Source organism: Pleurodeles waltl, chromosome 6, assembly GCF_031143425.1.
Source record: "Pleurodeles waltl isolate 20211129_DDA chromosome 6, aPleWal1.hap1.20221129, whole genome shotgun sequence".
NCBI classification, from domain to species: domain Eukaryota; kingdom Metazoa; phylum Chordata; class Amphibia; order Caudata; family Salamandridae; genus Pleurodeles; species Pleurodeles waltl.
In genome coordinates, this window is record NC_090445.1 from 17433451 (window position 1) to 17703480 (window position 270030).

Consider the following 270030-nt stretch of genomic DNA (forward strand, 5'->3'; position numbering starts at 1 on the left):
GAGGCAAAAGCAAGGAGAAGGGCTCAAAGACAGGGGAAAAGTAAGGAGAAAGCAGTATAAATGAGGCAAAAGCAAGGAGAAGGGACTCAAACACAGGGGAAAAGTAAGGAGAAAGCAGTGAAAATTAAGCAAAAGCAAGGAACAGGGACTCAAATACAGGAGAAAAGTAAGGAGAAAGCAGTGAAAATGAGGCAAAAGCAAGGAGAAGGGACTCAAACACAGGGGAAAAGTAAGGAGAAAGCAGTGAAAATGAGGCAAAAGCAAGAAGGCACATAGAAAATGGGGGAAAACAAATGAGAGAGCAGTGAAAGCGAGGGAAGAGAAAGAAGACACACAAAAAGCGGAGGGAAAAGCAAGGAGAAAGCAGTGAGAATGGGAAGGGCAAGGAGAAGGCGCACAAAAAATGGGGAGAAACGCATAACCAAATATTAGCAGTGTAGCTGAAAATCCACCAAACAAACCTAAAACCAGTGAGCTGAAGAATGAAGGAGAAAGTCCACAAATAGTCTTAAAACCTGTCAATAGGCCAGATCTAATAGCTTTAAAGACGTGGGCTATGCTGTTGTGTTCGATGAATGAAAGATGGTTTGCAATACATCAGCAAAGTGTGTTGGAAACTGACTCTGTAGCAGTTGCTGGATTTCAGATGCAGACCTGACAATTTGCAAGGCAAATGTTTCTGCCACAGAAGTTGAAGATATCTCTTTCTCTGTAGGAGTGGCACAAGCTTATTCAACTCATCGAAGTGCACATTTATTATGTCTGTCTTTCGCCATAAACAAATTTCCTTGGAGGAGGATACAATGTAATACCACAACATTTCACTCTTTTCTGAATAGGTAACAGAAAGATGAAACCATGAGTCATCCACAGCAACCTTCATTTGTTCTAATTGCATAAGACCTATTCCAGAGAAGAGTGTGATAAGATGGAATGAGTAGAGCAGGTACTGTGAGTAATTTACAGGCAAGACTGGGATTTAAAGGGTTACAAGTCTCATACAGAATGATAGAGATGCAGAGGAGTGAGTGTCCTAGTGAGGTGGTGCATGCAGGTGTGCTTACACCTGTGATATTGTTTTTGTCCAGTAATGGAATTGAAATGGACTCGTTCAGATATGGTCACACCTGCCAACTCACATGGTACCACCAAGTGACACACGATATTGACTCCCCTCACATGGTCTCCCGGTGAGGACACAATATCACACGGTGGCAGGGAAAACGAGCTGAACGCCACTGTAAACAGTGGTTTTCAGCTGATTCTCGGAGGCTTTCAACTGCCGATGTCCATTAATGAGTGTGAAAACACCACAGGACATCAGCAGACGTCTCAGCAAGCTTTTTTTGGTTAGAGGAGGGTGTAGGAAGCTGGCCTGGTGTGTGGTGGACATCTTTGGTGTTGGCACCTTATACCAGGTCCAGGCGACACCTATTAGTGAATGAAACCAGCGTCTAGGAAGTCAGGGCTCTCTAGCGGTAGCTATGGCTGAGCAGCAAAGACTTATCTAGGAGGGGTGTAAAGCGCTTGCAATACCACAGCAGTCACATAGCAACTTATCACACCTGAAAGGAACCACACAGGGCTACAGAAATAACAATGAACTAGATTACTTATAGGCAGCCCCACAACTGCAGGTAAGTACACCATATAGATATAAATATATATATATGTATATACACATACACACACACACACTAATAGTTAGGAATTAGCATAAGAAACAACAGGCATTGGCAAGAAATTGTAGAAAATAGTTAGGGCCCTAGGGGCGGGCCAAACCATATACTAAAATATTGGAATGCGAAGTGAAGTCCTCCACCCAAGGATATGGAGTAGTTAGAGGGGAGCTGGGAGAGTTTGGGATCCCAAGAAGTGAGTGCAAAGTGAAGTCCCCACCCAAGGATAGGGAGTAGTTAGAGGGGAGCTGGGAGAGTTCGGGATCCCAAGAGGTGAGTACTTAAGTGACCCCCAGTGACCAAGAGAGCAGAGGTTAGTACCTGGTCTTCCCAAGCACTAACAAGGGGACTTAGAAAAGGAACTTTGCAGGAACAAAGGAACCCAAAGGTGCATTCTGGAAGAAGAGGACCTGCAAATGAAGGGGAGAGAGTCCAGTCCACGATGGAATATCCAGACGGGGCAGGAGCCACTACCCAACCTTCTGTGGATGAAGATCCGGGTGGACGAGGGAAGATGAAGATCAGCAGTGGAGCACAGGAGCTGCAGGGAAGTCCTTGGAGTTGTGCAGGTGATGTCCCACATCGGTCGCTGGGTTGCAGTCAGGAGGACCACAGTGAGGCCCAGTCAACACACCTGAAGAGGAGGGTTACTTGGTGAAGATCTCTTGGAGCAGGAGTCAACAAGCTTTGATTGCTGCAAGATTTGCGGTGCACAGGGTACTGTCCTGCAAAGACAGGCAAGGGGCCACCGTCTCCCAAGTTGGACAGAAGGTAGAGAGGACCAAGCGGACCACTCAGTCCCACCACCTGTGTTGCAGGATTCACGCAGTTCCAGAGACGAGCAGATCCACGCAGCCGGACGTCGTTGTCTTAGGTGCCTGCAGATGCAGGGGAGTGACTCCTTCACTCCAAGGGAGATTTCTACTTGCCTCTTGGTGCAGCTGAAGTCTTGCTGACCTCAGAGGATGGACAGCCATGGAAATGTTGCACTTGCTGGAAGGAGCCAGGGAAACAATGTTGCAAGACGAGGTTTTCTCTGGAGTTGCAGTCTTGTCAGTTCCTGAAGTGTCCATTTGCATTTCTGGTGGCCAGGAGCAGAAGAGGTCGATGCAGAGGAGTCCTGGTGGAGACTTGTACACCGAATCTGGGGAACCACCCACAAGGGTGTCCCTAAATAGCACTAAAAGGACGTTTGGTCACTTTGCACAGTGACCACGTACCAGAGGGGGTCGCTGATGTCACCTGCTTGACCTGGCCACTCAGAAGCTCCCAGGGACCTCTACACAACTTGTTTTCAAGATGGCAGAATCAAGTGGCCACCTAGAGGAGCTCTGGGCACCACCCCTGGGGTGGTGATGTGCAGGGGAGTGGTCACTCCCCCTTCCCTTGTCCAGTTTTGTGCAAGACACCGGGGGGCATTAACGAGGATGAGGAACTTTATGTACATGTAGGGCAAATGTGACCATGTAATATAATAAATATACAGAGTCTCCCCTTCCTTGATCTCCCCAAGTAGGCGATTTTATTAATAAAATTATTATAATTTTTTTTAATGTCAGGTAGTGATTCGAATTTGTGACATTTCCATATCATTATATTTATCAGTTTAAAGGTAAGGCAGGAAGGTGCCTCGTCTTTCCAGCACAAAGATATTTGAATTGTAGCCACTTGGCCTTGACTGAGTTTTCTATAATGGATTTGTAATGCCTTATTAATAATGGAATGTGGTTTGGTGAACTTATTTATGTGCTGGAAATATCACTTGAGCAACATACCAAATGCCTTGGATTGTATCTTGAGTTTTATTTCAATTTATTCTAATTATTTCATGTATTTTTCCCCTTGTTGTGTAGTAGGGATTTCCCTGTTTATGGTAGTATTTTCTTTATGTCTATTAACAAGGGATATATACGGTCAGAGGGAAAAGTGCACAGGTTTTTTCAATTTGGCCATGATGAAGACACTTTTGTGTTGAAACGCGTTGCCATCTTAGCAGTATTCACTTTTTTTAATCAGATTGCTTTTTCGAATTGCTATTTCAAATAAAGCTTTGTGCTTGAGAAGCTGACACGTTGGGTGCGACTTCTTTTTTCTGCTTTTTGAATGGATTGGCAGAAATCTCCTATATATACATATATATATATATATGTATAACAGGAAGTGACTTCACACACACTTATTATTTGAGAGCTAAACTTTTTATTCAGTGCCTCAGCTAGCAGTCCCAAACCTCCGTCTAAATAAAACAAGCATTTGCAATGCAATGGGTCTCGCGTTCGCTCGAGTTAAAGCTATTAGCGTTGTAAACTCCTAACTGGACTTCTCTTGCCATATAAACTGAAAAGTAAAACAGTTTCACATAAGTGAGTCGACGGTCGCCATAAGCGCGAAGCAGACACAAAAAGAAACAGAAGTTCGCTTACAGTGAAACGTATCAGCAAAAGTGCAATTATCTGTGTAACCAGCAAAAGTACAATTATCCATATAACCAGCAAAAGTGCAAATATCCATGTAACAGGGTCAATGTCATACAACGCTCTACCACTGCCCAGCGAGATCCCGCTGCCTACGAAATAAAGAGAAAAAGTAGTACAGAAACCATACGGAAAACATGTAGCCTCGTATGTTTTCAGTAGTTGGTGGGTGCGCTTGAGGCGGGCTAAACACCAGAAAAGGCATGACGTATGCATGCTTTCACTAATTAAATCAAACGAATTTTAAAAGGCAATCCCACGAAGCAACCAAACTGATGGGCTTGACATAGGTGTGCGCTCAACCCTAAAAAGTACTGTCCTATCCGAGGAAGGCCATCCCTGGGCCCGGCATTACGTCTGCATCAGGATGGTGTGGGACATCACTGCTGCTGAAGTTCAGCTGATGTGGAGGGACTGCAGAGCTCTATCCATGTGCAGTATGGCCACATACCATGCAGTTTGGCAGTGCAGTTTACTGTCCCAAAGCCTTGCCTCCGGCTGTTGCTGTCCCACCCCAGTCTCTACATGCCTGTGCCACCCAACATGGTTGCAGGCTTTTAGCTCAGCCCAGTGTTAGTGCAGCCTGGTGGATGACTAGACCCTGAACATGAAGACCAGGATACCCGGGGATGATTAGAGCAGATGGGACCCTTTTAATGAGATGAAGTGCTTTCCTGTTTTTATTGGGAAGAATTAATGCACAAAAGTAAACCTTGAAAAAGGAGAAATGCAGAGATAAAAACAATAACAAACAAAAATATCTGCAAATATTAAAAAAGAGATAAAGGCCCTCATTTCGTCCTTGTGGTCTTTTTGAAAGACCGCCGAGGTACCGCCGCGCTAAAGACCGCCAGTGCAGGCGGTTTTCCGCGCCGCGTATTATGACTGCTTGCAGCCCTCCATCCTTTTCTGGATGGAGAGCCACCAGCAGCCATACTGGCGGTCAGCGGTGAAGTGGAGGCTGCTTCACCTCCACCGCCACGTCATCAGAACACCGCCCACCGAATCACGTCCCAGGATTCGGTGTGGTGGTGTTCTGGTGACGGGGTGCTGGCGGCGGAGCAGCCCCCATGGATCCCGTTCCCTCCCGGAGGATCACCGGACAAGGTAAGGTGATCGTCCGTTAGGGGAGGGGAGTGGAGGGGTGTTGTGTGTTGTGTGCGTGCATGGGGGTGTGAGTGTGAGTGTGTAGAGGTGGTGTGTGAGTGCGTGTATGCATGCAGGGGCTGTTGTGTGTTTGGAAATGTGTCCATGTCTGTCTGTATATTTGTCTTTGAGTATGTGCGCGTGTATGACTGTATGTATGTGTGCGTGTATGACTGTGTGTGTCTGTTGGAATGTTTGTTATTATGTGTGTGGGTATGTGTGGTAGTGGTGTCTGTGTGCGTGAAGGGGGTGTGTGTGTCAATGTGGGGGGGTGGGGAGGGGGGTACTACCACCTTTGGGGAGTGGTAGGGGGGTCATGGTGTGGGGGGAGGACTCGGGGTGGGGGAGACCCCCATCAGTGCCAGGGAAGGAATTCCCTGGCACTGATAGTGCCTACCGCCATGGATTTCGTGGCAGTACAAAACCCCACAAAATCCATGGCGGTATGCAGGGTCGTGATACCACTGGTGGTATAGTGACAGCCGCTGGTCTGGAGACCGATGTTTCCAGCCCAGCGGTCGTTACCACCCTGGTGGTCGGAGTGGAGAAGTGGTGGTTTACCATGGCGGACACCGCCATGCTTGTAATGACATTTTTTTCCACCGGCCTGTTGGCGGTATTACCGCCATTTCTCCACCAACCGCCAGGGTTGTAATGAGGGCCACAATGTTCAATGAACACGAATCAGTATTTCACTATAGCCTCCTATTTCCTTCTAGGATATCCTTTTTAAACGACTAATATTACCCTGACCTTCTTCGACTCTTTTTTTATAGCTGATTTAATTCCACACGTATGATACAACAGGTTCCACCATTTCGCAATGTTATGGGGGATAAAACCTGATCCATTGGAAAGCAATTCAAAATCTTTCTACTGCTTTGGCATTAAATATGAAGTATATACAGTGTTGTGTATGTCATCATCTGAGGCTAAAATAATAGTTTTAGTGGTTAAATTCACATTGTAGCCTGTAACATCTGAGATTACACCTGGTATTTGATGCCAAAAATCTATTACCCTCTTACATTTTCCAAACACATGTTCTTCGTCTACTACATCCATGTCCATCTAGGACATTTAAAATCATCCAGGCATTCACATTTGTATAATTTCAATGGTGTGTAATAAATCATGTTGAGTATTTCGAGCTGTAGCAGATGGAGTGTAGATATGTCAGAGCCCAGGGCTTTGTTCTATCAGAGCAGCTATTATCCTGGCTCAGCATGGTTATCAACTTCAGAGCCATTTTCTCCAAGTCATATCTGCAACAATCAATAAGTAATATAACAAAACACCTTATGTTATAGTTATATTGAGCAGAATACAATAATGTTAGCAATTAATTTGGATCCAAGGTAATAATAGGAGGATTTGTCAATAAAAAATCAGGTACCTGTAGGTATTTTAGAAGCTTGTTTTGGGGAATATGGCATTCCGCAATGTAGTAAATGACCAGAGTGTCCTGTTATTAAATACGTGCCCCAGAGTGGCAAGGCCTAATTTAGGGAAGGGCTTTACAATCTTATCAGGAAAAATGCCTGGAAGAAGTAAATTACCACGTAACGTGATAAGTAATTTAAAGATGTAATCCCAGACAAACTAACCCACTTCTCCCAAACATTCATAATACTCGTTATGGTATTAAAACACAAGTTTTACGATAATTTGAATTTGTTTGAGCTCCCCAAAAATCATTTCTAAACCTGTGTCCCATCCCCACTTGAAACATTGTGGCAAATTTGTCATTGTCATTGATACAACTATTCAGGACCTGCTGTGCCATTACCGTCAATGAAGTGATTTTCACATGTTTTCACATTTAAAAGCCATGCTGCTGTCCCATCACGGTTCTACATACATTAAAACCTGCTTTACTCTGAGATCCCTCCAATGTCTACTCTTCTGTGTCCACAGCATGTGGTTGATCCCAGAGTACTAGAGCCCAAAGAATGAAGGAATCTCATGAATATATTTTCTTTGATCCTTTGATGCTGAAGGTGTTTGCCATCTTGGCATGACTTTGAGATATCAAGGCACCCATTGTGGTGTTTAATGTCAAATGTTGCATAGGTTGTTTTGAGGTCGAGCATAGCAGCAAACAAGAACTTATTTTCCGACGTGTTGGTATGTATCTGGGCTTTTAACCACGCCCATCACTATCACTCGTTCATGGGTTGCCTTTCAAAAATCCTTTGATGACATTGGTAAACAGTTTATGTTTGTCCCTCCTTGGGGAGGTTGTGTTACCACCTTGGCCATCGACCCTGTTACATGGATAATTGCACATTTGCCGATATGTTTGACTGCGAGCAAACTTCTTTTTCTTTTGTGTCTCTCCTTCGTGCTCATGCTCATGGCTGCCGTTGTGCTTTGAATCGGTTTGCTTATGCCAACTGTTTTACTTTTCATTTTCAATTTATGTGGCACGAAAAGTCCAGATAGGAATTTACAGCACTACTAGCTCTCACCGGAGCAAACACAAGACCCATTGCATTGCAACTGCTTGTTGTAAATAGCTCTCACCAGCACATCCCTGCCGTTCCATAGCACTGCAAATACAGTGTCACTTTCACCAAACACAGTGTTACTTTTTTATCAAACTCAGAAGGATAAAGGTTAAGTTAGCTGAATGAGTTACCAAATTACTGCTGTGATAAACGTGCAGGTTACATACCAATCTCAAAAACAAATTCTTTTGTTTTCATTTCAGAACGTTTTTATTGGATTTTGAGGGACACACTGTAATAACAAACGAAAGATGATATAACAAAGGAACATAACATGTGTACTGTGAATACATTTGATGTACACATATATGTTGTTGGCGGTGTGAATCCATAGTGCACATGATTTCATGAGATGGGAACAGCTGCCGTCACTACTGCGGGCTTCGAATAGAAGTGCTGTATAAATAACAGATTATTATTATTACCTAAGTCAATGGTGCTCATTTCATCTTCTTCAGAAAGAATGTAACAACCCAGGAACACAACAGATCAGATAAAGACCAGAACATGGTCAGAACATAACCAAAACCAATCTAGAACAGAAGAGAACATACCAGGAATCAACCTAGAATACTAAAATCTGAACGTAGGTCAAACCAGAACACAACACAAACTGAAAGCACTCCTGGGCCCATTATGAGTCGCACAATTCTAGGGGCACGGTACAATTGTGTGCGATTTTACTGTTACCATGCAGTAAATCTGCACCGGTACTGTGGTATTACAAGCATCACACCCTGGTATGATGGTTTATCATTTGCGACTGATTTTTTCTGGTCGTAAAGTGACCTGGAATTACCAATTCCATGGGGTTTAACGCATTTATTTACAACCTGCTCTGACCAGGTGGTAAATTTACATGGGGGCCTATGGGTTGGGTGGAAGACGACACAGCTTGACGGAAGGTGTGAAGGTTCTTGGCCAACAATGTGTAGACTTCTCAGTGAAGCTTTCGTTATCTTCAAGTACTTCATACTGGCTGGAGTTGTGCTTTCACTCCACATATGCCAAATGTCGATTCTGCACTTCTGAGGCAAACATGGCAGCCACAGGCTGACGCCTACACAGAGACGCGTAAAATAAAGTGATCGAGATACAAGAAACGGCCATCTGATTACCAAATCTGATTAGAGAGAGTCAGCATACCACAGCACTTGGTGAAGTGGCCTGAGATGCAGTGCCCGTGGTATTGCTTAAGGAACCGTCCATACACGAAGAGGCACACCACCAAAGCTGTCGAGTGGGGATCAGAACAACTCCATAGGCCTTCAAAGGTTGAAAGCTGAGAGTGATGATCGGAGCAGTGAAAGGCTGTTTTTCCAATGGAGACCAAGAAAAAGGCCAGGTTTCCCGTATTAATCAAAGATGACCCAGAGGAAAGCAAGTTGCAAGGCCTCAGAGATGGTTTGCATAAACAAGATCACCAAGCAGTTTAAAAAAGGACACTATTTTCCACATAAGTAGGTTCCATAAACGGTTACAGTGCTGCCGCCTTCCTGAAACTACCACCACCATTCAATACTGCCAAAAAGCAGAATATTGGCGATAGATGGACTTCTTGGATAGAGACATTTAATGGTTTCATTGATGTACTTGAAGAAACAGATAACAAGAAGATTACCATTTGTTAAGAATCTTGCTGGAGAAGGTGTAAAATAAGTCATAAAGAAAATGCTGCAAGCTGACAAAATTACATACCATCAACAGGGGTGTGGAATTTTAAAAGTAATCTACTTGGCCAAGGGACAAAATGCTACTGAGATCTACATGTCCTGGAAAATCCACTTGTCCCACCTACTTCCTACATCAATTATAAAGGCTGACATGGAACATGTAATTCGTTATTATTTTGTTTTAGTAAACCAATAACAATTCAGTGCTCCGTAATCATGCTAAAGAAAAACTTGAAAAGCGATATTATCCAAAAGTATAGAAATTGTATAGGAATACAATAAATGATCTTGCAGGGCAAGCTGCTCTAAGACTCATATTGACAATACTTCAATAGTTATGATAGATGTGGCCTCTTATGTCCACACACATGCTTTGTGACTCTTGTTGTAAGCCAAAGATCAATAGCTCTGCTGGGGTCATATTCCTCAAAGTTGGGCCCTTCTATTTTAAGAAGCATTAGATCTTGGAGAACATCTTGATTTAACTATGTTCTTAGTGGGTTCTTAATGATATTCATTGCAGAAAACACACGTTCAGCTTCTGCTGTAGACACACTAAATGTGAACATCATTTCACAAGCTTTAATATATATGTCAACATAGAAGGCTTCGTTGCTAGCAGGGTGGCGTACGCAGGCAATACAGGAATGTATTTGGTCTGAAAGCTTTTCATATGGGTTTTAAGTCCACAAAACTCCTCTACAATGCCCAACAGCTCGTCTGTGGTGAAAAGTACTTCATAATGTTGAACAACTGCCTCAATATCAGAGAGCCCATATTTATAGAGTTCCTCTCTACTTTCTGGCCATAGTGTACAATCAAATGCCTGAAATCCTTGAAGTGGCATGCAATTAAAATTTGCAAATCTCTCATCAATGTACTTAACTACACTGACAGTGAGCTCACTGTCACTTTGGATTGTTGCTGCTGGTGAACAGCAGCCTGATAACTTTATTTCTCAGCCATCAGTAGAAATGTTTCCAATCTTATTTTCTTCGGGGTGGTACCGTTTTGTTTTAAACTGATGCATGGATTCAGCCAACTCACCCTTAAGGCCTACTAGGGTCAATGCACACCACTCTACAGCAGGTGGAACATGCAATAAAAGCAGTTCATTAGACTGAAATAATTCTGAAAGCTGAGACACTGACTTCAGAGCATCTCTCAGGCTGTAAAGGTGTTTTATAAATGTAAAGCTAGTTACAATTGAAAGGTATTTCTTTGCTTTAGCGGCAGAATTATCACTCCCGGCTGCAACCTGTCCCAGGTGTAGAACCACTGTGTGCAGGATTTGTTGCATGGCCGCCAAAGCCTGGTTTTTCTGGCTACCCATCTAACCTGTTTGATATCAGTGAAATGTGCAAAGTTTTCATCATTTATTCTTGACATTTCTTTGGCATCTCTTCGCCTCTTAGGACTATACCAGTAAAATTTGAAAATCTAATTTTAAAGTTTGTTCAAACTGACCAATAGAGGGTTTGGATGTTACAGCGTCTAGAATCCCAAGGTGGAGTTTGTGAGCTACACAGTGGAAGGGTAGAAGAAAAGGAATGTCTTTCTTTAGAAGTGCTGCAGCCCCTCCCTTAGATCCAGCACCATCGAAATCGATAGCTATTAGTGGTGGTTCTGGATATACTGTAAACCTCATACCTACTAAATCCAAGGATAACCTTTGGATTCCTTTAGCTATACCATCCAGGACACCATGAGCATGTGCACGTTCGAATGGAACATGATCTGCAAATAGAGTGCAGGGTTTCCCATCACTGACTACTCTCATCAGCACCGTTTCCTGTTCAAAAATGGCACTATCTGTGCTTCTGTCAGCAATAATGCACCTGAAGCGAGAATTTGAAAAAAAAATTGATGTCCTGTCGAAGTATATCTGCCTCACATCTTATGTACTCTGAGGCTTTTTCATGGTTTGTATAATTTACTCCTATATCCGCACCTGCTTTCTTCAAAACCCTATATATGGTTCCCATGTCTGAGAGTGACTTATCTTGTATTGCAGTTAGGTAAGCATTGTTGAACAAGACGCTCAGTTTCTTTCTTTCCCCCTCCTTTAGCTTTTGCAGTGCTTGCATGATGAGGGGCTGCTCTGTACGGGGACTGGAATTTGAGGTACCCGCTCTAAGAGTCTGAGACTGCAACGCTGTTTCTTTCATTTCCTGGACGTGCCATGAAGTACGTCATATGTCCCTTCCTAGTTTCATGAGCTCTAATTGGTTCAATGCGCAACTGGTCACATCCACTTAAGAATGTATTTCTACCTGAACCTATAGCTGACACCTACAGTAGGATATTTTTGGCAAATGGTGCAGTACATTTTTGGTCCTTCTCCTTCCTGGCTTTCCGTCAGGGCTTGCCATTGCCAGGATTCCACCCAGTGAGACTGAAACACTTGTTTTCTTTTTTCAGCATCATACTTATTATTCTTGCTTACGTTAGGGTTATGTGGGGTGGTACAACACCCAACCTCAGTTGGACTTTTTTGGTTTCCTTCTCCTGGATTTTCTTTTCAATGTCTTTGCTTCTTTGAATCCAAAGTTGAAAAGACTTTGCTGAGACATATTTGCCTGTCCACAGGACAAAGTGCTCAAGTCTGAGACTATACTTGATCCAGTTTTATACTCACTCTCCAGAAATGTTGAGCTATTTATGGCAACAAGCCTTTCACATAAGAGACTCCGATAAATCTAGACACAGTTTTCCAAACTCTCTGAGAACAAGGACTGAGGCAGCCGGCTGCAATAGAGCTTCATGCTGCTATGGCTTGTAGTGATTGTGTTCCCTGCCAAGTCACAAATGCACTGAGTCCGGCCCTACACTGGCTGCACAGTAGACCTAGAAGCCGAGACAATATTTGCACTAAGAACAAGGATCTGAGCTTTGGAAAACGGCAAGCTTACATAAAGGGGATTCAAATTTACCATCCATGCTACCTTGAGAAAAATTAATAAACATTAGAAATTATGGGGGTCATTATGACCCCGGCGGTCGACGGAACGCTGGCGGTAATACCGCCAACAGGCTGGCAGTGTTCCGCCAGCATATTATGACCGTGGTGCATTTGCCACGGTCACACCGCCGGTCCCACCAGTATACCACCAGGCTTTAGCCAGGCAGTCATAATCCCCAAATGCCAGCCTGTCCATGGTGGTAAAGACCGGCATGGAAAGGCTGGCGGTTAGGGGGACTCGGGGTGCCCCTGGGGCCCCTGCACTGCCCATGCACTTGGCAGTGCAGGGGCCCCCAGGCACAGCCCCATCGCGCATTTCACTGCCCGAATTACGGGCAGTGAAATGCGCAACGGGTGCTGCTGCACCTGCTGCACATCAACATTGCCGCCGGCTCTATTACGAGCCGGCTTCAATGTTGATGTGACTTTTCCGCTGGGCCAGCGGAAATGCCATAATAGGGGGCCAAGCATACCACCAGCACTGGCGGTATATTGGCTCCCACGGCTTCAGCGGTCTTTTTACAAGACCGCCGAAGTCGTAATGAGGGCCTATGTGTAATTGACTGCTTAACAAAGATCAATAAAAGAAATAAAGGAAATAATGAACAGAAAGAACGAAGGAAAGGAAAATGAAATAAGATAAAAAATGGAAAGAATGAAAGAAGGTAAAAAATAAAAGAGAGACAAAAAAGGGAAGAAAAGGGAAAAGTCTAAAAAAAAGAAAGAAGGCAAAAAGGAAAGAAAGAAGAATGCATGGGAGGAAGGAAACAGGTTCCTTGGTATACAAAGACAAGACACTAAAAACCAAATAAAACCTCACCTATGTTTAAATAAAACTGCTGCAAATTTGAAAAACCACAAAATGTGTTTTTTTCCTAGGTAAAGTTTATTAAAGAAGATTGGTGAAACAGAGTCTAGGAACGCCATGAAATGGCAGCAGTCCACCTCCAGGAGATTGTCCAATAGTACTGGAAAGAGATAGGAACTGATAAAGCTGAAATGTGCCATCTGCTCACTTCCAAAGTGTTTCATACATTCAGCATCAGGCAAAACTGGTCCTAAAGGGAACTCCTTGAAGGTGGATGCGCACCTTGTGAAAGAGAAAAATGTAGTCACTCAAAGTGACTTTAACTACAGGCTTAAGTAGGATGGCCATTGCCTCCTGCTCGCTGTACGAGGTAGTGGGCAGATGCAAACTGGGAATGACAACAACAGTGAAAACAGATGACCAAAAGTCCTTTTAAGTAAGTATATTATAAATTATTTTAGCAAAATCAAAAGGCCATGGCTAAAGCCAGACGTAAAAAGCTGTGATGGCACAACCACATGCCATTCTACATACACATGCAACATGCGTTTGTGATGATGTATAAGTGTATCAAAACACATACGAGCGGAATAACTCCACTGCCATTTTTTTTTTTAGTTTACTGATGCGAGAAAGCGCTCACTTTTCTGACCTATTGGCTTTGGCTATGCCTTTTGCTGATGCTGTGTGCCATCAGCAAAAAGCTTTTAGCCGAAGCCTTGAAGCATCGTAAAAATAAGAGCAAAAAACACACAGACATGACGATGTGCGACCATTTCCAAGGCTGACATACGTATGAGTATGTATGCAAGGATATGCATCAACATAAATGCGTGCGCCCATAGACTGAGCGTGCACTTGTACTGATTAAAAATGGAAACCCTTTGGCTTGTCTACAGACAGATAATTGCCTGTTTCATGCCCTCCAAGGAGCTAGAGGGAGCTGTGGGATTCCCTTCTTAACTGAACAACCAACCTCCCGAATTCTATATCATTTACTTTTCCTAGACACAGACAATAACAGTGCGGAATTTGTCTGAAATAAATCTAAAAATAAAATACACGCATAAGTGTAGGGGCCCAAAATATTTCTTGGGCGCCTGCCATCAGAGGTGTTGTTGGACGTTATGGAAGCTGAATGTCAAGGCTCTCTCATCTTGATTCCACCTCAGGTCTCTTCCACCGCCCTCCACTTCCAATCTCTTTATCTGATGCTTTTTCATCCGCACTGTCTCCCTTTGTCACTATCTTCCTATGTCTTTCATTCTCCTTATTTCTGCCTTTTCTACCTTTTTTTCCTCCCTTCTTGTAGGTCAAAGTCTGATGATAGAAAACAAGTCCTGGTCTTCAAAAATAAGTGCTGCTGCCACCTGCACAAATTAAGGTGGTCATTATGAACAAGGCGGTGTGGCCCTCACTCACCGCCAGGCTGCCTCTGTCAGGCAGCCTGGCAGGGGTCAGTATCATTATCTGACAGGGCAGTGCTGCTGCCCCTCGGATAATGATCCCTCAGCCTCCAGCCTTTCCCTGGCAGGTTTCCTCACCAGGGAAAGGCTGACAGAAGGGGTGCACTGGGGCGCCCCTGGGGGCCCCATCGCGCAGGTCACTGCCCAATTTACTGGCAGTGATCTGCGCGATGGGTGCAGCTGCACCTGCCGCACAGAGGCATTAGCGGCGGCTCCACATCAATGTCTCGGCCAGGCATTCCTCTGGGCTGGCGGGCAGAAGCAATGTTTGCGCCCGCCGGCCCAGAGGAATGTTCACAATACGGCCGGCGGGGTTGAGGGGAAGCTGGCGGTCGCTAGAAAGACAGCCAGCATGAACACTGCAGTTTCGACCCCCGTGTTCATTATGAAGGCATAAGCAATGTACAACACGCTCAATTGGGTTTTATCCAGAATTAACACCAGTTACGAGCTTGTACCACATCAGAAAAAACATGGAACCTAAATAACAGTCAGATGCTAAAAGATCACACACCAAGTCAAAACATTGTTGGAAAAGTTGTTAATAAAATTGTAGTTGTTTATATATCAGAAACCTGACTTACATTGTAATATGAGTGATTATATCTACACACAGGGCTTTATTCATTTTTTTGGTTTACACTAATCCAGGGTGGAGGGGGCTGAGGGAGGGGCGTGCCTCTGGTATTGGCCTCACTTTCTGTATGTTTCTAGAGTCAATGACAGCTGTTAGGAAGGGAGAGAATGTCACCACGTGTTACTTGAATTCTAAGAAAGCCCTGTTTTCCTGACACAGGAACTAGGACACCCTCAACTCCAAGGTGGCAAAAGATTTTTTTTTACTTTTGTATTATTCTTTTTATTTTTTACTGGGGCTTTATTTAGCTGAGGATTTGTACACATAAACTTTGTGACAGTGTCAATGTGAGATTACAGTAGCCACTGCAAGCAAACACCCTTTTGATTAATTCTGGGATTAGGTGAAAGCCCATTATCTTGACGGAAACACTATGCAGGGAAATGCTCCTTCTGAAAACAGTCACTCACAGTGAAGTTAACCAATGGCTGAAGTGCCAGGGAGTAGCTAGAAAATTAAAGTACACACTTTGAAAGGAAAGCTCTGATGGTGTAAAGCAAGTGAAGTAAGTGAGCCTACTGCTCCCTTGAAGAGTCCTCATGTCTCTTCGATCCAGGCATCTAGCCATTCATCCTTTCACCCTTCCATCCATTGCTAATATCCACTATTCCACCTTTCCATTCTTACATACATTCATTTTATCATGCTTCATTCAATCTTCTCCCATTGCATCAATCCATTAACTCTGCCGTCCACTGATCCATCCTTCTGCTCTGCCATCTATCTCCATCCATCCATTCACTCACTCTGCCATCCATTCAGCCATCCATTCACTGTACCCATCCATTCATCCATTCACCCTGCCATCCATCCATCATCCTTCCATCCACTCTGCCGTCCATTCTTTCACTCATTCATCCACTCTGCCATCCATTGATCCATCCCTCTGCTCTGCCATCTATCTCCATCCATCCATCCATTCACTCCCTCTGCCATCCATTCAGCCATCCATTCATTGTACCCATCCATCTATCCATTCACCCATCCATCCATCCATCATCCATTCTTTCACTCATTCATCCACTCTGCCATCCATTCTTTCACTCATTCATGCACTCTGCAATCCATTGGCTCATCTTTTACCCCACTCATCCATCCATCCAACCCTTTACCATCCTTTCACCTATCCATCCACCTATCCAATCATTCACCCATCCATCTATCTACCCGACCACCCTTTCACCTATCCAGCATTCACTCATTCATCCTCCCATTCATCCCTTTATCCTTCCCTGCACCCCTCCCTATATTCAATATTTCTTCCTTAATTCCTTTTTCTATTTACTCATCTTTTGTTTTCGAGTGACTCTGTATTCCTTAGTGGTATCTATGAGATTTTTTCTGCCTAGCTGCAGGCAGAAGAGACACATATAGAGCCCCATCCCTGCTGAAGCTGGCAACGTGGGTTCACAAAGCCCTTGCTGAAGTGGGTTGATGAACCGCCCCATCCATGCTGTAGCAGAAGACAAATGCTAAAGACGCAACAATAAGAGCTCAAAGAATGAAAAGGGCTGTCTGAAAACCCCTATAAGAATATGAGGTGTGTACTTTTAGTAAAATCCAAGCCCCCTACATAGAAAGAAAAAATGTTATCATTTCCTACCTTTACTTTGTAAAACGGTAATGTAGTTATACCAAGATGAGAGAGGCCCTTCGAAAAAGTGGTTTATGTCGGGCACAAAAGCTTCAGTCAGACGTCACTCAAACAACCTACCCACAAGCAAACTTAGTTGACACAGTTATGCAAATCCAAGTGTCAGGTGCATGGACCCTTGTAAAGCAGTGACTGATGTCTCACACTCAGACCCAAGTGTCAGGCACACCACTTATAAATCACTGACCCGTGTCATACCACAGAACTACAGCTCTCTATGCAATTTTCACACACCTTCGTACCACATACAAGGCCCTCATCAAAGATACCACGAGACCTGTGCATCACATACAAACACAAAACCAGAGCACGCAGCGCACATACCCATCTACGTTTTCAATAAGAAATGCAAGCCTTTCACGTTTGTCTAACAGATGAGCACATAACACACTTTTACACAGATCTTATTGCACATAGGGGCCCACATTTCTGACACGCAGACCCATGCACTGATTTAAAGGTGCAGGTATGAAGTATCTTCATTAATTTAATTTGCAAAGGGAGAGAACCAGCACTTCTCAGAATAGGTGCAATACTTTTAACAAAAGAGCACCTGCACTTTCCTGTAACAAATAAGTACTAGAGAGTACTTGAACATGTAATATATTTCAGTGTCAAGTTCTGGACCCTTGTGTTCAAACAGGCCAATGTCATGTGTATATTCCCATGTGTCACCAGGGTCTGATAGTTCAGAGTGTGGGCCAATATTTTGTGGTCACAGTTTTATGGTCTGCTGGGAGGTTTTACTATTGATTTCTCTGGTATTAAAACAAACCTTGCCTGTGGCAAGCCATGCTGTTTTCCACATCTCTGAAGACATTTAGGGCCTGATTATAGGTTTGGTGGATGGTTTAGACCGTTGGCCGACCTTCCGACAGGGAGGCTGCCACCATTCTGGCTACCTCCCAGCAGGGCCCAATAAGAGTTTCCCACTAGGTCAGTGGGCAGCAACCAGAGTGTCCACCCGCTGGACTAGCGGGAAACAGCCTACAGCATTGTCTCCAGCTTGTAATCGATCCCGCAGCAATGCTGTAGGAAGCAGGGTGCACAAGCAAGCTCGCAATGTTCACTGTCTGCATTGCATCTGTTCTCCGCCAGCATTTTAATGGCGGAGCTACCACATTGAAATGGCTGGCGGAGAAAAAGATCGTAATCCCCAGGGCAGCGCTGCCCTGGTGAATTAGGATCTCCACCTACTGCCAGACTGCTGGGATCGCTGATCCTGGCGGAGCTGGCAGTCCCTCCGAGACCCGACTGCCAGGGTTGAAATATGGCGCTTGGACCGCACATTGGCGGTGGTCCGACCGCCATCAGCAAGTCTGGAGGTCTAGTGACCGCAGACTCGTAATGAGGGGCTTAGTGTGTCTTTACAAGTTCAAAGCTGCCCCAATTTGCGAACATGGGTCACTTTCTTAGTTTTAGAAATCACTAATGGAGGCCACTTTTATTTTGTTGCCAGGTCCTACTATCTGTCCCAGTCTGACCGTGTGTGTCACCCACAGCAACCTCTCCCTTTAAGATAAATCCTCTTTTAAACTGTTATACCTCAAACACGGGCATCTCACACACAACTCGTGTCTTACACGCATCTCTTAAAAGAACAGGCGTGGATGAAACGAGCTGAACTCCATGTGCCATATGTCTCCTGAAAACCACAAGTGCTTAGAAACAGGCCAGATGTGTCTATGGTGCACTCTATAACTGAACATTTGAAGTCACAGTTGACACAAAAACATGTGACACATGAAGTCTCAAACAAACTGACGAGTGGTGCACATACTCCTACGGCAGGACAGACCCAAGCAGGTTCGCACTAGACACTCCCTGTGCCTCAGGAGCATGCAGCCTCTCAGTAAACATCGTCACAATTATCCCGGGCCTCCACACCGGCCTCTGATACTCACTGCTCCCCTCCGTCAGCCCTCAGCCAGCTCGGTGGCACTACTGTTTGTATTTGTGTGCGTTTATGTCATGTCTATGTTCTGTCCTTTGTGTATGCATGTGCTTTGTGTACATACGTGTGTTTGTGTATCCCCAAATTTATGCATTTACAATTATCTTTCTATTTGTACATCAATCATTGCCTGTTTGCAGGGTGTTTGTGTCTATATCTGTGTGTGTCTTTATTTGCCAGTATGCTTAAGTTACCGTCTGTGGCTTCTGTGACATTCCAAAGTGGAAAAATGTTCAACTGATAATAGTTTCTTTAATTCTGCGATAGGCCAATGGTATATTTGCTGACAAGTACATGCACCCTCAGGTACCGAGGAATAGGAGCACTTAAATGCTTCAAAACATTCATCTACCACATGCCTTCAGATGCAAAGTGCAGCAACAAAGTCAGACCGGCAGTGCAGGAATGCTGTTCCCCCAGGACAAATGGACCTTTCTCTTCTGCTTCATACAACGTGCTCTGGGAGGACAATCGGCTAGCAGCTTCACTAATGCAACACACACACACGGGCTGGCTAGCAAAAGGTGCAGTTATTCCCTGTCTGCCCGCACTATTGCCGCAGCTTTTCTAACCGACATCACAGGATGAACGATGGCAGTGCAGACAAGGCCAACTAGAGACATAGTGCAAATCCCAGCCGCACTTGTTTCCTGGGTTTTCACCACATTTCTTTAATTATCGTCATTTTAAATGTTTGTGCAAGCATTGGAGCACGGAATTAGGCCACAAGTGTTGTATGCGCTACATTAAAAAAACACAGACGGGGGCGTGGCCAAGATGGTGGCGAGCTAGGAAGTGTTGATCCGAGCTCCGCCGCCCCTGCCTTCTGAAATGCTGCGAGGTCCATCAGAGGGGACTTGAGGAGGCCCCCCGGGGTCTCCGAATGCTGCCGTGGTCCGTGCGCTGCCACCTGGGGGCTTCGGCGCGCGTCGGACGGCCGCGGATCGGAGGGCGGCGCAGGCGAGCTTGAGTGCGGCCTGGGACGCGGTGCGGCTGGAGCGGCCGGTGTTGCTGAGGGGCGGGCCATCCCTCCTCGGCACTCCCTCGCCCTTGCGCCCGAGGGGGAGGGCCTGAGGAGGCCCGGCTCCCCCTCTGCTTTTGCCTTTCTGGGGCATTTTGATGCTGCAGGCCTGCCGGGGGGCACGGAGATCCTGCGCCCAAGGTGCAACTGGGCTGGGAGTACAAGTGGATCCTCCCAGGTGCTGGAGCTGCGAGGGGCTGGAGACTGACCCCTTAGTGCTGAAGAGCCTCGTGGCGGGACGTGGAGAGGCCTGATATATTGAAGGTGCTCGAGGAGGCACCCTGCACCCCCCCATAACAGAAAGTAAGTGCCGGCCTGTGTGGGTGCCCTGCCCTGGGACACCGCGGCTGAGGATAAAAGGGGCTGCGCATGAATAGAGACTCCAACCGGGGTGAGACCCCCGAGCACGCCGGGGGGACCGGGCCTGGCATATGTGAGCAGAGAACCTGAGAGACACGTGTGGGGAGAGGCGCTTACTGGGCGCTGAACATAGAGGCTACTGGGCACTCCTGGGCTCGTTGCTACCAGTGTCGGTGGTGTGGCCACGTGGAAGGTTGATCCGGCACGCAGCCGGGGCCTGCGAAGCATGGCGGCGGCTAAGACAAAACAAGAGCGGTCAGTGAAAGACATGCTGGCAAGTGCTCGCTTGCCTACGGGTGGCATGACCGAACACCCACCGGCGACAAGACCTCCTGAAGGCCGCTTGGAAGTGGACTCTGATGGCAGCTCACCGATTACGAAAGGCTTCTTGACATCCCTTTTTGATTCAGTTCGTAGTGATATACAAGATTTGCGACTGGATATATCTCAGGAGGAGAGGAGAGGTGTCCTCCTTGGGAGAGCGTGTTTCGCAGTTGGAGGATGGAGAGATTCCTCGCGGGGAAGAACTGGCGGGCCTACAGCAGGAGGTTGTCTGTCTTCGGGAACAGCAAGATCATCTCCAGCTAACAGTCGAGGATCTGGAAAATCGCTCGAGGAGACAAAATATTCGCATCAGGGGGGCTCCGGTGGGGACAGAGAAGGAGGACATTGGGGACTATGTGAAGGGCCTATTCCGTTCTCTGCTGGGCCCGGACGAGACGCAGGAGATAGCCCTGGATAGGGTGCATCGAGTCAGCCGTGCTGGCGCCCCGGGGACCGTCCCCCGGACATTCTGGCCTGTCTACATGATTTTGTTCTCAAAGAACGGATTTTGCAGCGAGCCCGCACTCTCCAGAAGGTCCACTTTAAAGGACATGATCTCCAACTACTCCATGACCTCTCGGTGCGCACGTTGCAAAGGAGAAGAGAATTTAGACCGATCACAGAGCATTTGCGAGCGCACAACATTCCTTATTTTTGGGGTCATCCATTCCACCTGGTCTTTCGCTGGGAGGAACGGCTCCGACAGGTGACGTCCACTGTGGAGGCGGCCCGGATCCTGGGCTTGGAGGATGGATCCCAGGAGGCGAGTGAGGGGTCGGCCCTGTCGGCCCTGTCGGGGGCAGACAGCCTCGGTGGCGACGAAAGGAGAGAAGACGGAGGCCGCGACGACCGTCTCCCTCGGAGCTGAGATCGGAGAGGGAGTCTGTTCTGAGCAGTGTGGCAGCTTGAACTTCGGCGTAGAGAAGAGTGCCTGGAGGTGCTCTGACTGCTAGCGGGCCTAGATGCAAACGGCATGTTGGCCCTTGGAGGGGGTCGGGGCGGCGGAGGTGACGGAAGGGGACTCTTATATATGGCTGGTTCTACTGCCCTTTGGAGACCTTTCCTCGTGAGGAAGAAAGCACGAGGACTTATATACTTTTTGCACCTGTTGTGCTTGATGGTTAATTCTTGTTGGGTTTCCCTGTGGGTTTGCATGTATATGGAGTTTCTCCCAGGGCCTGTGGTTACAGGTGGGTAGGATTTGACCCCGGAGCTTCCTTCTAGCACCCTTCCTCTTCACTGCTTGTAATTTTCAATCTAACCCATGCTTCTTAAATGTATGAGTTTGAATGTTCGTGGGCTTAATAACCCTACCAAGAGGCTGGCCGTTCTGTCCAACCTAGAGAGGTCAGGCTGTCACATATGCTTGCTTCAGGAGACACACCTTGTTCTGAAAGACGTCTACCGCATGAGCTCCAGGTGGTTCCCTAGGCAGTTCTGGTCCTCAGTAACAACAAAGCATGCGGGGTGGCGATTCTTCTAGCGCGCTCATTCCCGGGCGAAGTGGTGTCCAAGTTCTACGAGATAGCAGGGAGGCTTCTGGCCATACGACTGAGACTGGGAGGCTTTTCCTTCACCATTGCCTCTTTGTATGCACCTAACTCCCAGCAGGAACCTTTCCTAAAAAGAGCCTTGACCCCATTGCTGCAGTCCCCAGATGGCGTTATTCTGATTGGGGGCGACTTCAATCTGGTAATGGACGGGGGGATGGATCGTTCGGGCCACAGGTGGGGGCAAACAGGGTCTATAACTGAGGCTGGCAGACATTGGCTGAATGAATGTGGCTTGGTGGATGTGTGGTGCAGGGCTCATCCCACGTTGAGAGACTACTCTTTTTACTCGGCGGCGACTAAGATGTATGCCCGCCTAGACCTCTTCCTGGCCTCATGGGAATTTCTGGCCCGGATTGGGGACTCTTCGATCGAGTCTCGGTCTCTTTCAGATCACGCCCCGGTCACAGTGGTTGTTCAGATGTGCATGGAGCGAGTGCGTGCGGCGAGCTGGCGATTTAGGGACACAATGCTCCAGAACAATGCAACAGTACAAGATATTCGCAAGGTTATAATAGACTATCTTGACCGGAATGACGATGGGTCTACGGGTGAGACGACGCTGTGGGAGGCACTGAAGGCCGTTGTAAGGGGAGAGGTGATGTCGCTTTCGGCTAGAGATAATAGGGCAAGGAAAATCCTTAGAGCGGACCTGGAGCGGCGGGTGGGCGAACTGGTGCGCTCACTTAAAGGCACTGGGGCCCCGGGGATCTGGCGTGAGCTGGAGAAAGAAAGAAAACAGCTGCAAGCGCTGGACTGGGATAGGGCGGAATATGCGGTGGTGCGCCTCAAACATAAGTTCAATGTTGGTAGTAACAGATGTGGGAAATTGCTGGCGCACAGGCTGCGAGCACAGCAAACGGCGTCAATGATACAGATGGTCCGCTCCCCATCAGGGGCTGAGGCGCGAACCAGCGATCAAATAGCGGACGCTTTCGCTGAGTTCTATAAGGCTTTATATCAGGCGGAGGAGTCTTACTCCTCATCTCCCGAAAGTTTTCTGGCGGGGATAGCAATTACCCCGATGCCGGAGGGGGACTCAGCTTGTCTGGAGAAACCTATAAGGCCGGAGGAGGTTATAGCAGCGATCTCACGCCTGCAGTCCGGGAAGTCGCCTGGGCCAGACGGCTTCTCAGCGCTCTTTTATAAGACATTCGCTGTGGAACTCGTTCCGGTCTTGGTGCGACTTTTTAACTCCTTTCGACGCACTGGGTCCCTCACGCCGAGCATGCTCGACACCACCATTGTAGTAATTCCAAAGCCCGGAAAGGACCCCGAGGATTGTGCCTCGTACAGGCCGATCTCGCTCCTCAATATTGACGCTAAGCTGTTCACGGTTGTGTTGGTGCACCGTCTAAACTACTATATGCCTGGCTTGGTGGATCCGGATCAGGCGGGATTCATACCGCGTAGACAGTGTGGCGATAATACTAAACGACTGCTTCATCTATTGGACAAAACGGAATGATCTGGAAGGGAGGCACTCTTCCTCTCTGTTGACGCTGAGAAGGCGTTTGACAGGGTCCATTGGCCATATTTGTTTAAGACGTTAGAGCGTTTCGGGTTGAGCCCTGGGTTCGCGGGCGGCGGTAGGGGTCAACGGGACGCTTTCTTTGCCTTTTTCGGTTCAAAGAGGAACTCGGCAGGGGTGACCCCTCTCGCCCCTTTTGTTAGCTTTATATATGGAACCCTTGGCTCAACGACTCCGTGATGACCCTAAGATTGTGGACCTTAAATTCGGAGGTGATAGACATCTTACCTCATTGTACGCGGATGACGTGATTCTCACCATGGCTGACCCTACGACATCACTGCCTGCGCTAATGCAGGTACTTGTGGAATTTGGACAGGTTTCGGGTTTCCGAATCAATATGCTAAAGTCGCAGGCTATGAGTAGGTTTATTAGCGCTGAACACGGAAAGGATCTGCGAGACCGTTTCCCCTTTATCTGGTCCTCCTCAAAGCTTCCATATCTGGGAGTGGAGCTGGGTCCGACAGTAGCCCGTACGGCGTCGTTGAACTACGAGAAGCTGACGCGGGAGGTACAGCGTGACTTGGGGAGGCTTAAATTATCCTGGTTGGGCCGCGTGGCGCCTGTCAAGATGACCATCCTGCCGAGAGTGTTGTATGTATTTCAGGCACTCCCAGTAGAACCCCCACCGCGAACAACTGCAGTCCTTCAGACGGCGGTTTTAAGATTCATATGGGAGGGCAAGGCAGCGAGGTTACCGCGAAGATTGATCTACCGCTCTAAGCGGGAAGGGGGACTGGCTGTTCCTTGCCTTCAGCGATACTTTCAGGCTACGCAACTTCGCTTCCTACTGGAGTGGAGCCGCCCGTCCTCCGAGAGGCACTGGTGCTTCATGGATCAGGCGGTGACGGGCTCACATATTTGGAAAGAGCCTTGGTTAAGGCGCTGACATAGAGCATGCGGGTTGTATGCGTCCCCGGAAGTTTCGATGCGTGTATGGGACCGTGTGGCCAGCCGCGCGGGCCTGACGACCTTTCCGTCCCCAATGACCCCCTTGGGGGCGAATCCTGATTTCGGCCCGGGTCTCCAGGTGGAGGCGCTACGTTGTTGGTACGAGGGGGGCTGTAAAAGGGCTGGCTGCTTCTTTGATGAACAGGGTGTGATCCCCTTTGACCAGATGAGGGAGACATATGGCCTGTCAGAGGCAGACAGGAGGATGTATTATCAGATACGACACTGGGTCCTGTCGCCCGCCAATAGACCATCAATAGATAGGCCCTTGACGCCATTCGAAAAATGGATTACAACAAAAAAGGATGACAAGCGACTAATCTCTGAGCTATATGCTCTCCTGCGAGGGGGGGCTCGACCACCCAAATCTAAGGGTCAGCTGAGATGGGAGAGGGAACTGGAAAGGGAACTCTCAGAGGAGGAGTGGGAGAGCATCTTTTACAGAACACATCACACTGCTCATAATACGGCTGGAACAGAGTCAGCTTATAAGGTTGCATCCTATTGGTACTACACCCCGGCAAGGATCCATGTCTGGGATCCGGTTAAGTCAGACTTGTGTTGGAGAGGGTGTGGAATGTCCGGTTCGCTTGCCCATCTTCTGTGGCATTGCCCTAAGCTTCATCGGTTCTGGGATAGTATTTTAGACACTCTTGACTCAGCCTTCGACACTCATATACCTAGGTTTCCTGCATACATCCTCCTGGGTCTTCCCAATGATCTCACCTTCCCTCTGAGAACAATGAAGGGCAGACAGATGGCCTTAGCGCTAAATGCAGCCACACAGTTGTTGTTGAGTATGTGGGGGTCTGACCAGATTCCGTCGATAACATTATGGCTCCATAAGCTATGGTTTATTCTCGCCATGGAAAAGCTCACTCTGTCTTCCTTGCAGAATGGTGAAGACTTTAAGGAATTGTGGCAACCATTCTTACGAATACTGTCAACGGAATTTACGGCATTGACATGTCCAGCCTATTTGAGGGTTCTGAGGCTGACCTAGGGTCGGGAGGGGATGACTTGCGCATGCTTGCGCCCGGGTCAGTGAATTTGCTGATACCAGTCCTGGGGAGGTATGACTTCGATGCTATCTTGTAAACCAACAGAAAGGAAACTTTGGTAGTATTTTTTCCTTTTTACTTATGTTATTATCTAGTTTTCCTTTGCTTTACTGTATTATACAGAACTTAATGTATTTTATAGCATTGGTCTCATCCTGTAATGTTACACATGCATTGTTTATATTGAAATCATTAATAAACAGATTTGATCCATAAAAAAAACACAGACAGTAAAAAATGGATGAACAGCAGGGCAAACGGTTTCTATTGATCCTTATATGTAAGTGTACTACCTCTCACTACTTTTTGTTCCTTCCATAGCCGTCAACGTGCAGTTACAAAAGCACAAGAGCCCAATTCTAGTTACCTATGCACATGAGAGAAAGAAGCACTAATGAAGAGCAGGTGTGGCGAGAGGACGCACCCTGCAGCCATTGATACCTCAGGCCCCTCGGGTGTGTGGGTGGCTCTCCGGCGCAGCAGCCACTTGCTCCATTCCTCGGTGATGGTGGGTGGGGGGCGCAGTCAAAGGCCAGTGTTTACTCACCACTGTTTCAGTGCTTAATCCAATGTTTAGAGGGGGCAGGCCACAGATTTTTCCTCTGCCTGGAGCGGTAATATGATCGCGTTGTGGGGGAGGGGAGCGCATTTCAGTGCTCACATGCAGATCAGAGGCCTCCAGTGCTTCTCTGAGGCTCACACGAATTCAGAATGCTGACAGAAAGCTGAGTGCCCCCAGCTTGAATATTATTTACTGAATTAATGACTACTTGTCTATCGGACAAAATAGACATTAAATCTTCTTTCCCATCATAAAATCAACATGGTACGGTCGTCAAGCGATACAATTTCCCCATCCCTGCCATCAAATCAAAGAAGCCATGAATCTCAAGTTCAATCCAACGCCAAATGTAGATTACGAAAGGTACAATTTCAGTTAAGAATGACACAAGATTGGTGTAACCATCAATTAATTTGTTGAGAGACTGGATACACTCAGCAAACACTGTAATTTGAATGAATTTAATGATGAGGAAGCTATATGTCTCGGAGTTATTGACGGATGCCTGTCAGAGTCATTCAGACGATGAATGCTGAGAGAAACTCTTAACTTGGAGTGAGATCTCGTGGCTGCCAGAGCTGAAGAGTGTGCTGATCGGCAAGCTGCTGACATGGAGGCCGGAGGTGCCCAGTGTGAGTCAGTCGCAAGCATTAAAAGTAAGCCAAGCACAAGGCAGATTGACAGTGATGTCTCCAAGGAAAAAGAAGTTGTGGATTTTTGTTTCCACACAATGGTAACTGTCCCGCCATTGGAGAGACTTACAAAGGCTGTGGGAAAGAGAACCATTTTGTAACGGTTTGCAAGGTGAAGAAAAAGTAAATGCATCATAGCGTGAAGACAAAATGACTGCCCGAATATTCGAGAAGCAACATTCGACGAACGCCCACAAGGCCAAGCGACAATACCAGTTAAACCAAATCGACACCAAATGAAGTTGATCATCATCTAAATGATCGTCAAAAAGTTATTTAGTCTCAATATCAAGTGAAAGTGATAGAAATGTTTAACGTGCACCACTTGGAGTAGAACAATTAAGTCCACTTAGTCCATATCATCACAAGAATATCTTCTCTTTATTAAATTTTCCTTGTATGTAAAAACAAAACAGCCATTGCATTTCGTCCTTTCCCAAGGACTTCTTCAGGGCTGAAATATGATAAAACAAATACATAACCTAAGTGTATATACATAAACCATTAATACACATAGGGGGTCATTACGACTCCCGCCGGACGCGGTGACCGCGCGCCTGGCGGGAGCCGCCAAAATACCGTACTGCGGTCGCAAGACCGCGGCGGGTATTTTGAGTTTTCCCCTGGGCTGGCGGGCGGCCTTCAAAAGGCCGCCCGCCAGCCCAGGGGAAAACGACCTTCCCACCATGAAGCCGGCTCGTAATCGAGCCGGCGGAGTGGGAAGGTGCGACGGGTGCTACTGCACCAGTCGCGTATTTCACTGTCTGCTATGCAGACAGTGAAATACAAGTGGGGCCCTCTTACGGGGGCCCCTGCAGTGCCCATGCCATTGGCATGGGCACTGCAGGGGCCCCCAGGGGCCCCGCGACACCCCCTACCGCCATCCTGTTCCTGGCGGGCGAACCGCCAGGAACAGGATGGCGGTAGGGGGTGTCAGAATCCCCAAGGCGGCGCAGCATGCTGCGCCGCCTTGGAGGATTCTGACGGGCAGCGGAAAACCGGCGGGAGACCGCCGGTTTTCCTGCACTGACCGTGGCCAAAGCGCCGCGGTCAGAATGCCCTAAGGGGCACCGCCAGGCTGTCGGCGGTGCTCCCGCCAACCGCGAGCCTGGCGGTCACAGACCGCCAGGCTCATAATGAGGGCCAAAGTGTCTATGCACAAAGATTACATATAAATATAAACAAATAAGAGACATAACTAACATCATAGATTAATATAAAGGCAAGGGACAAACACAACAAAATATACTAGATTACTTGTATACAAAAATGACATCCATATTGAAAAGAGCAAAAAGAAAAGGAAAAAAACTATCTGAACTTCTAGAAAAACACGACCGGCAGCAACTAGCAAAAGGTTGTGCACCTAAGAAAAAGGATCTAACGATAGAGCATGTATTCTAAATATTTATTTCATTAGACCAGTGTTGATAGTCATAAGCAATAACAAAGAAAAAGAGGAAGGAGAAAATGACAGCAATGTGAGAAAGACCGTTGCTGGAAATCCACAAAATTTGTTAAGGCTATATGTGACAATTTTTTTTTTTTTTAATAATCACACATCTTAGTTGTCTAGTAGAAATTACAAAAAGGGAGATCGTACCTTAAGTATATATGAAATTTGATGTTTCTTCAACTCCTGGCAATATTTTATTATTGTTCTTAAGTGACCGCAAGAAAACGATATCAAAATGAGAAGCTAAATATGGGAAAAGGAACAAAAAGTAAAAGAAAAAAGGAGATCAGAAACGAATTACATCAATTGAAAAAGAATAATAAACATTAAAGAAAACAAATGAATTAGTCAACAAAAAAAAGGAAAATAGAAGAAAAATAAAATGAATACGCCTTCTAATCCTAAGGCAATAATAAATATGATCACCCTAGGATGATGAAGTATTTAGCCTTCTTCTTATTGGGCTAAGATGAAATAATATATAACGGCATAAGGACTACTTCTACACGGACCAAAGGTTAAAGGATGCCACGGAGTGTGTAAAAATCTATAAATATACACTACCTCATACTGGAATAACTTCCAAACCGTATTGCAAACTGTGTTAAAAAATACCAATCGTAAGGTGGATTAGAATGAAGTAAACATCCCCACTGGAAAGTTCAAACTTATTCATGATATGCCAGGGTAATAACCTGCGTTTCACAAAATAATCGATATAGCCATGCTTATGGGAAACGAAATTTGAAAAAAATCATCAGAGACGCGTACCTGAAGCATAATACAATAATCACGCCAAAGTGTGGCCGCATGAGCTGCCGGTTCGGAATGGAATCCAGTAAAGCATGCACAAATGATTTTCCCGTTATTTAAAGTCAACTGGCAGCTCAGAAAGTTGATGAAACTTCCGGGAAGCCATTGCTATGGAGATAGATCGGCCCAGAAAATGACAAGTAGACAGCGGGGGAAAGAGACGGAGGCAGCCATCATATATTTAATCAGAAACAGGTCAGGAAAGACGACGGCCATCTTGTAATGGCCAAATATAAAATAAAATAGAAGAAGGGGAATATGCCAAAACAAAAAGATTTTTTTTGCCAAAAAGAAGAGAAAGAAAAAAACAATACAAAGCAAAACCACTAGGGGAATTAGATAAAAGTGCAAAATACAAAAAATGGGTAAAGAAATATGAGATTAAGTAATACATATATACTTATTGAAACATAAATAATATCAGAACTATTACACCAAAAAAGGTGACTACATGTGGTACCTACAGGAAATAATTAAATTCATCATTAGAATGATGGCCCATATCAACAGCACATAAGCGGCATATCCATGTTGCCTCCTTACGTCGTAGGGCCAATTCTCTATCTCCTCCTCTACAATTGGATGGCACCTGGTCAACCCCATGGAACCAGATTTTACAGTCATTGGGGTGTTGGTTCATCATATGGAACGCCAAAGGATGTTTCATATCTTTGTTTTTGATTGCTCGAATGTGTTCCTGTATGCGAAGTTTAAGAGGTCTGATGGTACTGCCTACATAGATTTTGTCACAGCCACAACCTACAATATATACAACATATTTTGTTTTACAATTGATGAAATGTCTAATTTCATACCTCTTGGCAGTATTGTTACTGAAACTCCTGATCTTATCAACGACAAAATTGCACATATTGCAATCATGGCAAGTGAAAACACCGTTCGGGCCTCTGGGTAACCACGTATGCGCCTTGTTGGTGGTAATATAACTAGGACAAAGATGATCCCGCAAAGTGCGACCCCTATGAAAGGTCACCTGTGGTTTCCTAGGAATGGAGCCACTGATACTAGGTACTTCTAATAGTAAGTGCAGTGCCTACGTAGGGGCTTGTAAATGTCACTGCTCAAGATGGAAAATTGAGTGGTGAACAGCAAGTGACTGGATCTATCTTTTCTTTTTTTGTTGTGATCTGTTATAAGGGCTGTGTGTCTTTGTACTGTGCCAATGCGTTTGTGTGCATTGATAAGGACATCTTCACTCTATCCCCGATTTCTAAATCTTCGTTTAGCTTCATCTTTATGAACGGTGAAAGTGCTGTTGGTACTACAGTTCCGCCTTATGCTGATCATTTCACCATGAGGGATATTATCAATGACTGATTTAGGATGAGCGCTACTGGCAAGAAGAACACTATTACACAAAGTGGGCTTTCTGAAAAGAGTACTTTTTATCTTATTGTTTTCAACAAAAAATCTTATATCAAGAAAGTCTATCTGTTCTTCACTGTACTGTAAGCTCAATTTAACATTATAAGGGTTATCATTGAGGAACAAATGGTATGCCAACAATTGTTCCACCGATCCCTTCCACAGAAGAATGATATCGTCGATGTATCTGCCCCAGAAGACTAATGAGTCTGTCCATTGCATGGCATGCCTGACCCAGGCATGCTCTCTCTCGTACCAACCCATAAATAGGCAGGCATATGAGGGAGCAAACCTGGAAAGTGAAGAAGATGGTTGTGCAATATTGATGTTTACCTCAGAAAAACGGGTGCCTATTGGACTAGAGGCATGTGAAGAAAAATACAAGTCAAAGAAAAGTCAACATGAAAAACCACCAAAGTCATTCAAACATTGTCCAAAAAGTACGCTGAAAGTAAATGGTTGTTCAGTACCTTTCACCATCGACTGTGGTGATTCGATAAACATTATGCCTGAAGAGAAATATAATGAACTATTTCCCTTGCCATAACTGATGCCATTGAAAATTAAAGTATATACATGGGCTGCATCAACGCCATTAGAAAGTCAAGGTCCATTTGTAGCATGGATGAAACACAAGAAAGCACAACTACAAGCACCAACTCACGTACTTCAAGGTACTGGGTCTAGTGCGCCAGCTTCAGCACGACTGTTGGTATGGGGCTGATATCAGTGAAATATAGAATGAATGCTCATCACAAATTATTAATGGCCTGGTTTATTTCTGGGCAGAGGGAATACTCTGTCACAAATATGAAGGATATCCTGTCTGCCGTTTTACGATCCAAATAGAATATAATGAGATCGTAATATGGTGGACGGGATATCTATCACGTTTGTGATGGAGTACTCCCCTCCGCCCAGATCTAAATCAGGCCCTAAGTCAGTTCCCTTTGTTGTTTCATGGGTTAAGAAACACCAGACTATGAAAGCACAATTACACAGAAATGAGCATGTACGTCTGCAACTCAAAGACACCGACAAATTGCATTTCATTAACAGGAAGCAGCTGAAAAGAAACTCAAATCATTACTCAAACATGGTATCATTAAGTGTTCTACTGGTCCAACACCATGGGTTTCTCCCATGGTGGTGGTACCCAAAAAGGACAGTGAAGGAGCTGTACACATTGTGTTGACATAAGTCAAGTGAACAAGGCAATTGAAAGAGATCGACATCCAGGTCCACAAAGTGCCATTATTATAACCCAATTGAAAGGTACAATAGTCTTCTTTTGTCTTGATTTGAATAAAGGATATCATCAGTTGGAACTCGAGGAGAATTGCAGGTATATTACAACCTTCTCTACACATATTGGTCTGTTTCAATATAAAAGACTGAATTTTGGTGTGTCATCAGCTGAATAGCTTTTTCAAGATGTCATTCGACGTATCATGCAGCCTGTCATGAATTATAGTGATGACATATTGTTTTTTGGAGCTACACAGGAGTACGACAAAGTTCTCACAAATGTGCGTAGTTTACTTGCAGGTTTAGCTTTGAATGCTGAGAAGTATGAGTTGAATAAGACAAAACTCAAATTCTTTGCCCATATCTTTTCCGATTCTAAAGTGCAAGCTTTATCGACTGCCAGTGCCCCACAACATGTTACCATGGTACGTTCATTCCTTGGCATGGACAGTTACTGTTCACGATACACATAATACTTTGCCACAGTGAGTGCTCTGTTGAAGCACTTGACAAAAAAAGAATGTTTCATTTCATTGGCCACATAAATGTGAGCAAAGTTTCAAGAAAACCAAACATGCTATCAAATATGGCACTGAATTGGCATACTTTGATCCACAGCTTCGTGGAGAGGTTGTTGTTGGTGCTAGCCTAGTCAGGTTAGGCGCCATCCTTGCCCAACACAGTGAACACCTAAATGCTTGAAGGCATATTATGGCATATGCAAGTAGAAGTTTGTCACAAAATGAAGGTGCCTATTCACAACCTGGGAAAGAAACCTAAGCAGTAGTGTGGGCTTGTGAACATTTCCATGTGTGTTTATATGGAAAGCTGGTCACGCTTGTGACAAATCTCCAAGCATTGTTGACCATCTTTGGCAATCCAGAGGCCAAGATGCCTCCTCGCATTGAATGTTGGGGGTCTATGATTATAAGAATATAACTATATTAATGAAATACACTGTTCCAAAGAAAACGCAAGACAGTAGGGAGAATACTAGGGAGTCCTAATTAATAGGAGCAGGAGTCCTCACACACCCTATTGGGTGTCATGATTCATCATCGGACGGGCTCCACGTCAGACTGGCGCTGCAATGTCTGACGGGCACCCTCCGAAAAGGGGGGGCTCTCTGCCGGAGATCTTTTATCGATGATGCCGTAAAACCCAATTTTGGGTCGGAAGAAAGAAAGGAGAGATGAATAGAAACTAAAATTGGCTCATAAACCCTCACTTAGTATTCACTTATTCATCGATAATGGGTGTTGGCCAAGATTAAAAATAATACGGGAGTGAGTTCGAGGTAATGCTCAACCACTCACCAAAACATAGAGAGGGGAGGGAGTCTGAAATTGTCAAACGTCCCTCAAAATGAGGTCGACATGTTTTGCGTCTCTTTGGACCAAAAGGATCCACTGACGCTTCTTCAGGGCCTAATATGTTTGTAAAACTTCTCCAACCAGTAAACAAAAACGGAAAAATTAGACTCCTGCAACCTGAAACTAACAGTCACAGTGTTAACAGTCACTTACACGAGTCTGCTCTGACCCGGACTTGTTATTCCTATTAGTCGCCCTACAGATATAAGAAAAAACAGTTAGTAAAGAATAAAATCTTCACAAAAAAGATCACTGTCCCAAAGAGTACGTGATCACAATAGTGAAAATACACTAGAGGTGACAAACTGTGCAACACAAAGTGATAATGTGAGTGGTCACACACCCATGCTAAATGAATCAAGATGGGCTTACCCTCCCAAGTCGAGAAAGGGCTTCATGGGATCACGCAGGCCAAATGGCCCGACTAGCAACACTCTGATCATAAGGTTAACAAAGAAACAAATAACTCTATTATAATATACTCAGGGACTCATTCCACCCTACGGTAGAGTATATTCAATATGTGAAAATGCTCCTCTGTACAGTTCTATTTTATCTGCAACCAATTGTAAGTACACCCATAATATGGTTGTCCTGCTGACAATAGTAACCAAAAGTAAAAAAATCAATAAAAAACCTTTAGTTACTGTGTATATTTAGTTTATTAGTAGTGCAAAACCCCCCCCAGAAAAACCATCCCACAGGAAGATAATATAAGGTGGGGGAGAGAAAGTGTAGTGAGCACTGTTTGTGCAGAACAAACAAGTATGCAAAAAATCAGAACGAACACTAGCCAGTCAAGTGTCAGGAAACGGGGGTACCCGGTTTTAAAGTCTCAACCGGGATGCATCCCTCGTACACAAGTATAATAATGACAACCTCCTAGAGTCCGGTGACCGCGACGTTGACTCCGTACTGGAACTGCACTAAGCGATATGAAAAGCAAAAAGGATGTCACACTTACTCGTAGCAGTCGAGAAACGGTGCACTCCACCTACCCCTGGCCGCGCTCCCGGATTTGCCGGAAGTCACATAACCTGGGGTATAAATAGTGTAAATCTGGCGCGCGAGAGCAGCTGTTGCTGCTCTCGTTGCGCGGCAACGGTACTTGCACGTGGCAAGTCGACGCCAATGCGCGTACTCAAAAAAGGACACAAAATAGAAAAAGGAAAGGCGGACTAATTCCCATTGAGTTCAAAAACCTTCGAGGCGGCCATCTTAACGTGGAGTCTGACCTAGGAGCCGTTCAGTAGGGCAAAGGTCATCTAGATGGATAAATGGGTTGCAAAAGAAAGCCACATAGTGAGGTATCAATGTTAATCATAGTACAATACATATACTAATACTGTCAGTCATAATGATTGCAATATCACCACCTGATAGCTCAAAAATCAACCAAATGTGAGTAATGTTTGCCTCAGACTCCATTCCCATCAAATCAATGTTAAATAGGCGATAACTAGACTATTAAGTGCTTCAAAAGGAAAAATTAGTCCAAGGAATATCATCATTCATCCCTTGGAGATGAGTATGGAGTTTGTATACCCAGCGTTGCTCAAGTTCGAAAAGTGGTCTGATCTCTTGAGATGCGCAGGTCTGGAGTACAACCCACCACATGTCATCTGGGCTGTGTTTCACTTCTATAAAATGAGTACTTAATTTTGTCGTAGACCGGCCGCAACGGATGTTACTGCGGTGTTCATTTATCCTCACTTTCACTGCTCTTGTAGTCATCCCTACATATCGTAAACTGCATGGGCAAGTGATCATATAAATACACTTGAGGGTATTGCAATTAGTATGTTTCATCAATCGCCATGTCATTATTGGTTCTAAGTCGAGGGTATCTGTCCGTTTAGTGAGTGAACACACGTTACAATTCCCACATGGGAAGTGACCTTTGTCTGGTGGGAGATCCCAAAGGGGCCTTTGTCCAGTAGAAACAGTACAGGGTCTAGGTCGAGTATGGACCAACATGTCTTTGACATTGGTGGTTCTCTTAAAGGCAAAAAGTGGTTTAGAGAGATTCTCACCCCCACTACAAAGGATAGTCCATATTTTGTTCACTATTGTCTTGACAGTGTTGGATACTGGTGTAAATGTGGATACTCTCTGAGGACCTAGGGGTTAACTGTAGTAATGAGTCCCTATCACTATACTTGGCTCGTTTGTAGGCCCTACTTATCACTCGGGTAGGGTAGTGACGGTTAACCAATTTACGTTGGAGGGCAGAGGCTTGAGTGTCAAATGAAGATATGTTACTGCAGTTGCGTCGTAAGCGCAAAAACTGACCGAAAGGCAAGTTATCTCTGAGCGCTTTGGGGTGATGACTTTCGTACAGCAATAAGCTATTACGATCTGTAGTTTTCTGGTAGGTGCATGTCTTGAGTTTGCCTCCCTCGATACTAATCACCAAATCCAGGAAAGGAATCTTAGTGGTTGAAACCGAAGAGGTGAAATCTGAAGATTCTGCAACAACGAAAAGGGCTAGGAACTGGAAGATGTCCTACAGCGTGCTGGAGGTTGCAGAAGTGTTTCCAGGCAGGATACGCAGTTGAGAATTTTAGTTGCTGCTGGGGACCAGGAAGGACCAGGAGGTCGCCCCTTGGCGGAGGAGACAGAGGGGGCGCTCAGCAACTCAGAGAGCCCCCGCAGAAGCAGGCAGCACCCACAGAAGTACCAGAACAGGCACTTAGAAGATCTGTGAACTCAGAGTCACAAAAGGAGGGTCCCACGATGTTGGGAGACACTTGGACCCAGCTCCTGTGTTCCAGGAACCATGCTCGTCAGGATGAGAGGGGACCCAGAGGACCGGTGATGCAGAAGTTTGGTGTCTGCGTTGGCAGGGGGAAGATTCCGTCGACCCACGGGAGATTTCTTCTTGGCTTCCAGTGCAGGGTGAAGGCAGACAGCCCTGAGAGCATGCACCACCAGGAAACAGTTGAGAAAGCCGGCAGGATAAGGCGCTCCAATGTTGCTGGTTTTGCAGGCGTCCTGCAGCAGTCAGCGGTCGATCCTTGGTAGAAGTCGAAGAGGGAAGTGCAGAGGAACTCTGGTGAGATCTTGCATTCGTTATCTAAGGAATAGCCCAGATGAGAGAACCTAAATAGCCCAAAAAGGAGGTTTGGCTACCGAGAAAGGTAAGCACCTATCAGGAGGGGTCTCTGACGTCACCTGCTGGCACTGGCCACTCAGAGAAGTCCATTGAGCCCCAACACCTCTGAATCCAAGATGGCAGAGGTCTGGGACACACTGGAGGAGCTCTGGGCACCTCCCCTGGGAGGTACTGGTCAGGGGAGTGGTCACTCCCCTTTCCTTTGTCCAGTTTTCCACCAGAGCAGGGCTGAGGGATCCCTGAACCGGTGTAGACTGGCTTATGCAGAGATGGGCACCATCTGTGCCCATCAAGCATTTCCAGAGGCTGGGGGAGGCTACTCCTCCCCAGCCCTTCACACCTATTTCCAAAGGGAGAGGGTGTAACACCCTCTCTCAGAGGAAATCCTTTGTTCTGCCTTCCTGGGACTGGGCTGCCCAGACCCCAGGGGGGCAGAAACCTGTCTGAGGGGTTGACAGCAGCAGCAGCTTCAGTGGAGACCCCGGAAAGGCAGTTTGGCAGTACCCAGGTTCTGTGCTCAAGACCCGGGGATGCATGGAATTGTCCCCCCAATAGGGTGACAATTTCATGATCCTAGACATGTTACATGGCCATGTTCAGAGTTACCATTGTGATGCTACATATAGGTAGTGACCTATATGTAGTGCACGCGTGTAATGGTGTCCCCGCACTCACAAAGTCCGAGGAATTTGCCCTGAACAATGTGGGGGCACCTTGGCTAGTGCCAGGGTACCCACACACTAAGTAACTTGGCACCTAACCTTCACCAAGTGAGGGTTAGACATATAGGTGACTTATAAGTTACTTATGTGCAGTGAAAATGGCTGTGAAATAATGTGGACGTTATTTCACTCAGGCTGCAGTGGCAGTCCTGTGTAAGAATTGTCTGAGCTCTCTATGGGTGGCAAAAGAAATGCTGCAGCCCATAGGGATCTCCTGGAACCCCAATACCCTGGGTCCCTAGGTTCCATATACAAGGGAATTATAAGGATGTTCCAGTGTGCCAATGAGAATTGGTAAAATTAGTCACTAGCCTGTAGTGACAATTTTAAAAGCAGAGAGAGCATAAACACTGAGGTTCTGGTTAGCAGAGCCTCAGTGATACAGTTAGGCACCACACAGGGGACACATATAGGCCACAAACCTATGAGCACTGGGGTCCTGGCTAGCAGGATCTCAGTGACACATATCAAACACCCTGACAACATAGGGTTTTCACTATGAGCACTGGGCCCTGGCTAGCAGGATCCCAGTGAGACAGTAAAAACACCCTCACATATACTCACAAACAGGCCAAACGTGGGGGTAACAAGGCTAGAAAGAGGCTACCTTCCTACACCAGTACAGTCATGGTACCCCTTCCAAAACGGCTGAAACCTACATGGATTTCATTGTGAAATCAAACACACCGGCTGCCATTTCTTTAGAACAGATTGTTACTGCCAGAAGCCAAGGTAGTGACACCTTGAGACTAAATTACATTATAACACATCAGTCTTGGAACCAGCATACTCGACCTCTTGCCATTGAATAACAGAAATTCAAAAATGTCAAAGGTGAACTATCTGTTAGTCAAAAAGGCATTATCTACGAGGTTCAAGAATTGTTATTCTGGAGAGTCTGCAAAGACAGATAACTGAAGTGGCCCATGAATGACATAGTGGAATCGTTGCCACAAAACAAGCTCTCCGAGATCGACTCTGGTTTCCTCATCTCAAAAACGAGTTGAAAGGGAACTGAAGGCCTGTTACCTTTTCAATTGCTTGTCAAAACTTGTGAAAACTATCCAACACACTTGAAACATGTCTGAGTTGCCAAAACATGTATGAGAAAGAACTGCTGTTGACTTCTTTGGTGCTCTTGACAATGGACATCACCTGATGGTGATTGCTGATGAATACTCCTGTTTTCCATTGGTGGAAGATCTCTTGTCTATCTCTCAGGAAAGAGTTGAGAGATTAGATAACATTTCCGCGACATGGGGTGTTCCTTCAATCTTAAAATCTAACAATGATGCACCTTTCAACAGTCAGGCATTCAGAGGTTTTCTCAGTCATTTTAATGTGAAGCATCAGAATAACACACCTCTTTGGCCACAGGCAAATAGCCTTGTCAAACGTTTCATGAGTACACTCAAGAAAGCTGTTCAGTGTGCTGTCCTAGAAAAGCTCTATCTTCAAGCAGTCGTACATTCCACTCTTCAAGCTTACAGTTCGACCCCTCATTCCACGGGTGAAAGTTCTGCTACATTAATGTGTGGGAGAGCCATGATGACCAAGTTATCTCAATGGACTAGCGAAAGATCAACTAATAAGAATGAAATTCGTAAAAATGACTTGGATCGTAAACAGAGAATGAAAGCACATGCAGGTAAGTGCCAATGTGCTAGAACATTACCTTCATTAGAGGAGATCAAATGCTTGTCAGTCAATAGAGAAAACACAAATCTGATGCTCCTTTTGATGCTGAGCCATTCCACGTTGTGAGTAGTAAAGGACACATGGTGAATGCCCAATGTTCTAGAAAGTCCATTACACAAGATTCCTCACACTTACGACTTTTAGCGCATCGCTCATCAGTCCCTGATGTCACTGCAGAGACTCGGTCAGAGAAGACTATTGAGAACTCCCTCAGTGCTACTGTTCCTCCATCACTAAAGTCAGGGACAATTCTCCTTTCTTGTTCCAGTTTCCAAAGACTTGATCATGGAAGAGGTAATGTATATATATATATATATATATATATATATATATATATATATATATATATATATTTGTAAAACAAAAAAAATTATTTAACAGAGGGAGAGATGTAGTGTTGTGTGAGTTAGCAATGACAGATCCCTTTTGTTTCCTGATGGACTCTGTAGTACTGCGACATAAGCGTGCAAGAGTGTTGAATGCAGGTTTAGAACGTTGAGTTTGCAGTTACACGCAGACTAATAAAGACGTGTAACACCAAGCTCCATGCGTGGCATATTAATTGGAGAGTATCCAGGCTGGCAAGGACGCTACAGGGGACACCAAGCATGATGGACACTGCTTGTGAAAGGATGGCCAATCATGGTTAACTGTCTCCTAGTATCTAGCATTGTTTCTCAGCCAGATGGAAAGGGAAAGGCTTCACGCGCTGTCCCTTATTTACCTCCCAGCTGTGTGTAGGTGGCCTGGGACCAGGATCAGTACTCCTGCCTTGGGTGGACTGGCCTAGGATCAATACTCCTGCCCTGTACCCTGTCCTTGGAGGACAGATTCCCCTCATAATGTAAAGACCTGGAGGAGGCCAAGGGTCAAAGATGCAATGGAGTTTACCCTGTTCATAAGCCAACAGGTTAGTAAATTACGGCATTAGACGACGTAAAGGCCACCCAGTCCACCCCCCAGGGGCTCCAATGACACATAAGCCATCTCCTCAGCATCTGCTGGTTGCCCTGGCACCCACGTGGCAAAACAAACAGGGGAGAGGGGCGGGGCGTAGACGTCACACTCTAAGCCACGCCCTTTTGGGAGCATCTGGCAGCCGGCGTCCGCCATCTTGGAATGGGTCCTTAAACAGGAGCGAAGGTAATTTCTTCGCGTCTATGTGACAGCCATCCATTTAAAGAGCTAGATCCAAATTCATTCTATCAAGTTTTATCCACATTGATCTTTCGACGTTGCACTAGTTTATAAAGTATTTATTAACATGCCCCATATTATGACTGACAAAAAGGCTGCAGGCCAGTATATGAATTAAATTAACTGTTTGAAAAAAAAAAGGGAAACAATTCTAATGTATGGTCGAATGCTTCGAATCTGAGGCACGCCTCTTCACAACACTTTTAACGAATTTATGTTAATAGATTGGAAATGCGGACGAGTCCCGAAAATGCGCATGCGCAGCAAGCCGGATACGGGAACTCTCGGGCGCAACCACGTTAGTGCCAGGCGAAGGTCTCCTATGTTTATTTGACGTCTCAGTCCTGGTTTCCGCTGCCTGGCGTTCGGAGTGCGGCGGGTGGGCGCGGACAGCGGCCATGTTGGAAGTAGATAAACCCTCCAACGCCCGCCCTAGTGCCAGATGCGGCCTAGACCCGGGGGCGGGACCCGTCAGTATACGCTTCCGTTCGCCTCGTGACCCCTCACCAGCTGATCCCGGAAGTGAGTCGCGCTGGAGCTGCCTACGGGGAAGATGGCGAGCGGTGGCCGAGGCTTCGGGGGGCTCCTCCTGTGTCTGCTGCTGAGCGGGGCCTGGGGGCGCGTGCACCACCTCAGCCTCCAGGTAGGAGGGGGGCGGTGAGAGCAGTGCCGGGGTGAGGGGCCCCGGGGGAGTAAGCAGGGGTTGGCAGGTGGGGAGACCCTCTGACCCTGAGATACATGGGGGGCCTGTGGACGTGAGGGATACATGGGGGGCCTGTGGACGTGAGGGATACATGGGGGGCCTGTGGACATGAGGGATACATGGGGGGGCCTGTGGACGTGAGGGATACATGGGGGGCCTGTGGACGTGAGGGATACATGGGTGGCGGGAGCCTGTGGACATGTGGCGGGGGCCTGTGGACATGAGGGATACATGGGTGGCGGGGGCCTGTGGACATGAGGGATACATGGGTGGCGGGGGGGCCTGTGGACATGAGGGATACATGGGTGGCGGGGGCCTGTGGACATGAGGGATACATGGGTGTCAGGGGCCTGTGGACATGAGGGATACATGGGTGGCGGGGGGGCCTGTGGACATGAGGGATACATGGGTGGCGGGAGCCTGTGGACATGAGGGATACATGGGTGGCGGGAGCCTGTGGACATGTGGCGGGGGCCTGTGGACATGAGGGATACATGGGTGGCGGGGGCCTGTGGACATGAGGGATACATGGGTGGCGGGGGCCTGTGGACGTGAGGGATACATGGGTGGCGGGGGCCTGTGGACGTGAGGGATACATGGGTGGCGGGGGCCTGTGGACGTGAGGGATACATGGGTGGCGGGGGCCTGTGGACATGAGGGATACATGGGTGGTGGGGCCTGTGGACGTGAGGGATACATGGGTGGCGGGGGACTGTGGACGTGAGGGATACATGGGTGGCGGGGGCCTGTGGACGTGAGGGATACATGGGTGGCGGGGGCCTGTGGACGTGAGGGATACATGGGTGGCGGGGGCCTGTGGACGTGAGGGATACATGGGTGGCGGGGGCCTGTGGACATGAGGGATACATGGGTGGCGGGGGCCTGTGGACATGAGGGATACATGGGTGGCGGGGGCCTGTGGACGTGAGGGATACATGGGTGGCGGGGGGCCTGTGGACGTGAGGGATACATGGATGTCGGGGGGCCTGTGGACGTGAGGGATACATGGGTGTCGGGGGGGCCTGTGGACGTGAGGGATACATGGATGTCGGGGGGGCCTGTGGACGTGAGGGATACATGGATGTCGGGGGGGCCTGTGGACGTGAGGGATACATGGGTGGCGGGAGCCTGTGGACATGAGGGATACATGGGTGGCGGGGGCCTGTGGACATGAGGGATACATGGGTGGCGGGGGCCTGTGGACATGAGGGATACATGGGTGTCAGGGGCCTGTGGACATGAGGGATGCATGGGTGGCGGGGGCCTGTGGACATGAGGGATGCATGGGTGGCGGGGGCCTGTGGACATGAGGGATACATGGGTGGCGGGGGCCTGTGGACATGAGGGATACATGGGTGGCGGGGCCTGTGGACGTGAGGGATACATGGGGGGCCTGTGGACGTGAGGGATACATGGGGGGCCTGTGGACATGAGGGATACATGGGTGGCGGGAGCCTGTGGACATGTGGCGGGGGCCTGTGGACATGAGGGATACATGGGTGGCGGGGGCCTGTGGACATGAGGGATACATGGGTGGCGGCGGGAGCCTGTGGACATGAGGGATACATGGGTGGCGGCGGGAGCCTGTGGACATGAGGGATACATGGGTGGCGGGGGGACCTGTGGACATGAGGGATACATGGATGTCGGGGGGCCTTTGGACATGAGGGATACATGGATGTCGGGGGGCCTTTGGACATGAGGGATACATGGATGTCGGGGGGCCTTTGGACATGAGGGATACATGGATGTCGGGGGGGCCTGTGGACATGAGGGATACATGGGTGGTGGCGGGAGCCTTTGGACATGAGGTATACATGGATGTCGGGGGGGCCTGTGGACATGAGGGATACATGGGTGGCAGGGGGCCTGTGGACATGAGGGATACATGGGTGGCGGGGGCCTGTGGACATGAGGGATACATGGGTGGTGGCGGGAGCCTGTGGACACGAGGGATACATGGATGGTGGCGGGAGCCTGTGGACATGAGGGATACATGGGTGGCGGGAGCCTGTGGACATGAGGGATACATGGGTGGCGGGGGGACCTGTGGACATGAGGGATACATGGATGTCGGGGGGGCCTTTGGACATGAGGGATACATGGATGTCGGGGGGGCCTGTGGACATGAGGGATACATGGGTGGTGGCGGGAGCCTTTGGACATGAGGGATACATGGATGTCGGGGGGGCCTGTGGACATGAGGGATACATGGGTGGCAGGGGGCCTGTGAACATGAGGGATACATGGGTGGCAGGGGGCCTGTGGACATGAGGGATACATGGGTGGCAGGGGGCCTGTGGACATGAGGGATACATGGGTGGCGGGGGCCTGTGGACGTGAGGGATACATGGGTGGCGGGGGCCTGTGGACGTGAGGGATACATGGGTGGCAGGGGGCCTGTGGACATGAGGGATACATGGGTGGCAGGGGGCCTGTGGACATGAGGGATACATGGGTGGCGGGGGCCTGTGGACATGAGGGATACATGGGTGGCGGGGGGCCTGTGGACATGAGGGATACATGGGGGGCCTGTGGACGTGAGGGATACATGGGGGGCCTGTGGACGTGAGGGATACATGGGGGGCCTGTGGACGTGAGGGATACATGGGGGGCCTGTGGACGTGAGGGATACATGGGGGGCCTGTGGACGTGAGGGATACATGGGGGGCCTGTGGACGTGAGGGATACATGGGGGGCCTGTGGACGTGAGGGATACATGGGGGGCCTGTGGACATGAGGGATACATGGGGGGCCTGTGGACATGAGGGATACATGGGTGGTGGCGGGAGCCTTTGGACATGAGGGATACATGGATGTCGGGGGGGCCTGTGGACATGAGGGATACATGGGTGGCAGGGGGTCTGTGGACATGAGGGATACATGGGTGGCGGGGGCCTGTGGACATGAGGGATACATGGGTGGCGGGGGCCTGTGGACATGAGGGATACATGGGTGGCGGGGGCCTGTGGACATGAGGGATACATGGGTGTCAGGGGCTTATGGACATGAGGGATACATGGGTGGCGGGGGCCTGTGGACATGAGGGATACATGGGTGTCAGGGGCTTATGGACATGAGGGATACATGGGTGGCGGGGGCATGTGGACATGAGGGATACATGGGGGGCCTGTGGACATGAGGGATACATGGGTGGCGGGGGCCTGTGGACGTGAGGGATACATGGGGGGGGCCTGTGGACATGAGGGATACATGGGTGGCGGGAGCCTGTGGACATGAGGGATACATGGATGTCAGGGGAGCCTGTGGACATGTGGCGGGGGCCTGTGGACATGAGGGATACATGGGTGGCGGGGGCCTGTGGACGTGAGGGATACATGGGTGGCGGGGGGCCTGTGGACGTGAGGGATACATGGGTGGCGGGGGCCTGTGGACGTGAGGGATACATGGGTGGCGGGGGGCCTGTGGACGTGAGGGATACATGGGTGGCGGGGGGCCTGTGGACGTGAGGGATACATGGGTGGCGGGGGGGCCTGTGGACGTGAGGGATACATGGGTGGCGGGGGGGCCTGTGGACGTGAGGGATACATGGGTGGCGGGGGCCTGTGGACATGAGGGATACATGGGGGGCCTGTGGACGTGAGGGATACATGGGTGGCGGGGGCCTGTGGACATGAGGGATACATGGGTGTTAGGGGCCTGTGGACGTGAGGGATACATGGGTGGCGGGGGCCTGTGGACATGAGGGATACATGGGGGGCCTGTGGACATGAGGGATACATGGGGGGCCTGTGGACATGAGGGATACATGGGGGGCCTGTGGACATGAGGGATACATGGGTGGCAGGGGGCCTGTGGACATGAGGGATACATGGGTGGCGGGGGCCTGTGGACATGAGGGATACATGGGGGGCCTGTGGACATGAGGGATACATGGGTGGCGGGGGCCTGTGGACGTGAGGGATACATGGGGGGCCTGTGGACATGAGGGATACATGGGTGGCGGGAGCCTGTGGACATGAGGGATACATGGATGTCGGGGGAGCCTGTGGACATGTGGCGGGGGCTGTGGACGTGTGGGATACATGGGTGGCGGGGGCCTGTGGACGTGAGGGATACATGGGTGGCGGGGGGGCCTGTGGACATGAGTGATACATGGGTGGCGGGGGCCTGTGGACGTGAGGGATACATGGGTGGCGGGGGGGCCTGTGGACATGAGGGATACATGGGGGGCCTGTGGACATGAGGGATACATGGGTGGCGGGGGCCTGTGGACATGAGGGATACATGGGTGGCGGGGGCCTGTGGACATGAGGGATACATGGGTGGCGGGGGCCTGTGGACATGAGGGATACATGGGTGTCAGGGGCTTATGGACATGAGGGATACATGGGTGGCGGGGGCCTGTGGACATGAGGGATACATGGGTGTCAGGGGCTTATGGACATGAGGGATACATGGGTGGCGGGGGCATGTGGACATGAGGGATACATGGGGGGCCTGTGGACATGAGGGATACATGGGTGGCGGGGGCCTGTGGACGTGAGGGATACATGGGGGGGCCTGTGGACATGAGGGATACATGGGTGGCGGGAGCCTGTGGACATGAGGGATACATGGATGTCAGGGGAGCCTGTGGACATGTGGCGGGGGCCTGTGGACATGAGGGATACATGGGTGGCGGGGGCCTGTGGACGTGAGGGATACATGGGTGGCGGGGGGCCTGTGGACGTGAGGGATACATGGGTGGCGGGGGCCTGTGGACGTGAGGGATACATGGGTGGCGGGGGGCCTGTGGACGTGAGGGATACATGGGTGGCGGGGGGCCTGTGGACGTGAGGGATACATGGGTGGCGGGGGGGCCTGTGGACGTGAGGGATACATGGGTGGCGGGGGGGCCTGTGGACGTGAGGGATACATGGGTGGCGGGGGCCTGTGGACATGAGGGATACATGGGGGGCCTGTGGACGTGAGGGATACATGGGTGGCGGGGGCCTGTGGACATGAGGGATACATGGGTGTTAGGGGCCTGTGGACGTGAGGGATACATGGGTGGCGGGGGCCTGTGGACATGAGGGATACATGGGGGGCCTGTGGACATGAGGGATACATGGGGGGCCTGTGGACATGAGGGATACATGGGGGGCCTGTGGACATGAGGGATACATGGGTGGCAGGGGGCCTGTGGACATGAGGGATACATGGGTGGCGGGGGCCTGTGGACATGAGGGATACATGGGGGGCCTGTGGACATGAGGGATACATGGGTGGCGGGGGCCTGTGGACGTGAGGGATACATGGGGGGCCTGTGGACATGAGGGATACATGGGTGGCGGGAGCCTGTGGACATGAGGGATACATGGATGTCGGGGGAGCCTGTGGACATGTGGCGGGGGCTGTGGACGTGTGGGATACATAGGTGGCGGGGGCCTGTGGACGTGAGGGATACATGGGTGGCGGGGGGGCCTGTGGACATGAGTGATACATGGGTGGCGGGGGCCTGTGGACGTGAGGGATACATGGGTGGCGGGGGGGCCTGTGGACATGAGGGATACATGGGGGGCCTGTGGACATGAGGGATACATGGGTGGCGGGGGCCTGTGGACATGAGGGATACATGGGTGGCGGGGGCCTGTGGACATGAGGGATACATGGGTGGCGGGGGCCTGTGGACGTGAAGGATACATGGGGGGCCTGTGGACATGAGGGATACATGGGTGGCGGGAGCCTGTGGACATGAGGGATACATGGATGTCAGGGGAGCCTGTGGACATGTGGCGGGGGCTGTGGACGTGTGGGATACATGGGTGGCGGGGGCCTGTGGACGTGAGGGATACATGGGTGGCGGGGGGGCCTGTGGACATGAGTGATACATGGGTGGCGGGGGCCTGTGGACGTGAGGGATACATGGGTGGCGGGGGGGCCTGTGGACATGAGGGATACATGGGGGGCCTGTGGACATGAGGGATACATGGGTGGCGGGGGCCTGTGGACATGAGGGATACATGGGGGGCCTGTGGACGTGAGGGATACATGGGTGGCGGGGGGGCCTGTGGACATGAGGGATACATGGGGGGCCTGTGGAAATGAGGGATACATGGGTGGCGGGGGCCTGTGGACGTGAGGGATACATGGGGGGCCTGTGGACATGAGGGATACATGGGTGGCGGGAGCCTGTGGACATGAGGGATACATGGATGTCGGGGGAGCCTGTGGACATGTGGCGGGGGCTGTGGACGTGTGGGATACATGGGTGGCGGGGGCCTGTGGACGTGAGGGATACATGGGTGGCGGGGGGGCCTGTGGACATGAGTGATACATGGGTGGCGGGGGCCTGTGGACGTGAGGGATACATGGGTGGCGGGGGGGCCTGTGGACATGAGGGATACATGGGGGGCCTGTGGACATGAGGGATACATGGGTGGCGGGGGCCTGTGGACATGAGGGATACATGGGTGGCGGGGGCCTGTGGACATGAGGGATACATGGGTGGCGGGGGCCTGTGGACGTGAGGGATACATGGGGGGCCTGTGGACATGAGGGATACATGGGTGGCGGGAGCCTGTGGACATGAGGGATACATGGATGTCGGGGGAGCCTGTGGACATGTGTCGGGGGCTGTGGACGTGTGGGATACATGGGTGGCGGGGGCCTGTGGACGTGAGGGATACATGGGTGGCGGGGGGGCCTGTGGACATGAGTGATACATGGGTGGCGGGGGCCTGTGGACGTGAGGGATACATGGGTGGCGGGGGGGCCTGTGGACATGAGGGATACATGGGGGGCCTGTGGACATGAGGGATACATGGGTGGCGGGGGCCTGTGGACATGAGGGATACATGGGTGGCGGGGGCCTGTGGACATGAGGGATACATGGGTGGCGTGGGCCTGTGGACATGAGGGATACATGGGTGGTGGCGGGAGCCTGTGGACATGAGGGATACATGGGTGGCGCGGGCCTGTGGACATGAGGGATACATGGGGGACTGTGGACGTGAGGGATACATGGGGGGCCTGTGGACATGAGGGATACATGGGTGTTAGGGGCCTGTGGACGTGAGGGATACATGGGTGGCGGGGGCCTGTGGACATGAGGGATACATGGGTGGCCTGTGGACATGAGGGATACATGGGGGGCCTGTGGACGTGAGGGATACATGGGGGGCCTGTGGACGTGAGGGATACATGGGGGGCCTGTGGACGTGAGGGATACATGGGGGGCCTGTGGACGTGAGGGATACATGGGGGGCCTGTGGACGTGAGGGATACATGGGTGGTGGCGGGAGCCTTTGGACATGAGGGATACATGGATGTCGGGGGGCCTATGGCCATGAGGGATACATGGGTGGCAGGGGGCCTGTGGACATGAGGGATACATGGGTGGCGGGGGCCTGTGGACATGAGGGATACATGGGTGGCGGGGGCCTGTGGACATGAGGGATATATGGGTGGTGGCGGGAGCCTGTGAACATGAGGGATACATGGGTGGCGGGAGCCTGTGGACATGAGGGATACATGGGTGGTGGCGGGAGCCTGTGGACATGAGGGATACATGGGTGGTGGCGGGAGCCTGTGGACATGAGGGATACATGGGTGGCGGGGGGACCTGTGGACATGAGGGATACATGGATGTCGGGGGGCCTTTGGACATGAGGGATACATGGATGTCGGGGGGGCCTGTGGACATGAGGGATACATGGGTGGTGGCGGGAGCCTTTGGACATGAGGGATACATGGATGTCGGGGGGGCCTGTGGACATGAGGGATACATGGGTGGCAGGGGGCCTGTGGACATGAGGGATACATGGGTGGCAGGGGGCCTGTGGACATGAGGGATACATGGGTGACGGGGGCCTGTGGACATGAGGGATACATGGGTGGTGGCGGGAGCCTGTGGACATGAGGGATACATGGGTGGTGGCGGGGGCCTGTGGACATGAAGGATACATGGGTGGTGGCGGGAGCCTGTGGACATGAGGGATACATGGGTGGTGGCGGGGGCCTGTGGACATGAGGGATACATGGGTGGTGGCGGGGGCCTGTGGACATGAGGGATACATGGGTGGTGGTGGGGGCCTTTGGACATGAGGGATACATGGATGTCGGGGGGGCCTGTGGACATGAGGGATACATGGATGTCGGGGGGGCCTGTGGACATGAGGGATACATGGGTGGCGGGAGCCTGTGGACATGAGGGATACATGGGTGGTGGCGGGAGCCTGTGGACATGAGGGATACATGGGTGGCGGGGGGGCCTGTAGACATGAGGGATACATGGGTGACAGGGGGCCTGTAGTCATGAGGGATACATGGGTGACAGGGGGGCCTGTGGACATGAGGGATACATGGATGTCGGGGGAGGCCTTTGGACGTGAGGGATACATGGGTGGCAGGGGCCTTACCTCCCCTACATCTTGTTATAATTGTTTTGCACCTGTTTGCATATTTAATTTACCTATAAGTCCCTTGTAAGGTGATATGACATATACCTGGGCCTGTGAATGAAAGGCTTTTAGTGGGCCTCCTGCTCTGATTGCGCCACCCTCAGAAGTAGCTTTTCAAACTTGTCTCGGGCTCTTGTCTGTGTGCGCAGTTTATTGCCACACTGATGTGGGAAGTCAAACTACTTGCTATGGTCTAAACTCCCTTTTTACTACACCTAAAACATCCCTAAGGTAGGCCCTAGATAGTCCTATGGGCAGGATGCTGTGTATGTAAAAGGTAGGACATATGTCTTTATGTATTACATGTCCTAGTGGTGACAAAACAGCCTTCTTAGTTTCTCACTACTATGAGTGGTGCTTTTCTCATAGCATTGCATTGGAAATGCCCTCCCATATGTTTATGTGGTGTCTTCTGATCTATGAGGTATAGCATGGGCACGTTTAGTATGTTTGCAAAGGTAGTGACAAATCCTGCTTATTAGTGTAGGTGGATTTGACATTACTGTCTTAGAAGTGCCACTTCTAGAAAGTGGGCATTTCTCTGTGCTGGTAACTCTAGTGCTTTTGCATCCTGACTCCAATCCATGTCTGGAGCAGACTTTCCAGACAGCCATCACAAAGGAGGGGCATCTGCATACGGATAGACGGATTATTGTATAACCACTGTCATGGCGTCCTTAGTGAGACAAGCCAAGTATATGCTTAAATGACGTTCTGCACATTGCTTCTCCCTTTTAGTTTATGGTGAAAAGTGTTTCTTGGCATACTTCCTGTTCTCAGTATTTGCCCCATTGATTGAGGGAGTTTTACTTCTCATTTTTTCTCAGTTGTAGTTTTTCTACATGTTTGATGGTGTGTATAGAATGATAACCTAGATACAAAGCAGTGTGAGGTAAACAAGATGAGTGCAGATGAGGGGCAATGAGGGTCAGGATTTTGTTTTAACAATAGGATTCTCCTCTGGCGACTCACTCCTGGAGTCTTCCATATGCACAGGTCGTTCTTAAAGAGGAGGGTCTTATGAAGGCGCTTGCCAATTCTGGATTAGGATAGAGTTCCACCTACAAAGATTGTTGAAGATTAAGGCTTTGCAGCCTCTCTTCTTCACTCAGCCCATCTCATGTACTTCAAATCCCAGACTTGGTAGTTACAGCTTTTATTTGTGCTTCCTACTACTACGAAACTGAAGTCATTGTAATTCTCTTATGTGAACAGATTATGTCACAGGTCTATCATAAGAGACAGCTGCTTCCTCCTAGTTTCTTTCTCATCCGGTGAATGGAATTTAATCAGTATACCGTGCTCCTTATGATGTATTTGTGGTTGATCAGTGACTGATACAAATGTTATATTTTAGTCACGTTCCGTTTCCTAATTCATTGTAGGTAAATGTTTCAGTTTACAAAGGAGAGCGTGTGTGGGAATTGTTGTTTCTATATATTGTTGGCCCAGCTACAACACACCTCATAATGACCTAACCCTTGTAAATGTACATTATAAGCAGTTGCGGCAAGCTCAGGGCAGAGTCACTTGACAGGGATACACAAGACTGCTCACGCAATTCCTCTCTCTCACAAACCCCGGGAGAGAGAATCCAGTGGATGGAAAAGCAGGGTTACTCACATTGAAGCCATTGTACAATGGATAGGGCCCGTAGTCCTCAAAGCAAGCAGGTTTTCTAATGTGTGCAAGACTGAAATATAAGGCAGGCAGAAGACATACAGGGACTTTGCTTGAGGTTTGGTGGTGATTTCCCAGCTGCAGGGCCTCCTAGAGGCTAAACAGTGGATTTGTAGCACTTCTTTCCACTGCCCTGTAATTATGTGTCTCTAAGTCACCAATTTCCCTCCCCCTCCATCTACTTCCACAACCTCTAAAGGAATGATCAGTCTTTCTGTCGTTGTGCTTGGGGAGTGTCCAGTTAACAGCAAAAGGTAGTGCAACTTTGCAATATCTTTTTATACTGACTCAGGGCTGCATTTTGGTATCTTGTTTAAAATATTATGTGGGACACAGAATACCGTGGGGTCTGCTGGTGATGCTTCTGATGTTATTGGAATGCCAGTTGTGGGGTCGGGCGAGTTTGTGGCCTTAAGTAATTTACTCTACATTTTCATGGATGGCATTATGTAGATGTTGAGCGTGATTTGTCAAGACTTTACCAGCGTGGCTAGCCAATTCATGCTTTGTTTTGAATGACTTGTAAATTCTACAGTGGATTGGCGACATTTGGACCTTGGGTTTCCTTTGACTGGCGATGACATTAAGTGGGGCTGCATCCAGGGTAGGTGAAGTGCATGACCCAATTGACTGCTGTAGACGTGGATTCCGTGTGCAGAGAACAGCAGAGTCCCCACACAATTATGCAGGCAGTCTAAAGTGCGTGGATGGTGATCGGTCTGAGCCAGGGTCCCGAGCTTTGCAATGGCTTCAACTAAAACATGGAAGCAAAACCTCAACCTCCTAAACTAAAGCAGCCCCACAATAACTGGCTTTTTATGCAATTGTTTGGCAGTGGCTGCTATTGTAGCCCTCAGCAACCTCTAATCTCTTAAAGACGGCTAAACACGAACGTCCTCGAACTAGTATGAGAATACATCCTAAAAGTCTGCTCCATACAAACTTGATCATAAACATGCCACCAGGTTTTGGAGTTAAAACTTACACCGAATGAGATGGTAACGAACTAGCTACTCGCCTTGTTCAGTGCCTGGCACAATAAAGGATTATCACACCAACCTAATGAAAGGTGGACCCTCCTTGGACTTCCTGGCCGTTGCTGTGCTGTGGCAGTCACACCTTTAAGACTGCCGGTGAGGTGTTGTAGTTGCAGGTTCCTACAGATGTGCTGTCATGCTCCTAGCTTTAGATTGTTGTTGTGCTGTGCTCCCTCGACGTTGCTCCCTATTGGTAGGCTATAACCACTAGAGCATCATGCTCTTATTTTGTGGTCACCACCGCAACTTGCTCCCTGTGGACATGCTGTCACTCTGATAGCTTTCGTGCTGTTTTTGTTTCCTCGTCACTGTTGCTTCCTCAGTGTTTGAGGGATGTCCCCCATGAGCTTCCGTGCTGTTGTATCATGACTGCCAAAGCTTGCGTGCTCTTGGTTTGCTCTCACCCCTAGACCGTCCTGGGTCTTGGCACACTTCGTGTCCACTGCTCCCTCATCCTGGAAATGCTGGCACACCCACACACAGCTGTTGGGAAGAGCTGTTGTTTAAAGAGCAGCCTGAGGGTGTGGTGGCTATTTACACTTTGTTTTATGAGGTGCTTTCATTAGTTGCAAGCAAACAGTGCTCGGGAGTGAGGTGGTGTCCTGCGTGGCGTTTTCTTTGTGTACACTATAGTGTGGATTTTTTCTTTTAAAGTGTCCCAAAACACTTCCTATTACAAAAACATAATCAGGCTTCATAATTTGTGTTGTGCTGACACTTTACATTTGATGACCTGAAATGGCTTCGTGTAGATATGCAGGTTCCCAAATACCCCCAGTTTTTGCTCACACAAACAGCATAGTTCTTGCCTGTTAGATCCGACAGATTCAGACATTTAGGAAGCAGTCTCCCTCCAATCCAACAGCATGCCTTATACACTTTAACACAGGGTCAGACAGGTGCTGCTTTAGTCCCTACACTTATTCTACACTGATGTATGGATGCTGGTTTGTCAGTCCTGGCAGATTTGCAAAAATAGAAGTGCTTAGTCGGTGTTGTTGGATGGTTATTGCACAGATCACATATTCTTTAAACTCATTGGAGGTTTTCTGTAAGATTTCTTATGTAGCATCGTTTACTTGCGTTCACCTATCGTGATTGTTGTCCATTTGCACCATCTTGACCTGGACATTTATTTCTATTCTACAGTGGCAGTCTGTCCCTAATGAATTTACCGCACTTAAAATCATCCTTGAACAGTTGAGCACCTCCTCAGGCGTTCAGCAGCATTGCCCTGGATTACAGGACCGTAGAAATCAGTCTCAAAGCATACTGCAGTGTAGAGCTGCCCACTCATTTTGGCACCTCTTCAGTTAACTCGTTTATTTACACAGATGGTCAGACTTTATATTTTGGGGTCACTCTCCTCACTGGAAGACTTGTCGTGCTAACAGCACAAGAAGCATAAAATATTTCGCACCCTCCCATCAAAAGTCTGTTAAACAAGAGCTGCTCTCTTCTTTGAGAGCCAGTTTGTTTGATCATTGAGCTCAGTGTCTTTTCCAGAAAAAGTTTTTTTTTTTTCCCCCACCCCACCCATACAAGCCTAAATCCGAGGAGAAAGAGGCTTTCAGTTGGTCATGATTGAACTTCAGCGCTCACTCAAAGCTCGCACAGCCACTGCTGCTGTTACTGTCGGTATTCTGCTACAGCATCTCAACTCTCCTTCAGGGAGCAGCGAGTCAGTCTTAATTTCACCATTTGAGGTGAACTGAAAGATGGGCCTATACTTTTCCAATCATTAGCTCAAAACTGCAAGTTTGAATTGTTTTAATTGTATTTTTGTTGAGACTTTCAATGAACAAACTCTTTCAGCGATAAGCTACATTCAGAAAACAGCGTTATGCTGTCTCTATGAAGAGACCTCCAGCATCATGATTCTTTTTGCAAAAATGTCTCTTGGGCGAAAAAAACGATTTAAAGCTTAAACATGAGTGCAAAATGTAACTTTAAATATAGCAGCTCAGTATACATTGACACGTCGTAAAATGACATCAATCTTGAGCACTCCGACACAAATCAAAAATCCACTCCGCTTTGAACAGTCGGTTCCTCTCTCCTTTATTTCTGAATCAAAATCCGCATATTTGTTGAGATTTCTACCACAAACATAACCAACACCTGTTTCACCTCTGGACAATTGCATTTCCTCATTGCTAAAACAGTCATTGATATAATGCATTACAATTCAGTCTTTCTTCCAAGTAATACACAAAGATCCTCCACCATATTCCGTATGACTAAAATAATGATATTCAGAGGAGTGTAAAGTGGGAAAAGTCAAAGCAAGAACTGGAAATTCCCATAGACTAAAATGATGAAACAGTCGCTATTGATAACAAAATTACCCAAATTGCAGTTGTGAGTAACTCAAAATGCCCAAATACATTATACCAAAAGTGTTAGCCAGTGTGGCACACAATAGCAATTAACACCAACAAAGAAAGAAAAAAAAGTAGGAGAATATAAAGAATTAGAGACCCTAAATAAATCAACGAAAGTGTCATTAAAATAGTAATATATATTTGGGCTCGGAGCTCACCTGATTGTGAGGAAGTATTTAAGTCACCAACTCTGGTAACAAACGTTCAGTTGTGTGTACACTGGATATTAACATTAATATCAGTTCAAAGTAAACCATCTCAGATTATAAAACCTTCATTTATAGATGTCATGTTCACAGAACAAGTAGCTGGAAGGACTCCTCAGCACTAGGTGAAACCAGCACTCCATTCATGATTTACCTTATAAATATGTATACGTAAAGACTACATTAGGACCAGTAGAGCGTAATCCTGCAGAGTAACTAAGTCTATCAAGGCAATTAAAGCCACATAACACCTAAAACAGTCAGGATTCATTTTACACATCCGACATGGTAAAGCAGTCTGTAAATTATAAAGTGTAATTTGCCTGATAGGGGAATAACATTTCAAAATAACCAACAAACTAAAAACATTTCACCAGGACTCAGTTATGTAGTTGAAATGTAACAAAATAAAACAGCCTCTCCAGTTAACAATTATTCTGTCTGTAAGAACGCAGAAATAAAATAAAATAAAAAAAAACGAAATATCGTCCTTAGTGACAGATATCCAAGTATATGTATACAATTGTCCAGGGATGAAACACGTGCTAGGTAGTTTGTGGTGGAAATCTCAGTAAAGACATCCGATGTTGGGTCACAAATAAAGAACATAAGAAGACTGTTCACAGAGGAGTGTCTTCATAATTTGTGCAGGAGTGCTCAGGATTGACTGCTTTGTCTATGGACATTGTCCTCCTTGAAGAAAAAATTGGTAGCTTTTTCTTCACATTGAGCACCCAATTGTTTTAGTTTGTAGGAGTTGTACTATCCATAATTATCTTAGACACTGCGTGTGTGTGCTGAATTTACCCAGCCACCACCTTCTCAAGTTACGTTGTGCATTTTACCAATATCATATATATATATATATATATATATATATATATATATATATATATATATAGAGAGAGAGATAACGACCCAAACTCCTATTAATTCCAACCATCAAAATGAATCATCGCACTCCAGGAAGATACTTCTTCAGCCTTTTATTGCCATTATCGTAAACTGTGCTACCACCACCCAACGTGTTTCAACCTGAACAGGTCTTGATCACAGGTAAAAAAAACAGCTCCTTTCACCACACTTATATAGTTCCTTAATACACAGCTATACAATTGCATTCTGGGACACGTAGTTTTTTAAACATTTATGACTAAACAGTAATTTGTTCATTCAAATGTCATATTAGAAAGTGCCACCTTTTATCTACTCTTAGCTTCAGCCCTTCTAGTTTAAAAAAAAAAAAACTAATGAACCTTTCTGAGCCTTGTATTGTCCATGTTAATAAGTTTGTCTAAAATATGGTAGAACATAGCATGATTTTTATAGTTAGCACCAACTATTTTCGCATAATGTGTTGTGAATAACCTCCAATTAATTATTTAAATGAAAATGAATGGACAGTATCCATTATAGTTAACATCTTTGATTATCACTAGAATGTTATCTAACCCTTGTCTTTACTTCTTGTGGTGGCCACAGATTGACTTTTTAAGAATACTTACAGACATCAGTTGGCAGGGGGAATACTTGTTGGTAACAGTAGATGTGGTGTCCCTATACACATCTATTAAACCCGAAATTGCTCTTAAAGCTGTGGAATATTTCTTAAGGCAACGGAATATTCGAGAATTTCAACATTAAGAGATGTTATTAACTATGATTGAAATATGTTTAACAAACAATATTTTCATGCTCAATCATGAGATCTTTCTACAAAAACAAGGGACGGCTATGGGAGTTTCTTTCTCTCCAAGTTATGCAAACCTCACCAGGGGAGTGCAATGATTCATTTTGTTGGTTGGAAATATATATATATATATGTCCTTTAGAATAAAAAGTACTAACGTTGTTCTGGAAAAAAAAATCCATTCTTGCCCCTTGAGTCTGTTTTGCATTACTGACCGAGCTGAAACACTCATGCACTGTCAAAAATCTCTGGAATGCACTTCTTAGTTCATAGAAGACATTTATTATTTCACTACCCAAGGTTCCTAAAAGGAGATTAGCATGCTGAAAGCACACGTTTAAAAATAGTTGCAACAATAAAATGAAAACATGTACACATTATTCTCCACTGCAATATACACAGCAAATATATGTATCTATATTATAATGCAAAGCAAATAATGAATTAAAAAATATGCATCACCATGAGGCAAGGGCACACTGCTTCATCTCCCTCCTATTCAGCATCAGATCGCCAGATCCCAAAATCGATTGAGGAGAGAGAGATCAATTATCCTCACAGGAAGGATGACACACTCCAGCGTCCTGGATGTGCCTGAGATCTGCAAACACTCTGCCCCCTGTCCATCTTATACTTTGACCAAACAAGAGAGGAACATTCTAGAACTTCCCTCTCACTGCAGAAGTTTATTTATAAAAAAAATGCTGATTGCTTTAGGCCAGCTTTGAAAATAACACATCGGGACTTGGCCACAATCCCAAGGTGCCAATTCAAAACAAGACCGTTCCCTGCCATCTTACTACATTCTTATCAGTTAAGCCCTTGGTGGGAAAGAACACGAAAAAGAAAAACATGGGCACAGTGTACACCGTGGAAAACTATTTGCAGCTTTTAATGTGGCAATGACTAATGCTAAAATAAAGCCAATAGGCAAAATGAAACTGGTGGTCACTAATGTGATGGTGTGCTGATAGGCTAAGTCCAACATGGAGTCAGTGGTCAAAACACACATTACAACGTCGTCCGCATGAATGCAGTATTCTAATGAAACATTTTGCAGGTAGGCCCACGCAAGAGCAATGCCGTGCTTCTGCAGCTGAACATCTCACTGGATCCCACTGGTGAATGTTTGTGCTACTTGGGGTTTGAGAGTTAAATAGGATTGTGAGGCTGGTTGAAAAGTATAAAACGGTAACAGCAACAGAGCTTGTTCGATTATAGAAGCAGCTGGATAGCGGCTGATGAGAGCCTCGTTGCCTGAGATGAGTGGGAAGAACCGTGTGGAATGGCATTAGGAAACCTATCTCTGCTACAAGGGTTTAAAAAAAAATACTTAGATGTTTTGAATTGAATGGTTTTTTTTTTTGTTCTTTTTTTCCCCGCATGGTCTTCAAGATTTTGAAAATTTGGTATGGTACTCAATTTGTTATAGACATGGCGGTGCGCTGTAGCTGAGTATTGCTGTCTCTTGTGGTCCAAGTGGCATAGTTATTTAAAATCCGGGTTACTATCTGTATTGTGATAAACCATATAATTGTCTGTTTTGCTAACCTGAGTGTGAGCCATTCTGTTAATCCTTCAGTCACTCAGTTGTTCTACTTCATAATTGATATTCACTAATTACGTCTGTAGAAACCTATCAGGTAACACAGCTGTCGCTCTCTGGCACCTGGTGGCTTTTGCTTAACTTCTGGTATTGTCTTACAGAATGACGTGCGTCAGAAAGTCCACCTGAACACCTTCGGCTTGTTCAAGGACGGCTACATGCTGGTCAATGTTACGAGACTCCAGATGAATGGGGGCCGAGATCCCTCAAACCAAGATGGATCCACGGTAAGTTATAAGAGTCGGCTCACACAATTGCTAAGTAAGAATGCATCATACACATTACAGTGACCCCCAGCCTGCCTGACTAGGCCACCATTATTATGAATGACTGTGGCCCAGGCCTCAGCTGAGCTGGCCAACTCAGTATGTCTTACTGCAAGCTCTTGACACCTGAGGAATACAAGTGGAGGTGGCAGATTTATGCATTAGCTGAGGGGATGTTGGAACACTAATTGATCTGCGGTGGAATGGTGGCAGTGGGGGTAGGGCGAGCGCTGGCAGTGGGATAGGGAGCGCGTTGGCAGCAGGTGGGTAGGGAGAGTAGGGGTAGGTGCAGCGCTGACAGGGGAGGTGGTGGAACGGTGGCAGTGGGGGGTAGGTCGAGCGCTGCCAGTGGATGTAGGGAGCGCGCTGGCAGCAGGTGGGTAGGGAGAGTGGGGGTAGGTGGAGCAGTGACAGTAGGGGAGGAGGTGGAACGGTGGCAGTGGGGGGTAGGGAGAGCACTGGCAGTGGATGTAGAGAGAGCACTGGCAGTGGGATAGGGAGTGTGCTGGCAGCAGGTGGGTAGGGAGAGTGGGGGTAGGTGCAGCGCTGACAGGGGAGGTGGTGGAACGGTGGCAGTGGGGGTAGGGAGAGCGCTGGCAGGGGATGTAAGAAGAGCGCTGGCGGGGGATGTAGGGAGAGCAGTGGCAGGGGATGTAGGGAGAGCAGTGGCAGGGGATGTAGGGAGAGCAGTGGCAGGGGATGTAGGGAGAGCAGTGGCAGTGGATGTAGGGAGAGCAGTGGATGTAGGGAGAGCAGTGGGATGGGGAGCGCGCTGGCAGCAGGTGGGTAGGGAGAGTGGGGGTAGGTGCAGCGCTGACAGGGGAGGTGGTGGAACGGTGGCAGTGGGGGTAGGGAGAGCGCTGGCAGGGGATGTAGGGAGAGCAGTGGCAGGGGATGTAGGCTAGAGGAGACAGGCTTCACGTCTCCCTGTCCTTGGATTTTGGCCCCAGGATTGGGGTCCGCAGGGACCAAGAAGGCTTGGGGGGGGCGGTTCACCATTATTATTATATTTGGCACAGGAGGATGGGCCAATCAGGACTCATGGAGGCCCCTCTTCCTCGCCCTCTTTTTATTTATTTTTTTTTTTTTTTATTTTATTTTTTTGTAATTGCATTTGACCCCGGAGGATGGGGATCTCTGGGCCTGTTGGGGCTTGAGGAGGGTGCTCCGTGCAGCTCTTCCCTTAATATACATGTTTTGGCCTCAGAGTATGGGGTCTCCGGGACCCAAAGGCAACCCTACACCGTGCATGCCAAAGGCTGTGTGCAGCGTGGGGTTGGCGGCCTGGTGGCTATGTCCTAAATAGGCATACAGAGGAACCTGTTTGCTTTGAAAATACTATGAGCATAAGAAATTGATTTAAATTGATAGCCAGTATGTAAAAGACACACACATTGGTATTCAGGTTTAAACCCTCCTCCCTTTCTTGGCATATTGGTAATATTAAAAATAAAGCAATTAGGATCCTATAAATACTTACGCATGGTGTTCCACTAGTGTCTTAAAAGGAAATAACATACCAATATGGCTTCAGTAGCAGGCTTCAAGAAATTTAATATATGGTAGGGTTAGCAAATTGTATATCTATATATCCTACTTGCAGTCCCCAGTAGGTATTTACAGTTAGTACCTAGTTTCCAAAGCAAATGCTTTTTTTTTGTTTTGCCAATAACTTTACCACAGTTTGACAAATCTTCACATAATTTTCAAAACTAGCACGCCACTCACTTCAGCTGCTGTCTTCAGAGGTTAGGGGTGATTCGTCAAGTAAGGACCAAGAAAAAGAGGGATCTCAATGTTTTCCCTATGCTATTTTCCATAGGGATTTTGGACACGACTACAGCCCGAACCACTGGACGCAATTCCACCAAATTTGGCAGACAGGTAGCTCTTGGTCCAGAAAGATAACTTTCTGTGATTAAGTGTAAATCTGTTCAGTAGAATTGTGGTTATTAAAACAAAAAATTTAACAATAAATAAAAGGAATACCCTGATCTCCTAGGCCTGGTGCTGGGGTCCCCGAAATTGCGGAAGATCCACAAATCCATGCAAAAAAAAAAAAAAAAATGAGGGCGGTCTCCTGTGCTTGTTTACCGTTTAGCGCCCGGGTGGGCCAGAGACATATTATAGAATATGAGGAGGGGGCACACGCAGCCCCCTCCCCATGGCCACTGTTGGCCCCAGGGACTGCCACCTCCCCGGGGCAGGCCAATTCAAATTTGAACTTGAAGGAGGCTGCACAACCCCCCTCTGAAGGCTCTTAAGAGCACTGTGGGCCGCCACCTTTCTCGGGTTTCATTATTATATTGGAGGAGGGGCTGTGTGGAACCACCACTCCATTGTTCTTTAGTCCCCCGGGACCACCACCTCCCCAAGGCCACAATTACAATATAAAGGTGGAGAGGGGCCCATGGCATTGTGATTTTGTAAAAAGAGAGGTTTTTTTTTCATCCCCGGGGGCTACCACCTTCTCAGGTCTGGCCCTAAAAAAGAAAGGAAGGGGGTAGTGCGGCCCCGTGCCTCCTGGAGCCACTAATGGTCCTAGGGACTGCCACTCCTCAGGGCTGGCTCCCTGTGCCTCAAGGTACTCTGGATATAGTAGTTTGCTGTCACTTGACGGAGCTGTGACAGCTCCCGTCAAGCGAGCGTAAACTGTTAGTCCGCTCCCAGGGGGCGGGTGCAGGAAAACTGCTCCCGCCTGCTAGAAGCAGACTGTTCCTCTGTTTTCCTGCCTGCTGTGAAGCAGGCAGAAAAACAGATGAAACAATTGCTCCTGCACGCAGGGAGCAGCATTTCTTTCTACTGCTTGTGTGCGGGAGCAATGGGGGAGCCTCAGTTTTTGATAAAACACACAGTGATCATGGCTAGCGGAATAATGCAACTTTGTGGCTGCTGTGTTTCACACATAATTATGGATGTATTGCATTTGCTGCATAATTGGCGATGTAATTTGCAAATTTAAACAAAGTGATGTTTCTACTTAATGTGGACCTGACCTTCAGATCACAACCATTGTAGGCAGTCAGTGATTAACTCAGTGACAAATTATCTCACTGGCCTAGTCAGGATCAAACTTGTCTTTCAACCCAAAGCCAATGTCATCAGTGAGCGATTAACTCACTAAGAGAGCTTGCTGGGCTAATGTGGTTGTTGCTGGGCCATATTCTTGTGTTCGCATACACTGACTCTCTAGACATTGATAATGTAAAGCAGCTGCTACAAGGAGTTATCCTACGTTTTTTTATTTTTATTTTCTCCAGTACGGATTCAGTTTGCACAAGACCAAGAATGACGGGTTCCCGGCTTACCTGGTAAGGCTGTGTGGTCTCTTTAAATACCTCCTTTCATGTGTGTTACTGGTATGAATTGCGTTGGACACTGTGTAGTTTTGTGCATGGCTTCATTTATCGGAGTGTGTCAACTCCCTTATCTGTGCAACACATTCTCTTATTGTTGTGGGATTGTGTGCAACAGGTTGTCTGAATTGTAGTTTGTGAAATTCCAGGTTGCTGGGCTTGTGCATCTTTCTAAAATCAGTGTGCATGTCTAGTGTTCGATGCTACTTAACGCTTATGGACAAATCTGTCCCGCTGTTTATAACAGCGCTTTTGTTTGCATGGCTTTCTCTAACTTGGTATGACTGTGACATGTGATTGTAAATGTCGGTTGTAGCTGGTAACAATTACTGTTCATTAGGTGCGGGTACAGATTTATTTAGTGGTATGTAAGCTTCTGTGCTTGTCTTAAGATCATCTAGGGAAGGTACTTCACACGTTCGTGTAAACTCTTAAGTTTGTGCTCTTCATCCCACCTGCCTTAAGAATGAAGAAGAGGATTACTGTTTCCTGAAGAAGACCCCTCAGAAGGACCTGACTGTGGCCCTACTACGGCTGGACTTCAACACCAGCCTGTGAGTGACTCGGATTCCCTCTAGAATTCTGTGAAACTATACATCTGAGCTACTGCCAAGTGCCCCAGAAAACTGCAGAAAAAGCCTCCCTGCTTATTTGAATGTGTAAAGAGCACTATCCCCTACGAGGGTAGCCTGACGTTTGCAGCCTGTTTTGCTAGTTTTTTTTTTTAGTACACATTATGTTCATTTAATAGCAGAAATATTCACAGGCTAGATGCAGACGTTTGGTGAGAATATTTTTTTGCTTTCTAAAGAAAATCCCCGCTGAGCAAGCACTGTTCATATGCATGGCCGTATCTCCGGACATTGTGTCTCACCTCGCATTGTGCTGTATTCATGCGCTGCTATTTTGTAAATTTCTGCAGTGTGAAAATCACTAAGAATGCTGCGGAATCCTTCAAGTGGCCTGAAATCACATCTAAGCCTTCTGAAGTGAAAACCACTGCCATAGCAACGATGGGTACGAAGTTGGAAGCACCACAAGGTAATACTGAGCAAAGTTTCTACCACCTGTGTGCCTTAACCTTGCCCTGCACCTTGAACTGTCAGTTCCTTTCACCATCATTCTTCTGTCTAGGCTGGTTCTGCCAATGGTATCACTCAGGTGGTGTTTGTGTTCCCTACCACTAATGTTCCTCAGCAGTATGTATTCCCCTTTGTGATGCCTTGGCTCGGAGCACTGCTGGTGCGCCTCTGTATCTGCAGCATTGGTGGTACCTATACCGCACTCTGTCACCTGCATCCCTCAGTTGCTATCCATGCCCCTCTCTGCCACATGCATCCTTCACCACTGTCTCTCTCCTGGGCACTGCTTCAGTTTAGCACAAAGCTGTAATTGTCCTCCCTCTCTCCAACCTTCTGACGTGTTATGGAGTTTCCACTCAACCTGCCTGCTCGAAATGCCTTCCTCTACTCTGTTCTGCCGTGTGTGTGATTGTGTGCCCAGTGAGGATGTTAAAGGATGGTATCTGTAATTAAGAACTGTGTATGAGTGCCTGCAGACACCAGCTATCTTCCTGTTCACTGAGTTGGTTGGACAATTTTACTCCTGAGCAGTCCTGAAATGCCCTCTGTGGTGGACAGAGCACTCATATCTATCCGGTTCTTTAGGGTATGTGCATTCCTATGTGGCTCGCTGGTGAGGAGCTTTACTGGTGTGCACATATATTTCTTTGTGGTGTTAGCGTTGTAGGTGGACAGGAATGAAAAATTACTGATCATTAGGCCAGATCTGCACTAGATTTCTAACTTTTGGGGTACTTTTTGGCATTGGTGAGTAAAATCTATGGTAGAGGGTGTAGCTCTAACCAAAACTGCAGTGTCCCTGTCCTCATTCAGGCTTCATGATCAAGTTCAACGCATTGAATATTTTTCTTAAAACTTTTATCTTTTAGGTACCAAGAAGGTGAAGCGAGGTGTGGACAAGCCTTTGGTAAGGAGAAGGTCCATTTTTGAAATTTGTGGTTATGCTTCCTTTTGTTTGTTTCCCATGATAGGTATTCCTTTGTAAGGTGTCTTGCCTGGCCTGTCCAGTGGCTCCTGAATTCACAGGAGGTGGAATGTTCTCTTTTCTGGAGAAACCCAAGAAGCTAATGGAAGATTTGTTTTCAGTAGGTTTGTGGAAGTGCACGGAGCACTATTCCCGATTACCATGACCATGTTAGCAATTGAAAACGTTATTACTGTCCGAGCTGGCTCAGGATTGTGGACTGATTAATGGGCACGTTTGCTCCCGTGTAGCTGCCCCCTTCACCACAACTATTATTTGGACAGGCTTGAACCTCCCGATGGAGGTCCTGTTCCCTTTAAGGTCCTGTTCCCTTTGAGTAATAAATCAGTACACAAGCCTTTGTTCCCTTTACATTTAGAGGGGAACATTGACCCTCTAAACAAACCTAGACCACTTTGGGGGTGAGCTTATCTGTGTTTTAACTTTCTGTGGATGAACTAGTCACTTGGACACTGAACGGTGTCTCCTTTTACTGCCCTCTCTTTCACTTCTCTGCCTTTGCTTAATTTTACAGTAATCTTTGTTTTATTTTCTAGATTCCTGAAGATTCCTTCCCTTTCCAGAGGCGCAACCGGACTGTCTCCTTTCAGGTGGGTTTACTTGGGGCTCAGGTTATGTTCTTAGCAGTAAGATCATTCCTAGTTAAGGCCATTCTGGTTAACTTGCACCATCCTTGCATGTGAGGTTAGTCATGGCCAAATCCATGTTCTTTCGGGTATGTCTGCCATGGGCCAGACCTGCTTTCTTCTGGTAACAATCATGGGTTGGACTGTCTTTAGTTTCAGGGGAGGCCACTCTTGGCTAAGACCATTGTGTTTGATGCGGCCCTTGGCTCAGGCCATGTATTTTCTTGTGGGTAAATACCACCGCCTCCTGTTGATCACACCGCGCTCTTTCAGGTGAGGGGAGTTATTGCACCTATAAGTGACACATGACTTTCCTTAGACTGACCTTTCTCTGACTGAAGCTCAACAAAAGATCATGGGGTGCTTAAAAACTTTCAGTTTTATTTTGAGTAAATGTCTCTGTTTTCCAGATTTCCATTCCACTAATGCAGGTGGAAAAGCGAGTATTAATTCAAACCACAAAATTATAATTAAACTGTTCCTCCAGATTGAAAAGAAACTGCTATACAAGGATGTGCTTCTCTCTCAGGGTTCTGCTCTCAGCAGAGTAATCATGATAGTTATTAAAAATCATAACGATCATTTATGAAGCACACTCCAGAAAATGAGTGCGCATAATTCATCAGTGCTTATTGCGGAGTTCAGTAGTCCCCCTTCTATTTCAGCTACGTAATGTGTGGTTTAAGCTGTCTGGATTTGGACTCCTGCACTTCACGTGACGTCCCTCGCTCTGCAGCAGGTGCTCCGATTCCTGAGCTACCTTGCCAGCTTTTCAGATTCCCTTTCATTACATTCGGCCATATCTTGCACCACAGTGCATACATTGTCTGTTATGTTACGCAGTCCAGCAGGGCTAACGTAAAACGAGACCATCAGTGCGGGAGGGAGGGCTTAGTATTTTATTTCCAAATGTTGAATCACAGTTTGCCCAAGGCTTCCTTTTCTCTGTCTTTTGTTGCAGTTCACTTTCAATATCAGCTCGGATGACCAGGAGGGTCTGTACAGCCTGTACTTTCACAGCTGCACCGAGGAGCTGTTAGCCATGAGGGATAGACTTCTCTTCAGCCTTGATGTGAGTAGTGTCTGCAAACAAGCTGTATATAATGAACAAGGTGATGTTGGACCAGTGGGGTTTTGTTTGCTGGCTGCTGTACTGCCCCCATCATACCCACCAGCCCCCACCCACCCCCAGTGCCACCTATGCACAGTCGTGCCCTAACCTTTTAGGCAACTGTGAGGTCAGAGGGGCTAGGTCAGAGCGAGGGAACGTGGTCGGCTACAGGATTGAATTTAAGCCTCATTGGAGTGGCATGGTGGGGATAGAGGGTATTTTTATACTGCATTGAGGAAAGCGATTCTGCTTCGACAGTTTTTATAAAGATATTCTTACTATTTGCAAATGTTTGCAATTCTCGTGAAGAGTGCTTGCCATACTACTTTTAATTGTGGCTGAGGAGTTGCTTTGGGCAAATGTATTTCTTATTTTTTTTCGTGTGCTAACACACCATCTCTTCCATTTTGCTCTTTCATTCATTGGGTTGGAAAAAGAGATACGCGCTCATAAGAACATTTAGGAGCGATTATGTGCAAATCTGAGTTCGTCAAGGATACATTACTAAAATTCCTGTATCACAAAAAAGCATACCTCTTAATTGCCTAAGCTAGAGACGCAAACCCTCTATGGTAAAAGAAAAAAAAGTATGGAGAAGTTGGGGTATCTTGTAGAAAGCGTGCCGTCAGGACAAAGGAATTTTATGGATCTTAATGTCGGTGATAGTTTAAAAAAAAAAAAATGATTAAGAAGAGAATAATACCATAAGAGAAGATTAAATAATGTATCTGATAAAAGTTTTATCAGCAGAACATTGCAAATGACAAGGATAAAATAAATGAGAAAGGGTAACGCATGTGATTCAAATTCACTCGGCTGAAAGGTGCATAATCAGCTGGCAAGAATAGAGAAGATAATGAGGATAAAAACTCAGTTGTGTCTAATAATATAGCTACCTCAATGCCCCATGAAACGAGCAGTGCCTTTAAAAAGAAAATATGTAGAAATAACGGGGATTGCAAACTTTTATTTGGGGCATCAATGGAAGATCCCCAAAGATGTGCAGAGGCAGAAATAGATGGGTCTAGAGCTTCTTTTGTGGTCTTGTGGGGAGCAGTTAAGCTTATCAAGGAGTCGGGTAAAACATTTGGTGTACTCACAAAGGGAATAAATGACACACCATAAATAAATCCAAGAAAAATTTGGAAACATAAGTTGCTTCTATATATGCTTTGAACCAAAGAACTTCGTTACAAGGTGAATAGTTTTTAAATAAAAAATACTTTGCTGTTTTAAAAATCGACCCTTAGTGCAATTTTCAGAGTCGTCAATGTTAACCTATGGAGGGAAACAAAGATGCAGTTTCACAGGTAGGTACACAACCTACGGTCTCAGTCTTCAGGGCTTTACGCTAGCACCGGGCAAGGTTCAGGTTGGTACCAAAGGTGCACTGGCAGCACCATGGGGGCGGCAGGGTGCAGAGGTTAAAGTTGCAGTCGGTGCCCAATGTTAAACAATGGAGGCTGGGCAGGGGGTGGGGGATTTGATGCGCTGCTTATAGGTAAGTACAAGGGGTGGCAGAGATTGGTCTCTGGGGGTTGAGGTGAGCACCAGGGTGGGGATGGCCACAGGGTAGCACCAAACGTACACCCTTAGTGGCTCACGGGTGCAGAGAGCCAACACAGAGTTGGGCTGCCAGTGTACTTCAGTGGAGGAGGTGGCTCCCAGAAACGGGTTGCAGTCTCTGGCTGGGAGGGGGCCACCCACAACTGTCCAGGTATGTTGAGATGCCAGGGGTTGTAGGAACACAGTTGGTTCAGCTCTCCAAGCCCCAGGGGCTCCGGGTGCAGGGGTGTCTTTGGATGTCAGAAGCGGCTCACCAGGCAGGTAGCAGGGATCCCTTGGATTTAAGCTGCAGACATCGCTGGGGAGTCTGGCAGGGGTCAGCCCACTGTGGACTCTTGGTCAGAAGCACCAGGGAATCTTAACTCGACTGGTGGACCACTTGGGCCCGGGGTGTCTGGTGCAGTGGTCACTTCTGGCGTTGGGTTTCACGGTTCCTCAGGCAGGTCTTCTGTTCTTTAAAGATGGTTTCTTCTGGGCAGGTCAACTGTCCACAATAGTTCTTGGTCTTTTTTGAAGGCAGGCAAACCTCCCAAGGCTTTAGAGGTTGTTGGACTGCAGGACAATTGTCTTCTGAGTGTAGGTTTCTTTGAAGGCTACAGACAGGCTGGTAGGGCTGGGGCAAAGTCAGTGGGTGTCTTTAGTCCTCTCTGATGGCAACGGGTCCGGTTCTTCATAGGTTGCAGGAATCTGATTCTAGGGTTGAGGGCTGTTACGGGGAGTGCCAGGTGGTAGCCAATGGGCTACTCACCTTTAAGGTGACTATACCCTTTCAATAACAACTTCACTTGGGAAGTGGCATAGCCCTAACCCTATTGGCCTAATTACTTCCATGCAAGATGGAGGAATTTAAAAATTAGTGACCACTTCAGCTCGTCACTGGCAGCTGGGAGTGGCATGAAGTGGGCACTACTATTCACTTAATTTTTTCTGCCAGTTCTGCCACCAAAAGTGGGGTCTAGAACTGGGGTCGACCTCCTCTACCATTTGGAGAGGCCTGGGTTGCATTTCAAAGGCGGCAAGGCCTTGAAAGCTCCCCGCCCTGGAATGTCCGTCCTGTCTGGGAGAGGTGGTCACACCACTGCCCAGAGCAGGCCTTTGTTCTGAACCCTCAAGAGCACTGGCTCTCACCTTAGCGGGCCAGAACTTTGTCTAAGGGTGCTGTACTGGTTTTGACCAGTCAGTGCCCACACTAGGTGTTGTATGTTTTGCAGGGGGCACCTCTAAGGTGCCCTCTGAGTGCATGTATTAATGAATCCAACGCTGGATTCAGTGAGGGTTTATTAATACAAGTTGTTTGATACCAAGGGGGGACTTGTAATCGCCAGTGTCCAGCACATGTACTTAACATGGCTTCACTGTTCACTTACTATGTCTGAGAGACATAGCAGGGCCGTATCTGCTCATGTAATATAGCGACCCCTGCCTTTAGGGCTGGAAGGCCTGCCAGAGGGGTGACTTGCATACATTGCATGCAGTGCAACTTGACAGAGCGCACAAATGGAGATTTCTCACACATGGGCAAACCATGGTCATATAATTCATCCTTACAGAAACAAACCAGAAAAAAGGCTATTTGAAAAGGATTGCCGAATTCAAAGAATTCTGAAAGTAGTACAGTTTCAGTAAGTGGATCCATGATAACTATACAAGCAGAAGTACATTCTCATTAGATTGACTGTCAAGGCTTATTTCAAAGTACAAACTTCTACAACTTCTAATATGAGAGTCAGCTGAAAAGAAAATAAGGGGGCTGGCCTCCGAAATACGCTTTGATTACAATCTAGTCCGTGATAAATCAATTTTGGAAGCCAAACAATTGGAGGATTCCCAAAAATATCTGATTGAAATGCCTCTTTGCTCCATTCTATCTGGGAAACTTGAAATGTGTTGGAAAAAAGTAAGCTCCCCAGTTAAAGAAGATTCAAGAAATAAACAAAACGTTTCCTCAGAACACCTCATTAACTGAAAAGAAAAGTCTCACTCATGTGACAGATTTCTTGTTTGAAAATATTTGCACTTCTTTGGAGGAATATAACTTTTCTCTAATAAACAGTAATTTGAGGGAAATGGAGATTCCTTACAGTCTGTGACTGATCTCTTGATCGGTTCCTCTATCTTGCTTCCAATTAAAAACCTACTGGAATCAGTTCTGAAGCTGCCAGGAAACATTGTCAGTGACTCAAATCGGATTACTGAATTACTTCAGTCCTTAGTAGATCGAAGGCCGCTAAACCAGAAATGGGAGGAAAAAGGATCAATAACTGATTAGGAACATAGGCAGATGCAAATTGATACAGCAATACTTAATTTCAAGAATGATGATAAATCATTGATACGTACGGTTGCAAAAGATTCCATATATGATTTCTGAAATAACAATGTAATGCATAAGGAAATGGTTGAAGAATATAGTAAGAAAGGAGATGTAGAGGAAGACACCATTATGGATAAAACAACCAAGAAAAGTAGGAAATGGGAAATAGCACAAAAAGGACAAGTCCTACCTTTTAATCGTGTTTCTCTTGAAAACAGAAAAGATTTAGAAAGTAAATATATTACAGATCAATCCTCTCGCCAAAAAAAATCTCCAAATTCTAATAGGATCGGAATAGAGCATAAAACTGCTGAAACATACTCATTGACCAAAGGGAGAGGATTTTAGTCTAATCTGGAACAATGGAATTATGACGTAGACAAAATATTGAAAGTAGTTGACAAAAAAAGAAGTTTGGATTATGACGTATGTAACGGACTACTCAAAGAAAATTAAATATGTGATGATATGAAAGTAGTAGCAATAATGAAGACTACACTTTGTCCAAAGAATGTATGGACCCAAGAATATTTATAGCAAGAAGATGATCGAAGAGACTAATCTATACTGAAGAGAAATCAAAGCTCAGTAAAACAGATGAGTATGATTGTAAATGGATCGAAGAACTCTGGTATGACTTCTTTGTAATAAATGCCCTGGAACATTGCAGGTTTTAGACCGAATGAGCTATTAGTTTTAAATGACAGAAAAGCAAATGCTAATAATCACTTTGCAAAAAATGCAAGAAACAGAAAATGTGGAATTTAAGAACTATTGGGTGTATGGAATTGTTTAATTGAACGCCAAATGTTGTGAGCAGTCCTGACTATCAAAAAGGAGAACATCATCAAAGCACAGACGGGGAGATCAAGTCAATCATTGGGTGGAATGAGGTTAGTTCCTGTAAAATTAAATAGTCAAATTTGTGTTGGGCATAAACCCTTGGTGGAACTAATATTAACAAATATTAACATTCCACCAAGTCACCAATATGATCATTATTTAAAAATATTAACTAAATGAATAGCTAATAGAGGCAATAAAAAGAAAATATTGCAGGTTTCTGGTTGTAATTTTGAGGGGGTTAAACACAAAGAGAATACATTTTCAAAAAGACTTTCAGGAAGTTCTGGATATTCCTACCCAAGTCATACAAAAGTCTAAATCAAATGTAAGATGATAAAAGCTAGTGACAATTTGCCAAAGCTTTCATCTCAGTATTATAAATGAGAGAGTGGATATTGATCACCCAGCCCAAAACACTCATAATAATGGTAAGATTCCACTTTGATGGTAATGACCACCTGACGGCATTTCAAACTTATAGTGGAAATAAAGTGGGTAACTTTTTGGGTAGTTATCATACGCACTACACTGGATTGAAGCAGTAAAGTATGAGAAATGTCAAAATGAATAATTGCTGAATTAAAAAAAAAAAAAACTATGCAAAGATAATCTGGTTGCTCCCACAAAAATATCCTCCCTTTGAGTATATGTTGAAATAACCGGAGTTAGAACGATTTAAATCTGCACGGAGATACTAGAAACCTGCAATAACTTCATAAAAGAAATACGAATGTCCTCAAAAAAGAAAAACAATTACCTGGAAAATCAAGAGAAAACCAAACAGATGGCTTACGCCAATGCAGTTAGCAAGAGTAACCTGAATAAACATAGCCGAGAAGCATTCAAACTAGAGAAAAGTGAAAGGGACTCTCTTATAAATAAAGTCTGAAAACAGTATAGGAAGAAAAAAAAAAAAGTAGACCGACGTGATAAGTGGACTTGGGATTAAAAAAATAATAATAATTAACCAAGCGATTCTGGGTAGTGATAGGAAATACTTTAGGAAGTAGAAAAAAAATTGAAGCTAACACTGTAGACAATGGGTCTCTGGACAAATACATTAGGCGATTTATGTAGTTTAAAGTCTAACCAGTTACATTTTAACATTAATGGTCTTGAGTCCAGTGATAAAGAAAATAACGAAGAAATAGTTGAGGAAATTACTTCTGCTACTAACAAAAGAAACAGAGGAAATATTTTCATTCTTAAAAACGTAAAAGGTGCGAGGATCTGATGGGCTTCAGTAAGTATGTTGAAAGTTAAGTCTAATCTATGTACTTGAGTAGTACAACTTTATATAAAAGTTGTAATGTTGTCTATTAAAAACCCGGACTAGAGGAGAGTATGCGTGCAAAAGTCACAATTTACAAAGGAAGGAGATTAAACTGGGCCTGAGAATTATCGCATGATATCACCGATTGCTATTTCTGTGAAGATCTATGCAAAGCATTTATTACATCATCGGAAAGAATGGGTGGACTCGACACCAATATTACCAAAAAGTCAAATAAGACTTGGGAAAGAAAGATGGGTGTCAGTGTTCAGAGACGTCTAGAGTCTATTGTAGTGAGTCAAGGCAGGTTTGGTAGTCATTAGAAGCCTATTATAAGTTGGGACATAGGTCAGTGGGGGTCCTAAAGAAGACTTATAATTAGAAAAGCGTAACTCTGTTGCTCACGGATGTGAGATCTGCTGCAGTGCGAATTTTCTAAAATTCAGACTACTGAAATTAGTTGCTGGAAGCTTCAAATTGGCCTCCTGCGAGGAACTTGTGCATTGAGACTTGAACTGGGCATGACAAGTGTAACATTTAAGTGCTATTAAAGAATATTAAATTACTGGCATTGTATTGTCGGAGCAAGAGAGGGACACCCTGAGCCACATGATTAAAGAATGTGTACTACCAATAAAATGCAATGGTGTTATAAATTCAAAACACTCTTTTTGAGTTTACAGCCATGTGATATTGAACGTTCTAATCTCAAATCCACTGTAGGCCAGAGGAAATTTATAAAAAAAAAAAAAAAAAAACTGGTAATGTATGAGCGAGAAGAATGAGACCTCCAAGCTTGTACGTAATTGTCATGTTACGCTCACATAGTCAACACAAAACAGATGGGCCAGTTGCAATATCATCTAAAGCACCTCTAATCGAGGGAAACAGGAGGTAAATTTTAAAACTGGCTCAAGTGCCCTCCACACGTTAAGTGCAAAATGTAAACAATTGATAATACTAATATAATGCACGCTCAGCCAAAATGCCCTTTTTGTATTTAAGCTCTTATTGCATTTAATTATGTTTTGTTCATAAATTACAATGGCCCGTTAGGAACTATTGCTTCCAGGTTTTACAAGTTTACTGATACAACGATTTAATGACTTGCTTTTAATTATGATGAAATGTGAAAAATGTGTTATGTAGCAAGTGGGTATCTTTTTTAAATATGGAGAAAAGTCTAAGTAATAAGGGACTTAAAAATTATGTTTTTAAATTGATGATTTATTTATTTTGTAATGTTTGTGTTGCCTGATTGGCATATAAACAAACTTGACTAACACAGCAAGAGCTGAGCTGGCTCTATGACTGTGAGCTGTCTGTAAGGCTGTACACAGTGGGAGCTGGCTCACACTATGAACTTCCTTTAAGGCTGCACACAGCGAGAGTTGGCCGCAAGGCACTGAGGCCCTACAGGGCTCGAATAAATCCACTCGACCACTCGCATTGGCGAGTATTATTTGATCAGGCCGAGCTATTTTCAATACTTAATCGTCCCTTCTGGCAAGTTGACACTGAAAAGGTGTTCAGTTCAGTTGAAAAGGGGAGGGGCAATAAAATATGCCTTTAATTCTTGTTCTCACATCACATGTGCTCTGTGTTCACAGACAGGCAGAGGTAAAAATTCAGTTTTTCTTACAATTAATTTTCCTTCTGACTGCAGAGTTCCAGGACTTTGTAAGGTGAACTGTGTGACCTTCTTCTTAGAATGTAAAATAAAAGGCTATAGGGTGTCAGGTTTTTCCTAACACAACATTTAAATGACAAAGGCAACTGTGCATACATTTCAAAATATATTTCAGCAGTTATGAAAGCCCTTTTTTATATCTCTGTGTGATGAAAAAATATTTGAATAGGATGAAAACAAATCAGAATACTTTACGTGTTGATGTGCAAAAGATATATTTTCTGAAACCCAATTTTCACAGATTGTTAATACACTATATATCATATCAGTAAAGCTGCAAGTTAGTGGAGAGGTTTTTGGACATTTCTTTTATATATTTATATATATATTTATTAAAGTTGAGTGTTTAAACAAACTGAGAAACACTCCTGCCCTGATGGCAATGTTAGTAAACTAAAAGAAGTCCTAGGTTATGTGGGCTAGACCTCTTGGGCATGTGGGCTAGATTCTTGTGATGCATGCAGCAAACTTTAGTCTACTTAATCAAACGAGGTTTTTTTGTACTGCAGAAATGCTGAGCTCATATTTGAAGGTGCAATCATGTGAGAATTAAGAAATAGGCAACTCTGTGAACTATTTGCTTAGGATCACTCGATTTGAGACCTGTTTACAGCTCAAGTACATTACAGTTAGGTCGAGTAGATTATTTAAGTTACTCGACCTGCAGGTCTAGTAACATTTTTATGATTTTTCTAGCCTGCCCTATCTGGCATGTCATATATACATGTGCTTCCATGACGATTTAAGATTCTGTGGCTTTTGGTAGAGGCAGAGGCAGAAGTGAAAGGGTTGAAGGCGCTTCCCTGGGTGTGTGTCCTGCTCCTTGTGTGTGAAGATTGCTTTCTTTTACAGATTGAGATCATTGAGAAGAATCCTGAGAGCTTTCTGTCTGCCGGTGAGATACCACTTCCTAAGCTCTACATCTCCATGGCAGTCTTCTTTCTGTTGTCGGGCATCGTGTGGGTTCACATCCTTCGGTCACGCAGGTATTTCTCCAACCTTCATTCTGTGATTATCATTTCGTCCACTGGTAGCAAGCTTCCTTCCACGCATGGTACTGTTGTGTCCTGGCTGGCTCTGTCTTTCAATCTTTGGGTATCTCTGTCACCTAGTGATCGGGCTGATGTGACCGGAAATTACTTCTAAAGCTGTTAATATAGAACTTTGCTTACCTGCACGTACTCCTTTTTTGTAGCTTATGCACCCAGATTCCCAAATCTATGTACCGATGTGTACCTTTGGCAGTTCTCTTTTCCGATGAAAGGTGTGGTTGATTATCCTCTTCTCTCATGCTCAGCAAATGTCTTACAAGAGTCCTAACCCTGATACATTTGGATATTTTTGTGCTGCTCTTCCCTTTAGACTAGTTTTCTTTAAAGTTGTGTAGCTCAGGCCTCAGTGCTCTGGCTTTAAGCCATGTATTTCATGCTTTCAGCTCTTTATCACAGCTGGTCTGCATAAACTCAGTGCCTCAAGCTTGAGGTGTGGTCATCTTATGCAGGTCTGCGTCCTCTATGTTGACCTCAGCATAATGCTTCTCTGGGTACTGTGTGGCTTGCCTTCAGAGAAAGGGTGCATTTATGCCTAAAGACATGTTGAGTTCCATAGTCTGGGAGAAGTCAGTAGGTGGGAGCAGGGTCTTGGCCACTGGGTGTGCACAGGTAGCCAGGGACTCACCCAGAGGAAGGTCACCCACACTGATTCTAAATGAATGGGGGGGGTAAACACCTGGAAGATGGAAACATCTGGCTACAAGAACATTTCTTCCTTGTCCCTTTTTTCTTATCCCACCATCCCCGTACCAGACATCTTGTTCTAACCAGATCTTGTTGTCACGATCCAACTAGGGAGTGAACCACCTGGGAAGCAGAGTGCTCTATGGAGAACATGCTCTCACCTGTTTCTGAGACTCCCTTGCCACAGTGAGTCAAGTCTTACAGCATGGGTGGCACCAAGCCACTGTTGAATAGAAGAGTTAATCTACTCTTTCCTTCTAGGCGCAGTGTTTTGCGCCCAAAGCACCAAGATGTTTGTTACTTCAGGTTATATATATATAGTGCCCTGTGCAGCTGAGAGAAATGGTTGCCTGGGGATTGAAAGAGATGTGATGTATATACTCCCATGTTTGAATTTCAAAACGTTGGCTTCTGAGAGTAGACAATCAAGATGGACAGCGTCCCAAAAAATAAGTAGGTCTGTTTTTGCTTCATTTTTATTAGTCAACTGTTGGACATCCAAGGTTCAAACTTGTTTGTATGTTAAAAAGGTCTCAAAATCATAATGATTGCTTGGTATTTGTGCTAGGATCTAGGTATTCTATTCATTAAAATGGTTGTAAAGGTCAAGCCTAGGAATATGTGTATGTGTATATATAATTTGGAAAGGCAGTGGGGACAGTAGGGAGCCTTGAGGAACGTCTGAGATGCTCTCCTTGATATTAAGAAAACCGGCCTTTTTCTTCTAATAATGGTATCGGTAAAGATTTGGTGTGCTGCGATCACCATCTTCCCAAAGAAAACTGAATTGTGAGCGTATGGTGTCAATGTGGTCTTCACATACAGTGGCTTCTCTATAAGGGGTTTTACGGGGTCACTGTTAAAGCTGGTAGAGCTGCCTACATCATGCAATCCGAAGACTGTGCTTCTGTTATTATATCGCACTAAAAAACAAAAATTAAAGTGACACTATAGTTAAGTGAAATTGTCAGTTTTAACATAATATTTTAAACTAAAATAAAACCACTGAAATTCAGTTATAGTTACCTAAAGTACTGTAACTCGCCACATGTCTCAATTTTGGAGGCAGTCACTCTTTCCCTGTTCAGCAAGGGCGTCATTGAGGTGCGGTTCCTGTAGAGGAAAGAGGCATGAAATTCTCTTCCCTTTTACTTACTGGTCCACAAAAAGGAGGAGGTCTGAGACCCAACCTAGATCTTTGCCTCTTGTGCTTTTTAACTCTGCTGTACAAGACGCTGTCCCTCAGCCAGTGAATGTTCGGAACTCGATTGCCTCCCTAGATTTTCAGGGTACTTATTTCCACCCTTTGAGTATTCCCTCTTTCAGACATCTGAAGGTTATGGATAAATCCCAGCTCCCTGTGTTAGGGTCTACCATTGCATCTTTACAAAAGTGCTGGCAATTGCTGTGGTTCGCTACGATGGTCAGGAGTCCATGTATTTCCCCACTTGCAGTCTGGCTGGTGAAAGCGGAGTCCCTAGGGCAGGTTCTTTTATTAGTTTGCCTATCTTTCACAGTTTTCTACCTGGTTAAGTTTGTCCTTTGCTCCTGCCCATCCTCCTAACTCGGGTCTTTTGTGTTCTGTGTGGCCCAGCCTTTCTTTGTGATCTTTGCCGGAGCTAAGAAGGGCAGGGCAGTGACCAAGTGCACTGTTTTGCACTTAGTTATCTTATATATCAAGATCTGCCATGGCATGCCCAAGATGGACCCTTCGGAGGGCATTAGTGCCTCCTGCTCAAAAGCTATGGCTGTCTCCAGTTCTCTTTCCAAAAAAGGCCTCTTAGCAGACTTATATTATCGACGGCCATCTTTGTATACTTTTGCCAAGCACTACTGCCTCACGTCTCAGGCGCACAGTGACTGGTATTTTGCCTGGGGTGTGTTGTATGACTGTTTGGTTAACTGGCACAACCTCACCTACCAAGAAGGCACTGCTTTGGGATTCATTTGTAATATAAGGAATCTTGGGTAAGATTCCTTATATTACAGAAGAAAAAGATACTTACCTTTGGTACCAGTATATTTGTAGCATATGTGGCTGTAGATACTCATGCATTGCATACTCCTGCCATACAATCTTGGCCATGACCAACCTGTTTTTCTTCTAAGAAGCTTTAAGTCACAGGATGTTGTGTGACTCCTCCCTTAGTCCACAATGCACAGGGGCACCGATGTTACGTTGTTTTTTTTTTCTCCACCATCCTTTTCGGACTTGCTCAGTAATGCCTCTGATATTGATGCATTCTTTGTGGCTTTCTCGGGCCTTACTGCTCTAGTCCACAACACCGGCAACTAAAGAACAATCTTTCAGCACAACTTCTGCCTCTTCTCCGACCATAACTAGTCGTACTGTTACTTTTGCCTCAACTTCCGTTGCATGAAACCCCCTTGAGGTACAGAAGGGAAAGGCGTTGGGTCCGCCTAAAGATGCAACAACAGTCATCCGACGAAACTCCTGACATTTTAAGCTAACAGGACCCACTCAACATCCAGGAAGGGGAAGCATGGCCCACTGGTAACCCAACTGACGCCCTGTCCAAGTCTCTGCCCTTGAGTTCCTTTAAGGGAGAAGGGCAAGAGGGAACACCACCTGCATCGAGATTAGGGCCAAAGATGAAGACACCGGATTCAGGAGTGGTTATCAGGAGTCAGCCGTTGGGTCAAGGTCTTGCATACCCAAACACCCTTACACTTTATGTAAGTGTACTGCCTCAGCCTCCAGTACAAGAAAACGCTTCAAAGCTGAGCAAGATCCTGACCAAAGAGTTCGAGCCACCATTCTCATCGTACTCGAAGGGCACTGACTCTTCCCCGTTCAAAGCCGGAATTGGAATCAAGAGTACTACCCAAACCAAGCTGCAGCCGCAGGCAAATTCGATGCTGAGGTCACCCATTTTCAAAAGACTAGCACAGGAACTCTGTGCCAGGTAAAACCACCTGTTCATCTAACCAGAAACTGGGAAAATTGTGGTGGACCCACCCCCAGAGAAGTGTTCGATCTCCCTTTCTCCAGATCCAAAGAAATGGAGATTCACCTTTGAGGTAGAACTGAGGCTTTACAGTCCATGGTCCCCAGTGTCTAAGAGACATCAAGATAAAGCTACAAGCCCTCCGTCACTGCCTCTTACACCCAGTTACTCACCACCACTTCCTTGTCCAACACTGCCACCTTCACCACGACCATACTTGCCGCCCCACTCCGCATCCTCCAGAATCTCCTGAGAGGTCAATTCTTTCCTTCTCCGACCCATGTACACATTATGGGGAGGTAGACCCATTTGCCTTACCTGCTGGGTGGGAGATTTGGATGGGCGTAATCCCTGGGATAAGTTCATTGCCGAGCCAGATGATCCTGTCCTTGAGCTATATCCGAGTAAGCCACCTCCCTCTGACCATATCGTGCATTGATTCAGGGAGCCACCTGCCACCATAAAGTAGACATGCATGTCCTACAGGATGATGGCGACTTTTTGGTGGAAACTGTCAAAGACTAAACTGGCCAGTTCTTTCCATTGACCAATTCTTTACATTTTTTTTAAGGGCATGTTTAATTCGCCTCCAGACAATTTTGGGGACTTGGTCAGCGCCAAAGTCATCACGCTAAGAGTTGAAAAAATGCCTTTCCCAAACAGCTTTTTTTTTTTTAATTTTTTTTTTACATTTATTTTTATTTACATCAGAAGACAAATCTTCCCCAACTCCTTAGTGATTGATGCAGCAAGGAAGCGGGTTTGTGCCAGGCAGCAGATGCTGAGAGCAAGCCTCTGGGTTCTGACGGTGGGCGTGTCGAGGTTTGTGCAGTCACAGTGGCGAACGGCCAGTTCATTGGGGCTGTTAAGTATGATGGGTACAAGTGGGAGGAAACGGTGGCAATGGAAAGGTAATGTTGAGTGTGAATCTCCTCAGCCAGACAAAGGACACTGCAGGAGAGGCTACAGCAGTAATGGCGACAATGGCAGCGGCTGCTCTGGCAGAGGTGCCTCTCCCCCCGAGCTAGGACTCCCTGATTTCACCAACACATCCCTCTCAAAAACCACGCAACACCTCTTGTGCAAGCTTGAGAGACTTCAAACCGCTTTACTCTCTTCAGGTCTGTAGGAAGATGAATCTGCATATACTATCTCAAAGTGAGAGATGTGTGCACAGAGTCCAAGGGTTCCCCTTAGAGGTTGATACTGGCAAACGTAGATAATACTAATGCTCTATTTTGTGGTAGTGTGGTCGAGCACTAGGCTTATCAGAGGGCAGTGTTAAGCATTTGTTGTACACACACAGGCAATAAATGAGAACGCACACTCACATACTTAACTCCAGGCCAATAGGTTTTTATATAGAAAAGTATTATTTTCTTAATTTATTTTAGAACCACAAGATTCAGAATTCAGGTAAGTACATAAATTGTAAGGTATTTGGCATAGGTAAATATTGAACTTTGAATTAAAACATTAACGTACACAGTTTTGGCAAAAATGGTAATAAGCTATTTTAAAAGTGGACACTGCAAAAATCAACAGTTCCTGGGGGAGGTAAGTACAGGTTAGTTTCTCAGGTAAGTAAAGCACTTACAAGTTAAGTCTCCAGGGCATAGGCAGCCCACCGTTGGGGGTTCAAGTCAACTCCAAACACCCAGCAACACAGGGAAGGTCAGGTGCACAGGTCAAAGTAGGGCCCAAATAACATAGGTGCCTATGGAGACCAGGGGTGTTCCAGTTCCAGTCTGCTGGCAGGTAAGTACCTGTGTCCCCGGGGAGCAGACCAGGGTGGGTTTTGTAGAGCAGGGGGGGGGGGGTCACAAACAGGCACACAAAATACACCCTCAGGGGCACAGGGGCGGCTGGGTGCAGTGGGCTTTAGATAGAAATAAATGGAGAGACACTGACTGGGCAAGGATGAGGGCCGCCTGCTGGTCACTTCTGCACCAGTAGTTGGTTTCTCTCGGGCCTGGGAGCAACGGGTGCTGTGCTTCTTCCAGGCGTCGGGTTCTTTGTTACCAGGCAGTCGCGGTCAGGGGGAGCCTCTGGATTCTCTCTGCAGGCGTTGCTGTGGGGGTGTAGGGAGGTTGGTTCAGGGTTTCCACGTTGTTGGAGTCGCCTGGGGGTCCCCTCTGCAGTGTTGGTTCTTCTGGACAAGAGCCGGGGGCGTCGGGCATAGAGTGTTGGGGACTCACGCTTCCAGAGTGAGGCAGGAGTCCCTTTAAAGTTGGTTGCTTCTTGGTTGTTAGAGAGAGCCGCTGTCCTCAGGAGTTTCTTGGTCCTTTGGGTTGCAGGGCAACCTGAGTCGGCAGAGGTCGCTGGTCCTGCTGGATGCGTCGCTGTTGCAGGTTCTTTGAGTCTGGAGACAGGCCGGTAGGGCTGGGGCCAAGTCACTTGTTGTCTCAGTCGTCTCTGCGGGGCTTTTCAGGTCAGCAGTCCTTCTTGCTCATGTCGTCCGCAAATCTGTTTTCCTGGGTTCAGGGTCGCCCCTAAATACTCAATTTAGGGGGGTGTTTAGGGCTGGAGGGCAGTAGCCAATGGCTACTGTCCCTGAGGGTGACTACACCCTCCTTGTGCCTCCTCCCTGTGGGGAGGGGGCACATCCCTAATCCCATTGGGGGGGAATCCTCCAAAGCAAGATGGAGGATTTCCTAAGGCAGGGGTCACCTCCGCTCAGGACACCTTAGGGGCTGTCCTGGCTGGACGGTGACTCCTCCTTGTTTTCTCACTATCTCCTCCAGCCTTGTCGCCAAAAGTGGGGGCAGTGGCCGGATGGGCGGGCATCTCCACTAGCTGGGATGCCCTGGGGCACTGTAACAAAGGGGGTGAGCCTTTGAGGCTCACCGCCAGGTGTTACAGTTCCTGCAGGGGGAGGTGAGAAGCACCTCCACCCAGTACAGGCTTTGTCCCTGGCCACAGCGTGACAAAGGCACTCTCCCCATGTGGCCAACAACATGAAACTGGTCAGCCTAGCACTAGTAGTTGGGCTGGTGTGCAGGGGGTATCTCTAAGATGCCCTCTGTGTGCATTTCTCAATAAATCCCACACTGGCATCAGTGTGGATTTATTGTGCTGAGAAGTTTGATACCAAACTTCTCAGATTTCAGTGTAGCCATTATGGAACTGTGGAGTTCGTGTTTGACAAACTCCCAGACCATATACTCTTTATGGCTACCCTGCACTTACAATGTCTAAGATTTTGCTTAGACACTGTAGGGGCATAGTTCCCATGCAGCTATGCCCTCACCTGTGGTATAGTGCACCCTGCCTTAGGGCTGTAAGGCCTGCTAGAGGGGTGACTTACCTATGCCACAGGCAGTGTGAGGTTGGCATGGCACTCTGAGGTGAGTGCCATGTCAACTTAGTCATTTTCTCCCCATCAGCACACACAAGCTGGGCAGTGTGCTTATGCTGAGTGAGGGTTCCCCAGGGTGGCATAAAACATGCTGCAGCCCTTAGAGACCTTCCTTGGCTACAGGGCCCTTGGTACCAGGGGTACCAGTTACATGGGACCTATCTGTGTGCCAGGGCTGTGCCAGTTGTGGAGACAAAGGTACAGTTTAGGGAAAGAACACTGGTGCTGGGGCCTGGTTAGCAGGGTCCCAGCACACTTTCAGTCATAACTAGAATTAGCAAAGGCAAAAAGTTAGTGGGTAACCATGCCAAGGAGGGCATTTTCCTCCAACCATGCATTGCTTTCTGCAGTGTCAGAAGAGCAACAGCCTTTTGCTATGTAACCTTTTCTTAGTCCCTCTCACGTAGTTTATCATTACCACTGGTGCATCGCTCACTGGGTAGTGGGCATCTCTGTGAATGATGTCCATCCAAGGCACCTGAACCCATCTTCATCAACTGAGACACATCAACTATCTAGAGCCTTCTGTTCACTTGTCTGGGGCAAGTTCACACTTGTAAGTTTAGGCAACGTGACTGCAAAATACAGCATACAGGCACTTGCTAACCCCTCCCGCCCAACTCCCTGCTGTCTGCACTAGACCTCTACAACATTAATCCCCTGACAGAACAACGTCTGGGGTCAATGACGACTGCAGACCTGTTGAGCAGGATACATCAACAACTCTTGGTAAGGAAACTCCACCCACAGGTCGACCACAGATACGTCAGCCTATTTTGCACCTCAGAAAAATGCAGAATGCGCTTATTCTGCCCCCAGATAGCCACACGCACAGTTCATGGGTAATGCACTATAGGTGAACTGGTCAGGGATTTTTGCCTATGCTTTTCTGCCTCTCCTAATCCTTCCATATGTGCTGAGAAACATGTGGCAGGTATCCATGGCCATCATCCTAGTGGCCCAAACTTGAGCCACACAGCCCTGGTCCTCAGTGCTTCTGAAGATATCAATCAGTCCACGTCCACATAATGACTTTCTGATAAGACAAAACTTTGCACACAGCCAAATCAGGCTCCCAGAGCCCCAAATAATTCAACCTAGCAATCTGATACCTGAGGCCATAGAGGATGGATAGCTAAACCTCCTGGAGGAGTGTATGACCATCTTGCCTGAGACACACAGGCCTATTACTAATCCATGCTGTGCAGTTAAGTGGAAAACCGTTGTCCACTACTGCAACGCTAAGCAACTAGACCCTTTCAAAGTTAAAGTTCAGGATATAACTTCCTAACTTATACACCTTCCAAAAGGCAGATCTAGAATACACCTTTATACATCTCCATTTAGCGGTCATTGTCGCATACATGTAGAACAGGAAACATCCATTCCTTTTTAAAATTCGTTGAAGGCGTTCATGGAGTGACTCAAAGAATAATACTGCCAAGAAAGCCTCCAGCACTGGTTTGGAACCTCAGTGTGGTCGTCTCAAGACTCATGGGGGCTCCCTTTTGAACCTCTTCACTGATGCAACTTGGTTTCTTTCATTCATGGAAGGTTCTTGTAACTGAAACTTCTCTCAGGTTCATCAGCGAGTTACACTATCTTACAATTAAACAATGTCCTCCATGTACAGAGTAGTCTTTGGAATCAATCCAAAGTTCTTACCTTAGGTAATCTCCCCCTTTCACATTAACCAGACTTTTGAGCTGCCTGTGTCCTTTCCACAACTTGATTCAGTAGCACACAGAGCTAAGTTGTACCCATATATTATTAACATGACTGAGCCTTTTCACAAAACGAAACACATTTTTGTTGCATTGGCTAAATCTAACAAGGGTCACCCTAGTTCTAACGAAGGCAAAGGAAGATGGAGTGTCAAATGCACACAAAGTTTCTATGCCAAAGCTAAGTGTGCACTCCACATGCCTTCCAAAGCATAGTCTACATGTAAAAATAAAGCCACTGTAGCTTTCTTAGGTAACATCCCATTAGCGTATATCTTGCAAGTCAGCTACTTCGTCAACACCACAAAGCATTACTGTGCGGACATATTAGCTCGTCAACAATCTGCTGTTGGCGAGATGGTTATAAGGACCTTGTTTCAAACATCTGCATCATCTGCCTGCTATCCACTGCTCAAAGGGAACCACTTCACTTTCAATGCAAAGCGTGTATCTACAGCCACACATGCTGTGAATGGAAAATGTTGCTTACCCTGTATTCTTGTGCTCGTAGTGCTGTAGATTCATATGCATCCTTCCCTTCTCCCCGGAAGGTGGCATTGAAGGTACATGCTTTCTTACAATACACATCAGTTACCAACTAACTATGCACACAGGGTACATGTGTACTCCACTACGCTCTACTCCTCTTTCACCCGCTGAGCGAAAATAAATCTAAGGTAGAGTTGGTGCCCAGGCCCATTGTGGAATAAGAGATGAGTCATACATCATCCAGTGATTTGAAGTTTCTTTGAAAGAAACGAAGTTGTAATGTCTGAGCCCAGCACTAGGTCGGAAGAGTAGATCAAGCATCTGGATCTGCAGAATTCATGCTATGAACCGATGCTTTCATCGCAAATAAAGTTTTTTTTTCTTCTGATGGATACATTATCTTCCCACCGAATTCTCGCTAACCTCCCTCCTGCCCTGCGGAGTTAGTGCAGGGACTAACAAGACCCCAAGGTATTCATACATATTATGTTTTGTATTTGTCACTGCGGTTGCTCTTGGTTTCCCCGAGGAGTTATTGCAGTGACTAACAAGACCCCAAGGTATGCAAGCATATCATGTTTTATGTTTGTCACAGTTGTAACTCTGTGTTCGTCTCCACGCACCTTGCTGGGGCATAGAAAAAGTTTAGGAACAGACACCATCGTGCTGGTTGGCGCCTGATGCACCCTGGTGTTGACAAGTCTGCAAGTGCAGTCATGGCTGGAACCACATCGTTCCATGCCACATGATGGCGCTGAAGAGCCATCGTTTGGGACTAGTCTGCAGAATCAGCAGAGAGATTATGTATCCACTGGAAATATTGTTACTGAAGGTAAGAGATTTCTTTTGGTGGGGGGGGGGGGGGGGGGGGGGCGGAGGGATTGTGCAGTGGTATTACTTATATTTCCTAGATTCGATCCTAGACATGAGGCTCTTGAACTTTTACCTCTACAAGGAGCAGTCCTAGATTCTGTCTCTGGCTCAGGGTTGCGTATTGCCAGGTTTCAGTCCACCTGTTTAGACTGCTGAACCTCTGATCTTCTCCAATGAGATGGCAGCTCCCCTGATCAGGTAATTATCTGTATTCCGTACAATGATTGGCTCCTCAAACTGGTTTGGTGTAGTGTTGCATCATCTGCAGCGATCAGCTTCCCTGATGTTCAACTTGGACTTTTTTTTAATCAATGTACCCAAGTCCCACATAGAGCCCCCTGAGCCCCTCCTGCTCATAGGGGTATTACTAGGCATAACACCTTTGCAAGCGTCCCCTCCCCTCAGAGGATCAAGGCCTAGGCCTGAAAGCATGCCTGCATTTCTTTCATGGTTGGTCCATCCTTTTCTGGGAGAACAATACGACCACGATGTGGTTTGTCAACAAACAGGAAGGAGCCTAGCCTTCTGTCTACGGAAGCATCCAGGCCTGGGCTTTGTACCACTAGCATGGACTTTGGCTAACTGCCAGTCATCTGGGCGGCTTGGTGAACACCAGGGCCGACAGTATCAGTTGGTGTTATCTTTCTGATCACTGTTGGCATTTCTACCCAGAGTGGTCCAGTCCATCTTTGTCCTGTGGGACGCCCCTCAGTTAGATCATTGTCACTCTGTGGCCTCCCATACCCTTGATTCCTCGGGTTCTGGGGACAATCTGCCAAGACTAGGCCAATAACATTCTTATTGCTTCAGACTTGTCTAGAAGGGTTTTGTACACAGATTTCCTTAGTCACTGCCTGTGTCCCCTGCTCAGACTACCTCTCAGGCCAGACTTCTTTAACAATCGGAGGGGTAGGCTCTGCACCCCAATCTTCAGAGCCTCCATCTTCAAGCATGGTGATTGAGCAGGTACTCTTAAGCTCCTCCCGGCTGCCTCTCGAGGTGGTCGATGTTATTTTGTCTGCTCCTCTGCAGAATCTGTCTATTGTACTAGATGGAACAAATGTGTTGCTTGGTGTGTGGAACAGAATGTAGACCCTTTGAAAAAGAGCCTGTCGGGTCCTCAGTTTCGCTCTGTTTAGCCCAGAAGTGCTGTGCAGTGGTCACAGTCAAGGGATGTATTGCTGGCTTGTTGGAATTTTTCTGCCTTCCAGGCCAGCCATCCCTTTTTAAATCGCTGATCATGATGAGATTCTTGAAAGGACTGACCATCTTCCTGTGTAATGCCCTATTGGGACTTAAACCTGGTTTTGACTTTTATGATGGATACGTCTTTTGAGCCACTTCATAGTGGCCAGTTATGCCTGTTGGTTTTCAAAACAAAGTGCCCTTTACCGCAGTGGGGCGCGTTAGTGAGTTGAAAGCATTGACCATTTGCCCACTTTTGACGCCTCTTTCTAGGCAAATTGATCCTTTGTCCTAGGCCACATTAAAAAGTTTCCAAACAAGATGTTTGGACTGCTTCAGACTGATTGTCCTTTCTGTATTTCTGGCTCTAAGGACCCAGAAAGAAGACAAGGAACTGAAATGAGGGCGCCTGGTTGGGTGCTATGTCAAAATCAAATCAGGGTTGATAAAGCACAACTACTCACCCGTAAGGGTTTCAGGGCACTAAGGGGGTTTGTCCTGTGAGCTTCAGTTGAAGAGCCAGGTTTTATGGTCCTTCCTCAATTAGGGTAGCGATGGTGACTGCCTGAGGTGCAGGGACAGGGTGTGCCAGCTCTTTGCCACGAGGTAGGTGAAGAATCTTCTACCAGCCGAAGCCTTTCTTATGCATAGTACAGTGGCTAGTGCTTGTTGAGCAGAGAGGTCTGGTGGGGAGTAGAAGGTGATGTGGTGATTGAGGTAGGCGGGTCCTAGGTCGTGGAGGGCCTTGTAAACGTGGACGATGAACTTGAAGTTAATTCTTTTCTCGATAGTGAGCCAGTGGAGATCTGTTATGTTACTGGAGATATGTTTGCAGCAGGGAATGTCCAGGATGAGTCTGTGAGAGGCGTTTTGGATGTGCTGTAACTTCTTGAGGTTCTTCTGGGTGGTACCGGTGTAGAGGGCATTGCCATAGTCGAGTCTGCTGGTAACCAGGGCATAGGTTACGGTTATGTGGAAGTCCTTTGATATCCATTTGTAGATCTTCCGGAGAAGTCAGAGTGTGTGAAAGCAGGAGGATGTGACTGAGTTGACTTTGCGGGTCATGGTGAGCGATGAGTCAAGGATGATGCCGAGGTTACGTGCAGGGTTTGTTGGGGTGCCGAGGATCGATGGCCACCAGGAGTCATCCCAGGCTTATGTGGATTGTCACAGGATGTGGATCACGGTCTTGTCAGAGTTGAGCATGAGGCAGCTGTCCTCCAACCAGGCGGCGACGGCTTTTATCCAAATGTGCAACTTCTTCTTGGCAGTAGTGAGGTTTTCGGTCCGTGAGATGATCAGCTGAGTATCGTCCGTGTAGGAGACAGTTTAGTCCGTGGTCCCTGACGATGGATGTGAGAGGGACCATGTATATGTTGAAGAGTGTGGGGCTCAGGGAGGAGCCCTGTGGAACTCCGCAGCTGATCTCCGTGGTTCTGACCGGTAAGGCAGGAGTCTGACTCTGTGTTCGGCCAGAAAGGAAGAAGCGTATCCATTGTAGGGCCTTTCCGTGGATGCCGGCTGCGTGGAGCCTGGAGTAGAGGTTAGGCTTCTGCTGAGAGAATGAGCCAGTGCCTCTGGTAGTGTATCCACCAGAAAGACTATTCTCGAAGGTAAGTAACGTTTTTCATCTGGGTGATTTTGGTAATGCGGTTTCTGGGTGCTGTTAGGACTGCTGACAGTTTGGATATGTCGAATCCTCTGGGCATGTTTTCAGATGGATACTTCTAACTGCAGACTCCTCACCTTGTGTCTGTCCCCAGGCACAAGACTCGATCCTTGCATTTTTCTCAGGAGCTCCCTCGCATTAGGTGGCATCGTACGGCTCTGCGTTGAGTCCATCCCTCCCCAGAAGTTGCGTCTTTGCCATAATATACCACCACCTCTCTGCGGCAGTCAGTTCCTTTCTTTCCACAGCGCAAATCCAGAGCTCGCTTCTGTCAGATGACGAACGTTTGTCAAAAAAAGAAAAATTCCAGTGTGAATTGAACATGTTTCCCCCCCTAAAACTACAGGGTTTAAGCCCTGGGAGGACTGCCACAAACAGATGCCAGTGATAGACTTTTACAGGGTGAGCCTTTCCGCATGCTCCTTTCTAGACAAATTGATCCTTGGTCTTAGACTTCATTACAAAAGCCTTCCTCCCATCCATCAAGGGGGAAAGGGTGAGGGTTCTCACGGACAATACCACTGCTGTGTGGCACTGCTACTTAAGTCTACCTTCCCTAATGGATCACGAATGGCGTTTCACTGAGCAGTGCAAAGGGCATCTTCGAACAATGTGGAAGACCCTGACTCTGGTTTTTGCCACCACCAAGAACATGCAGTGTCCAAACTTTTGCACGTTTGAGTTCCCAAAACAGTTCTCTCTGAGAGATGCCGTTCACCTGCTTTGGAGCTTGGGACTCCTGTATGCCTTCCCATCTCTACCTCTCCTGCCCAAAGTCCTGAAGATCAGGCCCAATTCATTCTTCTGATTCCAGATTGAGCCAGGAGAGTGTGCTACCAATCAATCAATCAATAATTTATAAAGCGCGCTATGTACCCGTTAGGGTTTCGAGGCGCAGGGGTGTGGGGGGTGCTGCTATCGTTCGAAGAGCCATGTCTTGAGGAGTCTCCTGAAGGTGAGGAGGTCCTGGGTCTGGCGTAGTGAGGTTGGGAGTGCGTTCCAGGTCTTGGCGGCGAGGTAGGAGAAGGATCTGCCGCCAGAGGTCTTGCGCTGGATTCGGGGGACGATGGTGAGGGCAAGGTTGGCAGAGCGTAGTTGACGTGAGGGAACGTAGAAGTTGAGTCTGGTGTTCAGGTAGGTGGGTCCGGTGTCGTGTAGAGCCTTGTGTGCGTGGGTGAGGAGTTTAAAGGTGATCCTCTTGTCCACGGGGAGCCAGTGGAGGTCCCTCAGGTGAGGGGAGATGTGACATCGGCGGGGTATGTTGAGGATCAGGCAGGCGGATGCGTTCTGGATGCGTTGGAGTCGTTTGATGTCTTTTGTTGGGATGCCTGTGTAGAGTGCATTGCCGTAGTCGAGTCTGCTACTGATGAGGGCTTGGGTTACCGTCTTTCTGGTTCCTGTTGGAATCCACTTGAAGATCCTGCGGAGCATACGGAGGGTGTTAAAAAAGGAGGATGAGACTGCGTTGACCTGTTTGGACATGGTGAGGGCGGAGTCGAGGATGAAGCCGAGATTTCGTGCGTGGTTGGCTGGGGTGGGTGGAGGGCCCAGGGCGGTGGGCCACCACGAGTCGTTCCAGGCCGAGGGGGAGCGCCCGAGGATGAGGACTTCCGTCTTGTCGGAGTTAAGTTTTAGGCGGCTGTTGCTCATCCATTCTGCGATGGATTTCAGTCCCTCGTGAAGGTTGGCTTTGGCGGTGTGAGGATCTTTGGTCAGGGAACTCTGGTCATGAATATCTGTCCTCAGATTCGGCTGTCTCCTCGGAAGGCCATCTGTTGAAACGGGGCCGAGTACGGCCCCCAAGCCTCCACAACTTCTACCTCCATGCTTGGAGTTTAAATGGTAAAATTAATCAGCCTTTGATCTCCCTTCTAAAGCTATGGATGTGATTTTGACAGCCAGACAATCCTCTACTAAAACTATTTGTGCTGGACACTGGAGAGGTTTGTTGCTTGATGTTCTTCTTGACAAATCTAACCCTTAGTTGCCCACTCATTAGAAGATGTTTTTTTTCTCTTGCCCAAGAAGGCCTTGTTGTGACAACAGTTAAAGGTAATTTGTCAGCTTTATCGCCCTTTGTACAGTTGCCTGACCCGGTCATCTTTATTTAAGACCCGTTTTGTGATGAGTTTTTTGAAAGGGCCGGTTCATATATGCCCACCAAAACTTTGATTCCTCAGTGGAACCTCATTGTGGTTCTAACTTTCTTGGTACACACCCTTTTTGAGCCATTGCACAGTTGCCCTCTAGGGCTACTGACCTTAAACTGTGTTTGTAGTAGTAATCATGCCGGCTCATCACGAGTGAGTTGCAGGCAGTTTCTGTCCAACCGTGCGCCACCACCTTTCCAGACACAAATTGGTGCTATGGACCAAAGCAGCGTTCCTCCCAAATTGGGCTGTTCATTACCCTGCTGACATTCTTTGCACTGCCCCACCCCCTTCCAAAAGGAAGAGAGACTTCATTGCTTAGACACAAAGGGAGCTCTCAGTTTCTACATTGATCACACTAAAGATCAAGTGGACGATGATCAGCTATTTGTGGAGTTCTCTGGGGTGAAGGTGGGCAGAGCAGCGCAGAAGTGAACCATCTCCAGATAGATTGTTGTTTGCATAGAGATCTGCTGTGGTCTGGCCAATAAATAGTCCCTGGGGTACCTGCGTCACCAGAGGCAGAGCCGCTGCTGGCATGTGGATTGCCTGTTTTTGACATCTGCCAGGCTGCGACATGGGCATCACTCCACACATTGATGAAGCACACCTTTCTAGGTAGCCAGATCTGGCGGGAGGTGCATTTTGCCCATTCATTCGAATTTGGTGCCTGGGGGTATTCGCCAGGTTAGCAACCTGTGGATAGATAGAGTATCCACCAAAAACGCATTAAGTAAGGTAACTTGTTCTAACTCTTTGCTTTCTCTCCTTGTTTCTTACAGGAGCGATGTGTTCAAGATTCATTGGCTCATGGCCGCTCTCCCCTTCATCAAGTCACTGTCCCTGGTGTTTCACGCAGTGAGTATCAGTCTTGTGTTCTGCTGGACTCTTACTCTATATGGTAGAGGTGGGTGGGCCATATAATCTCTGCAGGACCTCGGCTTTCAAGCCAATAACTATTTAAATCTTAAACTCACCAGGGCTGGTTAGCTTGAGTGATGTATGCTAGTTAGTTAAATATTGTTCCGCACTTTAAAAGGTAATTGGCGGTGTCCTTTGGCTGCACGCAGTCTTGCTTTCAGGGGTCCATTCAGTCCGGTCTGCTCTGGTGCAGGGAATTGGACACCTCACTTCAGGTTCTCATAACCCTCCTCCAGTCACCAGTGCTCAGCTTTGTGTTGTGAGGTCTTGCCCTGTTGCTCTGCGAGCGCAACTTAACTGTTGCGTTTACTGGTTCTCCCCATGAACTACACCCTTCATGGCTCGAAGGATTGCACCCATCTATTTTATTCACCCTCAGCTTCCCCCTTTAATGCACATCTTTGAATTTGAAGGTGGAGCCAGTGCTGCCCAATCTTGTACTGCACCCTATCAGAGATAGCATGTCACATGAAGTGCTGTGTGCCCCGCTCAGGGTGGCACAACACGCTGCCAGTCAGGCTCTTCCTGCTCAGCTAGCCTACATGCCTGTGGTGTGCACCCTCCCTCCATGAAATATACCAAGGCGAGCTCTGTTAGGGTTCTCCCTAGCTGATGCACTCTGCCCCTCTCATGAATGAGTCTACTTGGAAGCGTGTCGTATGTGTATCCGGGGGTGGCGGTAACAAGCCACCAGCTCAGGCTTCAGCCGAGTTGTTTTGAGTCCTCTCTAGTGATATGCACAGAGATGTAGTTCCGGCTGTAGATGAATCAGTGTTAAAGACTCTCCTTTTTTACTTCCAGATCGATTATCACTACATCTCCACCCAGGGGTTCCCCATCGAAGGCTGGGCGGTGGTTTATTACATCACTCATCTGTAAGTATGTTCCGCACAGTGAGCAATACCTGGAGGCACGGGTGGGATTCATCAGGAGTTCCTGCATCTTCTGTACTTATGTACCCGGGGGATGTGTATCAAAGGATGGGCTGTAGGTTTGCTCCCCTTAAGTGGGTTACAAAGGTACATGAGCTCCTGCTTTTACCAGCAGATCTCCTTCCCCGGGCTCCCCATGAAAGGTTGGACCATGATGTGTTACATTGTTCACTGTGCCGTTTATGTCGTGGAGGATGGGTATGCGTTGGGTGGCACAAAGCTCTTTAGTGTACCATTCCATCTCCACCAGGAGTGTCCCGTTGCCGACTTAACATTATTTATTACGTTGCTCTTCTGTAAATGTGCGACATGGAGGGAGAGCAAGACCTGCTGCATCTATCTCTCCATAAGGTGAGCACAGCTGGTAACCACTAATCATTTTACAGACTGAAGGGGGCGCTGCTGTTCATCACCATCGCACTCATCGGCACCGGCTGGGCGTTCGTGAAGCACATCCTCTCTGACAAGGACAAGAAGATTTTTGTGATTGTTATTCCTCTACAGGTAAGGGCAGCCGCTGAAAGATGGACACCAGCCCACAGGGAGTTTGGTGGGGTCATTGTGTTCTGATGCCAGGCGTTGTTTTGTGGGGAGAGGAGGGGGAGCAGCAGTGCATCCGGTCTGGCCGCAAAGTTTACAGTTTGTGGTTGTATTTACAATGCAAAAAAAAATTGAAATGGGATTCAGGTCAGCTCCCAGTGTCCTAAAAATTAAGATTCTGTGTGGCTGTGGGCGGAGTGCCGAATATATTGTGTCTGACGGACATGCTTGTGGCAGCATGAGATGAGGAAAGGCTTATGGAAGCCGCAGCACTGAAGGAATGTGAGAGTTATCTGGTCTCATGATCTCAATATTTTTAGGAATGAAAGTCCTAAATTGCAGTTAGGTTAACCACCGAGTACCCTCACACCTCCCGCCACGGCGCCTCTGCTCAACCTCACCCCTTTACTAATCCTGATGCCGTGCACCAGACACAATGTAGGCTGCTCCATACTGGATATATCTCAAGAGCTCCAGGTTTTTCTTGGACAAATAATCTGTCTTTGATACAAGGTTGGTGGCACTCATTCTATAGTTTGTCGATGAAGTGTGCTGCCTATTCGAAGAGCGGGGCATAAAAAGCTTCCCTTCTCCTCAGACAGTACTCACACTAGGCAATGTTGCACAGTTCCCATAAAACCCCTCCAGCACGTTAGCTGCTGGTAAAGCATGTAATGTCACCCGCAGGTCCCCTTAACGCACTGTGAGGTGTGAATGTATGAGGGAAGAGCCTTGTGGGTTGAAATGTGTGGCAGTCCAGAAATTCGCGGATGTGGTCCATGGAACTAGGATGGTCAGAGCTGCGTCCTTCAGATGAGGTTCTGTAACTCCAGTTTGCAGCAGCTGGAGCATCAGGAATCTAAAGATTCAACTCCTTTCTGTATGGAAATGACTTTCCTGTGAGGAGTCAGTCGTGCACTCCCCTCCCAAACGCTCGGATCAGAGTAGCTAGTGGCATGGTAATGTATAATGGGTACTGGACCTTGAGCAGTTGATCGGCTGATAAAGATAAAGAGAATGGGACCAAGACGGCAGGAAGGGATAGCACTGGTGTGAGAGAGAGCAATATATAATTAAAGCCAGGGTATTTTTGTAAAATTGCCTGTTTAGAGTATAGTCTTTTACATGGCTTGAACATCTATCTGTGCTACCTGCCTCTGAATGTTTTCCGGACAGCCCAGTGTTTTTTTTCCAGTGAGACCGGCAATTGTGCAAGCCACTGGAAGAGCACTTTGTGACTGTTGTCGAGGTCAGTTAAGTGCTTTAATATTGGGAGCACACCAGGTATGTACCGATCCTTCTGAGTGAGACTGAGTACCAGCCCGTTACACCAGTCGGTGCAGTGGAAGCAGATGGATTCCGCTCCAGGGGCCCAGGCCATTTTACCTGTTTACCTGGTGCTGACCGCCTGCCAGCTCTCCTCGGTAAAGGTCTGCCCAGTCCCTTCAACTCGTATCCCTTGCCGATATCATGTCTGGGACTTGCATGAAGGATGTTTTGGGATGTGTGTTTCACTGGTGGACTGTTCGATCGCGGGGTCCATTTAACTCCTGTGTGTGTGAGCTGTAGAGGAGTGGAAGCTGCCTTTGTGTTGAGCTGTTCATGACCGTCTCGCACATTCCAGCCTACATACACACATTCCAGCCTACATACACACATTCCAGCCTACATACACACATTCCAGCCTACATACACACATTCCAGCCTACATACACACATTCCAGCCTACATACGCACAGTTCCTGTGCCCTCCCAATACTTGTGTACCTGTGGTATGGGGGAGGTCCGCCATCGCTTCAGTTTATCCCATGTAACTTTCACCTGTCCATAGTGAGGCTCTGTCTTCCATTTCCTGGCATGCTCTGGTGTCACGGGGCAACACCTAGATCAGTCAGTATTAGTCTGATGTGTTTTGTAGGTGTGTGTGTGTGTGTGTGTGTGTGTGTGTGTGTGTGTGTGTGTGTGTGTGTGAGAGAGAGAACTGGTAGCCCAGTGATGCATGGGAGGGGCATGGGGAGTGAACATGCAGTTGTGCGAGGGGTAGCTTGTTTACAAATGTGGGAGAAGCTATTCAAATGGAAATGCAAAACAGTGCGGAGACAGGATTAAATGTTACAAACAAATGTTGCTCAGAAAAACGTGGAGATGTGAGGTGCAAGACCTCAGTTACACCTCAAGTGAGGGGGAGACAAGGTAACCCCATTACTCGGAGAGAGGGACTACCTGTTCAGCTATTCCAGGAAGAGTTGAAGGCTTCATTATTACATTTCACAGTTTCTTGTTGGGGTGGGGGCACTCCATACTCAAATATTCAGTGTACAGTTGCATCTGTGTCTTGACTTCAATGCTGGCCTTCCCCGTAAGGATGTTTTAGTTAATAATGTGTAGGACAGTGCACTGCCTCTGATGTTTGTGCTGCAGGCTCTCCCTTCTGCTAGCCTCACCGGTATATTAGAGGATACTGCCCTTGGCCTGCCTTTGCTGCTTATGTCCCCTTCTCTGCAGATCCTCCCCTTTTCAGGCCCCACATTCTGCCTAGGATAGGGGCACTGAAGCACAGTACCCGTGTTTATATGCTGCTTCCAGTCTCCACCGCAGGCAGTGATGTAGGGCACCGCACTGGCCCCAGTTTTGCTCCATCCCCTTTGCAGGGCCGATCCACTACGTAGGACTAACATATGCAGCTTGGTGCCCTTGTGAGTTCTCAACTTCTTGTGTCCGCAGGTCCTGGCGAATACCGCCTATATCATCATTGAGTCGACGGAGGAGGGCACCACCGAGTACGGGCTTTGGATGGAGATCCTCTTCCTGGTGGACTTGCTGTGCTGTGGGGCTATCCTCTTTCCTGTCATATGGTGAGGACTGGGGGTGGGTTGTGGGATTGGTGGGTCTCTGAATGTGGTGCCTCCAGTGTCTTTGCTGGGCCATCTTTCTTCCCATCAGATGGTGAGGAGGGTGGCAGAGTGGGACCCCTGACTTGGTGTGGTTTCTTTATTTACTGTCTGGGTGGAATGTGCCTCCTCTGGTGTGGTGGGCAGTGTGTGATTACTACTAAATGTAGGTGTTACACAAAAGTTTAGAGCCCTGCTGAGAAGAGCAGTTACAGACCTATTTAACAGTATTGGGACTTACAAGCTGTTACTGTGCCCTTTAAAGTACTAGAATGCTGAAAAGCGCTGTTACCTGCTTGACGTTCATGATAGAGAATTCTAACCGCAGATTGCTGACCTTTTGGATATTCCCTGGGCATCAGACTCATCCAGAAACCTTTTTCAACAGTACCACTGTGCCCCAGTAGGTGGCACCATGTGGCTCTGTACTGATGCTGTTCTGCTCCAGAAAGTAAGTGTGGGCCCACATAGGCACCACTGCTGAGGCTACTCTTTTCTCTGACACAATTCATCTAAGAATTTTTCTCTGTGTAAGCAAACGTCACATCCCAAAACAGCTTTTAAGCTATTTAATCACTGTTGCAAACAAAGATCCTCATCAGGTTTGCCTCGTATTGGGCCGCGACTCTAAGGCCTGCAGTAATGAACCCACAGGCTATACGAGACCTTGGTGATAACTCTGCCGCCAAGCACCTGAAGACTCCGCAACAAGACCAGGCGAAGTCGAAGGGTTGTTTCTGGTCCAGATCCAGAAGTTGCAGGAGTTGTTCCCAAAGTTGGTCGTCATCGCGTTCCAACTCTTTGGGTAAGTTGAGGGAAAAAAAACAATAAATCCAAGCAGAAATCTGCCCCTTCCTGACATTCACATTCTCTTGAGAAATTGTAAGAGTTGCGCTACTTCGGAGCTCATCCTGCAACTTTTCCCAGCACAACCCAAATTTCTGTGGCCGTCTGCAACACCATGGTAGATCAAAAGAGTTGTGTAAGTCCATGCTTCAACTCTTCGGATCCTTACTGACTCCCTATTGTGCAGATATGGGCCCTAAGGAGGCGAGAGGCCCTCCGTCATGGATCCCGCTGGAGGGATTGCCCTTGGTGCCAATTGGACCCACTAAATCCACCACTGAGCCTCCCCGGCTTCTATGCGAACTCGAGTGTCCCCGGCGCCTCAACCCTGATGCCAAAGGAGGAGCGGCCCTGTGTGCTCTCCAAGTGGGCACTGCTACAAACCAGCCCGAGGCTGTGCTTGATTTCCCACACAGCCAAGTTCACAATTTGTTGTGGCTTGCATACCACAGATTCCATTGAAACAAGCCATTGGCACCAGCATCCGCCACCACGTCTCGCTGCGGTCAGCTGTTTTTTTCAGGCATTTTCGAATTGTCCTTTATGGACCTGCCCTGTGATGGGACTCGTCTGTTTAGGGTCAAGGCAGATTACACTCCGGAGTATTTCATCGAGAGTAATGCCACAGCACACTCACTGGGCTTATCTGCCCTGCCTCGCCAGCCACATCAGCCTTCCCATTCCTTTTGTGGTTTTGTCAGAGGTACTCCCTACCTGCAGCCTATTCAGCCTCTGCAGTGGGCTTGCAGTTTCTCAGTCAAGGCCACAGCACCCACTGCTCCCGCGGTCTTGGTCAGCGAGCCACTCAATCCACTAACAACTCGACTCCTCCCCCACTAAAGGCCCGCCTGCTTTGTCGTGCAGAGCCACTTGGTTAGAGGCAGTCCAAAGATTCTTGGAGGGCTGGCAGGACACATCGGTGTGAGGAATGGGGTGATTTATATGGTGTGTTTGCATGACCTCACAGTATAACAAACACTTACCAGCCCCTTAGGACCAGTAGATTTCATTTATTAAACCCTTAGCTCAATCTTTCGGGAACGCTCTTTCTAACCACAGATTCCTCACTGACTCTCCCATCCTCTCCATTCTGTGAATTGGGCTGTACCCATTAATAAGATCACTCTGTGTCCGGGGCCATGGACAGCCTTGAAAACAACTGACATCTGTGTGCAGGAGTGGTGCCTGTATGGGCTCCGCATGTCATTTCCAGAGCGTTACGGCATCAGTGCATAACCGCGCAGGGCCCCGTACCGGCATAGAGGTACTGCTGAAAACAGTTCCTGGATCCAGCCGACTCCCTGGAAATATTAAAAAGATGTGAAATCTGCGGTTCAATAGAGTTTCTACCAAAAAGAGTGTTGGCGAAGGTAAGTACATTGTTAATCAGCGCTCAGCTGTCAGGAGCTGCCGCCTTTCTGTTCGATGTATGAGAGTTCTGTTGCTAGGGAAGCCCTGGTACCAACATGGCTACTGGATCTTTCCTAAGTACCGTAGTGACAGCTGAATGCTTAAAATCTTTACTTCATTCATAGAAGTGAAAATGCAATAGATGGAGTGGGGTAATGGTTTGGTTGAACATCCTGGAATGCATTGGGACTAGGTTCACGGATTTTCCACACTGCTTCAGTTGGAGACAACAAGAACCTGCAAGAAACTGAGGAGTGAAGGTGTATTTTTTAATGGGTGGAAGTTCTTACTTGGTGTGAATCTTGTGTTGCAGAAAGACTAAAAGGCAACTGTTTTTGACCATTCAAGCAGAGCAATAGAAAACAAGGGCACTTTCGGAACAGGCATTAAAATTTTAATGATTTGTATGACATGTTAGATTATCCGAGAAACTTCACCTTGAAATATCATCTTTGACCAAGGCATAAACCTTGTGAATTCTTAACAAATAATTTACTTCCTGGACAAGCATGATAGTTGATGTTTATGCTCTGCCAGAAAACCTAAATCACCATGCTTATTTGGATGGCTGGTTAATACTCCTGTTTATATTTTTATCTCATTTGTTCTTTAATTGTGATTTAAACATCAGAATTTGTTGATGGAGTCCATATTGACAAGGTCACTTAGCTCCCATTTTTCAATAATCTGTGCCCCTTGGAGAGACAATGTGCCCAAAGCGTAGCGTGCAATTGTACGCGTTCATTAACTGAAATATTGTCTTACTGAGTGCACAGCTGGTCTTCGGGTAGCACATCTAATGCCTCTTTTTATAGTATGCAGTGTGCAGAATTGAGCTGACCTATACTATTCTGACATGCACTGTGGGTTCAGATTGGCACTTAAGTGTTCAATTTGCATGCTTATTAATTCTCTGTGTCTGATAGCCTTGATAACCTGTTGTGCAAACATTGATAACTGAGGGGCTCAGTAATTTCTTAAAGAGTGTGCATTTGGTGCTATGAAATTACAAATGCACTGACAAAGTTGATGCTAGGGGGTAGATAGAGAACAGCGGTTAGTAGTGGTCCAATGGGTGCACTTCCACAATAAATCCAAAGTAATACACTCTTGTTGGAATCAGAAACAGTCCAAATGAGCCACAGCACGGTGCTGAACAGTTTGTGTGCTTTACTACCCGTAAGCATAAGCTGGTGCCCACAGGGTGGCACCACAAATATGACCCTAGCAATACCACAGCACTGTCTGGTATCTTGATTGCTCCAAAAGCTGAATCTGTATCACCCGTGGCAGAAACAACTACTGTGAATCGGAGTGTTGTAGACAGAACATTGTAAGACTGGCCAAGGCAACAAGAAATAAATGTAGTTGACTCTTGACAGCAGGCTACAGAAACACAAGGAAAAGCAGTATTTTATAGAGCTTTCTTATAGTGGTTTTCAAGCATCTAAAAAATAAACCATAATGCCATTCTTTTGGAAAGTGCCATCTAAAGGCCCTGCCGTGCTCCATCAGGCCAATAAAAGCTGCCATTATTACAGAAAAGTGTAGTGCTTTTGTAGAAAACCATTATGTTTCAAGGCCAGCTAGAAATACTGATTTTTGGCATCCAGGAAGGACAAGTATGGCTGAAAATGTGTCTGTACATTGGAAGTCTAATATTGAGACCACCTCTTTACATAGAAAGAATTTAATATGGGGTTCTTAATGGACACTTGTCCGCAACCTCAGATGGGAACGCGCCTCCCTTCGGGAAAGGGCAGGTCAGTAGGAAAGGCACACGTGCCGAGCCATAGCTTGCTTACCTTACCAGATGGTGCTGGTAACAGTTTTACAAGGTTTTGATTATGTTTAGTTTATGGGGAAAATGTTCCTTTGGTGTTAAGTACAGTGGTTTTCACTTCAGGTGCCCCATGCTATAGTCTTGAAAGATAAATACATGGTGTGAGGGTTGCTTCATTTAATCTCAGCCTCTCATAGTTACTCTGGGGACACTATAGGTTTTTGTCCTCGGCCGCTACATACAGAGATCAATCACATGCTAATCTGTTCTTGTCAGACCAACTGCTAGGCCATGTCCCCTCTGAGTAGGAATACAGTCTATCCTAGACGTGTTTCGGGTTTGTTGGTCCTCATGAGTGACCTGGCACTGTGAGCACAAGAGGCTGACGATTGAAGTTCAGACAGAAGCCGACTGCCACAGCTTAGTTCAATAGCAAGAGACATTACGTCGGAGCAAACACCGATCATTGACAGATTCCTTTGTGAACGATTAATTTCATTATCTGAAACACTTGGAGAACTAATGGGAATTGATTGTCAATGAAAACGAATTGTGCATATAAAATAGAAAGTGAAACCTATAAGCATATTGAATAAATTTTTTTCAATTTACATTTAATAAATAGAACTTTGATGTAAAATTGTTTAATAAAAGTGTTCTGGTGGGGCAGAATGGCAGGTTTGATGCCGTAAGGGTCCAACCACCAGTCCCGAGAAACTCATCACTAAATCTGCACCTAATGCCAGATATGAACGCGCTGCTGTCCTGGCTGTTGTGACTTGAAGGCAAGCCGCTGACAAAGTGAGCTGCGCCGTATAGAGGAATGGTGGCGTATCACCATGGTCCACCGCTGCCGGAGATGGAGCTGAGCCTCCCTGTGTAGAAAAGGAGCCTGCCGAGTCCGAACCCCAGAGCAGTACCTGATGGGAAGAGATGGGTGGGCCCGTGGCGACAGGAGGATGTCTCCGAAGGCAGATTCCTCGGCAGAAACACACTGCCACTGAGACGGGCTGAAAGGAAGATAAAGACACAAGACTGTGTCCGCAGGACCAGCAGGATGATGGGGCAAGAGGGAAGGATCTGCAGCCAGGACCCTGGTCATGTGCTGAGATGAAAGGTGCCTTAAGCGTAATGTAAGGAAATGCCTCCTTGCATGGTTACCCCCTAACTTTTTGCCTTTACTGATGCTAAGTTTTGATTGAAAGTGTGCTGAGGCCTGCTAACCAGGCCCCAGCACCAGTGTTCTTTCCCTAAACTGTACCTTTGCTTCTACAATTGGCACAGCCGTGGCACTCAGGTAAGTCCCTTGTAACTGGTACCCCTGGTACCAAGGGCCCTGATGCCAGCGAAGGTCTCGAAGGGCTGCAGCATGTCTTATGCCACCCTGGGGACCCCTCACTCTGCACATGCACACTGCCTCACAGCTTGTGTGTGCTGGTGGGGAGAAAATGACGTAGTCGACATGGCACTCCCCTCCGAGTGCCATGCCAACCTCACACTGCCTGTGGCATAGGTAAGTCACCCCTCTAGCAGGCCTTACAGCCCTAAGGCTGGGTGCACTATACCACAGGTGAGGGCATGTGTGCATGAGCACTATGCCCCTATAGTGTCTAGGGAAAACCTTAGACATTGTAAGTGCAGGGTAGCCATAAAAGTATATGGTCTGGGAGTCTGTCAAACACGAACTCCACAGTTCCATAATGGCTACACTGAAAACTGGGAAGTTTGATCAAACTTCTCAGCACAATAAATGTACACTGATGCAAGTGTGCAACTTATTGTAACATACACCCTGAGGGCATCTTATAGATGCCCCCTGAATACCAATCTGACCTAGTGTAGGCTGACCAGTTTCTGCCAGCCTGTCACACACCAGACATGTTGCTAGCCACATGGGGAGAGTGCCTTTGTCACTCTGTGGCCAGGAACAAAGCCTGTACTGGGTGGAAGTGCTTCTCCCCTGCAGGAACTGTAACACCTGGTGGTGAGCCTCAAAGGCTCACCCCTTTTGTTACAGCGTCCCAGGGCATCCCAGCTAGTGGAGATGCCCGCCCCTCCGACCACTGCCCCCACTTTTGCCGGCAAGCCTGGAGGAGATAATGAGGAAAACAAGGAGGAGTCACCCACCAGTCAGTACAGCCCCTAAGGTGTCCGTAGCTGAGGTGACCCCTTCCTTGAGAAATCCTCCATCTTGAGTTTGGAGGATTCCCCCAATAGGATTAGGGCTGTGCCCCCCTCCCCACAGGGAGGAGGCACAAAGAGGGTGTAGCCACCCTCCAGAACAGTAGCCATTGGCTACTGCCCTCCCAGACCTAAATACACCCCTAAATTCAGTATTTAGGGGCACCCCAGAACCTAGGAAACTAGATTCCTGTAACCTGAAGAAACAAGGACTGCTGACCTACAAGCCTGCAGAGAAGGAGGAGAAGACGACAACTGCTTTGGCCCCAGCCCTACCAGCCTGTCTCCAACTTTGAAAACCTGCAACCAGTGACGCATCCGACAGGGACCAGCGACCTCTGAAACCTCAGGACTGCTCTGGACTAAAGGACCAAGAAACTCCCCCGAGCAGCGGCCCTGCTCAAAACCAGCAACTTCTTTGCAACAAAGAAGCAACTTTCAAAGACTGCACGTTTCCCGCCAGAAGCGTGAGACTTCACACTCTGCACCCAATGCCCCCGGCTCGAGATCCAGAGAACAAACACCACAGGGAGGTCTACCCGGTGACTGCAAGCCTGTGAGTAACCAGAGACGACCCCTCTGAACCCCCACAGCGACGCCTGCAGAGAGAATCCAGAGGCTCCCCCTGACCGCGACTGCCTGTAACAAGGGGTCAGACGCCTGGAACCAACACTGCACCCGCAGCCCCTAGGACCTGAAGGAACTGAACTTCAGCACATGAGTGACCCCCAGGCGACCCTCTGCCTAGCCCAGGTGGTGGCTGTCCCGAGAAGCCCCCCCTGTGCCTGCCTCCACCGCTAGAGTGACCCTCCCCCTGGTCCCTCCATTGAAACCTAAACAAAACCCGAAGCCTGCTTTGCACACTGCACCCGGCCGCCCCTGTGCCGCTGAGGCTGTGTGTTGTGTGCCTACTTGTCCCCGCCCCCCCCAGTGCTCTACAAAACCCCCCTGGTCTGCCCCCCGAGGACGCAGGTACTTACCTGCTGCAGACTGGAACCTGGGCACCCCTGTTCTTCATAGACGCCTATGTGTTTTGGGCACCTCTTTGACCTCTGCACCTGACCGGCCCTGAGCTGCTGGTGTGGTAACTTTTGGGGTTGCCTTGAACCCCCAATGGTGGGCTGCCTATGCCCCAGAACTGAGACTTGTGTTTTACTTACCTCACAGACTAACCTTTACTTACCTCCCCTAGGAAATGTTGATTTTTGCACTGTCCACTTTGAAAATAGCTTATTGCCATTTTTACAAAGACTGTATATGATATTGCTTTTATTCAAAGTTCCTAAAGTATCTAAGTGAAGTACCTTGCATTTAAAGTGTTTACTGCAAATCTTGAACCTGTGGTTCTTAAAATAAACTAAGAAAATATTTTTTTCTATATACAAACCTAATGGGCTGGAGTAAGTCTTTGAGTGTGTGTTCCTCATTTATTGCCTGTGTGTGTACAACAAATGCTTAACACTACCCTCTGATAAGCCTACTGCTCGACCACACTACCACAAAATAGAGCATTAGAATTATCTACTTTTGCCACTATCTTACCTCTAAGGGGAACCCTTGCACACTATTTCTTACTTTGAAATAGTACATACAGAGCCAGCTTCCTACATGTAACCTCTGTTATCTTCGCTCATTTGAACATCAGTTCCAGGACACATCCTGAAAAGCGGCTCTTTGACAGGTTGGCGAGGACTGTGGGAGGAGCCTCCACGGAATAGACTGACTCCCAAGGGAAAAGGTACCACAAGGGTATCATAAATTTTTAATCTGGCAAGGGATCTGTGTTTTTACCTCCTCCACTAGAGACCGCTATGGAGGGGATCCATGTTCAAGGCGAGCATTTGCCAGCCAGGTCTAAGGTGGGTAGCACCTAAACCAGCACATGCAGGTGAAGTCCAATGCATTCCAGCATCACTTGGCTTCCCCACTGGTACTTTAGAAAAAACAAACATCCCACACAACCCATGCAGACACCACAACATATACATGTCCTCTGCATTCATATGTCAAAAAAAAGGTTGTAAAAGACCTACCTCAGCTATAGCAATCTGGCCAGACCTTTGCACAGGGGAAGCCTCTTTCTGGGGGACAGGTAAAAAGGTCTGCTCCCCTGACCACAACCGTACGCTCCTAGGAATTTCACTCTATCCACATACAACATCAGAGCTACACGTTGATGTCTGTTGGTAACCAAGATTGCCTCCAATGAGTGTGCTTGTTTGTCGAATTCATTGAGGGGGAAAAATTGCTCTGTGCCACACATCAGATGTACAGGATAAAAGCAAATAACTTGTGTGTGTGATAGAAATGTGGCTCAATGTGCCTAAAGCTTGACCTCTCGAGTGCCATTCTGAAGGGCTAGCGCTTCGTTCAAGTGGGCAGAGACAACGAACAGGATGGTGAGGTTGCCATGATTTTAAGAAAAATGCAATTTTTTTCTGATGCATACTTCCTACTGTTCTTTACTCACCTTTAGAAAATTCTGCAGGCGTCTGACTGGATGCAGAAACGTTTCTGCAGTGCTCTTGCTCGCCCGATGTGTTGCTTTACAGTGTTGTGATGGCTTTGTACCACCCCTGATATGATAGAACAGAGTTGCATATAATCGACAACCTTGTGCTTGGACTTAAGTTCCTTTTTTTTTTCCTGTGCCTTCTGATACAGATGCGGAGCGCTGCCCACGATTCTGGGAGGTTCTGCTTTGGTATGTGTTTTGTAGGGCTGTAATCTGTGGTTAGAAGTATCATTCAGAATATCAGGATACTTATCAATGCTCATGCTGGTGGATACTCTAACAGCGGACTTTTCATTGTCCTCCCAACTCCTTGTTCTGTGGTATAGTCTTCTAAAAAGACCCCAGTCTTGGAATCCGCAAACTGACTCATTCAGTTGCCTGATTGGTTCTGCATATGAGGGCGTGGAAGAGTTCCTGAAAGAAACTGACCTCACTGGGCATGGGTGGTTCTTATATGTGGCTCCCTTTGTCTCCTCCGGAGCGGAATGGCATCTACATGTAGTGGCACAGCACCCCCTACTTGCGCACAGGAACAATATTTTTGTGTTTTCTGGATCCAGTCTGGCACCTTTGGGGAAAATTACAAGGAGAGGAATCCGTAACTTGTTTGTCAAGTGCCCAAAGGGGAATTGGAGAGTAGTATTATCGGTGGCCTTGGAACAGTAAGGGAAAGTGTTACTCTCCACACAAACTACTGCCTACTGCACTGCTTTAGGAAGCTAATGTTTGAAAAGGCTGACAGAGGCACTGAAAGATGGGTGTGCCGAATGTGCTCGGACAGGGTCCTGGCCCCAGAGCTGTTAGTGGTTGCTGGAGGGGTGGTATGTACATAGCATTGTGTGGGGTTTGTGCCTGGATAGTGGTTGGTTGTTGGGTAGGTGGGCTATGGATCGCATGAGGTTCGGCTGCTTTCGGGGACGCTGGAGGTTGATTGGAGGGATGGAATATGGTTGCATGGGGTTAGTCTTGGTGCTATTCTGATGGACTGTTATGCAGTAGTTTGTTGTCTTGTCTTTGGACTGATTCCTTGCTGTAAACTAACAGAGCAGTTTTGAGTGAACCAACACAACACTGAATTCCCAATGTCTTCCTCAAACTACATCTACGTCTCTACCTACCAAGTCTAACATTGAATGGCATTTCTCTTAGAAGGGGTAGTAGAGATGCTTCATGGTCTAGCCACAGTTTACCTACCCACTTCTCTGTTTGCAGTATGTATTCTTTTGTAGAGTTATGAGAGGTTTTCATGGTGTTTGACTCAAGTGCAATCTCCTCTCTCTAGGTCCATACGGCACTTACAGGAGGCGTCCGCAACTGATGGAAAAGGTAAGTCACTCACTGTGCTACTAAGACTTCATCATTGCTGTTTTTGCAGCTTGAATACCCTCTCAATTCCCTTTGTGCAGATTCACTCAGTGGTCTTGTGCAGAAACTTCTCTTGTAATCCTAATACATTTTCTTTTGAGTATGGGTCATAAGTGGAGTTGCGGTGATTCACTTTGACATCAAGCGTAAACCCGCAGTGCTGGTATGTATTCCCGATCTTGAGATTCTTTTCTCCTCCCTTGGGATTGATTGCAAGAAAGGAATTGTCTCGAAAAAGTCGACATCTAAAAGTCAGTAGGGAAGACTGAATAAAAGTGCAAAGTAAAGCAGAGCTGCAGGGTTCGGAGACGTAGGTGAGGATGCCGCGGATCGCCTATGACCTTGACGATCAATCACAAGAGTATAGTTATAACAACAAGCTGAGAAAACACCGAAGCTTGATCACACCGAAGAAGACTCAAAAGAAACAGATTCGTCCAAGTGGACTTGGACTGGTGGTTCTTACTCCGTGGGGAGAAAAACACATTCGAGGAGAAACATCTGGCAGTTGAGGGAAGCAAAAAAGACATTAGGGCTGTGACTGAACCCTGAAGGGCTGTCATGATCAGAGGAAGGTAAAATACGATACAACACCTCTGCTGAAAAGGAATCGTGTGTTGATGCCTGACATTGTACTAACAAAAAAATCTTTTGATGTTGAGAAAAGAGAGCAACGTTTTGAGGTCGAAGTGGCAGCGTTAGTATAGAAGAAGGAATTTGATAACACACTTGGTTATATAATTCCTTTCAAGAGGCTCTACAGGACCTAAGGAAGAGACAAAACAAATCTCCATCCCTCTGAACCACTGGGAATGCAGCAGAAAGAAGAACTCCACAGCATGTAGAAAAGAGCGAATGCAGAAACCAGTCGCGGCTCGCAGGGATTCCTTGGGCGTGGCAGGGCAGCTCATAGGGGGGGTGAGAAGGATTAATAACATTTAATTAAATTAAATAAAAACTTACCTCCTCTGATGCCCCGCTGCTCCCCTCTCCTGCGTCGTCGCTGCACGCAGACCCAGGCTCCCAGCCTGCCCTGTGACCAATCCTGACGCTGCTTAGAGCAGTGTCGGGATTGGCTGGGAGTGCCCATCCAGGGCGCTCCCAGGCAGACTCAGCCTGTGCAGTCTCTCTCCAGCCTCAAACTGTGTTGCTGGGCTGGAGAGAGCCCTGTGCGCGTGTGTGTTTGGCTGGCCCGAGACAGCCGGCCAAACACACATCCGCTCTCAGGGGAGTGCACAGTGCACTACCCTCTGCTCGTCACCCCCAATGCCCCACTCCTTTCACAATGAAGGGATAATAAACACAGTTTATTATCCCTTCCTTGTGAAAGGATTTGCAGTGGTTGCTGCTGGCGGGGGGGCGACACTCCTTTGCCCTTATGGAGGATCCACCCCTGGCAGAAACATCTCCAGGACCTCCCACTGATAAAGATAAAAGGATGGATGCTGTTGGGAGGAAGATGGAGAGATCAGTAGTCACACCGTGAAGAATCTGTTTGTCAGGGTTGTTGATGTTTTGCTTGAGCAAATGAAAAAAGCCTGTGACACCGCCTGTGCCTTAGGAGCTCTGCAAACCAACAGTGCAGGTAGGAGAGGGGCAACCGCTAAAGGAAAAGGCCAGATTCTAATCCCGTTTCATCAGTCATTTCAAAGAGCCCATGCCTCAGTGAGTAAGCAGGGCAGATGACAATGGCAACATGCAAGCTTTTTCTGGCAGAGTGAGGCGGATGCCCAAGCCCCCTGGGCCTAAATTACAAGTGACTCCAGCATGACAGCTCTCAAAAACAGTATTCCAGTTTGGAGCAGAATAGGTTGTTTTCTGAAATAGTGGTTGAAAATCCTCAGACAGTTGAGTCCCAGGAAGAATATCAGGGCAGTAACGCTTGTCTTTGAGGATCCGCTAACTTCCAGGGTTGTGGGTGAACAAGGGGCATCTTCTGTTAGCAGACCCATCCGCTGCCTTTCACACTGTCAACCATGAAAATCTGGTTGACAGGCTAAGGGTGATGGGGATAGGGCACACGCATTATGCTGGTTCTTTTTTTCTCTGATTGTGCTTAGTTGATTCCTGCCCCCACCTCATTTAGATCCTCAGGAAAAGTAGAGAAAGTACTTAGCAGACATCCCCAGTCCAAAACAAGACCTAACACTAAGACCAATTGTAGGTATTTGGTCGGTGAGTGTCTTTAATTGGTTAGAGCTGTAAAAATTCAAGTTCCAGTTCTACAAGAAGTATCCCTACGGTGGAGCAAGATCATCTGTCTACAGTAGACCTCAAAGATGCCTAATTCCATATCCTGGTGAATGAGGACCTTTCCACGTACTTCAAGTTTGTGATGGGGCAATCATTTCTAATTCATTGTAAATAAATAAAGCTGTATTATGAAAATAAACACCACAGATATAGGTGGCAAGTAAATAATCTATCTCAACTCTTCATTAAAAAAAAAAAAAAAAAAAGGGAAAAGACAACTGGGCAATCAAGCCACATAGGCTGCAGCTGTGCAAGGCTCAAACGCTGACACTGCAGCTTTAATGGCTCACAGCCCCCAGTATTCAACCATGCTTTTTCAGTGCTGGTTGCTCCAGTTGCCTGTGTGTGTATGTATTTATTTATATATATATATGTGTGTATATATATATATATGTGTGTGTGTATATATATATATATATATATATATATATATATATATATATATATATATATATATATATATATGTTCGATGGCATGTGTAGCTGCAGATACACATGCTGTGCACATCCCGCCATCTGGTGTTGGGCTCGGAGTGTTACAAGTTGTTTTTCTTCGAAGAAGTCTTTTCGAGTCACGAGACCGAGGGACTCCTCCCATTTCGACTCCATTGCGCATGGGCGTCGACTCCATCTTAGATTGTTTTTTTTCCCCCATCGGGTTCGGACGTGTTCCTTTTCGCTCCGTGTTTCTGGTCGGAAAGTTAGTTAGAATCTCGGAAAAAACGTTGGTATTGTTTGCGTTCGGTATCGGGTTAGTTACAACAGATCGACACCGAATTTAGAAGAGTTCCGGTGGCCCTTCGGGTTTTTTTTGATCCCCCGTCGGGGCCTGGTCGGCTCGGCCACGTGTGAATTCAAGGCTGATGGAACGGACCCCATTCCGCTTCTGTCCAAAATGCCATAACAAGTATCCGTATACGGATCCGCATCTGGTCTGTAACTTGTGCTTGTCCCCAGAGCACAAGGAAGATACTTGTGATGCCTGTCGAGCGTTTCGGTCCAGAAAGACGTTAAGAGACCGAAGAGCCAGAAGACTGCAGATGGCGTCGACGCCGACAGAACAAGAGCGTTTCGAGGAAGAAGAGGAAGCTTTCTCTATCCACGAATCGGACTCTGAAGAGCTCTAGGCCGAAGAAACGCCGAAAACCGTGAGTAAGACGTCGAAACATAAGACTCACGAGAAGTCAACAAGAGCCCAGGGGACGCCACCGCCAACAGGCCATGGCTTAACCCAAAAAAGCGGTGACCGAGCCAAGGCACCGAAAAAGGGCACGCTGGTGTCGAAGTCATCCGACTCCGGTCGAGATACCGCCACACAGCAATCTCGGACCCGAGACATCGGCTCTGAGAAATTTCGGCACCGTGACAGCGGCACCGAACAAATTCGGCACCGAGACACCACCACGCCGAAAATTACAAAGGTTTCTTCGGAGCCTAAAAAGACCTCCGAAAAAGTTTCGGTTCCGAAACATCCAGCCTCGGAGCCGAGAACAGGTTCCTATACAGAGGAACAAGGATTAGCCTCACAAATGAAAAAACATAGATTTGGAGAGGAACTTCAAGCTGTAGAGCCAGACTATACTCAAAGGAGGCTCCACATTCATCAAGACACAGGGAAGATAACCACTCTTCCTCCAATTAAAACAAAAAGAAAACTTGCCTTTCACGAAAAGGACAAGGAGCCACAGGCAAAGGTGGCAAAGAAAACAACTCCACCACCTTCTCCACCACCATCAGTGCACACATCACCAGTAGCAACTCCTCCACTGATGCACTCCCCGACTCATACACTCCCCGACTCATACTGCCATGCGTCAAGATGATCCCGATGCATGGGACCTTTACGATGCTCCAGTATCGGACAACAGCCCAGACTCGTACCCTACCAGGCCGTCCCTTCCTGAGGACAGTACATCTTACACACAGGTGATCGCAAGGGCAGCTGCTTTCCATAACGTCACCTTGCATTCAGAACCAATTGAGGATGACTTCTTGTTTAACACGCTAACCTCCACTCATAGCCAGTACCAAAGACTACCTATGCTCCCAGGAATGCTAAAACATTCAAAACAAATCTTTCAGGATCCTGTTAAAGGCCGAGCCATAACTCCAAGGGTGGAGAAAAAGTACAAGCCACCGCCAACAGATCCTGTTTATATTACAACGCAGTTAACTCCAGACTCAGTAGTTGTCGGGGCAGCTCGTAAGAGAGCAAACTCTCATACCTCGGGAGACGCACCACCTCCAGACAAAGAGAGTCGCAAATTTGATGCTGCGGGCAAAAGGGTTGCAGCACAAGCAGCAAACCAATGGCGCATTGCCAATTCACAAGCGCTTTTGGCAAGATATGACAGAGCTCACTGGGATGAGATGCAGCATTTGATAGAACACTTACCCAAGGAGTTCCAAAAAAGAGCACAACAAGTGGTGGAAGAAGGACAAAGTATCTCTAATAATCAGATACGGTCTTCAATGGATGCAGCAGATTCGGCTTCAAGGACAGTAAATACTGCAATAACAATAAGAAGGCACGCATGGCTCCGCACGTCGGGTTTCAAGCCGGAAATTCAACAAGCCTTGCTAAATATGCCATTTAATGAACAGCAGTTGTTTGGGCCGGAAGTCAACACTGCTATTGAGAAACTCAAGAAAGACACTGATACGGCAAAAGCCATGGGCGCACTCTACTCCCCGCAGAGCAGAGGCACCTTTCGCAAAACACCTTTTAGGGGAGGGTTTCGAGGACAACCTACAGAAACCACAAACAAGGCCCACTTACCAAAGCCAATATCAGCGGGGAAGTTTTCGGGGGCAATATAGAGGGGGACAATTCCAAAGAAGTAGAGGAAAATTCCAAAGCCCCAAAAGTCCTCAAAATAAGCAGTGACTCAAGTCACACATCCCCATCACATAACACCTGTGGGGGGAAGATTAAGCCAATTTTACAAACATTGGGAGGAGATAACAACAGATACTTAGGTACTAGCAATTATCCAGCATGGTTATTGCATAGAATTTCGCGAATTCCCTCCAACAGTCCCACCGAAAACACACAGTATGTCGAAACAACATATAAATCTTCTAGGATTAGAAGTTCAAGCATTGCTCCAAAAAGAAGCAATAGAATTAGTACCAAAACAAGAACTAAACGAAGGAGTTTACTCACTGTACTTTCTGATACCCAAAAGAGACAAAACTCTAAGACCTATACTAGATCTCAGAATATTAAATACATACATCAAATCAGACCATTTTCACATGGTTACATTACAAGAAGTAATCCCACTGCTCAAACAACAAGACTATATGAAAACACTGGATCTAAAGGATGCATATTTCCATATACCAATACATCCTTCACACAGGAAGTACCTAAGGTTTGTATTCCAAGGGATACATTACCAATTCAAAGTGTTGCCATTCGGAATAACAACTGCGCCAAGAGTTTTTACAAAATGTCTAGCAGTAGTAGCTGCACATATCAGAAGGCAGCAAATACATGTGTTCCCGTACCTAGACGATTGGTTAATCAAAACCAACACGCAAAAACAGTGTTCACAACACACAAATTACGTCATACAAACCCTACACAAACTAGGTTTCTCAATCAATTACTCAAAGTCACACCTTCTGCTGTGTCAAACACAGCAATACCTAGGAGCAACAATCAACACAGTAAAAGAAATTGCCACTCCAAATCCACAAAGAGTCCAAACATTCCAAAATGTCATACAAGCCATGTATCCAAACCAAAAGATACAGGTCAAATTAGTAATGAAACTCCTAGGCATGATGTCCTCATGCATAGCCATTGTCCCAAACGCAAGGTTGCCCATGCGGCCCTTACAACAGTGCCTAGCATCACAGTGGTCATAGGCACAGGGTCAACTTCTAGATCTGGTGTTGATAGACCGCCAAACATACATCTCGCTTCAATGGTGGAACAGTATAAATTTAAACCAAGGGCGGCCTTTTCAAGACCCAGTGCCACAATACGTAATAACGACAGATGCATCCATGACAGGGTGGGGAGCACACCTCAATCAACACAGCATCCAAGGACAATCGGACATTCAGCAAAAACAGTTTCACATAAACCACTTAGAACTGTTAGCGGTATTTCTAGCTCTGAAAGCATTTCAACCCATAATAACCCACAAATACACTCTTGTCAAAACAGACAACATGACAACAATGTATTACCTAAACAAACAGGGAGGAACACACTCGACACAGTTGTGTCTCCTAACACAAAAAATATGGCATTGGGCGATTCACAACCACATTCGCCTATAGCACAATTTATTCCAGGGATTCAGAATCAGTTAGCAGACAATCTCTCTCGGGATCACCAACAGATCCACGAATGGGAAATTCACCCCCAAATACTGAACACTTACTTCAGAATGTGGGGAACGCCACAAATAGATCTATTTGCAACAAAAGAAAACTCAAAATGCCAAAACTTCGCATCCAGGTACCCACAACATCAGTCTCAGGGCAATGCACTATGGATGAACTGGTCAGGGATATTTGTGTACGCTTTCCCCCTCTCCCACTTCTTCCATATCTAGTAAACAAATTGAGTCAAAACAAACTAAAACTCATACTAATAGCACCAACATGGGCAAGGCAACCTTGGTACACAACACTACTAGACCTTTCAGTAGTACCTCATATCAAACTGCCAAACAGACCAGATCTGTTAACACAACACAAACAACAGATCAGACATCCAAATCCAGCATCGCTGAATCTAGCAATTTGGCTCCTGAAATCCTAGAATTCGGGCACTTAGACCTCACACAGGAATGTATGGAGGTCATAAAACAGGCTAGAAAACCTACCACTAGACACTGTTATGCAAATAAGTGGAAAAGATTTGTTTATTACTGCCATAATAATCAAATTCAACCTTTACACGCATCTGCAAAAGAGATAGTAGGATACTTACTACATTTGCAGAAATCTAAACTGGCTTTCTCTTCCATTAAAATACATCTTACGGCAATTTCAGCTTACCTGCAAATTACGCACTCAACTTCATTATTTAGGATACCAGTTATAAAAGCGTTTATGGAAGTCCTAAAGAGAATTATACCACCAAGAACACCACCGGTTCCTTCATGGAACCTCAACATTGTCTTAACACGACTCATGGGTCCACCTTTTGAATCCATGCACTCTTGTGAAATGCAATACTTAACGTGGAAAGTTGCATTTCTAATTGCCATCACATCTCTAAGAAGAGTGAGTGAAATTCAAGCATTTACCATTCAAGAACCATTTATTCAAATACACAAAAATAAAGTTGTTCTATTGACCAATCCTAAATTTTTACCAAAAGTAATCTCACCGTTCCACTTGAATCAAACGGTAGAATTACCAGTGTTCTTCCCACAGCCAGATTCTGTAGCCGAAAGAGCACTACATACATTAGACATCAAAAGGGAACTAATGTACTACATTGACAGAACAAAACTAATTCGAAAGACAAAACAACTATTTATCGCCTTTCAAAAACCTCATACTGGAAATCCAATTTCAAAACAAGGCATTGCTAGATGGATAGTTAAGTGTATTCAAACCTGTTATCTTAAAGCAAAGAGAGAGCTGCCTATTACACCAAAGGCACACTCAACCAGAAAGAAAGGTGCTACCATGGCCTTTCTAGGAAATATTCCAATGAACGAAATATGTAAGGCAGCAACATGGTCTACGCCTCATACATTTACCAAGCACTACTGTGTAGATGTGTTAACTGCACAACAAGCAACAGTAGGTCAAGCTGTACTAAGAACATTATTTCAAACTACTTCAACTCCTACAGGCTGAACCACCACTTTTGGGGAGATAACTGCTTATTAGTCTATGCACAGCATGTGTATCTGCAGCTACACATGCCATCGAACGGAAAATGTCACTTACCCAGTGTACATCTGTTCGTGGCATTAGTCGCTGCAGATTCTCATGCGCCCACCCGCCTCCCCGGGAGCCTGTAGCCGTTCAGAAGTAGATCTTAAACATTTGTAAATATATTACTTTAAACTTCATTATGTACAGACGCATTCACTCCATTGCATGGGCACTATTACTAGCATACACAACTCCTACCTCACCCTCTGCGGGGAAAACAATCTAAGATGGAGTCGACGCCCATGCGCAATGGAGTCGAAATGGGAGGAGTCCCTCGGTCTCGTGACTCGAAAAGACTTCTTTGAAGAAAAACAACTTGTAACACTCCGAGCCCAACACCAGATGGCGGGATGTGCACAGCATGTGAATCTGCAGCGACTAATGCCACGAACAGATGTATACTGGGTAAGTGACATTTTCCATATATATATATGTATGTATGTATGTATATATGTATGTATATGTGTTCATGTTCGATGGCATGTGTAGCTGTAGATACACATGCTATGCATAGCTCTTCCGACATCTAGTGTTGGCTTGGAGTGTTACAAGTTGTTTTTCTTCAAAGAAGCATTTTCGGAGTCACGGGATCGAGTGACTCCTCCTCTCAGTTACAATGCTCATGGGCATCAACTCCATTGTTCGATTGTTTTTCTTTCCGCTGTCTGGTTCGGACGTGTTACCTCTCGCTCCGAGATTTTGAATGGGAAAACCTTTGAAAACCTATTTAATCGTCTGTATTGTTTCGATCACTTTTCCCATCTAGCATCGAACCGATAGTACCGTCGGAATCTAGATTTTGCAATCCTGGGCATGTGCGCACAACTCGGGCCTGTTCGGGCCAACCGCGTGTAAGCCTGATGGATCGGACTCCATTTCGATTCTGCCCTTGGTGCCACTCGAAGTTCCCACATACAGACCAACGTCTGGTTTGTAATTTGTGCCTTTCTTTGGATCACCGAGAAGGAGATTGCGAGGTCTGCCGTTCGTTTCGATCCAAAAAGACCTTAAGAGATCACAGAGCCCGAAGTTTAGAAATGGCGTTGAAAAGGACAGAACATCTCAACGTCAGAGAAGAAGAACAGGCGCAGACAGCAGTCTCCATCCGAGATACCGACTCCGAGCAAGAATCGGAAGAAGATAGGTCTATCACTGCTGGCCAGCACGTGAGTACGTCTGCCCCTACGCCCATCTATAAAAAAAACTACTGAAGGACTTGGGTACACCACTGCCGGAAGGCCATGGTTCGGCCTGAAAAAAGACTGTAGTTGACCGACCTTCGGGTTCCGCGCTGAAAAAGGCCACTTCTCCACTCACTTCTGTGTCGAGCAAGTCGATTAAAAGTTCCACTTCGGAATCCAGTAAACGTCCTCACTTCTCGGAGTTGAAGATTCGACGTCCGGCTTCGGAGCCAAAACAGCCGACTTCATTTTCGGGACTGAAAAAGATTCAGACTTCGGAACCGAAAAAATCCTCATACTCAGAGGAACAAGGACTTTTCAAGCACATTTAAACGAATCTCGAAGCCTATGCAAGAATCTTATAAGCCTTCTGATGAGGACACTCAAATTCAGCCAATATTGGAGGTTATGGATGAAAGGCAATCTAGGATCCATATACATAAAGAGACTGACAGAAGTATTACTGCACCTGCTTTAAAAACTAAAAGAAAGCTGGCTTTTCAAGAGGAATTAGACTCTGCTCATCCACCATCAAAGGTTCAAAAACAAAAGGAGAAATCAGCGCCTGTCCCTACTTCTTCTCCTCCTCATTCTCCACAGCTTTCTTTTTCACCTCCACACAATAGTCCACCACCATTGCCTTCTCCAACACACTCACAATACTCTCATGGAGATACAGTGGATCCTTGGGATCTATATGACCCAGATCCCATTCCGGATAGTGATCCTGACCTATACTCCTCCAAGCCTTCTCCACCAGAGGACACTACTGCCTACACTCAAGTCGTTTCTAGGGCAACTGCTTATCATGGCGTGCTTATGCACACTGAGCCCCTAGAGGAGGACTTCTTGCCGACCAAATTTTTAGTGAGCTCGTCAAAGCTAGAGTAATTACTCCCAGAATTGGCAGAAAATACAAACCGGCTCCTACAGACCCAGACTACATTACAAATCAAGTTCCTCCAGACTCAGTAGTGGTGAGTGCGGCTAGGAAAAGAGCTAACAGCCAATCATCAGGAGATGCTCCTCCACCTAAGGAGAGTAGAAAGTTTGCTGCTGCTGGCAAGAGTAGCCACACAAGCAGCTAACCAATGGCGAATTGCAAATTCGCAAGCACTTCTTGCCAGGTATGATAGAGCCCACTGGGATGAGATGCAAGAATTCATACAGCACCTCCCAAAAGAGCATCAAGAAGAGGGACAGGCCATAAGTAACAACCAGATAAGGTCTGCCCTCGATGCTGCTGATACAGCTGCAAGGAGTGTAAATACTGCCAATACAATAAGAAGGTATGCATGGTTACGCTTGTCTGGTTTTAAACCAGAAATTCAGCAGGCAGTACTAAATATGCCTTTTGATAAAAAAACACATTTATTTGGCCCTGGAGTAGATACCACCATTGCAAAACTGAGAAAAGAGACTGATACTGCCAAAGCAATGTGAGCATTATATACCACACCTGTGGAACATGTTTTAAAGGAAGAACTACTGGACATCAGAGAAAATTTCTGGATGTACCGTTTAAAATCTCTGCATCCAGATGGACTGAACATCACTGACAATACCACTTGATTTCTGCATATCTGAAGAGTTCTCAGGACTGCATTGATTCCACATTCCAATTGGAATCTTCACTCATGATGCTTTTTGAAAATCCACCAGTGTCAGCTGTGCAGCCACTGAGCAAACCATCTTGTACTACCTGAGGAAGGCGGAAGCTGAAACGTTGTAGTAGAAATATATTTTTGTTCTTTAAGGAGATCTGTTTGAGTCACTTCTTTCTTGGATATTACATTTTCTTGTGGCTCTTTGTATCCTTTGGGATCCAGATTTTTGCCCTGGCTGGCTGTTGTTTTCTTGTGATCCTGCATCTTCCAGTGTGTATGTATATATGTGTGCATATATATATATATATATATATATATATATATATATAATATATCACAGTTTAGAGGAGGATTCAAACCACAATCCTCTTCCTCCCAGGCAAAGCAGGGACAGCAACAATATCAAAGAGGGGGATTAGAGGGTCCTATAGAGGAGAATATTTCAGAAATAGAGGCAAATTCCAAGCCTCAAAACAAGCCACTACCGTCCAAACAGTGACTTTTTTCCCACTCCTCCACCACACACATCTCCTGTGGGGAGAAGACTGCAGCAATTTCACTCTCATTGACAAAATATCACCACTGACAGTTGGGTGCTGTCAATTATCTGCAATGGCTATTGCCTAGAATTGATCTCTACCACTCCAAACATCCCATCACGTTACCACAAATTGTCCCCAGAACACAACATTCTGTTGCGACAAGAGGTACAGTCCCTGTTACAAAAACAAGCAATAGAATTGGTGCCACATTCTCAAGAAGGAACAGGGGTATACTCTCTATACTTCCTCATTCTAAAAAAAGATGGCACTCTAAGGCCCATCTTAAACCTCAGACATCTCAATCTATACATCCTGTCAGAACACTTTCACATGGTAACTCTGCAGGACGTCATTCCACTACTACAAAAGCAGGATTACATGACTGCTTTAAAACCTTAAAGATGCGTATTTCCATAAACTCAGCCATCCATCTCACAGAAAATACTTAAGGTATAGCAGGAAAACATTATCAGTTCAAAGTTCTGCCGTTCGGCATAACAACAGCTCCAAGAGTCTTCACAAAATGTCTAGCAGTACTAGCAGCCTACTTAAGAAGACAACGCATTCATGTCTTTCCAAATCTAGACGATTGGCTAATAAATTCAAGCAATTTTACACAATGCCAGCAAGACACACAGTACGTAATAGAAACCCTACATACACTATGGTTCACTCTAAATTACCAGAAATCTCACTTTCAACCAGCACAGGTACAAACTTACCTAGGAGCTATTTTAAACACACAAAAAGCCCTAGCATATCCAAATACACAAAGGATACAAGCTTTCCAAAATCTCATACCACACATACAGCTAAATCAACAATACACTGTAGGATTTATCATTAAGATTCTAGGAATGATGGCATCTTGCACAGCAATAGTTCCACATGCAAGACTCCGCATGAGGCCTTTACAACAATGCCTCTCACAACAATGGTCTCAGGCTCAAGGTCAATTGCAAGATCTAGTGTTGACGCAAACGTCCCTTCAATGGTGGAATCTCCGCAATCTAATGAAGGGGCGGTCGTTTCAAGACCCTGTGCCTGAGACCACAATAACAGACGCATCAGTGATAGGTTGGGGAGCTCATCTAGACGACCTCACCATTCAAGGGGAATGGGATTCCAAAAATAAAGATTTTTCTCTTAAACCATTTAGAATTATTAGCTGTGTTTCTCGCCCTAAAAGCATTTCAACCCCTTCTCAAACACAAGACTGTCTTGATAAAAACTGACAATATGACAACTATGTATTACCTAAAGAAACAAGGCGGGACACATTCATCTCAACTGTCCCTTCTAGCCCAATCAATATGGAAATGGGCAATTCACAATCACATTCACTTAATAGCAGAATACATTCCAGGAATACGCAATCCGCTGGCAGATCTCCTAAGCAGGAATCACCAACAAACACACAAATAGGAAATTTACTTCCAAGTACTTTCACAAGTGGGGAACACCAGAAATAGACCTATTCGCAACAAGCGAAAATGCAAAATACCAAAACTTCGCATCCAGACACCCATTTCCCTATCCAAGGACAATGCTGTATGAATCAATTGGTCAGGGATATTTGCTTACGCTTTTTCCCCTCTCCCACTCCTTCCCTTCCTGGTAAGCAAACTACGGCAGACATCTCTTACCATGATACTCGTAGTCCCAACAAGGGCACGTCAACATTGGTACACAACACTCCTAGACCTCTCTGTAGTACCTCATTTCAAACTCCCAAACAGACCGGATTTGTTAAAACAAAACAAAGGTCAAATCAGGCATCCATACCCCAGTGTTCTCAACTTAGCGGTTTGGCTCCTGAATTCATAGAATTTGGATACCTACACCTTCCTTTAGAATGTATGGAAGTATTCAAACAAGCACGTAAACCTACCACTAGACAATATTATGCTAACAAATGCAAAAGATTTGTCTACTACTGTCAATCTAAAAACATTGATCCACTTATAGCATCAATACAGGATATTGTATGTTACCTGCTCCATTTGCAAAAAGCAAATTTAGCTTTCTCATCTATCAAAATTCACCTTACTGCAATATCTGCATACTTACAAACTATTCAACACACTTCTCTGTTCAGAGTTCCTGTTATTAAAGCCTTCATGGAAGGATTAAAACGCATTATTCCACCTAGAACACCACCTGTTCCTACTTGGAATCTAAATATTGTACTTACCAGACTCATGGGCCCAAAGTTTGAACTCATGCACTCTTGTGAAATTAAATTTTTGACATGGAAGGTTGCCTTCCTTGTAGCTATTACCTCATTACGAAGAGTTAGTGAAATACAAGCATTCACTCTTGAAGAACCTTTTTTCCAAGTACATTAACAATAAGTTGTACTTAGAACAACTCCTAAATTTCTCCCAAAAGTAGTATCTCATTTTTACATCAAACAGTGGAATTGCCAGTCTTCTTCCCACAGCCTGACTCAGTTGCAGAAAGAGCCCTTCATGCTCTCAACCTCAAAAGAGCTCTTAGGTACTATATAAATAGAACTAAACATTTTAGAAAAATGAAACAACTTTTTGTTGCTTATCAGCAACCACATAAAGGCAATCCTATCTCTAAACAAGGGTTAGCAAGATGGATTGTTAGATGCATACAAATATGCTATATCAAAGCAAAAAACTACTTTTGATCACACCTAGAGCACATTCTACAAGAAAGAAAGGTGCATCTATGGCATCTTTAGGAAACATACCAATGGCTGATATATGTAAAGCTGCCAGATGGTCAACTCCTCATACATTTACAAAACATTATTGTGTAGATGTATTTTCAAAGCAATGGACCAATGTTGGCCAGGCTGTCTTGCGAACATTATTTCAAACAACTTCAACTCCTACAGGCTAGCTACTGCTTAGGATTAACTGCTTTGTAGTCTATGCATTGCATGTGTGTCTGCAGCTACACATGCCATTGAACGGAAAATGTCACTTACCCAGTGTACATGTGTTTGTGGCATGTAGTACTGCAGATTCACATGCACCCTCCTTCCTCCCCGGAAGCCTGTAGTCGTTCAAGTTTATTATTTGTACATATGTAGATACATTTACATTTGCATGGACACCTATTTTTACTTACTAATTTTATAGAACATTTATGTTCTTACACGCTAACACTCCTTCCTTCACCCTTTGCGGGAAAACAATCTAACAATGGAGTCGATGCCCATGTGCAGTGGAGCCGAAGAGGAGGAGTCACTCGATCCCGTGACTCGAAAGACTTCTTAGAAGGAAAACAACTTGTAACACTCTGAGCCCAACACTAGATGTCTGAAGAGCTATGCATAGCATGTGAATCTGCAGCACTACATGCTATCGAACAAGTGTACACTGGGTAAGTGACATTTTCCATATATATATATATATATATATATATATATATATATATAGTCGAGGTATGCTACTACAGAAAAACAAAACATTATCTTTTACCCTTTCACTGACAAGGAGGGTGAGTTGCTTATGATTCCCGTGAAGGAAAACTAGGATTACAGGTGAGAAAACATTCCTCCTTCAGGGAATCTCCACTGATAAGCACTGAATAGGAGTGGAAAAGAAACAGATAATTCCTAGAACTGAGGAAGTTTCTCAAGGAGGCCTGCCCTGCTGGGCCACGTCGTCTAAACTCTGAATCAAACATATGAACAGACCTCCAAGTGGCTGCTGTAAGGAAATGCCTCCTTGGCATGGTTACCCCCTGACTTTTTGCCTTTGGTGATCCTAAGTTTTGATTGAAAGTGTGCTGAGGCCTGCTAACCAGGCACCAGCACCAGTGTTCTTTCCCTAACCTGTACCTTTGTTTCCACAATTGGCACACCCTGGCATCCAGGTAAGTCCCTTGTAACTGGTACCAAGGGCCCTGATGCCAGGCAAGGTCTCTAAGGGCTGCAGCATGTCTTATGCCACCCTGGGGACCCCTCACTCAGCACAGACACACTGCTTGCCAGCTTGTGTGTGCTAGTGGGGATAAAAAGACTAAGTCGACATGGAACTCCTCTCAGGGTGCCATGCCAACCTCACACTGCCTATGAAGTATAGATAAGTCACCCCTCTAGCAGGCCTTACAGCCCTAAGGCAGGGTGCATTATACCATAGTTGAGGGCATAAGTGCATGAGCACTATGCCCCTACAGTGTCTAAGCAAAACCTTAGACATTGTAAGTGCAGGGTAGCCATAAGAGTATATGGTCTGGGAATCTGTCATGCACAAACTCCACAGCACCATAATGGCTACACTGAAAACTGTGTAGTTTGGTATCAAACTTCTCAGCACAATAAATGCACACTGATGCCAGTGTACATTTTATTGTGACATACCCCCCAGAGGGCACCTTAGAGGTGCCCCCTGAAACCTTAACCAACTACCCGTGTAGGCTGGCTGGTTTTAGCAGCCTGCCACACTCGAGACGTGTTGCTGGCCACATGGGGAGAGTGCCTTTGTCACTCTGTGGCTAGAAACAAAGCCTGTACTGGGTGGAGGTGCTTCACACCTCCCCCTGCAGGAACTGTAACACCTGGCGGTGAGCCTCAAAGGCTCACACCCTTTGTTACAGCACCCCAGGGCACTCCAGCTAGTGGAGTTGCCCTCCGGCCACGGCCCCGGCGGCAAGGCCGAATGAGATAATGAGAAAAACAAGGAGGAGTCACTGGCCACTCAGGACAGCCCCTAAGGTGTCCTGAGCTGAGGTGACTCTGACTTTGGGGGAATCCTCCATCTGCAAGATGGAGGATTTCTCAATAGGGATAGGAATGTGCCCCCCTCCCCTCAGGGAGGAGGCACAAAGAGGGTGTAGCCACCCTCGGGGCTAGTAGCCATTGGCTACTAACCCCCAGACCTAAACACACCCCTAAATTCAGTATTTAGGGGCTCCCCAGAACCTAGGAAACTAGATTCCTGCAACCTAAGACCCCCAGGTGGCCCTCTCCCTTGCCCAGGTGGTGGTTACCCCGAGGAACCCCTCCCTGGCCTGCCTGCATCGCTGAAGAGACCCCTTGGTCTCCCATTGATTTCTATTGCGAACCCGACACTTGTTTGCACACTGCACCCCGCCGCCACCATGCCGCTGAGGGTGTACTTTCTGTGCTGACTTGTGTCCCCCCTGGTGCCCTACAAAACCCCCCTGGTCTGCCCTCTGAAGACGCGAGTACTTACCTGCTGGCAGACTGGAACCGGGGCACCCCCTTCTCTATTGAAGCCTATGCGTTTTGGGCACCACTTTGACCTCTGCACCTGACCGGCCTTGAGCTGCTGGTGTGGGAACTTTGGGGTTGCTGTGAACCCCCAACGGTGGGCTACCTTGGACCCAAACTTGAACCCCGTAGGTGGTTTACTTACCTGCAAAAACTAACAAACACTTACCTCCCCCAGGAACTGTTGAAAATTGCACTGTCTAGTTTTAAAATAGCTCTATGTCATTTAAGTGAAAACTGTATATGCTATTTTGCTAATTCAAAGTTCCTAAAGTTCCCAAGGGAAATACCTTTCATTTAAAGTGTTGTTTGTGATTCTTGAACCTGTGGTTCTTAAAATAAACTAAGAAAATATATTTTTCTATACAAAACCTATTGGCCTGGAATTGTCTGAGTGTGTGTTCCTCATTTATTGCCTGTGCATGTACAACAAATGCTTAACACTACTCCTCTGATAAGCCTACTGCTCGACCACACTACCACAAAATAGAGCATTAGAATTATCTCTTTTTGCCACTATCTTACCTCTAAGGGGAACCCTTGGACTCTGTGCATGCTATTTCTTACTTTGAAATAGTACATACAGAGCCAACTTCCTACAGCTGCCTTACAAATCCATGGACTGGGAATATTTCTCAATAAAGCGCCAGAGATAGCCTCTTCACATCTAGCGGAGTGAGCTTTGGTTTACCCGTCACAGTCTTCTTAGGTTTATCACAAAATAATAAGGCGCGAGGACTGGTGAGAAACTATTCTGAAATGGCGACCTCTGTACATAGGGGAGAACGCGTTGCAAAGAATTGTTTACTTTTCCTAAAATCTTGTGTTTTTATCAATGTGTAATGTAAGAGCTCTCCTCACTACTGATGTATGGCCGGATTTCTCAGCTGGAATATAGTATTCTGAAACAAAGAAGACGAACCCACAAACCAGCGCCCCTCACCCTCTTCCACCCGGATGTTGCCCTCTCTTCGGCTACAGCCTTTCCATCTCCATTTCATCAGGGCCTGTCCCGTCTCTCCCACCAGTGCCAGACCCCCTTACCTGTGCCTGTCCACCTCTCTTCAACCAGCGCCCATCACCTTCTTCCACCTGCATCTGCCTCCCCGGTCATCCCTCAGCCAGGTGTGCTCTCTTGAGTCCTTTCTCTCTCACTTCCCTAGGCTATGTCTTTCTGTTTCAGCATCATCTGTGCCTGCCACTTCCTTCAGTGTTTGTCCCCTTCTTTCACCCTTGACCTGTCTCTCCCCCCTCCAGCCACCACTTGGCATTCCACATTCCTCTCTTCCACTATCCCCAAGTGCTCATTCTTGCAGGTCAGAGCCTGCCTCCCCCTCATCCGCCTCCTCTGATGCCACAACAGTCCACTCCTTGTGCCCCTGGTTCATGAATCAGTGGAATGCACAACCTGCGATGGAGATGCTACCACTGTTTGTCTTGAGTGTTGTGGTGCCTAGTGAGGGGGGAGGCCTGAGCCTTTCTCCCTCCCAGTGAGGCAGGGTGGTTTTACCTGCTGCTTGCACCTCCTCCTGTGAGCTCGGGACATGTGCATTAATGTTTGCTGGGCATACACATGTGTATTAGTACCCGGGCACTCTTACCTCACTGGGAGGCAAATCCCTTCCTTTATGCCAGCCTCTGCTGTGCTGAAATGACCTGCCTTGGGAAAGGGTGTGGTGCAAGTCTCAATGTGGCCACTGGGTGGCAGTGCTGGGCTTCTTCTGTGAGTGTGACGCTTCCTGCTTCCTTGTGTTGTCCATCTCAGCAGCTCCAAGCAACACAAACCAGTCTGCTTGGGTCCTTTGTCTGAGAGGCTTCACGGATCTGGGGTGTGGGTAGAGCAGCCCTGCTCCTTCAGGCCGCAGCCTAGTAGCTTTGTGTACCCAGTGAGATAGGTCTGCTGTACAAACGGAGTCTGTACACATTCGTAACCTGGGGGATAGCTGTCTTACTTGAGCGATAGCCCTTCTGTTTCTATCCTGCCAGTGGGGTTGTGTGTGAGAAAGCCATAGCAAATACTTCATGTTGGCATCCATTTGTATAGCTCGCAACAGCCATTCATTTCATTGTAATGCTCAAGCTGTCTCCTGTGCGCACCGCCTGAGGTGTCCTCTGTTTGAGGTCCTAGCTTGATGTACCCTGCGTTACCCTCTGTGTGAGGCCCTATTCCGTATGATTCGTGTACTCTGTCTGAGGCTCGTGTCTGTATGCTTAATGTACCTCTTTCTTGTCAGATGCCCTCTGCGTAAGTCCTAACCTGTATGCTTTGTGTGCTTCTTGTGAGGTAGTCTGTGTGAGGTCCTTGCCTGTATACTTTGTGTCCCCCCCTAGTGAAGTAGCCTGTGTGTGAGGTCCTAGCCTGCATGCTTTGTGTCCCCCTTGTGAGGAAGCCTGTGTGTGAGGTCCTAGCCTGTATGCTTTGTGTCCCCCTTGTGAGGTGGCCGGGGTGAAACCTTAGCCTGTTTGCTTTGTGTACCTCTTACTTGTGAGATACTCTGTATGAGCAGTAGCCTGTATATTGTGTATACCCCTTGTGAGGTAGCCTGTGTGAGAGACTCTATCCTGTATGCTCTTTGTGCTTCTTGTGAGGTAGCCTGTGTGAGAGACCCTAGCCTGCATGCTTTGTCTCCCTTGTGAGGTACCCTGTGTGAGACCCTAGCCTGTATACTTTGTGTACCTCTTTCTTGTGAGATACTCTGCATGAGGCACTAACCTGTATAATTTGTGTACCTCTTACTTGTGAGAAACTCTGTATGAGGCGCGCACATGATTTGTGTCCCCCTTGTGAGGTACCCTGTGTGAGACCCTAGCCTGTATACTTTGTGTACCTCTTTCTTGTGAGATACTCTGTATGAGGCACTGGTGTGCATATTTTGTGTCCCCTTTGTGAGGTAGCCTGTGTGAGGTTCTAGCCTTCATGCTTTGTCCCCCTTGTGAGGTAGCCTGTGTGTGAGACCCTAGCCTGTATGCTTTGTGTGCTTTTTGTGAGGTTTACTGTGTGAGAGACGCTAGCCTGCATGCTTTGTGTCCCCCATGTGAGGTAGCCTGTGTGAGGTCCTAGCCTGCATGCTTTGTGTCTCCCTTGTGAGGTAGCCTGTGTGTGAGAGACCTTAGCCTGTATACTTTGTGTACCTCTTACTTGTGAGATACTCTGTATGGGGTACTAGCCTGTATAATTTGGGTACCTTTTACTTGTGAGATACTCTGTATGCGGTACACATGTGGTTTGTGTCCCCCTTGTGAGGTACCCTTTGTGAGACACTAGCCTGTATACGTTGTGTACCTCTTTCTTGTGAGATACTCTGTATGAGGCGCTCGCATGCATGCTTTGTCTCCCTTGTGAGGTAACCTGTGTGTGAGACCCTAGCCTGTATGCTTTGTGTCCTCCTTGTGAGGTAGCTTATATGTGAGACACTAGCCTGTATACTTTGTGTACCTCTTACTTGTGAGATACTCTGCATGAGGTGGTAGCGTGCACAATGTGTCTCTCCCTTGTGAGGTAGCCTGTGTGTGAGACCTTAGCCTGTATACTTTATGTACCTCTTTCTTATGAGATACTCTGTATGAGGTGCTAGCCTGTCTGCTTTGTGTTCCCCTTGTGAGGTATCCTGTGAGGTCCTTGCCTGTATGCTTTGTGTACCTCTTTCTTGTGAGATACTCTGAGGCGCTTGCATGCATGATTTGTGTCCTTGTGACGTAGCCTGTGTGTGAGACCCTAGCCTGTATACTTTGTGTAGCTCTTTCTTGTGAGATACTCTGCATGAGACGCTATCCTGTATATTGTGTGTACCCCTTGTGAGGTAACCTGTGTGTGAGGTACTAGCCTGCATGCTTTGTGTCCCCCTTGTGAGGTAGCCTGTGTGTGAGGTCCAAGCCTGCATGCTTAGTGTCCCCCTTGTGAGGTAGCCTGTGTGTGAGGTCCTAGCCTGTATGCTTTGTATCCCCCTTGTGAGATAACCCATGTGAGGTACTAGCCTGCATGCTTTGTGTCCCCCTTGTGAGGTAGCCTGTGTGAAACCTTAGCCTGAATGCTTTGTGTACCTCTTTTTTGTGAGATACCCCTCTGACTCCCCCCCGGTCTCCTCTCCCTCCTCTGTGTCCCTCGAGTAGTCATCCTTGGGTGCCCTTTGGTGTGAGACCTCACACTTACCTCCCCAACCCCGTGGTGCTCATCCCGTACCTAAGCTCCCCTCCCCGGGGTGTTTGTCTCAGCCCAGCTGGGGCTGATTCGGATATCTCTTCATGTTTGCGTCTTTGTCACACTGACAGACGGAGGAGAATGGTCTGTGTTTTCAAGTATCCTCGCCACGGCCTCTGGGGAAATGATGCTTGAGACAGGCTTTAAAAAGATGCGATGCGCGAAAAAATCAATGCTGTGCTAAGTAGAAAGGCTTCTGATGCGGAGAAGGGGAAGGCGGAACCCTGAGTCCGGTGGAGTTCTCAGTGAGCCCGCAGTGTAGGGACCGTGGTGGTTACTTCTACTTATGAAATATCCTATGCGCCATGGCTCCCTTCCTGATCCCTGTGAACCATCCTGTGCGCCCTAGCTCTCTTCCTGATCCGTGTGAACCATCCAATGCGGCCTGGCTCTCTTCCTCATCCGTGTGAACCATCCTATTCGCCCTGGCTCCCTTCCTGATCCGTGTGAACCATCCTGTGCTGCCTGGCTCTCTTCCTCATCTGTGAGAAGCATCCTATGTGGCCTGGCTCTCTTCCTCATCCGTGTGAACCATCCTTTGTGGCCTGGCTCTCTTCCTCATCCGTGTGAACCATCCTATGTGGCCTGGCTCTCTTCCTCATCCGTGTGAACCATCCTATGTGGCCTGGCTCTCTTCCTCATCCGTGTGAACCATCCTATGTGGCCTGGCTCTCTTCCTCATCCGTGTGAACTATCCAATGCGGCCTGGCTCTCTTCCTCATCCGTGTGAACCATCCTGTGCGCCCTAGCTCTTTTCCTGATCCGTGTGAACCATCCAATGCGGCCTGGCTCTCTTCCTCATCCGTGTGAACCATCCTATTCGCCCTGGCTCCCTTCCTGATCCGTGTGAACCATCCTGTGCTGCCTGGCTCTCTTCCTCATCTGTGAGAAGCATCCTATGTGGCCTGGCTCTCTTCCTCATCCGTGTGAACCATCCTTTGTGGCCTGGCTCTCTTCCTCATCCGTGTGAACCATCCTATGTGGCCTGGCTCTCTTCCTCATCCGTGTGAACCATCCTATGTGGCCTGGCTCTCTTCCTCATCCGTGTGAACCATCCTATGTGGCCTGGCTGTCTTCCTCATCCGCGTGAACCATCCTGTGCGGCCTGGCTGTCTTCCTCATCCGCGTGAACCATCCTATGCGCCCTGGCTCTCTTCCTAATCTGTGAGAACCATCCTGGGCGGCCTGGCTCTCTTCCTCATCTGTAAGAACCGTCCTATGTGGCCTGGGTCTCTTCCTCATCTGTGAGAACCATCCTGTGCGCCCTGGCTCTGTTCCTTATCTGTGAGAACCATCCTATGCGGCCTGGGTCTCTTCCTGATCCGTGTGAACCATCCTGTGCGGCCTGGCTCTCTTCCTCATCTGTGAGAAGCATCCTATGTGGCCTGGCTCTCTTCCTCATCCGTGTGAACCATCCTTTGTGGCCTGGCTCTCTTCCTCATCCGTGTGAACCATCCTGTGCGGCCTGGCTCTCTTCCTCATCCGTGTGAACCATCCTATGTGGCCTGGCTCTCTTCCTCATCCGTGTGAACCATCCAATGCGGCCTGGCTCTCTTCCTCATCCGTGTGAACCATCCTGTGCGCCCTAGCTCTTTTCCTGATCCGTGTGAACCATCCAATGCGGCCTGGCTCTCTTCCTCATCCGTGTGAACCATCCTATTCGCCCTGGCTCCCTTCCTGATCCGTGTGAACCATCCTGTGCTGCCTGGCTCTCTTCCTCATCTGTGAGAAGCATCCTATGTGGCCTGGCTCTCTTCCTCATCCGTGTGAACCATCCTTTGTGGCCTGGCTCTCTTCCTCATCCGTGTGAACCGTCCTATGTGGCCTGGGTCTCTTCCTCATCTGTGAGAACCATCCTGTGCGCCCTGGCTCTGTTCCTTATCTGTGAGAACCATCCTATGCGGCCTGGCTCCCTTCCTGATCCGTGTGAACCACCCTGTGCTGCCTGGCTCTCTTCCTCATCTGTGAGAAGCATCCTACGTGGCCTGGCTCTCTTCCTCATCCGTGTGAACCATCCTTTGTGGCCTGGCTCTCTTCCTCATCCGTGTGAACCATCCTATGTGGCCTGGCTCTCTTCCTCATCCGTGTGAACCATCCTATGTGGCCTGGCTCTCTTCCTCATCCGTGTGAACCATCCAATGCGGCCTGGCTCTCTTCCTCATCCGTGTGAACCATCCTGTGCGCCCTAGCTCTTTTCCTGATCCGTCTGAACCATCCAATGCGGCCTGGCTCTCTTCCTCATCCGTGTGAACCATCCTATTCGCCCTGGCTCCCTTCCTGATCCGTGTGAACCATCCTGTGCTGCCTGGCTCTCTTCCTCATCTGTGAGAAGCATCCTATGTGGCCTGGCTCTCTTCCTCATCCGTGTGAACCATCCTTTGTGGCCTGGCTCTCTTCCTCATCCGTGTGAACCATCCTATGTGGCCTGGCTCTCTTCCTCATCCGTGTGAACCATCCTATGTGGCCTGGCTCTCTTCCTCATCCGTGTGAACCATCCTATGTGGCCTGGCTGTCTTCCTCATCCGCGTGAACCATCCTGTGCGGCCTGGCTGTCTTCCTCATCCGCGTGAACCATCCTATGCGCCCTGGCTCTCTTCCTAATCTGTGAGAACCATCCTGGGCGGCCTGGCTCTCTTCCTCATCTGTAAGAACCGTCCTATGTGGCCTGGGTCTCTTCCTCATCTGTGAGAACCATCCTGTGCGCCCTGGCTCTGTTCCTTATCTGTGAGAACCATCCTATGCGGCCTGGGTCTCTTCCTGATCCGTGTGAACCATCCTGTGCGGCCTGGCTCTCTTCCTCATCTGTAAGAACCATCCTATGTGGCCTGGGTCTCTTACTCATCCGTGACAACCATCCTATTCGCCCTGGCTCTCTTCCTTATCCATGTGAACCATCCTGTGCGCCCTGGCTCTCTTCCTGATCCGTGTGAACCATCCTGTGCGCCCTGGGTCTCTTCCTAATCTGTGAGAACCATTCTATGCACCCTGGTTCTCTTCCTCATCTGTGTGAACCATCCTAAGCTCCCTGGCTCTTCCTCGTCTATGAGAAGCATCCTATGCGCCCTGGCTCTCTTCCTCATCTGTGAGAAGCATCCTATGCGCCATGGCTCTCTTCCTCATCTGTGAGAACCATCCTATGCTGCCAGGCTCTTCCTCATCTGTGAGAACCATTCTATGCACCCTGGCTCTCTTCCTCATCTGTGTGAACCATCCTAAGCTCCCTGGCTCTTCCTCGTCTGTGAGAAGCATCCTGTGCGCCCTGGCTCTCTTCCTGATCCGTGTGAACCATCCTGTTCGCCCTGGGTCTCTTCCTCATCTGTGAGAACCATTTCATGCACCCTGGCTCTCTTCCTCATCTGTGAGAACCATCCTATGCGCCATGGCTCTCTTCCTCATCTGTGAGAACCATCCTATGCGGCTTGGCTCTTTCTCAGCTGGGATGCTGTGGGGCGGTTTAATTCAGTGTGTGTCCAAGTGTCTCGTGTGGCCAGTCTTAGGGGTGTGCGATGGCTCACACTATAAAGGTGGTGGGCATCTGTCCCCAAGGCCCTTGGGGCACTGTGCTGCAGGCTGAGATCTGTGCTGTGAGTCCTGCAGAATCGAAGGGTATGCCCGAAGTCGCGTCTGATGATTTGGACTCTCCCGAGGCCTGCAAGATGACGTATTTTTTTATGTAAATGTAGTGTTTCCCAACACTAGCCATAACTGCACAAAATTGTTCTGGTCCATAACTTTATTTTCTGGGGTTCAGTTTCCAGCGATAGTTGACCTTTGAGCGATTGACCCGGAGCCTTAAAACAATCACCTGGCTTGTCAGTCCAAGGCCCTGACTTCCGAGTTCGGTCTTTCGGAAGCGAAGCAGCACATCAGACCAGGGACTGAGAGGGGTCATCCTTGAATCCAGGCGTACTATGTCTGATGGCCTGACAGCAAGCAGTCAGTTCTCAGGAAGGTGCCTGTCACCACTGCAAAGGTTGTAAATGGCACTTTGTGCTGTTTGAACTCTTACTGCTACAGGCATTCTGGCTAGGAGACGTGTGTCCCTTTGGTGTTGGCATTGGGGCTCTGCAGATGATGCCATGACCACCTGGTAAATCCCCCAGCTGTGTCTGGGTCCAAACTGTGAGTGGGACACCAGAGCAGTGAAGAAAGAAATATAGAAATACCTTCCAAAGAGAAAAGTGAAAAAACACTTTTTTTTAAAGGTAAGAATGAAGAAAAATGTCAAGATTGAAAATAGGTCGTATGGCTAAAGAAGCAGCCTTGTGACATTAGAAGGGGGCAGTTCTGGAGTGGGGTGTAGAGGGTTATTTTAGTTCCAGCACAGTGGTTCGCGGCGGAGATCGAGATGTAACTTCACAGCCTCCTCACACTAGAATCCTGTGCTCTCCATTCCTCCTTCCCGACAACCTCCTGTTGAAATCCAAGGATGTTCAGGAGGGTCTTGAGGGATGCCAAGTGGAGGCCAAGGCTCCTGGTAGTGATTATGACTCATTGTAGAGGGTCAGTGGTATTGATGAGTGAAGAGTGCCTGCCATTATGGCTACTTCCCAAAGTAAGAGGTCTGCCTCACAGACAACTGTGAGTGAAACTTATGGACTGAAGTGAGTGCGTTCATCTCATGTTCTTGGTAGCCCCCTCTGTTCTTCAACTTGTTGATTTGGCTTGGACTTGACAGTCTTGGGACTATTTTGTTGTCTTATTACTTCTGGAAGTGGTTTCCTGAGCAACAGTAGCCCTAAGATGGATTGGGCTGGCGCAATGTTTTTTTTTTTTTTGTGTGTGTTATGTTTGTGTGTTTTTTTTGTTTTTGACTCCTTAAAGGCAGATGTTAAGCAGCGTCAGGACTGAGATATAAAGAATTCTTTGAAGGCTGATGTTAGACTTCAGGTGTGAGATATGAATAACTCTGAATGTTGTTACGTGTTAGGTCTGTGATATGAAGAACTCTTTGAAGGCTGATGTTAGGTGTCAGTTCTTAGCTATGAAGAATTCTTTATAGGCCGATGTTATGCATCAGATGTGAGATATGAAGAACTCTTTGAAGGCTGGTGTTAGGTGTCAGGAATAAGATATGAAGAACTCTTTGAAGGCCAATGTTGGGCATCTTGTGTGATATATGAAGAACTCTTTGAAGGATGGTGTTAGGCGTCAGGTGTGAGATATAAAGTACTCTGAAGGCTGATGTTAGCCGTCTGCTCTGCCGTATAAAGATTTCCTCATAGCCCAATGTTGGGTACCTGGTCTGCGATATGAAGAATTTGCTGGAAGCTGATGTTGGTCTTGTCTGTGGCAGGAGTTACTTGATGCCTTATGTTATGTATCTCTTTGGTGGGATGCGCTTATTGTTTTAGGACACAGAAAGACTAGTTTTAGCTCCATGGTTAGGAAGCATGAAATAGAGCCTTTACTGCGCTGGTATAGACAATATGGCCTGGTTGCTGATAGCATCTCTGCTTTCGGTGAGGACAGCTTGTTCCACCTCAGTGACGTCTTAGACACAGCTTTTTATTCTTCCTTCTGGTGCTTGTGTTACACTTAGCTCTCCTGTGATTTCTTCTGTGCTTTACTGTTGCTAGGAATTCAGTGCACGATCACTGCTTCTCATTCCCTTTTGTGTGTTTCTGCACAACTGGTGGCCCCAGTTACTCTACTCCGTATTAGAGCATCCTTAGAAGCGACACATGCTCTCATGTCATCGGACATGCTTGTCTTTGAGGACCCTGGGGACCAGGGTATTCTGGTCATGATCAGATGACTGTCTCCGTGAAGTGCAGGCGAGGCCGGTGCTTCAGTATGAAAGATGATTCCACACATCCCCTGGGAGCAGTGCGGTCCTGCCTGCTCCTCGGTACACTCAGCTGTGCAGGCAGCAGCATCACTCTGACAGCGAGGAAGACCTGTCTGTCGATGTGCTCTCTGTGGTGGATTTCACACACACAGTGCTTGATGCGGTGTGTCTGCCTGCTTTGCCTTTGGTCCAGCTCCCTGTCACAAGATTGATGGGTGTGCCTGGCAGCAGTATCCCTGTCTCAGACTGTGGAGAGATGGCAGGTGGTGGGTCTGCTTGCAGTTCTTGTGGCCCAACTTCATGCCAGAAGACTGATGGATGTGCCTGGCAGCATTATCCCTGGCTCAGACTGTGGAGAGATGTCTGTTGATGAGTCTGCCTGCAGTACTTGTGGCCCAGCTTCATGCCAGAAGACTGATGGATGTGCCTGGCAGCAGTATCTTTGGCTCTGACTGTGGAGAGATGGCAGGTGGTGGGTCTGACAACACAACACACGAAAGCCATAGATTTGTGGAGGAACTTACGCAAATGAAGGAGTTTGACGAAAAACAGGCCAGAATTAAAATTCATAAAGACACTGGAAAGATCCTCACTGCACCTCCTCTAAAAACAAAGAGGAAGTTGGCCTTTCAAAGACATTTGGACACTGACCAGCCACCGGCTAAAGTGCCAAAACCCAGACAAAAATCTCCACCTCCTCAGTTCTCACCTCACCAGTCTCCTCCTCATTCTCCTCAACTAACTGTCTCTCCACCTACTGCCCCCACTGCACAGTCTCCAGTCAACTCTGCAGGGTCACACCAAGATGATGTCGACCCATGGGACCTTTATGATGATCCCATTTCTGACAATAGTCCAGAGTGCTATCCGTCAAAGCCATCACCCCCAGAGGATAGCACCTCATACACTTAGGTTCTAGCTAGGTGTAAGGAAATGCCTCCTTGGCATGCTTACCCCCTGACTTTTTGCCTTTGCTGATGCTAAGTTTTGATTTGAAAGTGTGCTGAGGCCTGCTAACCAGGTCCCAGCACCAGTGTTCTTTCCCTAACCTGTACTTTTGTTCCACAATTGGCACACCCTGGCATCCAGGTAAGTCCCTTGTAACTGGTACCCCTGGTACCAAGGGCCCTGATGCCAGGGAAGGTCTCTAAGGGCTGCAGCATATCTTATGCCACCCTGGGGACCCCTCACTCAGCACAGACACACTGCTTGCCAGCTTGTGTGTGCTGGTGAGGACAAAACGAGTACGTCGACATGGGACACCCCTCAGGGTGCCATGCAAACCTCACACTACCTATGTAGTATAGATAAGTCACCCCTCTAGCAGGCCTTACAGCCCTAAGGCAGGGTGCACTATACCATAGGTGAGGGCACCAGTGCATGAGCACTGTGCCCCTACAGTGTCTAAGCAAAACCTTAGACATTGTAAGTGCAGGGTAGCCATAAGAGTATATGGTCTGGGAGTCTGTCAAACACGAACTCCACAGCACCATAATGGCTACACTGAAAACTGTGAAGTTTGGTATCAAACTTCTCAGCACAATAAATGCACACTGATGCCAGTGTACATTTTATTGTAACATACACCCCAGCGGGCACCTTAGAGGTGCCCCCTGAAACCTTAACCAATTACCAGTGTAGGCTGACTGGTTTTAGCAGCCTGCCACACCCGAGTTGCTGGCCACATGGGGAGAGTGCCTTTGTCACTCTGTGGCTAGTAACAAAGCCTGTACTGGGTGGAGATGCTCATCACCTCCCCCTTGCAGGAACTGTAACACCTGGCGGTGAGCCTCAAAGGCTCACCCCCTTTGTTACAGCACCCCAAGGCATTCCAGCTAGTGGAGTTGCCCGCCCCCTCCGGCCACAGCCCCACTTTTGGCGGCAAGGCCGGAGGAGATAATGAGAAAAACAAGGAGTCGTCACTGGCCAGTCAGGACAGCCCCTAAGGCAACCTGAGCTGAGGTGACTGACTTTTAGAAATCCTCCATCTTGCAAATGGAGGATTCCCCCAATAGGGATAGGAATGTGACCCCCTCCCCTTGGGAGGAGGCACAAAGAGGGTGTAGCCACCCTCAGGGCTAGTAGCCATTGGCTACTGCCCTCCCAGGCCTAAACACAACCCTAAATTCTGTATTTAGGGGCACCCCTGAACCTAGCAACTCAGATTCCTGCAACCTAAGAAGAAGAGGACTGCTAAGCTGAAAAACCCTGCAGAGAAGACGGAGACACCAACTGCTTTGGCCCCAGCGACCTCTGAATCCTCGGAGGACTGCCCTGCTCTAGAAGGACCAAGAAACTCCTGAGGAACAGCGGCCCTGTTCACCCAAGACTGCAACTTTGTTTCAAAGGAGCAACTTTAAAACAACTGCGTTTCCCGCCGGAAGCGTGAGACTTGCTACTCTGCACCCGATGCCCCCGGCTTGACTTGTGGAGAAACAACACTTCAGGGAGGACTCCCAGGCGACTGCGAGACCGTGAGTAGCCAGAGTTGCCCCCCCCTGAGCCCCCACAGCGACGCCTGCAGAGGGAATCCCGAGGCTCCCCCTGACCGCGACTGCCTGCTTCCCAGATCCCAATGCCTGGTAAAGACTCTGCACCCGCAGCCCCCAGGACCTGAAAGATCGGAACTCCAGTGCAGGAGTGACCCCCAGGAGGCCCTCTCCCTTGCCCAGGTGGTGGCTACCCCGAGGAGCCCCCCCCCCCCCCCCTTGCCTGCCTGCATTGCTGAAGAGACCCCTTGGTCTCCCATTGAAACCTATTGAAAACCCGACGCGTGTTTGCACACTGCACCCGGCCGCCCCAGTGCTGCTGAGGGTGTACTTTCTGTGTTGACTTGTCAACCCCCCCCCCCCCGGTGCCCTACAAAACCCCCCTGGTCTGCCCTCCGAAGACGCGGGTACTTACCTGCTGGCAGACTGGAACCGGGGCACCCCCTTCTCCATTGAAGCCTATGTGTTTTGGGCACCACTTTGACCTCTGCACCTGACCGGCCCTGAGCTGCAGGTGTGGTAACTTTGGGGTTGCTCTGAACCCCCAACGGTGGGCTACCTTGGACCCAAACTTGAACCCCATAGGTGGTTTACTTACCTGCAAAAACTAACAAACTCTTACTCCCCCCAGGAACTGTTGAAAATTGCACTGTCTAGTTTTAAAATAGCTATATGTGATTTATGTGAAAACTGTATATGCTATTTTGCTAATTCAAAGTTCCTAAAGTACCTACCTGCAATACCTTTCATTTGAAGTATTACATGTAAAATTTGAACCTGTGGTTCTTAAAATAAACTAAGAAAATATATTTTTCTTTACAAAAACCTATTGGCCTGGAATTGTCTCTGAGTGTGTGTTCCTCATTTATTGCCTGTGTGTGTACAACAAATGCTTAACACTACTCCTTTGAAAAGCCTACTGCTCGACCACACTACCACAAAATAGAGCATTAGTATCATCTCTTTTTGCCACTATCTTACCTCTAAGGGGAACCCTTGGACTCTGTGCATACTATTCCTTACTTTGAAATAGTGCATACAGAGTCGACTTCCTACACTAGGGCAGCGTCATAACGTAGCCATGCACACACAACCTCTTGAGGATGATTTTCTCTTTAATACGTTGTCCTCCACTCACACCACCTACCAGTCTCTACCCATGCTTCCTGGCATGCTAAAAAATGCACATCAGATCTTTCAGGAACCAGTTAAGGCAAGAGCAATCAATCCTAGGGTAGAAAAGGAATATAAACCGCCTTCTTTTGACCCAGCTTTTATTACCCAACAGCTACCCCCAGATTCCGTAGTGGTCAACGCAGCAAACAAAAGGGCTAACTCCCAGTCTTGTGATGCACTGCCACCAGATAAAGAAAGCAAAAAATGTTATGCTGCTTGTAAAAGAGTAGCATCACAAGCGGCTAATCAATGGACAATAGCCAATTCCCAAGCGCTAATGGCTAGATACGATAGGGCCCACTGGGACGAGATAAAAGACATCATCCAGCATCTCCTCAAGGATCAACAGAAAAGAGCCCAGCAAATAGTCGAGGAAGGGCAGGCCATTACCAATAATCAAATTAGGTCAGCGTTGGACTCCGCAGATGCAACCGCAAGAACTATCAATACAGCAGTCGCCATTAGACGACACGCATGGCTTGGTCGTCAGGCTTTAAACCTGAAATCCAGCAAGCTGTTCTTAACATGCCATTTAATGAAAAACAGCTGTTTGGCACACAGGTTGATACAGCCATTGAAAAAATGAAAAAGGACGCCGACACTGCTAAAGCTATGGGAGCGCTTTACTCAACGCAGTACAGAGGCTCATTTCGAACATCTGAGGCATCTACCTCACAATCCAAACAGTCTTACCAGCCACAGTACCAAAGACAGGGGTTTCGAAGAACCTACAGAGGACAATTTCCCAGAACTAGGGGAAAATATCAGCCCTCAAAGCAAATCGCACACAAAGCGGTGACTTGCTCCACGTCTTCCCTCACCACACTTCCTCTGTGGGAGGAAGATTGCACAAGTTCCACACACGTTGGTTACCCATCACAACAGACAATTGGGTCTTATCCATTATCCAACATGGTTACTGCATAGAATTCGCACAAATTCCTCCAGATATACCTCCAAAACCACACAAACTCTCCTCTCAACACAGTTCAATGTTGCAAGCAGAGGTACAATCATTACTACTCAAACAAGCCATAGAGCTTGTACCACATCATCAAAAAGGAACAGGGGTTTACACCCTGTATTTCCTCATTCCCAAAAAAGACAGAACATTGAGACCAATACTAGATCTCAGAACTCTCAATCTTTCACATGGTAACACTACAGGATGTAGTCCCTGCAAGGAAATGCCCTCCTTGGCATGGTTACTCCCTAACATTTTGCCTTTGCTGATGCTAAGTTATGATTTGAAAGTGTGCTGGGACCCTGCTAACCAGGCCCCAGCACCAGTGTTCTTTCACTAAACTGTACCTTTGTCTCCACAATTAGCACAGCCCTGGCACTCGGGTAAGTGCCTTGTAACTGGTACCCCTGGTACCAAGGTCCCCGATGCCAGGGAAGGTCTCTAAGGGCTGCAGCATGTCTTATGCCACACTAGGGACCCCTCACTCAGCACATGCACACTGCCTCACAGCTTGTGTGTGCTGGTGGGGAGAAAATGACTAAGTCTACATGGCACTCCCCTCAGAGTGCCATGCCAACCTCACACTGCCCGTGGCATAGGTAAGTCACCCCTTTAGCAGGCCTTACAGCCCTAAGGCAGGGTGCACTATACCACAGGTGAGGGCATATGTGCAAGAGCACTATGTCCCCACAGTGTCTAAGCAAAACCTTAGACATTGTAAGTGCAGGGTAGCCATAAGAGTATATGGTCTGGGAGTTTGTCAATCACGAACTCCACAGTTCCATAATGGCTACACTGAAAACTGGGAAGTTTGGTATCAAACTTCTCAGAACAATAAATGCACACAGATGCCAGTGTGCAATGTATTGGAACATACACCCAGAGGGCATCTTAGAGATGCCCCCTGAAAACATACCCGACTTCCAGTGTGGGCTGACTAGTTTTTGCCAGTCTGCCACACACCAGACATGTTGCTGGCCACATGGGGAGAGTGCCTTTGTCACTCTGTGGCCAGGAACAAAGCCTGTACTGGGTGGAGGTACTTCTCACCTCCCCCTGCAGGAACTGAAACACCTGGCGGTAAGCCTCAAAGGCTCACCCCCTTTGTTACAGCGCCCCAGGGCATCCCAGCTAGTGGACAGTATTGCCATAAAATCTTGTTGCTTTAACAGTGGGACTGTAGGAAGTTGGCTCTGTATATACTATTTCAAAGTAAGAAATAGTGTGCACAGAGTCCAAGGGTTCCCCTTAGAGGTAAGATAGTGGCAAAAAGAGATAATTCTAATGCTCTATTTTGTGGTAGTGTGGTCGAGCAGTAGGCTTATCAGGGGGTAGTGTTAAGCATTTGTTGTGTACACACAGGCAATAAATGACGAACATACACTCAAAGACTTACTCCAGGCCAATAGGTGTTTATGTTGAAAAATATATTTTCTTAGTTTATTTTAAGAACGACAGGTTCAAGATTTACATCAAACACTTTAAATCTAAGGTACTTCACGTAGATACTTTAGGAACTTTGAATGAAAACAATATCATGTACAATCTTTGTAAATATGGCAATAAGCGAATTTCAAAGTGGACACAGTGCAAAAATCAACAGTTCCTGGGGGAGGTAAATAAAGGTTAGATTAGGAGGTAAGTAAAACATTTCCATGTCTCAGTTCTGGGGCATAGGCAGCCCACCGTTGGGGGTTCAAGGCAACCCCAAAGTTACCACACCAGCAGCTCAGGGCCGGTCAGGTGCCAATGGAGAACAGGGGGTGCTCCGGTTCCAGTCTGCCAGCATCTAAGTACCTGCTTCCTCGGGGGCAGACCACAGGGGGGGGGGACACAAGTAGGCACACAAAATACACCGTCAGCGGCACAGCGGCGGCCGGGTGCAGTGTGCAAAGCAGGCATCGGGTTTCAGGTAGGAAACAATGGAGGGACCCGGGGGTCACTAGCGGTGCAGGCAGGCACGGGGGGCTCCTTGGGGCAGCCACCAGCTGGGCTAGGCAGAGGGTCGTCTGGGGGTCACTCCTGCATCAAAGTTCGGTTCCTTCAGCTCCTGGGGGCTGCGGGTGCAGTGTTGGTTCCAGGCGTCGGGTCCCTTGTTACAGGCAGTCATGGTCAGGGGAGCTTCTGGATTCTCTCTGCAGGTGTCACTGTGGGGTCGTCTCTGGTTACTCATGGGCTCGCAGTCACCGGGGAGTCCTCCCCGAGGTGTTTGTTCTCTGGATCTCAAGCTGGGGGCGTCAGGTGCAGAGTGGGAAGTCTTTGGAAGTTGCTTCTTTGTTGCAAAGAAGTAGCTGGTTTTGAACAGGGCCGCTGTTCATGGGAGTTTCTTGGTCCTGTAGGCCAGGGCAGTCCTCTGAGGCTTCAGAGATCGCTAGTCCCTGTCGGATGCATCACTGGAGCAGGTTTTTCAAAGTTGGACAGGCCGGTAGGGCTGGGGCCAAAGCAGTTGTCGTCTTCCTCATTCTCTGCAGGCTTGTAGGTCAGCAGTCATTCTTGTTTCTTCAGGTTTCAGGAATCTGATTTCCTGGGATCTGGGGAGCCCCTGAATACTGAATTTAGGGGTGGGTTTAGGTCTGGGAGGGCAGTTACACCCTCTTTGTGCCTCCTCCTTGTGGGGAGGGGGCACATCCCTAATCTTATTGGGAGAATTCTCCAAACTCAAGATGGAGGATTTCTCAAGGCAGGGGTTCACCTTAGCTCAAGACATCTTAGAGGCTGTCCTGACTGGTGGGTGACTCCTTGTTTTTCTAATTATCTCCTCCAGCCTTGCTGCCAAAAGTGGGGGCAGTGGCCGGAGGGGGCGGGCATCTCCACTAGCTGGGATGCCCTGTGGCCTTTGAGGCTCACCGCCAGGTGTTACAGTTCCTGCAGGGGGAGGTGAGAGGCACCTCCACCCAGTACAGGCTTTGTTCCTGGCCACAGAGTGACAAAGGCACTCTCCCCATGTGGCCAGCAACATGTCTGGTGTGTGGCAGGCTGGCAAAAAGTAGTCCGCCCCCAATGGAAGTCGGGTATGTTTTCAGGGGGCATCTGTAAGATGCCCTCTGGGCGTATTTTACAATAAAGTGCACACTGGCATCAGTGTGCATTTATTGTGCTGAGAAGTTTGATATCAAACTTCCCAGTTTTCAGTGTAGCCATTATGGTGCTGTGGAGTTCGTGTTTGACAGACTCCCAGACCATATACTCTTATGGCTACCCTGCACTTACAATGTCTAAGGTTTTGCTTAGACACTGTAGGGGCACAGTGCTCATGCACATATGTCCTCACCTGTGGTATAGTGCACCCTGCCTTAGGGCTGTAAGGCCTGCTAAAGGGGTGACTTACCTATGCCACAGGCAGTGTGATTTTGGCATGGCACTCTGAGGGGAGTGCCATGTCGACTTACTCATTTTGTTCTCACCAGCACACACAGACTGGGAAGCAGTGTGTATGTGCTGAGTGAGGGGTCCCTAGGGTGGCATAAGACATGCTGCAGCCCTTAGAGACCTTCACTGGCAACAGGGCCCTTGGTACCAGGGGTACCAGTTACAAGGGACTTACCTGAGTGCCAGGGTGTGCCAATTGTGGAGACAAAGGTACAGTTTAGTGAAAGAACATTGGTGCTGGGGCCTGGTTAGCAGGGTCCCAGCACACTTTCAAAAAATAACTTAGCATCAACAAAGGCAAAAAGTCAGGGGGTAACCATGCCAAGGAGACATTTCCTTACATATAAATATAATAATTTAATTCCAATTTGCAGCAAGGGGCCACTTGTTGTGGGCACGCCTTGACTGCCGGTGCCAACGTGTCTCGATGAAGACCATATTGGTTGAAACGTGTAGGTGGCGGGTTCACTTGTTATGGTAAAATAAACATAGGTGAAGTAATTGTTACTGGAGTGAAACGCTTCTTACACCCACATTCACCCATACACCACCAGCAGCACCCCCCCTGTGTATTGTGAGAGCCCACGCTTTCTCAAATAAAAGGGGTGAACCTGGTCCAAGGTTTGTGAGGGAGCATGAGGTGGGATGTCAGAGACACATATGGCTGCAATTCACTCCAAAGCACTGTAACATTCAAGGCAGACCATTATTTGATTTCTTGAAAAATGTCTCTATTTAAAGGCACAAATCAACTGTGCCTCTTGTTTTAAAATGCCACTTGGGCTTATTTTCAATATGTGGAAAATATCTGTGATTTACATTAGTATTTTTTTCACTTTTGTGTATGCAATAATGCCTAGTTTATATTTTTACTGCTTAGACCTCTTCAGGGCACCGATTAAAACATGATCTTTAACCTATAAGAACCCTTCATGCGGTTTACAAATGAAAATGTGCACTCTGCATGGTAAATATACATGTATATACAATACACCTTTCTACGTTTTTACCTCTCCTCTGTTTACTAAGCAGGATGTCATAAAGTTGTGACAGTCCTCTTATGATGAAATGACATTGATGCACACTGACCAGTCTAATCTTGCCCCCCTATGTATTTATTACAATTTGTGGTCCTTACTTTTAGGGTTCCAGTGATAGCAAGCTTGGGTGTCCAGCATTGATTGGTTGATGCACGAAATGAATAAATTAACTGCTAATTATTCTTGAGTTTGAGGGAGTTCTTTCATCCCAGGGCCTTTTCCAAGGACCACCATGCTTGCGATAAAGGCATCCTGCGGGGCTCACTCGCTGTCTCTCCTCCTTGTGGAACTGTTCTTATAAACCGGTCCCACCAGTAACTTGGTGATGTGGCTCCTATGCACGTTGCAGAGGTGCAGTATTTACATTCTGCAAAGGCTTCTTGAAGTCTGACTGCCAGGCGTGAGCTTCTCCAGCCATCTGCTCCATCCTCCTCCAGGAGCTGGCCTCGCACCAGCACTGATGACTATCACCATGGACCCGGTCTGCGCTTGCATGCTCTTTCCATGCTCCGGTCTATATAAGGCTTCCTAGCGCTCCAGGCCCTAACACGGGAAAGCATGATGGAGACGCGCCATCATGAGCATTTGGACACAGCTGGGGGTTGTGATTAAGTTGGGTGAATGCAGGCTCCTTTGGCCCATGAAAAGGGAAGGGTGATGGGAGACCCTTCTGTCTCTACTGAACCCTACCACAGGAAAGATGATTGTAGACACTCCTGTCTCCTTTGTGGCCCTGCCATAGGAAGGATGATGGGAGACACTTATGTCTGCAATGGGACTGTACCACAGGAAGGATGATGAAAGATACTTGTGTCCCCATAGCACAGCTGGGTGTCCACCCTATTTGGGTGCAGACCCCCAGGGAACTAAGCAGGAAGGGTGATGGGCAACACTTCTGTCTCCTTATTCATCTGGGGGGGTCTGCGTTGGTCGAGTGGGTGCAGATCCACTGGGGCCCTACCACAGGAAGGATGATGGGAGATACTTCTGTCTCCACAGCTGGGTGTCTGCCCTGTTTTGGTACAGAATCACCGGGGCCCTAACAGGAAGGGTGATATGAGATACTTCTGTCTCCACAGCACAGCCAGGTGTCTGCTCTGTTTGGGTTGGTCCAGCTCCACTGAGGCCCTAACACAGCAAGGGTGATGGGAGACCCATCTGTCTCCAAACCACAGCTGAGTGTCTGCCCTGTTTGGGTGCAGGCCTGCTGGCACCCTAACACAGGAGGGATGATGGGAGATGCTTCTGCCTCGATAGCACAGCTGTGTGGATGCAGGCTCCTGGGGTCCCTACACAGGAAGGGTGGTGGGGGACACATTTTTCTCGTTACGCAACTGGGGATCTGCATTGGTCGATTGTGTGCTGGTCCCCTGGGAGGCTAACAGGTAATGGGCGAGGAGACGCTTCTTGGTCACAATAAGACTGCTGGGGGTCCATTCTGATGCGGTGGGTGTAGGTCCCTTGGAGTCCTGATATGGCAGGGGCAGCGGATTTGCTGATTCCCCCTTCCTGTCACCATAACAATAATGCAATATAGACTGTTTTATTGAATGCGATCCTGTGGGGCTGTGACTCGGGAATGTTGATGAGAGATGCTTCTGGTTTGGCTAAGTGCAGACTCCATGGGGATCTGTGGAACCTTTTTTGAGTTATCTGTGTGTAATCGGGTTACTGGACTAGGATTGTGCCAAAGTGATCCTTTTACCACTTCTGTCCTGGGCCTTAACCATACTGTAGGACCTAGAATTTAACACCAAATGCAGCCTGTTAGGACTTAAACGCAGAGTAGAGCAGTCCAAGGCTTATTCAGGGAGGTGCGGGTGAGTTAGAGATTCGGCACTCTGGATTCATGAGATATTAATAAATCACTTTCCAGCCGGTACTTCAGTCTAGAAAAACAAAATAACTTTAATACTAATGCACAATGCAATTACTGTACGTAGTCATCATACCCACACGCACCAGTTTATTGCAGGTTAAAACCAGGATCCCATAGTAGGTCGTTGAGGGGATGAGTCCAGGATCCCAGAGTAGATCATCAAGTGGTTAAGGGCAGGATCCCATAGTGGTTATTGAGGGGTGAGGTCAGGATCCCATAGTGGTTATTGAGAGATAAAATAAGGATCCCATAGTGGTCATTGAGGGGTTAGGGCAGGATTCCATAGTGGGACATTGAGGGGTTCAGGGCAGGATCCCTTAGTGGTCTTTGAAGGGTTAAGGGCAGGATCCCATAGTTAATCTTCAAGGGGTTAAGGTCAGGACCCCGTAGTGGATCATTGAGAAGTAAGATCAGGATGCCATAATGGATCATTTAGAGGGGTAAGATCTGGATCCCATAGTGGTTATTAGGGGTTAAGATCAAGATCCTATAGTGGATCATTGAGGGGTAATATCAGGATCCCATATTGGGTCATTGAGAAGTAAGGACAGGATCCTGTGGGTCATTGGGAGGGGTAAGATCAGGATCCCATAGTGGGTCATTGGGAGGGGTAAGATCAGGATCCCATAGTGGGTCATTGAAGGGTAAGATCAGGATCCCATAGTGGGTCATTGAGAGGTTAAGGGCAGGATCCCATAGTGGATCATCGAGGGGTCAAGGGCAGGATCCGATGGTAGTCATTGAGGGGTAAGATCAAGATCTCAAGTAGATCATTGAGTAGTAATATCAGGATCTAAAAGTGGGTCATTGTGGAGTAAGGACCGGATCCTGTGGGTCATTGAGAGGGGTAGGATTAGGATACCATAGTGGGTCATTGAGGGGTAAGTGCATGATCCAGTGGGTCATTTAGGGATAAGTTCAGGATCCCTTAGTGGGTCATTGAGGGGTTAAGGGCAGGATCTCTTAGTGGGTCGTTGAGTGGTCTTTGAAGGGCAGGATCCCTTAGTGGTCTTTGAAGGGTAGGATCCCATAGTGGTCACTGAGGGGTAAGATCAGATCTCATAGTGAATCACTGAGCAGTAAGATCAGGATCTCATTGTGGGTCATTGAGGAGTAAGGACCGGATCCTGTGGGTCATTTACAGGGCTAAGATTAGGTTCCCATAGTGGATCATTGAGGGGTAATATCAGGATCCCATATTGGGCCATTGAGGAGTAAGGACTGGATCCTGTGGGTCATTGGGAGAGGTAAGATCAGGATCCCATAGTGGGTCATTGAGGAGTAAAGGCAAGATCCTGTGGGTCATTGAGGGGTTAAGATCAGCATCCCGTAGTGGGTCATTGAGGGTTAAGATCAGAATCTCAGAGGATCATCGAGGGGTTAAGGGCAGGATCCCATAGTGGATCATTGAGGGGTAATATCAGGATCTCATAGTGGGTCATTGAGGAGTAAGGACTGGATCCTGTGGGTCATTGAGAGGGGTAAGATTAGGATACCATAGTGGGTCATTGAGGGGTAAGGACAAGATCCTGTGGGTCATTGAGGGATAAGATCAGGATCCCATAGTGGGTCATTGAGGGGTTAAGGGCGGGACCCCTTAGTGGTCTTTGAAGGGTTAAGGGCAGGATCCAATAGTGGATTATTGAGGGGGAAGATCAGGATCTCATAGTGGATCATTTAGAGGTGTAAGATCAGGATCCCACAGGGGATCATTGAGGAGTTAAAATTGGGATCCCATAGTGGATCATTGAGGGGTAAGATCAAGATCCCATAGTGGATCATTGAGAGATAAGATCAGGATCCCATAGGGGATCATTGAGGAGTTAAAATCGGGATCACATAGTGGGTCATTGAGGGGTTAAGATCTGGATCCCGTAGTGGGTCATTGAGGGGTAAGATCAGGATCCCGTAGTGGGTCATTGAGAGGTTAAGGGCAGGATCCCATATTGGGTCATTTAGAGGTTAAGGGCAGGATCCCATAGTGGATCATCAAGGGGTAAAGGGCAGGATCCGATAGTGGTCATTGAGAGGTAATATCAGGATCTCATAGTAGGTCATTGAGGAGTAAGGATCGGATCCTGTGGGTCATTGAGAGGGGTATGATTAGGTTCCCATAGTGGGTCATTGAGGGGTAAGGGCAAGATCCTGTGGGTCCTTGAGGGGTAACCACAAGATCCCATAGTGGGTCATTAAGGAGTAAGGACAGGTTCCACTGGGCCATTAAGAGGTAAGTCCAGGATCCCATAGTGGTCATTGAGGGTTAAAATCAGATCCCAAAGTGGATCATTGAGCAGTAAGATCAGGATCCCTTAGTGGGTCATTGATGAGTAAGGACCGGATCCTGTGGGTCACTGAGGGGTTAAGAGCAGGATCCAGTACTGGGTCATTGATGGGATGAGGGCAGGATCCCATAGTGGGCCATTGTAGGAAGATGGTTCTGTATGCACTATTTCAAAGTAAGGAATAGTATGCACAGAGTCCAAGGGTTCCCCTTAGAGGTAAGATAGTGGCAAAAAGAGATAATACTAATGCTCTATTTTGTGGTAGTGTGGTCGAGCAGTAGGCTTATCAAAGGAGTAGTGTTAAGCATTTGTTGTACACACACAAGCAATAAATTAGGAACACACACTCAAAGACAATTCCAGGCCAATAGGTTTTTGTATAGAAAAATATCTTTTCTTAGTTTATTTAAAGAAGCACAGGTTCAAGATTTACATGTAATACTTTAAATGAAAGGTATTGCATGTAGGTACTTTAGGAACTTTGAATTAGCAAAATAGCCTATACAGTTTTCACATATAGCTATTTTAAAACTAGACACAGTGCAATTTTCAACAGTTCCTGGGGGGAGTAAGAGTTTGTTAGTTTTTGCAGGTAAGTAAACCACCTACAGGGTTCAAGTTTGGGTCCAAGGTGGCCCACCGTTGGGGGTTCAGAGCAACCCCAAAGTTACCACACCAGCAGCTCAGGGCCGGTCAGGTGCAGAGGTCAAAGTGGTGCCCAAAACACATAGGCTTCAATGGAGAAGGGGGTGCCCCGGTTCCAGTCTGCCAGCAGGTAAGTACCTGTGTCTTCGGAGGGCAGACCAGGGGGGTTTTTGTAGGGCACCGGGGGGGGACACAAGTCCACACAGAAAGTACACCCTCAGCAGCACGGGGCGGCCGGGTGCAGTATGCAAACACGCGTCTGGTTTCAATAGGTTTCAATGGGAGACCAAGGGGTCTCTTCAGCAATGCAGGCAGGCAAGGGGGCGGCTCCTCGGGGTAGCCACCACCTGGGCAAGGGAGAGGGCCTCCTGGGGGTCACTCCTGCACTGGAGTTCGGATCTTTCAGGTCCTGGGGGCTGCGGGTGCAGAGTCTTTACCAGGCGTCGGGATCTGAGAGCAGGCAGTCGCGGTCAGGGGGAGCCTCGGGATTCCCTCTGCAGGCGTCGCTGTGGGGGCTCGGGGGGGGGGCAACTCTGGTTACTCACGGTCTCGTAGTCGCCGGGGAGTCCTCCCTGAAGTGTTTGTTCTCCACAAGTCGAGCCGGGGGCATCGGGTGCAGAGTGTCAAGTCTCACGCTTCCTGCGGGAAACACAAGTTGTTCCAAAGTTGCTTCTTTGTTGCAAAGTTGCAGTCTTGGGTGAACAGAGCAGCTGTCCTAGGGAGTTCTTGGTCCTTCTAGATGCAGGGCAGTCCCCCGAGGCTTCAGAGGTCGCTGGTCCCTGTGGAAAGCGTCGCTGGAGCAGTGTCTTTAGAAGTGGGGAGACAGGCCGGTAGAGCTGGGGCCAAAGCAGTTGGTGTCTCCGTCTTCTCTGCAGGGTTTTTCAGCTTAGCAGTCGTCTTCTTCTTAGGTTGCAGGAATCCTAGGTGTGGGGACCCTTAAATACTAAATTTAAGGGCGTGTTTAGGTCTGGGGGGTTAGTAGCCAATGGCTACTAGCCCTGAGGGTGGGTACACCCTCTTTGTGCCTCCTCCCTGAGGGAGGGGGGCACATCCCTAATCCTATTGGGGGAATCCTCCATCTGCAAGATGGAGGATTTCTAAAAGTTAGTCACCTCAGCTCAGGACACTTTAGGGGCTGTCCTGACTGGCCAATGACTCCTCCTTGTTATTCTCATTATCTCCTCCGGCCTTGCCGCCAAAAGTGGGGCCGTGGCCGGAGGGGGCGGGCAACTCCACTAGCTGGAGTGCCCTGTGGTGCTGTAACAAAGGGGGTGAGCCTTTGAGGCTCACCGCCAGGTGTTACAGTTCCTGCAGGGGGAGGTGATAAGCATCTCCACCCAGTGCAGGCTTTGTTACTGGCCTCAGAGTGACAAAGGCACTCTCCCCATGTGGCCAGCAACATGTCTGGTGTGTGGCAGGCTGCTAGAACTAGTCAGCCTACACGGATAGTCGGTTAAGGTTTCAGGGGGCACCTCTAAGGTGCCCTCTGGGGTGTATGTTACAATAAAATGTACACTGGCATCAGTGTGCATTTATTGTGCTGAGAAGTTTGATACCAAACTTCACAGTTTTCAGTGTAGCCGTTATGGTGCTGTGGAGTTCGTGCATGACAGACTCCCAGACCATATACTCTTATGGCTACCCTGCACTTACAATGTCTAAGGTTTTGCTTAGACACTGTAGGGGCACAGTGTTCATGCACTGGTGCCCTCACCTATGGTATAGTGCACCCTGCCTTAGGGCTGTAAGGCCTGCTAGAGGGGTGACTTATCTATACTGCATAGGCAGTGTGAGGTTGGCATGGCACCCTGAGGGGAGTGCCATGTTGACTTAGTCGTTTTATCCCCACTAGCACGCACAAGCTGGCAAGCAGTGTGTCTGTGCTGAGTGAGTGGTCCCCAGGGTGGCATAAGACATGCTGCATCCCTTAGAGACCTTCCCTGGCATCAGGGTTCTTGGTACCAGGGGTAACAGTTACAAGGGACTTACCTAGATGCCAGGGTGTGCCAATTGTGGAAACAAAAGTACACGTTAGGGACAGAATACTGGTGCTGGGGCCTGGTTAGCAGGCCTCAGCACACTTTCAAATCAAAACTTAGCATCAGCAAAGGAAAAAAGTCAGGGGGTAACCATGCCAAGGAGGCATTTCCTTACACAACACCCTCCCCCCCCCCCCCCCCCCCCCCAAACGAAAGAGGATGAGACTAACCTTACCCAAGAGAGTCTTCATTTTCTAAGTGGAAGAACCTGGAAAGGCCATCTGCATTGGCATGGGCAGTCCCAGGTCTGTTCAGAGGCATCTGTCTGCACAATGAACTGCTTGTAGTAATCTGGAGCTTGTAGAACTGGTGCTGTGCACATAGCTTGTTTCAGGGTGTCAAAGGCCTGTTGGCATTCTGCAGTCCAGTTTACTTTCTTGGGCATTTTCTTGGAGGTAAGTTCTGTGAGGGCTGTCACTATGGATCCATATCCCTTCACAAACCACCTGTAGTACCCAGTCAAGCCAAGGAATGCCCTGGCTTGAGTCTGGGTTTTTGGAGCTGCACAGTCCAGAATAGTCTGGATCTTAGGCTGGAGTGGCTGAACTTGGCCTCCACCTACAAGGTGTCCCAAGTAAACCACAGTTCCCTGCCCTATCTGGCACTTGGATGCCTTGATAGAGAGGCCTGCTGATTGCAGAGCCTTCAAAACCTTCTTCAGGTGTACCAGGTGATCCTGCCAGCTGGAGCTAAAGACAGCAATATCGTCAAGATAAGCTGCAATAATGGACTCCAAGCCAGCAAGGACTTGATTCACCAACCTTTGGAAGGTGGCAGGGGCATTCTTTAAACCAAAGGGCATAACAGTAAACTGATAATGCCCATCAGGTGTGGAGAATGCTGTCTTTTCTTTTGCGCCTGGTGCCATTTTGATTTGCCAGTACCCTGCTGTTAAGTCAAAGGTACTTAAGAATTTGGCAGCACCCAATTTGTCAATCAGTTCATCAGCTCTTGGAATGGGATGGGCATCTGTCTTGGTGACAGAATTAAGTCCTCTGTAGTCCACACAAAACCTCATCTCTCTCTTTCCATCTTTGGTGTGAGGTTTGGGGACTAAGACCACTGGGCTAGCCCAGGGGCTGTCAGAGTGCTCAAGGACTCCCAATTCCAGCATCTTGTGGACTTCCACCTTGATGCTTTCCCTAACTTGATCAGACTGTGTGAATATTTTGTTTTTGACAGGCATGCTGTCTCCACATCATGGGTACACAGGTGTGTCTGACAAGGGGTTAGGGAAAAGAGCTCAGCAAACTGTTGCAGGACCTTCCTGCAGTCAGATTGCTGTTGGCCAGAGAGGGTTTCTGAATAGATCACTCCATCTACTGAACCATCTTTAGGGTCTGAGGAGAGGAGATCAGGGAGAGGTTCACTCTCAGCTTCCTAGTCCTCATCTGTTACCATCAACAGATTCACATCAGCCCTGTCATGGAAGAGCTTAAGGCGGTTCACATGGATCACCCTCTTGGGGGTCCTGCTAGTGCCTAGGTCCACCAGGTAAGTGACCCGACTCTTCTTCTCTAGCACTGGGTAAGGGCCACTCCATCTGTCCTGAAGTGCCCTGGGAGCCACAGGCTCCAGAACCCAGACTTTCTGCCCTGGCTGAAACTCAACCATAGCAGCCTTTTGGTCATACCAAAACTTCTGGAGCTGTTGGCTGGCCTCAAGGTTTTTGCTTGCCTTTTCCATGTACTCTGCCATCCTCGAACATAGGCCTAGTACATAGTCCACTATATCTTGCTTAGGCTCATGAAGAAGTCTCTCCCAGCCTTCTTTCACAAGAGCTAGTGGTCCCCTTACAGGGTGGCCAAACAGAAGTTCAAAGGGTGAAAACCCTACTCCCTTCTGAGGCACCTCTCTGTAAGCGAAAAGCAGACATGGCAAGAGGACATCCCATCTCCTTTTGAGTTTTTCAGGGAGCCCCATGATCATGCCTTTCAAGGTTTTGTTGAATCTCTCAACAAGACCATTGGTTTGTGGATGGTATGGTGTGGTGAATTTGTAAGTCACCCCACACTCATTCCACATGTGCTTCAGGTATGCTGACATGAAGTTGGTACCTCTGTCAGACACCACCTCCTTAGGAAAACCCACTCTGGTAAAAATACCAATGAGGGCCTTGGCTACTGCAGGGGCAGTAGTCGACCTAAGGGGAATTGCTTCAGGTTATCTAGTAGCATGATCCACTACTACTGGTATGTATAGGTTCCCTGAGGCTGTGGGAGGTTCAAGTGGACCCACTATGTCCACACCCACTCTTTCAAAGGGGACCCCACCACTGGAAGTGGAATGAGGGGGGCCTTTGGGTGCCCACCTGTCTTACCACTGGCTTGACAGGTGGCACAGGAGACACAAAACTCCTTGACCTTCTGGGGCATGTTGGGCCAATAGAAGTGGTTGACTAATCTCTCCCTCGTCTTCGTCTGTCCCAAATGCCCAGCAAGAGGAATATCATGGGCTAAGGTCAGTATGAACTCTCTAAACTCCTGAGGCACTACCACTCTCCTAGTGGCACCAGGTTTGGGATCTCTTGCCTCCGTGTAAAGGAGTCCATCTTCCCAATAGACCCTATGTGTTCCTGTTTTCTTTCCATTGGACTCTTCAGCAGCTTGCGGCCTAAGGTCTTCAAGAGAGGGACAGGTTTCTTGCCCCTTCCACAACTGCTCCCTTGAGGGTCCCCCTGGGCCAAAGAGCTCAACCTGATAAGGTCCTAACTCCATAGGCTCAGTTCCCTCAGAGGGCAGAACTTCTTCCTGAGAAGAGAGGTTCTATTTTTGTTGTTGTGTTGCAACTGGTTCCCCAGTTGTCTTTCCTTTTCTCTTAGTAGGTTGGGCCCTTTTTCCAGGCTCCAACACTACTTTTTCACCCTGAGCCTTGCACTGTGTCCTTATCTTGACACACACCAGTTCAGGGATACCCAGCATGGCTGCATGGGTTTTCAGTTTTACCTCAACCCATGATGAGGAATCCAGGTCATTTCCAAGCAAACAGTCTACAGGAATATTTGAGGAGACCACCACCTGTTTCAGGCCATTGACCCCTCCCCACTCTAAAGTTACCATAGCCATGGGATGTACTTTAGTCTGATTGTCAGCGTTGGTGACTGGATAAGTTTGTCCAGCCAGGTATTGACCAGAGGAAACCAGTTTTTCTGTCACCATGGTGACACTGGCACCTGTATCCCTCAGGCCTTCTACACTTGTCCCATTAATTAAGAGTTGCTGCCTGTATTTTTGCATGTTAGGAGGCCAGGCAGCCAGTGTGGCTAAATCCACCCCACCCTCAGAGACTAATGTAGCTTCAGTGTAACACCTGATTTGCTCTGGGCACACTGTTGATCCCACTTGGAGACTGGCCATTCCAGGGTTAGCTGGAGTGGAGTTAGAAGTTGTACTTTTCTTGGGACAGGCCTTGTCTCCAGTTTGGTGTCCAGGCTGACTACAGCTACGACACCAGGCCTTTTTGGGATCAAAGTTTTTACCCTTGTACCCAAAATTGTTTTGTGAAGAGGCTCTGGGCCCACCCTCCTGTGCAGGTTTTTGGGGGCCTGTAGGAGACTCTTTACTATTTTTACCTTTGGATGTCTCAACACTCTTCCCCTGGGGAGGCTTTGTGACCCTTTTCTTTTGGTCACCCCCTGTGGAAGTCTTGGTCACCCTAGTCTTGACCCAATGGTCCGCCTTCTTTCCCAATTCTTGGGGAGAAATTGGTCCTAGGTCTACCAGATGCTGATGCAGTTTATCATTTGAACAATTACTTAATAGGTGTTCTTTCACAAATAAATTGTACAGCCCATCATAATCATTTACACCACTGCCTTGAATCCAACCATCCTGTGTTTTCACTGAGTAGTCCACAAAATCAACCCAGGTCTGGCTCGAGGATTTTTTAGCTCCCTGAACCTAATTCTATACTCCTCAGTGGAGAATCCAAAGCCCTCAATCAGGGTAGCCTTCATGAGGTCATAGGATTCTGCATCTTTTCCAGAGAGTGTGAGAAGTCTATCCCTACACTTTCCAGTGAACATTTCCCAAAGGAGAGCACCCCAGTGAAATCTGTTTACTTTTCTGGTTGCACAAGCAACCATTTGGTGATGTCATCACCCTCTTCATATTTAGTTACAATCCCTTTTGGGATTTTCAACATGTCAGGAGAATCTCTGACCCTATTTATGTTGCTGCCACCATGGATGGGACCAAAACCCATCTCCTGTCTTTCCCTTTCTATGGCTAGGAGCTGTCTCTCTAAAGCCAATCTTTTGACCATCCTGGCTTTCAGGAGGTCATCTTCACTGAGGCTATCCTCAGTGATTACAGAGGTGCTGGACCCTCCTGTGAGGGAAGCAGCATCTCTGACTATCACAGTTGGAATCAGGGCTTGAGGGGCCCTGATCTCCCTAATTAGGACTGGAGGGGGGGAATTCTCCTCCAAGTCACTAACTTCATCCTCTGGGAGGTCATCCTCAGAGGGGTTGGCTTTGTCAAACTCTACCAGCAGCTCCTGGAGCTGTCCTTTGGAAGGGCTTATGCCAACTTTTATTTTCTTTATTTTGCAGAGAGACCTTAGCTCCCTCATTCTAAGATGGAGGTAAGGTGTGAGGTTGAGTTCCATCACACTCTCTTCTACATTAGACATTGTTTCTTAAAGTTGGAATACTTTTTAAGAATCTAAAACTATCTCTAGAACTTAATTCAAACTTTCACAAAACTTTTAAACTCTAAAAGAAATGCTAACAGGGACTAACACAAGGCCCTAGCAGGACTTTTAAAATTTGAGAAAAATAGCACGAATTGCAAAAATCAGTTTCTAATGACAATTTTTGGAATTTGTCGTGTGATCAGGTATTGGCTGAGTAGTCCAGCAAATGCTAAGTCTTGTACCCCACCGCTGATCCACCAATGTAGGAAGTTGGCTCTGTATGCCCTATTTCAAAGTAAGGAATAGTATGCACAGAGTCCAAGGGTTCCCCTTAGAGGTAAGATAGTGGCAAAAAGAGATAATACTAATGCTCTATTTTGTGGTAGTGTGGTCGAGCAGTAGGCTTATCAAAGGAGTAGCGTTAAGCATTTGTTGTACATACACAAGCAATAAATGAGGAACACACACTCAGAGACAATTCCAGGCCAATAGGTTTTTGTATAGAAAAATATATTTTCTTAGTTTAAGAACCACAGGTTCAAGATTTACATGTAATACTTTAAATGAAAGGTATTGCAGGTAGGTACTTTAGGAACTTTGAATTAGCAAAATAGCATATACATTTTTCACATAAATCACATATAGCTATTTTAAAACTAGACACTTAGTGCAATTTTCAACAGTTCCTGGGGGGAGTAAGAATTTGTTAGTTTTTGCAGGTAAGTAAACCACCTACGGGGTTCAAGTTTGGGTCCAAGGTAGCCCACCGTTGGGGGTTCAGAGCAACCCCAAAGTTACCACACCAGCAGCTCAGGGCCGGTCGGGTGCAGAGGTCAAAGTCGTGCCCAAAACACATAGGCTTCAATGGAGAAGGGGGTGCCACGGTTCCAGTCTGCCAGCAGGTAAGTACCCGCGTCTTCGGAGGGCAGACCAGGGGGGTTTTGTAGGGCACTGGGGGGGGAGGGGGCACGAGTCCACTCAGAAAGTACACCCTCAGCAGCACGGGGGCAGCTGGGTGCAGTGTGCAAACACGCGTCGGGTTTCAATGGGAGACCAAGGGGTCTCTTCAGCGATGCAGGCAAGGGGGGGGGCTCCTCGGGGTAGCCACCACCTGGGCAAGGGAGAGGGCCTCCTGGGGTTCACTCCTACACTGGAGTTCGGATCCTTTAGGTCCTGGGGGCTGCGGGTGCAGAGTCTTTACCAGGCGTCGGGATCTGAGAGCAGGCAGTCGCGGTCAGGGGAGCCTCTGGATTCCCTCTGCAGGCGTCACTGTGGGGGCTCAGGGGGGGCAACTCTGGCTACTCACGGTCTCGCAGTCGCCGGGGAGTCCTCCCTGAAGTGTTTGTTCTCCACAAGTCGAGCTGGGGGCGTCAGGTGCAGAGTGTCAAGTCTCACGCTTCCGGCGGGAAACGCAAGGTGTTCCAAAGTTGCTTCTTTGTTGCAAGTCGCAGTCTTGGGTGAACAGAGCCGCTGTCCTCGGGAGTTCTTTGTCCTTCTAGATGCAGGGCAGTCCTCTGAGGCTTCGGAGGTCGCTGGTCCCTGTGGAAAGTGTCGCTGGAGCAGTGTCTTTAGAAGTGAGGAGACAGGCTGGTAGAGCTGGGGCCAAAGCAGTTGGTGTCTCCATCTTCTCTGCCGGGTTTTTCAGCTTAGCAGTGTGTTATGATGTGGCTCGCGGCTAGATGTGTGATCGTTGCGTGAGCCTAGAATGTTAGCGATGATTCTTTCCTCTGGCAGTTGCTTGCTGACAGAGGAAGAAGACACCGCGTTAGAGGAGAGCTCGGTCAATAAAGCTTACCTGCTACACCGCAACGCTGCCTCTCGCCTTCTTTACGTTTTTGGCGACGAGATGTCAGCAAGCAGGTTGCTTTCCTCTTGATGTGGATGCCGCGAACGTCGCGTACATCGTTTTGCCGTGGGATTGCAGACGCGACATAACGAAAGGGCGTAATTACCAGCGCCTGGCGTTTTATGTCTTTCCAGTGCCAGCCAATATATTTACAGTTTGCAGTCCGGCTTAGTTTGGAGATACGACTGCATCGGCCTCGTCACGTGAGTGTTGCTGATTTGCTGTCAACGTCGCGATGACATCACAGGCGTTCTAGTAAACTGGTGGCGGCCATCTTTGAGAGTTGGGAAAACAGTCGGTCAATTGGATTTTGCACATGACGAACTGCTTCTTGTGGTGGCGGCCATCTTAGGGAGTTGGGAAAACTCCCCTTAAATTAGATTCTGGCCACGACGAACTGCTCACCATTGCACGGGTCTTCTACGGTGATAGGCACACCTGTAACCTGCTGTTTGCCACATTGTTTTATCCTGGCAAATACCTGGAGGAACACTAATTTTTGTTTTTTTGGGGTTTCTCCATATCTTCATACCAAATTTTTGTTTTATTAGAAACTGAGCACAGATTCACACAATGGATATGTCAGCCGCTGCTGTTCACTCTCCACCTCTATTTTTGGTGCAACCTGAGAATCCACCAATATTTTGGGAGGAGTGGATAGATATATTCGATAATTATCTTGAAGCCTTAGATGGGTTAGGATTGTCGTCCAGTAGAAAAAAAGCTATCTTACTTAGTTCCCTAGACAATGAAGGTCAGCATGTCTTTAAGTACTTGCCTAAAGCTGTTGATCAGTCTGGTCAACCCATAGATGTGTTTTTGGAAGCAAGGCAGAGACTAGAATTAAGGTTTGCCAAGACTGAGAATGTAGTCATGCAAAGATTTAAGTTTTACACACAACCTCAAAGGGATGGTGAATCTGTGGACAAATTCGTCACTCGATTAAGAGAGCTTTCTGTCAAATGCAGATTTGGGCCGATGACAGAGGAGTTGATTCGGGACCAGCTCATAGTACAGTGTAGGAGCAAGAAAATGCAGGAAAGGTTGTGGGCAGCGAAGGACCCCAAGCTGAAGGATGCTATAGAAATTGGAAAGGTGGTTGAGGAGTCGGAGTTTTGTATGAAACAAATGGAGAGGAGAGAAGTTAGGGCTTCTGAAGAAGTATCTTCTGTTCAGGGTGATGTAGCTGTGACGAGTAAATCGTCCTGGGAAAGGCTTAGTGGATCTAAAAATGGGAAGTGCAACAAGTGTGGGAGCAAGTATCATACTTCTGAGTCCAAGAATTGCTTTGCCCTAGGGAAAGAGTGCTGTAGGTGTGGGCGCAAAGGGCATTTTGCGAGGATGTGTAGGGAAAAAGAGCATTCAAAGGGGAAGGTGGCCATGGTTGGTGATGCGTCAGGCGATGTGTCTGTAGGTGACAAGTTCGGAAGGGTGTTGTGTGTTTCTGGGTTGGACAAGGCAGGGGTGAGAGCAGAAAGGATGCAGAGACCAAAGGCAGAATTTATTGTCAAGAATGTGTCTGTAGAACTAATGGTGGATTCCGGCTCCTTATATACAATAGTTCCTAAGGATTTATTTCTCCAAATGTGGCCTTCTACAAGACTATTGCCGAAGGACATCAATCCCGGCGGGTATCAGGATGAGCAGATAGACGTCATAGGTTATATGCTCACTGAAATAGGGTTCAAAGGGAGAAAGGTCTTAGGCAAAGTGTATGTGGCAGAGTCTGGTCCGCCTATTTTGGGTTGGCAACACCAGTATGATCTTCGCATAGTCATCAATCCGTGTGCCCCTAGTCAGGTAGCTGCAATCGAAGATGTTTCTCTTGCTGGTATATTGAATGGAGCTAAAGAGGTATTCAGAGAGGAGATGGGAGAGTTGAGAGGCTATGTTCACAAGATTAGGTTGAAGCCCGGGGCTGTTCCTGTGCAGCACAAGGTTAGAAAGGTTCCAGTCTCGGTAAGAGAGGGTGTAAAGGAGCTCTTGAATGAAATGCTAGACAGTGGGGTAATTGAACCAGTGGAGGCCTCAGCATGGTTGTCGCCTGTAGTGATTTCTAAGAAGAGAGATGGCAAGTTGAGGTTCTGTGTAGATTTGAGAGGGTTAAACCAGAATATTTAGACAATTTTCCTTTGCTGAATATTAATGAATTGGTTCTACTAATGAAGGATGCTAAATACTTTTCAAAATTGGACTTGAAGCACGCATACCATCAGATTAGACTTCATCCTGGTTCTAAGGCCCTCACTGCTTTCATCACCATGGAGGGCACATTTCAGTTCACTCGGATGCCGTTCGGACTGGCGTCTGCCGCTAGTGTTTTCCAAAGGATGATGAACCAAATTTTCAGAGGGTTGGACAATATCCTGTTCTTCCAAGATGACATTCTAGTGTTTGGTGAAACTATTGAGAGTCATAATATAACCCTGAAGATGCTACTGGACAGATTGTTGCAATCTGGTTTGACTTTGCGCCGTGAAAAATGTCAATTTTTGATGACAGAGGTGGAGCATCTTGGTCACTCACTGTCGCAAGATGGTGTAAAGCCGAAGAAAGACCTGTTGGAGGCAATTAGGTCGGCTCCAGCTCCTAAAGACAAGGACCAATTGCGATCCTTTTTGGGATTGGTTGAGTACTATTCCAAATTTGTCAAGAACTTCGCTAGCAAGACAGAATGCCTAAAAGTACTTTTGCGCAAAGGAGCTAGTTTTTGTCTGGGGAGGAGAGCAATGCCAATGTTTTCAGTTGATTAAGGATGATGTATGCAATGCTGGCATTCTAGTGCCTTTCGACACAAAGAGAAGAACAATAATCACGGTGGATGCAAGCGCTGTGGGCATTGGTGCCGTCTTATCTCAAATGTATGGGTCTGTAGAGAAGACGGTTGTCTTTGCTTCTCTGACTTTATCTTCTGCTGAGAGACATGCTGTTATTGAGCGTGAAACTCTGGCTGCGGCATGGGGTGTGGAGTATTTTCGCACATATATATGGGGTAGTACCATCACATTGCGTTCTGATCATAAACCATTGATAAAGATTTTGTCACCAGGTGGGACTGGTAAAGGGTCAGCGAGACTGGCTAGGTTGGCTTCCCGTTTGCAAGAATTTAATTACAAGATTGAGTACGTTCCTGGTTGGAATAATGTGCAAGCGGACTGTCTTTCTCGTCTGGCTCTTGAGTGGCAGACAGTAGATGGAGATTATGTTTTAGAGCATGAACAAGAGGGAGCTGTTGCGTCTGTGGGTGAGGTTGTGCACTGGTGTAAGGGAGCAGTGAAAGAAACTGATTGGGATTTGGCTATGAAAGCAGATGGAGTTTTGTTGCGGGTCATTGATTTAATAAGGAAAGGTGGGAGGAGAGACAGTACTCTCCCGGCATCTGTACGGCCTTTCAATTTGGTGGTGGATGAGCTTTCTGAAGTTGATGGAAGAATGATTCTGCGGGGTGAAAGGGTTGTTCCGCCTGTGGGGGTGCGCAAACGCTTGTTTGATATTGCACATGAGGGTCATCTTGGCCAAATGATTACCAAGAGAAGGTTGAGAATGGAATTTTGGTGGCCCGGTATGGATGATGATGTGGTGAGATGGGTAGAGAAATGTTCTGAGTGTGTTCAGAGTGAGAAACGGTTGAGAGTGGGAGAACAGTCGGTTAGTGGTAACATAACTGACCCTGGCAAACCTTGGCATAGTGTTTGCCTGGACTTTATCGGACCTTTGTCCGGCATCGGCAGGGGAAGGAATTTTGCCTTGGTTATGGTGGATGTGTACTCCAAATGGCTTATCGTCAAGTTTATGGGAGAAGTTACAACATCTGCTACCATAAGTGTACTGAGAGAAATTTTCGCTGAGGAGGGATTTCCATTGGTGTTGATTACCGATAATGGTACACAGTTAATGTCTGTGGAGCTGAAAGGGTTTTTAGACTTGTGTGGCATAAGGCACGCTCGTACAGCGTTATACAATCCTCGTGCTAATGGTATTGTGGAACGAGCTAATCGCATGATTAAGGGTGGTCTGCAATTGGCTGTGGTCAATGATTTGTATGCTGGTTTGGTGATCTCAGAGTTGGTGTGGGGATATCGAACCACAGAAAACACAACGTCGGGCAGAGTACAGTTTGTTGATATGAGAGGCAGGAAACCTGTCAGCAAACTCAGACCTGCATTGATGGAGAGATTGTTGGGAGGTGGTGGCGCATTCAATGGAGACACAGCCAATGAGACGGGGATGATAATGCGAGAATTAAACCAGGTGATTGGGTAAAAATCATATCTGGTAGAGTGAGACAGGGGTTTAGCAAATTCTTAAGTCCGTTTAGAGTTCATCAAGTTCACAAGTGGCATGTCTTGCTTGATAATGGCCAACGTTGGAATTTCAGGCGTGTCGCAAAATTTTCTTCTGCATTGGATGTTGGATGTGCAAGGAGGGGTGATGATTGTAGTGGTTATATGTTGATGAAAGATGAAGATGTGAATGGTCCTAGTGGTGGCGAGAGGAAACAGTTTGGTTGTGGAAGTGATGATGCTGCGGTTGGGAGGAGTGAGGTGATTATTGATGCTCCTAATACCTGTTCAGATTCCATTGGAGCCTCTACTTGTGTTCCAAGTACTGTGTCACCTAGATCTGTTGGGTTTCCTAGGGCTACTAGATGTAGGAGACCTCCAGGGTTCTTGAATGACTATGTAACATAAAGCTTATTTCTAGGGTATTGACTCTGTGTGTAGATTTTCTTTTGTTTTACCTTGTAGTTTCTTATTTTGTTAGAGTTCTTTCCTGTTATTTATTTGTGGTACTTTTTGTGGGTGTTAACGGAGGGGGATGTGTTATGATGTGGCTCGCGGCTAGATGTGTGATCGTTGCCGCGAGCCTAGAATGTTAGCGATGATTCTTCCCTCTGGCAGTTGCTTGCTGACAGGGGAAGAAGACACCGCGTTAGAGGAGAGCTCGTTCAATAAAGCTTACCTGCTACACCGCAACGCTGCCTCTCCCCTTCTTTACACAGTCCTCTTCTTCTCAAGTTGCAGGAATCTGAGTTCCTAGGTTCTGGGGAGCCCTTAAGTAATAAATTTAAGGGTGTGTTTAGGTCTGGGGGGTTAGTAGCCAATGGCTACTAGCCCTGAGGGTGGGTACACCCTCTTTGTGCCTCCTCCCTGAGGGAGGGGGGCACATCCCTAATCCCATTGGGGGAATCCTCCATCTGCAAGATGGAGGATTTCTAAAAGTTAGTCACCTCGGCTCAGGACACCTTAGGGGCTGTCCTGACTGGCCAGTGACTCCTCCTTGTTATTCTCATTATCTCCTCCGGCCTTGCCGCCAAAAGTGGGGCCGTGGCCGGAGGGGGCGGACAACTCCACTAGCTGGAGTGCCCTGTGGTGCTGTAACAAAGGGGGTGAGCCTTTGAGGCTCACCTCCAGGTGTTACAGTTCCTGCAGGGTGAGGTGATAAGCATCTCCACCCAGTACAGGCTTTGTTACTAGCCACAGAGTGACAAAGGCACTCTCCCCATATGGCCAGCAACATGTCTGGTGTGTGGCAGGCTGCTAGAACTAGTCAGCCTACACGAATAGTCAGTTAAGGTTTCAGGGGGCACCTCTAAGGTGCCCTCTGTGGTGTATGTTAAAATAAAATGTACACTGGCATCAGTGTGCATTTATTGTGCTGAGAAGTTTGATACCAAACTTCACAGTTTTCAGTGTAGCCATTATGGTGCTGTGGAGTTCGTGCATGACAGACTCCCAGACCATATACTCTTATGGCTACCTTGCACTTAGTGTCTAAGCAAAACCTTAGACATTGTAGGGGCACAGTGCTCATGCACTGGTGCCCTCACCTATGGTATAGTGCACCCTGCCTTAGGGCTGTAAGGCCTGCTAGAGGGGTGACTTATCTATACTGCATAGGCAGTGTGAGGTTGGCATGGCACCCTGAGGGGAGTGCCATGTCGACTTACTCGTTTTGTCCTCACTAGCACACACAAGCTGGCAAGCAGTGTGTCTGTGCTGAGTGAGGGGTCCCCAGGGTGGCATAAGACATGCTGCATCCCTTAGAGACCTTCCATGGCATCAGGGCCCTTGGTACCAGGGGTACCAGTTACAAGGGACTTACCTGGATGCCAGGGTGTGCCAATTGTGGAAACAAAAGTACAGGTTAGGGAAAGAACACTGGTGCTGGGGCCTGGTTAGCAGGCCTCAGCACACTTTCAATCAAAACTTAGCATCCGCAAAGGCAAAAAGTCAGGGGGTGACCATGCCAATGAGGCATTTCCTTACAGCCACTGAGGGGTAAGAGCAGGATCATGTGGTGGTCTGTTGAGGGGTAACCACAGGATCCCATAGTGGGTCATTAAGGAGTAAGGACAGGATCCACTGGGCCATTGAGAGGTAAGTCCAGGATCCCATAGTGGGTCATTTAGGAGTTAAGAGCAAGATCTAATTGTGGGTCATTGAGGGGTAAGAACAGAATCCCCTGGGTACTTGAGGGGTAATACCAAGATCCAGTAATGGATCATGAGTGGTAAGGGCAGGATCCCAAATGGGCCAATGAGTGGTTAAGGGCAGGATCCCATAGCGGGTCATGGAGGGGTAAGGATAGGATCCCGTGGGTCAGTAAGGACAGGATCCTGTAAGTCATTGAGGGGTAGGGACAGGATCCCATGATGGGTCATTCATGGGTAAGGACAGGATCCCATGGGTCATTGAGGGACAAGACCAGGATCCCATAGTGGGTCCTTAAGGTGTTAATGGCAGGATCCCATAGTGGGTCATTGAAGGGTAAGAGCTGGATCCAGTGGTGGGACATTGAGGGGTTAAGGGCAGGATCCTGTGTCATTGAGGGGTAAGTACTGATCCCATTGTGAGTCATTGAGGATTAACAGCTGGATCCCTTAGTAGGTTTTTAAGGGCAGGATCTCAGTGGTTTGAGGGGTAAGGACAGGATCCCACCGTGAGTCATTGAGGGGTAAGGACAGATCCAATTGTGAGTCATTGAGGTGTAAGGACAGGGGTAAGGGGTAAGGACAGTATCCCTTGGTTCCTTTAGGGGTAAGACCCAGATCCCATAGTTGGTCATTGAGGGGTAAGTGCAGGATCCTGTGGTGGGTCATTGAGAGGTAAGGGCAGGATCAGATTGCCGGTCATGGAGGAGTTGAGGACAGGATCACATAGTGGGTTATTAAGAGGTAAGAGCAGGATCCTGTGGTGGGCCATTGAGGGGTTAAGGGAAGGATCCCATAGTGGATCATGAGGGGTTAAGGGCAGGATGCTGTGGTGGGTCATAGAGGTGTAAAAGCAGGATCCCATAGCGGGGCATTGAGGGGTTAAAGTCAAGATCCCATAGTGGAGATAAGGGCGCTCCGTAATAGGTCATCATTGGTTTCAGAGCAGGCTTCCATAGTGGATCATCGAGGACTACGGGTAAGATTCTGCTGTGGGTCATTGAGGACTAAGTGCAGAATTCCCAATTGTCATCAGATGTTAGACAAGATTCCATGGAAAGTCTTCGTGGGGGCAGGCTTCATAATTGGTCATTGTGGGTTTAAGGGCAGGATCCCACAGTGGGTCATTGAGAGGTGAGATCAGGATCCCGTAGTGGGTCATTGAGAGGTGAGAGTAGGATCCCATACTGGGTCATTGAGAGGAGAGCAGGATCCCAATAAATCTCAGCCACTGGTGATCCCTCTAACCGCATCCCAATCCTTTTTTTCACCAGCCATGTTACCTCTGTTTGGACCCACTGATCTACAAATCAGTTTTGACTCTGCTGTTCATGGGAACAGTCCAGCCTGAACTGCCAGGCCAGGTCCTCCCTGGACCGGAAAACAAGCTACCCAGGACCGGTTATGTCCTAATTATGGGCTCATCAGCAGGGTACAGATTGGTTCCAGTGGCAGTGTGCATGGGTCCAACTTCTGGGCATACTCGTCCCACTTAGGCGGACACACTAAAGTATTCAGAAAAGTGATGGATAGAATGCTTGAATTAATTTCATCCACTGGTGATTACTCAGGCTGCATCCCTGCACAACATGTCACCTCAGTTTGGACCCAGCTATATGCAGATCAAGCTATACCTGGCTGAAGTGCCCTTAACAAGGGCGAGACCGGTCTTAGGTTGCTTGTGTTCTGGTTCAGGCAGACCTGGCGTGGCAGCTCGGGCTGGACTGTACCCATGAAGAGCGGGGTTAAGACTGATTTGCATAAGGCTGGGTGAGGTGGCATGGTGTGCAAGATAACAGTGGATTGGGATTAATTCAAAGATTCCATCCCTCTCTTTTTGTGTTCTTTAGTATGTCACCCTCAGTGGGATGCAGGATGCCCAGATGTGGGTCATTTGTACACTGTCTCACTGGAATCAAGCTATACCTGGCTGATGAGCCCGTAACAAGAGCGAAACTGGTCCCAGGATGCTTGTTTGCGGTCCAGGGAGGCTTGGCAAATCCGGCTGGACTGTTCCCATGAGGAACACGATCAAGACTGATTTGTGTATGGCTGGGTCGAAACTGAGATGCCATGGTGGGCGTAAAATGAACGATATGGATGTGGACCTGGACAATTGCCATTGGCTGAGATGAATTCAAGCATTCCACCCATCACCTTGTTTATTTATTTTATTTTTTTGCATGAAAGTGTTGAAGGCAGGAGCCTGCCTGAACAAGCTCCGATGCCACACTGGTTCCTTGTAGGATTTAATACATGATCAGGGATCCGCACTGGTTCACCAAGGGGTTCCTCTCTGATCACTTGCCAGGTGACTGAGGTGTGAACGGCTTCATTGAGGGGTCCTGACCGGACGTCACACCTGGGCTTTAAGGGCATTTAAGACCTGGTCTCATACTAAATAATATTGAATATCATGTCCTGGACTTGAACCCTCGGGAGGAGGGGGCGGGGGGTTTGTCCCTTACTTGGACATGGAGGGGTCCCATGACTAGTCATGCAGGAGTTAAGGACAGATTCTTTGTCGGATCAGAGAAAGGTGAAAGAATGTATTCTCTAGTGTATCCTTGAGGGGTTAAGGTTATGGCTCCATCCTGGGCCGTCGAGGGCAGAGCAATGCAAGGACAGTCCTATACACTGGGTCATGGAGGGGCTGAGGGCAGAGCCATGCAAGGACAGCGCTCTATACTGGGTCATGGAAGGGCTGAGGGCAGAGCCATGCAAGGACAGCGCTCTATACTGGGTCATGGAAGGGCTGAGGGTAGAAACACGCAGGGACAGGGCTTTATGCTGGGTCATGGAGGGGCTGAGGGTAGAACCATGCAGGGATAGGACTATATACTGGGGCATGGAGGGGCTGAGGGCAGAGCCATGCAAGGACAGGCTGTATACTGGATCATGGAGGGGCTGAGGGCAGAGCCATGCAGGGACAGGCCTATATACTGGGTCATGGAGGGCCCGAGGGCAGAGCCATGCAAGGACAGGCCTATATACTGGGCCATGGAGGGGCTGAGGCATGCAAGGGCAGAGCTATATACTGGGTCATGGAGGGGCTGAGGGCAGAGCCATGCAGGGACAGGCCCATATACTGGGTCATGGAGGGCCCGAGGGCAGAACCATGCAGGGGCAGGGCTCTCTACTGGGTCATGGAGGGCCCGAGGGCAGAACCATGCAGGGACAGGGCTCTATACTGGGTCATGGAAGGGCTGAGGGCAGAACCATGCAAGGACGGTGCTCCTTAGGGGCTGCCCAGGGTTTGAGGACAGAGAGCCATGCAAGGACAGTGCTCCTTGGGGGCTGTCCAGGGGCTGAGGACAGAGAGCCGTGCAAGGACAGTGCTCCTTAGGGGGAGGCCTGAGGCTGAGGGCAGAGAGCCATGCAAGGACAGTGCTCCTTAGGGGCTGTCCAGGGGCTGAGGACAGAGAGCCATGCAAGGACAGTCCTCCTTAGGGGCTGCCCAGGGGCTGAGGGACAGAGAGCCATGCAAGGACAGTGCTCCTTAGGGGCTGCCCAGGGACTGAGGACATAGAGCCATGCAAGGACAGTGCTCCTTAGGGGCTGCCCAGGGACTGAGGACAGAGAGCCATGCAAGGACAGTGCTCCTTAGGGGCAGTCCAGAGACTGAGGACATAGAGCCATGCAAGGACAGTGCTCCTTAGGGGCTGCCCAGGGACTGAGGACATAGAGCCATGCAAGGACAGTGCTCCTTAGGGGGTAGGCCTGAGGCTGAGGGGCAGAGAGCCATGCAAGGACCGTGCTCCTTAGGGGCTGTCCAGGGTTTGGGGACAGAGAGCCATGCAAGGACAATGCTCCTTAGGGGCTGAGGACAGAGAGCCATGCAAGGACAGTGCTCCTTAGGGGCTGAGGACTGAGAGCCATGCAAGGACGGTGCTCCTTAGGGGCTGTCCAGGGTTTGGGGACAGAGAGCCATGCAAGGACAGTGCTCCTTAGGGGCTGAGGGCAGAGAGCCATGCAAGGACAGTGCTCCTTAGGGGCTGGCCTGGGGCTGAGGGCAGAGAGCCATGCAAGGACAGTGCTCCTTAGGGGCTGGCCTGGGGCTGAGGGCAGAGAGCCATGCAAGGGCAGTGCTCCTTAGGGGCTGCCCAGGGGCTGAGGACAGAGAGCCATGCAAGGACAGTGCTCCTTAGGGGCTGTCCAGGGTTTGGGGACAGAGATCCATGCAAGGACAGTGCTCCTTAGGGGCTGAGGACAGAGAGCCATGCAAGGACAGTGCTCCTTAGGGGTAGGCCTGAGGCTGAGGGGCAGAGAGCCATGCAAGGACAGTGCTCCTTAGGGGCAGTCCAGGGGCTGAGGACAGAGCCATGCAAGGACAGTGCTCCTTAGGGGCTATCCAGAGGCTGAGGACAGAGAGCCATGCAAGGGCAGTGCTCCTTAGGGGCAGTCCAGGGGCTGAGGACAGAGAGCCATGCAAGGACAGTGCTCCTTAGGGGCAGTCCAGGGGCTGAGGACAGAGAGCCATGCTAGGACAGTGCTCCTTAGGGGCTGGCATGGGGCTGAGGGCAGAGAGCCATGCAAGGACAGTGCTCCTTATGGGCAGTCCAGGGGCTGAGGACAGAGAGCCATGCAAGGACAGTTATCCTTAGGGGCTGGCCTGGGGCTGAGGACAGAGAGCCATGCAAGGACAGTGCTCCTTTAGGGGCTGCCCAGGGGCTGAGGACAGAGAGCCATGCAAGGACAGTGCTCCTTAGGGGCTGAGGACAGAGAGCCATGCAAGGACAGTGCTCCTTAGTGGCTGAGGACAGAGAGCCATGCAAGGACAGTTCTCCTTAGGGGCAGGCCTGGGGCTGAGGACAGAGAGCCATGCAAGGACAGTGCTCCTTAGGGGCTGCCCAGGGGCTGAGGGCAGAGAGCCATGCAAGGACAGTGCTCCTTAGGGGCTGTCCAGAGACTGAGGACATAGAGCCATGCAAGGACAGTGCTCCTTAGGGGCTGAGGACAGAGCGCCATGCAAGGACAGTGCTCCTTAGGGGCAGGCCTGAGGCTGAGGGGCAGAGAGCCATGCATGGACAGTGCTCCTTAGGGGCTGAGGACAGAGAGCCATGCAAGGACAGTGCTCCTTAGGGGCTGAGGACAGAGAGCCATGCAAGGACAGTGCTCCTTAGGGGTAGGCCTGAGGCTGAGGGACAGAGAGCCATGCAAGGACAGTGCTCCTTAGTGGCTGAGGACAGAGAGCCATGCAAGGACAGTGCTCCTTAGGGGCAGGCCTGAGGCTGAGGGGCAGAGAGCCATGCATGGACAGTGCTCCTTAGGGGCTGAGGACAGAGAGCCATGCAAGGACAGTGCTCCTTAGGGGCAGGCCTGAGGCTGAGGGACAGAGAGCCATGCAAGGACAGTGCTCCTTAGGGGCTGAGGACAGAGAGCCATGCAAGGACAGTGCTCCTTAGGGGTAGGCCTGAGGCTGAGGGGCAGAGAGCCATGCAATGACAGTGCTCCTTAGGGGCAGTCCAGGGGCTGAGGACAGAGCCATGCAAGGACAGTGCTCCTTAGGGGCTATCCAGAGGCTGAGGACAGAGAGCCATGCAAGGTCAGTGCTCCTTATGGGCAGTCCAGGGGCTGAGGACAGAGAGCCATGCTAGGACAGTGCTCCTTAGGGGCTGGCATGGGGCTGAGGGCAGAGAGCCATGCAAGGACAGTGCTCCTTAGGGGCTATCCAGAGGCTGAGGACAGAGAGCCATGCAAGGACAGTGCTCCTTATGGGCAGTCCAGGGGCTGAGGACAGAGAGCCATGCTAGGACAGTGCTCCTTAGGGGCTGGCATGGGGCTGAGGGCAGAGAGCCATGCAAGGACAGTGCTCCTTAGGGGCAGGCCTGAGGCTGAGGACAGAGAGCCATGCAAGGACAGTGCTCCTTATGGGTAGTCCAGGGGCTGAGGACAGAGCCATGCAAGGACAGTGCTCCTTAGGGGCTGAGGACAGAGCCATGCAAGGACAGTGCTCCTTAGGGGCTGGCCTGGGGGTGAGGGCAGAGAGCCATGCAAGGACAGTGCTCCTTAGGGGCTGCCCAGGGGCGGAGGACAGAGAGCCATGCAAGGACAGTGCTCCTTAGGGGCTGTCCAGGGTTTGGGGGACAGAGCCATGCAAGGACAGTGCTCCTTAGGGGCTGAGGACAGAGAGCCATGCAAGGACAGTGCTCCTTAGTGGCTGAGGACAGAGAGCCATGCAAGGACAGTTCTCCTTAGGGGCAGGCCTGGGGCTGAGGACAGAGAGCCATGCAAGGACAGTGCTCCTTAGGGGCTGCCCAGGGGCTGAGGGCAGAGAGCCATGCAATGACAGTGCTCCTTAGGGGCAGTCCAGGGGCTGAGGACAGAGCCATGCAAGGACAGTGCTCCTTAGGGGCTATCCAGAGGCTGAGGACAGAGAGCCATGCAAGGTCAGTGCTCCTTATGGGCAGTCCAGGGGCTGAGGACAGAGAGCCATGCAAGGACAGTGCTCCTTAGGGGCAGTCCAGGGGCTGAGGACAGAGAGCCATGTTAGGACAGTGCTCCTTAGGGGCTGGCATGGGGCTGAGGGCAGAGAGCCATGCAAGGACAGTGCTCCTTAGGGGCAGGCCTGAGGCTGAGGACAGAGAGCCATGCAAGGACAGTGCTCCTTATGGGTAGTCCAGGGGCTGAGGACAGAGCCATGCAAGGACAGTGCTCCTTAGGGGCTGTCCAGAGACTGAGGACATAGAGCCATGCAAGGACAGTGCTCCTTAGGGGCTGAGGACAGAGAGCCATGCTAGGACAGTGCTCCTTAGGGGCTGGCATGGGGCTGAGGGCAGAGAGCCATGCAAGGACAGTGCTCCTTAGGGGCTGAGGACAGAGAGCCATGCAAGGACAGTGCTCCTTAGTGGCTGAGGACAGAGAGCCATGCAAGGACAGTTCTCCTTAGGGGCAGGCCTGGGGCTGAGGACAGAGAGCCATGCAAGGACAGTGCTCCTTAGGGGCTGCCCAGGGGCTGAGGGCAGAGAGCCATGCAAGGACAGTGCTCCTTAGGGGCTGTCCAGAGACTGAGGACATAGAGCCATGCAAGGACAGTGCTCCTTAGGGGCTGAGGACAGAGAGCCATGCAAGGACAGTGCTCCTTAGGGGCTGTCCAGGGTTTGGGGACAGAGAGCCATGCAAGGGCAGTGCTCCTTAGGGGCTGAGGACAGAGAGCAATGCAAGGACAGTGCTCCTTAGGGGCAGGCCTGAGGCTGAGGGGCAGAGAGCCATGCAAGGACAGTGCTCCTTAGGGGCTGAGGACAGAGAGCCATGCAAGGACAGTGCTCCTTAGGGGTAGGCCTGAGGCTGAGGGACAGAGAGCCATGCAAGGACAGTGCTCCTTAGGGGCTGAGGACAGAGAGCCATGCAAGGACAGTGCTCCTTAGGGGTAGGCCTGAGGCTGAGGGGCAGAGAGCCATGCAAGGACAGTGCTCCTTAGGGGCAGTCCAGGTGCTGAGGACAGAGCCATGCAAGGACAGTGCTCCTTAGAGGCTATCCAGAGGCTGAGAACAGAGAGCCATGCAAGGGCAGTGCTCCTTAGGGGCAGTCCAGGGGCTGAGGACAGAGAGAAATGCAAGGACAGTGCTCCTTAGGGCAGTCCAGGGGCTGAGGACAGAGAGCCATGCTAGGACAGTGCTCCTTAGGGGCTGGCATGGGGCTGAGGGACAGAGAGCCATGCAAGGACAGTGCTCCTTAGGGGCTGAGGACAGAGAGCCATGCAAGGACAGTGCTCCTTAGGGGCTGGCCTGGGGCTGAGGGCAGAGAGCCATGCAAGGACAGTGCTCCTTAGGGGCTGGCCTGGGGCTGAGGGCAGAGAGCCATGCAAGGACAGTGCTCCTTAGGGGCTGCCCAGGGGCTGAGGACAGAGAGCCATGCAAGGACAGTGCTCCTTAGGGGCTGTCCAGGGTTTGGGGGACAGAGAGCCATGCAAGGACAGTGCTCCTTAGGGGCTGAGGACAGAGAGCCATGCAAGGACAGTGCTCATTAGGGGTAGGCCTGAGGCTGAGGGTCAGAGAGCCATGCAAGGACAGTGCTCCTTAGGGGACAGTGCTCCATGCAGGGACAGTGCTCCTTAGGGGCTATCCAGAGGCTGAGGACAGAGAGCCATGCAAGGGCAGTGCTCCTTAGGGGCAGTCCAGGGGCTGAGGACAGAGAGCCATGCAAGGACAGTGCTCCTTAGGGGCAGTCCAGGGGCTGAGGACAGAGAGCCATGCTAGGACAGTGCTCCTTAGGGGCTGGCATGGGGCTGAGGGCAGAGAGCCATGCAAGGACAGTGCTCCTTAGGGGCAGGCCTGAGGCTGAGGACAGAGAGCCATGCAAGGACAGTGCTCCTTATGGGCAGTCCAGGGGCTGTGGACAGAGAGCCATGCAAGGACAGTGCTCCTTAGGGTCTAAGGACAGAGAGCCATGCACGGACAGTGCTCCTTAGGGGCTGGCCTGGGGCTGAGGGCAGAGAGCCATGCAAGGACAGTGCTCCTTAGGGGCTGCCCAGGGGCTCAGGACAGAGAGCCATGCAAGGGCAGTGCTCCTTAGGGGCAGTCCAGGGGCTGAGGACAGAGAGCCATGCAAGGACAGTGCTCCTTAGGGGCAGTCCAGGGGCTGAGGACAGAGAGCCATGCTAGGACAGTGCTCCTTAGGGGCTGGCATGGGGCTGAGGGCAGAGAGCCATGCAAGGACAGTGCTCCTTAGGGGCAGGCCTGAGGCTGAGGACAGAGAGCCATGCAAGGACAGTGCTCCTTATGGGCAGTCCAGGGGCTGAGGACAGAGAGCCATGCAAGGACAGTGCTCCTTAGGGTCTAAGGACAGAGAGCCATGCAAGGACAGTGCTCCTTATGGGCTGGCCTGGGGCTGAGGGCAGAGAGCCATGCAAGGACAGTGCTCCTTAGGGGCTGCCCAGGGGCTGAGGACAGAGCGCCATGCAAGGACAGTGCTCCTTAGGGGCTGTCCAGGGTTTGGGGACAGAGAGCCATGCAAGGACAGTGCTCCTTAGGGGCTGAGGACAGAGAGCCATTGTAGGAAGTTGGCTCTGTATGTGCTATTTCAAAGTAAGGAATAGCATGCACAGAGTCCAAGGGTTCCCCTTAGAGGTAAAATAGTGGTAAAAATAGATAATACTAATGCTCTATTTTGTGGTAGTGTGGTCGAGCAGTAGGCTTATCCAAGGAGTAGTGTTAAGCATTTGTTGTACATACACATAGACAATAAATGAGGTACACACACTCAGAGACAAATCCAGCCAATAGGTTTTTATATAGAAAAATATCTTTTCTTAGTTTATTTTAAGAACCACAGGTTCAAATTCTACATGCAATAGCTCATTTGAAAGGTATTGCAGGTAAGTACTTTAGGAACTTTAAATCATAAAAATTGCATGTATACTTTTCAAGTTATTCACAAATAGCTGTTTTAAAAGTGGACACTTAGTGCAATTTTCACAGTTCCTAGGGGAGGTAAGTATTTGTTAGTTTTACCAGGTAAGTAAGACACTTACAGGGTTCAGTTCTTGGTCCAAGGTAGCCCACCGTTGGGGGTTCAGAGCAACCCCAAAGTCACCACACCAGCAGCTCAGGGCCGGTCAGGTGCAGAGTTCAAAGTGGTGCCCAAAACACATAGGCTAGAATGGAGAGAAGGGGGTGCCCCGGTTCCGGTCTGCTTGCAGGTAAGTACCCGCGTCTTCGGAGGGCAGACCAGGGGGGTTTTGTAGGGCACCGGGGGGGACACAAGTCCACACAGAAATTTCACCCTCAGCAGCGCGGGGGCGGCCGGGTGCAGTGTAGAAACAAGCGTCGGGTTTGTAATGGAAGTCAATGGGAGATCTAGGGATCTCTTCAGCGCTGCAGGCAGGCAAGGGGGGGGTTCCTCGGGGAAACCTCCACTTGGGCAAGGGAGAGGGACTCCTGGGGGTCACTTCTCCAGTGAGAGTCCGGTCCTTCAGGTCCTGGGGGCTGCGGGTGCAGGGTCTCTCCCAGGTGTCGGGACTTAGGATTCAAAAGAGTCGCGGTCAGGGGAAGCCTCGGGATTCCCTCTGCAGGCGGCGCTGTGGGGGCTCAGGGGGGACAGGTTTTTGTACTCACAGTCTTAGAGTAGTCCTGGGGTCCCTCCTGAGGTGTTGGATCGCCACCAGCCGAGTCGGGGTCGCCGGGTGCAGTGTTGCAAGTCTCACGCCTTTTGCGGGGAGCTTGCAGGGTTCTTTAAAGCTGCTGGAAACAAAGTTGCAGCTTTTCTTGGAGCAGGTCCGCTGTCCTCGGGAGTTTCTTGTCTTTTCGAAGCAGGGGCAGTCCTCAGAGGATGTCGAGGTCGCTGGTCCCTTTGGAAGGCGTCGCTGGAGCAGGATCTTTGGAAGGCAGGAGACAGGCCGGTGAGTTTCTGGAGCCAAGGCAGTAGTCGTCTTCTGGTCTTCCTCTGCAGGGGTTTTCAGCTAGGCAGTCCTTCTTCTTGTAGTTGCAGGAATCTAATTTTCTAGGGTTCAGGGTAGCCCTTAAATACTAAATTTAAGGGCGTGTTTAGGTCTGGGGGGTTAGTAGCCAATGGCTACTAGCCCTGAGGGTGGGTACACCCTCTTTGTGCCTCCTCCCAAGGGGAGGGGGTCACAATCCTAACCCTATTGGGGGAATCCTCCATCTGCAAGATGGAGGATTTCTAAAAGTTAGAGTCACTTCAGCTCAGGACACCTTAGGGGCTGTCCTGACTGGCCAGTGACTCCTCCTTGTTGCTTTCTTTGTTCCCTCCAGCCTTGCCGCCAAAAGTGGGGGCCGTGGCCGGAGGGGGCGGGAAACTCCACTAAGCTGGAGTGCCCTGCTGGGCTGTGACAAAGGGGTGAGCCTTTGAGGCTCACCGCCAGGTGTTACAGCTCCTGCCTGGGGGAGGTGTTAGCATCTCCACCCAGTGCAGGCTTTGTTACTGGCCTCAGAGTGACAAAGGCACTCTCCCCATGGGGCCAGCAACATGTCTCTAGTGTGGCAGGCTGCTGGAACCAGTCAGCCTACACAGATAGTTGGTTAAGTTTCAGGGGGCACCTCTAAGGTGCCCTCTGTGGTGTATTTTACAATAAAATGTACACTGGCATCAGTGTGCATTTATTGTGCTGAGAAGTTTGATACCAAACTTCCCAGTTTTCAGTGTAGCCATTATGGTGCTGTGGAGTTCGTGTTTGACAGACTCCCAGACCATATACTCTTATGGCTACCCTGCACTTACAATGTCTAAGGTTTTGTTTAGACACTGTAGGGGTACCATGCTCATGCACTGGTACCCTCACCTATGGTATAGTGCACCCTGCCTTAGGGCTGTAAGGCCTGCTAGAGGGGTGTCTTACCTATACTGCATAGGCAGTGAGAGGCTGGCATGGCACCCTGAGGGGAGTGCCATGTCGACTTACTCGCTTTGTCCTCACTAGCACACACAAGCTGGCAAGCAGTGTGTCTGTGCTGAGTGAGAGGTCTCCAGGGTGGCATAAGACATGCTGCAGCCCTTAGAGACCTTCCTTGGCATCAGGGCCCTTGGTACTAGAAGTACCAGTTACAAGGGACTTATCTGGATGCCAGGGTCTGCCAATTGTGGATACAAAAGTACAGGTTAGGGAAAGAACACTGGTGCTGGGGCCTGGTTAGCAGGCCTCAGCACACTTTCAATTGTAAACATAGCATCAGCAAAGGCAAAAAGTCAGGGGGCAACCATGCCAAGGAGGCATTTCCTTACACAACCCCCCCCCAAACGAAAGAGGATGAGACTAACCTTTCCCAAGAGAGTCTTCATTTTCTAAGTGGAAGAACCTGGAAAGGCCATCTGCATTGGCATGGGCAGTCCCAGGTCTGTGTTCCACTATAAAGTCCATTCCCTGTAGGGAGATGGACCACCTCAACAGTTTAGGATTTTCACCTTTCATTTGCATCAGCCATTTGAGAGGTCTGTGGTCAGTTTGAACTAGGAAGTGAGTCCCAAAGAGGTATGGTCTCAGCTTCTTCAGGGACCAAACCACAGCAAAGGCCTCCCTCTCAATGGCACTCCAACGCTGCTCCCTGGGGAGTAACCTCCTGCTAATGAAAGCAACAGGCTGGTCAAGGCCATCATCATTTGTTTGGGACAAAACTGCCCCTATCCCATGTTCAGAGGCGTCAGTCTGCACAATGAACTGCTTAGAATAATCTGGAGCTTTGAGAACTGGTGCTGAGCACATTGCCTGTTTCAGGGTGTCAAAGGCCTGTTGGCATTCCACAGTCCAGTTTACTTTCTTGGGCATTTTCTTGGAGGTGAGTTCAGTGAGGGCTGTCACAATGGATCCATATCCCTTCACAAACCTCCTGTAATACCCAGTCAAGCCAAGGAATGCCCTGACTTGAGTCTGGGTTTTTGGAGCTACCCAGTCCAGAATGGTCTGGATCTTGGGTTGGAGTGGCTGAACTTGGCCTCCACCTACAAGGTGGCCCAAGTAAACCACAGTTCCCTGCCCTATCTGGCATTTGGATGCCTTGATAGAGAGGCCTGCAGATTGCAGAGCCTTCAAAACCTTCCTCAGGTGGACCAGGTGATCCTGCCAGGTGGAGCTAAAGACAGCAATATCATCAAGATAAGCTGTGCTAAAGGACTCCAAGCCAGCAAGGACTTGATTCACCAACCTTTGGAAGGTGGCAGGGGCATTCTTTAAACCAAAGGGCATAACAGTAAACTGATAATGCCCATCAGGTGTGGAGAATGCTGTCTTTTCTTTTGCTCCAGGTGCCATCTTGATTTGCCAGTACCCTGCTGTCAAGTCAAAGGTACTCAGAAATTTGGCAGCACCTAGTTTATCAATGAGCTCATCAGCTCTTGGAATTGGATGGGCATCTGTCTTGGTGACATAATTGAGCCCTCTGTAGTCCACACAAAACCTCATCTCTTTCTTTCCATCTTTGGTGTGAGGTTTGGGGACTAAGACCACTGGGCTAGCCCAGGGGCTGTCGGAGCGCTCAATCACTCCCAATTCCAGCATCTTGTGGACTTCCACCTTGATGCTTTCCTTAACATGGTCAGACTGTCTGAAGATTTTGTTCTTGACAGGCATGCTGTCTCCTGTGTCCACATCATGGGTACACAGGTGTGTCTGACCAGGGGTTAGGGAGAAAAGCTCAGGAAACTGTTGTAGGACTCTCCTACAATCAGCCTGCTGTTGGCCAGAGAGGGTGTCTGAGTAGATCACTCCATCTACTGTGCCATCTTTTGGGTCTGATGACAGAAGATCAGGGAGAGGTTCACTCTCTGCCTCCTGATCCTCATCTGTTACCATCAACAGATTCACATCAGCCCTGTCATGGAAGAGCTTAAGGCGGTTCACATGGATCACCCTCTTGGGGCTCCTGCTTGTGCCCAGGTCCACCAGGTAGGTGACCTGACTCTTCCTTTCTAGTACTGGGTAAGGGCCACTCCATTTGTCCTGGAGTGCCCTGGGAGCCACAGGCTCCAGAACCCAGACTTTCTGCCCTGGTTGGAACTCAACCAGTGCAGCCTTTTGGTCATACCAAAACTTCTGGAGCTGTTGGCTGGCCTCAAGGTTTTTGGTTGCCTTTTCCATGTACTCTGCCATTCTAGAGCGAAGGCCAAGTACATAGTCCACTATGTCCTGTTTAGGCTCATGGAGAGGTCTCTCCCAGCCTTCTTTAACAAGGGCAAGTGGTCCCCTTACAGGATGACCAAACAGAAGTTCAAAGGGTGAGAATCCTACTCCCTTCTGTGGCACCTCTCTGTAAGCGAAAAGCAGACATGGCAAGAGGACATCCCATCTCCTTTTGAGTTTTTCTGGGAGCCCCATGATCATGCCTTTTAATGTCTTGTTGAATCTCTCAACCAAGCCATTAGTTTGTGGATGGTATGGTGTAGTGAATTTATAAGTCACTCCACACTCATTCCACATGTGCTTTAGGTATGCTGACATGAAGTTGGTACCTCTGTCAGACACCACCTCCTTAGGGAAACCCACTCTGGTAAAGATACCAATGAGGGCCTTGGCTACTGCAGGGGCAGTAGTCGACCTAAGGGGAATAGCTTCAGGATACCTGGTAGCATGATCCACTACTACCAGGATATACATATTTCCTGAGGCTGTGGGAGGTTCCAGTGGACCAACTATGTCCACACCCACTCTTTCAAAGGGCACCCCCACCACTGGAAGTGGAATGAGGGGGGCCTTTGGATGCCCACCTGTCTTACCACTGGCTTGACAGGTGGGGCAGGAGAGGCAAAACTCCTTAACCATGTTGGACATATTGGGCCAGTAGAAGTGGTTGACTAACCTCTCCCACGTCTTGGTTTGTCCCAAATGTCCAGCAAGGGGAATGTCATGGGCCAATGTTAGGATGAACTCTCTGAACAGCTGAGGCACTACCACTCTCCTAGTGGCACCAGGTTTGGGGTCTCTGGCCTCAGTGTACAGGAGCCCATCTTCCCAATAGACCCTATGTGTTCCATTTTTCTTGCCTTTGGACTCTTCAGCAGCTTGCTGCCTAAGGCCTTCAAGAGAGGGACAGGTTTCTTGTCCCTTACACAGCTCTTCCCTTGAGGGTCCCCCTGGGCCTAAGAGCTCAACCTGATAAGGTTCAAGCTCCAAAGGCTCAGTTCCCTCAGAGGGCAGAACTTCTTCCTGAGAAGAGAGGTTCCCTTTCTTTTGCTGTGTTGCAGTTGGTTTCCCAACTGACTTTCCTGTTCTCTTGGTAGGCTGGGCCATTTTTCCAGACTCCAGCTCTACTTTTTCACCCTGTGCCTTGCATTGTGCTCTTGTTTTCACACACACCAGTTCAGGGATACCCAGCATTGCTGCATGGGTTTTTAGCTCTACCTCAGCCCATGCTGAGGACTCCAGGTCATTTCCAAGCAGACAGTCCACTGGGATATTTGAGGAGACCACCACCTGTTTCAGGCCATTGACCCCTCCCCATTCTAAAGTAACCATTGCCATGGGATGTACTTTTCTCTGATTGTCAGCGTTGGTGACTGTGTAAGTTTTTCCAGTCAGGTATTGGCCAGGGGAAACCAGTTTCTCTGTCACCATGGTGACACTGGCACCTGTATCCCTCAGGCCCTCTATTCTAGTCCCATTAATTAAGAGTTGCTGTCTGTATTTTTGCATGTTAGGCGGCCAGACAGCTAGTGTGGCTAAATCCACCCCACCCTCAGAAACTAGAGTAGCTTCAGTGTGGACCCTGATTTGCTCTGGGCACACTGTTGATCCCACTTGGAGACTAGCCATACCAGTGTTACCTGGATGGGAGTTTGGAGTGGAACCTTTCTTGGGACAGGCCTTGTCTCCAGTTTGGTGTCCATGCTGTTTACAGCTATGACACCAGGCCTTTTTGGGATCAAAGTTTTTACCCTTGTACCCATTGTTTTGTGAAGAGGCTCTGGGCCCACCCTCCTGTGCAGGTTTTTGGGGGCCTGTAGAAGACTCTTTACTATTTTTAGTTTTGGTTGTCTCATCACCCTTCTGCTGGGGAGTCTTTGTGACCCCTTTCTTTTGGTCACCCCCTGTTGAAGTCTTGGACACCCTTGTCTTGACCCAATGGTCCGCCTTCTTTCCCAATTCTTGGGGAGAAATTGGTCCTAGGTCTACCAGATGCTGATGCAGTTTATCATTGAAACAATTACTTAACAGGTGTTCTTTCACAAATAAATTGTACAGCCCATCATAATTACTTACACCACTGCCTTGAATCCAACCATCTAGTGTTTTCACTGAGTAGTCAACAAAGTCAACCCAGGTCTGGCTCGAGGATTTTTGAGCCCCCCTGAACCTAATCCTGTACTCCTCAGTGGAGAATCCAAAGCCCTCAATCAGGGTACCTTTCATGAGGTCATAAGATTCTGCATCTTGTCCAGAGAGTGTGAGGAGTCTATCCCTACACTTTCCTGTGAACATTTCCCAAAGGAGAGCACCCCAGTGAGATCTGTTCACTTTTCTGGTTACACAAGCCCTCTCAAAAGCTGTGAACCATTTGGTGATGTCATCACCATCTTCATATTTAGTTACAATCCCTTTAGGGATTTTCAACATGTCAGGAGACTCTCTGACCCTATTTATGTTGCTGCCACCATTGATGGGTCCTAGGCCCATCTCTTGTCTTTCCCTCTCTATGGCTAGGATCTGTCTTTCCAAAGCCAATCTTTTGGCCATCCTGGCTAACTGGATGTCCTCTTCACTGGGGCTATCCTCAGTGATTTCAGAGGTGTTGGTCTCTCCTGTGAGGGAACCAGCATCTCTGACTATTATTTTTGGAGTCAGGGTTTGAGGGACCCTGTTCTCCCTAGATAGGACTGGTAGGGGGGAATTGTCCTCCAAGTCACTATCCTCTTCCTCTGAGTTGCCACCCTCAGAGGGGTTGGCCTTTTCAAACTCTGCCAAAAGCTCCTGGAGCTGTATTTTGGTAGGTTTGGGGCCCATTGTTATTTTCTTTATCTTACAGAGAGACCTTAGCTCCCTCATCTTAAGATGGAGGTAAGGTGTGGTGTCGAGTTCCACCACATTCATCTCTGTATCAGACATTATTTTGCTAAAAGTTGGAAGACTTTTTAAAGAATCTAACACTGTTTCTAGAATCTAATTTCAAACTTTTAACAACTTTTTAAACTCTAAAAGACAATGCTAAAACAGGGACTTAACACACAAGGCCCTAGCAGGACTTTTGAGAATTTAGAAAAATTTCAAATTGCAAAAATGAATTTCTAATGACAATTTTGGAATTTGTCGTGTGATCAGGTATTGGCTGAGTAGTCCAGCAAATGCAAAGTCTTGTACCCCACCGCTGATCCACCAATGTAGGAAGTTGGCTCTGTATGTGCTATTTCAAAGTAAGGAATAGCATGCACAGAGTCCAAGGGTTCCCCTTAGAGGTAAAATAGTGGTAAAAATAGATAATACTAATGCTCTATTTTGTGGTAGTGTGGTCGAGCAGTAGGCTTATCCAAGGAGTAGTGTTAAGCATTTGTTGTACATACACATAGACAATAAATGAGGTACACACACTCAGAGACAAATCCAGCCAATAGGTTTTTATATAGAAAAATATCTTTTCTTAGTTTATTTTAAGAACCACAGGTTCAAATTCTACATGCAATAGCTCATTTGAAAGGTATTGCAGGTAAGTACTTTAGGAACTTTAAATCATAAAAATTGCATGTATACTTTTCAAGTTATTCACAAATAGCTGTTTTAAAAGTGGACACTTAGTGCAATTTTCACAGTTCCTAGGGGAGGTAAGTATTTGTTAGTTTTACCAGGTAAGTAAGACACTTACAGGGTTCAGTTCTTGGTCCAAGGTAGCCCACCGTTGGGGGTTCAGAGCAACCCCAAAGTCACCACACCAGCAGCTCAGGGCCGGTCAGGTGCAGAGTTCAAAGTGGTGCCCAAAACACATAGGCTAGAATGGAGAGAAGGGGGTGCCCCGGTTCCGGTCTGCTTGCAGGTAAGTACCCGCGTCTTCGGAGGGCAGACCAGGGGGGTTTTGTAGGGCACCGGGGGGGACACAAGTCCACACAGAAATTTCACCCTCAGCAGCGCGGGGGCGGCCGGGTGCAGTGTAGAAACAAGCGTCGGGTTTGTAATGGAAGTCAATGGGAGATCTAGGGATCTCTTCAGCGCTGCAGGCAGGCAAGGGGGGGGTTCCTCGGGGAAACCTCCACTTGGGCAAGGGAGAGGGACTCCTGGGGGTCACTTCTCCAGTGAGAGTCCGGTCCTTCAGGTCCTGGGGGCTGCGGGTGCAGGGTCTCTCCCAGGTGTCGGGACTTAGGATTCAAAAGAGTCGCGGTCAGGGGAAGCCTCGGGATTCCCTCTGCAGGCGGCGCTGTGGGGGCTCAGGGGGGACAGGTTTTTGTACTCACAGTCTTAGAGTAGTCCTGGGGTCCCTCCTGAGGTGTTGGATCGCCACCAGCCGAGTCGGGGTCGCCGGGTGCAGTGTTGCAAGTCTCACGCCTTTTGCGGGGAGCTTGCAGGGTTCTTTAAAGCTGCTGGAAACAAAGTTGCAGCTTTTCTTGGAGCAGGTCCGCTGTCCTCGGGAGTTTCTTGTCTTTTCGAAGCAGGGGCAGTCCTCAGAGGATGTCGAGGTCGCTGGTCCCTTTGGAAGGCGTCGCTGGAGCAGGATCTTTGGAAGGCAGGAGACAGGCCGGTGAGTTTCTGGAGCCAAGGCAGTAGTCGTCTTCTGGTCTTCCTCTGCAGGGGTTTTCAGCTAGGCAGTCCTTCTTCTTGTAGTTGCAGGAATCTAATTTTCTAGGGTTCAGGGTAGCCCTTAAATACTAAATTTAAGGGCGTGTTTAGGTCTGGGGGGTTAGTAGCCAATGGCTACTAGCCCTGAGGGTGGGTACACCCTCTTTGTGCCTCCTCCCAAGGGGAGGGGGTCACAATCCTAACCCTATTGGGGGAATCCTCCATCTGCAAGATGGAGGATTTCTAAAAGTTAGAGTCACTTCAGCTCAGGACACCTTAGGGGCTGTCCTGACTGGCCAGTGACTCCTCCTTGTTGCTTTCTTTGTTCCCTCCAGCCTTGCCGCCAAAAGTGGGGGCCGTGGCCGGAGGGGGCGGGCAACTCCACTAAGCTGGAGTGCCCTGCTGGGCTGTGACAAAGGGGTGAGCCTTTGAGGCTCACCGCCAGGTGTTACAGCTCCTGCCTGGGGGAGGTGTTAGCATCTCCACCCAGTGCAGGCTTTGTTACTGGCCTCAGAGTGACAAAGGCACTCTCCCCATGGGGCCAGCAACATGTCTCTAGTGTGGCAGGCTGCTGGAACCAGTCAGCCTACACAGATAGTTGGTTAAGTTTCAGGGGGCACCTCTAAGGTGCCCTCTGTGGTGTATTTTACAATAAAATGTACACTGGCATCAGTGTGCATTTATTGTGCTGAGAAGTTTGATACCAAACTTCCCAGTTTTCAGTGTAGCCATTATGGTGCTGTGGAGTTCGTGTTTGACAGACTCCCAGACCATATACTCTTATGGCTACCCTGCACTTACAATGTCTAAGGTTTTGTTTAGACACTGTAGGGGTACCATGCTCATGCACTGGTACCCTCACCTATGGTATAGTGCACCCTGCCTTAGGGCTGTAAGGCCTGCTAGAGGGGTGTCTTACCTATACTGCATAGGCAGTGAGAGGCTGGCATGGCACCCTGAGGGGAGTGCCATGTCGACTTACTCGCTTTGTCCTCACTAGCACACACAAGCTGGCAAGCAGTGTGTCTGTGCTGAGTGAGAGGTCTCCAGGGTGGCATAAGACATGCTGCAGCCCTTAGAGACCTTCCTTGGCATCAGGGCCCTTGGTACTAGAAGTACCAGTTACAAGGGACTTATCTGGATGCCAGGGTCTGCCAATTGTGGATACAAAAGTACAGGTTAGGGAAAGAACACTGGTGCTGGGGCCTGGTTAGCAGGCCTCAGCACACTTTCAATTGTAAACATAGCATCAGCAAAGGCAAAAAGTCAGGGGGCAACCATGCCAAGGAGGCATTTCCTTACAGCCATGCAAGGACAGTGCTCCTTAGGGGCTGAGGACAGAGAGCCATGCAAGGACAGTGCTCCTTAGTGGCTGAGGACAGAGAGCCATGCAAGGACAGTTCTCCTTAGGGGCAGGCCTGGGGCTGAGGACAGAGAGTCATGCAAGGACAGTGCTCCTTAGGGGCTGCCCAGGGGCTGAGGGCAGAGAGCCATGCAAGGACAGTGCTCCTTAGGGGCTGTCCAGAGACTGAGGACATAGAGCCATGCAAGGACAGTGCTCCTTAGGGGCTGCGGACAGAGAGCCATGCAAGGACAGTGCTCCTTAGGGGCTGTCCAGGGTTTGGGGACAGAGAGTCATGCAAGGGCAGTGCTCCTTAGGGGCTGAGGACAGAGAGCCATGCAAGGACAGTGCTCCTTAGGGGTAGGCCTGAGGCTGAGGGACAGAGAGCCATGCAAGGACAGTGCTCCTTAGGGGCTGAGGACAGAGAGCCATGCAAGGACAGTGCTCCTTAGGGGTAGGCCTGAGGCTGAGGGGCAGAGAGCCATGCAAGGACAGTGCTCCTTAGGGGCAGTCCAGGGGCTGAGGATAGAGCCATGCAAGGACAGTGCTCCTTAGGGGCTATCCAGAGGCTGAGAACACAGAGCCATGCAAGGGCAGTGCTCCTTAGGGGCAGTCCAGGGGCTGAGGACAGAGAGCCATGCAAGGACAGTGCTCCTTAGGGGCAATCCAGGGGCTGAGGACAGAGAGCCATGCAAGGACAGTGCTCCTTAGGGGCTGAGGACAGAGAGCCATGCAAGGACAGTGCTCCTTAGGGGCTGTCCAGGGCTGAGGGCAGAGAGCCATGCAAGGACAGTGCTCCTTAGGGGCTGAGGACAGAGAGCCATGCAAGGACAGTGCTCCTTAGGGGCTGTCCAGGGCTGAGGGCAGAGAGCCATGCAAGGACAGTGCTCCTTAGGGGCTGAGGACAGAGAGCCATGCAAGGACAGTGCTCCTTAGGGGCAGGCCTGGGGCTGAGGACAGAGAGCCATGCAAGGACAGTGCTCCTTAGGGGCTGCCCAGGGGCTGAGGGCAGAGAGCCATGCAAGGAGAGTGCTCCTTAGGGGCTGTCCAGAGACTGAGGACATAGAGCCATGCAAGGACAGTGCTCCTTAGGGGCTATCCAGAGGCTGAGAGCAGAGAGCCATGCAAGGGCAGTGCTCCTTAGGGGCAGTCCAGGGGCTGAGGACAGAGAGCCATGCAAGGACAGTGCTCCTTAGGGGCAGTCCAGGGGCTGAGGACAGAGACCCATGCTAGGACAGTGCTCCTTAGGGGCTGGCATGGGGCTGAGGGCAGAGAGCCATGCAAGGACAGTGCTCCTTAGGGGCAGGCCTGAGGCTGAGGACAGAGAGCCATGCAAGGACAGTGCTCCTTATGGGCAGTCCAGGGGCTGAGGACAGAGAGCCATGCAAGGACAGTGCTTCTTAGGGGCTGAGGACAGAGAGCCATGCAAGGACAGTGCTCCTTAGGGGCTGGCCTGGGGCTCAGGGCAGAGAGCCATGCAAGGACAGTGCTCCTTAGGGGCTGCCCAGGGGCTGAGGAGAGAGAGCCATGCAAGGACAGTGCTCCTTAGGGGCTGTCCAGGGTTTGGGGACAGAGAGCCATGCAAGGACAGTGCTCCTTAGGGGCTGAGGACAGAGAGCCATGCAAGGACAGTGCTCCTTAGTGGCTGAGGACAGAGAGCCATGCAAGGACAGTTCTCCTTAGGGGCAGGCCTGGGGCGGAGGACAGAGAGCCATGCAAGGACAGTGCTCCTTAGGGGCTGCCCAGGGGCTGAGGGCAGAGAGCCATGCAAGGACAGTGCTCCTTAGGGGCTGTCCAGAGACTGAGGACATAGAGCCATGCAAGGACAGTGCTCCTTAGGGGCTGAGGACAGAGAGCCATGCAAGGACAGTGCTCCTTAGGGGCTGTCCAGGGTTTGGGGACAGAGAGCCATGCAAGGACAGTGCTCCTTAGGGGCTGTCCAGGGGCTGAGGACAGAGAGCTGTGCAAGGACAGTGCTCCTTAGGGGCTGTCCAGGGTTTGGGGACAGAGAGCCATGCAAGGACAGTGCTCCTTAGGGGCTGTCCAGGGGCTGAGGACAGAGAGCTGTGCAAGGACAGTGCTCCTTAGGGGCTGTCCAGGGTTTGGGGACAGAGAGCCATGCAAGGACAGTGCTCCTTAGGGGCAGGCCTGAGGCTGAGGGCAGAGAGCCATGCAAGGACAGTGCTCCTTAGGGGCTGTCCAGGGGCTGAGGACAGAGAGCTGTGCAAGGACAGTGCTCCTTAGGGGCTGTCCAGGGTTTGGGGACAGAGAGCCATGCAAGGACAGATGCAAGGACAGTGCTCCTTAGGGGCAGGCCTGAGGCTGAGGGCAGAGAGCCTCGCTCCTCATGCAGGACACGGAGGGAGACCTCCATGCCCCCTCCCATCCCCAGAGACCTCCATGCCCCCCACCTCCACGAGGCCTAGTCTATACATAACCCCCACCCCCTTGGTGCGCTGCGGGTGTCTGCTCCTCATGCAGGACACCGAGGGAGACCTTCATGCCCCCCCCCATCCCCAGAGACCTCCATGCCCCCCACCCCCACGTGGCCTCTATACATATCCCCCCCCTGGGTGCACTGCGGGTGTCTGCCTCCTTCTCATGCAGGGCACGTGCTCTGTACATTAAACTGCGGCTCGAGGCGTGAGCGGAATATTCACGAGGAGCTGTCCGGGGGTGGGGGGGGAGAGGGGGGGTGTCAGTGACTTGTCACCTGCTCCCAGTGTGATGTGACAATCAGAGGAGGGGGTTGGGGTGAGTGTATAATCTGTCTGGGCTGTGAGATCTCCCCCCCCTATATGATGTGGCGGTTACCTTGCCTGTGTGGGTGGTCATCCGCCCCTCAGTGTGATGTGACATGCAGCTGGGGAGGTGTGTGGGGGGGGGGGGGGGGTCTGGGCTGTGGGTCCTTCACCTATCCCCACCCCCACTTCATGTGATGCAGTTATTGGTCTGTGGGGTGTGGTCACCCCTCCCTCAGTTTGATGTGACGTGCAGTGGGGGGGGGGGGGGGGTCTGAGCTGTGGTGCCATCACCCGTCCCTCAGTGTGATGTGGCGTACAGTGGGGGGACTCGGCTGTGGGGCCATAACCCCTCCCTCAGTGTGATGTGACGTGCAGTGGGGGACTGGGCTGTGGGGCCATCACCCCTCCCTGAGTGTGATGTGTGAGGGGGTCTGAGCTGTGGGTCCATCACCCGTCCCTCAGTGTGATGTGTGAGGAGGTCTGGGCTGTGGGGCCATAACCCCTCCCTCAGTGTGATGTGTGAGGAGGTCTGGGCTGTGGGGCCATAACCCCTCCCTCAGTGTGATGTGACGTGCAGTGGGGGACTGGGCTGTGGGGCCATCACCCCTCCCTGAGTGTGATGTGGGAGGGGGTCTGAGCTGTGGGTCCATCACCCGTCCCTCAGTGTGATGTGTGAGGAGGTCTGGGCTGTGGGGCCATAACCCCTCCCTCAGTGTGATGTGTGAGGAGGTCTGGGCTGTGGGGCCATAACCCCTCCCTCAGTGTGATGTGTGAGGAGGTCTGGGCTGTGGGGCCATAACCCCTCCCTCAGTGTGATGTGACGTGCAGTGGGGGACTGGGCTGTGGGGCCATCACCCCTCCCTGAGTGTGATGTGGGAGGGGGTCTGAGCTGTGGGTCCATCACCCGTCCCTCAGTGTGATGTGTGAGGAGGTCTGGGCTGTGGGGCCATAACCCCTCCCTCAGTGTGATGTGTGAGGAGGTCTGGGCTGTGGGGCCATAACCCCTCCCTCAATGTGATGTGACGTGCAGTGGGGGACTGGGCTGTGGGGCCATCACCCCTCCCTGAGTGTGATGTGTGAGGGGGTCCGAGCTGTGGGTCCATCACCTGTCCCTCCGTGTGATGTGACGTGCAGTGGAGAGGGTCTGCGCTGTGGGTCCCTCACAGAGGGTCTGAGCTGTGGGGCCATTACCGGTCCCTCTGTGAGATGTGACATGCAGTGTTTGGGGAGGGAGTTCTGGCTGTGGGGGAGGAGGGGGGTAGCCCATTCACAAACAGGAAAGGGTCCCGGGAGAGCTATTCTCCTTTGTGAATGTTGACAAATGTTTCTTAGATTAGGCAGTGCGTCCCGGCTGAAACTACTTTAAAAAAAAAAAAAAAAAAAGTGTATCTTTTCGTTTTTAACACATTTAAAAAAAATTGCTTCATTTAAAAGAAGTCACAGACTTGGTGGTCGTCTGACCCCAGCAGGCCACCGTCCCTGTGATTGTGGCCAGTTGTAATGGGTCACAATCTGCGACCTACTGCATGAATATTGATCAGGGGGGTCCAGTTGCAGCCGCTTCAACTCTGTATTTTGTGAACCGAATTATTAGTTTACAAAATCAAAACCGGTTTAGTACAAGCCAGGGCGCCGTGTTCTGCCCCCTTTTATCAGATCAGTTCTTTGTACATGAGGCCTCAAGGCTCCCTTGGGCCAGGGCTGCTTACATCTGCGCCTAGAAGCACAGCATTCGCAGAACTTACCCTATATAAAAACAGAACATCCATATGGCCCTCTGAGCGGCAGGGAGCCGGGGTCTGCACCTATGGCAGCGTGCTGGGCAGGCTGCTGGGTACAGCCCAGTGTGTGCCCAGCCTGCGCTGCGTGGCTCCTGTGGGATCACCGGGTGAGTGCCTGCCCATCAGTCCCCTGCCACAGAGTATGCCACCTCCGGTGGTCCTCGGTGGGCAGAGCATCAGGACACCTAGAACCTGCTTCCGAGAGGAGATGAGACTGAACACCTCATGCATGCAACATACCTGCATGAACGAGCTTAGGACTGTACACATGGTAAAGAGCACACACGTGTGCACACTGCGCCGGGGCAGCGCATGGGAGCACAGACTGCTCGGGGCTGCTCCTGGGAGTATGCAACTCTGCGCACTGCCCGTGGTTGCACCTAGAAGCGCACAGCTATGCACACTACCTGTGTTTGCACGTAGGAGCGCACAGCTGTGCACACTGCCCCTGGTAGCACGTAGGAGCGCACAGCTGTGCACACTGCCCCTGGTAGCACGTAGGAGCGCACAGCTGTGCACACTGCCCCTGGTAGCACGTAGGAGCGCACAGCTGTGCACACTGCCCCTGGTAGCACGTAGGAGCGCACAGCTGTGCACACTGCCCCTGGTAGCACGTAGGAGCGCACAGCTGTGCACACTGCCCGTGGTTGCTCGTAGGAGCGCACAGCTGTGCTCACTGCCCGTCGTAGCACATAGGAGCGCACAGCTGCGCACACTGCCCGTGGTTGCACGTAGGAGCGCACAGCTGCGCACACTGCCCGCGCTAGCACGTAGGAGCTCACAGCTGCGCACACTGCCCGTGGTAGCACATAGGAGCGCACAGCTATGCACACTACCTGTGGTTGCACGTAGGAGCGCACAGCTGTGCACACTGCCCCTGGTAGCACGTAGGAGCGCACAGCTGTGCACACTGCCCGTGGTTGCTCGTAGGAGCGCACAGCTGCGCCCACTGCCCGTGGTTGCACGTAGGAGCTCACAGCTGCGCCCACTGCCCGTGGTTGCATGTAGGAGCGCACAGCTGCGCACACTGCCCGTGGTTGCACGTAGGAGCGCACAGCTGCGCACACTGCCCGTGGTTGCACGTAGGAGCGCACAGCTGTGCACACTGCCCGTGGTTGCTCGTAGGAGCGCACAGCTGTGCACACTGCTTGTGGTTGCACGTAGGAGCTCACAGCTGCGCACACTGCCCGTGGTTGCACGTAGGAGCTCACAGCTGCGCACACTGCCCGTGGTTGCACGTAGGAGCGCACAGCTATGCACACTGCCCGTGGTTGCACGTAGGAGCGCACAGCTGCGCACACTGCCTGTGGTTGCACGTAGGAGCTCACAGCTATGCACACTGCCCGTCGTAGCACATAGGAGCTCACAGCTGTGCACACTGCCCGTCGTAGCACATAGGAGCTCACAGCTATGCACACTGCCCGTCGTAGCACATAGGAGCTCACAGCTGTGCACACTGCCTGTGGTTGCACGTAGGAGCGCACAGCTATGCACACTGCCTGTGGTTGCATGTAGGAGCGCACAGCTATGCACACTGCCTGTGGTTGCATGTAGGAGCGCACACTGCCTGTGGTTGCATGTAGGAGCGCACAGCTGCGCACACTGCCCGTGGTTGCACGTAGGAGCGCACAGCTGCGCACACTGCCCGTGGTTGCACGTAGGAGCGCACAGCTGTGCACACTGCCCGTGTTTGCACGTAGGAGCGCACAGCTGCGCACACTGCCCGTGGTTGCACGTAGGAGCGCACAGCTATGCACACTGCCTGTGGTTGCATGTAGGAGCGCACAGCTGCGCACACTGCCCATGGTTGCTCGTAGGAGCGTACAGCTGTGCACACTGCCTGTGGTTGCACGTAGGAGCTCACACTCCCTGTGGTTGCACATAGATCTCACATCTGTGCACACTGCCCGTGGTTCCAAGTAGGAGCTCACAGCCGCGCACATGGCCCGTGGTTTCACGTAGATCTCACATCTGTGCACACTGCCTGTGGTTGCACGTAGAGCTCACAGCTGCGCACACTGCCCATGGTTGCACGTAGGAGCTCACAGCTGCGCACACTGCCCGTGGTTGCACGTAGGAGCTCACAGCTGCGCACACTGCCCGTCGTAGCACATAGGAGCTCACAGCTGTGCACACTGCCCGTGGTTGCACGTAGGAGCGCACAGCTATGCACACTGCCTGTGGTTGCATGTAGGAGCGCACAGCTATGCACACTGCCTGTGGTTGCATGTAGGAGCGCACACTCCCTGTGGTTGCACATAGATCTCACATCTGTGCACACTGACCGTGGTTCCAAGTTGGAGCTCACAGCCGCGCACATGGCCCGTGGTTTCACGTAGAGCTCACAGCTGTGCACACTGCCTGTGGTTGCACGTAGGAGCACACAGCCGCGCACACTGCCTGTGGTTGCATCTAGGAGTGCACAGCTGTGCACATGGCCCGTGGTTGCACATGGGAGCACACAGCCGCGCACGCTGCCCCTGGTAGCACATAGGAGCACACAGCCGCGCACGCTGCCCCTGGTAGCACGTAGGAGCACACAGCCGCGCACACTGCCCCTGGTAGCACATAGGAGCACACAGCTGTGCACACTCCCCGTGTTTGCACGTAGGAGCGCACAGCTATGCACACTGCCTGTGGTTGCACGTAGGAGCACACAGCTATGCACACTGCCTGTGGTTGCACGTAGGAGCACACAGCTATGCACACTACCTGTGGTTGCACGTAGGAGCGCACAGCTGTGCACACTGCCCCTGGTAGCACGTAGGAGCGCACAGCTGTGCACACTGCCCGTGGTTGCTCGTAGGAGCGCACAGCTGCGCCTACTGCCCGTGGTTGCACGTAGGAGCTCACAGCTGCGCACACTGCCCGTGGTTGCACGTAGGAGCGCACATCTATGCACACTGCCTGTGGTTGCACGTAGGAGCGCACAGCTGCGCACACTGCCCGTCGTAGCACATAGGAGCGCACAGCTGCGCACACTGCCCGTGGTTGCACGTAGGAGCGCACAGCTGCGCACACTGCCCGCGCTAGCACGTAGGAGCGCACAGCTGCGCACACTGCCCGTGGTAGCACGTAGGAGCGCACAGCTATGCACACTACCTGTGGTTGCACGTAGGAGCGCACAGCTGTGCACACTGCCCCTGGTAGCACGTAGGAGCGCACAGCTGTGCACACTGCCCCTGGTAGCACGTTGGAGCGCACAGCTGTGCACACTGCCCGTGGTTGCTCGTAGGAGCGCACAGCTGTGCACACTGCCCGTCGTAGCACATAGGAGCGCACAGCTGTGCACACTGCCCGTGGTTGCACGTAGGAGCTCACAGCTGCGCCCACTGCCCGTGGTTGCACGTAGGAGCGCACAGCTGTGCACACTGCCCGTGGTTGCACGTAGGAGCGCACAGCTGTGCACACTGCCCGTGGTTGCACGTAGGAGCGCACAGCTGTGCACACTGCCCGTGGTTGCACGTAGGAGCGCACAGCTGTGCACACTGCCCGTGGTAGCACGTAGGAGCGCACAGCTGCGCACACTGCCCGTGGTTGCACGTAGGAGCGCACAGCTGTGCACACTGCCCGTGGTAGCACGTAGGAGCGAGCTCACAGCTGCGCACACTGCCCGTGGTTGCACGTAGGAGCTCACAGCTGCGCACACTGCCCGTGGTTGCTCGTAGGAGCGCACAGCTGTGCACACTGCCCGTGGTAGCACGTAGGAGCGCACAGCTGCGAACACTGCCCGTGGTAGCACGTAGGAGCTCACAGCTGCACACACTGCCCGTGGTTGCACGTAGGAGCTCACAGCTGCGCACACTGCCCGTGGTAGCACGTAGGAGCTCACAGCTGCGCACACTGCCCGTGGTTGCACGTAGGAGCTCACAGCTGCGCACACTGCCCGTGGTTGCACGTAGGAGCGCACAGCTGTGCACACTGCCCGTGGTTGCACGTAGGAGCGCACAGCTGCGCACACTGCCCGTGGTTGCACGTAGGAGCTCACAGCTGCGCACACTGCCCGTGGTTGCACGTAGGAGCTCACGTAGGAGCGCACAGCTGTGCACACTGCCCGTGGTAGCACGTAGGAGCGCACAGCTGCGCACACTGCCCGTGGTTGCTCGTAGGAGCGCACAGCTGCGCACACTGCCCGTGGTTGCTCGTAGGAGCGCACAGCTGCGCACACTGCTTGTGGTTGCACGTAGGAGCTCACAGCTGCGCACACTGCCCATGGTTGCTCGTAGGAGCGTACAGCTGTGCACACTGCCTGTGGTTGCACGTAGGAGCGCACACTCCCTGTGGTTGCACATAGATCTCACATCTGTGCACACTGCCCGTGGTTCCAAGTTGGAGCTCACAGCCGCGCACATGGCCCGTGGTTTCACGTAGAGCTCACAGCTGTGCACACTGCCTGTGGTTGCACGTAGAGCTCACAGCTGCGCACACTGCCCATGGTTGCACGTAGGAGCTCACAGCTGCGCACACTGCCCATGGCTGCACGTAGGAGCTCACAGCTGCGCACACTGCTCGTGGTTGCACGTAGGAGCTCACAGCCGCGCACTGCCCGTCGTAGCACATAGGAGCTCACAGCTGCGCACACTGCCCATGGTTGCACGTAGGAGCTCACAGCTATGCACACTGCCCGTCGTAGCACATAGGAGCTCACAGCTGTGCACACTGCCCGTTGTAGCACATAGGAGCTCACAGCTGCGCACACTGCCCGTCGTAGCACGTAGGAGCTCACAGCTGCGCACACTGCCCATGGTTGCACGTAGGAGCGCACAGCTGTGCACACTGCCCGTGGTAGCACGTAGGAGCTCACAGCTGCGCACACTGCCCGTGGTTGCACGTAGGAGCTCACAGCTGCGCACACTGCCCGTGGTTGCACGTAGGAGCGCACAGCTGCGCACACTGCCCGTGGTTGCACGTAGGAGCGCACAGCTGCGCACACTGCCCGTGGTTGCTCGTAGGAGCGCACAGCTGCGCACACTGCTTGTGGTTGCACGTAGGAGCTCACAGCTGCGCACACTGCCCATGGTTGCTCGTAGGAGCGTACAGCTGTGCACACTGCCTGTGGTTGCACGTAGGAGCGCACACTCCCTGTGGTTGCACATAGATCTCACATCTGTGCACACTGCCCGTGGTTGCTCGTAGGAGCGCACAGCTGCGCACACTGCTTGTGGTTGCACGTAGGAGCTCACAGCTGCGCACACTGCCCATGGTTGCTCGTAGGAGCGTACAGCTGTGCACACTGCCTGTGGTTGCACGTAGGAGCGCACACTCCCTGTGGTTGCACATAGATCTCACATCTGTGCACACTGCCCGTGGTTCCAAGTAGGAGCTCACAGCTGCGCACATGGCCCGTGGTTTCACGTAGAGCTCACAGCTGTGCACACTGCCTGTGGTTGCACGTAGAGCTCACAGCTGCGCACACTGCCCATGGTTGCACGTAGGAGCGCACAGCTGCGCACACTGCCCATGGTTGCACGTAGGAGCGCACAGCTATGCACACTGCCTGTGGTTGCATGTAGGAGCGCACACTGCCCATGGTTGCTCGTAGGAGCGTACAGCTGTGCACACTGCCTGTGGTTGCACGTAGGAGCGCACACTCCCTGTGGTTGCACATAGATCTCACATCTGTGCACACTGCCCGTGGTTCCACGTAGGAGCTCACAGCCGCACACATGGCCCGTGGTTTCACGTAGAGCTCACAGTTGTGCACACTGCCTGTGGTTGCACGTAGGAGCACACAGCCGCGCACACTTCCTGTGGTTGCATCTAGGAGCGCACAGCTGTGCACATGGCCCGTGGTTGCACATGGGAGAGCACACTCCCTGTGGTTGCACATAGATCTCACATCTGTGCACACTGCCTGTGGTTGCACGTAGAGCTCACAGCTGTGCACACTGCCCAGGGGTGCACATAGGATCACACATCCTACCTGTGATTGCACGTAGGAGCTCACAGCTGCGCACATGGCCCGTGGTTGCACATAGCAGCACACAGCTGCGCACACTGCCTGTGGTTGCACGTAGGAGCGCACAGCTGTGCACACTGCCCGTGGTTGCACATGGGAACTCACAGCTGTGCACACTGCCTGTGGTTGCACATAGCAGCACACAGCCGCGCACACTCCCCAGAGTTGCACATAGGAGCGCACAGCCGCGCACACGGCCCATGGTTGCACATAGCAGCACACAGCTGCGCACACTGCCTGTGGTTGCACATAGCAGCACACAGCCGCGCACACTCCCCAGAGTTGCACATAGGAAATGGATATAAAGGAAGAAGGGAGGAAACATGAACAAGAAGAATTAATGCAGAAAGGAAGGGATGGACGGACAGAAAGATGGATGGATGGATGGACGGACGTACAGACAGATGGATAGATGGATGGGCAGATGGCTGGAAGGACGGGTGGGTGGGTGGATGGATGGATGGATGGATGGATTAAAGACATCGGTGAAGTCGCATCATGGAACAAAGCTAGTTCATGTGCCTAGGAGCCGCACTCCTAATAGTTTTTGGGCTCAGACACTGACCTAAGCCATCCAGGCTTGGGTGACAATGCGAGGATGACCATTTCTATTTGGATCTGCAAGATATCTGAAGCCCTGGAGTTAAAGTTCTAGTCTGAGGTGAAAACCAATGGCCTCACTGAAGTTTGGCAGCTTGGGTAGACCTTGTCCAGGCCCTGCTGCTTTTCTGCACTGCCCTGAACTTATCCCTGCCCATCCTTAAATAGACCTCTGGCACGAAGACACAGACCTTCACTAGGTGAACCTGCTTCTTGACCCACCACCCTACTCCCGAGAGCTTGGTATTTAAGGTTTCTACTAGCAGTATTAAAGGATTAATCCCAGCTGATTCGCTCTGCCCCTCTGTCTCTTCCCCCCACCCAGATAGGGTCGCAAATGGATAGTTCGATGGCATCTGTCGCTGTAGATACACATGGTATGCATGAGCTCGCCATCTGGTGTTGGGTCGGAGTGTTACAAGTTGTTTTTCTTCGAAGAAGTGTTTTCGAGTCACGGGACCGAGTGACTCCACCTTCTGTGCTCATTGCGCATGGGCGTCGACTCCATCTTCGATTGTTTTCTTTCCGCCATCGGGTTCGGACGTGTTCATGTCGCTCCGAGTTTCGGAACGGAAAGATAGCTGAAGACGGAAGATTTTCGACGGTATCGTTGCGATCCGGTTACAGATAGACACATACGACGACGCGTTGAACATCGAAGCGCTTCGGTGCCCTTCGGGGTAGATTTCGGCACCCCGTCGGGGCCTAGTCGGCCCGACCGCGTGGAGGACAACGCCGATGGATCGGACCCCGTTTCGATTCTGCCCCGAATGCCACAACAAATATCCTTATACGGACCTGCACTCGGTCTGTAATCTGTGCCTGTCACCCGAGCACAGTGAAGAATCCTGCGAGGCCTGTCGGGCGTTCCGGTCCCGAAAAACTCTGCGCGACCGTCGAGCGAGAAGACTGCAGATGGCGTCCACGCCAAAAGAGCGTCGACAGTTCGAGACAGAAGAAGAACAGGAGGAATCCTTTTCCATCCAGGATTCAGACTCCGACGAGCTACACTCTACAAGAACTGTGAGTAAGACGTCGAGATCAAACCCTAAAAAAGGAAAGAAGGCCCAGGGGACGCCACTGCCAACCGGCCATGGCTCCACCCAAATTCTCGGTGACCAACAATCGGCACCGAAAAAGGCCCATTCAGTGTCGAGATCGTCCGACTTCGGTCGAGACACCGGCACGCAGCCTCCTCGGGACCGAGAGAGTGCTAAACAGAAGCATCGACACCGAGAGTTCGGTGTCGACACCGATCGACGCCGAGACAGTGGCGCCGAAGACCATAGAGGCCAAGAATTTTCGGCACAGAAAAAGAGGAAGGTTACCTCGGAGCCGAAAAAACAATCGACAGGGCTTTCGGAGCCGAAAAAAGCGACATCAGACCCTGTTTCTGGCTCCTATACCGAAGAGCATTCTATGTCTTCTCAAATGAAGAAACATAGATTTGAACAAGAACTGCAATCCACTGACGTGGATCACACGCAAAAGCGTATCTTTATTCAGCAGGGGACTGGGAAGATCAGTACCCTTCCACCTGTCAAACGAAAGAGAACGCTTCAGTTTACTCCTCAGCAACAAACAACACAAAAGGTAACACCTCCTCCCTCGCCTCCACCTGTAACTCCGGCTTCGCCAACTTACACCCCGTCACATTCGCCAGCTCACACCGCCATGAGCCACGACGACCAAGATCAGGATGCGTGGGACTTGTACGACGCACCAGTGTCTGATAACAGCCCAGACACATACCCAACTAGGCCATCACCACCGGAAGACAGCACAGCCTACTCACAAGTGGTGGCTAGAGCAGCTCTATTCCATAATGTGGAACTACACTCGGAACAAGTAGAGGATGATTTTTTATTTAACACCCTCTCCTCAACCCACAGCTCCTACCAAAGCCTGCCGATGCTCCCAGGCATGCTACGCCATGCAAAGGACATTTTCAAGGAGCCAGTTAAAAGTAGGGCAGTGACGCCTAGGGTGGACAAAAAGTATAAGGCGCCTCCTACGGACCCTGTCTTCATCACCTCTCAGCTGCCACCAGACTCTGTGGTGGTAGGGGCTGCCAGAAAACGGGCAAACTCACACACTTCTGGGGATGCACCTCCCCCAGATAAAGAAAGTAGGAAGTTCGATGCAGCCGGGAAGAGGGTTGCTGTCCAAGCAGCAAACCAGTGGCGCATCGCAAATTCACAAGCGCTGCTAGCGCGATACGACAGAGCCCACTGGGATGAGATGCAGCATCTCATTGAACATCTCCCAAAAGATCTGCAAAAAAGAGCAAAACAGGTTGTTGAGGAGGGTCAAAACATTTCCAACAATCAAATACGCTCCTCCATGGATGCAGCAGACACGGCCGCAAGAACCATTAATACGTCGGTTACCATCCGTAGGCACGCATGGCTCAGAACGTCTGGATTCAAGCCAGAAATTCAGCAGGCAGTGCTTAACATGCCAGTAAACGAGAAACTTCTGTTCGGTCCGGAGGTCGACACAGCTATAGAAAAGCTCAAGAAGGACACTGACACTGCCAAGGCCATGGGCGCACTCTACTCCCCGCAGAGCAGAGGATCTTATAACACCTTCCGCAAAACACCTTTTAGAGGAGGGTTTCGGGGTCAGGCCACACAAGCTAGCACCTCACAGTCCGCACCGCCCACCTACCAGGGACAGTACAGAGGAGGTTTTCGGGGCCAGTATAGAGGGGGGCAATTTCCTAGGAATAGAGGAAGATTTCAAAGCCCCAAAACCACTACCAACAAGCAGTGACTCACACGTCACTCACCCCTCCCACACAACACCAGTGGGGGGGAGGATACATCAATATTACGAAGCATGGGACAAAATAACTACAGATACATGGGTCCTAGCAATTATCCAACATGGTTATTGCATAGAATTCATGCAATTCCCTCCAGACATACCACCAAAATCACAAAATTTATCAAAATACCATTCACAACTTCTAGAGATAGAAGTTCAAGCACTACTGCAAAAAAATGCAATAGAATTAGTACCAAGCACACAAATAAACACAGGAGTTTATTCACTGTACTTCTTGATACCAAAAAAGGACGAAACACTGAGACCAATTCTAGACCTCAGGGTAGTAAACACATTCATCAAATCAGACCACTTTCACATGGTCACACTACAAGAAGTGTTACCATTGCTCAGAAAACACGACTACATGACAACCCTAGACCTCAAGGACGCATATTTCCATATACCAATCCATCAATCACACAGGAAATATCTAAGGTTTGTATTCAAAGGAATACATTACCAATTCAAAGTATTGCCTTTTGGTTTAACAACCGCTCCAAGAGTATTCACAAAGTGCCTAGCAGTAGTCGCTGCACACATCAGAAGGCAGCAAATACATGTGTTCCCGTATCTAGACGACTGGCTAATCAAAACCAGTTCGCTCACACAATGCTCAAACCACACAAATCAAGTCATACAAACCCTCTACAATTTAGGGTTCACCGTCAACTTTGCAAAATCAAACATTCTGCCAAGCAAAGTACAGCAATATCTAGGAGCCATAATAGACACGACAAAAGGAGTAGCAACGCCAACTCCACAAAGGATCCACAATTTCAACAGGGTCATTCAACACATGTCTCCAAACCAAACAATACAAGCAAGAACAATACTACAGCTCCTAGGCATGATGTCCTCATGCATAGCCATTGTCCCAAACGCAAGACTGCACATGAGGCCCTTACAACAGTGCCTAGCCTCACAGTGGTCTCAAGCACAGGGTCACCTTCTAGATCTGGTGTTGCTAGACCGCCAAACTTACCTATCGCTTCTATGGTGGAACAGTATAAATTTAAACATAGGGCGGCCTTTCCAAGACCCAGTGCCACAGTACGTAATAACAACAGATGCTTCCATGACAGGGTGGGGAGCACATCTCAATCAACACAACATAAGAGGACAATGGAACATACATCAAACAAAACTGCATATAAATCATCTAGAATTATTAGCAGTTTTTCAAGCACTAAAAGCTTTCCAACCAATCATAACCCACAAATACATCCTTGTCAAAACAGACAACATGACAACGATGTATTATCTAAACAAACAAGGAGGAACACATTCAACGCAGTTAAGCTTGTTAGCTCAAAAAATATGGAAGTGGGCAATCCACCATCAAATTGGTCTAATAGCACAGTTTATTCCGGGGATCCAGAATCAGCTGGCAGACAATCTCTCTCGAGATCACCAGCAAGTCCACGAATGGGAAATCCACCCACAAATTCTGAACACCTACTTCACACTCTGGGGAACACCACAAATAGACTTATTTGCAACAAAAGAGAACGCAAAATGCCAAAACTTCGCGTCCAGATACCCACACAAGCAATCCCAAGGCAATGCCCTATGGATGAACTGGTCAGGAATATTTGCTTACGCTTTTCCTCCTCTCCCTCTCCTTCCTTACCTAGTAAACAAATTGAGTCAAAACAAACTCAAACTCATTTTAATAGCACCAACGTGGGCAAGACAACCCTGGTACACAACACTGCTAGATCTGTCTGTAGTACCACACATCAAACTGCCCAACAAACCAGATCTGTTAACGCAACACAACCAACAGATCAGACACCCGGACCCAGCATCGCTGAATCTAGCAATCTGGCTCCTGAAATCCTAGAATTCGGACACTTACAACTTAGCCAAGAGTGTATGGAAGTCATAAAGCAGGCCAGAAGGCCATCCACTAGACACTGCTACGCAAGTAAGTGGAAAAGATTTGTTTGTTACTGCCATCATAATCAGATACAACCACTAGAGGCAACTCCAAAACATATAGTAGATTACTTGCTCCATTTACAAAAAGCAAAGCTAGCCTTCTCTTCTATTAAAATACACCTTGCAGCAATATCTGCATACCTGCAAACTACATATTCAACTTCCTTGTATAGGATACCAGTTATCAAAGCATTCATAGAGAGCTTAAAAGAATTATACCACCAAGAACACCACCTGTTCCTTCATGGAACCTAAACGTGGTTCTAACAAGACTCATGGGCCCACCCTTCGAACCCATGCACTCTTGCGGAATACAATTCCTCACCTGGAAAGTTGCCTTTCTCATCGCCATTACATCTCTAAGAAGAGTAAGTGAAATTCAAGCGTTCACAACACAAGAGCCTTTTATACAAATACATAAAAATAAGGTCGTCCTACGACCTAATCCAAAATTTTTACCAAAAGTTATTTCTCCATTCCATCTAAATCAAACGGTAGAATTACCAGTATTCTTCCCACAGCCAGATTCTGTGGCTGAAAGAGCACTACATACATTAGATGTCAAAAGAGCATTAATGTACTACATTGACAGAACGAAGAACATCAGAAAAACTAAACAGCTATTTATTGCATTCCAAAAACCTCATGCAGGTAACCCAATATCAAAACAAGGTATAGCCAGATGGATAGTTAAATGCATCCAAATCTGCTACCTTAAAGCAAAAAGACAACTGCCCATTACTCCCAGGGCACATTCAACAAGGAAAAAAGGTGCTTCAATGGCCTTTTTAGGAAACATCCCAATGCAAGAAATATGTAAGGCAGCCACTTGGTCTACGCCTCACACATTCACCAAACACTACTGTATAGATGTGCTATCCGCACAACAAGCTACAGTAGGTCAAGCTGTATTAAGAACTCTATTTCAGACAACTTCTACTCCTACAGGCTAAACCACCGCTTATGGGGAACTAACTGCTTACTAGTCTATGCATACCATGTGTATCTACAGCGACAGATGCCATCGAACTGAAAATGTCACTTACCCAGTGTACATCTGTTCGTGGCATCAGTCGCTGAGATTCACATGGACCCACCCACCTCCCCGGAAGCCTGTAGCAGTTCAGAAGTTACCTTCAATTTTGTACATTTGTATATATATTACTTAATCCTTTAATAGGTACATACTTACATTTTTCATTGCGCGGGCACTATTACTATAGTACAACTCCTACCTCACCCTCTGCGGGGAAAACAATCGAAGATGGAGTCGACGCCCATGCGCAATGAGCACAGAAGGTGGAGTCACTCGGTCCCGTGACTCGAAAACACTTCTTCGAAGAAAAACAACTTGTAACACTCCGACCCAACACCAGATGGCGAGCTCATGCATACCATGTGAATCTCAGCGACTGATGCCACGAACAGATGTACACTGGGTAAGTGACATTTTCATTCTCAACTCCCCACCCTTCGTTCCTTTAACACTAGCTGCCAAATATGTGTTGAGGTCAGGACTGGACACTACCAACTGTTTAGGCAGAGCAGTCGGGACTAGCAGTGTCAAGGGCCACACCTGGATGAGACTCACAGGCTTCTTGGGTGATGTTCAGGCATAATTCATGCCTTTTGTTGGGTCTTGCCTGTTTGGTGAGAAGGCTGATTCTTCAATAGAGCGTACACAAACCACCGCCACCGATTGTGCATACAAGCAAGGCCCACCAACCAAAGAACAGGTTCCCAGTCCGATCACTGATCCAGAAGAGAATGTCCCATCCCAGTCCCCGCCCCTCCTGCAACAGTCTCCAAGCTGCTTTAGTTTGCACTTAGCAGCACACGACCACACTGTGGGTAGCAGAATCAGTCATTTCTCCACGGGTGGCAGCCCGTGCCGGCTATCTGGTGGCTCCTGCCTATAGTTCTGCAGTGTTGTTCCCTGCCATTCCTTTCCGACCTGCTGCACCTTCCACCGCATTAGAGCAGCTTTCAGAGGAGCACCTGTCCATCTTGCTGTAGGGAGTTCAGGATCTTTTGATGAAAAGAGCCGTTGAGAGAATCCCAGCTTTGGAAATTGGAACTGGATGTTAAGCCTGTTGTTTCTTAGTGCCGAAAGGATAGAGGTCTTCGTCCTATCTTGGACCTGACCTCTCAGTTTCTTCTTGCGGAAGGACAAATTCATGATGCTTATGCTGGCCCAGGTTCTCTACGCCCTCGATCCAGGACGCGGGGTGGTAGGGTTAGACCTGCAGGATGTCTTTATCCGTGTTCCTGTCCTCAGGACCACTGGTGCTACTTGCGGTTCTGGTTGAGCCACAAGCATTTTCAGCCTGCTATTCTCCCCTTCGGCCTCGCCAAGGCCCCTCAGGTGTTCCTGGAAGTGATGGTGGCGGTGCCTGTCCTGGGTACTTGTGAGGCTGCAATGTGGGCATCAGTGGACATGTTCACAAAACTCTGCCTTGCAGACAGGAAAGGCATTTTGGCTATTCGGTCCGCTAGTACTTTTTGGTCGGAGTCATTCCACATACCTATTAACGCTGGACGATGCTGCTTTGGTATCTATTCTAAAGTTGAGGAATTTGCAGTTCTAAGTATTCATCAGGAGAACGGGTCATTACCGTCAGTGCTGCTCTTTCTGGTGGATACTGTATCTAACCTCAGATTCCTCACCGCACTCCCACCTTCCCATTCCGTGGAATGGTGTCTTTCCATCTAAAGTTTCCAGATTAGAGGCCTGCACACTGGCACAGATGATTGGCTTGTGGGCTTATTGTCCGATGGCAAGGACAAGGTCAAGAAAGAAGCTGACATCTGCACGCTTAGCTGGTGCATATATGTAGCTCTAGCTGTCACTTCCGGAGTGGAACGTGGTTGATGCAGAGCCACAACACCAACTTCTGGCGTGCAGGGAGTAAGCTAAAAAATCTTCCTGATCCAATCTGGCACCTGACGATGCTCTAAAAGTGAGGAATCTGAGGTTAATTAAAGTATCCACCAGAACACGTGTTACAAAGGTGAGTAACTTTGTTTGGGATATGGTTTAAAGTAAGGGTGGTATTTTCTCTTCTGGCTGCTCTCAGCAGTGCTGTGAGGGCAGAGTAATGGCTGAAAGCATGCTGTACAAATCCCTATGACATAAAGAAAAGCAATGTTTTTGTATTTTAAGTGTCTTTTCTGTGATTCAGTGGTACAGATCAGTGTTGAAGTGTTGTAATGTGGTACCTGTGGTTAGTAAAGCATAGTTTGAGAATCCATGACTTCCCACAAATGCCATTTTCTGTAAAAGCCTGGGACACTCCAGTTTGGTTCTGGATTACTGTTAGACTCCAGGAGATGGCTGTCACTTGGGCACTCCTGGTGTGTTCCGTATCACCATGGAGGTGCCATTTATTCATGGGGTCTGACTCCTAATGGGTTCTAGATCAGCCATTCTCCAGGAGATGCCAGTCACCGGGGTACTCCTGGTAGGTTCTGGATCACTGTGAGCCACCAGGAGATGCCGGTCACTGTGGTACTGTGGGAGAGGGTGAAGGCGGGATCAGGACCACTGTTAAACACAGGCGATGCCAATGACGGGCACAGTTCTGGTGAGTTCAGCATTACTCTCCGCTCCCAGGAAATACCAGTCAGTCCTGGCCTGTGATTCTTGGAGGATTCTCGATGACTGCAGACCCAGGAGATTCTAGTCACTGGGGCACCTCTAGTAGACTCTGGTTGCCCTGCTGGTTGTACACTCAGCCTCGGAGTGTTCCTTGCAGATCCCAGCAGATGCCTGGCCCTAGCGCACTCCTGTTGGGTTCTAGTGGCACCTCCTGGTAGAGCCCAGAAGATCCTGGTCACTAGTGCACTCCTACTCGGTTGTAGAGACACTTACTAGCGGATCCCAGCAGATGCCTGTCGATGCGACACTCCTGGTGGGCTCCATCAGTTGCCACCATGATGGATTTTCTGATTTCTTTTGCTCCTGTCCCTGAAACTGTTCTATTCTTTCTTTTTCCCTTACAGCTGCGATTAACCTAGTGAAGTTGAAGCTGTTCCGCCATTACTACGTCATGGTGAGTTGTGTGGAACACACCACAGCTGGGAATAGAACTGCAGGCGAGGCCTGCAGCAAGGTGGCTGTAGATTAGAGCTACAGCTGTAAATAATGGTCACTCCCTCCATCCATGCAGGGCTGTAGGAAAGGCCTGTTCGGGGCTGTAGATGAGGGCTGGTATGAACTCTGTATGTATTGTATGCATCCTTCGGTGCCAGGAAGTTTGTTTATAGCGTGTGTGGTTTGCATGCTTTGCATACTGCTACCATCTGATGTTGGGTTCGGAAGCTTGCAAGTTGGTTTTCTTCTAAGAAGTCTTTAGAGTCGTGAAGTTTGGTGTGACGCCTTGTTACTTGGCAATGCGCATGGCTGTGAGCCGTTTATGTATCGCATGCATCATCTGAGAGTATAGAGCTACAAATTAAGGTGAATGCTGCTGATGTGTGGCCAATATAGGGCTATGGGTGCATTCTGATTTAGGGTGTGGCTCTTGGGCAGGGCTTTAGATGTATTTTCCTGTGTTCTAAGGGGCGGGGGTGGTCCAGTGTTGAGCTATAGATCAGTTCTTAAGTGTAAATCAGGCCTAGTGTATAGCTTTTGATCTGCCCTGCTGTGCGTTCCAGTTCAAGTGTAGGTCTCTATGTATCTTCTGGCCCCTCTAGCTATGTTGTACAGCTGTAGGTATGTCCCTGTATGCTGTCTAGCTGTGGTGTACAGCTGTAGGTATGTCCTCTGCTGTCTAGCTGTGGTGTACAGCTGTAGGTATGTCCGTCTATGCTGTCTAGCTGTGGTGTACAGCTGTAGGTATGTCCGTCTATGCTGTCTAGCTGTGGTGTACAGCTGTAGGTATGTCCGTCTATGCTGTCTAGCTGTGGTGTACAGCTGTAGGTATGTCCTGTGCTGTCTAGCTGTGGTGTACAGCTGTAGGTATGTCCGTCTATGCTGTCTAGCTGTGGTGTACAGCTGTAGGTATGTCCGTCTATGCTGTCTAGCTGTGGTGTACAGCAGTAGGTATGTACGTCTATGCTGTCTAGCTATGGTGTACAGCTGTAGGTATGTCCTGTGCTGTCTAGCTATGGTGTACACCTGTAGGTATGTCCGTCTATGCTGTCTAGCTGTGGTGTACAGCTATAGGTATGTCCTCTGCTGTCTAGCTATGGTGTTCAGCTGTAGGTATGTCCTCTGCTGTCTAGCTGTGGTGTACAGCTGTAGGTATGTCCTTTGCTGTCTAGCTATGGTGTACAGCTGTAGGTATGTCCTCTGCTGTCTAGCTATGGTGTACAGCTGTAGGTATGTCCTATGCTGTCTAGCTATGGTGTTCAGCTGTAGGTATGTCCTCTGCTGCCTAGCTATGGTGTACACCTGTAGGTATGTCCGTCTATGCTGTCTAGCTGTGGTGTACAGCTGTAGGTATGTCCGTCTATGCTGTCTAGCTGTGGTGTACAGCTGTAGGTATGTCCTCTGCTGTCTAGCTATGGTGTACAGCTGTAGGTATGTCCTGTGCTGTCTAGCTATGGTGTACACCTGTAGGTATGTCCGTCTATGCTGTCTAGCTGTGGTGTACAGCTATAGGTATGTCCTCTGCTGTCTAGCTATGGTGTTCAGCTGTAGGTATGTCCTCTGCTGTCTCGCTGTGGTGTACAGCTGTAGGTATGTCCTCTGCTGTCTAGCTATGGTGTACAGCTGTAGGTATGTCCTCTGCTGTCTAGCTATGGTGTACAGCTGTAGGTATGTCCTATGCTGTCTAGCTATGGTGTTCAGCTGTAGGTATGTCCTCTGCTGCCTAGCTATGGTGTACACCTGTAGGTATGTCCGTCTATGCTGTCAAGCTGTGGTGTACAGCTGTAGGTATGTCCGTCTATGCTGTCAAGCTGTGGTGTACAGCTGTAGGTATGTCCTGTGCTGTCTAGCTATGGTGTACAGCTGTAGGTATGTCCTGTGCTGTCTTGCTATGGTGTACACCTGTAGGTATGTCCGTCTATGCTGTCTAGCTATGGTGTACAGCTGTAGGTATGTCTGTCTATGCTGTCTAGCTATGGTGTACAGCTGTAGGTATGACCGTCTATGCTGCCTAGCTGCTGTGTACAGCTGTAGGTATGTCCTCTGCTGCCTAGCTATGGTGTACAGCTGTAGGTATGTCCTCTGCTGTCTAGCTATGCTGTACAGCTGTAGGTATGTCCGTCTATGCTGTACAGCTGTAGGTATGTCCTCTGCAGTCTAGCTATGGTGTACAGCTGTAGGTATGTCCATCTATGCTGTCTAGCTGCGGTGTACAGCTGTAGGTACGTCCTCTGCTGTCTAGCGATGGTGTACAGCTGTAGGTATGTCCTGTGCTGTCTAGCTGTGGTGTACAGCTGTACGTATGTCCTGTAGGTATGTCCTCTGCTGTCTAGCTATGTTGTACACCTGTAGGTATGTCCGTCTATGCTGTCAAGCTGTGGTGTACAGCTGTAGGTATGTCCTCTGCTGTCTAGCTATGGTGTACAGCTGTAGGTATGTCCTCTGCTGTCTAGCTATGGTGTACAGCTGTAGGTATGGTGTACAGCTGTAGGTATGTCCTCTGCTGTCTAGCTATGGTGTACAGCTGTAGGTATGTCCTCTGCTGTCTAGCTATGGTGTACAGCTGTAGGTATGTCCATCTATGCTGTCTAGCTATGGTGTACAGCTGTAGGTATGTCCGTCTATGCTGTCTAGCTATGGTGTACAGCTGTAGGTATGACCGTCTATGCTGTCTAGCTGTGGTGTACAGCTGTAGGTATGTCCTCTGCTGTCTAGCTATGGTGTACAGCTGTAGGTATGTCCTCTGCTGTCTAGCGATGGTGTACAGCTGTAGGTATGTCCTGTGCTGTCTAGCTATGGTGTACACCTGTAGGTATGTCTCTCTATCTGTGGTGTACAGCTGTACGTATGTCCTGTAGGTATGTCCTCTGCTGTCTAGCTATGGTGTACAGCTGTAGGTATGTCCGTCTATGCTGTACAGCTGTAGGTATGTCCTCTGCAGTCTAGCTATGGTGTACAGCTGTAGGTATGTCCGTCTATGCTGTCTAGCTGCGGTGTACAGCTGTAGGTATGTCCTCTGCTGTCTAGCGATGGTGTACAGCTGTAGGTATGTCCTGTGCTGTCTAGCTATGGTGTACACCTGTAGGTATGTCTCTCTATCTGTGGTGTACAGCTGTACGTATGTCCTGTAGGTATGTCCTCTGCTGTCTAGCTATGGTGTACAGCTGTAGGTATGTCCGTCTATGCTGTACAGCTGTAGGTATGTCCTCTGCAGTCTAGCTATGGTGTACAGCTGTAGGTATGTCCGTCTATGCTGTCTAGCTGTGGTGTACAGCTGTAGGTATGTCCTATGCTGTCTAGCTATGGTGTACAGCTGTAGGTATGTCCTATGCTGTCTAGCTGTGGTGTACAGCTGTAGGTATGTCCTCTGCTGTCTAGCTATGGTGTACAGCTGTAGGTATGTCCGTCTATGCTGTCTAGCTATGGTGTACAGCTGTAGGTATGTCCGTCTATGCTGTCTAGCTGTGGTGTACAGCTGTAGGTATGTCTGTCTAGCTGTGGTGTACAGCTGTAGGTATGTCTGTCTATGCTGTCTAGCTGTGGTGTACAGCTGTAGGTATGTCCTATGTTGTCTAGCTGTGGTGTACACCTGTAGGTATGTCCTCTGCTGTCTAGCTATGGTGTACACCTGTAGGTATGTCCTCTGCTGTCTAGCTGTGGTGTACAGCTGTAGGTATGTCTGTCTATGCTTTCTAGCTATGGTGTACAGCTGTAGGTATGTCCTCTGCTGTCTAGCTGTGGTGTACAGCTGTAGGTATGTCCTCTGCTGTCTAGCTATGGTGTACAGCTGTAGGTATGTCCTGTGCTGTCTGGCTGTGATGTGTTGCTGTAGGTATGTCCTCTGCTGTCTAGCTGTGGTGTACAGCTGTAGGTATGTCCTGTGCTGTCTAGCTATGGTGTACAGCTGTAGGTATGTCCGTCTATGCTGTCTAGCTGTGGTGTACAGCTATAGGTATGTCCTCTGCTGTCTAGCTATGGTGTTCAGCTGTAGGTATGTCCTCTGCTGTCTCGCTATGGTGTACAGCTGTAGGTATGTCCTCTGCTGTCTAGCTATGGTGTACAGCTGTAGGTATGTCCTATGCTGTCTAGCTATGGTGTTCAGCTGTAGGTATGTCCTCTGCTGCCTAGCTATGGTGTACACCTGTAGGTATGTCCGTCTATGCTGTCAAGCTGTGGTGTACAGCTGTAGGTATGTCCGTCTATGCTGTCAAGCTGTGGTGTACAGCTGTAGGTATGTCCTGTGCTGTCTAGCTATGGTGTACAGCTGTAGGTATGTCCTGTGCTGTCTAGCTATGGTGTACACCTGTAGGTATGTCCGTCTATGCTGTCTAGCTATGGTGTACAGCTGTAGGTATGTCTGTCTATGCTGTCTAGCTATGGTGTACAGCTGTAGGTATGACCGTCTATGCTGCCTAGCTGTGGTGTACAGCTGTAGATATGTCCTCTGCTGCCTAGCTATGGTGTACAGCTGTAGGTATGTCCTCTGCTGTCTAGCTATGCTGTACAGCTGTAGGTATGTCCGTCTATGCTGTACAGCTGTAGGTATGTCCTCTGCAGTCTAGCTATGGTGTACAGCTGTAGGTATGTCCGTCTATGCTGTCTAGCTGCGGTGTACAGCTGTAGGTATGTCCTCTGCTGTCTAGCGATGGTGTACAGCTGTAGGTATGTCCTGTGCTGTCTAGCTGTGGTGTACAGCTGTACGTATGTCCTGTAGGTATCTCCTCTGCTGTCTAGCTATGTTGTACACCTGTAGGTATGTCCGTCTATGCTGTCAAGCTGTGGTGTACAGCTGTAGGTATGTCCTCTGCTGTCTAGCTATGGTGTACAGCTGTAGGTATGTCCTCTGCTGTCTAGCTATGGTGTACAGCTGTAGGTATGTCCTCTGCTGTCTAGCTATGGTGTACAGCTGTAGGTATGTCCATCTATGCTGTCTAGCTATGGTGTACAGCTGTAGGTATGTCCGTCTATGCTGTCTAGCTATGGTGTACACCTGTAGGTATGACCGTCTATGCTGTCTAGCTGTGGTGTACAGCTGTAGGTATGTCCTCTGCTGTCTAGCTATGGTGTACAGCTGTAGGTATGTCCTCTGCTGTCTAGCGATGGTGTACAGCTGTAGGTATGTCCTGTGCTGTCTAGCTATGGTGTACACCTGTAGGTATGTCTCTCTATCTGTGGTGTACAGCTGTACGTATGTCCTGTAGGTATGTCCTCTGCTGTCTAGCTATGGTGTACAGCTGTAGGTATGTCCGTCTATGCTGTACAGCTGTAGGTATGTCCTCTGCAGTCTAGCTATGGTGTACAGCTGTAGGTATGTCCGTCTATGCTGTCTAGCTGCGGTGTACAGCTGTAGGTATGTCCTCTGCTGTCTAGCGATGGTGTACAGCTGTAGGTATGTCCTGTTCTGTCTAGCTATGGTGTACACCTGTAGGTATGTCTCTCTATCTGTGGTGTACAGCTGTACGTATGTCCTGTAGGTATGTCCTCTGCTGTCTAGCTATGGTGTACAGCTGTAGGTATGTCCGTCTATGCTGTACAGCTGTAGGTATGTCCTCTGCAGTCTAGCTATGGTGTACAGCTGTAGGTATGTCCGTCTATGCTGTCTAGCTGTGGTGTACAGCTGTAGGTATGTCCTATGCTGTCTAGCTATGGTGTACAGCTGTAGGTATGTCCTATGCTGTCTAGCTGTGGTGTACAGCTGTAGGTATGTCCTCTGCTGTCTAGCTATGGTGTACAGCTGTAGGTATGTCCATCTATGCTGTCTAGCTATGGTGTACAGCTGTAGGTATGTCCGTCTATGCTGTCTAGCTGTGGTGTACAGCTGTAGGTATGTCTGTCTAGCTGTGGTGTACAGCTGTAGGTATGTCTGTCTATGCTGTCTAACTGTGGTGTACAGCTGTAGGTATGTCTGTCTATGCTGTCTAGCTGTGGTGTACAGCTGTAGGTATGTCCTATGTTGTCTAGCTGTGGTGTACACCTGTAGGTATGTCCTCTGCTGTCTAGCTATGGTGTACACCTGTAGGTATGTCCTCTGCTGTCTAGCTGTGGTGTACAGCTGTAGGTATGTCTGTCTATGCTTTCTAGCTATGGTGTACAGCTGTAGGTATGTCCTCTGCTGTCTAGCTGTGGTGTACAGCTGTAGGTATGTCCTCTGCTGTCTAGCTATGGTGTACAGCTGTAGGTATGTCCTGTGCTGTCTGGCTGTGATGTGTTGCTGTAGGTATGTCCTCTGCTGTCTAGCTATGGTGTACAGCTGTAGGTATGTCCTCTGCTGTCTAGCTATGGTGTACAGCTGTAGGTATGTCCTATGCTGTCTAGCTATGGTGTTCAGCTGTAGGTATGTCCTCTGCTGCCTAGCTATGGTGTACACCTGTAGGTATGTCCGTCTATGCTGTCAAGCTGTGGTGTACAGCTGTAGGTATGTCCGTCTATGCTGTCAAGCTGTGGTGTACAGCTATAGGTATGTCCTCTGCTGTCTAGCTATGGTGTTCAGCTGTAGGTATGTCCTCTGCTGTCTCGCTGTGGTGTACAGCTGTAGGTATGTCCTCTGCTGTCTAGCTATGGTGTACAGCTGTAGGTATGTCCTCTGCTGTCTAGCTATGGTGTACAGCTGTAGGTATGTCCTATGCTGTCTAGCTATGGTGTTCAGCTGTAGGTATGTCCTCTGCTGCCTAGCTATGGTGTACACCTGTAGGTATGTCCGTCTATGCTGTCAAGCTGTGGTGTACAGCTGTAGGTATGTCCGTCTATGCTGTCAAGCTGTGGTGCACAGCTGTAGGTATGTCCTGTGCTGTCTAGCTATGGTGTACAGCTGTAGGTATGTCCTGTGCTGTCTAGCTATGGTGTACACCTGTAGGTATGTCCGTCTATGCTGTCTAGCTATGGTGTACAGCTGTAGGTATGTCCGTCTATGCTGTCTAGCTATGGTGTACAGCTGTAGGTATGACCGTCTATGCTGCCTAGCTGTGGTGTACAGCTGTAGGTATGTCCTCTGCTGCCTAGCTATGGTGTACAGCTGTAGGTATGTCCTCTGCTGCCTAGCTATGGTGTACAGCTGTAGGTATGTCCTCTGCTGTCTAGCTATGCTGTACAGCTGTAGGTATGTCCGTCTATGCTGTACAGCTGTAGGTATGTCCTCTGCAGTCTAGCTATGGTGTACAGCTGTAGGTATGTACGTCTATGCTGTCTAGCTGCGGTGTACAGCTGTAGGTATGTCCTCTGCTGTCTAGCGATGGTGTACAGCTGTAGGTATGTCCTGTGCTGTCTAGCTGTGGTGTACAGCTGTACGTATGTCCTGTAGGTATCTCCTCTGCTGTCTAGCTATGTTGTACACCTGTAGGTATGTCCGTCTATGCTGTCAAGCTGTGGTGTACAGCTGTAGGTATGTCCTCTGCTGTCTAGCTATGGTGTACAGCTGTAGGTATGTCCTCTGCTGTCTAGCTATGGTGTACAGCTGTAGGTATGTCCATCTATGCTGTCTAGCTATGGTGTACAGCTGTAGGTATGTCCGTCTATGCTGTCTAACTATGGTGTACAGCTGTAGGTATGACCGTCTATGCTGTCTAGCTATGGTGTACAGCTGTAGGTATGTCCTGTGCTGTCTAGCTATGGTGTACACCTGTAGGTATGTCTCTCTATCTGTGGTGTACAGCTGTACGTATGTCCTGTAGGTATGTCCTCTGCTGTCTAGCTATGGTGTACAGCTGTAGGTATGTCCGTCTATGCTGTACAGCTGTAGGTATGTCCTCTGCAGTCTAGCTATGGTGTACAGCTGTAGGTATGTCCGTCTATGCTGTCTAGCTGTGGTGTACAGCTGTAGGTATGTCCTATGCTGTCTAGCTATGGTGTACAGCTGTAGGTATGTCCTATGCTGTCTAGCTGTGGTGTACAGCTGTAGGTATGTCCTCTGCTGTCTAGCTATGGTGTACAGCTGTAGGTATGTCTGTCTATGCTGTCTAGCTATGGTGTACAGCTGTAGGTATGTCCGTCTATGCTGTCTAGCTGTGGTGTACAGCTGTAGGTATGTCTGTCTAGCTGTGGTGTACAGCTGTAGGTATGTCTGTCTATGCTGTCTAACTGTGGTGTACAGCTGTAGGTATGTCTGTCTATGCTGTCTAGCTGTGGTGTACAGCTGTAGGTATGTCCTATGTTGTCTAGCTGTGGTGTACACCTGTAGGTATGTCCTCTGCTGTCTAGCTATGGTGTACACCTGTAGGTATGTCCTCTGCTGTCTAGCTGTGGTGTACAGCTGTAGGTATGTCTGTCTATGCTTTCTAGCTATGGTGTACAGCTGTAGGTATGTCCTCTGCTGTCTAGCTGTGGTGTACAGCTGTAGGTATGTCCTCTGCTGTCTAGCTATGGTGTACAGCTGTAGGTATGTCCTGTGCTGTCTGGCTGTGATGTGTTGCTGTAGGTATGTCCTCTGCTGTCTAGCTGTGGTGTACAGCTGTAGGTATGTCATGTGCTGTCTAGCTATGGTGTACAGCTGTAGGTATTTCTCCTAGCTCTAGTGAAGAGCTTTAGGTAAGTTCCTCCATCAGATTCAGCTCTAGTTGTAGATATATTCTACTCCTCACTGTAGCTCTAGTGTAGGGCTGGAGGTATGTTTTTTCTGTAGATGCCAGCTAAGGTGGAGCTGTAGATGTGTTCGTCATAGATGGCATGCCATGTTTCAACATTGGTTTGATTGTGTGGATGGCCAGTCAGATTTGAGCGAGGCTTGGATGCATGGATGGCATGCCACATTTGAGCCAGAGTTTGAATGCATGTGTGCCATGACAGATTTAAGCCATAATTTGAATGCCTGGATGCCATGTCAGATTTGAGCTGGGTTTAAATGTGATGTCAGATTTACAGCAGGCTTGCATGCATGGATGCATTGTTAGGTTTGAGCTGGGGTTTAAATACAGGGACGCCAAGTCAGATTTGAGCTGAGGTTAGAATGTGTAGATGCCAAAGCAGATTTGAGAGGATCTTGAATACACAAATGGCATGTCAGGTTTGAGAGGGGTGTGCATGCATGCATGCAAGGACTGTAAGATTTGAGCCTGGCTTTAATACATGAATGACATCTCATATATGGGCCAGGATTGCATGAATAAATGGATGGCATAACAGATGGAAGCTGGGCTTGCGTGCATGTATGGATAGCATGTTAGATTTGAGCCAGGGTTGCATACATGTGTGGCATGTCCAAGTTGAGGTGGACTTGCATGCATGTATGCCATGTCATATTTGAGCCACAGTTTGAATTTTGGCCACAGCTTGTTGCAAGGCTGCCATAATAGATTGGAGCTCGAGTTTGAATGCATACCTGCCATATTTAGCTTGAGCCAGGGTTAAAATGTGTAGATGCCATGTTAAGTTTGAGTCCTGGTTTGAATGTATGTGATGCCATGTTAGATTTGAGCCAGAATTTGCATGTGTGGATGTCATGTCATTTTTGAGCCTGGGTATAAATGTCTAGATGTCATGTCTCATTTGAGCTGGGATTTGAATGCTTGAATGCCATGCCGGATTTGAGCCAAGGTTTAAATGTGTTGATTCTATGTCAGATTCTAGCCGGAGTTTGAATGTGGTGATGCCAGGGTTTTAATCTATGGATTTACTATCAGATTGGACACAGGGTTTGAATGCATGGATGGCATGTCAAATTTGTCCCAAACTTGTATGCATGGATGGCATGTCAAGTTAAACCTGGGCTTGTTTGCATGGATGGCATGTCAGATTTGACCTGGGCTTGTATGCATGGATGGCATGTCAGATTTGACCTGGGCTTGTTTGCATGGGTGGCATGTCAGATTTGACCTGGGCTTGTATGCATGGATGGCATGTCAGATTTGTCCCGAACTTGTATGCATGGATGGCATGTCAGATTTGACCTGGGCTTGTATGCATGGATGGCATGTCAGATTTGACCTGGGCTTGTATGCATGGATGGCATGTCAGATTTGACCTGGGCTTGTTTGCATGGGTGGCATGTCAGATTTGACCTAGACTTGTATGCATGGATGGCATGTCAGGTTAAACCTGGGCTTGTTTGCATGGATGGCATGTCAGATTTTACCTGGACTTGTATGCATGGCTGGCATGTCAGATTTTACCTAGACTTGGGTGCATGGATGGCATGTCAGTTTTGACCCGAACTTGTATGCATGGGTGGCATGTCAGATTTAACCCGGACTTGTATACATGGATGGCACATCACATTTGTCCTGGATTTGGGTGCATAGCTGTCATGTCAGATTTGACCTGAACTTGTGTGCATGGATGGTATGTCGTATTTGACCTCGACCTGGGTGCAAGGATGGCATGTCCGATTTGACCTGGGCTTGTATACATGGATAGCATATCAGATTTGACCTGGACTTGTATGTATGGAGGGCATGTTAGGTTTGACCTGGGGTTTGAATGTGTGGATGCAGTGTTAGATTCGAGCTGGGTATGCATGCATGCATGGGTGGATGGCATGTCAGATCTGAGCTATAGTTTCAATGCACGGATGCCACGTCAGATTGGAGCCAGGGTTTGAATGCATGAATACATGTCCGATTTGAGCCGGGGTTTGAATACATGTCCGATTTGAGCCGGGGTTTGAATGAGTGGCTGACATATCAGATTTGGAGATTGCACTCCTGCTTACTCCTTGTGTCAAAAACAACAATGTCCAACATCGCGGCAAGGATAAGTAGAGCGTTTGTGGTGAGTTTGAGCCATAAGTTGAACCCGGATGAAGACTGGCTGTGCTGTAAGTGTTTCCCAGAATGGAATTTGATCTTTCTTTCTCCCCAGACTCCATGCTAATAGTCCAAAATTAAACCGAACTGCATTGTGCTGCGTGGTTGGCCCTTGTGTAGGCCCATGGTGTATTCTGTTGGGCGCTCTGATTGAAGGTCAGAGCTCTAGTGGAGGGCTATTAGTATGCCCTGCTAGGTACTGTGGTTCTAGTGTAGATATGTAGATGCACTCTTGTTCCAGAGCACTGCTAGGTGTGTTCTGACTTTAGTGTGCCCTGGTGCAAATGTGCTCCACTCCATAGGTATGTATGTGTCCTGGCGGTGGTGTGCCCTGCTGTGTGCCTTGGTGCACTGGTGCTCCACTCAGAAATATGCATGTATCCTGGCTCCAGTGTGGAGTTTTAGATTCTAACAGTTGTACTCTTCCACTAGTATAGAATCACACAGCTGTGTGTCCTGGCTGTAGTCTAGTGCTGTAGGTGTACTCTCCTGCTAGTGTTAATGCACACTGTGTAGCCTGGCTGAAGTCTAGTGCTGTAGGCTTACTCTGGCTCTAGTTTAGAGCTATAGATACTCCTGTATGCCACAGCTGTGGCCTAGTGCTGTAGATGTACTCTGGCTCTAGTGTAGATGAACACTCCTGGGTGCCCTGGCTGCAGTCTAGTGCTGTAGGTGTAATCTGCCTCAAGTGTAGACTTGTAGATGCGCTCTGAGTCCAGAGCAGGGGTATAGGTGTGCTTTACCTATATTGTAGATGTTTAGATGACCTCTGAATCCAGAGCAGAGATGCAGGTGTGCTCTACCTCTAGTGTAGATGTTAGATGCCTTCTGAGTCCAGAGGAGGGATGTAGGTGTGCTCTACCTCTAGTGTAGATGTTTAGATGCCCTCTGACTCCATAGCAGGGGTGTAGGTGTGCCCGGCCTCTAGTGTAGATGTTTAGATGCCCTCTGACTCCGTAGCAGGGGTGTAGGTGTGCTCTGCCTCTAGTGTAGATGTTTAGATGCTCTGACTCCGTAGCAGGGGTGTAGGTGTGCTCTGCCTCTAGTGTAGATGTTTAGATGCTCTCTGACTCCGTAGCAGGGGTGTAGGTGTGCTCTGCCTCTAGTGTAGATGTTTAGATGCTCTCTGACTCCGTAGCGGGGTGTAGGTGTGCTCTACCTCTAGTGTAGATGTTAGATGCCTTCTGAGTCCAGAGGAGGGATGTAGGTGTGCTCTACCTCTAGTGTAGATGTTTAGATGCTCTCTGACTCCGTAGCGGGGGTGTAGGTGTGCTCTGCCTCTAGTGTAGATGTTAGATGCTCTCTGACTCCATAGCAGGGATGTAGGTGTGCTCTACCTCTAGTGTAGATGTTAGATGCCTTCTGAGTCCAGAGGAGGGCTGTAGGTGTGCTCGGCCTCTAGTGTAGATGTTTAGATGCCCTCTGACTCCATAGCAGGGGTGTAGGTGTGCCCGGCCTCTAGTGTAGATGTTTAGATGCCCTCTGACTCCGTAGCAGGGGTGTAGGTGTGCTCTGCCTCTAGTGTAGATGTTTAGATGCTCTGACTCCGTAGCAGGGGTGTAGGTGTGCTCTACCTCTAGTGTAGATGTTTAGATGCTCTGACTCCGTAGCAGGGGTGTAGGTGTGCTCTGCCTCTAGTGTAGATGTTTAGATGCCCTCTGACTCCATAGCAGGGGTGTAGGTGTGCTCTATCTCTAGTGTAGATGTTTAGATGCCCTCTGACTCCGTAGCAGGGGTGTAGGTGTGCTCTGCCTCTAGTGTAGATGTTAGATTCTCTCTGACTCCGTAGCAGGGGTGTAGGTGTGCTCTGCCTCTAGTGTAGATGTTTAGATGCTCTCTGCCTCCGTAGCAGGGGTGTAGGTGTGCTCTACCTCTAGTGTAGATGTTTAGATGCCCTCTAGCTCCAGAGCAGAGGTGTAGGTGTGCTCGGCCTCTAGTGTAGATGTTTAGATGCTCTCTGACTCCGTAGCAGGGGTGTAGGTGTGCTCTGCCTCTAGTGTAGATGTTTAGATGCCCTCTAGCTCCAGAGCAGAGGTGTAGGTGTGCTCGGCCTCTAGTGTAGATGTTTAGATGCCCTCTGACTCCGTAGCAGGGGTGTAGGTGTGCTCTACCTCTAGTGTAGATGTTAGATTCTCTCTGACTCCGTAGCAGGGGTGTAGGTGTGCTCTACCTCTAGTGTGGATGTTTAGATGCTCTCTGACTCCGTAGCAGGGGTGTAGGTGTGCTCTGCCTCTAGTGTAGATGTTTAGATGCCCTCTGACTCCGTAGCAGGGGTGTAGGTGTGCCCGGCCTCTAGTGTAGATGTTTAGATGCCCTCTGACTCCGTAGCAGGGGTGTAGGTGTGCTCTATCTCTAGTGTAGATGTTTAGATGCCCTCTGACTCCGTAGCAGGGGTGTAGGTGTGCTCTATCTCTAGTGTAGATGTTTAGATGCCCTCTAGCTCCAGAGGTGTAGGTGTGGTTGGCCTCTAGTGTAGATGTTTAGATGCCCTCTAGGTCCAGAGCAGAGGTATGGGTGTGGTTGGCCTCTAGTGTAGATGTTAAGATGCCCTCTGACTCCGTAGCAGGGGTGTAGGTGTGCCCGGCCTCTAGTGTAGATGTTAAGATGCCCTCTGACTCCGTAGCAGGGGTGTAGGTGCGCTCTATCTCTAGTGTAGATGTTTAGATGCCCTCTGACTCCGTAGCAGGGGTGTAGGTGTGCTCTGCTTGTAACACAGAGTACAATAGCACATGCGCTGTCATGGATTTCACCACCCGTCTCTTGTTCTCCTTCCAGATTGTCTGCTACATCTACTGCACCCGCATCATTGCCATCCTCATCAAGATCATTGTTCCCTTCCAGTGGAAGTGGCTGTACGAGGTACGGATTGACGCTGCTTGCTTGTGTGGTGCTGATTACTAGTGAGGCTCTGTCACCTACAGAAGCACTGAGGCCAGTGAGCTTTATAGTGCACATGGCTAGTGAGGCTCTAGGAGGTAAGCGAACACTGCGGCGAGCTTTATAGTGCACATGGCTAGTGAGGCCCTAGGAGGTACGCAAACACTGCGGCGAGCTTTATAGTGCACATGGCTAGTGAGGCCCTAGGAGGTACGCAAACACTGCGGCGAGCTTTATAGTGCACATGGCTAGTGAGGCCCTAGGAGGTACGCAAACACTGCGGCGAGCTTTAAAGTAGACATGGATAGTGAGGCCCTAGGAGGTACGCAAACACTGCGGCAAGCTTTATAGTGCACATGGCTAGTGAGGCCCTAGGAGATACGCAAACACTGCGGCGAGCTTTATAGTGCACATGGCCAGTGAGGCCCTAGGAGGCACGGAAACACTGCGGCGAGCTTTATAGTTCACATGGCTAGTGAGGCCCTAGGAGGCACGGAAACACTGCGGCGAGCTTTATAGTGCACATGGCTAGTGAGGCCCTGGGAGGTACGGAAACACTGTGGCAAGCTTTATAGTAGACATGGTTAGTGAGGCCCTAGGAGGTACAGAAATACTGCGGGGAGCTTTATAGTGCACATGGCTAGTGAGGCCCTAGGAGGTACGGAAACACTGCAGCGAGCTTTATAGTGCACATGGCTAGTGAGGCCCTAGGAGGTACGGAAACACTGCGGCGAGCTTTATAGTGCACATGGCTAGTGAGGCCCTAGGAGGCATGCAAGCACTGCGGCGAGCTTTATAGTGCACATGGTTAGTGAGGCCCTAGGAGGCACGCAAGCACTGCGGCGAGCTTTATAGTGCACATGGCTAGTGAGGCCCTAGGAGGTACGGAAACACTGCGGCAAGCTTTATAGTGCACATGGTTAGTGAGGCTCTAGGAGGTATGGAAACACTGCGGCGAGCTTTATAGTGCACATGGTTAGTGAGGTCCTAGGAGGTATGGAATCACTGCGGCGAGCTTTATAGTGCACATGGCTAGTGAGGCCCTAGGAGGTACGCAAACACTGCGGCGAGCTTTATAGTGCACATGGCTAGTGAGGCCCTAGGAGGCACGCAAGCACTGCAGCGAGCTTTATAGTGCACATGGCTAGTGAGGTTCTAGGAGGTATGGAAACACTGCGGCGAGCTTTATAGTGGACATGGCTAGTGAGGCCCTAGGAGGCACGCAAACACTGCGGCGAGCTTTATAGTGCACATGGCTAGTGAGGCCCTAGGAGGCACGGAAACACTGCGGCGAGCTTTATAGTGCACATGGCTAGTGAGGCCCTAGGAGGCACGCAAACACTGCGGCATCTTTATAGTAGACATGGTTAGTGAGGCTCTAGGAGGTACAGAAACACTGCAGCGAGCTTTATAGTGCACATGGTTAGTGAGGCTCTAGGAGGTACAGAAACACTGCAGCAAGCTTTATAGTGCACATGGCTAGTGAGGCCCTGGGAGGCACGCTAACACTGCGGCGAGCTTTATAGTAGACCTGGTTAGTGAGGGTCTAAGGTGGTGAAACACTGCAGCTAACTTTATAGTGCAGATCGCCACTTGAAACACTTCTGCAAGCTTTGTTGTCCAGATTTCGAGTGAGGGCCTACGAGGTACTGACACACTGCATCAGCCTCTGCAGCGTGGGTGGTTAGTGCTGAATTATTTTTTAAAAGGCCCAGTGAACCCTGAAGGTTTTTTTTTTTTCAGAAGAGTGACTGGTGCAGTCAGCGCTCTCAGTGCTTAGTCCTCTGAATGCAGTGGGCGTCCGGCTCTTCAGCACTCACTCATTGAGAGATCATACACTGATTAAAAGTATTCAGCGTCCAAGCTGAGGGTTTGCAGATTCAGTCTTTGCCAAGTCCATCTGCTAAGGGCAGAGCTGTAGGTGATGCCTGGTATGTTGCAAAGTCTTCTTGACAAGCAGTTACCAATAATTCAGCCTCGGTAGAGCAGCATTTGTTGCAGATGCCAGGATGATCCAAACTGGAAATAACATTTGTTTTCTGACCCTCTCCTGCAGCTGTTGGATGAGTTGGCCACGTTGCTCTTCTTCGTGCTGACCGGGTACAAGTTTCGGCCAGCGTCTGATAACCCATACTTGCAGCTTCCTCAGGACGATGACGACCTGGAGATGGACGCAGTGTAAGTGTACTTGTGTTTCCAAAGCAACACCTCTCACCTGGCTCTGGTCATGGTGCCGAGGGCAAGTAATCGCCTTGTGTTTCCAAAGCATCACCTCTTACCTAGCTCTGGTGCAGTTAAGGGGCGTGGTGCCGAGGGCAAGTAATTGCCTTGTGTTTCCTAAGCATCGCCTCTCACCTGGCTCTGGTGCAGTGAAGGGTCATGGTGCTGAGGGCAAGTAATCGCCTTGTTTCCTAAGCATCACCTCTTGGCTGGCTCTGGTGCAGTTAAGGGGTGTGGTGCCGACGGCAAGTAATCGCCTTGTGTTTCCTTAGCATCACCTCTTACCTAGCTCTGGTGCAGTGAAGGGGCATGTTGCCGAGGGCAAGTAATCGCCTTGTGTTCCCTGCCCCGTTTGGTCCTGGTGAAGGGGGCTCCTTTTCCTAAAAGATCTGGGGGGTAAGTAGGAGGATCACGCCTGCCTGAAGGATCTGAAGGGGCAGTTTGGGGAGAGCGGGTAGATCACCTCCTGGTCTTGCTGTGCTCCTGTGTAGCCCCACCTCTCCCTGGAAGATCCACAGGGTCAGGCTAAGGAGGGCAGGCAGTAATATCCCCCCTTGCTCTGCCCTGCTGGTGGTCATCTCTAACTCTGAAAATGAAAGGGGGGTGCCTAAACAACCCTGTGCACATCTGGGCATCAAGAACAATGAATAGAAAGACAGGATGTGCCAGGAACACGTCGCCTCAAGATGATTCTCGCAGTGAAGCCAAAATATTTACTGGAATCCAATACAAATGGTTGTGTGTAATTATTTAATGTTCTTATTCGTGGTCTGGTGCAGTTAAGGGACACCAAAGACGTGAGGAGTGAGCTTAAAGACGTACACACAAAACCCAGGGAAAGAAACTCACTCAGAGTGTCTATACAGTTAAAAGCACTTAAAAAAAGTCACAACTTTTCCAGCATTTGATTCCTTTCCAAGAGCTTTTAAAGTGGCCGTGCCTTCCAGTGAGATTCCAGTCCAATTCTGTAGGGGTAGTTGCAGGATGTAGCAGAACAATTTGGGAGGGACACCCCTGGAGTATGTATTGCACAGGAACCATCCGGCAGTCCTTTAATTCAGTTATAATTATAATTCAACTCCTCCAAAGGGATGTCGACACGTTTTGGCCAGAGTGATTAAGGGCGTTCTCAGGACATGAGAGGAAATAGAAATGTGTTAGCCAGTCTGTGACTAATCAGTATCCACAGGCAAAAATTTAAAAAATCCAGTATTGCTACATAGAACAGGGTTGCCATCAGCCTAGACCCCCTCTCACTGAAGCCTGCCCTTACCATTCCAGAGCCCACCGCTGGCAACCTAGACCCCCTCTACCTGGAGCTTAAACATGTCATTCTAGAGCCCCCCTGCTGGCAGCCTAGATCCTCTAACTGGAGCCAGCTGGTGTCATTCCAGAGTCCCCTTCTGGCAACTGGACCCTGCATGTGGCATTTGTGAGCCTCTACCGGCTGCCTAGACCCTTCTAACTGGAACCTGCAGCTGCCATTCCAGAGCCCTCGCCGGCAGCCTAGACCCCTCTATCTGAAGCTCCCCTGCTGACAGCCTAGACCCCTCTATCTGAAGCCTGCAGGTGCCATAGCCCCCCTGCTGACAGCCTGGACCCCTCTATCTGGAGCCTGCAGGTGCCAGAGGCCCCCTGCTGACAGCCTGGACCCTTCTATCTGAAGCTTACAGGTGCCGGAGCCCCCCCCCCTGCTGACAGCCTGGACCCCTCTATCTGAAGCTCCCCTGCTGACAGCCTGGACTCCTCTATCTGGAGCCTGCAGGTGCCAGAGCCCCCCTGCTGACAGCCTAGACCCCTCTATCTGGAGCCTGCAGGTGCTGGAGCCCCCCTGCTGACAGCCTGGACCCCTCTAACTGGAGCCTGCAGGTGCCGGAGCCCCCCTGCTGACAGCCTGGACCCCTCTATCTGAAGCCTGCAGGTGCCGGAGCCCCCCTGCTGACAGCCTGGACCCCTCTATCTGGAGCCTGCAGGTGCCAGAGGCTCCCTGCTGACAGCCTGGACCCCTCTAACTGGAGCCTGCAGGTGCCGTAGCCCCCCTGCTGACAGCCTAGACCCCTCTATCTGAAGCTCCCCTGCTGACAGCCTAGACCCCTCTATCTGGAGCCTGCAGGTGCCGGAGCCCCCCTGCTGACAGCCTGGACCCCTCCAACTGGAGCCTGCAGGTGCCAGAGGCCCCCTGCTGACAGCCTGAACCCCTCTATCTGAAGCCTGCAGGTGCCGGAGCCCCCCTGCTGACGGCCTGGACCCCTCTATCTGAAGCCTGCAGGTGCCAGAGGCCCCCTGCTGACAGCCTGGACCCCTCTATCTGAAGCCTGCAGGGGCCCCCCTGCTGACAGCCTGGACCACTCTATCTGGAGCCTGCAGGTGCCAGAGGCCCCCTGCTGACAGCCTGGACCCCTCTATCTGGAGCCTGCAGGTGCCAGAGCCCCCCTGCTGACAGCCTAGACCCCTCTATCTGAAGCTCCCCTGCTGACAGCGTAGACCCCTCTATCTGAAGCCTGCAGGTGCCGGAACCCCCCTGCTGACAGCCTGGACCCCTCTATCTGCAGCCTGCAGGTGCCAGAGATCCCCTGCTGACAGCCTGAACCCCTCTAACTGGAGCCTGCAGGTGCCGTAGCCCCCCTGCTGACAGCCTAGACCCCTCTATCTGAAGTTCCCCTGCTGACAGCCTAGACCCCTCTATCTGGAGCCTGCAGGTGCCGGAGCCCCCCTGCTGACAGCCTGGACCCCTGTATCTGAAGCTTGCAGGTACCGGAGCCCCACTGCTGACAGCCTGGACCCCTCTATCTGGAGCCTGCAGGTGCCAGAGCCCCCCTGCTGACAGCCTAGACCCCTCTATCTGAAGCTCCCCTGCTGACAGCGTAGACCCCTCTATCTAAAGCCTGCAGGTGCCGGAACCCCCCTGCTGACAGCCTGGACCCCTCTATCTGCAGCCTGCAGGTGCCAGAGATCCCTTGCTGACAGCCTGAACCCCTCTAACTGGAGCCTGCAGGTGCCGTAGCCCCCCTGCTGACAGCCTAGACCCCTCTATCTGAAGTTCCCCTGCTGACAGCCTAGACCCCTCTATCTGGAGCCTGCAGGTGCCGGAGCCCCCCTGCTGACAGCCTGGACCCCTGTATCTGAAGCTTGCAGGTACCGGAGCCCCCCTGCTGACAGCCTAGACCCCTCTATCTGAAGCTCCCCTGCTGACAGCGTAGACCCCTCTATCTAAAGCCTGCAGGTGCCGGAACCCCCCTGCTGACAGCCTGGACCCCTCTATCTGCAGCCTGCAGGTGCCAGAGATCCCTTGCTGACAGCCTGAACCCCTCTAACTGGAGCCTGCAGGTGCCGTAGCCCCCCTGCTGACAGCCTAGACCCCTCTATCTGAAGTTCCCCTGCTGACAGCCTAGACCCCTCTATCTGGAGCCTGCAGGTGCCGGAGCCCCCCTGCTGACAGCCTGGACCCCTGTATCTGAAGCTTGCAGGTACCGGAGCCCCACTGCTGACAGCCTGGACCCCTCTATCTGGAGCCTGCAGGTGCCGGAGCCCCCCTGCTGACAGCCTAGACCCCTCTAACTGGAGCCTGCAGGTGCCAGAGGCCCCCTGCTGACAGCCTGGACCCCTCTATCTGAAGCCTGCAGGTGCCAGAGGCCCCCTGCTGACAGCCTGGACCCCTCTATATGAAGCCTGCAGGTGCAGGGGCCCCCCTGCTGACAGCCTGGACCCCTCTATCTGAAGCCCCCCTGCTGACAGCCTGGACCCCTCTATCTGAAGCTCCCCTGCTGACAGCCTAGACCCCTCTATCTGGAGCCTGCAGGTGCCGGAGCCCCCCCTGCTGACAGCCTGGACCCCTCTATCTGGAGCCTGCAGGTGCCGGAGCCCCCCTGCTGACAGCCTGGACCCCTCTATCTGAAGCCCCCCTGCTGATAGCCTGGACCCCTCTATCTGAAGCTCCCCTGCTGACAGCCTAGACCCCTCTATCTGGAGCCAGCAGGTGCCGGAGCCCCCCCTACTGACAGCCTGGACCCCTCTATCTGGAGCCTGCAGGTGCCGGAGCCCCCCTGCTGACAGCCTGGACCCCTCTATCTGGAGCCTGCAGGTGCCGGAGCGCCCCTGCTGACAGCCTGGACCCCTCTATCTGGAGCCTGTAGGTGCCAGAGCCCCCCTGCTGACAGCCTAGACCCCTCTATCTGGGAGCCTGCAGGTGTCAGAGGCCCCCTGCTGACAGCCTGGACCCCTCTATCTGAAGCCTGCAGGTGCCAGAGGCCCCCTGCTGACAGCCTAGACCCCTCTATCTGAAGCTCCCCTGCTGACAGCCTAGACCCCTCTATCTGAAGCCTGCAGGTGCCATAGCCCCCCTGCTGACAGCCTGGACCCCTCTATCTGGAGCCTGCAGGTGCCAAAGGCCCCCTGCTGACAGCCTGGACCCTCCTATCTGAAGCTTACAGGTGCCGGAGCCCCCCCCCCTGCTGACAGCCTGGACCCCTCTATCTTAAGCTCCCCTGCTGACAGCCTGGACCCCTCTATCTGGAGCCTGCAGGTGCCGGAGCCCCCCCTGCTGACAGCCTGGACCCCTCTATCTGAAGACTGCAGGTGCCGGAGCCCCCCTGCTGACAGCCTGGACCCCTCTATCTGGAGCCTGCAGGTGCCAGAGGCTCCCTGCTGACAGCCTGGACCCCTCTAACTGGAGCCTGCAGGTGCCGTAGCCCCCCTGCTGACAGCCTAGACCCCTCTATCTGAAGCTCCCCTGCTGACAGCCTAGACCCCTCTATCTGGAGCCTGCAGGTGCCGGAGCCCCCCTGCTGACAGCCTGGACCCCTCCAACTGGAGCCTGCAGGTGCCAGAGGCCCCCTGCTGACAGCCTGAACCCCTCTAACTGGAGCCTGCAGGTGCCGGAGCCCCCCTGCTGACAGCCTAGACCCCTGTATCTTAAGCTCCCCTGCTGACAGCCTAGACCCCTCTATCTGGAGCCTGCAGGTGCCAGAGGCCCCCTGCTGACAGCCTGGACCCCTCTATCTGAAGCCTGCAGGTGCCGGAGCCCCCCTGCTGACGGCCTGGACCCCTCTATCTGAAGCCTGCAGGTGCCAGAGGCCCCCTGCTGACAGCCTGGACCCCTCTATCTGAAGCCTGCAGGTGCCAGAGGCCCCCTGCTGACAGCCTGGACCCCTCTATCTGAAGCCTGCAGGTGCAGGTGCCCCCCTGCTGACAGCCTGGACCCCTCTATCTGGAGCCTGCAGGTGCCAGAGGCCCCCTGCTGACAGCCTGGACCCCTATATCTGGAGCCTGCAGGTGCCGGAGCCCCCCTGCTGACAGCCTGGACCCCTCTATCTGAAGCCTGCAGGTGCTGGAGCCCCCCTGCTGACAGCCTGGACCCCTCTATCTGAAGCCCCCTTGCTGACAGCCTGGACCCCTCTATCTGGAGCCTGCAGGTGCCGGAGCCCCCCTGCTGACAGCCTAGACCCCTCTAACTGGAGCCTGCAGGTGCCAGAGGCCCCCTGCTGACAGCCTGGACCCCTCTATCTGAAGCCTGCAGGTGCCAGAGGCCCCCTGCTGACAACCTGGACCCCTCTATATGAAGCCTGCAGGTGCAGGGGCCCCCCTGCTGACAGCCTGGACCCCTCTATCTGAAGCCCCCCTGCTGACAGCCTGGACCCCTCTATCTGAAGCCCCCCTGCTGACAGCCTGGACCCCTCTATCTGGAGCCTGCAGGTGCCGGAGTCCCCCTGCTGACAGCCTAGACCCCTCTATCTGAAGCTCCCCTGCTGACAGCCTGGACCCCTCTATCTGAAGCCTGCAGGTGCCGGAGCTCCCCTGCTGACAGCCTGGACCCCTCTATCTGAAGCCCCCCTGCTGACAGCCTAGACCCCTCTATCCGAAGCTTGCAGGTGCCGGAGCCCCCCTGCTGACAGCCTGGACCCCTCTATCTGGAGCCTGCACGTGCCGGAGCCCCCCTGCTGACAGCCTGGACCCCTCTAACTGAGCCTGCAGGTGCCAGAGTTCCCCTGCTGACAGCCTGAACCCCTCTAACTGGAGCCTGCAGGTGCCGTAGCCCCCCTGCTGACAGCCTAGAACCCTCTATCTGAATCTCCCCTGCTGACAGCCTAGACCCCTCTATCTGGAGCCTGCAGGTGCCGGAGCCCCCCTGCTGACAGCCTGGACCCCTCTATCTGAAGCCTGGAGGTGCCGGAGCCCCCTGCTGACAGCCTGGATCCCTCTATCTGGAGCCTGCAGGTGCCGGAGCCCCCCTGCTGACAGCCTAGACCCCTCTATCTGAAGCTCCCCTGCTGACAGCCTAGACCCTCTATCTGGAGCCTGCAGGTGCCAGAGTTCCCCTGCTGACAGCCTGAACCCCTCTAACTGGAGCCTGCAGGTGCCGGAGCCCCCCTGCTGACAGCCTGGACCCCTCTATCTGGAGCCTGCAGGTGCCAGAGATCCCCTGCTGACAGCCTGGACCCCTCTATTTGATGCCTGCAGGTGCCAGAGGCCCCCTGCTGACAGCCTGGACCCCTCTATCTGAAGCCTGCAGGTGCAGGGGCCCCCCTGCTGACAGCCTAGACCCCTCTATCTGAAGCCCCCCTGCTGACAGCCTGGACCCCTCTATCTGAAGCTCCCCTGCTGACAGCCTAGACCCCTCTATCTGGAGCCTGCAGGTGCCGGAGCCCCCCCTGCTGACAGCCTGGACCCCTCTATCTGGAGCCTGCAGGTGCCGGAGCCCCCCCCCTGCTGACAGCCTGGACCCCTCTGTCTGGAGCCTGCAGGTGCTGGAGCCCCCCTGCTGACAGCCTGGACCCCTCTATCTGAAGCCCCCCTGCTGATAGCCTGGACCCCGCTATCTGAAGCTCCCCTGCTGACAGCCTAGACCCTTCTATCTGGAGCCTGCAGGTGCCGGAGCCCCCCCTACTGACAGCCTGGAACCCTCTATCTGGAGCCTGCAGGTGCTGGAGCCCCCCTGCTGAGAGCCTGGACCCCTCTATCTGAAGCCCCCTGCTGACAGCCTGGACCCCTCTATCTGAAGCCTGCAGGGCCGTAGCCCCCCCTGCTGACAGCCTAGACCCCTCTATCTGGAGCCTGCAGGTGCCGAAGCCCCCCTGCTGAAAGCCTGGACCCCTCTATCTGGAGCCTGTAGGTGACAGAGCCCCCCTGCTGACAGCCTGGACCCCTCTATCTGAAGCTCCCCTGCTGACAGCCTAGACCCCACTATCTGGAGTCTGCAGGTGCCGGAGCCCCCCTGGTGAAAGCCTGGACCCCTCTATCTGGAGCCTGTAGGTGCCAGAGCCCCCCTGCTGACAGCCTGGACCCCTCTATCTGAAGCTCCCCTGCTGACAGCCTTGACCCCACTATCTGGAGTCTGCAGGTGCCGGAGCCCCCCTGGTGACAGCCTGGACCCCTCTATCTGGAGCCTGCAAGTGCCAGAGCCCCCCTGTTGACAGCCTGGACCCCTCTATCTGAAGCCCCCTGCTGACAGCCTGGACCCCTCTGTCTGAAGCCTGCAGGTGCCGTAGCCCCCCCTGCTGACAGCCTAGACCCCTCTATCTGGAGCCTGGAGGTGCCAGAGCCCCCCTGCTGACAGCCTAGACCCCTCTATCTGAAGCCCCCCTGCTGGCAGCCTGGACCCCTCTATCTGAAGCTTGCAGGTGCAGAGGCCCCCTGCTGACAGCCTGGATCCCTCTATCTGAGCCTGCAGGTGCCGGAGCCCCCCTGCTGACAGCCTGGACCCCTCTATCTGAAGCCTGCAGGTGCCAGAGGCCCTCTGCTGACAGCCTGGACCCCTCTATCTGGAGCCTGCAGGTGCCAGAGCCCCCCTGCTGACAGCCTGGACCCCTCTATCTGAAGCCTGCAGGTGCCGGAGCCCCCCTGCTGACAGCCTGGACCCCTCTATATGAAGCTCCCCTGCTGACAGCCTGGACCCCTCTATCTGAAGCCTGCAGGTGCCAGAGGCCCCCTGCTGACAGCCTGGACCCCTCTATCTGGAGCCTGCAGGTGCAGGAGCCCCCCTGCTGACGGCCTGGACCCCTCTATCTGAAGTTCCCCTGCTGACAGCCTAGACCCCTCTATCTGAAGCCTGCAGGTGCCGGAGCCCCCCTGCTGACAGCCTGGATCCCTCTATCTGAAGCCTGCAGGTGCCGTAGCCCCCCCTGCTGAGAGCCTAGACCCCTCTATCTGGAGCCTGTAGGTGCCGGAGCCCCCCTGGTGAAAGCCTGGACCCCTCTATCTGGAGCCTGTAGGTGCCAGAGCCCCCCTGCTGACAGCCTGGACCTCTCTATCTGAAGCTCCCCTGCTGACCGCCTAGACCCCACTATCTGGAGTCTGCAGGTGCCGGAGCCCCCCTGGTGAAAGCCTGGACCCCTTTATCTGGAGCCTGTAGGTGCCAGAGCCCCCTTGCTGACAGCCTGGACCCCTCTATCTGAAGCTCCCCTGTTGACAGCCTAGACCCCACTATCTGGAGTCTGCAGGTGCCGGAGCCCCCCCTGGTGACAGCCTGGACCCCTCTATCTGGAGCCTGCAAGTGCCAGAGCCCCCCTGTTGACAGCCTGGACCCCTCTATCTGAAGCCCCCTGCTGACAGCCTGGACCCCTCTGTCTGAAGGCTGCAGGTGCCGTAGCCCCCCCTGCTGACAGCCTAGACCCCTCTATTTGGAGCCTGCAGGTGCCGGAGCCCCCCTGCTGACAGCCTGGACCCCTCTATCTGGAGCCTGCAGGTGCCAGAGGCCCCCTGCTGACAGCCTGGACCCCTCTATCTGGAGCCTGCAGGTGCCAGAGCCCCCCTGCTGACAGCCTGGACCCCTCTATCTGAAGCCTGCAGGTGCCGGAGCCCCCCTGCTGACAGCCTGGACCCCTCTATATGAAGCTCCCCTGCTGACAGCCTGGACCCCTCTATCTGAAGCCTGCAGGTGCCAGAGGCCCCCTGCTGACTGCCTGGACCCCTCTATCTGGAGCCTGCAGGTGCAGGAGCCCCCCTGCTGATGGCCTGGACCCCTCTATCTGAAGTTCCCCTTCTGACAGCCTAGACCCCTCTATCTGAAGCCTGCAGGTGCCGGAGCCCCCCTGCTGACAGCCTGGACCCCTCTATCTGGAGCCTGCAGGTGCAGGAGCCCCCCTGCTGACAGCCTGGACCCCTCTATCTGAAGCTCCCCTGCTGACAGCCTAGACCCCTCTATCTGAAGCCTGCAGGTGCCGTAGCCCCCCCTGCTGACAGCCTAGACCCCTCTATCTGGAGCCTGTAGGTGCCGAAGCCCCCCTGCTGAAAGCCTGGACCCCTCTATCTGGAGCCTGTAGGTGCCAGAGCCCCCCTGCTGACAGCCTGGACCCCTCTATCTGAAGCTCCCCTGCTGACAGCCTAGACCCCACTATCTGGAGTCTGCAGGTGCCGGAGCCCCCCTGGTGACAGCCTGGACCCCTCTATCTGGAGCCTGCAAGTGCCAGAGCCCCCCTGTTGACAGCCTGGACCCCTCTATCTGAAGCCCCTTGCTGACAGCCTGGACCCCTCTATCTGAAGCCTGCAGGTGCCGTAGCCCCCCCTGCTGACAGCCTAGACCCCTCTATCTGGAGCCTGCAGGTGCCGTAGCCCCCCTACTGAAAGCCTGGACCCCTCTATCTGGAGTCTGTAGGTGCCAGAGCCCCCCTGCTGACAGCCTGGACCCCTCTATCTGTAGCTCCCCTGCTGACAGCCTAGACCCCACTATCTGGAGTCTGCAGGTGCCGGAGCCCCCCTGGTGACAGCCTAGACCCCTCTATCTGGAGCCTGCAGGTGCCGGAGCCCCCCTGCTGAAAGCCTGGACCCCTCTATCTGGAGCCTGTAGGTGCCAGAGCCCCCCTGCTGACATCCTGGACCCCTCTATCTGAAGGTCCCCTGCTGACAGCCTAGACCCCTCTATCTGAAGCTTGCAGGTGCCAGAGGCCCCCTGCTGACAGCCTGGACCCCTCTATCTGGAGCCTGCAGGTGCCGGAGCCCCCCTGCTGACAGCCTGGACCCCTCTATCTGAAGCCTGCAGGTGCCAGAGGCCCTCTGCTGACAGCCTGGACCCCTCTATCTGGAGCCTGCAGGTGCCAGAGCCCCCCTGCTGACAGCCTGGACCCCTCTATCTGGAGCCTGCAGGTGCCAGAGCCCCCCTGCTGACAGCCTGGACCCCTCTATCTGAAGCCTGCAGGTGCCAGAGCCCTCCTGCTGACAGCCTGGACCCCTCTATATGAAGCTCCCCTGCTGACAGCCTGGATCCCTCTATCTGAAGCTTGCAGGTGCCAGAGGCCCCCTGCTGACGGCCTGGACCCCTCTATCTGAAGTTCCCCTGCGGTCAGCCTAGACCCCTCTATCTGAAGCCTGCAGGTGCCGGAGCCCCCCTGCTGACAGCCTGGACCCCTCTATCTGAAGCTTGCAGGTGCCAGAGGCCCCCTCCTGACGGCCTGGACCCCTCTATCTGAAGTTCCCCTGCTGACAGCCTGGACCCCTCTATCTGGAGCCTGCAGGTGCAGGAGCCCCCCTGTTGACGGCCTGGACCCCTCTTTCTGAAGCCTGCAGGTGCCAGAGGCCCCCTGCTGACAGCCTAGACCCCTCTATCTGAAGCTCCCCTGCTGACAGCCTGGACCCCTCTATCTGAAGCCTGCAGGTGCCGGAGCCCCCCTGCTGACAGCCTGGACCCCTCTATCTGAAGCCTGCAGGTGCAGGAGCCCCTCTGCTGACAGCCTGGACCCCTCTATCTGGAGCCTGCAGGTGAAGGAGCCCCTCTGTTGACGGCCTGGACCCCTCTATCTGGAGCCTGCTGGTGCCATTGCAGAGCCCCCCCCTTCCCCCCGCCCCCACCAGCCGGCAGCCTAGATCCCTCTGCCTGGAGGTGCCATTCCTGGGCCCTTTGCCAGACTCCGTAGGCTGCCGTGCAGAGAGAGGAGGGGGGGGGGGCAGGGAATGTGCTGGCTTCAGACACCCCCCGCCCTGGTCCATGTGCCAGAGATCACACCCGCTGTGAGATTAACCCAGGAGTGTGGGGAGGGAGGGGAGTGCTGTCCTTCCTCGGTTCTGGGGTCACCTCTCTGTGTGACCCCAATCCCAGAGATCACTCCCTCTGTGACTTTAACCCAGGAGTGTGGGGCTGAAAGGGGGCGGGGGAGGGAGGGCAGTGTTGTCCTTCCTCGGTTCGGGGTCACCGCTCTCTGTGACCCCAATCACATCAGGTGTGTGTCTCGCCGCCAGGGCCTCCTTTTCCATTTTCTGCTCCAAAGACCCCGTCACTTGAGGGCTGCCCGGGCAGGCTTGGCATTAAACAGGGGTGGCGCGGCTAGGAAGGGGGTTGGGGCGTTAGGGACATATTAAGGATTTCGGGGGCCGAGGCAAGGCTATTTTGGGGCCCACCGTTCGGAACAAATTTGAATTTATGATCCATTTTCAGCTCTTTCCTGCCCTCTTTGGCCATGTCAATGACACTGCACTGGTCCAAACTCTAGATGTGTTTCCATCTGATATTTAGGGGTAGTGACGTGTGTTTTCACTATTGTAACACGGCGGCAGCTTGCTCCTATAACTGCAAATAATCTCTGTGACACCCCCATTTCTCATGTGTGAGGTTCTGTTTTGATCAAAATTAACTTTTTATGGATGTTCCTTGAAACATAACCACCACATTTTTCCACAAAATGTCTGTAATACACTCTCACACATCATATACATTAAAAGAAAACGGTATTTAAAACAATCCCGTGTAAGAATGATTCCAGGTCACCACGGCAGGACTGTCTGCTGAATAGAGTTGGCTCTATCGGGGGCCCCTGAAAGCCTGGGGCCAGAGCCCACTTTGCCCAGGCCTTAGAACGTGCCTGGTGGGTTGAGTTCGTGCCAAGGCACCCGTGTTGGTGTGCCACATCAGAGCCCATAACACATGGTGAGACCCCCGAAGAAGCTCTGCCAAGCCCACAACCCCCCACTGAGTGCTGTTTCCCTAATCTACCGTAGTGGTCTCAGAAGGATCCCCCTGTGGGCATTGTTTGGGCATTGGGGGCACATAAGGGAAGGGTTTGCAAGTGAGTGCATGTGTCTCTGTCCGGGGGTGCACTGTCTCTATGTGCACAAGCAGGGCTGCAGTGCATAGACAGGTGGTGTGGGGAGGGGTAAGGCAGTGGTGCCTAGACCAGCTAGGCTACCTCCTTGAAGGGAGGGTGGCAGCCCACCCACCGGGCATCACACCTCAGCTGAAGCAAACTATTGGAAACACCCTGGGAACCGCAGCAGTCTACAGGCAAGCACTATATAGAAAGTGTACTCAAAGCGCTTTACAGAGAGACAGCACTATTCATGCAAATTATTGAAAACATTTGGCAAACGTTAACACCTTCCTACAGTCAGACACCACTGCACAGTCCCCCATCTAACCTCCCATGAAGAAGACACAAGTTATTTGCACCCCCCAAGACACAGGTTCTAAGCTCCCCTGAGGAAGAAGCGGGTTCTTAGCGCCCACAAAGAATACAAGGGATCTAACCTTCCATGAAAAAATCGCAAGTTGTTTGCCTCCACCAAGACTCAGGTTCTAAGCTCCCACTAAGAAGAGAATCAGGTTGTAGGTTCCCATGAAGAAGACACAGCTGCTATGCGCCCACCAAGGCACAGGTTCTCATCTCCCGTGAAGAAGACGCAGCTTCTTGATGCCTACAAAGAAGACAAGGGATCTAACCTCCCAAGAAGAAAACACAAGTTCTTTGCCCCCACTAAGACACAGGTTCTAAGCTCCCACTAAGAAGACACAGGTAGGTTCTAGGTTCCCATGAAGAAGACACAAGTTCTATGCCCCCACCATGGCACAGCTTCCAAGCTCCCCTGAGGAAGATGCAGGTTCTTAGCGCCTACAAAGAAGACAAGGGATCTAACCTCCCATGAAGAAAACACTTGTTGTTTGCTTCCACCAAGACTTGGGTTCTAAGCTCCCACTAAGAAGACAAATGTTGTAGGTTCCCATGAAGAAGACATGGGTTCTGTGAGCTCACCAAGACACATGTTTCTAAGCTCCTGTGAAGACACGCTTTCTTAGTGCCTACAACGAATACAAGGGATCTTGCCTCCCTTGAAGGAGACATAGGTTCTCTGTGCCCACAAAGAGGCAGGCTCTAAGCTCCCCTGAGAAAGATGCAGAATCTAAGCTCCCACAAAGAAGACACAAGTTCTATGTTTACATGAAGAAGACACCGGCTCTTAGCATCTACAAAGAAGACAAGGGCACTAAGTTTCCACAAAGAAGCCACAGGTTCGAGTCTCGCACCGGGAGGGGGTTGTGCCAGCCACAGTGAAAGGTTCTGGAGTCACGGGTGAAGGGAGGCAGTTCGCCACAAGAGCACAGGTGATGCCATGGATGACTCATGCCAGTAATAAAATATACCACATTGCAGGTGCTCTGGTGTACACAATGTTTCCATGTGGCTCTGTCTGAACACGAAGGAGCCCTGATGCCAGTCCAGCTGCGTGGCATTGAAGATGGCCTGGTGCTCACCATGTTCCCACGTGCCAGGCCATTCATAAGTTGTGCCCATTTAAGGCACTCTGGTGCCCACCATCTCCCTCTGTCTCTGAAGACAGAGGCTCCATGATGCCAATAGTAAACTGTGCCATATTGAAAGCGTTCTAGTGCCCATCATATGCCTCTTGGTCTCTGAGCATGGAAGGGCTGTGCCAGTCATAACATTGGCTGCATTGAAGGTGCTGTGGTGACCACAGTGTGGCTCTGTCTGTCTGAACAAGGAGGAACCATGATGCCAGTCATAATCTGTGCAGCGTTGCAGGTGCTGTGGTACCCACCATATCCCTACGTGTCTCTCAGTCTGAACACAGAGGAGCTGTACCATTCATGTGCTGTACTGCATTGAAGGTGCTGTGGTGCCAACCATCTTTTCAGGTGCCCCAGACGGTGTCAACACGGAGGAGACATGATGCCTTTCCTAAGCTGTGCCACGTTGAAGGTGCCCTGTTGTCCACCATGTGCCTTTCAGACTGTCTTGAGCACGAAGGAGATATGCCAGTCATGAGCTGTGACACATTGAAGTCTCTCTGGTGCCCACCGTGTTCCCACATGCTTCAGTTGGTGTCTGACTTGGAGGAGCCATGATACCAATTATAAGCTGTGCCATTTAGAAAGTACTCTGGTGCCCACAATGTGCCTCCAAGTCTGCGCCTGACAACGGAGGAAGCATGATGACAGGCATAAACTGTGCCACATTGGAGGGAGGCGCTCCGGTGCCCACCATGTGCCTCTGTCTGTGCCTGAACACGGAGGAGCCATGATGCCAGTCATAAGCAGTGCTGCATTGAAAGTGTCCTGGGGTCCACCTTCTTTCCATGTGCTTCGCAGTCTGTGTCTGAACGTGAAGCCATGCCGGTTACAAGCTGTGCCACATTGAAGGTGCCCTGGTGACCACCATGTTTCTCTGTCCGTGCCTGAACACGGAGGAGCCATGATGCCAGTAATAAGCTGTGCCACATGGAAGGTGCCCTGTTGTTCGCGAAGTTCCTGCATGGCTTTCAGCCTGCTGTGTCTGAAAACACCTGCTGACCAACACGACAACACCTGCACCCTAAATCCAGAGGGCCTCGCTGACTGCGACCGGCTCCGGTGAAGATTTCCCGATGTCTAAACGTACTCCTGCACCTGCAGCCCCCCTGACCTTTGGGAACCCAAGCAACGTCCATTGAGCTCTCTACTCACCTGGGATCTAAGTCAAGTACTTACCTGTGAATTGTGTTGTTACTTTTACTCCCCTAGGACTGCATTGCTTTCTGTGAGAAATTGCAGTGTCCATTTTTGAAACTTAAAAGTATTACTTACCTGTTTTATCTGTGAATTCTAAACAAAGTGCTTTTGATACATGAAAGTGATACATTTCTTGAAACTCTACTTACCTGCAACAAGATCTTTTTGGTTCTAGAAATAAAGTAACAAAGTATATTTTTGATACATAAAAACATTGGCCTGAGGTTAGTCATTGAGTGTGTGCCTCATTTGTTGGCTGTGTGTGTACAACAAATGCTTTGCACTATCTCTGTTAAGCCGAAGTGCTCGACCACACTACCACAAGTAGAGCATAAGTATTCTCTATTATTGCAACTGTCAAACCTCTGGGGAACCCCTGGACTCTGTGCAGACTATATCTCATTTTGATAGAGTATATACAGAGCCAGCTTCTTACATACCCTGCATGTAGCCTAGATTCTTATTATAAATGGAGCAACATTGTAGATTAATAAACGCAAAGAGGTCTTCGTACAGCGCACTCTCCAAACTCACATATTTGTAGGTGCTCTCATATGTGACTATGAACAAAAATGAGGCCTGGTGAAATAAAATATGTGCTTGGATGACCAGAGAAGCCGCGATTGATCCCATATTTTTCTGTTTCACATTATGCGATTCAGCCAGTAGATATGCATCTCTTTCTGTCATCAAAGGTTAATGTTTTTTCCTTAGTTCTTGGAGGATGAGATTAGAGCATGGGTGACAAGCACAATCCACATTTTATTTTTGCGAGTTTTTCACACCGCCAATTTTGTCCAACGACATAAGTGCTTCATGATAGACACAGACTGTTACACATTATTTTTGTGACACACATTTGCTGGTATTCATAGGCTGATGTGTGGAGACCAGGATTAAAACCTGTTTCCCCATGTTGCACAGTCTGCTTTTACAGGCCACATTGGCTCGCTTTGGGCTCGAGGTTCCAAGAGGACCTCAAGCTGAGCCTGAACTAGAGCCAGGCATCTGGCTCAGGGTTTGCTTCTTGGTACCATCTAGCTGAGGTGTGCTCATAGGAAGAGATGATGCCGTATTGTGGGAGGGAGGGGTGATGTCCCAGCAGATGCTTTGCAAACACTGGCCTGATATCCAGGGCTTTAGGTGTGGTGGTTGGTGGTGGGAGGGTCAGAGGCGGTCTCTAAAAGGGGCGTGGCCTAAGAAGCATAACTGACTCCTTTCCAAGAGGCGTGGCCTTACTAATTAGGAGCGTTGCTTAAAACATGTAAACAAAAGTCTTGGGCAACCCTTAGCGCTCCACCCAACCAGTATGCGTCTGTCTCGGCGAGCTTCCTCTTGTTGCATCCAGAGATCTAACAGACATGCACCTGAATCAAGTCAGATCTATTGGCAGTGATTGTTAGCAGTATCAGATAAATAAGCAACAAGAATTATTTTGTGACTATCTTCTCTTCACACCACTTTCCTCTGGGGTCTTTGTTAGACACACACTTCCTTTTCTCCCCATATCTTTCTGAAATTCTCCATCTGCATATCACACCTCCTGTCCTTCCTCCTTGGCACATTCTTTTCACTCTGCTGTATATGTTATTACTTGCATCTCCAGCAACCTCTGCACACACTCACTTGTAAGCACTGCTTTTCTTTTTTTGGAGCTGTTGTCAATATTTCGACGGCTGTGTACCTCTGTCACACGCTTTCACATAGAATCACAGCTCTGATTGGCACATGTGACCATTACTCTGTGCGCCCTGCGCCAGCAGCTAGTGCTTGGATGAGTGTGTTTTTCAGGACTCCCTTTTGGCCCACTAACAGACTCCATAAACACCTCGTACTGCTCTCAGCCCCTGGCCGTTATAAACACCCACAACCTGAGCTTGCACAGACACCTACAGACGACACAGTTCACAGAACGCACTATGCATGAGTAATATGCTGCATGAACAAAAAATACAGAAACACAACATCCTGGAAAAAGCAAACACTCCTAGGAAATGCAAGCTTAAGTAAAACGTGAAATCTAAACAGGAACTGGATCGCTGACATGGGTCCCTAAATTGTTTTTACAGTGTTTATTCAGGGACATTTATATAGGTTAACCGTTTCAATGTTGGTTATTAATTACTGTTGGGTTGTAGAACCAAAGGTACCCCGCCACCCCCCCTTTAAATTCCTTCTGATAGCCTTCAGAAATAGGGTGTAACAGAAGAATTCAGCCACTGTCCTCTTTCCACTGTTTCTGATCAAACCTCCTGCTTGTCCAGAAATAGGTGTACTTATAAAATATTAACACTTTCCATCATCTGTGTCTCATCCGCAGCTGATCTGACTTGATTGAAGCATCTTTGGAGATTAGGTATCAACTCTGTAATATTTAGGAGCAAGCAGTCCCTGTCTAAAAGTCTATCTCTAGTTTCCTTATTAGAGGCAACCGTAATAGGTTATTACAGTTGAGTTCTACGGTCACAATGGCTTCCGCCATTGTCAGCAGCCAAGGCAAAAGCCAGGTCACAGAGCAATATGACACCTATGGTTTAATGAATCAAAACGGGAACTCTTTTCCTCCTTCTAATGTTTTTCTAAACTGACAAGCGATCAGCAGAAACAAGATTATAACATGTTTAATTTTCTTCTGCACTGTAGCTCATTGCAGCAAAGCTAGAATCTCTGCATGTTTCAACACAATCGGAGCCGTACTGTTGACTTAGTTATCTGGTCCTAATATCTTTTAGCAAAAAATACTGGATGCGTTTTGGTGTGTTTAATTTTGCAGTACAAATTCTGGTTTTATTCTTATCTGCGATGAACATGAAAGAGCAAGACACCAAGGTTTTAAATGGTTTGTTAGTAAGGTGATATTGTAACCATGTGTTTTAAAGAGTAATGTACGCTCCGTCTTACATTAAGAGGATATTGAAAGTCACCATGGAGTTTCATGACTTTATAAATAAAAGCTGCTTTGGCCTGCGTGACCTCTATATGTTCACGAACTCCCAGGCGATTCGCAGTATTCTTCTGATGTACACCAGAGAGTACTTCATCCCATATACCATGAGCCACAGTTCCCCAACATTTTCATTCAGAGCTGTTTACCTTACGTTGGTCGACATTCATTGTGAGAAAGCTCACCATCTGAACCCTAAAATTATGCATTTTAGGTGCCACCTTCGTACTTCTCATGACGACGGTTCTATGTTCCAGAGCATATCATACCGTCAACCCAGTGGGGTCTGTTACAGCTCAGCGCCCAATCAGGTCTCGTAAAGCGTGGCAAATCATCCACGAGGGTCTCGAGTTGCTTGGCTTTCTAGCTGCTTTGTTGGTGTTCTTCTCAGTCGAACAGCCAGGTCTTGAGCCCCTTCCTGGAGTGAAGAGGTGGTCCTTGGGTGTAGGGGAAGGTTGTTCCAGGCCTCGGCTGCCAGGTGAGAGGAGGAGTGTCCTCCGCTGTTGCTTCAGAAGATCCGGGGGGGGGGGGTGGCTGCAAGGAAGAGGGAGGCGTATCGCAGGTGTCTGGTTGGTTGGTGGAATGTCATATGTTTATTGATGTATTCTGGTCCTTTATTGTGCAGGGCTTTGTACGGCATTTCTTCTGGATCAGGAGTCACTGTAGCTTCTTAAACTGCGTTGTGGGTCTGTCTGGGGACGTCGCAGATTAATCTTGCTGCTGAGTTTTGTATTGTTTGTGGTCTCTTCAGGAGGCGTGCGGTTATTCCTACGTAGTGTGTTCACTTAGTCCAACCTGCTGTTGATGAGGGCCTGCGTGACTCCTTCTGGTGTCTTATGTGATTTAGCTCACTGAACCCTGACTGAGGAGGACGTGGGCGCAGTACTCTCATGGAGGTCCATTTTCTGATCCATGTGGTCTGTTATGCAGAGCTCACAGCACATGTGCTTTTGAGTCTCATGTGATGCGGCTCGGCCACATCTGAACCATGGAGGTGTGTGGGGTCTTGGTGCATTGCCCCTGCTATTCCTGATGGAGCCTCCATGTTCTGGAGCGCAGGATAAATCTGTCTGCATCAGTGGAGTCTTTGACTGCAGAGTTGTTGCATCACAGCTGACAAACATATCTAATTGATAGGATGAATGTGAGTGGTGGTGATGGCCTCTGATGGGGCACAGCAGTGTATCTTTACAGTTCCACTCACGTCCTGGATGGTAGCCATTGAATGTCACCATCGGGCTCCTTTCTAAGCACAACAGAGTTTTTGTTGGTCCTGGGTCTATGACTATTTGATATAGGCTGGTGGTAAATGATCTTGGTTGTCTTCCAACTTCATGTTCAGTGGCCGCTGTAGGAGAGCTTGACCCATGGACTAGTTTGGTGGGAGTCGGTGGTAAACAGTTGTTGTTACTTGACAGTTGTATAGTATGTTGCTACTTCTGTTGTGCTGCCTTCTGAAACCGTTGCAGGCCAGAGCCACCATACTTTACCAATAGATTGAACAATGGTCATGCCTACGTTGTGTAGGATTAGTTGGAAGCATAGCTGGAAGGGTGTGTGTATGAAGCTTCTGTCCTCTAGAGTTTTTAGGGGAGCTTGTAGTTCTGTGGAGTGATGTGAACCTGTAGCTGGCATAGCGTGTAGATGTGGTGGTGTCCGTCACCTATGATTTATACAGAATTATGCACTGTTATATGTGCTACCCATGCTGAACAGACGTTTGATGTTTGGGAATTATGTTTGTATATGGGTGGGTTATTTTGACTGAGCCGATGTGTGCAGAGATATGAAGTACTGAGTCACGTGTCCTCTTACATTATAAGAAACTGTGTACAGGACCAGAGAAGCCATGTTTGAGAAAGAATCTCTCAGCGGTGACACAACATCATGTAGAAACCTTGACTCACTTTGGTAACTGGAGGAATTGCTGGACCTTGGTTGGATGAAGTTAGTTAGGTGCCCTGATTCAACACGCCAACCAGCATTTTGGATGTCCACTCCAGAACACTTTCTTGGTGCCAGTGCAGTTCAAGTGGTCAGGTGTTGATGTCTTGGGAAGACACCATGGTAATTGGGAGGCACAGATTCACAAATCACAGCCGAAAGGGCAATTGATAGAATGGAAGTGGATCCTTCCGTCTGGGAGACTGTTCCAGAGCAACAGTCATCTATAGTGACCACCAACATATATTCCTGAAATCCTTATTCAGTGGTGTGTGTGGCTCTAGATACACATGCTCTGCGTACTCCTGCCATCTAATGTTCGATCCGGACTGTTGCAAGTTATTTTTCTTTGAAGAAACTGAGGAGTCACCACTCAGCCCCATGACTCAAAAAAGTCATACTGCACTTGGACATAGACTCCTTTGTTAGATTGTTTTCTCTCTGCCGTCGGGGTCTGACGTGTGTCTTCGCTCCGTCTTTCGACTCTCTCAGGTTTGACATTTTTCCTTCTATCTTCTCCTTATTGACGGTATTGTTTGACCGTGTGTTTCCATCTTCGTGTTCGTCTCCTCTCGGTGGTCGGGGCACTGACGGCACCTGTTTCGGTGCTACCTCACCACGCGGCACAGAAGAGTATGCTGAGCTGATGGAACGGGTGCCATTTCGTTTCTGTCCTCTGTGCTGTTTAAAATTCCTAGACACCGATCAGGATCTGGTGTGTAACCTTGTGCCTCTCGCCTGATCACCAAGAAGATATCTGCGATGACTGCAAATACTTCTGGTCGAAGAAGACCCTTCGGGACTGAAGAGCTTGTTGTTTGGAGATGGCGCACAGGAGTCCATATGACACCCCGGGCATCTTTGGGAAGAGAAACACCCAGGAGGAGTTGGAACAAGAGGAGGTCTTCTCCATCCAGGGCCCAGACATCAAAAGCCACAAGGTAACATCTGCACAACCCATGAGTACTGTGGCCCCTTCTGCCCACACTGACTCTTAAAAAGCCCCTTCTAGATGTCGCTGGACAGCCCTTGCCACCAGGCCATGGTTGGATTAGAAAAACTATTTTGGCTGCCCAGCCCTCCGGCTCCGCTTCGAAAATCACAAAGACCAAAACACCATCTTTCACCTCTGGCACATCGGTCCGAGACACTTTGGTCCAAACTTTGGCTCTAAGTGCTTTGGTACCGACCCGAACAGCTACCACCTCGGTGCCAAACAAAGTGCACCAACCGAAAACTTTGGTGCTGAAAACCACAGAGACAAGATCTTCGGAGCAGAAGGATTCCAGGCAGTCTTCAGCTTTGTCTTCACCTGTGGAACCCATTTTGGACATCATGGATGCTCAACAGCGCTGCCTTATAAATCCAGGAGGATACAGAGTGCATTATTGCTTCCCTCCTGTACTTTCCGACAATAAATTATCCTACAGAGAGGCTTTGTACACTTTTCCACCTCCAAAGAAAGTTACCAAAGACGAGGCTTCCTCCAGACCTACCAAGCCTATCTCCACCTTTTCCTCCTCCACCTCCTCCACCCACTGCTTCTCCTCCACCTCCTGCCCCCGCATTCACCTTCCTCACCTACTGCAGGAGACTTTACAACTCAGGGATACCCTGTACACACTGTGGATGATTTGGGTGGGGCACAGCAGGGCCACGATCCGTGGGACACGTACGACCCTGATCCCATGTTGACCAACAACCCAGATTTGTACCCCGCATGACCCTCCCCACCAGAGGATAGCCTGTCCTATCAACAAGTAGTAGCTTGTGCAGCCGCCTTCCCTAATGCTGATCTCCTTAGGGACCCAATTGAACAGGACTTCCTGTTTGATACCCTTACAACCACACACAGAGTTTCTCCCCATGCTCCCTAGCGTGCTTCATCACGCAGACAACATTTTTATTTAGCCTGTCTGCTCCAGGGTTATCACCCAGAGTAGATAAGAAATATAATTCTTCTTCCACTGACCCGCTATATACATCACGTTCCAGGTCCCTGCAGGCCCCATAGTGGTCGCAACTGCACTGAAAAGGGGCAGTAGTCAGGCCACAGGGGACTCTCCTCCTCCAGATAGAGAATAAAAAGCCGGATGCCGCCAGCAAAAGGGTGTGGCTGCCCAGGCAGCCAATCATTGACGCAGTGCCAATTCACAGGCCTTGCTAGTGAGATATGACTAGGCTCACTGGAATGAGATGGAGGATCTCCTCCAGTTTCTTCCAAATGAGCACTGAAAAAGAGGACAGCAGATTATTGCAGAGGGGCCTACAATCAGAAATAATTCCATCCGCTGTGCCCTAGATGCAGCAGGCACAGCTGCACGCAGTATTAACACTAGTGTGTTAATAAGGAGACACACATGGCTTTGATGCTCTGGGTTCAAACTAGAGGTCCAGCAGGCAGTGCTCAACATGCCCTTTAACAAGGAGCATCTTTTCGGCCCTTAAGTGAATTTCACCTTTGAGAAGCTGAAAAAAGACACCGCAAAAGCCATGGGTGCTCTCAAGTCCCCCTCACAAATGGGCAATTTTCATCACTCCACATTCAGAGGTGGTTATAAATATACAACCTCAGACGTGTCTACTTCCCAGCCCAGCTAGCCTTCAGCCTCGTATTCTAGGGGTTTCTTCCGGGGAGCCTATAGAGGCAATAACAAATAAGGCAGAGGTAGGAGCACCACCGCCCGCTGTTCTACGTCCAGGAGTAAATTCCCTATACTTTCTCATTCCCCAAAAAAGACAGGTCTCTCAGGCCTATTTTGGACCTCAGACTATTAAGCCACCACATTTTTCCCAGAGCACTTTCACATGGTTAATCTTCAAGACATTATTCAGCTTCTACAACAAGGTGACTTTCACAGCCCTAGATCTAAAGGACGCCTTCTTTTATATCCCTGTCCACCCTGCACACTGAAAATACCTAAGATTCGTGGTTGCAGGCAAACATTACCAGTTCAGAATCCTGCCACTCAGAGTCACAACTGCTCCCAGAGTCTTCACAAAGTGCTTAGCAGTAGTTGCCACAAATCTCAAAAGGCAAAACATACACATGTTCCCTTACCCAGGCAACTGGCTCATCAAAGCCAGCCCACGGCAACAGTGCCAATATCACACTCGAATGATAGTGGACCTGCTTCACACGCTGGGATTCACAATCAACTTTGTCAAATCTCATCTACAACCTTTTCAGCTACAGCCCTATCTAGGAGCGATTCTCAATGCAGAGTTGAGGCTAACATACCCCAACCCGGCCCGCATTAACAGTTTTCACTCGCTTCTCCCCCAGTTTCAGGAGAATCGCTCCTACACAGTCAGGACTATCATGCGCATGTTAGTCATTGCATCCTGCATTGCTATTGTTCCTCGTGCCAGACTCAATATGCGTCCCTTACAGCAGGTCTGTCACGTCAGTGGTCTCAGTCACAGGGTCACCTGGATGATCTAGTGTTGTAAGACCACCATGCTCACTGCTCTCTGCAATGGTGGACCACCACCTGTTGTAAGGGCTGCCTTTTCCGGACCTTGTGCCTCAGGCCATTCTGACCACAGACGCATCACGGATGGGTTGGGGCGCTCACCTTCAAGACCTCACAATACAGGTCCTCTGGGATCTCAGTCACCAATCCCTACATATCAGTTACCTCAAGCTCCAGGCAGACATTATGGCCCTGAAAGCATTTCTTCATCATCTGTCTCACAAGGTTGTCTTTGTCAGCATGACAGCTGTGTATTTTTTACAGAAACGGGGGGACACTGTTGCAGTTGTCAGCTCGTTCAGACAATATGGAAGTGGGCGATCCACCACCACATTTACCTGGTGGCAGAGTATGTCACAGGGATGGACAACAACTTTGCAGACCAGCTCAGAAGGATACTTAAGTGGAGAACAGACAGGCCCTTTCTGTTTAGAAACTCCCAGTCATTAAAGCCTTTATAGGAGGCTTTTAAAGTGTTAAACAACCAAGACCCCCGGGTGCCCACCTGGAATCTGCGGTCTTCTGTCGTAACCACTACATTCAAGTTCTCTATAGGTTACTCCATATGGAGTGTGGCCTTCTCATTCGCTTTCACTTTCTTACTTTCTTTGTCGTGCTGTCCACCTTCCCTGTCGATGGAAAGTAGCTGGTTGAGAGTTGGGTTTACTAAGCATTTCATACCTTATGCCACAGACCCAAGCAGGCGCACCATTCCAGTTTGGGGAGGGGGGGTGGACCAATCTAAGGTGGATTCTGTGAGGCATTGTGTGTATCTGGTGGTCAAGAGTCCGTCTTGAAATGGAAAGTTAACTTTTCAAGTGACCAACATGCAATATTCTCGCTCTACACTGGAATGGTAGATTAGTGCACAGCATGTGATGTACAACATGACAATCTGCAAACAGTTGTGACAGGGAAGTAACATTTTACTTACAGTACACAAGGCAGAACGTGGCTTCCCAGAAGGCATTTCACGCTTGTTTGGAGCGTACATAAAGTCAGTTTGTGAGGAAAAGGATCACTTGTAATCCACATTTGGCATTTTCTTTTTTTTTTTTTGCTTTGTGTGTGATCATTCCTGGGCCAACTGTTACCTTGTCCTGCGTCTAGGTCTTTCCCCGCTTAACTCTTACCTTTCTGCTTCCAGGGTGACGACTTCGGGCGCGATGGAGGGCGTCAAGAAGGTGAAGAAGGTGGTGAACGGCTCGGTGGAGCCACGTGCCAGCTGGGAGAGCACGGCATGATGGGAACGCCAGCTGGCAGCGGCGCTTTCGCACAAACGTTTAATTTATTAATACCTCTATATGAGCTGGCCATAAGGACATTGTGTGGCGCGCCCCTCCGTGAGGGTGCCATGGCTTCTTGGCCGCAGCCTGGAACTTTTCTGGATTTTAGAGACTTTATTTAATTTTGGCGTTCCTGGGCGCACACACCCATAGCCCCTTTTCCCTAATGTGTGGGCTGAGGCACCTCACATCTGTTTTGGGGTGAGGCATGTTGGGGTTGGAGTTGGGTATAAGGTGCCTTGGGCCATTCCTTCTGCTATGGAATATGTTATTCAAGTGCTGGGCTCATTTTTTTTTTTTTTTTTACTGTATATTTCCTGTAAACACAGAGTGCATGGGTATAGGGCCACCCTCTGCAGTTCACACTCCTTGCATTGGGGCTGAGGCCAGCAGCTTGTTCTTGCCTTCCTTAAGTTCTCATTTCACGCTCAAGCACCCTCTTCAGCCTGCTCCAGGGATGTAAACACACTCTGTTTTAAGAGAGGGCGACGGTTCCTGGAAGGATCACGAAGGAGTCTTGAGAGGGTGGCATACCCTGTGCCAAGGCTGGAGGTGGGGGCGGAGAAGGCGAGCCCCTAGCACTGTGGTGGAGAGTGAGCAAGCAGTAGGCTAGAAAGAGCCCCTGGTACAGGTATGTTGGAGATCTGAGTGGTAGATTCTGGGCTGCAGCATGCGTAAGGCAGGGATGATTTCCTGCATGGGGCATGTGCCTCTGAAGTATAGTGTGTGTGGGGCAGAAACTAATGCACTACCTGCATTGGACCAACTGGCATGTAGTACAAAACAGAGACTGAAGTAGTCTATAGTAGGTGGCCAAGTCCTCAAGTTGGTACTCAAATATACTGTACGTTGGGCAGATAGCACTGGCGTAGCCTCTGGAGTATTGTGTGCTTGAGGCAGATGCTGAGGCTTTTTGGGAAAAGGTAGTGTTGTGGGGGTGTAATTGAAGCGGGCTCCTCACGGTGTATATTGTTTATAACTCTGATGCTGGAGGAGTCTGCATAAGTAAGATGCATATGTTTTGGTTAGAAGCCAAATACTGATGTAAGGTTCGTCTAGCGGTGACAGAGAGGTAGTGTTTTGTAGCTAGGTGCAGTGGCACCGAGAATAAGGTAAATGCTGAAGTTGTGTGTGTGCGCATGCATGTGTGAGATGCTGTGCTGCAGAGATTGCAAGGGTGGTCTACACCATGCAGAGGCTGCAGGGGTGGAGCCCACAAGGCAGAGGCTGTACAGGGGCAGAGCGCCTGAGGCGGCAGCTGTGCAGGGGTGGAGCGTGCAAGGCAGAGGCTGCAGTAGTTGATCACGCAACACCGAGGCTGCATGGCTGGAGCGCACGAAACAGAGGCTGCAGGGGTGGAGCGTACAAGGCAGAGGCTGCAGGGGTGGAGCGTACAAGGCAGAGGCTGCAGGGGTGGAGCGCATAAGGCATAGGCTGCAGTAGTGGAGCGTACAAGGCAGAGGCTGCGGTAATGGAGTGCAGTAGTGGGCTGCAGGGGTGGAGCGTACAAGGCAGGGGTGGAGCATACAAGGCAGAGGCTTAAGGTTGCAGTGCATGAGGCGGAAGCTGCAGGGGTGGGACTGAATAGCATCTTTGTGGTTACAGTACATAAGGCAAATACTTGTGGGGTAGAGCCCAGGAGACGGTTATTGGGGTGTTAGGGCGCACAACAACATTACTGTATTTGTAGACTATGCATGACTGGTATTGCATCGGCCTGGTGCACGAGGCTGGTACTGTACATGAGACCATGCATGACTGGTATTGCATCGGTCTGGTGCATGAGGCCAGTATGACGTGTAGACTGCATGACTGGCATTGCATTGGCCTGGTGCACAAGGCCGGCATGGCACATGTAGACCATGCATGACTGGTATTGCACAAGGCCGGTAGGGCGCACACAATGGATATTGCAGGAATCAGGCACACAGTAGTGATATTGCAAGTGTAGGGTAAGATCTAGTCCTACAGGGATAGGGCCATCATCTTGCATGTGACCATCTGTACATTTTTTAACCAATTCCCTCTCTCCGTATTTGCTTTGCTTTGGCAGTCAGTCGTTTTGTGTCGTAGTCACACTGTGCCAACTGCATACATATGTCCTATCTTTTTAGTGTTGGTGCCAGGTCTGATCCCTTATTCTGGTGTGCTGAATAGAACCTTTTAGATGTTCCACAAGGTACATTTCAGCATTCTGACTACAGGGAAGTGCCCGATAAGTACCTCTCGAAGTGCCTGACTGTGTTTGACGTTGTATGTCTCTGTATGTTGGACTTGGTTTGCTTCTGTGAGTTTCCCAATCCTTATTTTGAGAAAAGTTAGGTTTGTACTGCGTAATGGCTGGACACAGACTCTTTGTTGGGATATAAACACTTCTACTTGTTTATTTGTACATAGCTTTTTGTATAAAAATGTACCTGGTGGATAGATTGACATTTTAGGGACTATGTGGCAATACTCTGCACTTGATTCGTGACCTTGTGAGAGGAAAGATATCTTCAGGAGAGCGGAGACCTCTTGTGTATATTTTTGCTCGTAGTGTGGAAGAGGTGAGGTGCACATGGTGTCCGGTTGTATGTGGGTGATGTGTAACCATATTGACTTGCTGGTGTGAAGCCACACTACTGCAGGGTAGGTCCATCTTGGGCAGAAGAAGAGGCCAAAGGCACCCTTTCCCTCACCTCTGACATGGCCCCTTGCTCCCAGACCAGTGGCATGTTGAGTTCTGTAGCCATCATTGCCCTCACAGCTCCATGGTCTTCGAGTCCACTGCAAGCCCCATCTGACCCCCGGATTCCTTCATAGGTTTCTGAACTTCCATCCACCAGCAGCATGAACCAGACACTGAACCTGGCCTCAAAGTGAAGTACTTGGAGATGGCAAAACCTGCATTGAAGAGTCTGAGGCTGGCCGGGGCATTAATGCTGTATCATGGACCGGGATCATGACAGAAGACGACTAATTCTCAATCCAAGCCTCTCACTCACAGCTTGTAGTCCTGGACTTTGAAGCAATAACATTGCACTGTCTTCTCAGCCGGACTCCCGCTCACCCCAGTAGAATCATGGTGGCCTCCAAGCATGCGTGTACACTTCACTCCCAAACCAAGGAGAACGGGCGTGCCGCGGAGCAGGATTTTCTGTTGTATGATGTTTGTATATCTGTAAATAGTTATCATTTTCATCCAAGACTGAGATATAAATGGCTCCATACAGTTTTGTATTTATAAGCTAAAAGGAAGGTCAGCAGAAGATGTGAAGACCAGGAGAATGATCAGTATAAGGGACTTGAATAAAATATTTTCTTGCAGTGATACTTATCTATACGAAGGGTGCGGTAATAAAGATGATATAAATGGACTAGGTCTCTGGGATGGATTGCTCTTGTCTGTTATGTGCCTGGCGGATTAGGACACCGGGCATTGAAGTTAGGTGTAGCACAGGCTCCAGGGTGATGCTCTAATGCCAGGCAAGAATCGGGGGTGGAGCTCTAGCGGTCAGCAGGGGGGGTCTCCTGTCCTTTACTTCTGACTGTAAACCTTTGTATTTGGCAGTTTCCTGCATTTGTCGACTGTTGCTTCTGAAGTCCTGGAATAATACAGGCGCATGGCTCCTCAGGGGACACAGGTAAGCAGTAGGGAAAAAAAATAGTCACAGGGAATCCGAACATTTTGTAGGCATGTGCATGCGTTCAACATGCATGCATGTGCCTATAAAAGAATATTTTTTTAAAAATAACATGTGAGGTGGATCTAAAAAGTTTTAAAAAGTAGTGTGAAAGTGCTGTATTAAAATGTATAGCGAACGTGCTTTTAAAAAAAAAAAAAAAAAACGGATGAGCAGGTTGTGGGAACGGGATGGGAGTCGGGCCGGGCAGTGAAAAAGCATTGCGGGTATGGGGGAAGCAGCATGAGGGAAAGAACACATGGAAAAGAGAGCAATGTAGAGCGCTGGGGGCCTATTATGGGGGGGGGGGGGGATGGGACGTGGATGCACATGAGAGAGAGAGAGACACAGAGAGCAACACTAGTGCGATTGGGGGGGGAGAGAAGCACATGCGCAAGAGAGTGGGGGGAGTAGAAAAGCATGTGATGTAGACAGTTGGAAAACACATGTGAGTACTTACAAAACAAAATAAAAAAGTAGTTCCCTCGAAGTGAGCATGGGACTCAGAGACGCTAACTAGCCAATCAAAGTGATGATTAAGAAGCTATGCCACATGGGAGGGACAAACACAGTATGGACAAGGAAAGCCATCCAGTAAAAAGCAAATAGAAGTGACAGTAAAGCCAACAAATGGTAACCAATGGGCGGGATGCAAGCCCCTGTATCTGGTTGGTGAGCCCACAATACGTCTTACGCTGTCTGGTAGGTTGGACCTAAAAATGGTGGTGTGGGGCGGCCTGAATGGACAGCTATTGATTTATTATCCTTGTAACTATAACATATTTTACATAGCATACTGCAATTAATATTAAAATCAGAACTAATACCTTTGTTTTTTAAATGTTATTTTCTTAACTTTTATATTCATGATAATGATGAGCATGCATGAAATCTTTTTCTTCTGGCTAAAACAGCTCTTGTGAAGGATCCTGCACTGGCTCCCTGTGAAACAGAGGGTCTCCTTTAAGGTCCTACTCTTGTGACAGGGGCCTTTTATTGGCTGGAAAGCTCTCCCTTTCCAGCTTTTGTCTCCGACAAATCCAACAAGGAGTCTTTGCTCTTAGAGAGGTCCGCTACTTTCAGTTCCCAGATTAAAAAGTTGGAGAGCTTGGTAGCAGGTCCTTCTCGCTCGGTGGCCCTTGGCTTTGGAGTGCATTACCTAGGAGCCTGAAGTGTATTTCATCCCATCCTAGTTACAGGAAGGCTCTTAAAACCTTCCTGTTCTGCCAATTAAGATGGATATTTCTCCCACTCCTCAGTCAGAAACTGGCCATTGTCTCTTTTAGTGCCCAGATGCCCATGATTGGGTGAACTTTTCATGTTTTCAAGCCTGCCTTCTGTAGGTTTAGCAAGTGAACGTGAATATTGTAATCTGGATCGAAAGCTATTCGGCTGAATCGTTCTCATGCTTGCATTTGTTCTAGTCCTTGCCTTGGATGAGAATTGTTGGTTGTCAGAAGCAAGCATGACGGAAAGATTGGGGAACTCATCACTTCACAAAACATTAAAAGTGTGTAGCAGCAGGTGCATAAGGTGTCAACATGCTCTGCCTCCCTTCTGGATCCCTGCGTCTTTCGAGCCTTCTCCTACCTTTGATTAGAGTCCATCTGCAGAATCGAGCGGTGGTTCTTTTCTAGACTTGAAGGTAGTTCCCTGGTTGTAAACTCTCAGGATCATCCTTTTATTGAGGCCATGGATTAGATTTCTGTTTAGCTATGCATCATACCTTCCTTTTCGACTTTCCCAGGATCCACTGTTTGGCCATCACTGGTGCCGCTGGTATCCACCAGCCAAAATAGTTGTTGATTTTTTTGATGACTATGATGTCCAAAAATTCTTAAAGGTTTAGACTTTATGAAATATTGAGTCTTGTGTGAGATTTCTGTCTGGTATGTTCTGCAAAAGGTGACTGCGAAGTAAAGAATCTCAAGACATGCACCTGTAGGTCTAAAAACTAGACAGTGGAGAGCTCAGAATAGACCCAGCTAAGGAAGTTAAGTTAGGAGGCGGTGGGGTGGAGATAGCAGTTGGTACAGGAGGATTAAAAGTGCAGGACTTACTTGATCATTTTTATTTTGCATCCAATGACTATTCGGGCTTATTTTTTTATTTTGCATCCAATGACTATTCGGGCTTATTTTTTTATTTTGCATCCAATGACTATTCGGGCTTATTTTTTTTATTTAGCATCCAATGACTATTCGGGCTGAACTAAGAACTTGAAATCTTGCTCAGGGATAAAGTGTTTAATATGCCACGCTTGCCTGAGTTAGCACTGAGTGCTCCTAGCCACAGCATTGATACGAGGCTGTAGGTGATGCCTGCTATTGAGGATAAATATAAATAGTTTGGCATGGTCATAGATAGTCGTGTGACTGACTATGATGTGAAACCAGTTGATCAGTGATTGGGCAGGTACGTTCGTACTTGAGATTACGATGAAATCGTTCTTAAATGCCGGAGACTGGAGTTTCAGATGGTAGGTGGACATCCATCTTTGCACAATCTCCAGTCGTAGGGAGAGGTGACAAATATCATGTCTCATCAGTGTATTGATGATATAGGATTCCAAAGTTCTTAATGATGACACCCCACAGTGGTTCCACTGTACACTGAACACAGTTGGGGTCACAGTAGAGCACTGGGGGACACCTTTCTGTAAACTAAAGAGAATATTCCTGTTTTTACCTGCTTTAGACTGGTGGGACAAGTGCAAAGTGATCCATTTAAGAATTGTACTGTCAACAAGAATTCTGTCTTTTAGGATGTTGATCAAGAAGTGGTGATTGACAGCACCGAAAGCGGCAGAAAGATTGAGGAGGCAAACAATTCTGAGTCCCAGAATTGTAGCGCGTCACCTGCAGCCATCAGGAGCGCAGCCTGTACTGCGACACTGTCGAACACCAGATTAAAAATGACCTGTTAGACCATTGACTGCTTGATGAAGCTGAGAAGAGACTACTTCTGGTCACCTTTATCTGGGAAGGGTAATCTCGATAGAGGGCAGACGTTATTGTAGACTTCAGCATCTGTTGTTTCATCAGAGAAGTTGAGACTTAGTCAGTTTCAAGGTAGTCCGGGATTGTCCCCAGTGAAAAGGATTACTTAACCGTGTGAAGGATTCATTAATTAAGAGTGTCCAGTAGAGAGAGCTCTGCCTAGACCGCGCCTTTGCAGTGTGGCCGCGCACTTCATCAGTGAAGTGGTTGGAGTTTTCGCATTGAGAGCGGAGTCTAGGAAACCACTCGAACTTTCATAACATGGGATCATCTCAGTTGAGCTTTGCGGCTTAGGTTGAGGCTATCTGTATTGTAAATGTTGGAGGTGAAGTGCCCTCAGTAGGTTTCACTTTCTCATCACAGAAGTGAACAAACAACATTTGGTTTTTGGGTTCTCCAAAGTAAAAGTTGATCAAGGATTGCTGGATAATTTAACAATTTCAAGGTGGAGCTTTGAACGATTGTTGAATTTGTGAACAGAGATTTGATGTGTGGATTTCTACGCGTAGAACTGTTTCCTTCAGTTTCTCCTGACTATGCCGAGCTGCAGTAGGTGATAGGATGAATGAGATTGCCTCCATTTATTTACCATCGGAAAGGTTTCCTTTCCTCAAGTAAGTCTAAAGGGAGTTCTGTGGCAGGGCTCAGTCTGTTCTTCTGTTTAGGAGTTGCTGGTTCCTTAAGCAGATCTACAGTAACTGCCAAGAGGGTATAATCCGGCCATGATCTCAAGTCGTAGAAAATTCCACACTTCTGTTCTATGAAGTTGGCATGTTAATTTCCTGCAAGATGCTCTGTCAGTGCATGCTATTGTGAGAACCTTGTAATTCAAATGCACTTCACTTATCCACTGCTAATCCAACACACTTCAGCATTTGAGAATAGACCCGGAGAAAGAGGAATGAGATAAGAGAGAAAACAAACACCGGAGGGCACCACTCTGACTCGTCGGTTCTGCTGGGCATGGACATCAGCGGGTCATAGTAGTTGTCAGACCTTGTTTGGGGGCACAAAACACACAGAGGGGCTTCTGGGCCCCAACTGCCATAGATGTCCTCTGGTCTGTCTGACTGTGGCTGTGCAAACCAGGCCAAGTACACCCCCTCTGCAGTTGACTCTCGGGGTACTAAGCAGTCGCAGGCTTATCAGGGAGGTAGTGCGCAGGAGCATGAGCTCAGAGCCCAATCCACTAACAGGTGCTGTAAATGAATGTCCAGCCCAATGCTTATGTTTTGGGAAGAAGAAAATATTTGTAATTCTACCGCAATACCAAACATTGAACAATCAATCCCCTTTGGGCACTACGGTCCCACTGCCCTTTTCCGCTTTGCTCTTTCCTACCGGGCCAACTAGATGAATAAGGCAGGGTTGCAGTTTTGTTCCCCACAATGTCAAAGGTGAAACCATTTCAGCCTTTTTCTTATGTAGTAGCCTTCACCTCCTTGAAGCAATTGGTTCTCAACCACAAGTAGATGCACGTGGCCTTCGCATGTTGCAGACGCAGAGGAGACGGGACGCAGGTAAAGAGATGTTCTCAATCACAGTATGTGCTAAACCCACGACAGGGATTGTAGTCCTCAGTTCATTATGAGGGCACATTTGGAAGCCGCTCCAGGTCACAGGACATGTCCTGCACTTTGCGTTGACAGGAACAGAGCTAGACCTATGCGCACTTGCTAGAACAGGCAACATCAGGACCAAAAGTAAGTCAGGATAGACGCTATGCACACAGTCTGGCGCTCAGGGATGCATGCTGGATCACCATGCAGGTTTCAATTTTGACCCAAAAGCAGTTATCTAAAAGAGATCAGACTGTAAGTACCCTTGAATTATATTGCAACTTGTTCTAGACATATATTTATGTGTAGTGTATGCTGGCAATGATTCGCCATCAGATTGTCTCTGTATTGCTGTCTCTCTTGTTCAGTGGGGCATCTTCTGTGTCTGAAAATATAGCTAAGTTGAAAATGTAAGTATATTGCAGCCTGTCCATATGTAATTTCTAAAATAAGTTACCTTTAACTGTAACTTTCAACTCTTGTTGCGTGTAAATTGATTTATCGATACTTCTAACTACAGATTCATCACCTTTAGAATATCCCCAGGCAGCAGATTGGATCTGGACAATATAAAGAGCATTAATGCCTTATTGCTGGTAGGTGATGCCATGCGGCTCTGCATTGGCTGTTCTGCCCCAGAACTGACAATGGAGCCACATATAGACTTCACCCCTGTACACTGTCAGCTTCTTCCTGAACTTTGACCGCACCCTTGAATGTGGAGCCCAGCAATAATTAGAGGTTCTAGTGTGCAGATATCTTATTTGAGACCTTTTAAGATGGTAAATGGAGTCCATGCCACAGAATGGGGAGGAGAGAGGCCAATGAGCATTCGCGTTAGAGTGTCCACCAGGAGGAGGGTTACGATGGTAAGTAGCTTATTTGTTTGATGGATGCTTCTAATCAGAGATGCCTCTGTTAGAGTGGATGCCAAAGCAGTACCTCCCGAGGTAGTAGGTGTGAGGAAAGGCTCATCTCAAAACGTCCTGCGTCCTGCAGGGCTGACAAGACAAAATGCCCTTCCCTTCTGACCTGGTTGTCAAGGCTGTAGTGTTTCATAAACATGTGTATGGATGCCAGCATCACAGCTTGATATACAAGGGACAGGCACTCTGCATGGCAGATTATTGTTAGCAACTTTGGCGTTGGTGGAGTGGGCCCTCGACCACCCCTAATCCACCCACCCCCAGTAGAGGCTACTTATTGGGCAGGGCATATCTTGTGCAGAGGACTGCCCAACTTGAAAAAGTGTTTTCTTGCATTGTTTTGCCTCTTTTCACCCAAAAGAACCCCACAAAAAGCTGATCGTCCACCTCGTGGTCCTTGGTGCGATCAATGTAAAAGTCTAAACCTCTTTTAGGGCCCAACCAATGGAGTACCTCCTCTTTCGAGAGGTGAGGTGAGGCATGTTCTTGGCTGCGGCGTGCAGCTGAGCCAAGGTTCTCCCAATTCGCAAGAGAGACCTTGTATCACCTGCAGATGCACTTGCCACTCGTTATCCCAAATCGACTGGAGACCGAGAAGTGGAACTGCTTCATTCCAGCTACAATTTCATGTGTTTCTTTTTGTACTTGACCATTTGGACCACAACAAAGACCAACTTCCCAAGTGGCTCCATCGACTCAGGTAATTGGGCCCGGAACTGAGTTTGGACACTGACAGTGACTTGAAACGGTCCCAATAAGGACTCATGCTTGGTGATGTAAAGTTTCACCTTGTGGTCCCTTATGGCTTTTGAGTTCTTTGACGAACAGTAGCTGCAGACATTGAAGTGGTGGCTCAACCCCAGATAGCACATACCACCTGGTGGGGATCGGTCACAGACCTCTATTTGCTGAGGTCTACACAGGGCTTAAAACCTGTTGACTTTGGGTGTGATATCTGTTGCACACTGAACAAAGAAATTGAGGTATTAATCTCAGAGACACAAAGAGAGCTCTGGATCCACGTTTGCTGGCACAGAAAAAAAGGAGCTGACAGCGTGCACGGGTGGTGCCATTATGGGCTCTGTATGTTGCAGAGCAGCACTGCATCACCTGACGGTGTGTTGAGGTACTGCTGAAAAGTTGATGGATCCATTCTTATATTTGGAAAATATTCAAAAGGTGAGGGATCTATGGATAGAAGTCTCTATCTGAAGGTATAGGTTTGGGTGCAGGAGCCTGCCCTGTTGCTGAGATAAGAGATCCTTGGGATGCGGTAGCCTGATAAGAGGATGTCCGGAAATATTGGGTACTACACTCTCCTTGTCCAAACGAGAGCTGCTAGGTTTACTTGGATCCCGTTGCTCCTGATCTTCTTCAGAACTTGGGGCAAGTGAAGTAGAGGCAAGAAGCCATACCCCAATCCGAACTGTGCCCCTGAGAGAGAGCCTTCTTGGAGATCCCAGCATGCAAATGTTTTGACATTGTGTATTCTCTGGCAATGACAACAATTTCTAGCCATGATTCTCCTCATTACTGGAAGATGTCCTTTGTGGTGTAATCGCAATTTGTGATCCGCCAGCTAAGTTCAAAGACTCCACCAGGTTGTTCAGGACCAGGGAAATGCCCTGGTGCTCCAGCCAACTCCAGAAATGAAGTACCTTCTGGCACTAAACCTAGGACCCCAACTCCCTGTGCTTGCTCCATGTCCGTTGTGCATGCCGGATATGTTGTTGCGGGTCTTATATAGGCACCACCACTGTGCGCTGACACCAGTTCTTTTCTTTCCGCACCAGCAAGTGCTGATCTGAAGAAGAGTTACCCCTCAGTCACTTTTTGACTGGTCTTTTTTTACTTTTTGTCTAAGATTTTTGTGTCTACACTCCTGGTGCATCAAGGATGTCTTTATGTAAGACCAGGTTCAAGTCCTGCATGTCCATGGTGAATCTGCACTTTGTGTACTTGTGATGTTTTGGAGTGCGACCATGACCCGAAGTCATGCTCTGAAAGCTTTGAAGAAGCGGTCCCTAAAACTCCTTGCAGCCCAGCACTCGACTCCGCATCGCTTCTGAACCTGGTTGAGAGGAAGGTCCGGAGAACAGTCTCAGAGCCCCCCTTCATCTTCTTCCCACTCCAAGTCCTTGAGACAGTTGGGTAAGTCGAGGCACAAGAAGAAATCGAAGAACAAGCATTCTTTGACTTCACCCCATCCCCCAGCTGCTGAGATGAGTGGAAGGGAGCATCGTTGCTCTCAGCCTCCATCATTGGAGCCTGCGTCTGGGTTGCCTTCACACCTCCCTGAGCTTCCGGAAGCCGGAGCGACCCCTGCCCAACTTAGAGAGTTTTATCAGGCCATGCGCCTCATCTTTGGGCAGTCTGACTCCGCTGGTGCGCCTTCGGGTCCTGTGGGCTTGGCAGGAGCCCCCTTGGGTTCTGCGCCGGTGGCTTTGGCCTCAATTCTAGGGGGGCACCCATGGATCCATATCTGAACTGGTGTCAGTCATTCCGGCTTGACCTTCCCCAATGCTGGTTCCGATGCTGCCTGTGCCCCTGGGTGGCGTCAAACCCATCCCTATTGCCGGCACGGAGCCTGGTATCTTGGATTCTGATCCTTATTCTTATGGGTTGGGGAATGATGAAGAATGAGAGCGGTCGATGGACCCTTTAGAATACCAGCTCCGAAGACACTATGGGCTGGGAGATTCACCTGGGTGAGGCCAGTAGTCTACATTCTTCCCCTGACACTTGCATGCTTTCTGTGCCTACTATGGCTACGGAGATCGGGGACGTCCTATTCAGTGGTGGTGCGAAGAGTGGCCTTAGGTGGCAGTCAGGATTAACTTCCTGACAGGCGCTTCATCCTCAGAACCCCTTTTGCCCTTTAATGAAGCCCTTGCCGATGTCCTGCTTGGTATCTGGTCCAGCCCATGGGGTTTGGAAGCAGTCATACTGTGGCAGAGTACAGTTTGGTAAGCTGGCCCGGGTGCGTATAGTTCATTAGGTAGAACCTGGCAGAGTATAGTATGGTAGGTAGACTGGCAGAGCTTGGCAGGCAGATCCTGGCATTCTGTAGTTTAGTAAGTGGAGCCTGGCACAGTATAGTTTGTTAGGCGTACTCTGGCGCAGTGTAGTTTGGTAGGCAGATCCTGGCATGCTATAGTTTGTTTATACAGAGCCTGGCAGAATATAGGGCCACATGTACAAAGGTATTTAGTGGTCGCAAACATTCCGATTCGCAGAATCAGGCCGTTTGCGACAGCTTAAAATAACTTTGAGTTGTACAAACCCTATTTTGCAATTCAGTAATCTATTACCGAATCACAATTTAGGATTGCGATTCGGTATTAGGAAGGGGAATGTTAAGGGTGTCCCTTCTTAATATAGACTTGCAGAGGGATTTATGAATGTTTTGTGACTGAAACGTAGTTGCAAAATATTCGCAGTTTACCATCAACTTCAAGTTGGTAGTAACCCATTCGCAAATGGGAAGGGGTCCCCAAGGGGACCCCTTCCCCTTTGTGAATGTGGGTGCAAACATTTTTTTAAGAACAGGCAGTGGTCCCACGGACGACTTCCTACTCTTAAACAAGTATTTGCAATGCAATATGTCTTGCATTTGCGAGAGTTATATCTATTGGTGTTGTAAATGCCTAACTGGACTTTTCTTGCCACATAAATTGGTCAACCCTGCCTGATAATTTGGTTCCTCCCCTTTAAGAGTTAGCCTTTGTAATCCTAAGGCTGTTGCTCTACAAAAAAACAAATGCGAACATCGTCTTGTCATCAGAAATGGCCCTTGGGAAACCACAGTGTAAGGCGTAATGAAACGGCCTCAAGGCAGGACAAATGTAAAGCATTAACCCACATCATCAAGGGATTTATTTTGAAAGGCAGGTCCAGGAATGAATGAAAGTGATGGGTGTGGCCAGAGCCCACAGAATAGATTCCAACAGGGTGAAAAGCAGCACTTGCACGCTGCTGTGCTATTCCTAAAAATTACAAGACGGGCAATAAGCATGGCGTCACATGATGTTACCTTCCACAGCCACACAACGCCTCTGTGAATTTTAAAGAAAAAACGACGACCAGAAAAACCTACTGCAAAAACAAACTAAGTAAATGAAAGAAACAGACACAGGGCCCCAGTAGGAAGTGTGTCAATGGGTAAAGAAGCTTGGCTGTGTCATCTCCGTGGGACCCTTTCCCCACCCTCCTTATTGCACTTCAAATTCCAGCCCGGGCATGACGCAGCAAGTCTCTGCACACTCCCAAATCCGGGGCAGTTTTATTCAGCTTGTCTCAACGAGCTGCGAGGGTGGCAACACTAGTGAAATAAAACTGGAAGAGGGAAAAGCAAAATACGTTGAAAAATGCGCACTAAAATATGCACATCTCTGGAGGGAAAGTCAGACAACAGGTTCGTCTGGTGCAAGCGACAACTAAGAGCAGATCGAGGAAATGTAAAATGTCAAATTTCATGCAGATCCTAATCGGGATGGTCATTGGGTTTCTAAGCGCACCCAAAGCTTGGTATCTGAAGGCACTGAATAAAGGTGAGTCAAGAGTGGGCACAGGCAAACACAATTTGACTAAGTAATGGAAGCAACATAAATCCAGTATGAGTCTGAGCATTAGCTATTAAACAACAGTGGATCACACAGAAATCTGTTTCTACAGCACTGCTTAGTTTGCGAAAAAATATGCGCTTGGCCCAGTAAGTACTTCAAAGGATCATTGCAGTTTGCACCAAGCACTGTCCCTGCCACTGCTGGAAAGGGCCAAAGATCAATGCTACCCACTACCCGTCACACACTGACAAATGTAACAGTTTGTAATAATCTGGGTCACCCACAGCCATAAGAATGGCATGGGAGTACTGATTATCTTTATCTCACAAGTCCCAATTAAATAAAATTGCTCGCGCAGGTAAAGCGGTGTGCCTTAAATCCTTTATTTTCCATGGCCGCCATGGAGCGTGAAGGGGAGAGACAGAAGAAACAAGCCTTTTCAATGCAATAGGTCTCGTGTTTTCTTGAGCTAGAGCTATTGGCATTGTAAATTCAGAACTGGACTTTTCTTGCCACATAAATTAGTCAAACCTGTCTCATAATTTTGCCTTTTCCTTCCATGTTTTGGTGGTCAGTGGCAGCTACTGACACCAGAAATCAAAAACCCTTGAGGAGAAACAAAATGACTGCACTACCTCGCGTTGTGTAAACGTCTGAACAAATTGGAAAAGTCTTGAAAGCATTCTTGCCTCACATGTCAATGAGCTGAGCAGTATGAGAAGATTTATGGCCCCAATAAAGGAGATAAGCTGTACTGTGTGTGATATTGTGAGTGCTGGCAGGGAAGGGCCCCGGAGAGAAAGACTTATTTTAGGAGCCAGAGGTAAACAAGGACAGCACTGGAATAAAGCCAAAACAAATGTCAGTGACATGGGAGGAACAGAATGCTGCAATAAAATACAGCTACCAGCCTAAAACACCCACAGTGATGGGGGCGCACCAAAGAAATAACAAAAGTCTGTCTTAGTAACATATCAAGAAACCAAGTTGGAATAATACAGTAGTTGGTCACTGCTCTGAAACAGGAAAAGGAGGGAGAACTGACCACTAGCAAGCACAAAGTTTTAAAGGACACTGCACCTAACAAATGAAATTGCTTTAAGCCCACAGTATAAGTATATGCAAGTATACACCAGGTCGAACGCTTGCGCTCGACCTAAAAAGGCGTGTGCATACACTAACGTTTTTGGCAGATCGTGCAGTAATACATGTAACAGCCAGTCTGCAAGGCATAATGAAACACTCAAGGCAGGACAAACGTAAAGCATTTCCGAATGACCTCAAGGGATTTTTGAAAGGCGGACCCAGGAATGAATGAAAGTGATGGGTGTGGCTAAGGCTCACAGAGTAGATTAATAGGCTGAAAACAGCACTTGCGCACTGCTATGCTCAACCTAAAAATTAGAACAACCTCAGACAAGAACGGGCACAGATCTGGCTCTCACTTTCTAGATATGGCTTTTCCAGGCTTTTTAAGTCAGCTTTCTGTGGTTGCTGTAGCAATGGCTGGTCTATGAATAAAGGATTTAAATTACACCTTTCTTTCCCTTTCTCTTCCTACAAAACCAGAAGACCTAGCCGTTTCAGCTGTCCGAATAGTGAACATGTCATAGTGCAAGGCCCCACCTACCTCTAACATCACCTCTTCTATCAACAAGAACACACTAAATCACTGTTCAAAATAATACAAAGCGCCAGAAATGTGTATTTTGATTCCATTAGTGGTGTACGTTTCAAGCAACAAAATAATTGGTCTCACACAGACTGTAGTTTCCCTCTGAGCTGTTTGAATGTGCTTTAGCACATAACGAGTGCTATACAAATATTGAAAACAAAAGCTAACTTCAACCAATCTGCTCTCCGCCAGTGTAATGTGTGCCGGAGAAGGCACACGCATGGTGATAATTTATATCATGCATAGCCTCGTGCTTTCCTTCGTAATGCGGTTTCACCTCCGTTTCAAAGCACACGCAGCCAATTTTCAACTTTATTTTCACACGTTTGTCTCCTTTTTGCAACTCTGCAGTTATTTCTCATTCCCCCCCTCTCTGTTTTGCATTTCTACCCTTGCAAACAGAGCAACGGCACTACGGTCTCTATAATATTATTAATATGATAGAAATGTTAATATTAATCATATAGTACAATCTCACAAACTGCCTGGATTGTTGTACTCACAGATGCTTTGTGCAATACCTCAGTTCAAGCAAAAGATGAAAGGTGGTTAAACTGCTCTGTTATGTCTTCCAGACCGCAGCTTTCTTTTACACATTTATCGGAAGTCACCATAACTCAGTACGTCCACTAATTCTTGGCTAAGTCTTAACTAGGTCTATTCTAAAGGCCTGCAAGGCAGCACCAACAAGTCTATCTGAAATATGTGCGCTTTGCAGGTATCACCATCCTCAACATTCACAAACGCTGAACTAGAATACATGTAAGACATTTCGCTAATACTTTAAAGGTAAGCTGCTTATTCTACAGGAAAACAGATAGCCACTATGTAAGCACTCTGTCCGAACCACAAATGTGCTGAGGCACTCTCACCCAGTGCTTTTAGCAAGCTTTGAGCTATAGGAGCTTCAAATACTGTCTTGGCAGGCAGTGGCATTCCCCCCCCCACACACACACACACTTCAGACAATAAGCAGTGCACAGCCGGTTACTCACGTGGGCTGATTTCCACATCGCTGCCGTTCGTGAAGGCCATGTTTGCCTCCTTCCTGCAGGAATCACTTGGGCAAACAGCCGGACACACCACACTGAGAGAGAAAAGACATGGAAGGGGGAAGCAGTACTGCCCTGGTTTCGGGGGTCGTCCACAGTTTTCCCTTTGCTCCTCTGTCTGCCTCTCCGGTCCTACATAACTGTGAGTGTAAACACAGCTCATGTCATTTCTCCTGTGAAGAGGGGCTGTGCTTCCCAGGGAGCTGCATGCCGAGTTAACTTTTACAACTGCGTTGAACTAATACGGTAGGGTATTCTCGGTTGTACATTAAGACTTATTTGCAACCTTTCATGCATGTCATAATTCAGCATTGGAGCATGAAGGGGAGAGACAAAAGAAAAAAGAATATGCACACACAAAGGTTTATGGCTGATTGTGCAATAATACATGTAACAAGGTCAGTCTGCAAGGCGGTAACAAAGCAGCCTCTAGGCGGGACAAACATAAAGCTTTTACCAACGACATCAGGGGATTTCTTTTTTTTTTATTTATTTAAAAGACAGGGCTAGGAACTAATGAAAGTGATGGGTGTGGCTAAAGCCCACAGAATTGATGACAACAGGTCGCTGCAATGCTTGACCTAAAAATGAAAAGAAAACTTTTCAGTTTTCTTTTTGAAACGCATGCCAATTTCCTTTAAGGAAAATGGGCTGCTTTAATTAAAAAAAAAAAAAAAAAAAGCTTTCTTTTTTAAAAAGCAATTGCAGTCATGGTGGCCTGCTGACCCCAGCAGGCCACCATCCCTGTGATTTTTGGCCATTCCTACTGGGTTGCAAATTGCGACCTACCTCATAAATATTGATGCAATAGGTCTATTTGTGGCCCACTGGGAATCTCTAAATGTGTCCGAGGCACATTAGTACATCACTGTTTGCGGATTCCTAATTGTAAATCGCTAAGATTTGCAATTAGTAAATTGCAAATAGATTTCTTTGTATATGTGGCCCACTGTCTATAAACAATAACTGGAGGGGCACCAACAAAATGCATGAAAAAAGGGAGTCATCCAAGCATGTTATTCCATCGAAGTCTTCCCTTCAGTGCCACAGTAAACAGCCAACGCGTTTCGCTCACCACCTGTGAACTTCCTCAGGGCAATAATCTTTATATGAGACTTCAAAGTCTTCCAATGTTCCACCAATGCATATTCTACCGCGTATGTTTCTTTGCGAAGTCCCTATACATAACTCGTAATGGTTCCAATTCAACCGGTTTCAATTATTGATAGCCATAATACACCACTTAAGGATATATGAAGTCCTGCATAACTTCCAGTCACTCAGAAAAACGCTATAAATATAAAGATTATTGCCCTGAGGAAGTTCACAGGTGGTGAACGAAACGCGTTGGCTGTTTTCTGTGGCACTGAAGGAAATAAAGACTTCAATGGAATAACGTGATTGGAGGACATCCTTTTTTGTGAATTTTGTTGGTGCCCCTCCAGTTGTTGTTTCTAGACTTTGGATCTCTTTGGTTGCAACCTGGGAGCAGTGGGTGCTTTGGTTGGGAGCACGACACAACGGAATATTTAGGATAAGGGGGAGGTGTGGTTGGACTATTGGGCTCACAGCTCCAATTGGACTATATGTGGCCCATTGTTTGGTACCCAAATCCTGTCCGAGTATAGTTTAGTAGGCAGAGCCGTGGCACGGTGTAGTTTGGTAGGCAGATCCTGGCAGGTTATAGTATGGTAGGTAGTGCCTGGCACGGTGTAGTTTGGTTGGTAGTGCCTGGCACAGTGTAGTTTGTTAGGCAGAGCCTATCACAGTATAGTTTGGTAGGCAGAGCCTGGCACAGTGGAGTTTTGTACCCACACACTGGCATAGCTTAGGACCTGATTTAGAGCTTGGTGGGGGAGTTACTCTGCCACAAATGTGGCATAGACATCCAGTCTGCCTCATTAGATGTGCATTATATCCATTGTCACTTGTAATAAGGTGGAAAGGATATTTGGTGATCCGCTAAAGAAGAGGCAGTTGTGAAGTTGCCCAAGATGCTACCAACTCAGTCAGCCTCATCAGCTATCCTAAAGGAGAAGTGACTGAAGGTGCCAGGGCAGTTCCCATGCAAAGAGCCCACCCTTACCCCCACTGAAAGTAGCTGCTTTCCACATTTAAATAAAAACTTTAATAAGGCCTCACAGGGATCAAAGGAGGCTCCCAAACAAGGATGAAGGCAAGCTGGGCCAAGGGAAGTTTGAATGATGCAAAGCATGTCTGTTGACTAAATAATCATTGTCTGCAATCCATCACTATTAAAGGTGTTTTCTGCTTCAGATGTCTTTTTATACTGGTCTAACCCTTTTTAGTGGTCAGTTTGGTCTGATTGGACCCGGATGTCAATCTCTTTTGTGGCCTCCAGTACACTGAAGTCCATGAGCGAACTCTAAATCATGCTGGCGTCTTGGTCCTTACAACCTGCATGGAGCTGCAGTATCAGAGGCACGCTGACTACTAGTCTTGCAGTGCAGTAAAGAAACTTAGATCATATGCCAACTGAAGTCTGAAAGGGCTTAGGAACAAAAGACGAATGAAAAGTCTGTTAAACACAGACTGAGTCAACCAGAGGGTCTTGTGCAAATTGGGTTTGAACATGCTCAACAAGCAAAGACCAGGCACACATTTATAGAGTTACTCATGGTGGATTCAAACAAAGGGACCATGCAGGTGTCTAAAGACTGAGATCATGAGAAAAGAAGACAACCTTCATATTGGAACAAGTGTATAAACATTTCAGCTAAGCAAGATAATCAAAGTTTTTTCATCTCAGGAGGCAAGATGTGAATGAGTCTTAAAATATTACTGACAGGCAGTTCCTTTAGTTATAACGAGAATTAAAATATTGCTGAAGTAAGTCACAGTGAAGCCAATAAATGTTGTTATTCCACAACCACCCCCCACCCCCTCGCTATTGATTTGAGCAGCTCTTAACACATTTCATTAGAGATTGGACGATTCACTTCCAGTTCCATATCTGGTTTATAGCATTTCAAAGATTTATAATCGGGCTCCCTGTCATAATCCGTCATTCTTATCGGATATAAGGAGGGGTGTATCCTTGATTGTCGTAAGTCTTCAGATGTACGCATTACAGACTCAGACAAGAACGTAAATCAGCAAACACATAAAGAGAATGACTGATATATAATCAGTGATAATCATTCCCCCAACCTCCAAAAATGCTTTTCAATCAAGACCAAAGAAAGCAGTAGTGGCATCAACGGTATGCAAGCCTTTTAAACTTTCATGTATATAATCCATCTGATTGAGTATGCATAAAGAGACATTGGGCATAAAGGTATAGCATTCTGCTCTTACAATTACACAAAAGCCACCTTTGGCAGCCAGGACAAAATAAAAACTATTCTTTGTTGGTTCTCTAATCAATCATAGCTCAAACCTAAGGTGATGACAGTTGAATTTGCTATCTTCTCTGCCTTATTTCTTTACTTGGAGGACTTTGTAGGTGGATAGTCCCATTCTATAACTAGAGAATAGAATAGAATAGAATAGAAATGAGTAGATTCAGAAATGGCTCTAGGGACTGGTGGGGAAGGGGAGAAGGGATTTAGTTTGTCTTATGCAAACACTACTGTTGTAAAACGACCTGTTATGGTAACGAGACTGCTGGATTTGGGTGGCATCACCACCAAGCACAGGGGACTGAGTCTGATCCTACGTCGTGTGATGGCTGTCGGCCAACCCTTCGGGCCAGCTAGCAGCACCTCACCAGAACCCAGGGGTAAAGGTGAATTGTGGCTGCCCTTTGCACGACGTCCTGGACTTGTCAGGGAAACCGGGGTGGAACAGATCTTACTCCTTTCAGGCACACGTCTCATACAGCCAAAGACAGAAGCAGACCAAGGGTCACTACGTTTTATTGAATTCTATGTAACAAGGCATGCATTGTGATTATGAGGATGATAAAACATAATAAAAGCAAAGCAGTGACAGGGAAGGTGAAGCATACGAAATGTCCCACTATACTGTCACAAGAATGCTTCTAGAATCCCTACCTGCACTACTAATATTCCGTACAAGAGCATGGCAGTGTCAGCCCTAATCTACCCATCAGGCCAAGGAAGGAATCCACCTCCATACCTGTTGTTGTAGGTAAAGAAGACATCTGTTGGTCTACTGTGAGTCCTCCCACATATGGGCAGAGAAGGCGTCCGATCTCAGCAGAAACTGCAAAGTCGGCGTGCAGCATTGTAATGAAAATAATTATGTTTGACCACTGACTTTGTGTTTCACCACTGTGCATATTAGTTGTTCAATGTTCACCAGTAGCACATTACATTTTGTATTCAGTTTAGCTGCCTATTGGCTTTAACGTGGCGTTAGACATTACATTTTGTGTTCAGTTTAGCTGCCTATTGGCTTTATCGTGGTGTTAGACATTGCTGTTGAGACATTGCAGATGAGCTGTGTTTTTCCACATGGTATACCAAGCTTGTGTTTTTTGTATTTTCTCTCACCGCATACTAGCATGATAAGGAAGCGAATATTTTGTGTTTTTCGGCCTTGGGAGAGATAGCCTTGAAAACCTGGCCAAATTTCGACGGTGTTTCTTCCAACTCTGACCTACAGTAGCCAGCATGTTTTGAATATTATAAAGGTTGTCCCTGGGCAGCAGTGAGGGGGAATTTTCCGAGACTTCAGTCAGGAGTGGACGTCAACTGCCTGACCTGTCCCGTGAGGGTGGAAAATTTATTTCTCGCAGTTGAAAAGGGTTCATCAACTTGTTGGCATGAGAAAGATGACGAGCAGTGATAGGCCCTACGGTGATGAATTTTGACTTTTATTCTTTGATTGACAGTTATGCTATAATATAATCACATGTATTTGCTGTGTACATTGCAGTTGAGAATCACTTTGATATATTTTCTTTTCATTGCTGTGACTACTTTTGAACGTGTGCCTCCAGCCTACTAATCTCCTCTCTCAGGAACCTCGTGGTGAAGCAATAATAAAAGTCTTCTTTACACTAAGAGGTGCATTCCAGAGATTGTTGTCAGCTCGGTCATTAGTGAAAGCAAAACAAGCGTTTAATGGCAGCTGGTTGGAAAGCCTCTCTAACCTGAAGGGGGCAGTGAGGTGTTCTATAATGAAACATCAGATGTTCTGAAAAAACTGCCATGAAGTGACAACACATATATTTCAGTGTATAAGAGTTGGGGACAAGATAATTGCTTTGTACCGGCAATAATATCATAGCCTTGGAGAAAGCACAGAGTGACTATACTGTGCAAAAAAAGAATAACAAAAGTCTACGCGAAAGAACTGATAAAATAATAAACAGCTTCTACTAAACAAATCCTTTTCTAAAATAATAAGAATGATTAAAATTACATGTATTTAGATGAAAGGGGCACAAGCTGCGGCCTAAGCTAAAAAAGGCTAAAATAATATGCTCGTATACTGAGCTAAAGCAACCTTGCGACAGTACCTAAACAGGACACCAGGATCCTGGCAGGTCCTTGGGGGAACCAAACACAGGCGCAATATATACAGACATAAAAGGTTTCCAGGTGGATCAGCTGTGTCTCAGAGGGTGAAAAGTACTTTGAAAGGAAGGCTGACATAGAGTGTGGACTTTGGGTTATGGATTTTCACGTAAGTCCAGTAACTTGTGGGTAGGTCATAGACCTCTTTGGTCAAACTTTTGGGCTAGGCAGGTTTGACCTGAGAACGGAGGCTGTTGAGAAAGCAAATCAGTTGTTTGGTCGCCGTTCTCTAGAGTCATTTTCTTACGCAAGTGCAATTCAGTGAAGTTGGAAACACTGGGACTGAAGGAGAAACAGGAAATGGCATAAGATGGCCCAAGGCAAATTCATAAACACTCAACTAAGTCTTTAGGTTAGGAGGGACTTGGATTGACCAGAGTGCCAAAGATAGAGCATCAGAGGGGTCACTTCAGCCCAATGTATGGAATATCTTGCTTTTCCAGGTGCCGTTACCCTGTTCCTTAGGTGGTACGCATAACAAAAATTTTGTTTAATCTCTAAAGCATTACATAGTTCTTGGATTACAGATAACACTCGGTGAGTTTCTTTGTCACTTTAGATGTGGGGGTGGAAACAAGATCTCAGAGCATCTTCTTAGCTACAGTGATAACATCAGCTCGGGGACATCGGTGGTGCTCAATCCATCCAGAGAATATGCACACGAAGGGCCTGATTTAGATCTTGATGGAGGGGAAGACTCCGTCACAAATGTGACGGATATCCCACCCGCCATATTACGATCCCATTATATCCTATGGAGTGCATAAATGGCGGACGAGATATCCGTCACGTTTGTGACAGAGTAACCCGTCCGCCAAACTCTGAATCAGGCCCAAGGTCTAGAAGGTAAACTGAAGAAAAACATTGAGGCATTTGAATAAAAGTGGAGGTGGATGGGGAGTGACGTGTTCTCACCATTTTTACCCAAAATTAATGCATTTAAGAGACACAGCGATGACAATATTGGGTGGCAGTAGAAGGTAATAGGAAGCAAGCTGTAGGGCACTGCGGCATGAATCACCGTATCGGCGAATGTTGCCCACACCGTGGTGTAATCGAGCTAAATGTGGGAGCGGTACTCTGGCGGTGACCACTGTCCCTTGCTTGTCCCACCGCACACACATTACGGTCTCTTCCATTTATATGTTATACATATATTCCTTTCACTTTGGCTCATTCTTATAACTCAGCAAGATCCTGTACAGTGGGCATAAGGGGATTGGCATTTCAATCGCGGCTCCTGCAGGGGGTAAGGGACCCTTTCGGTGCAAATGGTTACAGCTTTCTGTGAAGCTAGGATACAGGAATGTGTGAGGTAACCACCTCAGCTACTTGAGCAAAGTGCATGTGAGGTGTAGATCAATTCTCAACAAATTCACAATTTTATATATAGTGCAAACTTCATAATAAGCAACTAGAATTCCTTATTTGAGATATGAGCCATCATCATAATATATAAGATCACAGTTTGGTAAAGGTGCATGTGTGAGGTTTGGAAGGTGGGCAAGACTTTGGAGGCAGTCCCTTGGCTCCCCATCAGGAGCCTTGGGGAAAAGAAGCAAGGGTCAACAAATATCAACATCGTGTGAGAAACAGATAACAATATTTCATATCTTGATGACCCAGACATGGAAAGGTGTGCTGGGTTTTAGTGGTCAGTAACTGTGCAGCCTCACCCTGCGGTGCAGCAACAGTGATGGGTGATCTCGACACAAAGCTTTCAGATGCTCCAACTAGATGGGCAATCCCAGCCCCCTGCGATGGCATCGAGAGCAGGGGGATAACGAGGAACTGGTTCCTTCTTCTGCCCATGCTCTTGTACTTAGAGCAAAGCCCTCTCTCGCTCGTGTCCATCCTCAGGGAAGGATGGGGCATCTGGCAGTCCTAAGCACAGTGCCGAGGGCAATACTTGTTTCACAGATACCAATGCTTGTTCTGTCTCTGGACCAGGGGAGTGGATCCAAGAGATCATGAAATGGTTTGACAAAACCAAAGCTCACGACTTATAAAGTCATCAACAAAAGAGAACACACTTGAGAGATGGTGACAAGTTTTGGCAGCAAACATATGACTGATGAGATCGGCAGATAAGTACCTTTCCCTCACCTCGAGGGCCCACCAAGATGTTGTGTCCTAAATATCAAACACGGGGCAAACAAAATTGCAGTTTTTCTTTATAAATTGTATGCCCTTTTTAGCTAATTCGTATATCGGGACCTCCGCTCTTACATGTTCTGTTTAGGTACACCAGTTCTTTATTTATTGCATGCTCATGGGGCGTCACCCTCTGATCCAGGGTGCAAAAACCTCAATGTTCAAGAACATATCCTCTAGAGGGCTGAGTGTCACCGGCAGCAGTGCCTGTTTGGTGCCCAGGGGGCCTCCCTTTTAAAACTCTATTAACAATCTTGCATCATGATCGTATCTTATTACATTAATAAATGATCAGTTCTCCCAAGGTATTCAATCATGTGTCTATTTCATTCCATTTCCAAATTCACATCATTCAGATGAATGTATTCATTCCTGCCCCATGCCCCCCAATGCCTTCAGGCCCACATTGGGCCTCATTAGGCGTGTCCTCTCAAAACACAAAATAAAATCAGTGCAGACAATCACATGTAGATATCCTGTTCTTTCATGAATTGCTGCAATCTGTAGTTCTACATATTTTTAATCTGTAATTCATGGGAGATGGTAAATTACCCCAACAAAAAATATGCCTATGATTCAAAAAGTATTTTTTGCAACACACGTTATTTCAACAAATGCCACAATGCCTGCTGAGAGTGTTCTAATAATATCTGATAGACTTATTCCCATCTTCTAACCCATCACATATTCTGCAACTCTTTGCATTTAACACAAGCTGATTTGAAAAACAGTTTGTTTTTAAACAAATCATAGTCAGTTTTCGTACCATCGCTGAACTATCGGGATGCCAAAAATCAAATATTATGTATGTTACGCTCTGTTGTTATCCTAAGTCCAAACACTCATTAGGATTCTGTTGTGTGCTTTGCAACTTTCTCGCACTAAATTTGAAAGATGGAACCAATCGAAGGCTGCTCACCGTGTTCTCAAGTTCTGAGTTGTACCTACTCAACATTCCGTGGTCTGTGCAGGTAGTAAAGTCAGGGACACTAGAATTATGCAATGGTGTGGGCGCGCCAATTTTCACATAATTTTAGATTTGCCACATTTGCCACATAATCCATCATCTGCCACATAGTCTGCTGATTTTAACAACAAAAATTGGTCCTAGCTCAAATGGTCCAAAAGTTACTAAAAATGCAGCGGCGCGTGTTGCTGCGCCGTAGAAGGCCCTTTGCGAAACTGGACAGGTCACCTTTCTGTTTCTTGTTGCTATATTTGGGCGTTAATCTGGTACTAATAAAGCGCAACCAATGCCCAGTGTTACCATTTCTAACAAGCATTTGCAATGCATTATGTCGAGTTAGAGCTATTAGCGTTTTAAACTCCTAACCGCCACATTAAATGGAGAAAAAAAAACAGAGCGCGATTGCGCTGTGTAAAATACAGCGCGATTGCGCTGCGAAATTACGAGAAAAAGTAGTCCAGAAACCATATGGAAAACATGGAGCCTCGTATGTTTCCAGTAATTTACCGGTGCTCTTGAGGAGGGCTGAACTGGAAAAGGCATGACGTATGCATGGCTTTCACAAATAAAAACAAGCGGATTTTAAAAGGCAAGCCCACAAGCCAATGAAAGTGACTGACATAACATGGGTGTGGTTAAAATCCCTGTATAGAGAGATTAGAAGAGGGACGGAGCGCTTCGCGCTCGCCCCTAGAAATGACTAAATAATGAAGTAATATTATTACAAAATGTGCCTCATTATGCTGCATAAAGTACATTTTCTTGACGCACCATTTATTCAACCCTGTTGTATAATTTGCCCCCCTCCTCCCGCTTAATACCAGTGACCCTGAATATAGTACAGGAGAACCATTATTTAAACCCAACAATGGCAATAGAAATACATGAAACAATGGTACTAGAAATGAGCCCAACAGTGGTAATAGAAATACATGTAACAATGGTACTAGAAATGAGCCCAACAGTGGTAATAGAAATACGTGTAACAATGGTACTAGAAATGAGCCCAACAGTGGTAATAGAAATACGTGTAACAATGGTACTAGAAATGAGTCCAACAATGGTAATATAAATGAGCCTAGCAATGGTAATTGAAATGAGCCCAACAATGGTACTAGAAATAAGACTGATGCTCTTAACCTGTATCAGTAGGCGCCATGTTAGAATGGCTCGCCAAAGTGAATATGCGATGTTCGGAGTTGTAGGATGCTTCAACTTAATGTACTAACATCCCAACCAAGCGGGCAACTTTCAGGACCCACTATTTCTCCAGGATATAGACTACGGAAGTCGACGAATCTTCATGAACTGGGCCGTGCAGCTGTTGTGCCCTTAAGAATCGCTGCTGTGCTGTTTACAATAATGGAACTGATTGTACAAACCCCTGTGAGTCTGAACTCATTACAATACAAAGTACTGGGACAGGATGGAATGGAAGGGCTTGGAAGGGACAGTATGTCAAACACCCACACTGTCTAAAGGACAGACTGGAATGTCATGCTTTTTGTACTAGGTGGCCCTTTAAAGCTGGGGGTGGGTTTCCTCTGTTATTGCTTTGAGTAACAAAGGATCTCATGCTCTTCTGGGTGGTGCTATTTACATAAATGCTAGAATATTTGGGTACCTTCTTTATTTCATCCTCTGGGCATGCATTTCTCTGCATGCATCAATTTTCTTCTATCTCCTCTAAGTTTTTTCTCAGTACTGCAGTGTTTCAATGTTCTTCTTTCGTTTGCTCGTACCAGGCTTGTTTCCTTTCGGTTCCATTCCACGAGTCGGTTTTCAGTTTTAGCGTGTTATACCTGCGTAGTATCTTGCTTATGGCCTGAGTTACAGTTTGGCGGAGACGTACTTCATCACAGACATGACAGCTATCCCGCCCCTTCTTATTACAAGTTCATTAGTGTAATTTGCTTGTGTAATAAGACGGGCGGGATATCCATCACTGCTGGTGAGGGAGTATATGGCTGCCAACTCTACATCAGACCCTTAGGACCAGATTTACCAACCCCTAGCGCCTCCTTGCACCATTAGCATCATTAGTTTTTTTACGCTAATGTGGAAGGCATTTCTGATGCGCCATATTTAGAAAGTTGCGCAATGTTAGCATTGTGGCACTTTGTAACCCCCTGTGCCACATTATGTCTACGCCAGGCGTAATGTATTCAAGGAGGGGGCGTTCCCCTGCAGGGAGGCTGCAAAAAATAGTGAGGGAAATCTACAAGATTACACTGCGTCGTTTTTAACGCCCGCACATTGCAGGCGTTAAAGCGAGGGGCCCATAATAACCTATGGGCCTCCCTAGTGCTTTGCTGGACTAGCGCCGTAATTAATGACGCTAATCCAGCAAAGCACCACAGGAGCGTCATAAATTCTGATGCTATTGTGGTAACGTGCGCCATCGTGCGTGGGACTGTAAATACAGCGCTACCATGGTGACGTTAGGGGTCGCCGCGCAAGAAAAGTGGTGCATCAAGACTGATGGCTTGTAGATCTGGCCGTACGTTTTTTTATATTTTTTTTACTTTTCTGATTTGGTCACCCCTAGATTGCAGCCATCATATTGTTTGTGTACTCAGTGCACATTCAGGCTGGCTTCTGCTAGTTCTCTGTACCTCCAAGATGGCGGCCTGTTTGTTTACTTCTATGCCTTGCTGAGGGCCTCCTTTTTAAAATTTCCATTCTGCTTCTGTACAGGGCTCGTGCGTTGTGCTCTGCCCGCCAGCCTACACCCCTCCCTTCAGTCCAGCTGCTCTGGGTGCCCCCACAGTCCTGCCCTGTGGTATTCCTGCCACCGTCTTGTGGTGGTTGGCTGCACCGGTGTGACATGTGCCCCACCACCAGCTCTGTCAGGGCACCTCTGAACATCTGACACAGAGCCTGTCCTGCCTGGCCAGGGTGCTGATGCTGGGAGCCTGGGGGACCATCCACCACCCTTTGCACAAACGCACCACAGGATGCTAGGCTTTCTGTCTGCACCATCCAGTGTTTTCACTTCCGGGTTATCTCTCGCACTAGATACAGTTCACCCGCCTTTGGTTCTTTTGTTTCTGACTTTTTAGTCACATTTCATTTCCTGGTCAGCCAGGGCACATTTGTCTAATGCTGTGTTTTTCCCACAGGGTTTGTTGAATCTGGTGGCTCCTTGATGAAGGAGATTCTGAACTGATCTGAGCATGAGTTGGGGTGTGCATGCAATGGCCTGCATTAATGAAGCATTCTCCGTTGTACACACGAAGTGCACGAGTGAACATTATGTTGAATATTAAGGCACACAGTATTTATTTCTTTAATATAGTTATATTGAAGCCAATCTGTGACACCTGTTTGGCTGTGGACCTTCAGAGCCCCCCCCTCCCCCCCAGTCCTGGGTGCGTGAAATTTGTGGAAACCTTGCTGTACAACAGCATTTATGATACAGAAATCCTGCAGAAAGCAATAGATTTTATCACCCTGATTTTTGATGGGCCAAATAGGTGCATCGCAGATGCATTTAAACAAACATTAGCACAAAACACAGTACAAGTCAATTTTTTAAGCGATCCCTTTCCAAGAGGGTTTTTAGGTGAACTGAACCTTAAAAAGAAAAGTGTCAGTCCGAACTTGGATCCAGAAAGATAGACACAGAGGAAACAATGTCGTGAGAAATAAGTCTGCAAGAAATGCCAACTGCATCAGTTGTGTCCGAGAGAGGTAGTGAGGGAAATTGATGGGGTTTCCAGGTGGAAATCAATAAAGACACGTCACGCATCCTGAACCTACTGAGCTACCGCGGTTGAGGCGTTCAGTCGCCGGCTCCCCTCCCACTGTTCTAGAAGGTGGGCTATTGATGTTGTGGGAGAGGAAGGCAATCAGTTTTATTGGATGGATCATAGGAGTTCCAGGATACATTTAGACAAGCTGATGTCCAGTGCCCTAGCTGGCCATAATTCCAACATGTGGAACCACCCAGTGTGGCAGATTCTCCCCTTCCCTGCCCCTTGCTTCACCCAGACATCCTGCCTCCCTGCCCACCCTCCCCCCCACAATCAATGTACCGTCCCTTCCTCCCCAGCCCCTCCCTCGTGAAGGATTGCACTTGCAAAACATCAATTTAAATCCAGTGAATTTTTCTCTTCGCTCTTCCACAGCAACACAATCATTTGTAGTTGAAACCAATTCTGAAAGACCTTTTGAAGACTGACTAATACATATCACAACTGATTTATATGTTGCCGGAGAAGGAAGGAACTCGCAGTAGGCACAGAGTTCCCTCCCCACCAACATAGAGAACCCCCTGCGTGATTTAGATGAGGGCGGACCTCAAATTTGGCTACGGTGGTGAGTACTCAGTCAGAGCCGTAAGCACATTTCTCCAATGGAGTAAGGGCTGTCGGAGAATTGGCCATATGTCTGCTCGCCCCCGCCCACCCAGTTAGGATGGGTGGACATATTGCTGCTTTTTTTCACTCTCTGTCACTGCCAGGGAAACCCTAGCAGCCAGGGGCAGTGAAGAAGAAATAATGCCCCCCCCCCCCAATGGGATAAGACTCAATGACAAGGGGGGCATTTAAAAAATAAAATCCCATCTCAGATTTTTCTTTTTAAAATAAAAAAAGTTAACTGTTTGGTGCAAGTATCCGTCATGTTGACGGAGCCCTGAACCAAACATCGAAACGCCGTGACAGGGCTTCTGCCAGTGCTTTATAAATGACCGCCAGCTTGACGTGGCATTTATAAATCTGGCACTCGGGACCTCGGCCAGGGCACAGGAAGTGTTTGCTCCGTCGCCCTGGACTAACAATGGTTCGGCCACCGATGGGTAAATCTGGCCCATAGTTGTAAATAGTTCTTGTACCTTGGGTAGTGGCCCTGGGCGAATTCCCAGTCACTTGAGCAGGTTTTAGTAGCGTTAACAACACCAGAATAGGTATCAAAAACATCTTTCAAATGATTGAGATAATCAGCAGGGTTTTTCCTTTTGTTTGAAATTATTAATCATCAGTTTTAGGGGGACAGAGATGGACCGTAGCTTTCAATAGCGCACCCCTAGCAGCCATAAGAGGTGCTTCGCCAACAGGGGCTTGCCATTAGTTTTGTCGAACAATCGGTCTTTCACTTCTCTTGGACGTATATGTATATATATATATATATATATATATATATATATATATATATATATATATATATATATGTGTGTGTGTGTATATATGTATATTTGTAATCTGTTTATTGAAGTTTTAGACAAAAGAGTAGAGAACATAGTACATTGTCATACACTTTCTATCAGATTAAAACAATAGTCAATTCCACAGCCTTTTAACTGGGTGGACTTTCCTCTTTTGTAACTGGGGATCGGGGAGGGGACGGAGGAAAGGAAAGCCACTCAGCCCAGATAAATCAGATGTATGACCCACAAAGGGATCCCCATCATACCCCTCAGAGTTCGAGCCAGCAGTCTCCTGTTATATCGAA

At 48.8% G+C, this 270030-nt stretch overlaps 1 protein-coding gene across 1 annotated transcript; it reads left to right on the forward strand.

Moving 5' to 3' along the window:
• Positions 1–40363: 40363 nt before the first annotated feature.
• GPR107 (G protein-coupled receptor 107) lies at positions 40364–242866 on the forward strand. The gene is made up of 18 exons (XM_069237052.1): positions 40364–40666; positions 57836–57961; positions 61261–61311; positions 61822–61910; positions 62279–62397; positions 63308–63345; positions 63960–64013; positions 65011–65121; positions 73702–73835; positions 89785–89860; positions 90725–90798; positions 91242–91359; positions 94120–94250; positions 104304–104347; positions 199233–199282; positions 212832–212915; positions 214990–215111; positions 239369–242866. Exons 1-18 carry the CDS (start codon positions 40577–40579, stop codon positions 239463–239465), a joined length of 1608 nt encoding a protein of 535 aa, XP_069093153.1. The 5' UTR covers positions 40364–40576; the 3' UTR covers positions 239466–242866.
• The last annotated feature ends 27164 nt before the right edge of the window (positions 242867–270030 follow it).

Excerpts from the sequence above, each read along its gene's own strand:
- GPR107 (XM_069237052.1), top strand. The coding sequence starts at position 40,577 with ATGGCGAGCGGTGGCCGAGGCTTCGGGGGGCTCCTCCTGTGTCTGCTG. Across the intron at positions 40,667-57,835 it reads TGCACCACCTCAGCCTCCAG|AATGACGTGCGTCAGAAAGT; the intron begins GTAGGAGGGGGG and ends ATTGTCTTACAG. Across the intron at positions 64,014-65,010 it reads ACCGGACTGTCTCCTTTCAG|TTCACTTTCAATATCAGCTC; the intron begins GTGGGTTTACTT and ends CTTTTGTTGCAG.